Source organism: Lepisma saccharinum, chromosome 1 (genome assembly GCF_977018435.1).
Source record: "Lepisma saccharinum chromosome 1, izLepSacc3.1, whole genome shotgun sequence".
Taxonomy (NCBI): Eukaryota; Metazoa; Arthropoda; class Insecta; order Zygentoma; family Lepismatidae; genus Lepisma; species Lepisma saccharinum.
This window is the reverse complement of record NC_139229.1, coordinates 31,204,738-31,493,095: the sequence shown is the minus strand read 5'-3', so window position 1 is coordinate 31,493,095 and position 288,358 is coordinate 31,204,738. Positions and strand designations below refer to the sequence as shown.

The following is a 288,358-nucleotide window of genomic DNA, read 5'->3' as shown; positions in this document are numbered from 1 at the left end:
CAATTATGAAGAGCGAAGTGACCAGATGGTCGCCACAGGTCACATAATACATACATGAAACAAAGCACGTTGTTCTTTAAGGCGTGAATGTGTCGCAACTAATAAGACGGAGTGAATGAAAGGGGAAAGAAAGGTTGGGAATGGAAGTGAAAATTAGTAAAGAACTCTTTAGAGAAGGAGAGAATTGACAATGAATGAAAATTGAAAAGGAGTTTGAATGTGCGTACACACAGAACTCGGATTGCATCAAATCCAGGTTGACGTGAAATTTTGGTGGTTAGGATTCCACTTAAAACGGATTAGCCTATTAACCTTCCCGATGGCACAGGAATAACGTAGCCGCCTCGTAATAAAACCGTCCCGGCTACAATACCGGTGAAGACGGTGTTACGGATAAGCTGTAGGTCCAGGCTCGATTAGTCTACATGGACCTCTCCAATGGCGTAGTGTTTATGTAATGAAGAGGTACCTGGTTCAATACCGGTGAAGGAACATAGTAGTTTAGATTCCACTTTAAACTGTAGGGCCAGATTCGATTAGACTGTTGGCCTTCCCGGTTGGCGGTAGCTTGTAATCAAGTGGTCCGGGTTTTATACCTGTGGAGGTATGAAGTGGTTCCGATTCCAGTTTAAATTGCAGGTTCAGCCTCGATGAGCCTATTGGCCTCCCTTATGGTGCAGCGGTAACGTGGTCGCCTTGTAATCAAGAGGTCCCGGGTTCGGTACCGCTGAAGGCACACAGAACAGCGCTTCGGATTCCACTTTAAACGGTAGGTCGTGTCTATTGGCCTACTATGAATAATGTGGACTTAAAAACAAACGATCCGATAGCGTAGTGGTAATGTCTTCGCCGTGTAAGAAGAGTTCCCGGATTCGATACCCGGTGGAAGTACATAGTGGGGTTAGGATCGCACTTTAAATTGTACGCCCAATCCCGATCAGTCTATCTGTGCATGGACTTAAAAAACAAACAAAAAAACTATAATACACTCATGCTTTCTCTATGATTCGAACCTGTAACCTCTGCCTTGCTAGCGCAGTACACAGACCATTCTGACGAGGTGCCTTGTAGAGTAATGCGAGTAATAGCTGCGAAGCCACGGTTCGAATCCTGTTGAGGCGAACTTTTCATTGCGTGCGTTTCTTTATCTCTTCATCATAATCCACCACACACAAACACGTGGCCATCCTTTTAATAACACTATCAACATAGCGTGAAGCGCCTTCGTGCCATGACAGTTGATATCACTTCATTCCCACGGATGACTTGCCTTCTTATTGGGCATATCACCTCTATACCCTTTTGTTCCTTTCTAGTCAGAAGCGTGATTATACATTCAAGATGCCTTCAAGGGGTGGAAAGATCTAAACAAACTTGTCATTAAAAGTCGCTTTCGGAGGAGGCATCTGCTTCTCTAGCCCCTTTTTATTCATAATAGCACGACATAACATTATTATGCCTTTTGTCCATATCTTCCCAATTGTTGTCTGTCATTGTTGCATTTAGGAAGCGATAGTCTACAAACATCTTCAGTCAAATCTTCCTTTATTGTCTCCTGAACAAACAACAATCGGAAAAATTAAGAACGAACCTCTTCTGTAGGGGCAAAAAACTTATATATACAATGAGAAGACAGTTTTTATTGCTTCTTAGGGCCTCAAGGAAGGTAAAATTCTTAATCACTGTCTGAACAAGAAGTTCACTTCGACTTAATTAAGTTTTCTTATGATTTACATTCCCACCGACAGATGGTGCTGGGACGTTGAAATGAAATGGCGGCTACCGTAGAATGACAATTGCCGCTAATGTTTCCTTTCGGAGCTTCAGAAAACCACAGACACAAACAAACAAGAATACATGCCCGCAACAATGGATGCATTTCAACACTGTATCGGGTACGGGGTCGTCATCTCGAGACTCACACGCAAAGGTTTCAGTTTGGAACAGCTGGGGGTCGAGATTTTTTTTTACCCATCTTTTGTGACCAACTGGTAAACAGCAGGAAACCGTGTAAACTGTTATTAAAATTGCAGGTTGATTTAGTTACAATGCAGAGATTTCATGTTGCTATTTTTACGGGTTAGTTAATTGATGGTAAATCACATATCGTTCAGTGTTGGCAGGGACTGGTAAAAGAACATTCAAGAGCATGCCATTGTAATTTCCTTTCGCATTAGAGTAAGAATAAGTTGCGAATCTTTTTTCAGGCTAATTCGGCAAATTTTCCATGCACAAAAAGTACAAAACGGGCTAAAATTATTCTGAACAAAGCTGAGACTATACATAGTAATTCACCATTCAGAAAGCTTCCATTATATGCGTACTAGTAAGAACTATAAAAAAATTACCTTGAGGAGAGATTACATGAACTGCAGTCTCCCTCCTGCCTCGGTGTGGGGCGGATGTATGTGCTTGTGTTGTCCCAATTAGTTTTAGAAAATTCATAACGCGAAAGACCTATTTACATCAAACTGTGAATAGGAGGAAGATTTTGTGATTGTCTTTTTGTGCATATATGTGCGGGGGATCTATTTCTACTATTAAATAGGAGGAAGATTTTCGTTTAACGTGGGATGTTATCGGATTTTATCTGATGCATTCTTTCCGACCACGTGTACTCATACGCCATATGCAATTCAGTACAACCGTTGGCTAAAATCAACATACGGTTGATAGGGCCAGGAGAACGAGAGAGACATGAACTGCAACACTGCTAGCGGCGGAAATTTAAAATTCGAATCTTATTGTGCCAGTTTTATTATATTTCGCAAAAAGAAAAAGAAAAAGAGTTGTTCTGCGGTGGCTATATTGTGTTACGATTGATTGATTTGGTTTATTTAACGTCAAATTTCTGCCTCTTTTGGCTAATCGCGACGATGCTGATAAGTCGAAATAAGTTGAAATTGATGAAGGGACAATCAGTAATGCATACGGACGACATAACACAATTTCTACATAGGATTATTGGCTGCAGGTCCAGGCGCCAGAGCCTCGTTGGCCTATAACATTGCAGTTGCAGGAGTGTAGTACATAGGAGTGAGGTTTACATTTAGCTGTCTTTTGGAAAGGGTCACAAACGCTGACCAGGGTGCGAAATCCTGGGGGCAGGGGAGATTTCCCCCCACAAACAATCTAGGCCTCAAAAATCCCCATATTCCTACAAATAAAACTATGAAATTAAACTAATTGATTTTAATAGAAAGCAAGAACTGAACAAAAACTTAAACATGTTAAAACTATCTCAACTATTTCGTAAGTTTTGAACACCTTTATGTATTTTGCTGTATGTATTATTCAGGGTGTCCGAAAAGGTACTTTACAACTTCAATGTCATATAACGAGACTTGTAATTCACTTAGATAAACAAAGTAAATTTTATGTGATGCACCAACTCAAAACGTTTTGTTCTGTTAGGTAATGAATAACTTCCTTGTCTTTCCAGGTGGCAGAAGCAACATAATTTGAGAAATGAAGTCTGCACAGGAAAAGGTGCAGTGTGTCGCTTGGTTTATTGAAACCAAGTCAGACACCCAACTGAAGACGCTTTCGGAGTACCCTGTGTACTGTCGTGCGAGTGATTTGCAGCTCCTGTGATGCCTTCCGAATAGACTTCTGCGGTGAACGTTGCAAAGCCTGTCGAATTCTTTCCGCATCTTCTTCACTTGTTCTTGGCCTGCCTGCATGGTGCTTCAAATCCACACTGCCTCTGTGCATGAAGTTGCCGTACCATTTTCTTATGGATGGCCGAGAGGGTGGTGGTTTCCCGTTTCTGAAATTTCTATGGTCTTGGGTGCCTGACTTGGTTTCAATAAACCAAGCCTTTTCCTGTGCACTCTTCATTGGAAAATTAGTTCCGAATGCTAATTTGTCATTTCTATTGCTTCCATCCAAGGAGCAACAGCTTGTCGCACGGCTGGACGCAGATTCCCGACGTGTTGACGCTGTCGTTTGATCTGCCATGGAGGGATAACATCTCCGGAGGAAAGACAACACCTGTCATATGGAGGGGAAGCTGGCCAGACGCCAGCGGGATGGGCGTGGTCCTCTCGCAACCTTCTTCAAATTGTTTGCATCGAGACGACCTCCTGGGACCCAGATGTGCGACGAAACGTCAAAGGAGACCGGCATTAAGTGTCCGGCACGTGTTGGGGGTGCGTGTGTGACGAGGGTCGCAAATATCGCCCCTGGAGATAACGCCGACGGCTTGTGGCTATTTGCAACGCGAGGCATTTGGCAAATGAGGCCGAGTTCTCTCTTCTGGAGGTATTCTCAAACAAAGATGTTTCTTCGGGACATCTTCCCCCTTCTTGAAACGAAGTCAATCGTGTGGCTCGCATATTGTTTCTGGAAACGAGGGGAAACGGGGAACGAGCGGAGCAAGCCCTTTCTCAGGATTTGTCTTTGGGAGAGGGGGAGATTCGAAAATGTGGAACAAAGAACCGAAATGATGTTAGAGCATTAGATGCGACCCCCATGCCAGGTTGTTATATTGCCGCTAGACGCACAATTATAGCTTCAACATTATGGTCCCATTTAGTGTTGCCCACGAGACGAGACTTTGGCCTGTCTCGTCTCGTGGAAATGCTGTCTCGTCTCGAAAATATTCGTTTGTCTCATGACACATGGTCAATCTCGTCTCGTCTCGAATTTTTAAAAGCCTGTCCCGTCTCGTCCCGTGGACAACACTAGTCCCATTGGCCCATTGGCTGCAATTCCGGATCGGATTCCGTTTGAAGCATTCGCTTTACTCGATTTTCTGCTCCATTTATTCTTTATTCTCATAGGTATATGTTATATATATATACGTATTCTCCTAAATCTCATCTTTACATTGATGTACATGCACATCACAACTTTGTTTCGTAACTGCTGTCACGATTCTAAAAGTTACCCGTTGCAATGGGAAACTTAATGTATTTGAATATGAAAAAAAGCACGTGTTTATTTGTTTCGACTCAGTCCCAGTGCATCGTCTGCTGTCACACTAACGGAGTCCATAGTGACAGAAGAGCGAAGTAAAATAAACCAAATCAATCCATTTACTTTATATTAGGTAGTTGGATAAATAGGCTATACCACCATACGGACATGAACACTTTCCCACTTTAGTTTCCTGAGTAACAAGAGGTAACACAAAGCAGACGCATAAAAGTGGGTGTTAAAATAGCTTTCTTTCCGCTGCTTATTTCGTCCCAGAGACTTGCCAAGCATCCTTGTAATTTCTTCTCAGTTTCCGCGTCCCATTATCGCCGTTCTTCTTTGTTAACTTTTTCTCTCCCTTCCCCCACCCGCTTTATTGTTTTCTCGCAGATCCGGCGCAGATGTGCTCTCCACATCATTAAAGGTCTCCTGTCCCATTTTGTCTACGAGTATGCTAAGGAGACTGCGTCACTTCACGCCGCGAGAAATCACCAGTCACTTAACGAGCGAACAGTGTTTCCATCCAGCGATATTTGTCTCCAATTTGTAGTTGTTTCAGTAAGTTGTTAAGTTTGTTTTGGGGTTCACTTTATGCACAGGTAGACTAATCGGGACTGGGCCTACAGTTTAAAGTGGGTTCCGATTCTGTATGTGCCTCAACTGGTATCGAAGCCGGGACCCCTTGACTTTGTTTTCAGTTAGATTCGGTTTTAGAACTAGAATGAGACTACGATAACAACCGGTGCCCAGCGTTTACTTACGGGGAAACTTGCGGTCAAACAGCCAATGAGGCTTACCGCTGACCTCTGTTTGGGGCAACAAGCGGCAACCTTAGAATGCCTCCTCAACGAAGCAGCCAGCAGGAAAACAGGATTTTGTCAAAGTAACGGTTGTGTACTGTGAATTGGAGCTCGGCTATACCTAGTAAATACAGAATAACGAATGAAACCGGATACTTCCTGCACTTCGTATTCTTAATGATATTCAAAAGTCAGTTTAATGTCATAAAAAATTCTAATATCACATTCTTAACTGTGGTCAAAATTAGGACTGATTGGTCGAATTTAAAGTTTGAGTTTATTTTTATTTTTTATTTCAAATGCACTATATATGCACAGATAGGGTAAGCAGGACTTGACCAACAGTTTAAAGTGGCATCCGAACCACTAACCAGCATGTGTTTCTGCTGAGTAATTCACCCCGCCCCTTTGCTTACAAGGCGACGACGTTACCACTACGCCACCTGAAATCGACTGTCAGGGGTTTACCAGAATATTCCATCTGGGGTGTGTAAGTTCGAGTCTATTGGTTTATAATAATGATATAAGTCTAGTCAAAATAGCCATAAATCGTGCCTTTGTGAAAAATCTTGATGAAATTTGGAGATTGGTTGATTTGTTGGTTGAGATGTTGTTTTAAGTCCACTTTATGCACAGTAAGGCTAATTGGGACTGGACCTACAGTTTTTAAAGTGGGATCCGAACCACTTGTGCCTCTACCAGGTATCGAACCCGGGACCCCTTGATTACAAGGCGACGACGCTACCACTGCGCCATCGGGGAGGCAGAAATTTGGAGATGTTTGGGGGTGTGTGGGCTGTTGAATCGAATCCGAAATCTCATCCAGATATAGAGTCCAATTCTTCACCCTGATTTCAAGTTTGGGGGTTTTCTATTCCGTGGTAGTGGAATAGTTAGCACACTGCACTACGACTCGGGGTTTGAATCCCGGCATTGGTGTTATTTGTGTGTCCCTTCATTAACTTCATATCATCACTCATCCTAATCTTCGCGATTAGCCAAAAGTGGCAGAAATGCGAAGTAAAATAAACAAAATGAATCAATTATTTATCAACGGCAATGAAAATAGTGAAATGACAAGGACTAGGATTTTGATGACCTTAAAATTGCCAAGAAATGACCTTTAAAAAATGTATTTATGACGCAATACATGCAAGAAAATGCCCTATAAACTTAGAAAAATAACCTAAAAATTCTGAGATTTGTAAAACAAATTTATAAACTACCAAAAGAAATTCAAATTACAAATTAACGTTACAGTATCTATCACATGTTCATTGCGTATGAGGCCTCCCCCATGGCGCAGTGGTAGCGTCATTGCCTTGTAATCAAGGGGTCCCGGGTTCGATTCCCGGTGGAGGCACAAGTGGTTCGGATCCCACTTTAAACTGTAGGTCCAGTCCCGATTAGCCTTACTGCGCATAAAGTGGACTTAAAACACCAAATCAAAATCAAATCATTGCGTATGGTAGTACAAGTAAAAAAGTTCACTTTTTGTCATCTTTTACACTTTAAGTACTAAGTTGCAGTACACAACGAAAATGATATGCAAATTTTCAAAAGTGAAAGATTGTCGGTTTTCGGACAATTTCTCTCGACTTCCACCGACACAAAAGGAGCGTACTTGAAATGAACAATATCACTTGCTGTTAAGTCACTTTCAATTCCATATAAGTGCAAATTGCTTCCCTGACAAAATGTTCAATACAGAGCAAATAACTTTTTACCACCTGTTTTTTTAACAACAATCTGTCTGTCGACAATGTATTTACTGCTAGAGGGGGAAATCACATTGTCTGAGCTGAATTGTTGCAGCAACTTGTGTCAACAATACTGCACAGAATTTCTTTGTTTCCTCAAACACAGTCTTTCAGAACCGCGCTGAAGACAATGAGACGAGAGTCGGGAACCTCTCTCCTTCAAAGAGTTACATTTGCATGTAAAATGCTCTTTCTTTCACCAAAATGTAGGAAAATGCATAATATGACTTAAACTGTTTAAAAAGTTTAAAAAATTACCTTTGCTCTAAAAAGGGTCACAAAATGCAAAAAAAAAAAAAAATGCCCTAACAAAGGCATCCCAATTAATTCACTTACGTGTAAAACACGTTCCTATTTACTTATGCAACGTTTCTGCCTTACAAAAAAAAAAAAGATGCATTTGCATCAAAATCCTAGCCCTAGAATGACAGTTACTACAAATCAAATTAAATTGGGATTAGAATCACTATGACCCTACACCGGGTATCGAACCCGGGACCCCTTGATTACAAGGCGAGGCATTGCGATGATGGTAATAAGAAGAGATGGATGGAGGGACAATCACACACGTAAGCTATACGTGGACAACACGAGTCCCACAAATGATTTTACTGGCTGTGAGCCCAGGCGCCAGAGACTCGTTAGTCTGCAAAATGCAGATCAGGTTGTACCATGTGGAAAAGAGATTGAAATCTTTACACCCAACGACACAGACATTTTTTTTCGAATTCACATCCACGTTGGAAACTCTGCCGCACAGTATCGGGACCTTGATCAATAGCGGTTGCTCCCGAAGACATCCCGAAGCACCCCATCCGTCTTCCCGTGCAAGTGACCCCTCGCCAGGGAGGACTCCATTAGACGACTCCTGGTGGCTCGGGTGTGTGTCACGAGGGAGAGAGAGAGAGAAACGAAAATCTCTTTTTTAAAAAAAGAAACTGGGGTAAAAAAGGAGACTGCTAACAAGTGCTGAACAGCTGTGGCTCTCGCATTCCTCTCCTCCACAACAGTGGAAGCTCTCGTTCTCTCTTATTGGTTGCAGTTATGGCAAAAATTAATACTTCTGTAGCACGGAGGAAACGTGGCTGATGCAGGGGACCCTTGAGAAGGACCGGAACATGTTCCCCTGGGATTACCTCGAGGATTTATTAATCAGGGAGGTAAGAAATGACTTCCTCGTAGATGCTTAGTAGGACACCAGGATATGGGCAACATGGTTCTGATGTCTTGTCAAAAAAGCTTGCCGTGATAAGGACCAGGTGCTTATTCAAAATTTTCAATCTGGGGCGTGTAAGATTCTGTTTGGGGGGTATAAAGGAAAATTGATCATAAAGTAGGCAAGCAATGTTAATTGGACATTATCAAATGTCTAGTGCCTTTGAAACTATAGCTTTTCTCTCGTCCTCAAGTACCAAATTTCCTTTTTTCTTGAATCGAACCTACGACAGACCTGTGCTTTTACAAATTCGGTACGCTAACCAACTGCTCCACTGAGCTTTCCTAGATTCTGTACTATTTTTTGCTCCATGTGTATTCTAAATTTCGCTTCAATCCTACACTGGGATTAATTAGAAATGTATTTCGGGGGGGGGGAGTCCGAACCAAGTGTCTCAATAATAATAATAATAATAATAATAATAATAATAATAATGTTTAAATAAGTTATCATTAAATAAAATATTAATTAAATATGTAAATTTATTAATATTGTATTTTTTTATTACACGAATACGTAAAAAGATAGTATAAGAATATAGATATAACACCTTATTGTCTACCTTGCGTGTACTTAAGATCACCAAAATTTGTATAAATACAAGGAAATTAATGTCAAATAGATAAAAAACAGAATATTTATCAAATAATAATAAAAAGGATATATTAGATCCAGATGAAAAGTAAAGTTCCTGATTAATATTTTATGCATAGTATCATTAGCAGTAGTGTGCATAAATCTTCTTTCGTACTATCCTTCAAAGTAGTATGATCCAAATATAAAAATAAATATAATAATAACCCTTGCCTTCGGAGTTCATATGAAATAAATAACCATCGATTATACAAACGAGTACAGTTACGTAGTACAATCGAATACAGTTATGCTGAAAAGTATATTTTCATTATTTTATTTTAGTATTTGGTAAGCCTTTCGGAGGGGGTCCGGACCCGCTGGACCCCCCTAAATACGTTCTTGGGTTTCGGGTCATTGTATGAAGACTGATTCTTTGATTCATCTATCCTCCTCTGTAGAGGGCATCACTATATCCCTATGTAACCTCTCGCGAATTCACATGTAAAGGGTGTCTCAAAAGATGGGACATTTTGAAACGAAGTTACAATAGTGCAAAGGATGCAATTTATTAAATTACATGTCGCTGAAGAGATGGGTAGGTTTATGCCTTGAAGATGACGTCCAGTAGGTGACTACCATTCCTCTGCAACCATTCCTGAAGTCGCCGAGGGACATCCTGCATAGTTTGACGTAACATTTCGACAGGAAACAAAGCGATTCTTTAGTTGTAGCAGGTCGAGTCGAAAGAATCCGTAAGGAAATCCCTCAGTTTGCTGTCGAAATGTTACATCAAACTATGCAGGATGTTCCTCGGCGACTTCAGGAATGGTTGCAGAGAAATGGTAGTCACACTGTACATCATCTTCAAGGCATAAACCTACCCATTTCTTCAGCGGCATGTAATGTAATAAATTACATCATTTGCACTAATCATTTCCATGATTAAATATCATGCAACTATTTTTCTCTTCCCTATACCTCGGTTTCAAAATATCCCGTCTTTTTGAGACACCCTATATGTGCAGTTTTTGAAGACTAAACAATGGGTGGGGCAATATTGACAACCTCACTCGGTCCTGTTTCTTCCTGGAGAAAAACTCCTCCAGTTCTGAGTTGATAGAGATTACGTAGATAACGTAACGATGTACCGTTACAACTACTCTTCTAATTTCATTATCACGTTACACAGAGAAGGCTGATTTGTTTCATATAAAACCAAACAGGTTTAGTAAAGCCTTATGGAACCTATAAACAAAAACGAATTGATAGCATTTACTAAAATTTGTCAATTTCGACCAAATTCTTTGTTAACTGTAAATAAATGTTCACGATTATTTTTTAAAATGTTGTCTTAATGAACAATCATTCGTCTCTCGCCTCTTTAAACAAATGTTTTGTTGCCAGAAACTATTTTTTCTTGTTCCAAACGAACTTTTATTCTGTGTACTACAGTCCCGCCGCCCTTACGGCGACCGCCTTCATGGCAGTAACCCTCTGTTGCCGCGTTTACCTACAAAGGAACTTGCGGTCAAACAGCCAGTTAGACCTACCGCCTTCCCCCCTATTTGGGCAACAAGCGGTAACGTTTCAAACATTCCTTCCCGAAGCAGCCAGCAAGGAAATAGGATTTTGCCAAATTAGCCGTTCTGCACCAAAAATCTTAAGTTGATAGATAGTAGTGAGGAAAGAACCCAGAATTAATATGAAAGGTAAAGTTGGAACATGTAAGGACACAAGGAGAGAGGATATGGAAAACAAAAAGGGGAAAAAAACTTCATTGATGTGTATGGAAATGTGTGTACAGCCGCAAAGATTCATACTAACATAAACCTATATTCTATTCTGATTGGGGACCGGTTTGTACGGCGGCACTACTTTAACTCAAGTACCAAAAGCGTCGTTTCCAACTCTGCTTTTGAACCTTCGACCTCTGCTACGTCACCATCCAGCAAAGGATGGATCTTTCCTTCAACGATCTCCAGAGGTCCAGAAGGCAGAGAGAGTGCTAATCTGACGAAAAGCATATAAGTTAACATTGTGGGGAAGCATGAATGAAGCACCTTGTTGGGGGTAGAGCCCCTTCTCACCCCTTGCCTGCGTCCCGGAGCTAATAATAGGAACGTTGGGTGCGAGGCGAAACAGGAATTCCTTGTATGCTGAAGAGGCCACCCACTCTCAGATGCTTGACCGTTGGCGTGAACCTTATAATTAGCAGCCAACACCGATCTGGTCGCTCGCTCGTTGTGTGGCGCTGCCTTTGTCGGTGTGCGTTGCCGCTGCCCACGGACAATGATTTTACACAAGGCGTCCTTTCTTGTGTCAATTGCACGCTGGATGGCCTTCTGGAGGCCATCCGCGAAGATTTGTGTTGCGTCAAACTGCCGGTTTGGTTCTGCAAGTATTTTGGCGGTGGAACCGCATTTCTTTCTTTTTGGACGATTTCCTTCCACTTTTGGGTAATAACGCCGATTGTCATTCATTGTTCACTGTTGTTACAGTGCCTTGAATAACGTAGTGTGGTAAACGACCCAAGAAAGTGGTTCCCGAGACGGATGACAACTTAGATGGCAGTGCGATCAGTACAGCTGCTAATTTCCTTATAAAAGTAATGCGGCTTAGTTAGTTTTTGGAATATATTGTGTAGATTTGTTTGTCTTGAAAGGCAGTAAGTGAATTGATGGAAACAGTTGTATTTGAGGAGTGATTTGCAGTCACGAAATGGCATTAATTTACACAGAAAAGTAACATAAATTCGTTTTATGTTCAACGCAACAAGAGCAGCAACATCGCAATGTGAGGCAGGACGTCGAACGTTGGATTGTGTACACAAGTTTATTTTTGTATGCTAATAAAATCGAAATAGTGTCATGAAGGAGAAAAAATGGACAAACTTTCATTAAACGTCAAACTGTTCTTGGCTTTTTTGCATTTGATCCACACATTTCTCTGCATTTTCTCTTTCTAGGAACAGTTTTTGTGAAATAATTTGGCAGATTTGGGAACTTCGTAGGCACTGCATCATTTGTTAACAATAGCCTCTCCCTTGGCAACCTTACCTCCTTCATTTATTAGATGAACAAAATCTCTGATAATGTATTATTCATCGAAATGCAATTTACAAACACCAGCTGTCATTGAGTTTCTTGTCAACTCTGGACATTGCTCCATTCCACTCGGCTAATTTATCTTTTTGTTTGGGAACACAAGTACCCTATTCTTTACTTGAACGATATCCACTAGAACAACCAGGCACAAAACAGTAGCGATCATATCTTCGAGACATGGTAAAAATATAACTCAACCAAGGCGTTATTTACATTTTTCCAGTAAGTGGGAAACGAAAAGTGTCATATTTCACGCCTGCGAGTTTTTGGGCGATAAGTTAGACAACACGCGAGTGGATGTGCAACAGATCTTTGAAAAATAAACAAGTATTCTCTGTGTGAATTTCCATAAAAGTGATGTTTGTGACAATGACAATATTAATGAACCTTTCAGGATAATGCATACACGATATTAATTCTCGCGGCAATTGTCACATTACGAGTGACAGTCCATAGCTATGTTTTCTTCCGTATTGTCAGTGGTGTGCATACAAGGTAAGCTACCGAAGCATTGCTTCGGAATACAATATTGACATATCCTTCCCGGACGTATGAACAGGCTGTTGAAGTACACCATCCCGCCCAGCCCTGGCCCATATCCATGGTAACTCTTGAAGTTTTTGCTTGCGATGACGTGTAAACGGCCAAGTGAATGCATCACTTCAATGTGAAGTCACGTAAAATGACAGACCGACAGTGCTACAGTATACAGATATTAAACACCAGAACAAGAACAATGTCTAGATGAGTTATGTGTACTACAGGCTGTGGAAAAGGAGATACGATAGCCACTAACGCCGTCAAACGGTTGGGCGGGAACTTTACGTCACATATCATGAAGAAGTAATAGGACCTGAGCTGATTATGTCCTTTGCGATTAGTCCACTCAGAATTAGTTCACTTCATCAAATGATTTACTAAATATCATCAATTTACATTGTCGAGTTCGTTATTTGTGTTCTTTTTGGTTTAGTTTCTCATCTCCGAAGAGAAAATTATCTTATTTCTTTGATTTCCTTGACCCTGTACATCCAGGGTTGTATCTTCTCCAAATATGATGTATAAAGAAACAAACTGCCGGAGAACTAAGTGAGGTTAGTGTACAATTTTATATTACTATTATAGTCATTTATAGTGGAACCACAAGCAAAGAAACCTGCGCAGCTCCCGACTCCTGTGCACCGTACTCCAGTGTGGAGGGGAGGGGGAGAGTGGAGCATGCTCTCTTATAGCCCGAGTTGAACGGAAGAGGAGGAAGGTCCGTGGGGCCTTTTCGACGAAGGTTATTTTTCTTGCGGTCGCTCTTATAAGTAAGAAACTGTGATTGGTCATTCATCTATTTTATCACTTCTTCATCATCTCAATTGACTTAAATGGCCCGAAGAGCAAGGAAATTTATCAAATATAGATAGAAACACATACCGTTTAATAAATAACCAAAATAGAATGAAAAATTAGCAGTTTGTATTCTTATTGCTTTATGTGAATATGTAGGGGAAAGCGAGAGAAAATTGTACACCAATGACAAAAGAAATGGTAGGCGAATTGCCCATCGCCATTTTCCTCCAGTTTGTTTTCCCCAATCTGGTGATCACAAATTGAAATAAGCAGAGGACATCATTTGCTTTCCATTATTTAAAACAACACAGGATGTAAAACAAAAAAATAAATGAAAATAGCGATGGACAATTTGCCTACTATTATCTACCTCTTCAAGAATAAAAATACATCTAAATTTAGAACCACAGTAAAGAGCTTGCTAATGTAACATTTGTTTTACAGAAGATTATTTGGATCACATTTTCCATTAAGGAACATTAACTTTAAAACTTTTTCTTATTATTACAAAATACACTACATTACTTCTTAACTTTCTTAAAGTATTATTGTTTTTACTAATTTAATAGATATAACTAGACTATAGGTTAATTTCCTTGTATTCAAAATTAGACATTAATGTTATTGACATATCCCATATCATAGTGAAATGTATACTTGTATGGTCACGTGAATGGAAATCAATGAATTAATATTTGTAGTTGGCTGTACGCCTTTGATTTTGTTTTAAATTAATGTTTCAAGAAAACTATATTTCTTCCCTGAAGGAAAAAAGTATTGACGGATTGAAAGTATTCCAGTCGAAATTTATGTGTCTTTACAATTCGTTTAACTCCATTAGATGCCCGGCCATGAGTAATTATCCTTAGGAGCGCACAATTCCTCCACCTTTCTCCAATTCATAGTTCATATGATTGTTAAGGACCAGTGCTGCGAGGCTTCATATCGCAAATTATTCATGCTATCTATTGTCATGATTAATACTACTGTTCATTTTCATTAATTTCTACATAATTCCCACATAGGTATGAGGGTGAGTTTAAATAAATATACCTTGTATCATCTTAAACTTAACTTCTGATTTGAAAATGAATGATACTATCATTGCTTCAAATGTTCAAGTTACGAAACATCAAATTTATTGCTTATTTGCACGGCATAAATATATGATTAGCAGGTGAGAATGTGAATTATTTTACATTTTATAACAATTAACAGTTTGTCAGAAACATAAGTGGAATGCAAGTATCATCATTTGTTAAAATAAAAACAAACAAACATGGCACAGTGAATTTGTCTTTGCTGTGAAATGTATTTAATCAAATCATCGTTCATCCTCATCGTCGAGCGTAAACTAATGGAGGGATAACCCTTCCACATAGTACACCCAATTCTCAACCTCACGTCCACGGAGTACATCCTGGACTGCATTCTGCAGACTAACGAGGCTCTGGTGTCTGGACCTACTGCCAGTATAATCCTCGTAGGACTGTGTGTGTGCTGTCCTGTGTTTTGTCCTTAGGCTATGTGATGCACACAAAATTTTAGAATCACTCACTCACTCTAAACTAAATAAATCTCACAACGTAAAATAACATAACAACACAACTTCAGCAAATTACTTCCCTACTTTTCTGGATCCCAAGCAGTCGGTATTAATTCTTGACGTTTACTACATTGCAAGTGGCTGGAACTTATCGGAAATTGTTAGTTTTCATTCCAGAAATGTAGAATTTGAGATTTCCAGAGCCTCGGGAAATTTCGAAAATTTCCCGTCCTGAAAATTTCCTGACTAGTCGAGAAATTGCGAATATTTCCCGTCCCGAATGTCGGGATTTAAAAAAAAATTCCCGTTCCGATCAATAATATTAGGTCCCGCATAGCAATGAGTACCTATCGATATTTATTTTCAATTTCTCTGAAGCCACAAAATGTAAATGGGTGGAATTGCTCATTTGTGTACTCGATTTCGTGTTTCTGGCATGGTTTCCTATCTGCATAGTGCAACACTAGCGCATAGATTTGGAATTCATTCCATGGATAAATTCACCTCTTACCATCGTTTCGTCATCACGAGTAAACAACGGATTGGCCCAACCTATACTTCTAATAACCTTGATCCCGCCTGCTATATATGAATCTTGTAGCTGGAAGTTACGAGATTAATGGAAGTGCATGGGAGAAAGATTGTGCTGTTACTGTGATTTCTTTTTGTGAGTTTCGTTATGATGTACAACTTTGGTTCTTTTTAAATTGGATAATCAAGATAAATAGATTCTGAATTCATATGTTAAAATGTAAGTTCTGTGTTTTTTTGGTCTATTTACTGCAAATCTTAATGTTTTCCCATGCCCTGGGAGGTATCACGCGTATACCAATATGCAGTCTCATGTTGCTCATTCTCAATTTGTATTTAGATAAATATATTCTTATGACTATTAATGTCCTATGGTAGAATCTGGCACGACCGTGTCATAATTTGGCGCACAGAATTTGGGGTCACGAATACATTGTGCATTAGCTTTGCATGTGTTTTACTGTGAGACTACATCAAGGCTTGATAATACGTTTGTTTGCGCTGAGTGTCGCAATACTTTTAATTTGAATTGTGTAAAACTAAAGTTACCAAAGGAAAGTAATTCTCCTGGTGAATTAACATGTCTTGTATGCAAAGAAAAACTTGCCGTTCCTGTTACTGCTGATTTGCTCGCGTCATTGCAGCGAATTCTGGAGGCAAATTCCAGCAACCTGGAAACTAGAATCCAGAAAAAAATTACAGAAAATGGTAGCAGTCTGGAAGCTAGAATGCAGAAAATTCTAGTAATCTAGAATCTAGAATGCGTGAACGTTCTGATAGCTTGGAGGATAAGTTACATGAGAACTCTAGCAGGTTAGAGGCTAAACTCCAGGAAAATATGAATATCTTGGAGCACAGTTTACAACTAAAATTGGAAGAAAGTAGTAGAACTCTTGAGTGCCGGCTAGAAGCAAGGATGGAGGAGAAATTGTCCCAAGTTGTTCACAACTCGCTGCGTCCAATTCAGAGATGGGACGGAGGATCGAACAACTGACTCTGCAAATGTCTGAGGGACAGCAGAAATTGGAGGAAAGCCTTGAAATTGAGATGATGATCTTACGTCAAGCATGTCAGTCATATTCTCAGCAGCTGGAATCTAAACTCCATGAAACAGTTGTTCTGTTGAGGGAAGAAGCTGAGCAGACCAAGGAGGACTTCCGAGAGGAAATCACTGACAGTCAGAGCGGTTTCAGGGAAGAAATGTCCAGAGAGTTCGACGACTATGTGACCAGTATGGCATATCAGCTGAGAGAAAACCTGAATTTGCAAGTTGAAGAGGCGGTGGCGGAAAAACGTAAAGGCACAGAAGGTCCTAGAGAGAATGCTGAAGAGTGGAAAAATTATATGGAATCCAAACAAGGGAAGCTTTCTTTAGACATGCGTAATCTTTGTGACGAGTGGCTCAGATTTCAACCACTTTAAGCAAGTTGTCCCTCTCCGGTGAACCAGAGTTACAGCGGGTGGACCAGCTGGGCGCGCCTTTTCGAAGGTTACTGTCTCATAGGCGTTCTGAAGTCTCTTCGGGGCAACGAAACCATACACATGTAAAAAAAAAAAAAAAGACGCCTTAGAGAGATCAGGCAGCGAGTCGACTTTATCGGAAAAGAGAAAAGAAAGAAAATCTCGAAACAATGCTACGCGTGGTGGGATGACTCTCAGGATGGCCGACCTGAATTCCATGCGGAAATTCGACGGAAATATTATAGCCACTTCGGCTGAGATTTATCTGAAAGAGTTAGATACAAACCTTGAGATCCTTCAGCTCCCGCATAGATACAGGCTGGAGATTATTCCTCGTTTGCTACGGGCATGGCTTATTATTGGTTCTACTCTCATAAAAATGATTTCCACACATATTCAGATTTCCGTAGGGCGTTTAAGAGGCGTTTTGCTTCTTGAGAGGCAAAAGAAAGGGAGTTGGCATCTGTACGGGCCAAACGGTACAACAAAAACAATGACAATAGTTTGGAAGAATATGTTTGGTCTGTATACTCTGCTTACCGAAACCTGAGTAGCCACTACACAGAGCAGGAGGTTATAAACCTCAGAATCGGCCAATTACCTTATAGAGTGAAGCAATTGTGTATGGCGCACGCTCCCGTAACTGTTGATTTGCTTGCAGATTTTGTTGAGAGATACGAGCAAGCGGAATCGCATGATGCTTGGCGAACTACGTGGAGGAAGGAGAATCCTACTCACCAGAACAACCGAGATATTTCAAGCAACTCGGTAAACATATATACCCGAGGGTTCGTATGGTTCAGAGGCAGAATAATTACCGTGAAAATCGCTCTGCAGGTCCATATAGAAACGGCAATCGTTATCGTCAACAAAACCAAAATAGGCAGAGACGTGAGTATGATACTGGCAGATACGAACCTTGTGAGAGACCACGAACTGAGAACCGTTTATCTTCACCGGAGCACAGTGAACCTTTGAGGGAAGGTCGTAGCTCTCCACGATTTCAAGTGGCAAACAGTGGCTTACAAACAGATGCTGCAGTGTTGTACCCTATTAATGAGCAGCAACAGAACATCGAGCTGACCAGAAAATTTTGCTGGGAGAATGGAACAAATCTCGACCAGGTGCGGGATTTTACCCCACGCCTGGCATAGAAACGTCCCCTTCTGATGTCGGGCGGTCTAGGATAGAACTGGGGCCTGTAGAAAATATTTCCCAGTCTGTAAATAATGATCTGAAGCTGGTGTTAGTTATCAATGATGAAGAGAGTGAGTTTCTTTACAATTTGTGTCAGGCTAGTCAGTCTAAAAACTTTGGAAGAGCGCCTGAGTTCAAGGCACGTGTAGCAAATGTTGATATCACTTGTATAGTGGACACTGCAGCTGAAATATCTGTTCTGAGTCTAGATATTTGGAAGAAGATAAAGCAAAATTTGCCAGGGGTCATGTTACAAGCTACTCCAGAGGTGCGACTTATTGATTTCGCTGGAAAAAGTCGAACTCGAGTTGTGGGAAAACGCAGAATCGTGCTGGAAATTGCTGAGAGCACCAAACCTTTAAAAAATGTTGTTGTGAAGGATTTGCCTTCAGAGTTATTTTTGGGTTATTCGTTACTGCAGAAATATGAAGCAGAGATCAATCTCAAGCATAAAAAGTTATATTTAATGGTGGATGGAGAGCCAATTGAGCAAAAGATAGATGATGATGATTCCGTTGATAAGCAGATGAGCGTCCGGATGATTGAAGCTAGCTACGATAAATGGGCTACACCGCTAGAGGATATAAGGGAGAAGATTGACTCCAGTGAATTATTGGCTAAGGAACAAAGAGCCGAATTGTTCGAGATATTTATTGCACATAGTAAGGTGTTTTCAGAGAGGCCTGGCATTGCCAAGAACTTAGTCTGTGATATTCATTTGTCCAGTACCGTTCCAGTGAGTCAAAAACCGTACCCGATTCCAGTGGCAAAGAGGGCAAAACTAGAGGCTGAGCTGCAAAAATGGAAAGATTGGGAAATAATTGTGCCTTGTAACTCCGTATTTGAACCCGCTCATTGTTGTGGACAAACCGGATGGGTCTGTACGTCCGTGTGTAGATTTTCGGTTGTTGAATAAGTTTGTTATTGTTCCTAGAAATTCGGTTGAATCAATAGACGAAGCACTTCAGAAATTTAAAGGTGCCAAGTACTTCACTAGTTTTGATTTGTATCCGGGTATCTACAGCTTCCCGTAAAGGAAGGATGCCAGTCATACACTGCATTTTCGTATAAAGGGAGACAGTGGATGTTTACAAAAATGCCTTTTGAATAGCTAACGCAGTTTCAGTTTTTGTTTCCGCTATGCATTCTATATTTTGGCCCGAAACTGATTCATTTCTGACCCAGTATATCGACGATTTATTACTGTTCGATTGTGATTTGCAGAAACATTTCCGGCACATTAATTATGTTTTGACCAGACTAGAAGAAGTTGGAATGATGGTGAAGTTGAAGAAATGTGACTTAGTTAAGTCGGAAATATTATATTTAGGCCATATTGTTTCTGGGGATTCCATCCGAACTGATCCTAAGAAAAACGACGCCATTTTAAATTTTCCTAGACCTAGAAATAGAAAAGACGTTAGGAAATTTTGGAAACTTGCCGGTTGGAGGAGAAAGTACATTGAAAATTTTGCAGTGAAAGTGCAACCACTTACTTATCTTTTGTCCAAAAATGTGAAATTTCGATGGACAGAAGTAGAAAATGAAGCTTTCGAATTGATGAAATTTGATTTGGTTAGTGCACCTGCGCTATCGCAACCAGACTTTACTAAAGAATTTTGTCTACAGTCAGATGCATGTGGAAAAGGGCTTGGTTGCGTTTTGTTCCAGACAGATGGACATGATATTTTCGTTATCCAATATGCTAGCCGAAAGTTACGTAACAATGAACTTCATTTCTCTGTTCATGAACTTGAGTGCCTTGCTATATTATTTGGAATAGAACGCTTTGCAGTCTATCTTAAGGGGCGAAAATTTAAAATTTATACTGATCATAAAGGTCTACAGTGGCTGCAAGATAGTAAAAATTGGAATAGTCGACTGACCCGTTGGTCTTTGAAAATCCATATCAGTTCGAAATAATGTATATTAGTGGAAAGGAAAATATTATTCCTGATACGTTATCTAGATATCCTGTGAAGGCGGATACTGAGAGCAAGCCGGAGTCTGATTGTCTGCATTGCCACATACATTTTCTCTGGGAAGAAGATGAAGGTGAAGAAGTGAGTGATTGGAAAGAAGCCCAGGCTAAAGATTCTTTTTGCAGTGAAATGATTGCTAAACTTTAGTAGCCTAGTCAAAACGAAGATGCAGGCATAACCAGGTTACGGAAGTCATTTAAACTTCATCATGGATTGCAAATTGTGTGTTCCGAATTCGAGACGTCCCGAGCTGCTGCATAAAATTCATGATGACGGCGGTCATTTTGGTGTGGGAAAATGTTATCGGCAATTGCAATCCAGATATTATTGAAAAAAAATGAAACCTGATATTTCTAACTATATCCGTGATTGCCTGATTTGTGCAAAAGTGAAGCCTGACAAGTTGGGTATCATGAAGGAAAAGATGCACATTAGTGGAAAGGAACCTCATGAGATGCTTTCCATTGACCTTATTGAGAAGTTACCGCCTTCTTCAGGGTACTATTATATTCTCAGCCTTATAGATGTTTTCTCCAGGTTCGTCACAGTTTTTTCTGTGCGGAAGACTAGTGCCGCTGAGAAAATTCGCTTAATGAAAGAGAGATATTTCGCCCATTATCCAGCTGTTAAACTAATTTTGTCGGATAGAGGATCCCAGTTCACTTCCCGGTCATGGCAGAGTTTCATAGAATCCATGGGAGTGAAACATGTGTGTACGACGCCCTACCACCTTCAAGGAAACCTAGTGGAGAGAGAGAGCCAACCAATAGATAACTCGCTTACTTAGGATTTATTGCCAGCACGATCACCAGATTTGTTCCAAGCATCTTTATGAAGTTGCCTGGTTAATTAACAATTCTCTTTCTGAAGTTACAGGATATTCACCCATTGAATTGTTTTTCCGCCATTCAGTTCCACCACAAGTGCTAAGAGATTTTCCATGGCCTGAGTCAGAAGACGGTGAGAAAGACTGCCAGAGTAAGCTTGTTCAAGTCCAGTTAAGGGAACGATATGCTGTGCAGAGGCGGAAACCGAAGCAGAAGTTCCATGCTTTGCAATTGAAGGAGGAGGACCTGGTGCTGCTAAGAAGTCATCGTCCAAGTTCAGCTGTTAACCGGACCATTTCCAAGTTGTTTTATTTGTGGACAGGACCGTTCATAGCTACCCAAGTGAAATTCAACACGGCAGTGTTATTGGATACAAAAACTCGCAAGGAAGTGTGCAAGGTGAATTTCGACAATCTGAAGATTTTTAATTGTTCTCCAGACATGAGGAAGATACTCTTAGAAGGTTGAATCAAAAATCTCCTAGACTGTGAGTGCTTCCACGAGCCGTCGTCGATTTTGTTTCTCAATGGAGGGGGCGATTGACATGTCCTTCCCGGACGTATGAACAGACTGTTGAAGTACACCATCCCGCCTGGTATATATGAATCTTGTACCTGGAAGTTACGAGATTACTGGAAGTGCATGGGAGAAAGATTGTGCTGTTACTGTGATTTCTCTTTGTGAGTTTCGTTATGATGTACAACTTTGGTTCTTTTTAAATTGGATAATCAAGATAAATAGATTCTGAATTCATATGTTAAAATGTAAGTTCTGTGTTTTTTTTTTGGTCTATTTACTGCAAATCTTAATGTTTTCCCGTGCCCTGGGAGGTATCACGCGTATACCAATATACAGTTTCATGTTGCTCATTCTCAATTTGTATTGAGATAAATATATTTTTATGACTATTAATGTCCTATGGTTGAATCTGGCACGACCGTGTCAATATGCAATAACGTAACAATATATTACGTATGTCATTATAATCACACGATTATTCAATAATAGCTAGATAAAACAGTCACATTTCTTCGCTACAAATGGAACAAATACCAGTCCCTGCAGAGCTGCACTGAGGTTGAGCCGAAGCAATCATCCTCTCGCATCGGTTAAGCAGTGGCAGACAGTTGCGCGCGCACCTCAAGGTCACGGGCCGTGTGCGTGTATTTCTTCTGCAACCGAAGCTAGCATCGGACAGGGAGTTCGAGAGTGTATCGAAGTGTTTCAACTCGTATTGTTTTCGGTTTTCCTCAGTTTACGGGTTTGGTTTGCCGAATGTATTATGAAAATATGTGAAGGTACCAGTTAGTATCTAGTAATATAGAACAATGTGTAGCCTACTATAAAAGAGCTTTTGTCCAAGCCGTTTTCTGACCGTTCTCTCTCAGAAAAAAATGAGATAATTAAAAATGGACGGCCAACACCAGAACTACCGAACGTTCAAAAGACCAGTAAATTCACTAGACATTTTCAGTGTAATATGTATACGACATGTGACTGGTTAGCCGGTAGCGCTGAGCTAAATGCTGTGTTTTGCTGGTATTGTCTGTTGTTTGGAAAGCATAGAAATACTTCTTGGAAACTGGGTTCAAGCATTATGGAAATTTAGTGGAAGTCAATAGCCGAGCACCACTGTCTGTTAACCATCTACGATCGTCTGTAGCTATAGCTGCTTTTGGGGAAAACAGAATAGAAACTGCGCTTGATGACCAGCTTAAAAATGAAATGACAAGCTGTGATTTTTATCAAGGCAAGCTTGCCCCTTGATTTGCTATTGTTTACTTAAAAATTATATATTCAGTGCTTCGGCTATCTAAATGGTCACCGCACGCCACTGCGTATTGTTAATAAAAACCTCAAGGACAGGTCATGATCCGACGGTTCAGAATGTTCTTTAATATTTTCGCGACTACTGTACCAAATATCATAACAATTTTCTGAATAAAAGAAATGTTACAAGGAAAAGAATCAGACGTTGCATCAAAAACTCCATTTAATTCCATTATAAGCAGACGAATGCCATGCAGTTGTACCGACACCAGCGCCTCTAGGGGTATCATATCTGAGTGGAACCTGTCAGAGAGGCCAGAACCGTCCCGTTTTCCGCACTACATTATTCAAGGCACTGTACTGTCGTAGAGGACAGGTTTTTCACTGTAACCTTCCAGAAGTAAAACTTGTTTCGCACAAGTTTCAGCAACTCAAAACTTTTCAAAATTCTGGCTGGATTGTCTAAAGGAAGTGTTGTCTCAGCATTGCTTCCCTATCGGCTATTTTTTTTTTATTTGTTTCTGAAGCTATTTATCCAACACGCCAGAATTTTAGGGGAATTTTAACCCTGAACCAACTTTCGCTCCCCCTGCCGACCTCCGTGGCGGAGTGGTTAGCACAGCACGTTACGACGCCAGGTTTCCCGGATTCGAATTCCGGCCTGGGCATGGGTATATTCTTTGTGGTTCTTCATTAATTTTATCATATCACTCATGCTCATCCTCGCGATTAGCCATAAGTGGCACGAAAGCGACGCTGAATGAAAATCAAATAAAAAACGTGTTCTCTCAGGGATGGCAAAAATTGATCCTGAAATGTGCAGGTCCCGGGTTATAATGTATCTGGATACCCGATTTTCGGTTCCGGACCCGGCCGGGTACCTGATTTTCAATCAGAGTACCCAATTATCGGTTTCGGATCCGAGTATGCAATTATCGGTTCCACACACTCAATTTTCGATTTCTCATCAGGGTATCTGATTCTCGGTTCCGAATACACTTCAGGGCACTCGGTTCTCCCTAAATCCGGATATAATCGGAACCGAGTAACTCAGGACCGAAAATTCTTGGCCTTCACTCATCAATGAAGAAGCATAGGACCTCTGACAGACATTCAAACAATCAGTATTTTCTCGGGCTTGACGAATATGTACATTTATCTGCATTATTTGCGTAACTCAGCAAATAAGTTCCATTCTAAAACTTCAAAATTCGATCACACTCCTCTGAGCCAGAGAATAAGGCAATTGTGAGTTATCTTCCTTATAAAATCGTAGGATCCGATGTAGCGGAAAATAGTCATTCCAGAGCAAACTGCTCCTTGATTTACGTACAAACGCTTCTCCATCCAGTCTTCTTGTCGTCTACCTTCTCCTCTCCGACTGAGAGATTTTTTCAGATTTGATCAGTCAAAGAGGAAGCTGACAGCAACAGAGGAATAAGATTGCAAATCCTTTCCAACCAAACAGGGGCCGACATTTTAACAGAGCCCCTGAATCCAAATCACAGCGAGTGACGGCATGGGCTAACCAGAGTTGCAAACCTTCTGCAAACGTTCCTAGGTTCAGTCCCAGCACACTTATTCTCGAAATTATCCTTCCCTCTTTCTATTTTCGTTATTTTATATCCGCTTTCTTAGTCCTTGCGTTAATCGCGACGACTAGGATGAATGATGAACTGGTGAAACATGTGCCTCCCCAATGGTGCAGTGGTAGCGTCGTTGCCTTGTAATCAAGGAGTCCCGGGTTCGAACCCGGTGGAGGAATATAGTGGTTCGCATTCCACTTTAAACTGAAGGTCCAGTCCCGATTAGCCTTACTGTGCATAGAGTGGACTTAAAACACCAACACAATCAATCAATCAAAGCATGATGAAACACATCAAATTTCCATATCAGGATTTGAACCTGGGATTGGATGAATGAACGAATTATTTTTTTGGGTACGTCCACACGCATGCCATTTGCACCCTTCAAGGTATACTGCTGCACCTCTTACCGACGCCAGGGTAGTTTTTTGCCCATTTTCCCCTCCTTTCGAAAAACAGCTTACCAAAATCTGAAAAACTACTCTGCTTATAATTCCTTCTTGAGCATTCACGTGAATATTCGTGTCGCTTGCTTTCACTGTTGCCCAGATATTTTCAATAGTTTCGTGGCTACGTAAGTCTATTAAACTATTGATAATTTCTAGGGGTGTGAAGAGCCCCTTGAGAAACTTTAAAAGTGCAAGGTTATAAAGGGACCTGCACGGGGCAAACACAACATATTAAAAAGGTAAAACTACAAAAAAAGTCAAGTGGCCGGTTCTTAAACAATAAAAATACAATAAAAAAAATTAAAACACTGTCACCATATCTCAACATGGGTGATAAACAGTTGGGAAGATTTAAAAGTTCGTCTAAGGAAAGTTAAATCTCCACATTCGATAAGAATATGCCGAACACTTAAAATAACATTACAGACACGACACGTTGGAGGGTCCAGCCCTTGCAGCAAGAAGTGAGCCATAGGGGAGACGCTTGTGTCCAATAGAAACCTAGTTAAAATGACTTCTTCTCGAAGAAATGAGCGGTAGGTGTAACGTCATGCACCAATAATGGGCTTGATAGAAGCTTGTTCCCAGTTAACGGAGATTTCTTGTTTTGTAGCACGTTATGTTCATCAGAAATATCACCATTTCCAAATTTGAAAAGGTAGACCTCTTAGCAGAATCATGGGTACATGTTAATTCGTCAAGAAACAATGCAAGTATTTTGATCAGCCATGTCACATTGCGAAGCTACTATCGTCAATTTACGTACTGTATTTAGTAGCCTACATTATGTACGTAGAGTAAAAAAGTAAACTTTCAAAGCAGAATTTTATAATCTGGAACAAGTTGAGACTCGTTGTCACTGACGATACTCATAAATGTTCCAGAAGATATTGCACACACACTCAAAATTTCAAATTTTATATTAGAGTGAGCAATTCCACGAAACGAGAGACATTCTCATTTTTTTAATTATTTTTGCCGAGAACAGCCTATTCACAATATAGTGGAGATTTGCAGTTGCGGTTGGCAACACTAGCGTCGATTTCATTTCGAAAGATAGCGGCGCACCAAACGCACATTCAGCGAATCAATTGAGAAGGCGGAAATCGTATCCGCCGAACGCCCTGGCCATGATCAAACAGCGGCTCACTTTGAAGTTGACAATTAGCATAAAATTTCACGAGAGCCTCAATCCGTAGCTCCGTTCATCTTCGGTTTTCTTTTGTTCTATTTCCCGCCCTTTCTTGATTTCCATCCTCTTTGCACTGGCACCAGAGGAACAAAGCGAAATCACACGAAAAGAGGTGGTTGAATTTCCCACTGCTGATCACGTGGAACAAGAATAGGGCGATGAAACGAATCATTGTTCGAATAAAATTCTAAAAGTAAATCTTGACGAGGGTGAAACTCAGTTTCATCAAGTCCGCAATCGCTTTCCGTAAACTAATGACGTCACCAATTCCGTTTTATTAAAGACACGGTTGGTTGGCTTGTAGGGCGAATCTTCAAATATAGAAAGCTTTGAAGTTGAGGTTTGAATTTAGAATGAATTCCGATTGATTTTCCATTGATGTATATGCAGGAAATAGCTTTGAGACAATTAATTTTTGGACAAAAAATTCTCTAGTCGTAAAAATATGGTTATGTTTCTAACACAAAAGCACCTGCACATCACGCTACGACGCCAGGGGTCCCGGGTTGGAATCCTGGCCTGGGTATGGATGTTTGTGAGTGTCCATTCATCAATTTCATCATGTCATCACTAATCCCCATCGTCGCAAATTAGCCAAAAGTGGCACAAAAGGCGAAGTAAAATAAAGCAAATCAATCACAAAAGCACTTAAGTAAAGAGGTCATAAACGATTCAGGAACAATCGAAACTGTTTCTTCAAACTTCAAAAGACTATTTCAGAACGTATTTACACATTTAATGTGAATTCAAAATTTAAATTGCACAGGATTCAGTCAATGCACGTATCAGACATTTATTATATCACTGATATTTTATTGTTCCAAAGTTTGGTTAACAATTTGTTAATCGTGTTTTTCCATCGACTATTAAACTCCTAAAAATACATATTAACAACTAATCATTGTTCGCTTTATTTCTTATAGTATTTAACGTAGAATTTTATTTGCTAATCAACCAACACCTAGTACATACTCATAGGAAACTTTATAAACAACAAGAAGTATGTTAAAGTTAGAAAAACTAGGCAGAAAGATTTTGGGCAAAATTGGCCAAATACCGCATAACACAATGACAAAGGTGATATTCATGAGACTGTCCACTAACAGTTTTTAGGATATCAGTTTCATAATTCAGAAGTTAAGGATAGAATTGCCTATTTTGGTTATCATTGAGTTCTATACAGTAATGTTCAGACTCTAGATAAAACTGTAGTGTGTTCATTAAAACAGTAACGAGCCTTTTTCAAAGTACAGTAAGTTAAGAGTGTACTAAAAACTAATTTTATGTTTGGTGCTGTTCTGAAGTCGATATTCTGTTTCATCATTATATTCTGTGACAATCAAACTACTTTTGCTTATAGGTGTTTCATTTCATCTGTCACAAGTAACCTCAATTCAGATTAAGGAAAGCCATTTTTGTTTTAGTAATCCTCTGATATAGTGAACCTCAATAACTTCAATCTATGGGGTTTGTTATCAGAGGTGTATCCAGAATTTTTCATCGGGGAATGGGGTGTAAATTTCGAGCCAAAATGACTATAAATTGAGCCTTTGTAAGAACTTTTAGGCAGGGTTGTTAAAGGTCCAGGAATTTTAAATAAATTCAATTCCGGTCCAGGAGAGAAAATCAGCAAGCGTAAATGGGTTCTGGACCGTACAGAACCTATTTATCTGTAAAGTATTTCAATCTGGTCCAGGAACCTTATTTCCGTATCAATGTAAATACGGTAGACCGGAACATTTTTTTCGCATCAAATTAAATCCGGTCCAAGTTCCGTATTGAAATTAAACAATACGCAACTGGGACCGAATTAAAGTTGTGCGAGAGAAAAGGTTTCGGTCCTGTTGCAGAACCCATTAGAATTTAAGGCCTCCTGGACAACCGTGCTATTAGGGGTTTTGTTGAGGGTGAATGGGTAAATCGCTGGTCATTATGAACGTAATATTTCCGAGAACATGAAAGTCATGGGAAATAAAAAGTGCACAGTAAAACTAATGTAGATAATCAGTTAAAAAGAACATGATAAATCAAGATTAAAAATAAAAGCAAGGAAAGAGCCAATAAAAAAGGATATTAAGTGGAAAAAGATAAAAGGCGGAAAGGGAGTAAGTACGGAAAGAATAACTAACAACGAAATGATAAAAACGCAGATCAACAACTGTCACACGTGGGCATTAAATTTGCAAACAAACGCCGTGCCGAAAACGTACAGAAGAGCTTGCCACAAAGAAAGAAGAAAAAAGCTTTTTATTGATTCTCCCCGCGTCGGACTGTTGCCTCTACCAGCAGGAGTAGGCATTCGGCCGGACAGGCGAAGAATTATCTACATTGTGGACCGACTGGTTTAGTGGTCGATTCCCATGGCGAGGGTTGACAGTTTTACACGTACGCCTGCCATAACTTGTCATCTTCGCTCAGGCAGCCTCTGCGTCTTCCAGGCTCCTGCGGGAGATCATAAGAGGAGGAAGGGGGATGAAGAAAAAAGAAGAAGAAGCGGCGAAGAAAAATAGTGTGAAGAATCGAAAAAGACAGAGTCGGAGAAGAGGGAGAAGGGACAACAAGGTTATAAATCCGTAACCGCGATAAATATTTCGGGTGTGTCTTAGGTCGCGTCGACGAAACACCGATATTTCATCTCGCCCCCCTCGAACGCTTCCTCTTCCCCGGCTTATCTTCGCAGGAGCAAAGACACACAAACATATGCCGACACACGTGTAAAACGCCAAATTAAAATGATTCAGAAGCCTTTGCGCATTACACAGATGTCGACAGTTTCAGCTTCTGGAAGTGATTGCGAAGATGGTCTGCTTCCTTATGGACGAAATAAATTCATGAGATCTCGTACATAGACGTCCTCGTTCATATGTAACTACAAGCATATATATTTAATACATTCACAAGATTATCGATACCCATATCTTAGTTTTGAATAATATTCCTGTCGTTTGTGGCCATCCATTGTTGAGGAGTGGTTATTACAGCGCGCTGCAAAGCCAGGGTCTCGGATTCGAATTCTTGCTTATAGCTCAGGCAATAATGGTCTCATGTTGGACATAATTCCGTAGAAGCTAAATTTTGGTCAGTTGTTAGAACACTACTAGTAGTGCAAAATCTCAAAAGTCCCCGCCCCTCCTCGCGGTGCTTCCCCCCTCCCCCCGCGCCCTCCTTTCTGCTCCCGGTTTCGATACCGGTCGGAGGACCAAAGTGGTTCAAATTTCACTTTAAACTGTAGGTCCAGTCTCGTTAAGATAAAGAGGGATTAAGACAAGGTTTGGGATGTAGGGACCCAAATGTCAAACTCTCTTCCACGTAGCACACGCTGGACTGCATTTTGCTGACTAACGAGGCTCTGGCGTCTGAACACCGCCAATATAATCCTCTGCTGGGCTTTCTTTTTTATCCTGTCCATGTGTTTGTCATTTAAATGTCATCTTATCACCCTTCATCTTCGAGACTAGCCAAAAGTGGCAAAAAAGCGAAGTAAAATAAATTAAATCAATCAATCAATACAAGAAACTGACAAGCTTTGAAGCGTATACCCGTTCTCGATAAGAGTCTGTGCATAAAACGGATCTCAAGACAATCAAAATATCTGCACTCTATCCGTGACAAACCAAAACTCTCATAGTCATATATATCATATTAGTTTTTCACGACAAAGATGAATAACCCTTGCAGAAGGAAAACATAAGTGAAAATGCATCGGTGGGCGCCACAGATTAACAAACTCTTTCCCTCCAGATTTTTATTCCCCATTTTTCAGCCGTCGTTTCAGCGACGGCGCTCTGTCGCTTCCCCCTCCCCCCCCATGGGCCCCTTGGCGGCGATAATTGGGTCGAGACTCAGTCGTAACTTATGATAGATGTGGCAGGACCGCAGGCTAATTATTCTGGGGCCTGTGTTGATTACAGAAAGGGCGGGAGAGCGTCACGGCTCCTGTTGCCGCTTCCCGCCGCGAGATGTCTCCCCGGGTGTCATCTTTGCGCAGGAAATGAATAGGGCACTGACGGGGCTCTGAGTGTGTTGCCAGCGAGGGCCTAAATGAATAAAAAAGGGTTCTGTTATTTCACGTCGTTTTCCGCGGAAAGAGAACGTTGTCGCGCGTCCACAGAACATAAACATCGGACTCCTTACTGTGAATGAAAGCTGTTGACAATATAACACACTATGTACACGGCCGTATCAAGGTTTGTGGAGGCCCCTGGGCAAAATGTTTTCTGGGGCCCCCCATTTTTTTATTATTTTTTTACTAGGAGCTTTATAAGCTCAATATTTTAACCACCAATTTTCAGCAGTTGAAATGGTAAACCTGATTTTAGATTCAGTAGTCAGTCACAATCGAACATATCGCAGATAGGTTTGCAGGGAGAATAGCGCCGTAAAACAAAGTTACAGGACGAAAATTGTAGCGCTATAACAGCAGTAAAATTCTGCGTCTAAATGTCTACAGTATATTATGAAGAGTGAACACCGTAACTGCAATATATAGTAAATACTAAGGGGGTTCAGACGGAAACAGAGCACTGACCAGTAGACTGTACTTACGTACATAATTTATTATAAATGATATTATTTACAATTAAGAGTAAATATGTCACTACATATGCACGCTCCATCTACTGGACAATTACAGACAGGTTCATTGAGGAAATTGTAGTAACTACACTTTCTTCAAGAAAATTCCCAAAGGCTTAACACTTATAGTAGACACACTTTTCTTGCCCTTTTCGCCGAAAATTCATCTACTATATCATGGAAGTCCAATTCACGAAGAAGTTCATGTTCAATGCTTAATAAACAAAGATTGGACAAGCGATCCTGTCCTATGGCAGCACGAAGCCTGTTTTTCACTAATTTTCATTTTTGATGTTATTAACGAAAGAAAGTTATGTACTTCGTAGGATTATTTATTATTTTAATCGTATCTGAGAATTGATTGTTTCAATAAGTGTGTCTTATTTCCACAGCCAAATCAATCCATCGTATAAAGTATACTGAGCTTCAGATATCTACAAACAGATCGACTGAGAGCTGTGCTACAATTGGATCCAGAAGAGTGTAGACATACCACAATATTGAATTTTTATTTTATTTTTAAAATACAACTTCTTATGTAATTTTTCACAAGCATAGCCAGCTGGTTAAAATATTTTTTTGGTAGAGGCCCTTCACAGCTTCCTTTTGGTGGGGGCCCCGGGGCAATTGCCCCAGTTGCCCATAGGTTAATCCGGCCCTGTATGTACACTTCTCTTTGGATGCCACGTTGGCCTAGTCGGTATGGCTCCTGACTGGTTCGCGGGGCATATGTCCTGCAAAAGTGGCTCTGGGTTTCACCAAGCCTCGAATTAATGGGCATCTGGGGACTACCCTCAATATGCGCTTTCATGACACAGGGAACTTTATCTTACCATATCACTCGGATTTATGTGGGCTAGCTAGCTTTTGGAAGTTTACTGGACTATCAGCCATTATCTCATTCTCACCAAACATGTTGCCAGGTGCCTGGGCTTACATAGTATTGATGGCTTCCCATAGAATGTGTCTCGATGGGCAATGTCTCGGGTTCGATTATCAGTTGGAGGCACATAGCTTTTCGGATCCCACTTTAAAAGTGTAAATCCAGAGCCTTCTTGTGCATAAAGTGGACATAAACAAACAGACATGTACAGACGCAAAAGCCTAATTTATGATTACTTTAGTTTGCTTGGTAGTGTACTTCCGATATCGACATCGAAGTTTCAGGGTTCTCGCCTCGGCCTAATGTCCCTTCAGCGATCTCGTCTATTGATTTATTTATTTATTTTACGTCACTTTTCTTCCAATTTTGGCTAATCGCTAAGATGAGCACGAGTGATGGAACGTTGAAATTGATTCCGAGATTCTTACAAATAACATCCATTCCTGGATTTTTACCCGGGGCCCCTGGCGTTGTAACGCGCTGTGCTAACCACTGTTAATCTCATTTAATCATGACTCATCCTCATCGATTATCCAAACGTTCAGAAAAGTGACGCTAAATAACAAAAATACGAGGTACATGTCAAAGAAATGACCGATATTTTTTTTTACTTGGGACAGGCAACACTGACCAAGCTGCGCGTGCACGGAAGCATGCTTTAGTATTCTGTGCCTGCAACAGAGGTATATTTCTCAGTGTGGAGGTGCGTACGTGCGAGTAGCAGGAAGTTGAAATGGCCGCTGCAATAGAAAATCCCGCCAAATGCGAGGTGAGGTCGGTGATTAGATTTCTCAACGCAAGTGGACTGAGTGCAGCTGACATTCATCGGGAATTGTGTTCCATTTACGGACCAACAGTAATGAGTGAAGGAAAGATAAGACAATGGTGCCGTGCTTTTCGGGAAGGACGTTCAAATGGTCATGATGGCGAGCAGAGAAGCAGGCCTAATGTTCATCTTGTGCAACATGTTGATGAGAAAGTGCGATCCAATCACCGTTTCACCATTACTGATCTAGGCAAGGAGTTTCCTGAAATGTCTGATAAAACATTGCACCGAATTGTAACGGACAATCTGGGTTATCGCAAACTGTGTGCGAGATGGGTGCCAAAAATGTTGACAAACACTCACAACGATGATAGAATAAAATCAGCACGTAATTTCTTGGCCCGCTGGGAGAAGGATGGGGAGGGCTTGTTTTCTCACATAGTGACTGGAGTCGAAACCTGGATATCGTACGTCACTGGTGAGTAGAAGCAGAAATCCATGCAATCGTGTCACTCTAGTTCACCGAAACCGAAGAAATTAAAGCAAACACCATGGCATCGCAAAATCATGGCAACCGTGTTTTTGGACGAAAAATGTGTAATCCTCGTGGAATTCCTGGAACCGGGACGAACCATCCCAGCAGATGTGTATTGCCAAACATTGTCTAATCTGCGGCGTGCCATCCAAAACCTGCGAAGAGGAATGTTACGGTCTGGAATTCTGCTTATTCATCACAACACCCGCCCAAACATAGCTGACCGTACTGTTGCGACAATTCAAAAATTCCGATGGGAACGTTTCAATAACCTACCATACAGTCCCGATCTTGCCACAAGTGATTACTTTCTGTTCAAACTAACTAACTAACTCTCTAGCCTTCTTAAACCCGAAGGTTCATGGCTGCAGCAACACAGGTCTTCCATCTTTCCCTATCTTGAGCAAGTTCTATATACTCTTTTCCATCCCTACCGATTTCCCTTAGGTCCATCTCAACGTTGTCCCTCCATCTTCGTCTTGGCCTTCCTACAGGTCTCTTACCATCAGGTTTCCCAACAAGAATCCTGTAAACTCCTCTTTCCTCTCCCATTCGTGCCACATGGCCTGCCCACCTATGTCTTCTTGATTTAATTATTCTAATAATATCTGGACATGAATACAAATTATGTAGTTCTAAATTATGTAACCTTCTCCACTCACCTGTCTCCTCATCCCTTTTAGGTCCAAATATTTTCCTAAGGATCTTATTTTCAAATACTCTCAATTTATGTTCCTCTTTCAATGTAAGGGACCAAGTTTCACATCCATATAATACTACAGGCAAAATTACTGTTTTGTATATTTTAACTTTTAGTTTCTTAGATATTAAACGAGAAGACAAAAGTTTATGAAGAGAGAAGTAACATGCATTTCCTGAATTAAGCCTACTGTTTATTTCCTCTTTAATATAATTTTCACTTGTTAATATTACTCCTAAGTATTTGAATTTGGAAACTGGTTCAAACGAGTTGTTATCAATAGTTAGATTTTGATTATTACCTAACATTTGGTTTCGGCCTGTAAGCATATATTTAGTTTTCTCTTTGTTAACTTCCAAACCTATCTCTTTAGCAGTTTTGAAAAATATTTTAGCATTATTCTTTATTGTATTCACATCATCCCCCAGTAAGTCTACATCATCTGCATATGCTAACAACTCAGTCACACCATTTAATTTTAGTCCGTTAGTTTCTTTTACCTTCCTAACAGCATATTCTAAGGCAAAATTAAAGAGCAATGGAGATAATGCATCTCCTTGTTTTAACCCATCATGAATTGTAAATTTGTCAGACACATTAATACCCACACGAATTTTACTTTCTGTTTCACTGGTGCATACTTTTATCATACTAACAAGCTTCTTAGGTATTCCAAATTCTACTAATATATTATATAATTTATCTCTTTTGACCGAATCATATGCTTTTTTGAAATCAATGAATAGCTGATGGACATTTTGATTATATTCCCACTTTTTTTCAAGTGTCTGTCTGATGTGAAAAATTTGATCTGTAGTTGATCTGTTACGTTTAAATCCACATTGATAATCACCTATAATTTCATTAGCATATGGGGTTAGTCTTGTTAAAATAATGTTAGACAATATTTTGTATGTTGTTGAGAGTAGAGAAATTCCACGATAATTATTGCAGTTCATTTTATCACCTTTTTTAAAAAACAGGAACAATTATGGATTCTTTCCACTGTTGAGGGATTTCTTCTTTAATCCATATTAAACAAATTAATTTATGAATTTGACATATTAATGAATTTCCACCATATTTAATTAACTCAGCTGGTATTAAATCAATGTCAGGTGTTGTTATTCTTTAGCCTTTTAATAGCATCTTTAACTTCACTCAACTTAGGTTCTGGAACTAAAGGTTCTGCTGTGTGCACTTCATTTACTTCTGATTTATCTCCTACATGGACATTTAAAAGGTCATTAAAGAAGTTCTTCCATCTATTTAGAATATCGCTTGGGTCAGCTAGAAGATCACCGTCTTTATCTTTTTTCAAGTTTACTTTAGGTTGCCACCCCTTTCTAAATTCATTTACATCTTTATATAAATCTCTGATATTTTTGTTTTTGCTGTTTGTTTCAATTTCGTTAATTTTGCTTTTCAAGTAATCTCTTTTTTTACTTCTAAACGTGCGGTTAACTTCTCGCTTTATTCTATTATAATTGTTTAGATTTGTATCATCAGAGTTATTTAACCACCTAAGTCTAGCCTGATTTCTTATTTCTATTAGATTATGACATTCATTATCAAACCATGGCTTACTTTTTCTTGGTTTATGGTATCCTATACTTTCTTTAGCTGCTGATTCTATTGCATTACGTATGTGCTCCCAATTCTTATTTACGTCCGTTTCATTTATATTTTCATCATCATTTAAATCCTGCAAAACATCAAATCTATTTGACAGTTTAATTTGGTAATCTTTCTTAATTCTTTCATCAGTAAACTTTCCTGTATCAAATTTTAGAACCTTCAGATTTTGTTGCTTATGATTTATCACTGAGAGTCTTTCTCTTAATTTAGCAATTACTAAATAATGGTCACTGGCACAGTCAGCACCTCTATGTGTACGAACGTCAATTATACTAGTATGCCTTCTCTTATCAATGAGAATATGATCTATCTGATTATGAGTTTTACCATCTGGAGAAGACCAGGTATATTTATGGATATCTTTATGTTTAAAAGTGGTACTTTTCACAATTAAATTCTTTGAGGTTGCAAAAGTAATAAATCTTATACCATTATCATTATTTAATTCATGAAGACTTTCTTTACCAATCGTGGGTTTAAATGTCTCTTCTTTGCCAATCTGTGCATTACAGTCACCTATCAGAATTTTCATATCATACTGAGAAAATTTATCAAAGACCTGTTCTAACTCTGTATAAAAATCATCTTTAGTATTATCATCTTTATCTTCCGTTGGTGCATGTATGTTTATTAAAATAATTTTACACCACCTACCCTGTAAAACTGCATATGATATCCTATCATTAATAAATTCTACTGTTTTAAGAGCCGAGATAATTCTATTATTTATGAAAAAGCCTGTTCCAAAATTATGATTTTCAGTACCACCATAGAAAAAAGTATAATTCTGTTCCTTCACCTAAAAAAGTGGCTTGCTTTGCAACGATGATAGTGAAGTTCAAGACATCAGTTCTCGACTGGCTGAGATCCCAGGCGGCAGATTTCTACGCAGAGGGTCTACGTAAATTTGTTTCACGGTACCAAAAATGCTTGGAGCATCATGGTGACTATGTAGAAAAATAGCCAAGGTATTCACTTGTATAGCATCAAAATAAAAATTTTCTCGCTTGATTTCATTCTCTGTTATAACCAATCGGCCCTTTTCTTTTACATGCGCCTCGTATGATCATTTTACGTCATCATCATTCACCTTTACGCTTTCCTGTTCTAATGCTTAGAGAGATAACTAAATGTTTTCTCTACCACTGCGCCTGGTGAACATGACTACCTTATTTACATAGAATTAATATTGAAACTGACCTTTTTCTTCTCCTTTCAGACTTCTTGATTCTGTTAAAGTGTTCACACTGCAAGGAAATGGACACCACAGCAGTATACGCGTATACGCATGCTTCCTGTACTCGTGAATCGACAGTGACTCAGAACAAGCTGGAAGCATTCAAGTTGTAGGTTCACCTGTAGAAGTTACACGGCAATCCATCCACTCTTGTTTCGTCAAATGTGTCATTATTCAATTGTGACGAATTGCTGAGCGCCCCAGTTCACCTGCTCCATGCAATATTTCTGTATGTAATTACACCCATCATTGGATATGTTATCTCTTTGTTTTTAATCCATGGTGACCACATCCGCGGTCCGCTCTTCAAGTAGAGAGCTGGGACGAAGGTATAAGATGGCACGTTCTCTGAAGCTTCTGTCCGTTTCTTCCGGACACCTGCGGACGGACAAAGAGTCAAACGCGGAAGGAGTGGCTTTCCGTAAGTATAGGTGTCGAAACCCAAGGACTATAAAAGCATCCTTGCTCTGCAAAAATTGGCCCTTTTGACTTTTCCGAACTAATGTGACCGACATTTACAGCTTCGTACCTAGTAATGATTGTCTCGTTGTAATCAAACATTGTTAGGGCTTATTTGTGGTGCGATCCACTACGTTCGGCCCTTGCGCATTTAGAATCTCCCCTAGTCTCGGGCACGTATCTAGAAATACAGGGTGTCCCAAATGAAAGTATACCCAGATCGAAGGCAATATATTCGGGTTGGGTATACTTTTATTTTCGACACCCTGGGAGGGGGGTGGGGGCCGATCCGAACCAAATGTCTCATAAATAATATCAAGAGTGATGATGATAATATAAATAATCAAATTAATACGTTAATATAATATAAGGCTCCGGGACGTGCGCAGGTTCGAGTCTCCTGAGGGAAGCGCAACAACTTTTCTCCTGAGATTTCCTGTGTATGGGACCGGTGGTCACCCACCATCGTGAGGATATTAGTGAGCTACGAATGAGTAGCGTAACCCGGTCACGGAAATCTACAACAACGACTGGGGGTTCGTCGTACTGACCACACGTTTCCCCGAAAATGATTGAATGATCTCCCACCTCGACAGGTGGGAGTGAAGTTGGCAGTCGGGCCCTGGTCCTCACGGGCAAATTGGTATTATTGTTATTAGTACGTGAATATGTAAAAGGGCTGTGTAAGAATAGCACGTATTCGTTATCTAGCTTAGGTGTAATTCAGATCGTCAAAATTAGCATAAAACAACTGTCCTGACAAGGAAATGAATGTAAAGAAGATCAAGATTTGAATATTTATTGAATAAATTTATTTTCCAGCTTTTGTGTTAATCGCGACAATGATGATGAATGCTGAAATGAAGTGGGACGAACACAAAGAAATGCCTCGTCCAGAGCTCCAACCTAGGACCTGCTTGCCACCTAGGTGGCCAATCACGGGTTCGATTCCCAACCTTCACATGGAAATATCCCTTCATCAATTTCATCTAATCACCACCCATTCTCATCGCAGCGATTAACCAAAACTGGAAGAAAAGCGACGCAAAATAACAAACAAAGACTAATAAATCCCCCACCACCTTCTTCTTGTCCGATCCTCAAAGGAGGAGAACTTAATTTGCAATGTAATTAATAACTTTCAATTTCAAGATCTTCCGATAAACAAATAAGGCATTAACTTTTCACCACCAAGAAAGCTTCCTATGCTTTGCGTGTGTGAATGTAACATTTCTTTGCTGTTTGTTGCGTGTTCAGACCCTGAGAAATTCGCTTTTCTTCCAGTGCGCCTTCAGCACAAAAAAAGAAGGAGATATCCATTTGACAGTATAATTGCAATGATTGTTACGTCACGTGGTTGCATCCGCTTTCCCTCGTTGTAAGTTATGGACGTGTGTCGTTTCAGCAGTGGGTGATGAGCAAAAATAATTTACATCAGAAATTTATGACACCCGTTATCTGTCACCTAATTCAATCTCCTCTTTATCTACTACCTCTGATAACTTTTGCTTTACTTACATACTCTTTTCCGTCCGTCGTTTGTTTAGGAATTTCTTCTAAACTCTTGTTGGACTATCACCTGAAATGCAGTGACGTTGTGGGTTCAAGAGTTCGAGATACACAGATAGGCTAATCGAGATTGGACCTACAGTTTAAAGTGGGATATGAACTATTATGTGCCTCCACCGAGTAGTGAACCCGGGATCCCTTGATTATAAGATGACAATGCTACCGATATGCCCTGGACTCAATACTGGAAGAAATAAATATTTTTTTTCCCTCTTTCATTCTTAACTCTTATCCTCCTCTCGCTGTTTACTTTATTAATGTATTTCTGTTTACTCTCTTCCTGATTCTGTTTCTACACCTCTTTTCTTTCTCGTTTCTTCCTCTCCCTTCCTTTCTTTCTCCTTCTGTTTCTATACCTCTTTTCTTTCTCGTTTCTTCACTCCCTCTTTTCTCTCCTTCCCTTCCTTTCTCGTTTCTTGCTCTCCCTTCCTTTCTTTCTCATTCTGTTTCTATACCTCCTTTCTTTCTCGTTTCTTCACTCCCTCTTTTCTCTCCCTCCCTTCCTTTCTCGTTTCTTCCTCTCCCTTTCTTTCTCCTTCTGTTTCTCTCTAGTTTCTCCCTCTCCCATTCTTCCAACTTCTGTTTCTACACCTGTTTTCCTTCTCATTTTCTTCCTCTCCTTCCTTTCTTTCTGCTTGTGTTACTCCAGCTTTTTCTTTCCCGTGTTTCCTCTTGCATTTTTCAGCTTCTTTCATAGATTTTCTTCCTATCTCTTTCTCTTTTCTTTCTCCTGCGTCTACATCTCTATACATTATCTTTCTCTTCTTCCTTCCTTGCGTTCTCTTGTTTCTACATCTCATATTTCTAGTTTTCTTCCTCTCTTTACTCTTTCTTTCTTCTTTTGTTTCTACACGTTTTCTTCGCGCGCTTCTTCTCCTCCTTTCCTTTCTTTCTCCATCTGTAAGCCAGAATTTCCGAGCTCCCGGATTAACAACCTGGAGGGGTTGCCCACGAGTCATTCCATGCCAAATCAACACAGATATGTGATAAGACCAATCAGATGGTCAATATCACGGATTGTTAGTGCATATACGTCCTATTATTGCCTTCAAATGTTCTTGAAGCTAAAGGTCCGAAGGTGTTAGATCTGAGGAACCTACAGGCCTTTCAACAGGTCCCCCCGGCTGCCAATCCGTCTACCGGGAAATTTATCGTGACGAAACTACCACAATATTTCCATAATGTGGTCGCGCTCTGTCCTGTTGAAAAACTCTGGAAAATGTACCGTATTCCGTGCCTCGTCATTTAAGATTCCGTCGTTGAAAATGAACCAACCAATTCCGTTCTGCATGCTCCATATCACACCTTTAGCTTACGAGCACCAGAAATTCGCCTGGGATCTGTCTAATGTAGATTAACAGATCATAGGTATTGCATATTATTATTATTAATTTTACCGCGAACATAAAATTAGCCTCGTCACTGTGAAGAACTTTTAAAATCCAAAGGAAGCGTCACATTGTAATTGTTTAAAATACCATCCACAATATTCAACTATTCAAAAGCGTCAGTGTGATCTCGATGCGTTCCTAATACGTTAGAGGCATTCTAATGCTGTTTCTCTAGCACATCGAAAAGGAGAAAATGTTTATAGCATTCAATCATAACTTTTGCTGTTAAAGATAAGCTGGAAATACCTTCCCCACTGCATTTCTCGTGAAATTCTAGCCTAATTTAATATCACATCATCCTCTATCCATTGAAAATTGTTTGAGTTGAATTCATAATGAAGTGAACAATATGGCGGACCTACACAACTATTTATCACCTACGTTTAACATGTTTCTATAATGACCAATTGTGCAGCATAACTCCTTTACATTTTATAGAGGGTGTTAAGTGACTTTTGACTCACACTAGTACTTTGTAATGAAGCCGTTATCTGTCACATACCAATACATATTATTTTGTATCTTCTGATCCCATTGCAGTCCCTGTTTGATTTTTTCATAGAGTATAGCGTGATGTGCGAAATACATTTTTTTCACGATTTATGGTGATGACATGTTTTGTGATATTCAAGGTCACATGACTCCCACATAAAATTTCAAATCATTTATAGCGTCTACGTAGTTATGTCACATGATTAATTATATTTTTAAACATTTTGTCACATTTCAAATATGTCCATTTTGTAGCAATTTACCCTGGGGAGGGGGGGGGGCCTCTGCAGAGGATGCTTCTGGGCTGTACACACCCCAAGCCCACTTAATCTCTGCCTGTGTAGGCGAACACTGCTCAAATTTTTTTCCAACATCCTCTGAAATTTTAACGTGAGTCCATCTTGTGGACATCGTGGGTGTAACTATTTCGCCATGCTGTGTATATGCCAATTGCCAAAAATGACCTATGTAATTCGTTAGTTACTCCCGCTGTCGTGTGAAAGCTACATGGGGTGCTAATCATATCCCCACATCCCCTAAAACGACCTCAAACCTCCCCCGTCCAGCTGGAAAAATTCTGGATAAATCCTCGTTTGGTAGCAGACGTATTGAAAGAATTGAACCTGTATTAAATCATATTGCGCTTACTTCTTATCGATTTCACGTGCTAATCATCCATTCTCAACGCGGCGATTTAACTTAGAACTTAGAAAGAAGGGCGGTGCAAATCCACCCCATTGTGCGTTGCACCATGCCACGAAGGTGCATGGCGGCCATGGATGTAGAGCTCAGCACATTCCCGACCTATACTCAGTCTGTGAGTCTGTGGAACAACGCCGAGCATAACGGTGGAGAAGGGGAGAAAGCGACTGGATGAAGCAAAGCAGTGCTGTTAGTTGCAGTCGCGTTTGCCCCTCCATGCGATCTCTTTCCCTCTCGCGCGTTCGTTGGTCAAGCCGTCTCGAGTCACTACTTGAGCAGAGGACTTGTTTTCGTTCGCTTCCTCCACAGTCTCCCGAGACAGAGTAAATGGAAGTGGTGGGATCAACACCTCGCTCTGGTTGCCTTTATATAGATCCACCACAGCATTTGAAACCCTGGCATGGGATCAGTGGCGCTAGTGTCGCTAGGCTAAGTTACGGGGAAGCCCGTAGTTTGCATATTTTTCGAGGTTTCAGATAGCTTGACGCTACAGATGCACATTGACGAGAGGCTGAGTAAACTCCAAAGCTACTTACGGAAAATAATCGTGCCTGAAACCAACCACTGTGGGAATCGCATGGAACTATAGTACCCAGGGGCGCCGTCTTGTCAAAATTATTTGGGGGGCTCTGATCACTGAAATAAATTAATGAATGACTCACTCTTTCCCTTTTTTAAGTTTTGGCCTCAGTGTTCGGAATCTCATAAAAGCCCATGAATTCCTCAAAAATATCAAAATTTTTATTCACAGTTCGAATGCAGAATATTAATTGTCCATGGATGTATAGGATATGTCACAAGTTTCGTCAACCATAATAGCAAAATATTCCCGACTTTTAATAACTGCTACCACGGAGCGCAAAACAGATCTCCCTAATATATCAATGATCTCGTTCTGAATGTCATGTGAGAGCCATTTGTATCCCGAACGTCCCATCCACTCCACTAGTTCATGCACATCGTCTTTTGAAACTCCTTTTAGTAAAAATTTTGACAATACTCATAATTACATACTTAGTAGCATAGTAATAAGTCATGTGTTTTGCTGTCTCTGGACATAACCCCCCCAAACTTGATGGTTTAGCGATCTCAGCCCCCCAAAGTTGATGGTCTAGAACATTTCAAACGTGTATTTAAAGTTAAGTTCATGTGGCACAATTCAGAGTAAACTTTCCAAGAGAAGCAAAATAATACATTAGATCCTCTTAAGCAAAATTATTTGGGGGGCTCTGCCCCCACATCGCTAACATTGGGGGGGGGGTTCGAGCCCCACCAAGCCCCATGGAGTCGGCGCCTATGATAGCACCCCCAATAAAAGTACAGTTTCTGAAACGAACTTGAACATTGAATGAGAGGAGAGGAAACTTTGAAAGGGACGCGACAATTTTTTCCCCTTCCCTCTCCTCCCGCCTGTCAACCCCCTCCCTTCCAATTTCATCCAGCGTCTCCAGTTTCCCTGTTAATAAAAAAAAAGCGAAAACCCACGCACGCGGCGAGAGATGTAACGTGGCGCCGCGGTGTCGACTTCGTGAACTGCCGTGATCACGACAATCACATCGGAAGCACGATATGTGCATGCGCCTGGACATGAGGGGGAAGGGGGGGGGACGCTGGCACTCATCTGTGCATGCCGGGCATGCCATGGCAATGTGCAAAGGTAACGGGCGATGTTTACATCTGGGCTACTGGTTCAGACAGGGTGCTACTTACACAATACAAGGTGGGTTGTCTGTTTTCGCGTGAAACGGCCTGTTTACAATCACCTGGATGTGTCTAAATACGGTCATATGATATTTATTGCTAGGGCCCGATAATTATGTGCTGAAAAAACAGTAAAATATGTGCATATACAGGGTGTCCGAAAAAAAGTTGCCTGGTTTTGAGTTCAGGATATGTTATTGCATTCTGAATCAAACGTGAGGGTAACATTTTATGGAAGTACAATGTTCAAAGTTTCATTATATTTAGTGTAAATTAATGTGTGCGCCATTTACGGCCATACAGACATCAAGCCGATACTTCAGTAAGTGGCGTTCCGAGGATTTTCGAAGAGGGGGGAAGGGATTAGGAAGAAGCATTAACAACTCACTTTGGAGATAACATAGTGAATAAGTCAACTAACAAAAAATGATCTTATTCGTTGTCTTATTTGTTAGTAGTTTATATTTTTAAGCTTTTATATTAATTCTACTGAGCCCAATTATTTAATTATTATACAATTAAACATAAATTGATATAATTAACCCCCTAAAACCATATAACACCCACAAAATGTTGACCCCTTGCCTTCTAAACATGAATATGTGCTGAAGAAGGCTAATACCAGGAAAAATATTGTATTTCATCCAGGCATTGTATTGTATTGTATCCATTGCCCCTACAGTTAGCTTCAGTGTATGAGACCAGCATTAGGAGCCAAAACAATCTGAATGACCGCAGAGCATACGCGCTGACAGAAGGTTACAGATGTACCCATTGAGGCAAAAACAAGAAAAGTTCGGTGAGGAAGACGCCCAGGAACATACGCCAGTGCCCTCTGTTGTTCAAAAACTGCGTTAATTAACAACCTCATTTTGTTTCTGTCATGTTCCCGAGGCAAGATAAACATCCCAGCTACCTGGGCAGACCACCATCGCCGACGGAAAAGGACTGGCTGATTGACGAGCCAGTGGGGATGGAAGCCTCGTGGTCTAGATTGCCTTTGTTGCTTGCCCCCCCCCCCCTTTTAGAGAGGTCAACAAGAAAGAAAACATGCCAGGAAAATTTTTATTTTTCCGTCCTATTCTTTCCGGTTAAAAGATCATTTCTCATGATCCGCTGAAAAGCCAACATGGGCTGACTAATTGTCGAGACTCTCTCTCCACCAATTTTCACATCACAAAACTATATCGGATTTAACGGTTTTCCGTTCGGAGTTTTGAAAATTAAATTATGTTTATTAACAGCCATGTAATTAATCCTTGTATGCATGTTCTTTCCACACTCACTGTTTATTATCAGTCAGTAAAAAACACTCGGAAGCTGACGTTCCGACCTAGCTTGTTATCTCATAGTTGTATAGGTATAGTTCAAGCGGTTACTTCAATAGAGGAGGGGTGTAAGGGGGTACCTTCCACGTAGGCACCCAAAAGTCAACCTCACTTCCACGTAGTGCATCCTGGACTAGACTAACGAGGCTCTGGCGACTGGCACTATGGCCAGTACAATTTTGTGTGTGTTGTTTTGTTTCTTGTCCTTGTGTATGCTGAGTGCCCGTTTACAGCCTCAGCTTTTAACAGAAGTCAGAAGATTTTAAGATTTTTAGTTATGCAACGTTAGAGTTGTTATTTGTAATGGTAAGGGGCTGGCCCCCGTATAATGTGACGGGAGCAAAATAGCCTAAGTACTGACGCTCCCAAACTTTTAAATTCAAATTCAATAGAGGATTTTGTTCGGGTGGGTCGAGGGTGGACGAATACGTATTTTCAGATGGACTGTGATTCAAGGATTCCCTCTTTTCTCATTTGCGTTCTTCTTTCTCTTTCTTACCCTATCAACTTATCCCACACTGATTTTTTGTCCTTCTCGGTTTGTCTTTCTTCCTTCCTTCTGCGTCTCTCTTTCCTTTCTTTTTTTCTCTGTCGCTATTTCTTTCTTCCTCTGATTCTCTATTTCTCTTTCCTTCCAATATTTCTCTTCCTTCCTCTGTCTCCCCTTCCACTATTTCTCTATCTTCCCTCCTCTGTTTGTCTCTTTCTTTCTTTACCTTCTTTTCTTCTCTTTCTTTCCTCTATTTCTCATTCTTTCTATCTCTCCCTTCCTGTTTCTCTATATTTTCTTCCCTTCCTCTATTTCTTATTCTCGTTCATTCATTTTCTCTTTTCATCTTTGCATTTCTCTCCCATTCTATCTCTTTGCTTCTCTATTTTGCTTTCTTCCTTAATCTGTTTCCCTTGTTTCTTCTCTTCATTCTATTTCTGTCATTGTTTCTTCCTTTTCTGTCTCTCTCTTATTTCCCCGTGGGTGAGTTGGCACCTAAGCTACAGACTTCTGAAATCCCTGAGGGACTTATGAAACGCCCTGTATATTCATGGTCAAAATAACACCAGAAGTAACACACGGGAAATAGAAATAAACAAACTTTTCTCAAAAGTCACGTGGTTTTGTTTACATTAACTTCGATCTTGCAGTGGATGTAGAATACGCCGTTTTCGAGATATGGGAATGGATCGACTCATTTGTCAAGACGTCGCGAGGAGTTGCATCGAAGGAAGTAGGAACGAAGATCGAAATGTATGACTCACCCGCTAATTCTTGATCTTCGAGCTATCTCCCGCTTCCCCTCCTTCCTCCGTCTCTGTAATATCCTTCAAATCTGCATGGTTGTTCCACGGACCCCCCACGGCGATCCCATCGCCCTGTGCTCACTTCCGATCAATCATCATTTGACGATGCCTCGCCACGGTTTGGTTTCGGGACAAGGGAGGGATTGGATTAAGGGGAGGGGGCAGAGAGCTAATTGTGAGTGGATCTGGAAAAACAAGTCGGCAGGAGTTATCCAGTTAGCTCAGTTCTAATGAAGTCCCCCGCCCTGAAGGAACGGCAGTGTTGCAATACCCGCTCTTCTGTACCTAGGAGGATGATAGTAGGATCGTATCTCCCTCGCCCAGATCTCGACCGTTGTGGCGATGATCAGCACCACGCTCCAGACTGGGAATTGAGCCCGGGTCTCACACGTTCAGTTAGATCCGATAACTTCCAATATTTAACATTTCCTGTTAACTGGTAACTTTAAAAATGCAACTGTTTACTATTTAATTATTTATCAATTGCTACTTATGATTTGAATTAACTGTCATTACATTTCGTTATTTTCATTGCCGTTGATAATTGATTGACTTGGATGAGGAAGAATGATTATATGTCGGAATTAATAAAGGAGCACTCACAGCAGGCCCGTATCTATAATTGATCTCCAGGGGGGGGGGCCCTCACGGGTTAGCAGGGGGACATTGAAAAGAAAGTCCATTTTTCAAAAGTTTAACAGTATTAATTTAAGGTAAATTATGTGTGTGTGTGTGAGGGAGGGAGGTCATTAAGTTATATAAAATTTAGAAATATCATACAAATACTACATTTTTCTATATCTTTTAAGACATCGCTTGAAGTGTTAATTGACATCATCACTACACAGTACATACTACAGAACATTCCCTGACATTCGCTACGAGACTCGGCGGGATCAGCGCTTGTCTTTCCCGGTGAACGGGTCCGCGACAGTCGCTTATATTAAACCTCCTAAAAATGTTTAGAGTAACAGGGTCAGTTCTGAATAAAAGTGGAAAGCAAAATGGGGAAATAAAGTATACAAAGACAATCCGCACACCATCCGTGAGTTAAAAGAGAGTATTGTACGAAAAATCGGGAGAATTACAGTAGACGAACTTGAACGTATAAATGCCAATTTCCTTCGGAGATGCCAGGAATGTGTTGCAGCAGAGGGACGACATTTTCAACACCTTCTGTAGTCAAGGTTAGTACACAATAGGATTGCATTGATTTGGTGTTTTAAGTCCACTTTATGCACAGTAAGGCTAATCGGGACTGGACCTACAATTTAAAGTGGGATCCGAACCACTATATGCCTCTACCGGGTATCGAACCCGGGACACCTTGATTACAAGGCAACGACGCTACCACTGCGCCATCGGGGAGGCACAGTACACAATATGAAAACTGTAATTTTAATAGCCGACACTAGCTACTATCGCTGACCCGTTCACCGGGAAAGACAAGCGCTGATGCCGCCGAGTCTCGTAGCGAATGTCAGGGAATGCTCTGTACTTTTGATGATACAGATATTTATATCATACAAGAACAAAATGCATAATGTTCAATCATAGTGCCTACCGCACATTCCACTCCCGGCTGAAACATTAAAAGCCCCCTCCCTTCCCACAACTTTGATGCAGATGTAGAAAGAATTTGGATGACGTCAAATTTACAGATTTTTGTCTAAAGGGGAGGTCGGAACAGAGCCAGCGAAGGTACAGATAAGAAACTCTCCTATGAAGGAACTTTCTAGTCTGGAAAATATAATCTTCTAAATACTTGCCGCAATTTCTTCTTATAAATAAGATGATTCAACTTAATAGCTTCTTATTCATTTTCTGTTAATTTGTCCTTCACCAAGTTGTGATTTGTGAACAATATAATATCGCTGTCTACATTTTCACTCTTCACTGCAACAAAATTACACAAAATAGTTTTATCTAATGTCAAGGGGGCTGACGGCAGTACCAGGAGGGGCTGTCGGCATTACTGGGGAGACTGACAGAAGTTCCAGGGGGCTGAGCCCCCCTTGGTCCCTGCCAGGTTACGGATCTGACTCACAGGGAACACCCATGCCCAGATCGGGATTCGAACTCACTCATAGCACACTGCGCTGACGGCTCAGCCACGAAGGTCGTAATAATCTTTGATAAATTGACATGTTGACTGTGTGACAAAGTTTTGTTTTAAGACGATTTTAGTTTCGGTTGGGCAAATAGACATCACTTGCTTTTACGTTAACTGGCGATTTATAGTTACCATCGCCAATGTTATAAAAATATTAGAATTTGAACGAAAGGTTCAGAATTCTAGGTTTTTAATTATTCATAGCCTAATATTAGAGGTTAGTGTCTATATTACTTTTTATTTTTAGTGCCTAATGTCTTTTCTTCAAATATTGGGACCTCCCCGATGGCGCAGTGGTATCGTCGTCGCCTTGTAATCAAGGGGTACCGGGTTCGATACCTGATGGAGGCATATAATGGTTCGGATTCCACTTTAAACTGTAGGTCCAGTTCCAATTAACCTTAGTGTCCATAAAGTGAACTTAAAACACCAAATCAATCAAATAAAAAATAATATTAGTGCATTTTGGCCTGCTTATTTTTGGCACTTTTTCCTGCCTAGAAACGAGTGCACATAGTTGCTAATGATTCACTTTTGATGCATCAAGGGTACTTAGGACTATTATCAGCTGCTCTTTCGTGTGATGCATTAAAATGCATCAAATTAAACAGATGAGGCATTACTCTTGACTTGATGCACTTCGAGTGTTGTGTGTAAAAATGAGGGTCAGACTGGCTGACTGATTGGGGGGGGAGATCGAACCGATCCGTTGACTCCCCCCGATAATTGCCATTTCTCAAGTAAGAAAGAAACCTGAAGCTTGCGATTTTTATTGTTGATAACAGAATATATTTCGGCGGTTAGTATTCGAGCAAAATAAGCAAAGTAAACACAGCGTTACACCGAAAAATAAATGAGAGTAAAATACAGGAATCATGTTATACAATTTTCATATTCTGCCATTTAAATCAAAGAATACATGGTTAGTTAAACAGTTTTCGAAATTGCAAAAATTATAATTTTATGCGAGAGGTCACATATAAACTTGAGTAAAATTTCCCCCTAACTTTTAAGATTTTTTCTTGAACGAAGTATGTGAAATTTAATAACAAAATGGAATAACCATGCATTTCAGAGCATTAACTGCATGTGATGTAAAAAAAAAAATGGAAAATACTTGTGCTGCATATTTACTGATGTGGTAGATCTAGAACGGAGAGCAAGTACAGTTTACTTTCTCTGGTACACAAAGACATAGTACGGGGGCAGAAAGTGAATGCCACCTCCAATCGTCGACATTGAGTACAATATAAATTTGGAATAATATTGATTTATTTATATTAGTTATTACTGTATAATAATAATCACAACTATGATAATAATAATTAGTTATTATTCCTACTGTTCAAGTTTTATCTATGGTCTGAGCCCCACCCCCTCCTTCTGGTATCTGCATTGACAAGTCTACAGACAAACGTGACAAAAGTATAGTAAAGAGATCCTATTTCGTACGAAAGACTATTATAGATCATTTTTTAAAAATAAAATGTCAAGATGGAAAATTGGCGCCATTTCAGTATTGTAAGTTGGCCACACTGCCCGAAAGATATGAGTGGTAAAAGTCGGAGGGGGGGACCAAAAGGAGAGGAGGGGGAACGGTGGAAATAATGCAACGCTTAAGTATCAAATGGCGTAGCACTTCCCCGAGCGTAACAATGCACCGAATAACGAGGCGATTTGCCGCAAATTGATGAAGACTAATTCAGCTTTTAATCAGCGCCGGGAGAAATACACTCAGACTCCCAGCGGGGACAATGCGAGCTCGCTAATAGAAATGTATGGGGCGCATTTGACCAGCAGGGCCCCGGCGCAGTCGGAGGGGGGAAGAGGTAAAATGAACCCATATGTGGACGCCGTGCGGAGACAAGCATCATTTCCTGCGGATTGAATTGTGGTTCATTCTCCCTAATGTCCCTTTGTGAACGATCGTCATTTGTGTTTCGTATTAGAGCTGTATTCTTTCCGATTTATGATGTTCCAATATGTTCGCAATGCTGAACCGGAAGTGGATTAGCATATTCAAGCGGTTCTTTGACATTCGTTCACTTAAATCACTGCCGGTAGGGTGCTTTGTATGCTAGACCGCTGCTGGCAGAATATATGGCACATGTGGGATTTCAATGTATTTTGAGCGAGTTTTCGCGTTTTCATGAAAGGTTGGCAGAGTTTTTGATCAAACAAATTCAAGAAATGATTATGTTACATTATTACTCACAACTACTTTATCTGTAAGTGTATAATGCGAAAAGAAAAACGGATAGCTGTTTATATTGCTTTAGAGACCAAATCACTACTGACATCTACCGACCAAGATAAATGTTGTTATTCGCCTAATACTTTATTTTCTTTAAGCTACACATGTTCGATTCCGAATAAACATGTGAGTATGCACACAGAAAACTAAATGCATCATACCGATTGATGCACTAAAGTGTGTTTATGGCATCTGCGAAGAATCAGATTCACATTTGATGCATTTTTGTATGTCGTAAAGGAAACACCAAAGTGCATCATCTGATGCACCTTCATGAGTTTTGGTGCACCTTCCTCTATGATCCACCTAGACGTTTCATCTGAGCTAAATAAAATCTGTAGCTCAGACGAAACGTTAAAGTGCATCATTGAAAAGGATGCAGGAAGGTGCATCAAAACTCATCAAATGATACATTATAATGCATCTCGACTGAAAGAAATCCTCACTTGCATCAGGTGATGCACTTTCGTGTTTCTTTTACGACATACAACAATGCACTAAAATGCATCAAATGTGAATCTGATTCTTCGTCGATGCCACAGAACACACTTTAGTGCATCAATCGACAAGTGTTATAGCATCAATCGGTATGATGCATTTAGTTCTGTCTGTGTGTGTAGTCTAAAGACAATAAAGTCTTAGGCGAATAACAACATTCAACTTGATTGGTAGACGTCAGGAGTAATTTGGTCTAAATTGATTTCCTTTATTTTACTTCGCCTTTTGTGCCACTTTTGGCTAATTTGCGAAGATGGGGGATGAGTGATATGATGAAAAGATGACTGGACACTCACAAACCCGGCCCCTTGGTGTCGTAGCTCGATGAGCAACTACTCCGCCACGGGGCCGGCGATTTGGTCTAAAGCAACATAAGCAGATATCCGATTATGATAGTTCTTGATTCATATGCGTCTAATGGTTTACGTTCGTAACCTAAGTTGATAAACCATTTATTATACACTACTTGGAACCGAATAACGCAAAATGTATCAAGATCACACTGCACCCAGTTCTGGCAAATTTGGCTGAAAAAACAAAATGATTTGGTTCGAATCGGTGGTCGATAAATACGACATTTGAATGAAATTTGTTCTACCGTTTTCTACCCTGTATATGCCAGTGTAAAAGTTCAGCTGAAACCGGTTTCAACGTGACCATATGCTTACCAGAATAAACTTTCTACACATTTACTCAGAACACTTCAAGAATTCGACAGGAGTTGGCGAAATTACCGAGGGGTTGCACAAAGAAAGCGAGAAGTTTATCCAATAGACTAAACGAATTTATAAAAATGTACCGAAGTGAACAACGTTGTACTTGTTCGCAATGTAGGTTTGTTCCGTAAAGTGTCCGAATAATTTTATGGGAGACAATTTTTATTTTGTGTTTTCCCATGATATTTGTATTTTTTTAAAACAAACTAATGTCTTCCTGTTCTTATGGTATAACAGTTTTGTGAGGTTACTAATTTAAATTGTAGTGTGAATCATCGTGGTTGTTTAAATAGTAAACTTATGTTTTCTAGCGAAACTATAATGAATCCAAATAACTGCAGTGCGAGGTTCAGATATTAGTGTGTTGTGTGTAGATAAGGATATCGGAAATGGTACCTGTGCATGTTGTAAGTTTTTATATAGAGAGTCTCGGTCTGAAACTATTAAAATTCTCGTACAGGAATTTACGACTTCTATCTCACATACATATCCGAATGATCTGAACTGTAGGCTATAGAAGATCAGCCCTGGCCCAAAACCATGGTAACGGTTGAAGTTTTTGCGTGCGATGACGTGTGACCGGCCAAGTGAATGCATCACTTCAATGTGAAGTCACGTGAAATGACAAAACGACAGTGTTGTAGTATGCAGATATTAAACACCAGAACAAGAACAATGTCTAGATGAGGATGTGTACTACAGGCTGTGGAAAAGGAGATGCGATAACCACTAACGCCGTCAAACGGTTGGGAAACTTTACGTCACATACCATGAAGAAGTAATAGGATCTGAGCTGATTATGTCCTTTGCGATTAGTCCACTCAGAATTAGTTCACTTCATCAAATGATTTACTAAATCTCATCAATTTACATTGTCGAATTCATTATTTGAGTTTTTTTTTTGGTTTAGGTTCAACATCTTCACCGAAGTTAAAATTATGCTCATTTCTTTGTTTTCCTTGACCCTGTACATCCAGGGTCAAGGAAGTCAGTAATAAGGTGTGTTATATACAGTGTACGTACAACTATAGATTGAATTGTATCTTCTCCAAATATGATGTATAAAGAAACAAACTGCCGGAGAACTAAGTGAGGTGAGTGTACAATTTTATATTACTATTATAGTGGAACCACAAGCAAAGAAACCTGCGCAGACTCGCGACTCCTGTGCACCGTACTCCAGTGTGGAGGGGAGGGGGAGAGTGGAGCATGCTCTCTTATAGTCCGAGTTGAACGGAAGAGGAGGAAGGTTCTTTTGCTTGTGGTCGCTCTTATAAGTAAGGGGAACTGTGATTTTTCCATTCATCTATTTTATCACTTCTTCATCATCTCAATTGACTTAAATGGCCGGAAGAGCAAAGTAAATTTATCAAATATAAATACAAACACGTATCGTTTAATAAATAACCAAAATGGAATGAAAAGTTAGCAGTTTGTATTTTTATTTCTTTATGTGAATATGTAGGGAAAAAGCGAGAGAGAATTGTACACCAATGGCAAAGAAATGGTAGGCGAAGTATTTACCAGGATTATACTCCCTACATTCCTGCTCATAATAAGGAGTCGAAGGTATCTTGCTTAAGGATCTTTCTTCGATGTAAACCTAAAAGTTGACTTTTCAGATTACGTACATAATCTTCTGGGCAGAAATGCGCACTGCAGATTCTAGCATTAGCATGATTCACGTTAGCGTTCCCACACGAATCCAAAGCTCGATGACCGAAGAATCCTTTTGAAAAACGTATATAACGTATATATTATGTTCAACGTACTTGGAAGATGTATCTTGTGCTGAACTAAAATAAATAATAATAACAAGTGGTGTGCGGTATCTCGAAAAGTCGGGACCGGGATCGGAAAGAAAAATTCCGTCCCTATCCCGACTTCAGCAAATGACTTCCCTAAATTTCTGGATCCCGAGCAGTCGGGAAATACCGAATGGTCATTTTAAAACGGTATTAATTCTTGACGTTTTCTACATTGCAAGTGTCTGGAACTTATCGGAAATTGTTAGTTTTCATTGCAAGAATGCAAAGAAAATCACTTAAGGTGAAAATGAGAATTTGAGATTTCCCGACTAGTCGAGAAATTGCGAATATTTCCCGTCCAGAATGTCGGGATTTAAAAAGAAATTCCCGTTCCGATCAATAATATTCTGTCCCGCATAACAATAAGTACCTATTTATATTTATTTTCAATTTGTCTGAAGCCACAAAATGTAAATGGGTGGAAATGCTCATTTGTGTACTCGATTTCGTGTGTTTAGTTTCTGGCATGGTTTCCTATCTGCATAGTGCAACACTAGCGCATAGATTTGGAATTCATTTCATGGATAAATTCACCTCTTACCGTCGTTTCGTCATCACGAGTAAACAACGGATTGGCCCAACCTATACTTCTAATAACCTTGTAGAAGATGCCCATGAGCGGTTATACAAAATACCGCATTGCGGATATTTCACGGTTAGTACATACAGGTGAGTCAATGATGCCTGGTCGACGGGCATTGAATGACGTCATCAGGTGGCGTCTGATGGGAGTTTAAAAAGTAAGTCGATTTTCATGGTGTTAATACAGGGTACTTAAAGTAGGATATATATGAATGACTGATTTGATTTATTTTACTTCGCGTTTCTGATAAAATATAGTATATATCAACAAGGAGGCACACTGTGAAAATATACAGACTTAATCTTTTTTAGTTTACTTCGAGCTGCGTATGCAGAATGTAATCAGTGGTGGCGATTATTTAGTGCCCCCCCCCCCCGACCTTTTAACACTTTTGCACCCACACTCTGCTACACTTTATCTACGAAGGGAAAGTAAACTGTCCTTACCTCCCCCCGTAAGTTTTGGAACCCAATCGACACCACTGGTTGTAATGGTTAGCATTTTGCATGAATTGATAAAAACATGAGAGGACAAGATTCGAACCCAGGAAACACTAGCTCGCTCATTATCATTCAACGAAGAAAATTCTACGGATTGCAATTAAATTTATGTAAGATTGACATAGCAGTAAGGAGAATATCAACATTTTTTAATTGTGGAGAAACAGAAGAGCGAAACTTTAGCACTTCTTTTATTTGGATTAATTGGGGGACAGTTACCCCAAGACCCACCTAGTTATCTAGCACGCATGGATGGTTTTCCGATACTGAAATTTACTTTATATTCATAAATAACCTGAGAATTTTAAAAGCGCTTAAAGGTAAATGTTACAAATACTACAACATACCTGATAATTGTCCGATGGTTCTTTCCTTGCTGCGTTTTCAAGCGTACTTGCTGCTTCGAATAACTCTCGTGAAGCGCTCCACTTGACGCCACTTATCAGACTGCACATAAACACACATAGCATTGACAGAACGTCTGAACATCGTTCTATCAACCATCCACCACTACCACCTGACCAAGTGAACACGGAACGCTCTTCCGTGCAAGTGATCCCTGAAGCTGTGGCGACCTGTGTACAGGCTAGAAGGTTTAAACTGGTTTGGCTCTCGTCAGAAACCTCTGTGTTGTGAGAAGAACTTTAATCCAGGTTAATCCTTGTGGCTGTCATTTCGTGATAAGAGTTCTTGGTCACTCTGCTTTCCGTTGTTCTGCTGCAGGGGAGTGAATGGACAGAAATTCTCTTCGCCTTATCTGAGAATGAAAACAGGTTTAGCCTGTGTCAAGCAGAACTTTTTGTTTGAATTTGTTTGTTTGCACAGAAAGACTAATCGTGACTGGACCTACAGTTTACAGTGACATGTGCAACCTTTCTCCTTGAATTTTCCATTCTGATAATTACGAATTTTGAAAAAATAGCTAAATATATTTATAATTCCCTTTGTACCATTTGCATTACATTCGCTATTGCCTGGATATATTGTTTGCTCACTTTATGACCACATAGGCTAATCGGGACTCGATCTACAGTTTAACGTGCGATCCGAGCCACGGGTATCGAACTCGATACTGAGACCCCTTGATTACAAGGCTAGTGACGCCACCGGGGAGGTCTGAATATTTGCAATAGTAAATAAGCTTACAGTGCAGCGTCATGAAACTATACTAGACAGCAGTGAATGCAATCCAAATTAAGATTGTTTGTTTGTTGCTATTTGATAACTTGACGTCGCATCTCTACATGTGTAGGTTAACAGCGACCACGAGGATGAATGATGAAATAGATGACACATACATGCTTTACCTAGAATTCAAACCTAGCTGTGCTAACCAATCCGTCTCAGAGGAGATGAATTGCTAAGAGATCAAAGTCTCTCTAAGAATTCACAGTGAAAGCTTTGTTTATTTGGGATTAGTATAAACCTTGAATATGAAACAATATGCAGTTTTGTGAAGTTGACTACTGCCCACTGGGAATCGAACCTCTTACCCCTGGATTACAAAGTTACATATGGATTGAGATCTGTCCGCTAGGTAGACCCAGACTTCAGGCCTACCATTATATCAGGCCATGACTAGAATAGCATACAGGGTACTGCAAAAGTAGTCTGACTGTTGTTCTTCCTCTCTTTCCAGATAAAAAGCAGTAATTGAGGGCAAACGTGGCAAACCACAATGTTGAGTACAATAGCATACTAGCGTAGTGTAAGTGTGCTTTTACTGCAGAATTCACACTACAGAATAAAATATTTAACATATCAGTCTACTTTTGGCATACTCTGTAGGTCTAACATGTACACAAAATCAAATACAAGGAAAAAGAATGAGGTTAAACCTATGTTCATTATTATGTTTATTTTTCTTTAGTGAAGATTTGAAATTTTACAGAGACTTAAATTCCGTGCCTATGCAAGCTTTGAAAAAAAAACTCCTGGTACAAATATAACATTATTTTTTTATCCCTTTGCTGCTGTTATTATCTTTGAGTACAGAATGAGGAAGGAGGGAGAAAAGAAAAAAAAACACTAGCGCTGCACACACACTAAACGTCCAGTTCTCGAAGGTGATATGTAACTGTCAACATTCACTATTTCTCTCTCACTCAAACGAACCACATACACAAACACAGGGTAGTCCCGCTTCGCACTTCTCTTACGATGCAGAAAATGTTGCCCGCACAGTTATGCGACGGATAAAAATAGCACTTTCGAAACTCATTTGTTTCTATAGTCTCATTTGTTCATAGTCATCACCTGTTTTCGTAACATCACGTTCTTATATATATATATAATATGTACACAAAATAGTAGAAAGCTTGATTGTACATTATGTAATAACTCCACAATTGACGTAGAGATCTGTTATAGAAGCAGGGGGTTATACACTATAATACACAAATATATTTATATTATATAATTTTTATATATATTTATATATCCAGATTTTTTAATAGTGAAATACGGGAGAAACAGTTGAAAGTCTCATTTTTTTTAAAAAAAATCTGATCCCATGGCACAAGTATTTCCAGTGAAAGAGGTTTAGAAAGAAGTCCGTGTATTTCATTTGACAACACTCACAGAGTGTTTCCACAACCAGATAAAAGATGGCAGAACTACCATCTTAGAAATAAGAAATAAGGGTAGTAGGAGTGAAAAAATGACAAATGTATTTCAGAAACAACCATTGGTTTTGACCCGTGTGATGCATAGCGTTCCCGCTTAGTAAGTGTGAACTCGACTGGCCTCAAGATGTCAAGAAATCTTTCACTACCGTTCATTCGAAGTTTTAACAGAGGTGCTTCGGCTGCCTTCGGGGTTTCCCGGGATGACCTCTTCTTCGAGCGGATTAGTAACAGTAAATGATGTATTCCGTTCAAGATCAATTAATTGCCCAAAGTAGGTTCAGTGGTATCAGCTGAGCATCAGAATTGCTTTCATTGGTTCTGCGGTGAGTATCTGCTTCATGTCCGGAGATGTACGAGAGGTGACGAATGTATCCGAAGAACTCTAATCAAAAACACATACATGACATAGGTGTTCACGAGCAACGTAAAACATTACTGCATTCAGACGAGTTAGTACCAATTTTTAATTCGACTGTAATGAAATTAGTTGAATATTACCAAAATGGCTGCCTAATCCTTGAAATAAAGATCAAAATGTACATGACCAGAACTCAGTGTCTACGAAATACACTTTAGGCTTAATATGACACACTCCTACTTGTATAATAGCGTTGAATGTAGGAATTTTGAGGGGTCAATTTGACAATTGGAACGCAAATTATCACATACTTTTAAAACAAGTGCGTAAGTCTTGTAGTTAGGCCCTGCCGTGTGGCGACAGTTGCGAAAGTTTTTGCGCAAATGTTTTTTACCTTGTCAACCGTGAATATACATAGAGGTTTGGGAAATGGTCACAATTAAAGATGAACTTGGGCCACGATTCACATCTACCCAGCGGGAGCACCATAACTCGAGGACATCGGCGAAACACCCGACGCATGGTTCCTTTTTCCCTTCCGTTCCGAAGCACATCCGAAGCACATCAGTGACCTTCAGCTCCATGCTGGTCAGACTTCACTTCCCCTAGTGACGGATGAAAGAAAAGGTTCAGAGTTGGTACCCCTGCAAGCGCCGGGGCCCACCTTTCTCAGACGACGGGCTTCACGTCCAGCGGTGGGCTGGAGACCGACCCGTCAGACATGGGCGTCCCCTGCTGTAGCGGCGGGGTGTTCACAGACGCCGGTGAACTGACGCTGGGAGGCTCGGACTGGCTGTTCTCGGAGTCACTGCAACTTTCCGAACTACCCTTCTTGCTGCCGTTCCCGTTGTGGGTCTTGACGTGCTTGGCTAGGTGGTCGGACCGCATGAAGCGTTTGTTGCACACGGGACATGCGAACCTCTTCTCCCCGGTGTGCGTCCGGAGGTGGCGTTGCAGCTCGTCGGACCTCGTGAAGCGCTTCCCGCAAAAAAGCCAGTTGCAGACGAACGGACGCTCCCCGGTGTGCCAGCGAAGATGCGCCTTCAGATGCGACGTCTTCCCGTAAACTTTTCCGCATCCCGGTATGTGGCAACTGTGGATGTTCTTCTTCCTGAGGTGGACTCCCGCTGGACCTAAGCGTTCGGCTTCCTGGCAGTTAGGGCAGTCGCACGTGGCACGGCCGGTGTAGCGTCTTTGAGATCTCGGCGATGGAACCTGAGGCAGAGACGGCTGGCTGAGACCGAAGGACGCTCCTACACCCTGAGACGGTAACATGGACTTGTAGGTATCCTGCAAGAGGTGCTGGCCCGAGGAGAGCAGATGCGCAGTGTTGGACGCCGCCAGGGAGTGGCTGAGCGTCGAGTAATCTGTAGAGTAGTTGGCCATCTGGCTGGCGTGCATACCCGTCATACCGGACAGACCCGACGCCGTCGCCCCGCTCATGTCCAGCCACGGCCCTGCGCCCGCTGAGTGCATGTCCCACCACGACGTCGAGTTCAGGCTGTTCACCGACGACACTTCCGGCTTGATGCCTCCGTGGGCGGCGCTGGGAACCGTGTTGAACGGCCAAGACTCGTACGGGTGCGCCGCGGCCGCCGCCACCCTCGAGTACATGGAGCCTAGATGCGCCGCCGTCCCTTCCACCTTGCTCAGCAGAGCCGCCTGCGAGTTGTCCGCCTGTGTCGCGCCGCCCGCCGGGAAGTAGAGGTCCCCGCCGTAGGAAGCCGATCCGCAGGTCGCCGAAGTCATCACAGGTCGGTTGTAAGCCATGGAGGAGTTGGGCATCGAGCTGGCCAGGGTCCTCTGAGCAGCCGTCAAGGACAAAGACGCCGACGCCGCTGAGCTGGTACTCGTCGGGGAGGACTTCTTCCACGGATGGAACCCTTTGCCTACAGCTGCGTCTGCTAGTGGTGGCGGACTTTTACTGGACAACTTGTTGCACTGCGCCGCTAGCATCGCCAATGGCGTCCCGCGTAACCCTGGATGCTCCTGCAAAGACAAGAGACAAGACCATACGTTAATACAAAGCCACATACTGAAGTTCGCATGTCATATTACAGATTCTATCAGGGAGCCAAAGGAATAACGTTTGCTCAGAAGGCATTTCCAAATAACAGGAATTTGATATTGAACTTACGAGCTTATGGAACTATTGGCCCGTGTCAGCAAAGTTATGTTCGAAAATTCCTCCCCTTTGGAGAAACCGCTATAAAATTCCTTCTAGAGCTTTCAACTGTATCTTCGTGTCGTTTGCTTCCTCTGGTGGCTACACAGTAGATATTTTCGATAGTTTCGTAGCACCTTGGGTTATAGTCTATCACAGATATCATGTCAAACCAAACCACACTAGGATAGACTTGAATGCTCTAGAAACAATTCTAAACGGGTATAACTGTTAGCCGTTTCTCGAAATGAGGCTAATTTCGGAAAACAACTTCACTGTAGTAGCCCAAAGATCCAGCGTGGCCTTAGATGACGTATTTGGGTGGACATTGAAGGAAAGAACTAAGGATGGGAAAATAGGAAAGATAATCAAAAGCTGGAAGAAAGCGTACAAGGACAAATTTTAAGAAGAAATAAATACTGTGGCGACATTCAACAAGGAGCTCAAGAAAAAAATCAGTCAGATTGCTAAATACCATTATTCGAAATAAGAATGCCATCTTGTTGAGTTGCTTTTATGAATTTTGCAGACACATACACAAACTCAAAATTAGTTAATTCAAATTTGCTGCACCTTTGCTGCATCAACCGACATAATCAAGTGTGCAACATTGGTATCTTTGAAATACAAGTGTGATTTCACAACTGCATTTGTGGAAATATCTGCAGGAGCCTGTACGTGACCAACAATTTTTGTAATTCAATATTGTTACAGGAGCTAAAATTTAATCAATTTTTTGTGTGAAGTGACACACTTTGGGTTGGTTCTGTGTGCAGTAAGTGAATTGTCCTTACTTAACTGGCATGTTGCTGGCATTAAAAGGTAAATGAGTAAATGGTATAAGTATTATACCATTGTTCTGGTTGTATTTGCAATGAAATATGCCGTAAAGGAAGATTGTGGTCAATTAGTGAGAATTTCCGTGTGAAATTCAAAAACAGTTGATTCTAAGAAAAATACAATGCAATTACATAAACACCAACAACATGAATGTTCCGTTATAATAAAAATATCACGAATGTATTGTGTCTCTCATGTTATACAAACAGTGTGGCTTTTCATGACACAAATTGTGTTTTTGTTTTTTTTGCGTCATGCCAAGCTGTCAGCAATGAAATCTACATGAACCATTGCTTTGGTTCTCTTCATATACATATATCCTGTTACGTATGTCAGCATTTGGACCGCGAATTACATTTATTGCTGTTATTACCAGAGTCTAAGGAACGCTCTGGAAATTTGTTTCAAGGATTGTTGGTTTTGGTACAGCTCAGTTCAGTTGCAACAGTGTCCTGATAAGTTCACAAAGCCTAATGCACATTATGAATGTCTTATTCTTGCTACGAGAGCACGTTCGTGTTCAACGTCGCTGAAGGCTTGTAGAGTTCACAAAAGAAAACGTATTCTGTGGTTCAATTCGCGTAAGCCAAGTGTAGAAAACATACTGGGAGTTTGCTATAGCTGCTGAATAAACGTGTTTTGTATCACAACAGACGCAAAAAAGTAGGTCTATCAAAGAGAGGATGATTTAATATTTTCTATTCTAGACGTTCTTGGAATATATTTTCATAATTAAATCGAGGATGTGAAATATGCCAGTTTGGTCACAGTAAAATTTTTAATATATACCACTTTTAAAATTAATTGGGATACATTTTCAAGGCAACACAAACACAAAAGTACATATTTATTGTCATAGCTAAATTATGTTTTTGCACATATGCAACTTGAAGTTTATAATTAATTCCATTGTACATAATATAATTATTTTATCGCATAGGAAGGCATTATACATACTTTACTGGGTATGTGCTTTTCATTCGTTATAAAAGGATCTGTAGAAATATTTCCACAGCATTCATACATGTATAGTTTTATAATTCTATAAACATTATTCTGCGAGAAAAAAAAGGTCTCATCTTATACTTTGGAAGGTTGTGTTGTATGAAAATACATAATCTGCAAAATAATGTTAGAATCATATGTACGAACTGGAGTTCTTCATTCCTGTAAATTCCGTACCTGCATATGGAATCAATATGAGACCTTAGTACTTGAAATGACATATCTATTTCCTGCGAAGACCATCTGCAGATCATATATGAGAACCACGTTGTAAGAAAAATAAATTCTTCATCTCTACAAAGGCAATTGCTATTGTGCGAGACCATATTATACAAAATGAACATTTTTATTCCTGAAAAGGTCATACCTGCTGATAGTGCGAGATCCTATTGTAGGAAATGAAGTTTTTCATTCCTACAAAGGTCATACCTGCTGTTAGTGCGAGATCCTATTGTAGGAAATGAAGTTTTTCATTTCTAAAAAGGTCATACCTGCTGATAGTGCGAGATCCTATTGTAGGAAATGAAGTTTTTCATTCCTACAAAGGTCATACCTGCTGTTAGTGCGAGATCCTATTGTAGGAAATGAAGTTTTTCATTCCTACAAAGGTCATACCTGCTGTTAGTGCGAGATCCTATTGTAGGAAATGAAGTTTTTCATTTCTAAAAAGGTCATACCTGCTGATAGTGCGAGATCCTATTGTAGGAAATGAAGTTTTTCATTCCTACAAAGGTCATACCTGCTGTTAGTGCGAGATCCTATTGTAGGAAATGAAGTTTTTCATTTCTAAAAAGGTCATACCTGCTGATAGTACGAGATCCTATTGTAGGAAATGAAGTTTTTCATTCCTACAAAGGCCATACCTGCTGATAGTGCGAGATTCTATTGTAGGAAATGAAGTTTTTCATTCCTGCAAAGGTCATACCTGCAGATAGTGCGAGATCACATTCCTGCAAAAGCCATGTTGGTGGTGCGACAAAGACCATATTGTACGAAAGGAAACTAATCATTCCTGCAGATCATTTGAGACTGCGTTGCAAGATTTTCGTGAAGATACAGAACACTACTATACACCACGCTAGAAGTTTACCAGTTGATAAACGATATTTGAATGTAGCAAGTTCTGTTTGTCTTTCATTTCCTGCCCATTTTAGAACACCTATAAGGAAACCGAGCAGAAAAGTTTCTTATCACATTATGATCACCACAAATCCGCCATCTGCACTTACACCATCCTCTCTTCCCTATCCGTTCCTTGTGTCAGGAAACAATGCCGAAACCAGAAAACGATTACATACGGGGAACCACGTCTCCGGTTCATTGTCCAAAATCCCTTTTCATAAGCTCAACAAGGGTCTTTGACGGTGTAATCGTCTTTAAACAAAAAAGTACCAGGTTGGTTTTCTAAGCTTAGCAGATGAATGGGATAAAAGGGGGAGGGGGTTCCACCACGCCCCGTTCAGTGTTTTCTAGTGCTTCATTGGCTGCGGGGCTATTGGAGGAGAATTGCCAGTGTTTCCCTCTGGTTGGCTGCTACTCTTATCGATCTCGCAAAGAACAAACTCTCCCCTTCCTCCCTGCCGACAGCGACATACATCCGGCGGGCGACAACGGGTTTCTCGGGTTGGGAGAACCATAAGGACCTCTATTGGATTCAGGGTTGCCAGGTGCATGCACATTTCCAGACCTCCACGAGTATTTCGTACCGAACGGTTTATTAATTTCTCATAAGAACCATCTCCCCCATTTCGAGAATGGTCAAGTAAATGGACACCCCAAGCGAAAACAACTCCTCTTCTACTAAATCTATCTTTAAGAACAATTTACCATTAACATTGGTTAAATCGTCAAGACTACCTTAAAGAGGCAGAAAAACAACGTAAATAAAATCCAAAACTGTAATATTGAAATAAATAAATAATAATAATATGGCGTTTGAAATTCGATACAGAAACATTCCATCTAAGCCATGTCTGATGAGGCCTTCTCAACCAAGCCTAATTTTATAAATTTAACCAATATGCACTATCACTAAAATAATTTAATTCTGCATCGATTGGGAAGATCAGCCAAGATAATTTCGAAAAAACAAAATGAGGCTTTTAATGCCTCAACTGACACATTTAAATGTGTAATTTTGGTATCTTTGAAATGCATTTCTTTGTGTATTTTGACACACCAAAAAAGTGCATCATTTGCAGTTTATGCACGTTAATGTGTTGCTGGAGTCAGCATGGGTCAATTCAAACGTTTTGGGTTCTGTCTGTATTTGTTTGTTCTTTGACAAAATTCCGCATACAGCGCAATTGGGGCTTTTACGCTGAAATCGTCAACAATGAAAATAACAAAAATAATTCAGAAATGAGTCACCCGCTTCAGTGACCGAGCGCGTTAGATGGTGGACTTCCGATGTCGTCACTGAAGTTCGATTTCCGGCCTGGACATCTTAATCGTCACTCATCCTCATTGTCGCGATTAGCCAAAGGTAACAGAAAAGCGATACTAGATAATAAGAATACAAACACAACAATAATAAATCAAACACGGCATCATTAGGTATGATTTAGGAGCATTTGTTGCGATGGGTGACCCAATGACGAGGCCTACTCTGAGCAAAATAGACGTCTATATCAACACTTAATGGCTGGAATGTAATTTTTTTGGAATTTCCAGAGAATGTCTTTCTGCATCAAAGACGTATGTGCAAAGATAAAAAAAGTTTGTTTGTAATAATAATAATAATAATAATAATAATAATAATAATAATAATAATAATAATAATAAAAGTTTCTAGTATCCAAATGTTTGTTTAAATTGGAGACAAAGATTGTTCATAAGAAGCAAATTATTTTAGCAATCGTGCACATTTGCTCAGAATTACCAAAAAATCTAGTTAAAATTGTAAAATTTAGTAGCTTAAGTAAACAAACAAAGGTTGGAATTGTGGCAAACGAAAATCAAAACCAAAAGAAACAAATCCGTTTTTCTTGCGAAAGGGGTTGTTGTGAGTGTCCCTTCATCAATTCCATCTTATCATCACTCGCCGCAATTAACCGAAACTGGCAGGAAAGCGACGCTAAGCTAAATATCAAATAGGAAACCAAACAAATCCGTTTTTCTCATGAAAAGAAGTGTTATGATGTATGACAATTCTGCAATTAACTTTAACAACCTTCTTTGTTGTGACGGCGAAAACACCCAGATCTCCTTCGAAAAAAAACAAACAGAAAATTTAACTCCGATGGCCTGGCAACCCTGTTTCTCTCAGAGCCTTAAGAGCCTTGGCTAATGGCAACGTCTGGGACAATCTGCTCGTAATGGGGGAGTGGATGCGGGGCTTGTAATCGATGAAAATCCAAGTAACCCGGTGTGGAATGCTCCCATCGCATCTGGGAGGCCTCATTTGTCCCACTCATTACTGTCGAGGCACCATTACGCCCTGCCAGCGTCGCCTTCGGACCCACTAGTCGTGTTCCCCTTCGATGGAATGCCGACTTCAATGTGGTGAAAGATAGAAAAGATCATCACGTGACCCTGATCCCCCGAGTTTTCCGCCGCGAGCAGTATGCGAGAAGTTGTTACCGTAAGCTACAAAATCTGGATCAAGGTAACTTTTTCGACGGGTCTCGAGTTGTCGTTGTTGTCCACTTTATGCACAAATAGGCTAATCGGAACAGGACCTACAGTTTAAGCAGGCCCGTAGCCAGGAATTCTTTGTAGGGGGGGGCGAAGTCAATCCTAGAGGGGGCAATTTTTTAATATACGGTGTCGCATTGGCAGATATAGCAGGGTACACAGAGGCAGTTGCCCCCTCCCCCAAAAGAGATAAGTAACAGAAAAGGGATGATATCTTGAAACTCCAAAGAACAAAAAGAACTTCGAGCAACATCAAATAGCAATATTTCGATAATGACCTTTCCAGATTGCCAAAGAATATAAAGTTTAACATAAATAGGCTAATAGGGACTGTATCTACTTGATATTTACAGGTCGATAATCTTAATGGACGATTAATATGTACCAACAGCTTTGGGCCACTCTGCAGAACTGATTAAGGGAGCCCTTTATAAATCATGCTTCATAATGATTCCCTCTAGTTTACAGCATGCAAGATTTTTACGCACAAAGGAATCTAACGAGAATCCAACAACACCATTGTGTTGTGTTATGGAAGAAAAATTGAATTAATTAAATAATAATGGTTAGATATTATCTACACTTTGATGAATTGTGTAAAAATTTGTAATACACTTTTTTTGTACTTGCTAAAACATTAAAACATGGGTCCCTTGGACTCTATTTCCTTCAAAGGGGAGACTCTTGAATCAATACAGACAATGTTTGCCTACTGGTTATGTTAACCATTTTGCAAAATATTGTGTAAATTATAGGTGAAATTACACCTGACAAACAAATAGGAATCCCTTGATTGATCAATGACTTCATTGATTTCATATGAAGTTTCATAGAAATAAATTGTTTTAATAGGCCGCAAGTAATTTCACGGGGCGCCATGGCATTCTCTTTAACATTTTTCTTTCATATAGATCGTTTGGCTCCCATGGCCGACTCCCGCCGCCCCATATGGCTCTGAACTTGGACTATAAAAATAGAATGTATTGCGAGCGGAGCGAGCAAAAAAAATTTACGAAATGTACTTTTACTTGTATAAAATCTGTAATCGAGGAGGGGGGCAATTGCCCCTCTGTGCCCTTGCAAGTGCCCTTGGCCGTCTCGAAGAAAATGCAAAGAACACGTGAAAACTAATTCCATCACGAGTATCCAATTGTCCTGCTATTCTTAGATTCTCCTAGTCTTGTTTTTTACTTCAATGTTTGCTTCCCCTAGAATGGACTTCCATCCAAGTTCAGGGGAGACAATGCCCCCAGCCCCCCTGTGGTTGCGGCACTGTTTATGAGTGTGTCTTCATCAATTTCACGTCATCACTCATTGTTGCGATTAGCTAGAAGTGGCAGAACAGCAACGCTAAGTGACAAAAAAATCAAATATCCATTCTCTCTCTACCACATGAATCATTATTACCAATAGGTAGACTTGGGAAAGAAGACTACCGTACTCAAAATGTCACAACTGTTCTAGATACTGAAAATTTCTAAATCATTTCCCGAAGTCTGAATCTGGAAGGGAATCCCCCCGCAATCCTGATACGACATTATACGGAATCCTATACACTCTAATAAATCACAAAATTAATAAATGTCTTTCTTATGATGCTAGAGTAACACATGATATAATTGTAAAGATTAGAGAGAATTCCAGGTAGGAATGTGTTCCGTATTTTTCACAGGGGGGGCAAAGCAGGCTCTCAGAGGGGGCAGTTGCCCCCCCCCTGCCCCCCCTCTAGCTACGGGCCTGAGTTTAAGGTGGGTCGACGAGGCTGGAGGTGACCTCCGTGGATGCAAGAATTAATGATGTTGAAAGTTCATAATTTTACTGACAATTTACAGAAGATGACTGTGAAACGACTTCCTTCCGGGCGCTCTTGCTGTTACCCTGATAAAGTTTATCACCAAACCTAAGCAGAAACTCTGTTTTAAGGAAGAGTAACCTAGTAGCGCTTTTAGCAGAATTACCGTACTTTCACATAATTACCTTGGTTAGAAGCTGCTCTTTTTAAAGTACTAGTATGCTAGAAGCAATGTTTTCACCATGAACAGTATAATATTAGTTAAGCTTTCAACAGGATTAATCTTTTAGAATTAACGCTTTCTGTCAACAGAATTGGCTTGTACAAGCAGTGTTTTCAGCAGGATTAGCCTGGTAGAATTAGTGGTATTCAACAGAATTAGGTTCTAGAATTAGCCATTCAGTAGAATTAGCCTGGTAAAATTATCGCTATCTAGAGGACATGGTCGGCCGGAATTCGAACTCTAAACTTTTGGCGTCGTCGCGCGCTGTGCTAACCACTCCGCCACAAAGGTCGGTAGTGGGTAATCGGAGATTAATTTATAGTGTAGTATATAGTATACGAACCACGTAAATCTAAGAGTCCTGGCTTTGCTATCGAGAGGGTAAAGTACCTGGAAGTTTGGTACTGACCAATGATGGTAAGTCAACCACAATCTTTGGTATAGTCCGTGAAGAACATATAAGGTCAGTATTATTATTGCACCTAATGAGAAGAGTTCAACTATTCACCGCCACTGCAATGTGACCATTTGGTACACAGTAGAAGTGGATCACATTACGAAAACTGCGAAGGAAGAACTGCAACTGACCAATCCTTAGTCTGAGGATCTCTGGGAGTGCAATTCGACAGAAGAGAAAGGAGGGGGAGACTTTAGTAACCCTTGATGCATATCGCCACCCCGGTAGCCAGCTGGCTCGACGGAAACAAAGCCCGGATAATTGATTTATGGCCGAACTTCCTAGCCCACATTAGGCTTTTGCAGGGGTAGAGAAAAAAAGGAGCCTAAAAAAACTGAAAATAAAAGTGGTTGAGATGGAAGAGCTGGTAGCGCTTTGTTCCCAAGTGTCAAGACTGTCTGGTCAGATGTCGATGGAGTGGTATAGAGACGTCTGCTCTCAGAGGGAGATAACCACAGATTAATTACGTATAGGCCGTCTTCTTCACCGCTCCACAAGCTAGCTCAGTGGTTATCGGTGCTACCTGTGCGTAGGGGCAATAGTTGGATGTTACGGAGCGTGGCCAAGCTGGTGTTGCCATTTCGAAGCGTGCAGCCATTGCAAATTTCGTTTTAATAGCATCAATTCATGAAATAACAGATTGAAACAAGGTTCTCATGTCTTGCATTTTTTTGGTCTCCCCGTTAATGTAGACACAAAAAGCTAACTTCATCAAATCTCTTGATGCACCAGGCGTGTAAGGGGGTGAAAAGGTATACAAATGTCACCCTCACTTCCATGTAGTACACCTCGGTAAATGCAATGTTGCAGGGCAACGAGGCTCTGGCGTCTGGAGCTACGGTCAGTATAATTATCTGTAGGGCTGTGTGTTATCCTGTATGTTGTCGTTATGTTTGCCACTGGCGTATGCTGACTCTAAAACATGGACTAGATCACTATGACACCTGTTTCTAGGCTATGAAGGAGGGAGAAAACTAAGCTCATTCTTGACGTCTTGAAGGAAGCCACGTTACCATGCCAACGGTAGTCAGGTTGCCAACTCCAAAGAATTCAGGATGCCAAATCCTAAGAATTCAGGTTGCCAACTTCAGAATCGCCATTATCCTCTTTTTAAAATCAGGTTAATTCACAGTTTCTAATGGATTTTTCTTCAGAATTTTACTTTCTAGGCTTAAGGCTGCGCAGATAGCCTAGCCTAGCCTGGAATATATGCTCCTGATGTGTGCTGAGTGATCCTTTACAGCCTCAGCTCTTAATTAGGTAAGGATATTTTATTCATCAGAGACATGTGTTGATTTAAGTTAAGATAAGGCGCTGGGCCCTGTATAATGTGACGGGTGCAAAATAGCCTAAGTGCTTAATTGATGCAATAAAGTGTGTTGTTTGGCCTTTACCAAGAATCAGGTTTACATTTTAATACATTTTTGTATATCACTGCAAAGATAAGTAAAGCATTCCTTTCTATATACCCGAGCTATAGGGTACTTTATTGCATCAATTGATTCACCTTTCTGCCACTTTCTCGATGACGCACTTAAGCAATTGATCCGAGCTACAGACTTGGTGCATTTCTTGTTTCACCTGATGCATTTACTTTTCTGTGTATAGTAGTGACGTCATAATCAAGGGGTCCCGGTTTCGATTCCCGGTGGGGGCACATGCTGTTTCTGATCGAACTTTAAACTGTAGGTCCAGTCCCGATTAGTCTGTCTGTGCAGAAAACAAAAAAAACCTCAAGACGCGACCCATTCTTCGAATATCAACGGAGTAACGATAGAACGCTACAAGTTACAAAAAATGGAAATTGAAGCTTTTCTTAAAGCCAAGGTGAAGATAAACTGTAGAAAGCAGTTGTAGAATGACGCTTTAAATTTATCTAAATGCATGAAATAAAGATTGATGCATTTTCTGTATCCGTTGACACAGCTAGATATGTAATTTTGATTCCTTTTAAATAGTCGTGTCTGATCTGTTGATGCATTTTAGTATATCAGCGGTTGGTATGCATTTTGATGTACTGCATCACTATAGTAAATATGTATTTGTGTCAATTGACACATTTTGGGTTTTCTGTGAAGGCACTGTCTCCAATTGAACAAGAAAGCGCCATTGTTCAACCACGCAATTTCCCGCCTACCGCCATTTACAAGCGAGCAGTGACATCATACGTTCGTCATAAAATCGCGTGTAATTGTTGTAGAGTGAAATCACCACCGCGTTTGAGGTGGCTTATAGGCATCGTAAGAAAGGAAAGTCAGTCTTTCCTACGTTGTTCTTCACCCTTACGCAATGTGGTGGGGAGTGGTTTGACCCGATGGATATATACCACAAGGATATGAATGTGTTACGTATCCATATGGATGGCAACCATGCGGCTAGGATACGTCCTCAATGACCTTCCCGATGACGTCGTCTCCTTGTAATCAAGGGGTCCCGGGTTCGATACCGGCTGGAGTCCCGATTAGCCTAATGAACTTAAAACGGAACTCCTTGAATGTCGTCGTTTGATACTTCAGACATTCTTACATATCTGAAACGGAATTCGTGAGAAAGTGTATGAACACGATCTTTCAAATTTAGGGAAACGCACGAAAGTGCTAAATGCGAATCTTAATCTAACCAACAAAAGAGAGACAATAAAGTTTGCGTTTTTGTATCAAAGGTTTCTAACTCGCTTTTCTACAAAGCATTTCCGGACATTCGCTACGAGACTCGGCGACAAGCGGCCCGGCGTCAGAGTTTGTCTTTCCCGGTGAAAGGGGTCCGAGACAGTCGCTAGAGTCGGCTATTAAAATTACAGTTTTCATATTGTGTACTAACCTTGACTACAGAAGGTGTTGAAAATGATGTCCCTCTGCTGCACCGCATTCCTGGCATCTCCGAAGGAAATTGCCATTTACACGTGGCACGTGCAAGTTCGCCTACTGTAATTCTCCTGATTTCTCGTACAATACTGTCTTTTAACTCACGGATGGTTTGCGGATTGTCTTTGTATACTTTATTTTTGATATTTAAGAATTTTAGCGGCTCTAAATGCTGTGGTTTTTGAAACACCCGTTTCTTGTGAGAGGCGGCGGATAGATTTCCGAGGAGACTGTTCTAACCTTTGTCCTATCTCATCGAGTTTTTCCTCAGTAAGTACACGTGGGTTTTTCTTTCCACTTTTATTCAGAACTGACCCTGTTACTCTAAACTTTTTACGAGGTTTAATATAGTTGTCCTATGTGGAACGGGAACACCAGGAAATTTCGTTGCAAAACGTCGTCGCACTTCTCCACAATTCCTCTTTCCGAAGTAACACTCGACAAGATAAATCCTTTGTTGTAATGTAAACTTCCGTGGTGCCATATTAAGCCACAATCTTCAACACACGGACACAACACAACTTCCGAGGGAGGATTATACTGGCTTCAGTCTGCAACGTCAACAGAAAGGGAAAGAGAGCGAAGGCAGGGAGAGCGAAAAAACAAACTGTAGCGTGCGACTGTCGTGGACCCGTTCACCGGGAAAGACAATCGGTGACGCCGGACTGCTTGCCGCCGAGCCTCGTAGCGAATGTCAGGGAATGCTCTTTATAAATTGTAGATTATAACCAGGGAACGAATTTATGGTTAATTATTATGAGGAAGAATTATGGTAGATGAAATTGACTAAACAAGCACCATGGTAGGATTTGAACCTGGAACCTTCTGAGGAGCGATTGTGGTACCGAGGTAAAAGCGAGAGAGAGAGGGGGGAAGATATAGACAGTGAGAGAGAGGTAGAAACAAGAGGGAGAAAGGGAGAGAGATAGATTGAGAGAGAGATACAAAGACAGTGAGAAAGAGGTACATAGACAGGAGAAAGACAAGTGACAGAGAGATAGATTGAGAGCTAGAGACAGAAACAGAGAGACACAAGAGACAGAGAGAGAAAGAGCGAGCGAGAGAGAGACATTACACACACACACCCACGCGCGCGCACACACTATAAAAAAATGATTGAAGAAATGAAAGTCTAAGACCGTCAATATGCTGATATCCAACTAACCGTAAAAAAAAAAAACAGTGACCGTTCACTAAAGCACTGCCACCCCATGGTTAACTTAATTAATGTATTTTTATTAATCCAGTTTTTAAAAATATTTGTGGTACACGCAACTGTAATGTATAACCACATTGTCTATCTTTATACATGGGGCCAGAGGGAGCACTTGCCCCCCTGAGAATATGGAAGTTACAAATGTATGTATTTTTTTAATAAAAACATTAGTGGTAGTAGTAGTAATAATACTAATAAAAATAATATCAACAATAAAAGCAGTAATAATAGCAATAATAATAATAGTTTCTATTACCCTGCCTCCTCTGAGAATAAATCCAGCGGTTGGCTTTGGTTACGTCCCTTTTTGTAAATAAACAGGTTGACCGTTATCAGTGTACATACCAACATTTGAAGCAACAATGCATGTTATTCATAGCATGCGTAAGGAAGAAATCAAGGTGGTTCGATAAGCAGTGAATCGACAATAGTTCCATCATTAACTATTGATGATATATATGTGGAAATTTGTCTGCTAAGGAAATGATGTCGACGCATGTCCTCACACCATTACACCTCCTTCAAGTTCTTGGTAGATTCCTGTCGGACCGTTTAGAACGCGGCTTCATGAAAATTTATGTTCGTTAACCTTTCGGCATTCTGCGCACGCCCATGAGCAGTTGGGACGTTGGGAGGGGAGGGGAAGAGGTCTTATTTAATTTCCATAATTACGTTCGCCAGGGAAAGGACCATGCGTGCATGTGTGTGTGTGTGTGCGTTCAAAGCTGGAGAAAATGACGAAGCACAATAGTGAAACAGTCGTTTTCCACGCGAAAGTGGTGGAAAATTATTCCCATGCCAGTGTTGTCTAAGTTACTCGCCACGTTCCGGATTCGAGTCCCGGCCGGGACATGAGTTTCTATTTTCTGATTTTATATGTAATCGTTGGTCCCGTAGGTACGACGATTGACTGCCACGCGGGAAATTTGGGTTCGATACCCAGTGTAGATGGTCCGAGGTGGGAATTTTCCCTCCATGTCACTGCATGGATCGGGTCCGTGGCTTAGCCTCTGATCACATTGAGTATGCATGTGGGCGCTGCGGAGAGAGCTATCTCCACAACCCCCCATTGAGTCAATATGGCACGGTGGAGTGCACAAAGGGATAATGCTACCTTTATAATTCATCCTCACAGTCGCGGTTAGCCAAAGGTGGCAGAAAAGCGACGCAAAAAGAAGAAAGTGTAATTTACTGATAAAGTAACGCGTTACAGTTACTTTGCTTCAACAAGTAACACGTTGAAGTTAACGTTACTTTTCCCTTCCAAAAAGTAAAGCGTTACTGTTATCTCACTTCCAAAAAGTAACGCTTTACCTTACTTCCAAAGTAATGCATTACCGCGATTATGGTTATTTTACTTCCAAAAGTAAGGCGTTACGGTTACTTTACTTGCAAAAGTAACTCCTTACAGTTATTTTACTTGCAAAAGTAACTCGTTACAGTTATTTTGCTTCCAAAAGTAACGTGATACAGTTGCTATTTTGCATTGAAAAATAACGCTTTACCGTTTGTTGCCCATGTTTCGTCCTGGGCAACAAACCTTCCATTCAACGCGAGTATCACAAAGTAACGAAGCACCGTTACAGTTATTCATGAAACGTGTTACTAACGGAAGTACCAAAAGGTCGCTAACGTCCTTCGGTATACAGGAAGTTCAAGCAAGAATCAAAATTTACAGCCCAGAAGCTGTAACCGAAACAAAATTCCAGAAACACCCCTTCCACGCAAAACAGAACATTCGATCAATACTTTGATGAACAAAAGGTCAGTGCATCTTGTCTTTACCTCCAGATATTCCTAATGTATGTAGATCTATAGGTCCAGAACATTCCACCTTGCCACGCACACGTCGAGCTGCGTGGCATGCTAATTGCTGCCCGCAATATATTCAAGACCTTAAGTAAATTAAGGTCAATTGATGGGATTAATTGGTGTGAAATGACGCTGGTGCAGGAAGCACCTAGTGGTGCCTCCCCTCAGAAAACCCGTTCTCCGACTGCGTTCGTTCCGTTTTATCTTCTGCGCGAATAAACCTAACCATGGCTAATTGCGGTATTGCATGTGTTCTCTTTTTCCTTTTAAAATAAACCCCATTGTTTGGCTTGATATATTATTTACGCTAGTTGGGTTGTTTTCCCATACGCGATGTCGTTCTGTGCACACGTGGCGTAATATTAAAATAAAGATAAATATGATTTGTTTAGGACAAGTGAAGAAAGGTTCCGTTGACCAGAATGAGAAAATACTGGTTACAATTCTAAGGTGTTGGGAAAAAGGCACATAAGTCACCAATTGCGATTTTCTGTTGTTTTCATTTGTCACAAGGAATCAATTAATGGAAATATTGTAATTTTATATTGGGTATGTGCAAAGACACTAAACATTGATGATCCAACACAGTGGCGGCAATTGAGTTCCAAAACTTGGGGGGGGGGGGGGGCAAAGACAGTATATTTTCACTTTGTAGATAAGGTTTAGCATAGTGCGGGGGCAAAAGTGGCTAAAAGTGGAGGAACTGCCCCCCCTCGTCCCCCCTAATCGCCGCCACTGAATTCCAACATGTGTATCATCTACATAAATAACTGTCTGCTGCAAAATTACAGGTTTCAACTAGTTTAGTTTTTGGTTTTAACATATTTTAATTGTGACGCCAGAACTTTCTTCTTCTTTCGGTACGTAATAATTACATTAAAGTAATTGTTTTTTAATCATCACATTATTTATTTTGGATATTGAAGACAGATTCTTCAGATTGAGAGATTAAAATACCCATTTTTTAGAGTGGTTGCACTGATCTACTGTATACATAGGCACCGGCCCAATATTGCATGGAAAAACGTTTCAGTGTGAAATTACGGAATGTTTTTGATAAATTCATATACTTTTCATTTTCTACCTTGCTGTGCTGTCCACAAAAGCGCGGACGTTTGGTTATTGAGGTCCTATAAGATAGCGTGTATTTTCTCGCCCTTTTGGTTTGCTATAGAACCAAAACAAATATAATTTATATACAGTTGAATGGCAAAGACAGACACCTGTTGAGAAAGATCGTTGTTCATGACGCTGTGTGTTTTCATGTGTAATTTACATTTCACTTATGTTTACGTGTAATAAATCAACGCATCATCATTACGCGTGTGTTTTCTTATCATATCAGCGGTGAAGGATTCACAACCATCTGAAGCCACGACGGCCAAATGGCGCTTACATTTTACATGTTTGTGGTCAAATAGTGTGTATATTATATGTATTGGTGGCCAAATGGCGCCTTAATTTTTCGCGTTTGTGGCCAAATGGTGCTTTGATTTTACGTGTTTGTGGCCAAATGGCGCCTTGATTTTACGCGTTTGTGGCCAAATGGCGCCTACATTTTACGCATTGGTAACCAAATGGCCTAAACATCGAGGTCTAGTTTCGAACCTTGATCTGAACGGGTGAAATTTGTTCTCATCGGTGACGTAACCCGGGAACAAAATTACTGTTAACAAATTCAAGTGCTCAAGCAATATAACCGTGGCGAAGCACTGACTGCGAGAGAACAAGTTGCCGTTTACCCAGCAAACTGCGTCCCCGCTCGAAGCAATCGAACAAAAGAACATCGCATACATCAGCTCCCGGGCCCATCCATCCACGCCACGGAGCCAACGAAAAACAATTAAAAATTTAATAGCCACGATATTTATTTCGAAGATGGAACAATAACGGGGCAATTTGTATTTGGATCGCTTCCCATTATGTATCGCAGGGCGACGGCAAGATCGTGGTCAAATGGTTAATCTCCGCCAAGCCCCGTGAGTTTTCGTTTTAATCTCCTCGACCAATGAGGAGCCTCCGAATGCGACGCTGTCTGCGGCAGTAAAAGCCGGAGAGTGGTTCTAGGGGGAGACGAGGGGGAGCAGTCTCCTGCTGGAGTGGGTAAAGTTTCCCAGATCATGGTTTAGGGGGAGGGAGAGGCAGACGCGAGGAAATAAACAGACTGTCCTAATGAATCAAAGACCTTTTCCACCCATGATGTTCTTTTGTTTTGTGCTCCTGCTCTCTCCCCTCCCCCCTCCTCTCTCTATAAATCAGTGGCAAAACGTGGAGGCTTCTTCGTGTAAGGCAAACACACACTCACTCAGCATCACGCACACACACACACATGTGTGCGGAGGGAGGAGAGAGAGACCAGTTTAGGAACTTGGTTTGATGAAGAAACTGCGCAGGAGTCGCTGCAGATTTTATCTCCGGTTCTGGTTTTCTCGAAAGGGGGGATAACTTGGCTCCCTATTTAACTTCCGCCGTCTAGCATGTAAGAAGGAGAAACAAGAAGGTTTTTTTTTTAAAAAAAAAGCACAAAAAGAATAAACAGAAAAGGATTTTTAGACGACACAAAAAGAAAAGTGAAATGGAAGACAAGAGAAATAGAAGCAAGGCAGTGGGTACAGTAATGGACAAGGAAGAATACAGGATAATACGATGACATGATGTAAGAATACTTAGGCATATAATGCGTAATGACTGTTTCTGTATGTGTTTTCTTGTGTCTCATGCTTCCTCTATCTCCATCTTTTTCAAGAGACCATTAGCAGATCTACATCATAACAATGTACAATTGATTTATATTGAGACAAAACTAAAGAAAAACTTTAACCATTCCAACTATTTTGAAGTTGATTGACATTTTAAAATTAAAGGAATTAGATTGCCGACCTCCGTGCCAGAGTAGTTAGCACAGCGGGCTTCAACGCCAGGGGTTTCGAGATCGAATCCTTGTCTGGCTATGGGTGCTCTTCGTGAGCGTCACTTCACCAATTTGATCATATCATCACTCATCCTCATGGTCGTCATTAGCCAAAGTGGCAGAAAAGCGAATCAAGTAGAATCAAATGAAGTCAAAGGAATTAGTTTGCTACCTTATATACTGTATTATATATTACTAAATATTTGAATATAGATATGTATAAATGAATAAATGAATTCATTTCTTACTGTTACACACAATATATATATATATATATATATATATATATATATATATATATATACATATGTGTGTTGTGTGTGTGTGTGTGTAAAAGTAACAAATGAATTAAATATTTAGTAATTTGTTTTATATATAATAACATAACAAATATGTATATCTTATAATAATTCATTTATATATATTAAGGGATTTCCCCAACAAGAATTCGGTGATTTCACACCTTGCGGCAGAAGTGTTGCAGGAAATAAGAGCAAGAATACAAGTTCAAGGGTGATACTTTTGCCAACACACACGGAAATCCATTCCGCCTCATACGTCATGGGACACGTGGAATCCAACTTCACTTGGGAGTCTTTATCGTATCTGTTTGGAGAAGGAGATCAGGGCGGCCATTACACACATCCGGCAAGGAAACCTGTCGAAGGCGGCCGCTTGATAGTTTGTCTTTGCCCTCGGCCCCGGGGGTACGAAACGAGAGTGTTGCGTATGCAGATCAGGAGGTGATCGACAAGGGCTTGGAAAGCTGGTCCCGGGTAAAGAAATCGCTCCTGCCACGATGAAGGAAAATGATTGATGACCGCATTTTCCTGCTTCATCAGTGCGGTGATTTTTCCCCCTACAGGGACAGCCCAGCCCGGTTGTTGCTGGTTCGGACGCATCTGTAAGCTGAAACGCATTACGGTCATTACTGGTACCTTTTGACGCGGCGCCGAAAGTTGTGGGTGAGGATTGCTACACCCAGAGTGGCGGAGCCCTCTAAGAGAGACGAGAACGAGAGACCTTTCGAGACTTATCGATACGAGACTCAAGGTTGGCGTGTGGAAATTGTCCATTTTAGTGTGAAGTCTTTGTGCAAGATTGCTTTCTTCAGTTTCATATAAATAAACTCTTCTGCATAGAACTATTTGGATTTAGATCGACAGATCTCCACTTCTAATCCTTAGCGAAGTGGAGTCACTTATCTCCAAAGGGTCTCCCGATGGCGTAGTGGTAACGTCGTCGCCTTGTCATCAAGGGGTTCCGGATTCCATACAAGATAGAAGCACATTGCGCAGTGATTCGCATTTCATTTTAAACTGTAGTCCAGTCCCGATTAGCCTATCTGTGCACAAAGTGGACTTAAACAACAAATCAAACAAACAAACGTATCTCCAATTTACTGACTCTAAGTCAGACATATTCCTAACAATAGGGTAACTTCGGTGAATAACGCCACCAATTGGTCATTTTGTTCTATAACTCATACATTTTTATTGTTAGGAACATGAAACTTACATGATTAGCAGAATGAACTTTCCTCTATTGTGTAATAATAAAATATTGATTGCACTGTTATAATGAAAGCAATAAAATACGAAATTCTGTGTTAATGCAAAATGGCGTTATTTCCAGACCTGTCGGGTAATAACGCCATGTTCTTAATTACAAGTAAAACATTCACATTATCTTAATTACAAATAAAACATTCACATTTTCTTTACTAAACTGTACTAGGAAAAATAATTACTGTAGTAAGTTATTAGAGAAAGCATGTCTTTTTTGTCTTTTCGCGATACCCAGTCCCTCAATGTTCTGCGAGGAATTTGGAACAAACGTGCAGCACATACTATCTTCATTCCTTGTTTGACGGCTGCCATAGCTTGCCTAAAGTCATCTACTGACCATTTGGCCTGTATATTTCTACATTTTCTCGCCATCTGAAAGAGGAAATTAACCGAGAATAAATATCTGTACGCCTCGAAAGTAACTGAGCAAGGATAAAGCTATTTTCGAAATCAACATTTCCTTAAATTTGAGTTTAAATTGAGTGGCGTTATTCCCCGACACGATGATGGCGTTATTTCCCGAAACAACAGATTGCAGTTTAACCAACTGTTCTAAACTTACGACACCGACCATGAAAACCGTACACACATAATTCTCTTACGTAATAAACGTATTGCGTACGTACAACATTGTTAACATTTAAAATCTAATCCTACAATAGAAAAACACTCATCTTTGTCGGCGCGATGAAAATGTGGACCCTTTTTCCTCGAAACGCAACTCAAACGTCTACACTGTTCAAAGTGTTTCTCTTAAATGAAGGCTCGACAATGGCAACCGTTATTATCAGCAATGCTACCAGGCACCATTGTTTATCGCAAAACGGTGAGTCACCCCTTAACATTACATGTGTCCATGCTTTCAGAGTTGAAACTTTGAAATGGCGTTGTTTCCCGCCTGGCGTTATTCACCGAAGTTACCCTATATAATTTACTCTCTCCTGTGAATTTGATAAATTGGAGTTACGTCCCTCTGCTCTCACAAGACGAATCGCACTCTAAGGTAGGGGGCCCATATATCGTCCCCAAGTCACTTTTGCGTACCTGGAGACCATATCAAATGACGTAAGAGGTCCAAAATTTTATATAACCTTCGTCAACTATCTCTTTACATGGAAACCAAGCCAAATCCCTTTTATAATCTATTGTTAGTATCAAAACAAATTAATTGAGTAAGTACTCACATATCGCAAAACCAAAAAAAGCGTGCCTAATTTCGTCCCCCTAGACAAGATCGGAAAAAAGAGGGTAATAATGATTTGCCAAGGTTACTTATAAATGGCAATTACAAAAGTGAACATAATGAACATAGTTAGTCGAATGTAGCAAACTGAAAACATGAATTTAGCGCAACTCAGAAACAATATTATGTTTACTTAAGTTATTATTTATTTGTAATATGAGCCTTTAGTCTTCCAAGCAAGTATAACAAAAAATTGCACACAGCTTTTGGCGCCGGAGAATGTTTCGTGGAAACATCTGAAACATTTGTACAGCGGATCCCGACGACGAAATTAAGAACATGACGGAGGACGAAATTAGGAACAAGACGGGGGACGAAATTAGGAACAACCCTCAAAATAACATGGCGGTTCCTACCTTTTCAACAAGTGACCTTGATGAAACACAACACATACACCCTGTTATATTGACAACGTACCTAAGCCAATGACATGCAGCGAATATAAAACCTACACTCACACTGGGCGTAAATGACTGCTAACAATGACATTGCAAGAACTCACCTGTTCACGAAACCGAAACTTATCCGTTACACCGGACCATAAATTGTCTTGAGCCCAAAATTTTCACAACTCACTCTGTGTGCCTTCCCCAATCCTTGAGTGCCGGCGCTGATTGGCCCCTTAGCTACAGGGCCGTACCGAAGGGGAAGAAATTGGGCGCGGGAACGAAATTCGGGCCCCCTACCTTATTATTCACGTTTAACTTTCGAAATGTCTGATGAAATGTTTCGGAAGGGGAACAAAGCTGAACACGAGCAGAGAAAATTTGATTTTTTTAGTCCATTTTATGCACAGATAGGCTAATCGGGACTGAACCTATAGTTTAAAGAGTGATCCGAACCACTATGTGCCTCCATCTGGTATCGAACCCGGCACTATTTGATTGCAAGGTGACGAAGATACCATTACGCCATCGGGAGGCCTTCGAGAGTGAGACAGAGAGTACATTTGTGTATAACCTGACACAAAGCCCTAATTTACCTCTGGCCATCAATGCCTATCATCTGTCCTCGGTGATCCAGTCGGTTGGGCGTCTGACTGCCACGCGGAAGACCCCGGTCGATTCCCGGGGTGTGCGATCCAAGGTTGGAGTTTTTATGTCCCTGAATAAAGCGGCTCCGGGGTTTACCAAGCCTCAAAATACATGGGTAACTGGGGGGCAACCGGGGCCTAGTGCTGATCACACCACCCCCAAAATGGCCCAGACGCAGAATGTGTGGGAACCTACACCCACATCCCCTAGATATGCCTTAACGGCAATATGCACCGGGAACTCTACCCAAATTCCAGTGTTCGAGTCACGGCTGTTCATTGTGAGAGCCCTTTTAATCAATTTGATCTAATCGTTCCGATTAACTAACAAAAGACAGAAAAGCGACAGATTCATGTTTTTAACCCCTCCATTCTTCTGTTTGGGTCTTTTTCTCGCTCGCTAAGCAACACCCGACTCAATTATCGTCCAAAAATGCCAAACGCAAAGCTCAGGACACTACAATCACGTGAGGGCAGGAAGTTCTTACAGCGATCGAGCGACTGCCATGCCAGAGGTGTGGACGGGGAGTTTTCCAATTAGACGTGGCTTATCAAGAGGAGACGCCGCACCCTGTACTTAGCTCTATGCCCGAGCAGCCTCTTTCAGCGCGCTGACTGATTTACGACATGCGTAACGCGAGCGATGTAATGATACATCCGTCAACTCACTCTCGTTGTTCGGCGTCTGCACGTGCGAGTTTCGCCGACGGGAGAACAAGCGTTCGATCCCCCCTGCGGGCAACAATTCCGCTCCTACGATGTGTTTATTCGGGCACGTGATCTGACATCTCTTTCGTGCTACGTCCTCCCTTCTCCCGAGAGTATACAAGGCAAGGAAGAAGCAAATATATTGTAAATAAGCACTATGTCGATAGATGGCGTTGATTGTCCTGATCAAAAATATTGTAAATGAGCATTAGGTCAATAGTTAGCGTTGATTGTACTGATCAAATATATTGTAAATAAGCACTAGGTCAATAGAAGGCGTTGATTGTCCTGATCAAATATATTGTAAATAAACACTAGATTAACAGAAGGCAATGATTGTCCTCATCAAATATATTGTAAATAAACTATTGTTTTGATCTACCGAATGCTAGAACAACCTGGACGAAGGATTCTGAGTGGGAAATCACGATGAACAATTTGAACGATTCTTTGTTCTTGTTTGGTTGAACCCAATTGAGTAACCGAAATCTGAATATAATGCATATAAGAGATAGAATGACCATTAAAACACAGACAACCTGAAAATATGCCGTCTACTCTTGAGACAACCCAAACGAAATATTTTTAGAGTCACCAGTTTCCAGGTTGAAAGATTGTCAGTCATAATAATACCGTGCTGTTCTGGTAATCGGAAGATCGCACGATCCAATCCAAGCTACGATTAAGGCGAACGAATCAATCGAGTGTGGCTAGTCAATATCAAGACAGTGCATACAAATGCTTTGAAAGAAGAGACAGGCAATCTTGTCACAAGGTATGGACATGCAACCCAGTGGGTTCCAGTCTGGCTAACATTTCCACATCAACTTCAACAAACTACTTCAGATTCTTTCGCTATCCACTCTTTGTTCAGTAACAAACATAAGCTCCCTACAGTCTTCTTTCGACCATGGAGCATCCTGCGAAAGACTTTTCCTCCCCAATCACTGACTTGGGGGGCAAAGGTGATTGGTTGCTTTGTTTCAGTGGGGGAGTCGGCCACAGAAGCGGCAGATGCTACCTTGCTGATGTCCTGGCACCAACTCTGAAACAATGGCAGCTATTGTTTATGGGTCTCCTCCCACTTTTTCCTTCCGTTTAGCTAGATCATATGGCTAGATCTCTAGTTCAAGAACGTCCGCTAGAGTGTCAACTCTATCATGCAGTTGGCGTGCAAGGTATTGCAGGGGTCTATCTAGACTGGTCCATCTGGGGGGATGTAAGTTCGCATTAAGAGTAAATTTAGAGCCAAACATAAACTAATTCCATGTAGTGCTACCCGATAGTGAGGGGTGCCGGAGTCCTCAGCACATTGCGCTACGACGCCAGGGGTCCCGAGTTCGAATCCCGGCCTGGGTATGGATGTTTGTGAGTGTTTTTTTAATCAATTTAATCGTGTCAACGTCATCTTGACGATTTTCCGAAAGTGGCACAAAAACAGAAGTAAAATAAAGCAAACCAATCATAGTGAGTGGTTGTGAGATAGTATGTTTGGTGTCTTGACAGATTGCACACGTTCTATCGTACTGAACAAAGATCCATTAAGCTAGTCTCTCTATCCACTGATATTATATAAAGTTATAGTCTTGATAATTGATTGTCTTGATTTATTTTACTTCGCTTTCCTGCCACTTTTGGATGATCGTCAAGATGAGGATGAAAGGTGATGAGATGAAATGGATGAAGGGACAATCACAACACATAAGAACAAAACACAACACAAATCCCACAGAGGATTATACTGGCTGTGAGTCCAGACGCCAGAGTCTCGTTAATCTACATGAATGCAGTCCAAGGGTGTACTACGAGGAAGAAAGGTTGACATGTGCGTGTCATCACAAACGGTTACCCCTACAATCTTGATAAGTAAATTATTTTCTGCAAGATGGGTTTTTAACTAGGGCTGAGCCGATACCACATTGAACCGATACCCATACCGATACCAATACCGATACCCATACCGATACTCATACCGATTTCCACCGATACCGATGTTGGAAATTGTAACAATTAAAAGCTGTTCAAAACATTCAATAATATCAGTGGGTGAGTATTACACTTCAATTAGATAAGCTCAAATTTATCAGAGTTTTGCTTCAAAATATTTAACGTCATAAAACACCTGTTATGTAATCACAAAATACAGTTTCGCACACAATGTTGGTACTTTTGATACCACATGGAGGCACATAGTTGTTCGGATCCCACTTTAAACTGTAGGTTCAGACCCGATTAGCGTATATGTGTGCATAAAGTGGACCTAAAACCCAAAACTCAATCAATCAATTAATAAAATTGATACAAAATTTATGAAAACCTCGAATTTTGCATAACATCCAGGATAATTGGACTTGGCGAAAGTGTCGCGTGAACCCCACAATGATGAAAATGCCGAAAAAGTATCGGCTGGTATCTGTAAATAAAATCAACCGACACTTTCCGATATGTTGACGAACCCTTGTTGTTTCTTGTTGTTAGTAATGGGCTTGTGCCGGTAATTATGTAATGTTCCAATAACTTAATGATCACTTTAAAAAATCAACAGAGAGGAGGTTTTACCTTTCTATCACCTGGCTGTGTATGGTTCCAACGCCTCATGTCTTATTTTGTTTGTCCTGGAGACCCTGTGAGCTAAATGTTGATATACGCGGCCATATACCCAGAGACGAATTGATGACGCGGTTACAAGCCTGGACGTTGCAATCGAAGTGATTGCAAATAAGAAAATAATTGGCGCACCCGCAAAGAATATCAACGAGTGTTTTGCTCGCAACGAAGCTCGTCGAAACAGCAGCGGCATATGAATGAGAGGCCTCTTCTTCTCTCTCTCTGTTCTCACTCAAGGAGTGGCGTAAACACAGTGGACGGAACCGAGAACATTCGAATAGGTGCGTTTCAATCACGCCATCGAAATACATACTATGGGATGGAGCCGCCATGATTGCGAGCCTCAAAAGCGACCTACACACAGAAAACTAAATGCATCATTTCGATTGATGCACCAGAATGCATCGATTGATGCACTAAAGTGTGTTTTATGGCTTCTTCAAAGAATCAGATTCACATTTGATGCATTTGGGTGCATTTTTGTATGTCCTGAGAGAAACACCAAAGTGCATAATTTGATTCAAGTGAGGATTTCTTTCAGTCGAGATGCACTTCAATGCATCAGTTGATGTTCCTTGATGCACCTTGATGCGTTTTCATGCACCAGAATGCATCTTTTTTGATGATGCACTTAAACGTTTCGTCTGAGCTGCATAAACTCTGTTGCAATTTCGTTGCAAGACAGCCTGCATCTTCGTTTGGTATGCTACGCCTACGAACATTTTAATCACCTGGGAAGTAGGTAGCATACAGTAACGGAGAACGCCTAATCCAGTCAGTGCCACTCCACATTTTCCAAATTTCGTGATGCGGGCTGTAAGATCGCGGAAATTTGCACACACGTTGACACCCTTTTGTTGTTGCATTGCTTCTTTTGCCGCTCGGATTCTTTCAAAGTCTCAAGGTTCCAGGGACTTAAAAAGTTTTTTTTTAAAACTTACCCGAAAGGTTTAAAAGGAATGTTTCGGGTACAAACAAGGATTTTGGGCATTTATAGGAATTTATAGTTGATTTAGGCATTTTTAGATCCCTTCATAAATTTCATCGTTTCATCACTCGTCCTTATTGTCGCGATTAGCCAAAAGTAGTAGAAAAGCGATGTTGAATAACAAATATTGCAATTGCACTTCTTTCAATATCAATAGCTGAATGGAATCCCAGATTATCCTTGAGAAAAAAGAACGACGCGGGCTATACATAACTAAGATATGAACACGCGACCTCTCGAATGCAAATCTACTCAGTCCGAACTCTTCGTTTTGCTTCCAGCTAAAGAACTGCAATGCTGTTACGACTCCAAGTTTGATGGCCATCGTTCTAGATTGTCGACAATGATTATCCGCTCTGGGAAATACCGATAGCCTCTCGCTGGCTTCCCAGATGCAACCATGACTCTGTAGGGGGACCCGATCCAGTTTTATGGATATATAATTACCGACTGCACCTGCATCTATTTTTTCCACATGGTGATGATAGCTCGAAACCAATCCAACAGGCCATTATCGTAGCAGGAAGACTTGAGGAATTTTCTGCAGACCTTTCTTACGTTGATCTGAAAGCCACGTCGAAACCACGAGAATATTGATAAGAATATTCCTACCACGTATAAAGCAAACAACCATGGGGTTGCATCCCATATCAACAATGCCAATAATACTGTATAACAATGACGAATTTCAGGGATCTCGAAGAACAGTCTTTCATTGGTCATACAGCTTCACTAAATTATTTGATAACTCTAAGCAAATATGCACAATTGCTAAAAAGAATTTTACTGGTGAAAAATAAGCTGCTCATCGCTTATTTTAACAAATATTTAGTTCCCCGAAATTATTTGCATATTACACAGAGGAAAAAGCTTGTTTGAAACAACCAAAAAGTAGTTTCTAGCAACCAAATATTTGTCTAAGTACGCGATAAACAAATGATTGTTTATCAGAACCAAATTCTTTCTAGTAATCGTGCTCAGAGTTAACAAAGATTTTGGTCAAAGTTTTTAAATTTAGTAAATGCTAATGTCTTTTGTTTATAGTTTCTGGAAAGCGTAACCAAATGTATTTTGTTAATTGGAACAAATCAATTTTATTCTGTGTATTTGCTCAGATGGTTACGTGATATTTAAGTTTGTAAGACGTGATTCGATTTGATTTTTTTTTATATATAGCCGCTTTTCTCCAACGTTTGGGTAATGACGACGAATAATATGAGTGATGATATGACGAAATTTCTGAAGAGACACTCAGAAAGAGAACCCATGCTCAGGCCTGGATTCGAACCCCGTAGCGCGTAGTGCTAACACTCAGCCACAAAGATCGGCGGTTTGTTAAACGTATTCACTATTATTCACACATCCAGAGCAATTGAAAAAAGACTTGACAAGATAATTACTTTTGGATTTCATCCTTTGAAGTTTAGTGAAAGACTCAGTGCTTTAGTAGCATTTATTTAATTTGGTAATTTTGACTAAATTTTTTGGTAACTTTAACGTGCACGACTTCAAAAAAGTATTTTATTCTGGTGAACAATTGTTTGTTTGTTGCCTGTTGAAACAGATGTTTCGTTAACAGTAACTATTTTTTTTAGTTACCCCAAACAAACTTTTTTCTTTCTCTCCCCTGTTTAACAAATACGCTACCCAGATAGGCTAATCGGGACTGGACCTACAGTTTAAAGCAGGATCTGAACCACTATAGGCCTCCACCGGCTATCGAACCTGGTACCCCTTGATTACAAGTCGACTACGTTACGACTACGCCACCGGGAAGGTCCAAATGGTGCTTGTTATTCAATATAATGTATAAGTTGTTTTATAGATCCTTGGGAATGCACTCCTCCTCCGAAGGAAAGAAGTGTAGCTATATGCATGCGTGACATAGTTCTGCTCGGAGTAAAACAATAAAAAAGGAAGCTTCGTTCCTCGTTTTTTTCTTTTCAGGTGCCAAAGACATAATGGTCTTCAAGTTGTCTTCGCGAAAATTATCTGCTAAGCAGCCCAAGGGTAATTCCCTATACAAGAGGACACAATGGAAGCGACAATGCGAAACGACAATGAATTAAGTACAATGACCGAGGCAGTTAACTTGCAAGAAAACAGTCCATTCTTAAATCTTCCTCCGCCCCGAGTAAATTCAAGCGGGAATATTTATTCGTATGCTTGTCCTCCTGGCTCACATGTCACTATACCCCCTCCACTTCTTTCTTTCCATTGCCCCAAGCGGTTTGTCAGTCGCACCTATTTTTCCAGAATCTCTTTCCGGTGTGTTGCGTTTTGTAGGAAACGGACAGAGGGTCGGTCCTCAAGTGTTGTCACGAACGCCCCCGGGGGACTCCCTCCAGGGGATTCACGACCATTACATTGCTTCGCCCTGTTTTTTTCTTTCCGTTTTCCATTTTTTTTTTCTGGTTTTATCCTTTTCGTGGAGGTAACAGATATATGCGCAATCCTGCAGTGTTGCCAGTTCCGTGCACAGAGGAAAAAGTTGGTTTGGAATAGCATCTCGAAAACAAATGTTTGTTGGGGTGACCCGTAGAGAAGATACCCAAATGTGACTTCCACGTGGTACATCCTGGACTGGAGTTTGCAGACTAACAAGGCTCTGGCGCCTCGAACTGCTTAACCACCAGGAGCGTATATTCCAAGCTAGCTAGGCTATCTGCGAAGCTTGAAGCGTAGAAAGTAAAATACTGAAGAAAAATCGATTAGAAACTGTGAACTAACCTGATTTAAAAAAGAAGATTATGACGACTCTGAAGTTGGCAACCTGAATTCTTAGGAGTTGGCAACCTGAATTCTTAGGAGTTGGCAACCTGAATTCTTAGGAGTTGGCAACCTGAATTCTTAGGAGTTGGCAACCTGATTTCTTAGGAGTTGGCAACCTGAATTCTTAGGTGTTGGCAACCTGATTTCTTAGGAGTTGGCAACCTGAATTCTTAGGAGTTGGCAACCTGAATTCTTAGGAGTTGGCAACCTGATTTCTTAGAAGTTGGCAACCTTATTGTTTTATAAGTTCGCAAACTGACTACCGTTGGGATGGCAACGTGGCTTCCTTGAAGACGTAAAGAATGAGCCGAGTCATCTCCCTTCCTCCATAGCCTAGGACCAGGTTGTATATTGAGCTAGTCCAGGTCTCAGCATACGCCACTGCGTCATCCATATGTGTTTGTGATTTTCCCTTCATCCACCCTTCATCACCATTCAACTTTGCGTGGTGAGGTCTAAAACTAAATGCACCAAATTTATCGATGGACCAGAAACGCATGCTTTATGGCCTCTGCGAAGAATCAGGTTCGCAATTTGATGCATTTTTGTATACTATAGTAAAGGTAACACCAAAGTGCATCATGCGATGCAAGGAAGTATTTCTTTTTGCCGAGATGCACTTTAATGCATCAGTTGATGCGTTTCTCATGCAACTTTCTGCATCTATCTCGATACACTTAAACATTTGGCCTGAGCTACAGACTTATGATTTTTTTTGTTTTTGTTTCAGAGGATACATTTACTTTTCTCTGTGTTAAAACTCTAAGTTCAGTCCCGATTGGGCTATCTCTACACAAAGTAGACACTAAAAAAACGAACGTTTGACACAGTATTAAGTTTTAGATTGATTATATCCATCCTTCAATTCCATGAAGGGTATACCGGAAAGAGCGCTGTGCTGTTTACACCACTCTTACAGTACAATGATCCTCCGGGTTTAAGAGGTTTACTGCACCATGCAATAAAAACAATAATCCAACCCTCATTTTAAAGAATTTTTCTTATCCAGAAAAAAAATCCGAAGATTATTAAAATAAATTTGATCCTGCAACACTGACCAGCCACTTCTGTGGACAGAAAGACAGGTGCCGTCCCTCTCGAGTCCCAGCGGGCAATAAATAAACAAACACGAAACAAGAAAAAAACGGCAAGGGGAGGAGCGCCGAGAGAGAGGGGGGGGGGGGGGAACAAAACTTGAACGTGAAATTTTCATAAAACCGTTGTGGACTAAAAAAAGGCCACAGGCAAGCTTATGAATACTTAATGAAGGAAGAAGATAATCACTAAATACTTGTCACCAAGAGGTTTGGTACCTACAAGAAATTCTACTTTTGTTTCCCGCCTTTTTCATTTTTTCCCATTCCATATAATTTCCCAATGGTAGCCACGATTGCATTCGATCACCATTGTTCAACAGTGTTGCCAATATTGGAAGACATTTTTTCTACAGCGGGAAGTAGGAGGACAAGGTATAATGATCATTTTCAGGTTGAACAAAAGATAATCGATCTTCAAAACACCTTATCGCCCTGAAGTCCTTTTCGCACAACAATAAAGAGAATATGTTTCATTTTTGTCCCCAACACCCCAAGCATCGCTGAGAGGAAGATTTCTCTGTCAGTTTTTTTATTTCCTTGTCACGCAGTCAACGTACTATAAATCTAAGGAACAGACGATAATATAGATTTGTGTGTGTGGTAAGAGCATAACTTTGTTAAACCCGAACTCATTGCTAACGTCGTTACCTGGTAATCAAGGGGTTTCGAATTCGATGCCAGGTGGAGGTACAAAGTGGTTCGGATCCCAATTTAAACTGTAGCTCCAGTCGCGATTGGCCTTTCTGTGCATAAATTGAACTTGAAAACAAAACTCAAACTAAAAAAACAAACTATTAGGATGTCCAGAAGGGTGTGTCTCGAATTTCTAAATGGTAAACAACTTTGGCAAGAACATTTTATTTTTTGGTTTGATTCACGGTGATCTCTCCGAAATTAACTTATATTTTCAACGAGTTACTATACCTCGGCTACGCAACTCCCGGTCCCTATTCACAGCCCAGAAGGGTTATGATTTTCTACAGCCGCTTCGGGAAGAAGGGGTTCTAATGTTGCCGCTTGTTGCCTAAACAGAGGGGCAGCGGTAGGACTAATTGGCTGTTTGACCACAAGTTTATAGAAGCGGCAACAGAGGGTTACTGCCATAAAGACGGTCCCCGCGCCAGTTCTTAGTATTTTCTCAGGATAGAAGGGTGATCTGGGGGATCCTAGAAAATTGTAAAGGAAGATCGTGACTGATAGATTTGGTTTATTTTACTTCGACTTTTTGCCACCTTTGGCTAATCGCCACGATGAAGTTAAATGATGATACCGCTCCACTATGGACGTCGGCACTTCATTGACGTATTAAAGCTCGACATGTAAATTTCTCACTTGCATCATTGTTACCTTAGCAAAAATGAATCTAACCATAAACCTTATTCTTGGTAAAGGCCAAAAAACTAAGTGCTTCAATCGATACTTTTCTGATACATGAAGTAGATTCGATACATTTAGTTCTCTGTGTGACAACATTTTCAAAGAAACAAAAATTAGATGTTTCAATTGACACACCAAAAGTGCATGTCAGCCTTGATTTGACGAATATCGAGTTATTGGTTAATTTTTGTTTATTTTACTTCGCATTTCTACCAAATTTGGCTAATTCCGAAGACGGTGATGATATGATGAAATTGACGAAGGGACACTCACAAAGAATACCCGGCCATGCCCAGCCCGGGATTCGAACCCGGGACCACTGGCGTCGTAGCCAAGGACGCCGGCGCATATCGAGTCATGTGGGTATTCTGAGAACAACAGACGAAATCACGGAGACACACAGTATACACACAGGTATTTTTTTCGACAAATTCGTCACAATCAAAACAACCCTTGAAGAAACCACCTTTCCTTACCCTAAACCTCCCTTTACTCACCCCCACCACCGAGAATGTGTTTCCGACGCTAGGGGTCATCATAAACTCAAACCTCATAGCTCAATTAAGAGCATCCACCGGTTGTATTCTGGTCGCTTCACGCTTCCAAGAAAACTCGTCGAAACCTTCTGGTCCTCGTATACCGCGTGGACGCGATATGAATTTTCAAGTCCCCCGTCCCTCTCCCCCCCGAACCTTTCTTTTGTCACTATTAAGTATAACGAATGAGACACACACGTAAAAATTAGCCGCTTTCGGAAGCTTTGGGCCTTTCGGGCCCTGAGCACGGCATTACAAAAAAAAAGGCATCTCTTTGTTCCTTCTTGCTTCGTTCTGAAATTATAATTTGTTTACTTCCTTTTTCTTTTCCTTTCGCGCTTTTTTCATTTTAAAAAAGGCTACGGTCGTATTTCTTCCCATTCAGTGACAATGTGAGCAGGCCGCAGTGGTTTTAAATCCACTTTCTCGAGCAGGTTTGTTACAAAAATATCCTGTCTTTCGTGGATTATTTCTGCGCGGCATAAAACGTTGTTCACTGGGATAGTATAGTTCGATTTGATGTCATTTTTGTTATTTAGCGTCGCTTCTACACAACTTTTCGCTGATCGTCAAGATGAGGATGAGTGATGATATGATGAAATTGACGAAGGCTCATGCAAAAAGAACACCAACTCATTCCCAGGTCGGAATTCGAACTCGGGTCTTCTGTCGTCGCAGCGCGCTGTACTAGCTCTCCCCCGGGGGTTGATTGGTTGATTGAATTCTTGTTTTAAAGTCCACTTTATGCATAGAAAGGCTAATCGGGACTGGACCTACAGTTTGAAGTGGGATCCGAACCACTTGCGCCACCACCGGGTATCGAACCTTCCCGGAGGGATCGTCAGTTTAGCTCGTCAAGGTCTCCCAGCATGGGAGATTTTGGCCATTATCAGTTTCTTTATTGATTGGCTATTTTGGTGTACGCAGAGGGGAGCTGATGGGGCTACAGCCCCTTCCGAAATTATCAAATGAAAGCAGTAAAGAACTAAAAACAAAAATGCGAAAAATGCAACTCCCCACCGTAAAATGAACGCCGATTACTTTTTTTGAAAATAGATGGGTTCGCACAGCCGGCATGTAGGCCAATTTTGTTTGTCGTGTGAAAGGAAATATCGTGAAATAACGTGAGCTTCTGTTTGAACAACCCAACACTGCACAATGTATCATCGTAAACAAGGTTCAAATTTCCTGCCCGCCCTCCATCATGGCTGCTCGAAGTCACAATGCAACAGTTTGTGACGTAGGTGAAACACATCTATACATGTACCCTGAAGCTGTAATACGAAAAGTTAATGCTTAACCATTCCATCAGGTTAGCGAGAATTGCCATCTGAAACGGCACCACCATCGAGTCAACACACCACCCTTCCTGGATTACCACCAGGGACCAACGCCCACCTCCTGCAACCCCTGTCAGAACAATTTCCTTACCAATTCGCAACGTACTCGGTGGTTGGAGAGATACGCGCCTGCCTTCCAAATGGGGTCGAATTTGAGAGTGTCTCGCCCACAGAAAGATGACCTTCGTCGCTTTTTCCCACCGGCTCATAAACGTCAACTTCTCCCATTTCCCACCCTCGTTCGTGGCAGTCGGCGGTCAATCCCTCAACCACCCTCTCGAGCGAAACCACCCCAGCCTGCAATTTACATCACGACATCACATTAGAAATTGATTTCCTGGTGCGGGGGGACCCTTGCACGTGTAAAAATGGCTGGGAAAATTTCTCTGTTGGTTAGGGGGTACCCCGGAGAAGGGGGGGGCAGGGTAGACTCCTCTGGTTAATGGCGAAAGGGAAAATACCGTATCGTTGCTATACCTCCGTGTTCCTACTCCTATGTCGAGTATTTTAGCATATATACCACATCGTGAATCCATCGGCCATATAGTTATTTCTTCTCATCTGTCTTCGTTAACATTTTTCACTTATAATGAATTGGAACTGTCTGGAATTGTTCCTGAAGACACTTACAAGTCTTCGTGTGGATAGATAGTAGTAAACTATAATTCCAGTTATATTTTAGCGATGTCTTCTATGATCTATATATATTTAGAGAGAGAGAGAGAGAGAGAACGAATTTAAAATACAAAGTGAAGATTTCATCACAGGAAGAACGAGGAAGAAAACAGAGAACAAAATCACTAGCAACCGTGAAAATGAAACAGAATGAAAGAATTACGATGAACAGGCATACAACGCTGCAGAGAATGGGCAAGCCAATTCTCTATTCCTAATACCAGTTTCTTTCGTATTTATGTAGTTTCGCAGCCATACATTTATCGCAAGCATTTTGTTAACGACCAGAATCTGTTCAATGGCCTTCTTTTATTCTACCAACAATCAGAATCTATGAACAGATATCCATTCCGCCAGCAATCAGAATCTGTAAAGCTGACGTCCAAACCACCAGCAATCAGAATCTATGAGACGCGAAACCATTAAGCCAGCAATCAGAATCTATGAAATGGACATAAATAAGACCAGCAATCAGAACGCGTGAAGATTCTGGCAACAAGCACGTCATCTTTCCGAAATCACTGTATACCTATCCAAACATTCCAAAAACATGCGTATTTGGGCGGGTTAAAGTTACAGTGGTGTAAGTCACCTTAAAAAAAGAAAAAAAAGACTTAGACACAGAAACCAGATCGAGATAAGTCATCTGTTAACAGAAAACGTGAAGTAAATCAGAGATTCATTCAACTGTCAACAGATGACAGTTTAAGGTCTAGTGATAAAGGAAACAGCTGTTGTGTTGATCAGCAAAGTGCTGTGAGTCAGACTTATTTTTCTTTTTAAAAAGTGACTTACACCACTGTAATTTAAACCCGTCCAATTGTTGCGACACCTTGTACGTACAACCGCCAGCATTCACAATCTGTGAGGCGGGACATCCAAATGCCAGCAATCAGAAGCTGTGAAGCGGTCTTCCATCCCGCCAGCGATCAGAATCAAAATGTCCATCGAATACAGAGAGGAGGCTGCAACACCAACGCACCTGTGGAAAACCCCGCCTTGCACCTGAAAATTCATTGCATCACTGCATCGTGGACGGGCAGCAGACCGATCTGGGTTGCTTCTGACACGCTTCTTTGGGCGTTGCCTTCCTCCATGCTAGGTTTTCCCCCTTCGCCGTCCTGGGAGCCAGTTTCAAGGATATTTTCGAAGAACTGAGTTGCTCAATTGTCTTCTTTGTGCTAGCAATTTTTTACCCCCTTCGAACAATCCTCTCTCCGCGCCTTTCATTGCAGCGAAGTAGTTCACCTGAGACTGAGACAGGCGATTTTCCAAGAACACGCTGCGAGAAACAGTGGAAGTGGACAATGTTGAAGAAAAGTCCTCGGAATGGTGCTAAAATTTTCACCAAGTATAGAAATAGTTTTCCTTATTAACTGTCCGTCTGGACCTGTCAAAATCTTCCCATCCATGAGCCGTAAGGTTCGGTTTGCATCTAATTCTATCTTCTTGGAGATATTTTGTGGCTGTTGCGTTATGGAGTTAGATTTTGCCATTAGTACAAGAGCTAGTGGTACATAATGACGTGGAGATGTCGAAATGACAGGATGAAATAAGGATCCGAATATCCCTCCAATACCAGGGATCGAAGCAAGGTATCTTGACAGAAAAGAAACTAATTTGGATAAAACACGATTTGGTTAAGCTTTTCTGTAACCATACACAAAACGTTTCTTAGCATGTACTAAATTTGTTCATTTTGACCAAATTCTTTGTTAACTTTAAACAAACGTGCACGGTTACTGAAAGAATTTGGATCTGGTGAACAATCATTTGTTTGTCGCCTGCGTATTCTGAAAATTTGACCCGCAACAATTCCAATTTATACGTAGTATATTAATTAGATACGCTACAATAGAAATAAAACGCCAATGTAGGCATGCAAGTAAAACAAATACAGAAGTCCGACAACTTCAAAAATTTTCCGGGAATTTCGTTATAATGAAAACATTTGGTGTACCGGCGGTAAACAAGATAAGGTTGGGGAATATTCCAAAGTATCTAAACTATACAATTTGGTTGTCAGTAACTATTTTTGTTTGTTCCACAGAAATATTTTTCTCTGTGTTGGTTGCGTAGCGTGACATACTAATCACTAAGAATAGTACAGGAATATAATGCTCAAGGAATTTAATGGTGCAATACATTTTACAAGTTGTTGAGTACATCGGTCATTTCAGTGTAAAGTGGTGACCTCGCCAGCCGAGATTCCGGGTTCGAGTATCTCTTTGTCAGTTTCGTCCTCATCGTCGCGATTCACCCACAGGTGTAGAAAAATGACGTATAAGGAAGAACTAAAGACTAACGTGTGCTCCTCCACCTCTTTTACTGGAAACTACTCCACTACATTATCTTACCCACGGTGGTCGATCCTGAAGTTGGTCACGAGGCTCGGGAATGAAATACGTGTTCGTGTAATTTGCGAATGCATGTTGAAGCATGGCTACAAACATGGGAAGAGCGTCATGTTTGTTTCCAGGCCACTTCCAAGGGTAAAAAAAGGTCGAGAGGAATAGGGTTTCACTACCCAGAAGCTGTGTAACTTAGCACAACTTCCGATGTTAAAGTGGTATTAAGTTTTTCATGGAAACAAAGTGGCACATCTTCTGCACGGGGATCCCAGATTCACTCGTTGAGATTTTGCTGAGGAAAGCAGTTAGTCAAAGATGAATAAAAAAATCCACTTTTGGACTAGATCAAGTGATCATATTAGCTCCGACACTATTTTGGTCAAAACTGTCAGATTATTTAACTATGTTACATGTACTCTAAAATAAATATGCTACTGAGTACCCATCATAATTAGTAACACGTTTGGTGTAATTTTGCACCACACATGTTAACGTGTACAGAAGGGTCAGGTTGCTAGATTAATCAAAAACACGTTTGGTTGAGTTTTCTGGTAACAATTTGGTAATTTTGGCCACATTGTCTGGTAATTCTAAAGAAAGGGACACGAGTCTTTTCTAATTTTGAAACTTTGAGTACATTATTTGGTAATTCTAAACAAATGAGCACGAGTCTTACTACATTTGGTAATTCTCACTAGATTGTTTGGTAATTCTAAACAAAGGAGCACGAGTCTCTACTAAAATTTAGTAATTTTGATATATAATTTGGTAATTCTAAACAAAGGGGCCCGAGTCTTACTAAATTTGGTAATGTTGACTACATTGTTTGCTAATTATAAACAAATGGGCACGAGCCTTTACTAAATTTTGAAACTTTGACTACATTTTTTTGGCAATTCTAAACAAATGAGCACGTATCTTACTAAATTTGGTAATGTTGACTACATTGTTTGGTAATTATAAACAAACGGGCACAAGCCTTTACTAAATTTTGAAACTTTGGCTACATTATTTGGCAATTCTAAACAAATGCGCACAAGTCTTACTAAATTTGGTAATTTTGACTACATTGTTCGGTTATTCTAAACAAATGGACCAGATTACTGAAAACAATTGGTGCTGGTGGACAATTGTTTGTTTGAGGCCTATTTAAACAATTAGGCTATTTGATCAACAGCGCCTATTTTTTGGTTTCTCCAAAGAAACAGATGAGCCATTATCATTCAGCCCTTACCACCCATAGACTATAAGAAATAAAATTCATATTATTAGTTGGCAAAACATGTCTCATATTTCATTTCCAAGAAAAACTTAAACGACCTCGCGGATACAAATATATAAAAATAAAAGACGTCTTTAATCGTTCCAGCTGCCGAGACGAGCCTTGTAAAGAAGCAAGCTGCCCAAGGTCCCAATCGACAAATTATTCCGCATTTATGTCGTTCTGCACAACCAAAGAAAGTAGATTTGTTGGTCTATTAAAGCAATGATGCGCCGTTATCTGTCTTATTAAATTCTATATAAATTATTCAATTGCCTCTGCTACACGTGAACTCCAACTTTGGGAAAATCGTGAGGGGGAGGGGGAGAAAACGTTTGATGCAAATCACGCTAGCCTTGAAGAAGTCACGTGTTCTCTTTCTTTTGGGCAGAGGCAGTCTTTGTCAGGAAGATTATGACAAAAAGAGACGTACCTCTAATAGTGGGTAATGCTGTTGCATTGTAATCAAAGATTCCCTGGTTCGATTCCCGTCGGAGGCATATTGCACACATGTTCTTTACTATAAGCTATAGGCCCTGCCCCGATTAGCAAACCAAGCATAAAGGGGACTTCGACAAACTTTCTGTCAAGAAAAGAACAAAACATTGAGATCTTATTAAATGGTTGACTCCAAAGAACAAGATCAATATAAGTAAAGGCAGTGGCGGGAGGCGAGGAGCAGCCCCCCCCACTTTTCGTCACTTTTGCCCCCGCACTATGCTAAATCTTATCTACAAAGAAAAATATACTGTCTTTGCCCCACCAGTTTTGGCACCTTGCACCCCCCCCCCCCCCGGTTTAGGAACCCAATCGCCGCCACTGAGTAAAGGAATACTTCCGTAACACAGTCACGTTGAAAGTCAGTGGAATTGTTACAAACGCAGAAGTGTCCGTGACTGTACAACGGTGTGGTTAAGTCTCATTAAATCCATTCTCCCTTACTATACCATTACGTTTACAATTCTATTTCAAGACAAATAGTCTATATTTCTAAGTGTACACTCAAGATTGAAATAAGGTATGCAGTTATGCGGAAATGTTCTAGTTATATGATCACAACAAACGACCAGATAGTGTACACGTGTGTACTCTACTCTTCAATTCTTATGTACTATCGCATTAGAACAATTAAGTACAATTCCTTTGCATTATTTCGTGCAACGCTGACAGATACTGATTATGAGATTTGACAAAACAAACTCAAAATAACAGAAAAGGATTAACTATATACGGATTTTGAGCTACGAAAAAGTAACAAATGAATCCTACTGACTAACTTGAGTGTTAAAACATCATTAACCAAACCACAATCATTAACCAAAAACAAACGAGAATGGTCGCGTGTTCGAATCAAGCTTGGACATGGATGATCTTTGTGAGTATCCCTTTATCAATTCCATCATATATCATCACTCATCCTCATCTTCACTATTAGCCAAAAGTGGCATAAAAGCGAAGTATAATAAACCAAATCAACCAATCAACAAGCGCGGAAAGAAAGGCAGAGTGAAAACTATTCTCAATCTCAAAATTTCAGTTACTTAACTTTACGTTACCCTTCATATGACATTCGACAGAACAAACTCAAAATAACAGAAAATGATAAACCATGTACACGTTTTTGGGCAAACAAAACCAGCGTCAGACTAAAATGCACAAAACAACAACAATAAACAAGAACAAGCGAGGAAAGAAAAACAAAACTCAAAATTCCAATAACTTAAAATGTATATCCAATTATTTATCCATTTACAGAATTCCTTTAACCATTATGACTTCTCAAATCCTATAGGAGCGACTCGTTCATTTTTTAAACAATTAATATCATACAACAATGAAGAGAAAACAATGAAAAGATAACATGTTAGTTTCAAGAAACAATGTCCCGACACCTTTACTTCTTTCCCCTTTATTTTCTGAAAAGAGTTATTATTGAAGATAAAAAGAAGAAGATAAAGAAGCAAAACCCCGCTCCAAGCGAACGCGGTGGATCCACTTACCAAAATTTCCTTCTCGCTAGGCCAAAGTCTAGATTTATTGTGCAGAAGGCCCATTCCCAATGCGGCCTGCCCATCCTGTACCTAGCACGGGAGAAGTACAGACTGTAATTAGCTGTTGTGGTCCACTAAGTAATTCATTTATTTATTCTATGATTTTTAAAGAAATAATTGAAGAAAGACTAAAAGCCACTAAAATTAATAAGTACAGAGCATAAATGTTTAAAGCGTAATGATAGCACTTAACTTATTTAAAGGGAAAATACGTAATGTTCTTATTCACCTTTATTCAATAAGATACAGATTATTTCATTTCAAGGTCTTTATCTTAAACTGCCCGACGCTCCATTAAAAGGCATTTGTCTCTAAAATATATTGTTATTCTTCTCCAAGTACGTTTAAAAGTATGATGAAGTAATGATTGTCTATTTGCAGTCACAAGCCACAATAAACATTACTTTACATGATGAAAGTGAGAAATATAAACATTGAAAACGGTGCAATGTTCTAATTCGATGAGGGTTGTGGGCTCCAATGGGTTTCTAAATGTACATTAGAAACAAGTTTCCTGTACGTTCCACGACGTTGAGAATTATGAAAATTTGTCCTGTGCATTCTTCGCAATTTGAGTGTTTTGCAGTGTTGCCATGTGTATTCTCCAAAGAACACCGCCACGTGGTGAAATCTGAGTTCCAGGCCATGAGGTAAGGCAACAATCTAATGGAGTAAAACACACACATAACCTAGGTCTCCAACAGCGACGGCTCCAGGATTAATCATCTATGGGTGTTGAGGGAGTGCAGAATGGAATTTTGTGCGTGCGATGTGGAAAATAAAGAAAACATGAAACATGCATGCATTCTTTAACCATTACATCAAATATCAATCAACTTTTATTATGCTTTTTTTAAAATGTCGACAAAATCGAAAATTACTAATCTTTTGCTTGCTTGTTTTCACCACAACAGCTAAATGTACAGGAAAGTAAATGCTGTGTCTCTTTCAGGTCATGATCAAATGAAATTTACAATAAGAGTGGTCTCGTTTACCTATAACATTCTACGCTGAAAATGACGATATCGTTTTTCATATGTCATGACGTAATATGACACTGCAACACAGCAAAAGCCGATTAGGTTGAATTGACAAAACACGTTTAGTTAAAGTTTTTGGTAATTGTAAACAAAAAAAAAGATGGCAGAATTTAGTAAATTTGGCAATTTTGACCAAATTCTTTGGTAACTACAAGCAAATGTGCACGATTACTAAAGAACATTTATTGCTAGTGAATAATCATTTGTTCGTCGTCTGTAATGTTTGGTTGCCAGAAACTAGTTTTTGGTTAGTATTCCAAACTTTCTTCTCTGTGAAGTATTCAGTTAAAAATATGTTTTGAAGAAGGGGTGCGGAAGGGGTTGCGTAAGAAAGTTATGGGATGCGCAAGCAGCCCTTCGCAACCCCCTGGTCTCCAAATATACTATTGAAATAAATAACAATTTTTTTGCCATTTAGAAACCTATGACTGAATTATACTTCCGTAGCTTACGAAACAAAGCTCTAAAATTTTTAAAGATAATAAAATATCAAAGTAAAGTGCATAGTTTGGAAGAGGGGAGCGGAGATACAAAGCGGGAAGATTCCAATTTTGCTATCACGAGAACTGCCCAAAATTTGCAGATACCAGTTACATGCCTTGAAGTACTAGCCTATCATTGCATTTGTGCGAAATGGTCAATGAATTGCAATATGTCGGGCGAAAAACAGATTTTTACCTTTCTGCACACGTACTCAACTCTATAAATTGAGCAATACTGTAAACTGTTGACTGAAAAAATGATGGTCTACACAGAGAGACTTTGATTAGAATCGCCCCACACCCACCCAAAGACTCGTAACCAAACATTTGTTGAAATACACCCACAAACAAATTATTTTAGTATTCATGCACATTTGTTCAGAGAATTTGTTCAAAATTAGTAAACTTAGTAAAGGATACGAAATTTTTTGTTTATGGTTAACTAAACGCGTCTTGTTAATTCAAACAAAATTATGTTTTTTTTGTGCACACAGAATTAATAAAATTTGGTAAGTACCAAAATAAATAGTAACCTTTGCTAAATAGTGTAATTTTAACAAACATTTTTGGTAACTCCAAACAAATGTACACGATTACTGAGAAAATTTGGTTCTGTTTAACAATCGTTTCTTTGTCGCATATTTAAACAAATTTTTGGTTAGCAGAAACTATTCTCTTTGAGACAATCCATTTCCGCTGCTATCCAACTGCCATAAAAATGACCATGCCCGTTTTTAAAGTACTAACCGCCCTTAATTACATAGTTAATCCAATTAATATAATTTTAATGATTCAGTTTTTAAAAATATATTTCTGGTACATGCAACGGCGATTTATAATCATTATCTATCTTTGTGCATTATAAAAAAGGGTTAAATTTAAATTTTGAAAAATGTTAATGGTAAAATATTGTAAATTTTACAGTTAGCTCTAAGAGGCTGAAATTTGAATTCTATTTGAGTCAAATTGATCACTCCGTTTTAGCATGATGATTTTAAAAAAGAAAAAAATTCCTTTGGAATAACCAAAAAATAGTTTCTGCCAACATTTGTTAAAATAGGCAATAACCGAAGTATTGCTCTCCAGAACCAAATTCCATTTTTGCACATTTGTTAGAGTTACCAAATAATTTGGTCATAAGTATCAAATTTAGTAAAGGTTACTAAATTGTTTGCTTATATTTACCAAAAGCTTAACCTAACATGTTATGTTAATTCAAGGAAATCTTTCTTTCTGTGTATACAGTGACAATACACGTAAATATATAGAAAAGAGAGAAAATTTGGAGTACCAAAATTGTTCTTCAAACCGATACGACATTTTTAGAAAACTCGATGCCGAGGAGGATTCATGATACAATCTAGCCTTGAGACTGACTGAAATTTGATCCACCAACCCACAAAGTCTCGTAATCAAGTCATCCTGGGTTCAAATCCAACTCTAAACTTTACCTACAGCCTAACTTTGTGCAAGAAATGGGCATAACCTTTGTCACACATTGTACTTCGACTCTGAAGACACATCAACTAACGACTTCACCTTCAACCCCCACAAATCCTTCCACCTTACGAATCAATTAAGCAACGTTAGAAAGGGCGGCAACCCTAATTACTTGTCTTCGGTGACTTCTTTGGAAGAGGTGGGGGACGCTCAAACGATCTGATGAATGCCTATAACTTAATGCCACGCCCTTCGTGAAGGGAGAGGAAGGGGAGTACCCCCCTTTCGCTCTCCCCATCTGTCCAAACGGAAGTTCATCTTCCTGACTTCCGGCGGCCATCGTGTCAGGCTCTAACTACTTAATCCAGAAAGTGGAAGCCATGTGTTAAGTCGCTAATTATATTTTAAAACGCACGCAACCCAGGAAATATTAAGTAATTGGTTTTCGAATTTAACAATTTGCAAAAAGACCGACAGCCTGTTTACATGTCTTATTTCCATATCACATGAGTACATCCAAAGTTTGTTATTAAATTATGTATTTTTTTAAAGTTACTCGTCGCAAACATTGAAATTAAATCATGCCGTGATTGATACGAAATAAAAAAAATATCACCTGAAGATATTTCCCCCCTGAAATACAAACTCTATTATGTCACTTCATCACTGTATAATCATGGCGTTGAAATTTAGTTAGAGCTAGTCATAACCTGTTATAACTTTTGTTTACAGTGAAATAATTATGCCTAAATTAGATACTGGAGATTTGGCCAACTTCCTTAAACATTTGTCCAAAAAAGGTTTTTAATCAGACAAAAACATGATTCAGAAAACCTAACCTAACTACGATAGTGTTTCTTTTAATGTTTCAATTACATATCAAAGTGTAGACTTTGAGTTATCTCTATGTGTAAAAGCTATAATCTAGGTGATGCAGTAACGTTAAAAAAATCGTATCTAAACCATGATTTCCGTATAAAATGTCAATTTGTGCTCTATCTGCAATTTTCTCAATAAATAAATAAATGTTTGAAGTATTTTTTCACTGATTCTGTTGAAACTAACCAAATGACTTATGCAGCTGTTGAAATTAGTTACATCAAAACTTGGTTCAATTACATCAAACTTAAGAACGAATTGTTTACAATTCTTTGTACGTCTCTCTCTGTCTTTCTTTCTATCTCCTATTTTTCTCTTTCTCTTAGTCTTCTTCTCTCCTTATCCTCCCTTTCTTCGTCTTGTTTCTTCTCTTTCTTTGTCCTATTTATCTCTTTTTCTTGGCCTTCTTCTCTCTTTACCCTCCCCTTCTTCGTCTTCTTCCCTCTCTATCTCTTTCTTTGTCCGTTTCTCTTTCTCTCTTCCTCTTGCTTTCTCCCCTTCTCTTTCTTAGCGTTTCTCTATTTCTTTATCTTGTTCTCTCTTTCTTTCCTTCTCTTTCGTCCTATTTTTCTCTCTTTCTCTCTCGCTCTCTTGTACCGAGTTATCTATCAACTTACGTTACGTTCATCTTTCTTTAGTCCTCCTCTCTCTCTGTTTCTTTTTAATCTAGGGCTTAGCCGATACCACTTTTAACTGATACCGATACTTGAAAATTGTAATAATCAAAAGTTGTTCAAAATATTGATTAATAATTGTGTGCAAATTTTCAAGAATTATATCAAATTATTAAATTACATGTTATGTTGTTACAAAATTCAGTTTTTTCACAAAAACCTGTTGTAGAATAAAGAGAAACTTCAAATTTTGCATAATTTTCAAGATAATTAAGCACCGCGAATGTGTCGCGTGTCATTTTTGGGCACCCCGCGAAAAACCAAAATGACGGAAAAGTATCGGCTGGTATCGGTATGTGAATCCCAACCGATACTTTCCGATATCGATACCAGTGTTATCGGCCGATACCGATACATGGGCATCGGCTCAGCCCTTTGTTTTTCTATCAAGGTTTCTCTCTTCGTTTACCTTTCCTGCACTGTCGTGCCAAGGGAGGGTTTGTGGGTGTCATACCCGCTTCCCCCTATTGGCCCATTATTTCTAAAAAAAAATGAACATCAAAGGCAGGAAAAGATAGCTGACTACTAAAGAAAGTATACGTAACTCCGCCCCCTTTCGAAAATCTTGGACACGCCACTGCTTTCCTCCTCACTATTTCTCCTATTTGTCTTTTTATCCCTTTGTCTGTCTGTCATTCTTCTTGCTATACTCTAAATGATGTTGAAACCTTCTCATTTAGACTATTTAGTTAAACCTAGACCATTCCATAGTGAGCCAGTACCCTCCTTTGCCCACCTGTAATGACGCCACCTCGAGAGCGTTGTCGCCTTACAATCAAGAGGTCCAGGTTTCGAATTCCGTTTGGGACATGACTGAAACAACTTCTGTCGCACGGTAGCAAACAAATTTTAACGAAGACAAATTCTCGTAGATTCTAATTTCTCAAGCATCTAACGAGACTTTGACAGTAAGATTCGTTCCCGTTCTTGGTATCAAAACAGTGGAACACGATTAAAAAAACAACGCATCCAGATCTGGTTCCAAATGAGCCTAGTTGGTAACAGTGTTTGGTGTCGAGTTTCCAAGAGGCGCTGACGTGAGCAAGAGTAATGAGAGACGCTGTCCCCAGGGCGCGACACAGGCGAGAGGTTGGAGCAAGCGAGAGAAAGAAAGAGATGCGCTGCTTGCCTTTTTCTCTATGAAAAATGTAAAAGTCAAAAACTGAAGGGTTTCACACAAATACTAAAACTACATTCAAGATTTTTAAAATGACCGTGGTATTTCTCTTCTCTTTCCACATATTCATCTGTGAGATTATGTAGGTGTATGTAACAGTGCTTGTATTTGTAGAAGTTTTTAACCATGCTGAGCTGTATCTGTTTAGTACGGAGGAATAATAATTATTGTCAGTGCAACATAGTTAATATCACAATTGTTACTTAGTAGTGACACGGTGAAGATGTGTAATACACACAGCGCCATCTGTTGACGACTTTAGTTTTGAGACTGAGAACGTATCGAAACAATAATAAATGAAGTTTAACGCTCTTTTCCCCCTTTTAGGGGTTGAATTTTGGGAAAACTCTTTTTGGGTGGATGCTTACGTCATTAGGGGAAGGCATCCTTAAAATTCCAGGTTCGTATATAATAGGTCCAAGGGTTTGTACTATAAACGTACCGAAATAAAGTGCCACTTCCGGGAATTGTTGGTATGGTGTGGGGCACATTCAGCTGCTAACACTTGGCAGAAAACGGTTTCTCAGATATGCTGATAGCACAAAACTTGACCCTCCTAACCAACTTGCATGCATTATTTTCACAGAATTCAAATAATAGATACGTTGTTAGGTTAGAAGGCCAGATTTAACGCGACGTGATAGCAGATGGGTGTGCCCCTCACCCAACCTATATCTTTGCATTCTCAAACCTCTTAGATTAAAATAATCTGGAAGACTAATGTCCTGAATATCAGATGTTATCTCTTTTGTGGTCTTGCTACTGTGAATACGTACTACGAAGTTAGTTATCTATGTAATAAAGTAAAACTGGGTGGAGAGAAATAAAGAAGTCTCAAGATTTTGACGCAACAACATTATGTACCCAAACAATGACACATTCTTCACGAACCTTCAAAATAATATTGTCAAGTTAAATTGGTTTGCTTTGATTGATTGATTGAGTTGGTATTTTAAGTCCACTTTATGCACAGTAAGGCTAATCGGGACTGGACCTACAGTTTAAAGTGGGATCCGAACCACTATGTGCCTCCACCGGGAACCGAACTTAACTGGTTTGCAATAACAAATTTGTTAGCTCGCCAAATGTAAATCAAAAGAAAATAAAGGGAGATAATAATAATAATAATAATTGTCATTTTGTGAGATACCAAAATTGTCCGAGCGACCGGGAGAGTGAGTTCATTCCGGGGTTCCAGGAGGGTTGTATTAGGGTTGAATTTCGGGAAATCCCTTCTTAACGTGTGCTCATGAGAGGAAAAACCTAAATTTTCAGGTTTGTAGATCCGAGGGTTTGGGCTATGCGTTGATGAGCCAGTGGGTGAGGGCAAACGCTTTATTTATTATAATCTTCAATATTTGTTTAAAAAAGTTAACATTAAAAAAAAAATCCGTATGATCTTGAGGCTGAAGGCCTGACAAGTGACTTTTCATTGAGATGACACGTGGTCAGTACAGGGAGTCCATCGGCTCTGTTTTCCGCCTTTCGATACATCTTTTTCAAGACGCTCTCCAGATGTCCAACAGGAATCGAACCCAGGACCCTTTGATTACAGCGGTGGAGATGCAGTTTTGCTGTCAAGTTTATGTGGGTTCCAGTACTCATGGCAGTATATAAGAAGAGGATTTAACGGATTCAAACGCCCCCACTGGTTTAGTAAACCTTTTGCAGTAATTGTGTAATAATGTCAAATCGCAATGGGTCAAAAATTGGTTGAAAACGATTTTGAGAGTTACATTAATATCGCACACACACACACACACAATAAGGTGTTTTACGTCTCGGATTTTGGATCATCGGACTTTGGACTACACCAGAGCAGTTTTCGAAATTTTCTCTCCTCTTCAAACTCTGAAAAATTACATGTGCTTAGAATTCCTTCTGAAGCATTCACGTTAATCTTGGTGTGGTTTGCTTCTGTTGTCCAGATAATCTCAATAGTTTCGTGACTACGTATGCCTATTAAACTATTGACAATATTCTAGACAACAGCGAACCACACGGAGATTCACGTGAATATCCATTCTTGATGATGCACTTAAACATTTGATCTGAGCTTCAGACTTTATGCATTTTTTTTTGTTTCAGGCGGATGCTTTTACTTTTCTCTGTATGTTTGTTTTCCTATGTAACCAGACTTTTGGCTCACCCTGTAGATGGAAATCGATATAGTTTACTTCGACGCACAATTACACAACGCTTACCACACTTGAGAAACACAAAGCATAAAAAAGAATCCACGAACAAACTGAATGAATATTCCTCTCCTTTAGCCTGGGAACAAACCAGAAGAAGAAAAAGGCACCAGAAAAAAAGCTCTGACAGACAGGAAAACATAAAACAGTGGAGTTTACAAAGAACCCAGAAGAAAAAACCCACCCCTATCTCATTGTACCTGTTCCACCACGTCCGCTCTTCCCCCAATATTGATGTTATTCCTACGGCGCGTCAAAGGGATGGCTTGAAATATTGGTCGTAAAGCGAAACACCTTGGGAGAATGGATCTCCCCACGCGGGCTAACTAAACGGTTCAAAGTTCAACTGCCGTCGTCTCTCTCTTGCGCTTGAAAAGAGCTGCCGGGCGCCATCTTGTTTCTCGGATTTCCTTTCCCCTCTTCATGTTTCATTAGCATGCGGCGAAAACGCGAACGTTTTTCAGGACAATAAAAGACTCTCGTTGAAGGAGGGAAAGGGATGGTTCTCGGAAGGGGTGAGAAGGACGATGACAGTTTCGGTACACGCACGAGAAAGGGTTAATACAGTATAAACTGCATATCCCGGAACCTCTATAAGAAGGGAACCTGTAAATACGGAAAAAAACAGTCCCCAGAACGGACCGATCTTATACCTGAAAATTACCTGATTAACGCGGAAACGTAACATCATTTAAAGACCAACGACATATTTTTATTCTCAGTAAGACGGAAATTTCTTCCTTTATTTTTTTCGCTCGCAAGAAAACAATGCAATACTGTAATGGACACGCCTCTGTTGCCACTCGCTTATCGGTAACATTGTCGATATGAAAGAATGCGCTACAATACTCATAGCTGTTACGATTCCGTTTCTTTCTTTCATCTCTTACCCTCTTTCTCCACCTTTCTTTGTCTATTTCTCCTCTGTTCTTTCGTCATTTTTCTATTTTTCTTGTTATCTCTGTTTGTTTCTTTCTTTTTCTTCACTTTTATCTCAATCTTTCTTCACCTCTCTTATTCCATCTTTCAATCTTTCTCTTTCCCTCTATGCACATCGCGCTACGACGCCAGGGGTCCCGGGTTCGAATCCTGGCATGGGCATGGATGTTTGTGAGTGTCCATTTTACTTCGCTTTTTGTGCCACTTTTGGCTAATTTGCGAAGATGGGGATGAGTGATGATATGATGAAATTGATGAATGTATCGCATTTTTATTCATGTACGTACATGCATTAGTACTCTACATTATAAGTAATACGAAATGTAAATCTGTCTTTCCACTATTTCCTGCAGCGCTCTATACTGTATTTAAAGTCAACCCTGTATAAGAAGGAAAACTGTTAAGACGGAAAATTTTGCTCGGAACCATCATTTTCCGGGATAGACAAGTTTTACTGTATTTGGGCTAGGATTTTCACATATTTTTTCGGTAAGCGTGATGTGTTCCCTAATTAAGATGCTTTCTAAGGACATATTTAGGCATATTTTGACCATTTCTACGTGATAGAGCATATTTTGATAAAATTTTTCGGTCATACTCAGCATATTTTTGCTCTTTCAAGGAATATACAGCCATTTATGAAGTGGATTCATTCTTACTTTCCATATTCACTCAAGTTGTTGAATTTTTTTTACGTACCAGTTTATTTCCTGAAAATGGTGGGGGGAAAATGGATTTCTTCCTGCTGCTAATGTGTTCTAACGTGTTTTCGAAACGACCAATATGTCAACGCACGCACATGCACACACAATCAAAATTTCATCATTTCTGTAAAAATCTATTTTTATCTCGAAGCAGGGCCATAGTTAGGCATTTATTTCCAGGATAACGGGGTGTTAAGAGACTGTAAGACCAAAGGTCTGTTTCAGGTTCGATTCCCTCAACTGACAAAAATAATTTCATTCACCTGAAGACGATAGGTGCTCTCTTGAAACAGTGTTAGGTAAAGACACTAGATTGGCGACTTGATTTGGTTTATTTTGCTTCGCATTTCCAATCGCGAAGATGAGGGTAAGTGATGATATGATGAAATTGATGAAGGGACACTTACAAAGAACACCCATGCCCAGGGCGGGATTCGAACCAGGGACCCCTGGTTTCGTAGCGCTCTGTGATAACTACACCGTCACGGGAACAAAACGGTTGTAAGTTGACAATGGATAATGCCCATTTAACATTTCACGATAATGCAGAACCATTGTCACTAACAGAAATAATATTTAGGGGATGACTTAGGGGAGAGTGTAGGAAGATAATCGCTCCCAGACTACCTATCCTTAATATGCACAGTGTCACAATACATTAAATAAATACAACTATAATGCTTGGTATCTTGCGGTATAATCAATGCTCAGGCATTGCATGTTAGAGGGAAAAAATGGATTTCCTGCAACGAATGTTAAGGTTAGGATTTAGATATACATAAGAGAATTATGCATGCTTGTGTATGCGGTACCGAACCTCCGTCTCACAGGCCAGACTCAAAAATAACTTTCAGCATGATACGAGGAGAAGCATTCTGATTAAGTTTCAACTTCCAGATGAGGAATTTTATTTCCCCTTCGTGTCGCAAAATTGTCGTTCGAAGAGAGTCTTATCGCGTTCCCAGTAAATATATTTCAGACATCGTGGGCGTCAGGTTCTACAACTATGGAGAACCGATTGAGGTCAGCTATTACTAACGACTTAATCCACGTACACCGTCTGTTGGACTTTCGAGATTTCGAGCTCAATTTGCATTGAACTTCACGTTAGGATCTAATCGGATACTTCGGATACCTTGATTTTTTAGGCTACACACATAAGCTATACCGATATGTATTTATAATGGAGCACATGCATACGTGGTTTATATGTGAAGGTACGGTCGCCGTCAAGAAAAATGGGACACCCAGATCCTGAAATGCTAGCTTTGCTGCAAGGCGTTATGTGTGTTGCTTAACTCTACGGCGATGAGGGGATTTCAAAAGCGAATTTTCAACCAACTTCTACCACCGCCGTATAGGACTGCATCCCCCCAAAACAAATTATATTTTCTTGCCATTAGTGCAAAAAATAAATATTTATACTTCTGCTATCTTACTGCGTCGCGTTGCGCTGTGTGGAGCTTTCAAATTCACTTGGCGCGCGATGAGAGGCAAACTGGTATATGAAGCCGCTTCCCCCTCGGGGACTGCCAGTACATCTCCATGTTAACTCTAACGTAAGCACTGCGTCTACTTCCCTCCCTGCTAGGCCCTTGTCAATGCTAAACAGCGGTCTGCATTCAACGCAGCCCAATGTACGGTGGCGCTGCCAAGTGGTAGAAATAGAAAGCTCTCACTATGACGGTGGCCAGCACACACAAACATGCGATTACCGAGAGAAACAGTGGCCTGTCATGTAACGCGTCCGTTTCGCTTGTCAGTAAGTGCGTGATAGTTTAAGTTTTCGAATCGATTCCAATAGTTATTTCTTTTCTGGCAGTAAGTTATATAGGCCTAATCTGGTTCTGAATGGTAAATCGTACAAGTAAAAATGAATAATTGAATGAAAGACCGCCGCATGGAGTTCATCTTCAAATAGTTAAGGTAAAGTACTTTTTTTTTCTATGAATGCAGCAATAAGTAGCATGAGCCGCCACTGCCGGTGACTGTACGTCAACAATAAACTGGATGTGATATTACTGAGCTGTGCACCTTTCATTCAAACCACCGTTCCTTGTAGTTCACACTACACTCTTATAAGTTGCCGTAAAAATTACGGTATTCTAATTTTTTCTCTTTTTTTGTATTTCAATTTTAATACTTTATTACGCATAAATATAGATTAATGATTTTAAATTACAGTTGGTTAGCCCAGCGCGCTAAAAACCCAAGGGTCCGAGGTTCGTGGCATGGGCATGGGTGTTCTTTGTGAGTGTCTCTTCATCAATTTCATCATATCTTCAGTCATCATTATCTTCGTGATTAGCTAAAAGTGGCAGAAAAGCGAAATAAAGCAAATTATTCCCTGTCCCAGCTAACTGTAGACCAGGCGAACGAGAACAAGTCTCTGCGCAAGTAGTGACGCGAGACGGCTCCACCAATGAACATTGCGAGAAACGGGATTGTGTAATGGGCGACGGGAGTTACCCGATTTCCCTAATTCGCATTGGCTTTCAACACTCGATTTCCCTCCTCTTTCTGCCGCTATGCGCGGCCCTGCTCTACAGTTAGCTGGGATAGGGTATAAATCAATCAAACAAGTATTTTTGTGTATCATTTCGTAAAAGCAACCCCGAAGTGCGTCATATGATGCAAGCAAATATTTCTTGCTATATTCAACTGTACGTTTTAATGTACCATTATGCGAGTTTCTCGATCATACATTTACACTTTAAACTGTAGGTCCAGGCCCGATTAGCTTTACTGTGCATAAAGTGGACTTAAAACACCAAATCAATCAATCGATCATACATTTGGCATCCTCGATAGCATAGCAGTAACGTCGTCGAATTGCAATCAATTACGATACCCGGTGCTGGTGGCACATTGGCCAGTGGTTCGGATCCTACTTCAAATTGTAGGTCCAGTCCCGATTAGCGTATCTGTGGATAAAGTTAACTTAAAACAACAACAATTTAATTAAATTCGACGATGCACTTAAACATTTGGCCTGAACTACAGGTTTTATGCATTTTTTTGTTTCAACTGATGCATTAACTTTTGTGTGTGTAGTGGTTAGCGTACAGTGGGCAAATACGACGCGGACAAGCTCCTTCAGAAAGGAAAACAGGTTGCTGTATCATATTTCTCGTGCGGGTTCCTCCACGCAATGATATCAGCAATTGTTCTTTCAGCGTAGTTGTTTCTTTAGAGGGGGGTGGGGGAGGCTGCAAACGACTGCATTAGCTTCCCCATAAGACCGGGTGCAGGAAGAAGAGAAACGGGATATAATGGAGGGAGCAGAGAGAATGCCGCCACACCTGCGTAGGCTCCTGTGTCATGGCGGAAGTTCACAATTACGATTGCAAAGTTGCTTTTTGCTTCAATTGAGAGCTCTGATGCCGAAGCGGCAAGTTTCTAAACACATAAAATTATGTCGTTGATGGCAGACATCAAGCGAGGGTTGCAAGTGTTGCAAAGAGCCATGGTGGACCCCAGAAAATTTTTAAAAAGGGAGCGCTCAAAATTTTTGACCTGAACGAAGTCATGTCAACCATATCATAAGATAACATAAATGTTTTAAAGGAGCCAATGGCAAGTGGTTTTGTTCCATCTCTTGTACTTTCGGCGCCAAAAATTCCCAATGCAACCTATGTTTTCGGCAGCGGTCACCTTGTAAAAAACACATTTTTTCGGACTTTTCGGCGCCCCTGGGTCGATTCGGGTCATACTGTACTTTTCACCTTTGGGGTAGATACCCTTTCGATCGCCGCCATTCTCGATTTTTCCCCCCCAACGCATTTCCAAAATACGCTTCCGATAGGGCACTTTTTAAGTTGCTCGTGGTGCCGTAACCATAGCTCAAACGCCGAAACATTTAACCTTGCCTAAAAGTATCCGAAAATCGACCCCGAACCGGCTTCATTGCTACGTCGTCGCCTTGTAATCAATGGTTCACGATTTCGATACCCCGTCGAGGGACACAGTGGTTCAGATCCTAATTTAAATCGTAGGGCCGTTGACTTAACAAACATTAAAGGAGAAAGAAAAAAAATACAAGAAAGAAATGATGAACCGGCAGGTTCAGCCAAGAAATTTGATAACGAAGCCTCGTCGAGGTTCATTAAAGGTTCTATCCAACATTCAAACGATACACAATAAAAAATCTTCGGGCAATGCACGGAATTACATCACCAAGCCTAAAACACCGAGCAACGGTTGAAATCGTCCAATGTCCAGCAGCATTTGCACGAGGCATGAAAGGGCAAAATGACCATTAGTGACAACATTTCACAAACACGAAGACACGTCAGGACCACCTGCTGCACGAAAAATAAATGACAATCACCTCATCATTATAAATTCCTTATCCTGTGGCGACGTATATTCAACCCCCCCCCCCCCGGTCCTTTACAAAGCAGGTTGTTTTTCAAAGTATTCCTCCTTGCTCGGAAGAAAAAAAATTGAACTTCTTTTGTTTACCGTGAGCGACACTGCTGCCCTCAGCGGTCACCTGGAGTACCTCACGCTGCCTCTCTTGTTTCCATTAGCACGAACAATTGACTGTCGAAATGGCTGTATGCGACGATAACGAGTTTCTGTCACCGCAATACAATGATAACATTCAGTCGGAGAAAAAGGTTAGATGCTTCTGTTTGTCCTGTGGTGGCAGAAGTCAAGAACTTTTCAACTTGACAAGTGGCTCCCGCTGTCAGGGAAACTGAACAAGTTGATTCTTGGTTTTAATGGAAGGAACCCAAGTGACGTAGACGGCAATTTAGTTCGAATCTGCAACAACAGAGTGCAGAGTTGATGTGGCTTGATTTTGGGCAGTAGGTATTCTTTTAGGTTGCATGGGTGGGTTAATTGGGACTGGACCTACCGTTTAAAGTAGAATACGAATCATTGAAATGTGATCTGTTGAAGTTATGCCCAACTTATGTTATGGTGATACTGGACAGTGGAAATAAAAATGTGATTTTGCTGTGTCGGTAAAATGGATAATAGATTTTGAAGTACAGGGTGGCGCAAAAGTCAGTTTACCCATACAGAAATTCATGTTGATATCTACACAAAATTCAAGTATACATACAAAATACAAGTAGATACACAAACTTCCATTTTTCTGTGGTTTTGTTCAAAGTGTCCTCCATTGTTTGCAATACATTGTGTGCAACGATCAAAAACAGAATTGCAAATACGATGCAGTAAACTTGTATCATTGTTGATGACATGAAACGCATTGATAATTTTGTATTTCAGTGCATCCAAATCTGCCGGTGATGATGAGTATACCATATCCTTAACAACTCCCTACAAAGCAAAATCGCATGGGTGAAATCACAAGAACTGTCGACAAAAAAATAACGATTGCACTGTTGCGAGTGTCACACGACAATGTTACCAACCGTAAACGTAAAAAAAAATTACTTAGCACAAGAAGCACATACTATACTATCGTAATACTATTATCAATGTGTTTTTTTGGTAAACTGACTTTTGCGCCACCCTGTATATGGACGCAATAGTTGCTTGTATAGTAAACGTATCATTGCGGCTTTAATGAACAATTACTGAGGCGTACAGAGGTAGGCTTCTCTGAAGGCACTTAATTGTCAACCTCTATTCAGTGTAGTACACCCTGCCCTTCATTTTTGCAGGCTAACGAAGTTATGGCGCTGGGATCAAGAGCCTATAATCTTCTGTGGAGGTCTGTGTCGTCCAAAATGGTTCCTTAATCAGTCCCATTTTATGACCATTCATCTCCATCGTCACGATTAGCCAAAAGCGAAGTAAAACAAACTTAATCAACAAACACACGGTGTATTGTGTTAAAGTTAGACTAGATTAGTATCTGGTTGGGCGTGAGAGAGTTGTCCAAAGCCTTTGATTTTGTGAACCACATACCGTCATGGACACTTGTGTGTTGTGATAATCCGACTGACTGTCAATGGGGTCGTTACGACCCAGAAATGTCGGTGACTGTACACGGAACATAAAACGAGGTAATTGCATGTCTTATGGGATCCGTCATTAATAGTCAGAGAAGAAGTAAAAACTATTGCAGCCAGAAATAACCAGGATATGGCCAAGAATCAGATTCACATTTGATGCATTTGGGTGCATTTGTGTATGTCGTGAAAGAAACACCAAAGTTCATCATTTCATTCAAGTGAGGACTTGTTACAGTCGAGATGCACTTTAATGCATCAGTTGATGCGTTTTGATGCACATTGATGCATTTTAATGCAGCAGAATGCATAATCCAAAAAGATGCAGGAAGGATCATCAACTGATGCATTGTAGTACATCTCGACTGAAAGAAATCCTCACTTGAATCAAGTGATGGATGCACTTTGGTGTTTCTTTCAGGACATACAAAAATGCACCCAAATGCATCAAATGTGAATCTGATTCTTTGAAGAAGCCATAAAACACACTTTAGTGCATCAATCTATGCATTTTGGTGCATCAATTGAAATGATGCATTTAGTTTTCTGTGTGGCCATGTGGTTACCGCTTTCGCTTTAGATGCGAGCTGTCCTGGGTTTGATCCCCAATCGGAGCTTCAAAATATCGTTGGTGTTGGTCCAATTGAGAAGCTACTTGAAAACAAGTTGCACTCAACTCCGGTCTCGAAAGACAGAAAACAGCGGAGATGGGACTCGATGCACTGATCACAATGTAAAGCTGATTCACGGGCTTTGGTCCTCAATGGGCTGTTGCCACCCCCGCCTGCCATGGAGTTTAGTACACACTAAAAAAAAATATATCCAACAGAGTTGCCACCAAAAGTGGTGTAACAAGACACCTAAGATGGTGCTATAGAACGAAAATTCCACATGAACACCAAACGGAGTGTCCTGCTACCTCTACTATTATTGGCATCTCAGTTGCATTTTTTTAGAGTGTAAGACGAAAGTGCGTCCTCCTAGGCGATTCATATTGGGATTCGACGAAACGACTACGGTTGTCATTTTTCAATTGCATTTTTAATAAGGGGCGGGGGTTTGTAAGAAGTCTCCCTTCCAATTTCGTGCGTCGCGAATTCCCAACTCGTCATGCCTTCCGGGGTTTTATTGCTGCGCCCGCGCGTGTGTGTCCTCGGCTCTTTGAGCAAGTACTTTTGATCTTGCAACAAGAGCAAAAAAGAAGAATGGCCGCCTGAAAGGTTCGTCGCAGCAGCTGGCAACAGGGACAATCGCAAGCCAAGAGGTGCCTCCCGGCCACGGTCCAACGATATTGACATCCTCCGAATGATTCCTGCAAGGCGCAAAGAGACCAAGGACAGTTAAAGCCCTGTCATGTGCGAGCAATAAATGCATAAGTACCATGCGCACGACGTTTATGGCCCTGGTCGACGGCTCAAAGGTGATTGCTGTGACTTCGCCCCCCACCTTCTGTCATCGCTTTTGCGCCTCCAGGTTAACCGCGACGTCGAGAATGCAAAACTCATTTTACAAGCTCCAGATCTTGCAATGGAGTTTGGCTTCAGAGTTGTTATCGCGTGCAAATTCTCCCACTTCATTAATGTGTACTTGTGGAAGCAGGAAAAGGCAATAATTGAAGCATTTATGCTCAAGGCGTGGAGGAAAGATATTGAATATTAAACCAGTACAGGGTGAGACAAAAGTCTTGTTACGTAGGTGATATTGTTCGTGTTCGTTTGTTGCAAGTTGCTGACACGCTATTGTAAGACGAGAGGGTAAACGCCATTATACGTTATCGGCGAATTAATAAGCACAAATTGACGGTATTGGAGTGATACTAACCCCCTTGGGTTGGATCCGTCCAAAAGGCAAGGGTCAGGAAAATTAATGTTTTGGTGTGACATATGAGGAGCATCAGTAGTCGGACGTTGCTTCATCCAAGTTTAATCTGAATGCTGACAAATGCAAGGAAATCTGAATGAACCAGGGAATTTTACCAAAACGTTGCAACCTATCCCATTACTGTAGCGAGGTTCGTTCGTGGTTAGTCAGTTTCCAGGAAGATGGATAGGTCGTCGATGTCCTGTTGAATGGCCACCGCGGTCGCCAGATAACTTCCCTGGATTTTTACTTGTGGGAATACGTAAAAGCCACCGTGGACGCTAAGAAAATTAATAGCCTGGAGCACGTTAAAGAAAAGCTCATAGGCGTCATCTCCCAAATCACACACTCACTACACTAGCAAACGTCTTATACGCGACTGGAAGCGTCGAACTGAAGCATGCACTCAAGCAGTTGGTGCATGTAAGAATTACATATCAATATCAGTCGCGTGCATGTTCGTATCCATGTGTTTTTTTTTTTCTATGTAACCTGACTTTTGCATCACCCAGTAGATTGTTACATACGCTGATAGATTACCCTTGGAACTACCCTGTCGTTAAGGCGGCACTGGTCCATTCTTCGTCAATTGTATAAGACTGATTTCACCTGTAGGCATGGGCGTAAATTGGGACCTAATCTTGAGGGGCAGAATTAAACTGGGCCTAATTTTGAGGAGGCAGAATCAAACTGGGTCTAGTTTTAATGGGGGGGGGGGCCAGAATCAGATTTGGGACCTAATTTTGAGGAGGCAGAATCAAACTGGGTCTAATTATGAGGGGGCAGAATCAGATTTGGGGCCTAATTTTGAGGAGGCAGAATCAATATGGGTCTAATTTTGAGGGGGCAGAATCAGACTGGGTTTAATTTTGAGGAGGCAGAATCAAACTAGGTCTAATTTTGAAGGGGCAGAATCAAACTGGGTCTAATTTTGAGGGGGCAGAATCAAACTAGGTCTAATTTTGAGGGGGCAGAATCAGACTGGGTTTAATTTTGAGGGGGCAGAATCAAACTAGGTCTAATTTTGAGGGGGCAGAATCAAACTGTGTTTAATTTTGAGGGGGCAGAATCAAACTAGGTCTAATTTTGAGGGGGCAGAATCAAACTGGGTCTAGTTTTGAGGGGGCAGAATCAAACTGGGTTTAATTTTGAGGGGGCAGAATCAAACGGCCTAATTTTGAGGGGACAGAATCAAACTGGGCCTAATTTTGAGGAGGCAGAATCAAACTGGGTCTAGTTTTGAGGGAGCAGAATCAAACGGCCTAATTTTGAGGGAACAGAATCAAACTGGGCCTAATTTTGAGGCGGCAGAATCAAACTGGGTCTAATTTTGAGGGGGCAGAATCAAACTAGGTCTAATTTTGAGGGGGCAGAATCAAACTGATTCTAATTTTGAGGGGGCAGAATCAGATTTGGGACCTAGATTTGAGGGGACAGAATCAAACTGGGTCTAATTTTGAGGGGGCAGAATCAAACGGCCTAATTTTGAGGGGGCAGAATCAAACTGGGTCTAATTTTGAGGTGGAAGAATCAAAGTGGGCCTAATTTTGAGGGGGCAGAATCAGACTTTGGACCTAGTTTTGAGGGGGCAGAATCAAACTGGGTCTAATTTTGAGGGGACAGAATCAAACTGGGCCTAATTTTGAGGAGGCAGAATCAAACTGGGTCTAATTTTGAGGGGGCAGAATCAGACTTAGGGCCTAATTTTGAGGGGTTAGTTTGAGTTAGCTTAAGTTTGGGGAAGAGATTCGAAAAGTTTTCCATCCAATAAAAACAGCGTCCAGAATTATTTGTTAAATAACTGTGACGTTTGCGAAATTACAAATATTACTCTTTATTACTTTGCTCCTCAGGTCCTCTAACTTGTAAATTTGAATAAACCTGAAAATTTGAGGGGGGAGGGCAAGCATCCCCCTTTCCCCTGCCAAGTTACGCCTATGCCTGTAGGGGTAAAATCGTCACAGTGTGCTGGTTGAATTTGGTTGAGAGGGTGAAAGGTGAGGGTTCATTTTTTTTTTTTTTTGAGAAGGAGTTTACGCCCTTTTCAAGGCTGCTGAAACAACCGTCGCTTTTCTTCAAATTCAGGTTAATTGCAACGATTAGGATGAATGATGAATAGCGCTACGGAATTTGCTAAACAACTGAGATTGAACAATAATTAATACATCACCTAGTTCCTCTCATCCTATAGACAGTGAAATTACAAGGATACTGAGAAAATTGTGAAAATTTGAAGAAGAAGCGACGAAGGGCAGTAGAGAGGCGAGAAGAGCAAATCACGAAAGAGTGACCAGACAACAATGCGATCGATCAAGGGGAGTGATGGCTTAATAGGCCTCGTCCACACGGGATGTCTGCTTCTCGTGGGAAAACAGAATATCGTTCTTCACGAGAGGTGCTTGCCCAGAGAGTCCCCTAGGAAGGCCAACTTCAGTCCTGACATCATTTGTCTTCGACCAAATGGGGAAGAAACCATCTGCTTCCTGGCTCTCAGACGTATGTGTCTTATAATTGCATGCTGGTTCGTTTTAGACTTTGCCCAGTTCAAAAAAAAAAAAAAAAATCGAATTTATCAGGTACAAATTTGGATATTTGGTACTTTCGCTGGCATGTTCGAGTTCGACACAAGGTACGTGTTATTACCACCAGTCATAGAGCTTAATTACTACAAAAGCATATGAAACTAAGTTGCCACCAATAGTGGTGTATAGAAAACACCCTACTTGGTTGAGTTGAGTTTTAAGTCCACTTTATGCACAGTAAGGATAATCGGGACTGGACCTACAGTTTAAAGTGGGATTCGAATCACTACGTGCCTCCACCGGGACCACTTGATTGCAAGGCGACGACGCAACAACTGTGCCATCGGGGAGGCCCAACTCATTGCTGTAACACACTTAATCGAGTGTTGAGGACTTCAATGTTTGGTGTGTTTTGACAGCCAGGTGGTGTAACAAGACATCAAAGATGGTGCTAAACAATGCCAATCCCGCTTTATCACCGAAAGAAGTGTTCCGTTGCAACCACTTTTGGTAACAATTCGGTTGCAAATTGTTTAATGTCGGCTTCTCTAGAAATTTTTGAAGGGAGGTTAGGCCATTGATAAAATTTGAAAAGAAGAAATAATAGCAAATACACGTAACGTAAACTAAACAAAAATAAACAAATTTTATTCCAATTTTATTATTATCCTCTACCAGATTCGCCAGATGAGCACAACCCTTTTTTCATAATTTTTAATTTCATACTGTTAGTGTAGAAATGCAATGATATTCTGTTATTTTATTAACTTCTGTTTACATTGATCAAAAAAGAGCATTAAAAGTTAGGAAGAAACTTTAGTCATAAAAGTTAATGTTGTGTGACCTCTTACTTACATTGTCGGAATTTTAAAAACTGTGGAACCATTAATTGTTTGGATTAAATGGTGAAATATGAAAAACATATTCCAGCATTTGATACTAATTCTTTTCGATCTGACGCATTTTTAATGTTTTTCTGGTCTGAAATTTTATTCCTGTTATTAACTATAGAAATAACAAACTTTCTGCATTTCTGTACGTACTCTGTGCTGCATTTTCTGCATATTTCGATGCACCAAAAAAGCATTATCTTTAATGTGAAAGTGGGGTCAACATATATGTGTCAAATCACACAAAATCACAATCAAAATCAAACAAATACAATGTATGTAATTCAGGTTTGCCGGCATCACTTCCAAACGGCTTTAACTCAGCAACGATACAAGGAAGATAAGAAGGCAGTGTATGCCGTCCTAATTTTTTTTTTTTAATTAAAATTCTTTTGGGTGCGTCAGCACTGAGGCTATATTGCACCCGTCACACGATACGGGGTCCAGCCCCTTATCATAACAAAAATAAAAGCTTGTCTGAAAACTAAAACTGCCTTAGCTTGGTAAAAAGCTGAGGCTGTAAAGGAACACTCAGCACAATTAAGGACAAAACACAGGTCGACATAGAATTATACTGGCCATGGGACCAGTCGCCAGAGCCTCGTTAGTCTGCAGTCCAGGGTGTAGTATGTGGAAGTGAGGTTGACTATTGGGTAAACTACTTACACCCCGCCGTCGTAAATGAATAAAACTTGATATTAATATCAAGTTACATAGAGGATATGCATAACCTGTCAGTTGACCCTTTTTTTTCCCGAATGAAATTCCGTTTCTTTACAATCAGGATATGAACAGCCAAGTACAATATAAACGATACAGCTGCCATAAAAAAAAAAAAGAAACGAGTGCATGCAAATTTTCAACACACACATGCACATAATACGTTTGAAAGCAGTTTAGACATGGAGACTTTTAGATAACTGCATAGGCTGCTGTTGGTTTGATAACTATAAGGCGCCATATGCAAATACATGAGTACTTTGTTATCTAACATACTGAACATAGTAATTTCGTTTATGCTCAACCACTTTCGGAAAAAGATCCACTATTTATCTCGAAGGTAATGCAGCGGTTCCCAAACTATGGTCCGCGAGAACTCCGTGTAGCATCTCCAAATGTTCCGTGAAGGGATTGAAAATAAATAAAGAATTAAATTAAACAAGATCATAAAATTGTGAATTGTTCGGACATGAATTATGCATAGCCTAAGTTACTGGAAAAAATAAAATTCCTAATGAATTGAAACGTGATGTTGAAATTGATTGATTGATTTGCCTTTTTTTAAAATTTATTTCGCATTTCTGCCACTTTTAGCTAATCGCGAAGATGAGGATGAATGGTGATAAGATGAAAATGGATGAAACGGCAATCACAAACACACAAGGACAAAACACGAGTTCAGTGGCAGCGATTGGGCTTCAAAACCGAGGCTGCAAGGTAGCAAAACTGGGGGGAAAAGACAGTATATTTCCCTCTGTAGATAAGGTTTAGCATAGTGTGGGATAAACAAAAGTGGCAACTCCCCCCTAATCGGCGCCACTGCTGGACGTGAGTCCAGATTCCAGAACTTCGCTACCCTGCAAAATGCAGTCCAGGGTGTAACACCTGGAAGGGGCTGTTTGACATATAAGTGTATTAGCAAGGAGTTGCCCTTTACACCCTGTAATGTTTAACTCTCTAAATACTTAAAAATACATCCCATCATCAATACTACTGTAATTCAGTATAGTATGTATACCTATGAAAGTACCACGTGAAAATATCATCGCCCTCATACCAAAGACTTATGTGCAAAAATTTATGTTCTGAGAAAACTATATTTAAAGTTCATATTTTAAGTGACTCTAAATTGGAAATATAAGTTTAGGACAAAATTTGATACGAAAAAATATCAACTACATAAATTTGTTTGGAACAATTTTTCTTTTTGGAAAAACCCTGATTGTTCGCCTGAACCAAATTACTTTAGTAATCGTGCACATTTGCTTAGTTACCAAAAATTGTAAAAATCACCAAATTTAGTAAAGGCTTGCGAATTTTTGGTTTCTTTGTGTTTATCACAAAACGGGAAAGAACGTGTTTCTAAATTTAAATAAATCAGGTTTTCTGTGTAACAAGTTGAACATATAGCTAGGCTGTAGTTTATTTTTTTTTCGCACACACACACACGCACGCACATAAGGCCTGCGATAATGCGCTGTGACGAATTTCCCTTTTCACAAGTGATGCCCGGCTCAAACCTCTGCAGTAGAAAATGCAACTCAAAGTGTGCCGAAACGTTTGGTGTTGGGTGCTCAAAACTTATTTCGAAATATCTTCGAGATAATAATAATACTAATAAAACCCACATGTGAAAACTTAGCTTTTTAGCTAAGCTAAAAGAATAAAATAAAACTTCACACAGAAAAAAAAAATGATTTGTTCGAATTCACAAAGCACGTTTGGTTAGGCTTTTTAGTAACAGCAAAAAAAAACAAATTGTAGCCTTAATTAAATTTTGTCATTTTTAGTTAAATATTTGGTAACTAAGCAATTAAAATAATTTGATTCTGGTGAACAATGATTTGTTTGTTTCCTATTTGAACAAATATTTGGTTACGAGGCAAGAGCGCACGCAGGGGGTTGCCACTGAGACTCTTGCCTTCCCTGAGATATGTGGAAAAGTTTATGTAAATCGAATCGTAAAATTGTAGCGATTTTATTACAAATAATACTGTTTTCTGTGATTTACAGGCTAGAAGCTACAACAATTAACTGCTATGTCAAACAAAATAACGAGAGAACATTTTTCACCAGAGAAATCAAAATCATATCGTAACTAAAGGGTGTGCTTAACGGCGAAAAGTCGGGAACTGTTCAACAAAGTGATAGAACTTAATGGAAAGGAACCGAAGCGAATCCAGTTAATATTTAAAGAGCTGACTCAAATCTGAGCTTGTCAACAACGACAAAGTATTTTCAAGTCGTTTTCAATTATTACTCGCTCCGGTTCCCATCGATACCGAAACATGAAAATTGAAATAATTGGAAGTTGTTCCAAATGTTGTTTAATATTTGTATGTGTTATGTTATTACAAAATTCCGTTTTTGGCACAAAACTGGTGCAAAAAAAAATAATAAAGTCGTCGAAAAAGTCGCATTTTTTAGGAGTCCGTCAAAGACCAATATGGCGGAAAAGGATCGGCAGGTATCGTTAAATTAATTCCAACCGATTCGTTCCGATACTGATACATTGTTATCGATATCGGCTCAGCCATAATAATAATGATGATTATAATAATAATAAAGTAAAATAAAAGTTTTTTATGACTGAAGGGCATGATATGAAATCTTACTCCGCCTCCGTGAGAAGAAATCCTTGCTACAAGGAACTATTTTTTGGTTGTTCCCCGCGCCGAAAGAACTGTGAAACTGAAAGAGAGCGAACACCACCAGCGTCCTCGCTCTAACAACTACAACGGACGGGGAAAGCAAGAATTCTGGAGCAACCACGCCAGTCGCCTCGGGTGACCTCCAAAGATGAGTTAACTCTCGACGCCAGAGTGTCCAGCCACCTGATGAGGATGGGTGTCTGGGTGGATCGGCGCAGTTTTCGCACAAAGCAAAGTCGAGGGGTTTTGGTGGGGGGGGAATCGACGCGATGGGCAACGTAATGACTAATAAAGTAGCCTTGGAGCCGCGTCTCCTGGTTGCGGACCTCCTTCGAAGCGAAGAAGTCATATTTTTTCTTTCTTTTTTTTTCCATTTACCTCAATCATCCACAGATAGTTAGGCCAAACTAAGGAGTCGTGACTTTCCAGATGGTTTAAATTGCATATTTTCATAATTTTTCCTTTTGTTTCAACCGTTGCGGCGCGATTCCGAAATGACCATTTTTTTTGTTCTGAATTTTTCTATATTTTTCCGCTTGCCTCTTCCGATGTTGCTATTTTTAATTTCTTTCCTGTCTTAGCGTCTTCTGAAAGTGGTTCACATAATATGCCAGAGTGAGCAAATGTTCTTGATACACAAAAAAGTAAAAGGGAACGATATCCCTTCTGCCACGGCCAAATAGTTACTGTCGTTACGTGTGTGACATTCACACATAAAATGTAAGGTTCTAGACATGCGATTGGATAAAAATATTCATAATGAACTAATTTAATAGAACTATGAAGTACTTTGTGGCGTCTGCCAGCAAGTGGGAAAAAATATGAGTATGATGACATAGCCTGAATGGTATTGACGAAAATGTGTCACGTGTGTGACGCTCTAAAACTGTAGCAAAGTTTGGCTTCATTTGTCTGCGAATCATATAGGCTACAGGTACTAACATTTTTTTGTTGGTGAAATGTGCAAATTATATGGATTCACAAACATTTAAACATTAATGCAATTAAAAACTTCATTATCTTATAGACTACCCATGGAGTAGGACCTCCTCCGTGGAGTGTCTCGGGGATGTGTGGAGGAAGGCCGCATATAACGGTAGAGAAGAGAAAGCAAATGGGCGCAGCAAACAGTGCGGCTGCTGTAAGCAGCTGGTACCTGAAGCCACGTTTACCCCTCAATGCACTCACCTCTCCTCTCATGCGTTCATTGGTCGAGATCTCTCGAGTCACTACTTGCGTAGATGACTGGTTTTCATTCGCTTGCTCCAGACACTCCCGAGTGTAAAACACAGGTTTCCAAACTTCTCGAGACACGGAGCTACTATTTTAGATATTCAACGTTGCTTGCTTCTGAAAGAATAGATGCATTGTCTCCCACGGCTAGAGTCGTTTTCACGTTCAGAAGAGACAACGGCGCTTATGGAGAAACCGCACAGTGTTGCCAATACAGCGCTAGCTCATGTCGCCGGGAAATGATGACCTTCCTTCACAATGAAGGTGTTACATATTTTGTATATATAATGATAATTATATGTAATTATTAACATTAATATTATACTGTGAACGTTACAGTTACCCTTTTTACTATGATCCATTGCGATCACTACACACGCGAGTGTAATGCACGAATATGACACTTCAGAAATCACTTAAAAAAGTAAAAATCACTGAGAGCTCACACAACTGAAAACACTTTTTCGGGAGAGGGAAAAAGTCTAAACAGACCAAAGCAGATCTCTCACTCAAGCAAGGGGACCCTGGCACATAGGTTAGATTCAAGTTGCAACCCAAACAAACAAACGAGTTATGGCCCACGTGAACTGATAAGACGTGAATGACTCAAGCAAGGCATGTCATATTTCTATCTTGAAGCACCATATTTTGTCACGTGTTGGAAAGCCTTTCAAAGGTTAATATGGTGTCTATGAATTTATGTGTACGTTGGAAACTGAAAGGTGATCTTCATTTCAGCATTAATGTCGACAGTAATGTAAACGAAAACAACGTTTATTTGCGACAGCACTAATGTTGCTCACAACAGCAGCATTGGAAATAATTGTCAATTATTAAATTTAAGTAATTTCAATTATATTATAACAAACTGCATGAAGTTCATATTTTTACTGAATGGAAATAAAATAACAACTGGAAAACTTGGTGGTGATTAGCCGGAATGCTGCGGTGAGTCAGCTCAAGATGGCCAGACAACGTCTCCTTACTTCGCGCGCGGTTCGGGTTAAAAAGAAACTCCAAATGCATGGAAGTAATATTTCTGGGAACCTTTGAGTGGTTATAAAAAATAATTTCATTATTTTCTCCACAACTTTGTCGCTGGAAGTTTTTACTTGGAATTACAGAACAAAAAATGGCCAGCGACGACATTTTCTACTGCACGAATATAAAAAATCTCCACATACTTTATTTGAATATTTTTTAATGCAAATATGCTTTAAAGTATTGATAAATTCTGAGTACCACCGTCACCTATGACAATTAAAAAACAGTGTCAATTTTTTTCATAATGAAAGCTTCAATTTTACGGCATGTTTCAACGTTAGGAATGAAAACAATGTAAAAATTGTGTTTTCACAGAAAATTTGCGTTTTTAATTTATCTAAAATTATGTAAGCAAGTTACCAGTTTTTTGTGTTCACCATCGTATTCTCTACAAAATTTCCTGCAAAACTGCAGGTACCGATTTTACTTAAGCTAAATTTGTAAATCCAGAAATTTGACAACAGCGCGCTCGTATTTCCCATAAGAAAAGCATTGCCCATAAGAGCCCATTGTGTCTTCTGAACGTGAAAACGACTCTAGACAGGTCAATTGAGTTAATTGGCGTCTAATATTAGTCAGAAGGTAATGTGAACGAAAACAAACATTCCTCATTACAAAAATTAATTCTCCAAACTGTATATTTCCCTTGTCGGACACATTTTAGAGAGGATATTTGCAATTTAGATTGTTGGCTTTAGGATATCACGCATTATTCGATCTCGTCACCGAAGTTCCTGGTTCGAGTCCCGGCAAGGCCATGGGTTCATCAGTTTCATCTAATCATCACTCATTCTCGTTGTGATTAGCCAAAAGTGGCAGAAAAACGACTCAAAATAATAAAATACAACACAGTACAATATATTCCGGCCTAGTATATAGATATAAAAAAAAAAAATGCTAGGTGCATTTCTCTGGAAAATATTTTGCAAGTTCAATTTTTTTAACGAAATTTTCTATGCACAATGTAATACGTGACTGCGAGACTTACGAGCTCTTTTCTTCTCACTAAATTATTTGGCACTTCACTACTTGGGTCAAATATACTAATTAGTTACCCCCCACCAGATAAAACTGATTTGTTTCAATTAACGAAACATGTTTGGTTAAGTTTGATATAAGTATTTACTATGTAACCCTGAACAACACATTTGAAGTCCTTTACTACATTTGATAATGTTCACGAAATTATTTGTTAACTCTAAACAAACATTTTTGTTACTACAAACAAACTTTTACCTCGGTGCAAATAAATATTAAGAAAATAATTGGTGTATATAACTAATAGAAGAAATTAATAATTTCCGAATATCGAAAATTAAATTAGGTACCACTCTATTAAAAATGTTAAGGAGAGATTATTTTTATAGCGTGCAAGTAAATAGAGCCATTTACAAAATTATTACGTAAAATGCAAGACTAACGTTGTTGAACTTGTTAAGACAAGTGAAAACACACAGCGCGAGCAAGTTTGGCTTATTATATAAGGAGTTGTCCATGCGATTATTAAAAAGTTCTACCCGATAGTTTTGATTAAGGCATGGTGTAACTAATTGCAGTATAACATTTTAGTAAATCAGATAAGATGCATCAAAGTGATTTACATATGGGTGCACTGACGTAAAAGTGAGCATATTCTAAAGTAGGTAATTTTAACAAATTTTTGGCAACACTTAACATAAAAGGATTTGGTGCTACTTGTCGCCTGTTTATTTATTTCTTTCTTACACCAGAAACTACTTTTAGGTTATTGCAACAAATTCGTTTTAACGTGTCCAAATGTACGGCGACTACAATTTGATGTTTTTGTTTTCTCCAAGCAAGATTTCAATAAATGTTAGAAGTTCATGTAAAACTCAGACATTAGTTGTTCTCTAATCAATCAGGGTAGTTAAGATTGTATATGCAATCTTATGATTCATTAATATAAAGTATGTCATAAGTGAAGGTCTTGGATATTGTTTCAAATACTCAAAAGCAATTTACATTAACAGCTTTCTGCTATTAAACCAGAATTAAAGTAGATGATATACTTGGCTCCCATATGTGTAAATCCAACTTGAGTTCAACCAACGTCAAGTATATACCAAGAGAAAAAGAGTTTGGAATAACAAAAAAAAGTAGTTTCTGATAGCCAAATTATTGTTCCAATACGCGTCAAACAAATGAGTGTTTACAAGAACCAAAGTATTTCTGTGATAGTGCATATTTGTATAGTTACCAAAAACATTGGTAAAAAATTACAAATGTCATTGAGGTCACCAAGTTGTATGCTTATGGTTACCAAAATTAATTCCAACAAATCAGATTTTCTTTATAGGGTTGTGTCTATACTATTAGAACGATAGTTAATTGGACAAAAAGTGCTAACTAACTTAGCACATGTATCAATAACACGATGGTGTACATACCTATAATTGTTGCTTCAAAGGCTGTTATTAATTCAACATTGTCGAAACGATAGTAAATTATCAAGTTACCACTCGCAGTAACTTTGGCGTTAAATTCTTGTACACGAATTCGGAACGTGAATCCATTCTTCCATAATTTGCCTATGTGTGTGTTCCGTCTGGGCCAATGCTTCAGAATATATTGAAGTGCTACTACAGTGACAATTATATTTAGTAAGCCACCATGCATTTGTAACAGACATGGCTAAAATGGTTTCTGGAGAAGAAGCATGCAGAAATGAATCTATTAGCAACAATTCTTTCAATTGTCCACACGAAAGGTTGTTAACTATATAGGGAGCAGAACACATGGTCCACTCGTAGGGGATATTGCATGTGCATTCGGTAGCAGAATAAATGAATGGGGTTGTCACACGCGATGCACTCATGCAGATGCACATAAACGCATGCATTGCACCAGGCTAATGGCATGCAAACTTTGCATCGAGTTTCATTGTCTATTTTCGCTGTTAATTGGAGGAAGAGTAAGGTTTGAGATAAATCTGCCCGACTTCTCGTGTTATGGTGGTAACCATATCACCACTTGCACCACTATTGGTATTCCACAAGCACCACTGCCGCGCTCAGTGATGCATCATGTGCACATTTTGGCAACAACTTAGCGATAGAGTGTGATATTTGAAAAAGATGGCACACAGAGAAAAAAATCATTCGGAATAATGGAAAATAGTTTCTATTAAACAAACATTTGATAAATTCTTTCAGGAATCTTTATAGTTTAGAGTTACCAAAGAATTTGGTCAAAATTACAAAATTCGGTAAAGACTACCAAATTTAAATTTCTTCTTTGAGGTTACCAAAACCTTAACCGAAAGTGTTTGTCGATTGAAAAACACAGTTTTTCCTTTGCAATGAGTAAGGAATTCGAGTTATTTCTTTCGAGTGTACAGAACATGAAATAGAACAAGTTCACTTTGCAAAGTTTTACTCGTCTGCCGGTCTTTGATCAACATTTCTCCAGTCAACTTTTTACATTGCAATTTGGGTTGGGTGGGCAAAAGGGAGCCCCCTCACCCACCCACTAGCTACAGCAACGATTATGTCAACTCGTCCCTAGAAACCAGGGATTATGAGATAAAATCATTGTAAATCTGTGGTGTGTTATCGCTATTTACAACATCTTCATTGTCGCGGTTAAACTGGAAACGTATGAATCAAAGTAAAAGATAACAAAATAAACATTACTTAATTTCCATTACGTTCGCTTAATCATATGATGGAGGAGTCGAAAACCTATAAGAATGAGTAGGGACAATGACATGAAGGGAACATAGAGAACCAAACACGCAATGCGGGCGACTGCCACTCTTAATAAGAGCTTTGATAGTGGCATAGTTGTGACGTAACGCCGCACTTTGAAAATTGTAGAAGAAACGCACTTATTTTTTATGTCCATATCATCTAAAAGTTACACACATCACATTTTTTAAAGCTATTTTTCTACTTTTACAAGGTTATTCGCGACAAGTACATACAGAACCAAATATCACTCTGAAAGGTTAATTGAAGAAATGACTGTCTGTAACCGTCAATTTTAGGCCTAGTTGCCAACCATCTATCATAAAATAAAGTTCTAGTGACAATATTTAAAATATTAATTCCCATTATAGTTACACAGAAAACTGATTTATGTTAGTTTAAGGAAAATCACGTTCGGTTAAGCTTTTTGAAAATCAAAAACAAAAATTTGGTAGCTTTTAATAAATTTGGTAATTTGGACCAAATTGCTTGGCAACACTATTACTAAAAGATTTTGGTTCTGAGGAACAATCCTTTGTCTGTAGCTAATTTTTAAAAAAATATTTGGTTGTCAGAAACTATTTCCTGTGTATGATTGTTCACCAGAACGAAATTCTTTTAGTAATCGTGTTTTTCAAATTATCAAATAATTTGATCGAAATTAACAAGGTTAGTAAATGCTACTATTTTTTCTAATTACGAAAGAGCTTAACCAAACGTGTTTTGCTAATTCTGGTCATGCCTGACCAGTGATCGAACCTGAGACCTCTGGCTTTGTGCACTGTAAAATGTTGACGTTGACAGTCAACTTCCGCTGCGATCCAAGTACTGTAAAAAATGACCATGGCTGTTTGAAAAGTGTTCATTACCATTACATAGTTCCGTAATTAATTAATGTAATTTTAATGTTTCATTTACAATATTTAACCCTTAAAATTTATTTGTCTGCCTGTCAATTTAGAAAATGGTTGCTTGCGTTTTTTTTTCTAAATTAACAGGCAGACTATTAAATTTTAGAATAGAATTCTAGGGCAGAATGTTGTAACTTTTACGGCAACTCAGTGTATTTTAAGTCGTAATTGCAATCAAAATGCTTTTCTTCAGCATTTGAACACTCTCCCCCTTTGTAAGTCCTCGTGTATGAACCTTTGGGTAATTGAATCCACAACTTTTTGACTTAATAGCAATGACGTGGAACATTACCAACAGTATGGAGGAGCGATAAATACATTGTTGCACATGGAAAATGAATAGGGTTACGTAGTGCACAATGCAATTCTACAGTTGGTGCAAAATAAGCTGATAGTTATTATTTTTAAATTTAGCTTTCTAATATTTTATAATTTCTGTTTTTCTTTTATTACGCATAAGATTTGTGAAATTTAAGTATGGAGAGATATACGATTGCTCACAGAACCAAAATTGTGTCAATGTTCCTAGAAAATATCGGTCGATAGTTTTGACGCATCATATATCCAAGAATGGCAATGGGAGGTGGTCACCGCGCTCGCCGGATTTAACTACTCCAGACTCGTTCCTTTGGAGAAAATTCCGCAAGCCATCAAGGAACTAAAATAGAACATCGTGGGCAATATAGCCACAATAACTCGTGGATCTCTGAGAGACATCAAAGTACCGTGAGAAGAGCATAATGTTTGCGAACAAGAAGTGGGAGGTCATTTCGTCGATATGGTTTTTAAAAAAAATCCAAGAATAAAACTTTTATTTTTATTTGCTTCTAAGATGGTTAATTTATTTCCTTTGACAACTGAATAGAAAACAAATGCATCAGCTTATTTTACGCTACACTTTTCACTTTCTAACTGGTTCGCGCCTACTCGGCTCATACCCGCATGTTACGTCCCAAGCTGCCAAGACAAGCAAGAATTTGCGCTTTTCTTTGACCGCGAGCAATTAGGAAAGCATAAAACAAAGGATTCGTCAAAAGTTATCAGAAGAATCGCACATAATGACAATTTACGACAGTGGAGACACGCCGACTGTAATGGTTTTTGTGGAGAGTACAAATTCGTGTACTGCTTCCGAAGATTCTCCAAGTACTTCTTTTGCTTAAAAATCCCCAGTGTTTTGTCCTCGATCGTGACTATACTGTTGGGGACTAAAGTTGCGACTAAAAAGTCGTCGCATCTGAGAGTGGGACGTAGGAGGTAACCCTCTGGTCGTGTGGAGAGGGAGAAGAAGTTATTGGTTGCAACAAGGATGTATTTAGGGAGGATAGAGGGACAGGACCCCCCGAAAGACTAACCAAGTACTAAAATGAAGTAAAGAAAATAAATCTTGTTCTATAATCGAGGGTTATTCATTTCCGTCGAACTTATTGGAAAGCAAGGATTAGATTGGGATCACATACGGCTTTGAATGACAGTACCAAAGAAGATTTATGCATACTACTACTTATAATAATAATATGCATAAAATATTAATCAGGAATTGTACATTTCGTCAACTGGATCAAATATTCTTTCATGTTATTCAATAAATATTATTTTCTTTATATTTTATAACATTTAAATAATTTTTCCTTTTCAGGGCACTTCTTAATATCAAATTTTGGAGATCTTAACTACACGAAAGGTAGATAAGGAACACGAGCTTTTATATCTCTTTTCTTATACCGTCTTCATGTAATAATAATACAACATTAATTAATTCACATGTTCTAATTGAGGACTAAAAGTGGTAAACGTTGTAAGTGCCAAAAGCGAAAGTGTTGGGAAATCGCATCGTTCCGCACATCAGCCCGTAAGAACGTGCACACTAGTGACCTCTTTACACGCCCTTTGAACTACTTAGAGGGTTACCAGCACATTTCACGTTTACCACATTATAAAGCATGGCACATTGCACAGTTTATTGTAGCACTTACAGCGTTTACCAATTTTAGTCTTCAATTAATAATTATTAATTTTAATTATCTTAATTTGTTTGTTTGTTGTCTTCTTTAAAGTTCACTTTATGTTCAGATAGGCTAATCGGGACTGGGCCTACAGTTTAAAGTAGGATACGAACCACCATGTCATGTGCCTCCACCTGGATATCGAACCTGGGACCCCTTTATTACAAGGCGATTACGTTACCACTACGCCATCGGGTAGGCCCAATTATTTTAATTTACTTGTATTTTGTTATTATTTCTGAGACTCTTGCTTCGGATCCTCCTCCCCCACTCCGCCCCTAAATATATTTCTACGCACGTGCCTGGTTGCAATGGTAAGATTAGTGACGTGGCACAGAAGTTACCAAATGTTACAGCACGGCCCTACTGCGAAGGTTTCCCCGACAGTGATATTCCGAGACGACGTTCAGAGGCTGAAGTGACAACCAGTTTCAGTCCGTAGACTGAAGATGGTCGGTTCCTATCCTTCATCAAACGTATCATCTTGACAATAATTCGTAACTCCATGGGCAAGGATTCGAACCTGACGCCCTCCAGTATTAATCTCTCAAGCGACAATTTCGGCATTCCTGTTTGAAAAGTTTCTTTATTTTAAACAAAAAAAAAATGGATTCATTTCACGCCACTTGGTTGTGTAGTTTTAAAAAAATTGGGCCATTTTATAACAAATTAAAATCACATTAGATGATATTCTGAAACGTTGAATTTCCGTAAAACGATCCTTACCCGTGACACCCACCAGGCAATTATTTCCAGTTGAAAACAACATCACTTAAGTAAAATAGGTCCATTCAAGTAATTATTCATGGCTTGGAGAAGTCGTCGGACTCATCAAAAGTCACAGAGCAGAGAGACTTGTCTTTAAAGTTTTTCCGCCATCTCTTTAATTCTACCTTATTAAGTATATTACATGTACAGCAAGGAGCAAACGTTCTTTCCTCAAAACCTCATGTGCACAGACTTGATTGATTGATTGTATTGCTATATTTTACTTCGCTTTTTGTGCTACTTTTGGCTAATTTGCGAAGATGTGCATGAGGGATGATATGATGAAATTGATGAATATTTTTTTATTATTTGAAAAAGGTTACGTTATCTTTCTGGGAACTATGAAAATTACTCCGTAGCCTATACTACATTTGACAGTTTTCACGCCTAAATTATTTGAAGAGCTCAGGTGTAAAACATGGTAAGTGACGTTATGGTCATTTCTGAGTCCATTAAGAAAAAAGGTTAGGCCTATTAGAAGCTATACTGTATATAAATTGTTTCAGAAGGCTTCATCGAGTCTAATGCAAATTGTGTGTTATGGCAATTTCACTCGGAAATTGATGGATGGTACATTTTACTTTGCAACTCAAGAATAACCAAAATGTCACTTACCTGTTTTACACCCGAACCCTTCATTGATAATTGGAACAACCAGAAAATTGTTTCTGGTAACGAATCTTTGTTTAAATAGGCGACAAAGAAGCAATTGTTCACCAGAACCAAATTATTATAGTAACCGTGCACATTCGTTTAGAGTTACCAAAAAATTTGGTCAAACATACCAAATTTAGAAAAGGCTATACCACATTATTTGTTTCCCAAAAGACATAACGAAATGCGTTTCCCTAATTCAAACAAAGCAGTTTTTATAATATATTTGGCAATTTTGACTAATTCATTTGCTAATTCTAAACAAATAAACATACACGTTAATTTTGGGTAAATGATTCAATAATCCATTCATTCATTAATTTTAAATAGATGAGCCAGATTTTGTTGATGTTACCAAACATGATTGGATAAACAAAAATATGATAGAACCCAATGACCAGGAGCTGGCCCCCGTGGCGGAGTGGTTAGCACCTCGCGCAACGACAGCAGGAGTCCCGGGTTCGAATCCTGGCCTGGGCATGGGTGTTTGTGAGTGTCCATTCATCAATTCCATCATATCATCACCCATCCCATCTTTGCAATGTAGCCAAAAGTGGCACAAAAGAAGCGAAGTAAAATAAAGCAAATCAATGAATCAAACCCATGATCAGGAGTGGAACACTCAATGTGCTTGACCAAACATGCCATTACTACGGCAACTGTCGTGGCACAAAATTCACACATGTTTAATAACTGTGGTTAACACAGCGCGCTACGACACCAGGGATTCCGGGTTCGAATCCCTGCCTGAGCATGGGTGTTCTTTGCGAGTATCTCTTCATCAATTTTACCCTCACGTTTGCGATTAGCCAAAAGTGACAGAAGAGCGAAGCAAGAACCAAATCAAATCACATATGTTTATCATCGAGATCCAATTCACGCATTAGACGGCCATCTTTAAAACAATTCAACTCTACCGGGAATCTTCATGGTGGATGGTTTTCACGCCACTCGCTCACAATCACGTTGTGACACTTGACAAATGCGGGAAATCAGTGTTGTGAACACCCGTATTTTCTTTCATTTGTCCTCGTTATCGCTATTCGGGGCAGGGCAGATTATCTCGCCGCTTCAAAAGAGGAGAGAAATGTTTGGACGTGGCTGTCAGTTGCTGTCCACATTCCCTGTAACACGCTGCTGGAGTGTCGGGACTTGAAAAGCGGAACCTGAATGATAAAACCTGAAATGTAGTTTCGCACACAAAAAGCAAATGCAGAAATTCAAGCTAAGCACCTGAAAAATGCATCAATCTGTCACCGAGAGTGCAATTATTACAATACACATAGAAATGTAAATGCACGAGTTGAAACAAAAAATGCATAACGTCTACAGCTCAGATCAAATAAAGTTGTAGGAAGGTGCATCAAAAACGCATCAGTTGGTGCATTAAATTTCAGGTCGAGATAAGAAAGAAATACTCAATTGCATCATAATACGATGCACTTTGGTGTTGCCTTTACAAACGATAGCCTACACAAAAATGATTGAAGTTCCATTTTATGTAGAGGCGTATTATGACAATTTGATTTGAGCATTTGTTTTAAGTCCACTATATTCGTAGTAAGATTAATCGGGACTGGACATACAGTTTAAAGTGGGATCCGAACCACTATGTGCCTCCACTGGGTATCGAACCCGGGACCGCTTGACCTGGTTTACCAAAACGATTCATATTTATTATATACATTTATACATATTAATTATATATTTTTAAGAAAATTAAAAATACCAATTCAGGCATTCCAAAATCGACGACTTCAAATTTTCGGGAAATTCTACATAAAGGAAAAACAAATGTGGTTTCCCGGCGGTAAACCAAAACCAGATAACTTGGGAGGATACGCTTCATGTACAGAAAGGCTAAATGGGGCTGGACCTACGCTTTTAGAGGTACCTATCCAAAGCACTACGTGCCTCCACTAGGATCGATAGATTTGGTTTATTTTAATTAGCTTTTCTCTACTTTCGGCTAATGATGAAGGGACATTCACAAAGAACACCAACACCCAATTCGAACCCGGGACCCCTGGCATCGTAGTGTGCTGTGCTAACCACTTCGCCACGGAGGTCGGTAAAAATGCATTAAACTGTAAATCTGATTCTTGGCAAAGGCTAAAAAAAACACTCTATCGTGCAAGAATTGTTGGTGTACCAAATACATTTAATGCATTTCCTTGTCTGTGTGCACATCTCAATAATTCGAGGTGGACGGGACAGAGTCTACCTCAAAGTTTAAAAAAACTCGGAGTCTGCGAAATAATATAGGAAACATGAGAAGAGGCGAAAGAAAAAAAACCTAGTACATAAAACGACATTAAGTGAAAAATGAGATATACTACAGTATTAAGGATATTGCACTTACACTTTAAAGAAATGGTAAAGTGTCTTCTGCTCCAGGGCGTTGCATCGTTTCCGTTCACAAACCCACTAATCTGAGCTCTTATCAGAAAAAAAAACTCCCATTTTTTGCCTCGGATTATACGGAACATCGAATTATCGAGACTCTACTGTACCTTTCTTTCATCACAGTTCATCGAAATTTCAGTTTCGAAGAGATTTGTTTAAACTGATTGTAAGATTGTTACTCAGCTTGAAAAATATAATAAATTACAAGTAATGAATATAATAGCAAGATTGAAAAAAAATCGTAACTTGTAGGAAATAAATTAGCCTACGAGGTGTAATATTCGCCGTACAATATTAATTCTTATCTTAAGAAAGGAAATTTTATTGGTAATAATTTATCTAAGAAGAAAATTTTACGTATATGCGATACCAAGGAAGATATAAGCCAAAATATTAGCTCATGTTGCACGTAGGAAATCACGGCGGCCATATTAGAAAAAATCCACCATATTGGACGTATACGCCAACTCGTACTTTTGGTCACTGTTTTCTCCAGAAAATTTACTATCAGACCCAGTTTAAAGAAACTTATTTACAGTTACTTCTATGTTCGGCTTATTACTAAGCTAAATGTACTAGACTATTTTTACGTCATCACTGAACACAATAATTTTTGCACTGTGGGCCTGTACTACGAAATAAAATCTTAGACGCTTTCAACCTTTACCTGCTGATATCATCCAAGTGATGAGGAATAAGCAGTGTGAAAATAGGATTCTCCACTGGTGTACGGAAGGGGGAACTACATACAGTCCCTTCCGAAATTTCGAGAAAATCAAAATTTTCAAATGAAAGCAGTAAAGAGACCAGGAAAAATGCTATTGAAAAATCCAAACTCCACTTAAAATGACCCCAAATATCATTTTTGTCTTTGAATAACTTTTAAAGAAATGGTAATTACAAAATAGATAGTTTATTTTTTAGAACGCAGCTATGTAATATCCACCATACAATTTCAACTCTCTCTGAAAATAAAATCCTGCGTACACTAGTGCTCATTATGCTTAAAACAATCACGAATTAGTCTGATAACGGCCTGTTAATGATCGAGCTATAATACTAAAATGCACAGTTACATCCCTTAACAATTGTCCAATAGATGGCAGGACGAATTCATTGCAGGAAAATCTACCAAATATCAGTAAATAATCAAATTTAACATCCATTTTTATTCATATGTATCAGAAATTAACAGGAACATAATTACATATCAAATTACATTTTAATGAATGAGTCAAATAAATTGCCAGTGGCCAAAAAGTAAAAGTGAATGCTCCATGTTTTGCAAGAATTAATTTTAAGTAAAGAAAGAAAAGGATTGGCATAACCCTCTCAACGGGTTGACACTAGCAAAAAAAAAAAAAAATTTAAGTTAATTCGCTGAGCTGACGAAAAAACAATGCTTGGTATAATTTGAGAAACCATCGTACAGACATTCTAAAAACTGAAATATAAGGGAATTTCAATTTCTCACACACCGTATTTCCTCTTGAGACGCGACATTTTGTACTGAAGATCCTTCGGTGCGTCGAAAGACAATTTTTGAACCTACACACAGAAAATAACATGCACCAAATCTGATACACAACAGACGCATTAAAGAGAGTTGGCCTTTGCTAAGAATCTGGTTTAGAGTTTGATTCATTTTTTATATCGTTTGCAAAGGTAACGCGAAAGTGCAACACACGATGAAAGTGTTTATTTCTTTATATGGAGCTGTACTGCAATGCATAGGCGCAACCTGACGAGGGCAAAATTTGCAAATTTATTACAATTTACAAGTTAATGGTACTTGTTAACCTCCTCGGACTTGAGAAGCAAATAAGTAATTTTTATGATTTCGCAAATTTAACAGTTATTTACCAAAACAGTTCAGGACGCAAATTTTATGGAATAGCATATGTGATACGGGAAAACTTCTTGATTTTGCACCCCAGGCCTTTCACAAAGTTAAATTCCAAGTTCGATTCTTCCCCCAGTTACGCTCATACTTTAATGATTTGTTCTATTATATGCATTTTTTGTTTCTGCAGATGCATTTAATTTTCTGTGTATTAAAGATGCGCTCCCTACAAAATCGACGACTTTACTTTCTAAAATCATTAGCATTGGAGTCACCTTAGCGCCTTAGCCGTGCAATAGTTTACGGCTAGCATAACTCGACTTGTGTCCTTTAAAATTACACTAAAGTCTCTACACCGAACATCCTATAAAGACGTGCGTTTTTCACAGGAGCTTTTCCCGTACAAGAACCGGGTGGCTATAAATGTCAGCAGTTAGCACGTAGTTAGCAGTAACTTTGTGAGTACATATGGGAGCGCTGTCGACTCCTGCACTCAAAGAGGAACATTTGCATCTATGTCCAACATCGGTGACTTAATGCGGAACACGTTAAAGCTGGACAATGTGCCATTTTAAGTCAAGCCGACACCTAACCTATGTGAATATTGTGTAGATCATCAGCATATTGGACGGCACAACATACAAACATTATGTGCATGAATGAATAATGGGATACTTAAAACAAATTGCTATTGTAACAAAAGCTACAGAGAAATTAAGAGTGTACAGTGAACGGCAATAAAAATTGGACACCAGATCCTGAAGTACTCGCATGGTGTTATGTATGTTGCCTAACTCTACGGCGCTGTTAGAAGTTGACACAGAAAATTCGCTTTTAAGGCGAAGAGGGACAATTACGCACCAGGCATGCATTTATTCCAATATCGTCGGAATGAGCAATGCTACTAAAAAGATCTCCGCCAGAAATGAAGAGTATGAATTTCTCCCTATGTGGCAAGTGGAAGCGGTTTCCTAAGTTGATTATTAAGCCTTATACGATTTTTGAAAAATATGATGAATTAGTATTTACCGAATCCCGTGTATTCCTTATGGGACATCAACTTCAACTTCAAGTTACGGCTCATCAAATGGGAGTTTCGACTTTTCCTACTGCTATGACATAGTTCAACGTGTCCTTTTTCCGTCCATGTACTTTTCTACGTCATCGGATGTTTGATATTCCAGAGAGAACGAATAAAATAATGGTCCCATAAGCCTAGTGCATTTCTCCTTGCCTCCTACGGCCATCCTGGCTGTGTTGCAAAACCTGATGTGCATAATAGAGCTAAATTTCACCATTAATATAGATAAAGAGGACTTTCAAGGAGCTAGATTAACGAAGGCTGCATAAAGTGCCTACTAGGGTAATTTTAGTTGTCAGAGGGGTGGGGATGCTGCTATTACCGTTAGCTTTAAAGTGATGGCAATTTATTCTTAGTTTTCACCGCCTAGATTTGGCGGCATCACCCATCTCAATAATCCAATGATGTTAATATAAAATCGAAAATAAAGGGTTCCCGGATAACAAAATTGTCATCTTCATCTTAGCCACAGCGCTATATATAAAAATACATGGGGAGGAAAGAAGAGGTGGGTGACGCAGCCTATAGCTATACGAATATCACGTCACGTGCAAAATGTACACTCATGGCAAAAGTTGGTATTTATGGGCCGGAGCCAGTGGTGGCATCATAGTGGGGCAGAGGGCGGGTGCCACAGTTCACAGTCAAACGAGTGCACGAAAGAGCCAGATCTGGCTCCAAAAGAGCGAAGTTGGCAACAGTGATCAGCAGTTGCCCCAGCGAGAAAGACCTAGGGGAAATTGTCCCTCCTCGCCTTAAAATCCACTTATCGCTGTAAAGTTAGGCAACACACAAAACGCCATGCAGTGAGGCGAGTGTTTCCGGATCTAAATGACCCAATTTTATTGCTGGTGACTGTACACACAAAAAACTAAATTCATCAAATCTATCGATGCACCAAAGACGAATCGATTCATGCAAAGTGTGTCTTTTGTCCTTTGCCGAGAATCAGGTTTCCAATTTGATGAATTTTTGTATATTGTTTGTAAAGGTAATGCCAAAGTGCATCATATGAAGCTTGCTTGCTTCATGGTTAATTTACGTCGATCATATGATGGAAGTGAGTAGTTCTTTCTATGGAGAGAGTTTAATGCATCAATTGATGATGCACCTTCCTGCATCTTTTTCGATTATGCATTTAATTCTTGGTCTGAGCTAGGGACTAACTATTCTCAAATTTGGAGGAGAGAGGAAATAAGGAATTCTTAGGAATATGCCTGACTAATATAAAGAGTCAGTTAATTGAAGATACGTGATTCCACCTTACCGCTAAACAGGGGGCCCATCCTCCCCCACTCCCTCCAAAAAAAGTAGAACACTCACCCGCCCCCTCCTTTATGCAGAATTATTTACTCAAATTATTTTTGGTCAGACAAAATTTTCTCAACAATATAATACAGACATATTTAAGAAATATTGATATTTTTTACAAAGTAGATATTTTCATGGATATTGTATATTACTTTGGCATTGATTGAAATAATATTTTACATAAATTATAATAACTTCTGACGTTGAAAACTTGTTGCAGCAAACTTATTGATAATTTCTTAATTTTGCAACACTTTTAAAATATCGGTCTCACATTGTTAGTGAATGTACTGAGCCTTATTCTTAAGAGTTTGTTGATTGACTAACATTGTATTAATGCGAAAAGCACGCCCCCCCTTTTTCCAAACCGATTCTAAAGGTATAAGGGGTGGTGGTTCATTTCAACCCAATTGCCGCGAACACCCACAGGTAGGAAGAAAACTGTACATAATAACCATAACTAAAACTCAATAACAACTTAATTAAACGAAAAGATCCCTCTATTTTTGTGTGAAGATAGCATTGGTAGCTAAACTACAAAATTTTGTCCCCCCCAAAATTCCCATGACGCAGCGCCGTCATGAATCACCCCTGTGGGCACCCCTACCGGTAAAGATTAGAAATGTTCTGACTCGAAATAGAGCTTTTCAGACAGGTGATACGCTAAACTAAAGCGCAAGCAGCCTTTTTGTAGTTACGCTCATCTGGTTCTCATGCGATGACTGTTGCGAAACCATCAGGAACTGGGATTCGATTGCTAGGCATATTGTGTGTCATGATGGTCTTGGTTAATACAGACGGATAGAAAAAAAATATGCTTCATCTCCTTCTATTTCGGTCATCACATATCACTTTTCTTCTTGGAGGTGATGTGATCAGTACCACGCTGCGGCCGTCTTTCCCCTCCCGGTACCATTTGATTTGAGGCTGGGTGGACCCTAGAGCCGTTTTCTGCGGGGACAAAGTCGGAAAAATCCCGACCTTAGATCACCCTCCCCGGGTCTCCCGCGTGGCCGTCAGACTAGAATCAAATCAGGCTAGAATTTTAGGAGAAATGCAGTGGTGAAGGTTTCTTCAACCTATCTTTAATCAGGAAACAGTTACGACTGCATGATTGTAACAAATGAGAAAACAGTGTCATATTTATATCACATCACCACCTTCCCATTTAAAAAAATTGAGTTGAATTCAATATGGTGGCCACCAATATGGCGGACGTCCGCTTGGAACACACCAATGTGGTTCCCCTTAAACCTAACCTGTTTCTATCATGACCAATTGCACCCAGCCTAACTCCTTTACTTTTTATAGGGGTGAATCAATCTCTAGGCCCTTACATGTTACTTTGTCAACATGAGATCAAGAATTACACACATACATTATATATATATATATATATATATATATATATATATATATATATATATATAGAGAGAGAGAGAGAGAGTTAAATATGTGTGTGTGTGTAAAGATAAGGTAGAGGGGGCCTTTGGTAATATTTTGCGGGGGGGCAAGATCTGTAGGTCCATCACTGCTTTTCTACCTTTTGGGTTAATCGCGAAGACATTGGGCACAATGTCATGTTTTGCATTGACGTTTAAGGCATGTCTAGGATACATAAACAATTATTGAAACTCCTCACTTACGACTGGGATACAAGGAGTGACCCTTTTACGCACTACACCCACTTCCACGTTACATCCTGGACTGTCATTTTGCAAACTAACGAGGCTCTGCCGTCTGGACATACGGCCAGTGTAATTCTCTGTAGGGCTGTGTGTGTGTTGCCATATGTTTTATCCTTATGTGTGCCGAGTGCCCCTTTGCAGCCTCAGCTTTTAACCAAGGTAAGAATATTTTAGTTCTCCGACATCATAGATATGTTATATTAGTTATGGTAAGGGGCTGGACCCTGTATAAAGTGAAGGGGCACTATAGCCTAAGTTCTGATGCACCTAAAATTTCAAATTCAGTGAATCAATCAATCAGTTACGACTGGAAGGCAATAATGATGCATTCCAGATATAACCGACTACCAGCTGTCCACATGGCGGCCAGCGTTGGCTCGTCGGCCGACAAGTCCCTTCTCCAAACCTGGGCGAACCGATCGCGGATATCTTCGAGTTCACCGACACGAAACTCTGAAGCGAACCAATTCATAACCACCTCGGAAGGACCCGAGGACAACATATACGGGTAGGGAACAACTGTCCCCACACCAGCGTTTCCAAATCCATCAAGCAAGTCGTAAAAACATCATGCCCACATACCACGGCGGAAAGACCGCTTTCAAACGCCTTATCGGAAAGAACTTAAGATTTCTGATAACCGGCCGTGACGTTATATACGTGAAATGGACTAGCAATTGCATGTCCGGAAATCGCATGCAATGGCTGTTTGCGCGTGAAGAGGTGCATTTTTATGCAGTTTGAGTTTCCACATTCGAAACGACAATAAAACCCCAGCCAGGAGAATCTTTTTTTGTATAATAACTCTGCAGCCCAAGGCTATCCTTCAACATCAAAAATGTCATGCCTTGTTGATTCAGCAATTCCTCCCTCCCTCCTTGTTTGGAACAATGCTCCCAGAATCGGTCATCTCGACAATGCTTGCCTGTCATTAACACACAATTATGTGCTCTTTACAATTTTAAATAATAGACCTGAAATTTGTTAAAACTTGTTCTGGCGGTGCTTCAGTTTTCCGAAAGCCAGAACGTATAGCGAGGAATTCAACAAGGGGCAAGGTTGGATATTCGCAAATTAAATGATTAAAAACAAGCCCACTTCTTAGCATTCAAAATTTTTACCATAACTAAATTATCTGCAATATTTCTGAAAACGGTTTAGACCTAAATATTAGTGTTAAAATACTTTAATACCCAAAGCGAACCTCTACTTGGACTGTTACAAGAGTTATCAAATAAAATATTTTTTTCAAATCTAATATATTGTCGCAACAACGTTTAATTTACATTTTGTTTTATTTTAGTTCCTTTAACAGGTTAAAACTATATTGCACATCCTGTACTTGAATATATTTTTATAAAGTATTTTGTTACAGGAAGATGTAACTTCATATGCAGTTACAAGTGTATATTTTGCAACAGTGTTTTCATAACTCACAATCATTGCTACAGAAATATGTATTACAAATGTTCTTGTGTATGTTCAGTAAGCCATTATATCTAATTCTCACTCGGAAAGCAAATACAGTAAAGGCCTACACAAGAAGTGTAGTGTAAAGCAAAATACAAATAGGGTTTCGAATACATAGAAATAGCGTAATCTAACAGTGTTAAAGCGGAACTAAAAATGTGCAAAAGCAACTTTTGAGATGTCTTTATCACAATTGCTGTTCAAATATATTACATTAGCACCCAGGCTCATTTGGAGCTGTTATTGTAATTATATACTATGACTAATGAACAAATAATTTTTCAACCTTATCAACTAAATATGAACATCAGGTATACTTTCAATAATCAACAAAAATGCAATGTTGCAATTTTCAACATTTCCTATCACTTCTATGAATGTATGTTTCATAAAATAGATCTGTATTGGACTAAAGCGAACCGCAGAAAGTACTACAAATTAAGACTTATTGTTAGTCATCTTTTCCCCGCTGTTATCCCTTTATTGTCATGATTTTACATTCTAAAATTTGAAGCTAGTTGTTGTCTTTCATAGATAATTGTATTAATTTTTCTGGTCTTGCCAGAAAGTTGACCTACCTTGAATTCGATTAAGGAAATTCAGAATATATATTATTATAGGTAGTAAATGAATGGTATAGAGCTTTAAGTGTATTTTATACATAATCAGTTAATATCGATTGTTGTATCATTGTTTTCAAATCCTTGTAGAACGTACTATATTAATTTAACTGACAAAATAATGCAATTTGTAATGGTGTTGCAAATTCTCCGTAAATCTTGGTAATTGAATCCAAATATAGATTAAGAATATGAAGCTATACGAATCACTATTTTTCAAAGAATTCACAACATAGGTTTTGACAAAAGGCACACACAAATTAAACGGAATTTTGTTTTTATTTTCAACTAGACTTTGTTTATTCTACAGATCCGTCTAGCTTTAAGTTAGGGTAGGGTTGTTTTATTCAGGTCGGTCTACTAGAAAATTTCGCCCCCATATTGGTGCTTCCAAGCCTGTTCTGTTTTTACTAAAGCATTTACCGCTAGATTGCGCAAATAAGCACACGGGGTACTGCAATTGCTCTTTTGGGAACCCTACGGTGCTCTTTCCGATGCACGGATTCAGAAAGAAATCGAGTTGTTTTTCCTTCTCTCCACATGAGCCCTGGTTGTTTTGCAAATCTACGACCGCAGAAACGCCAAACCGAAGTAAAAAAAAAAGAAAATGTACTGCGGCATGGTCACCTCTGAAAGAGCCGCCCGCTGTTGTCGCAGGCTGCTCCAGTTTCCCTCCTTCTTTGTTTCCGGGTCTTTTCAGTGCCCGGAGGTGTCCCCCTCCGAGGTTGCGGTTCATTCAGGATTCCGGACATTCGCGCAAAGCTTTCCCGAAGAGTGGTGAAACCTTACACCCTCTGGGGAGGAGTTCTTCCCCCGGGGCCTTCGACACATACGTTCCACTTTTACCGATCTTCGCATCATTATTGACATTATTTCCTACATAGGGTGTTGTAATTAAGCTCTGTTTTTGCCTGAAAGCTGATCGAATGGCAGTTTTCACAACAATCGCGGTTTTGTTTTGACAATCTTGTTGATCTTACATTCCAAGCTGCTTACGTGATGTAGCTGCAAATTTGATGCAATCGAAAGAACCAAACGTATTATGATGTCACAATACTTCCCTTACGACACTAATCATCTGGCGTGTATGAATTATTCTAGACTTTGTGTCCCATAAATTGTATGGTAATAGATTGATTACGTTGACAAAATGTGTGCATCTGGACTTCCTTACAGCTATTTTCTCCTGCCATAATGTTCCAACTTAAAACGTCTAAATGCTGTATTGGATTATTTGTTCAATAAATAAAAGAGACAGAGAAAGAAATGTTTGGAATAACAAAAAAATTGTTTGTCGTAAACAAATAATTGTTTAAAATAGTCGACAAACGAACGATTGTTCATCAGAACCAAATTCTTTCAGTAATAGTGCACATTTGTTTAGAGTTTAAAAAAATGTCGAAATTACCAAATTTAGTTAAGGTTGCTAAATATTTTGTATGGGATTACCAAAAAAGATTAACAAACCTGTTTTGTCATTTCAAACAAATCAGTTTTATTCTCTGCAAATTCTTCTTGCAGCAAAAATTGTCATTTTCAGCATTTTCTTTTTTAACCTCTTCTAGCTAATCGCGACGATATTGATGAATGATAAGAAATCGATTATGTAAAATAACACGCATGTTGCTAGCTTTGTGCGCAAATCAAGAAGTTTCTATGAAGATAGATTAGGTATTCAAAATAATGCATTTACCGGGAACTCTATTACTGAGACAAAAAACAAAAGTGGAAGGGCCATCAAGGTTACAAGGAAGGTTACAAAAACAAAATATTTGTTACACACCTTGAACTGAAGTTGGAAGTCAAACCCGCAGAAGAATACAGACAAGATTCTACTAGTATATACCACCGCAACTATCTGATTACATGAAGATATATGTTTAGCAATAAATGGTGTCATGAATCCCCACAGTGCAAACATTCCTTGATCCGTCGACATCGCTACATGTGCTGTACGCGGGTTTTGGCGAGGTGCATAATCCCTTTCGCAAACAAGAACCCAGAAGAGGCTCGCGAGGAACCCTCCACCTACCCGGTCAACAATGGCCCTTCAGATGTTCCACAATGGACGACCACGAGTCTCAGCGGGGCGCCGCTGGAAGAGGGGAAGGGATTTCGCCCCTCGACAAAAGTACTCCTGAAGGATTTTTCTTGCAGAACGAGGGCAAAAACATGGTGCAAAGTAGAGGAGGAAGATAACCAAGAAATCTGAAGCTTTGAGGACAGCACAAAGCCCCGCAGGACACACCGCAAATCTTCAAAGGGGATTTTCCGACTATTGGGGCAGCAAATGGGATATTAGGATTTTACAATTTTAATCCTGTAATGGGCATTTTCCTACAGCGTGGTCAAATCGGTTACGATTACAGCTGTTGGGAAAACTTAAAATCGGTGTTCATATTGTGTATTAACTGCCAATTACGATTACAACTGTTTGGAAATGAAAAGCCTTATAGTAAAATTTGTGTTCATATTGTGTATTACCTGCCAATTACGATTACAGCCGTTTGGAAATGGCAAAATCTTAGTAAAATTTGTGTGCATATTGTGTATTAACTGCCAGCAAGCAGCATGTGCAACCAGAACATACCTTAGCTTCCTTGCTAAGAAGAAGGACACAACTTTACCGAAAGTTTGTCGACACACACATCCATCACACACACACACACACACACACACACGGCACAGAAGCTAGACAGCAGCACAGACCACATGGCACACATTCAATCACTAAGCGTTATTGATGCATATGTGCCTCATTGATCTTTTCGCATTTCTTTTAATCCAGAAACGAATAAAGTACGAAAGCGTGAAGGCAGTGTGCATGAAAACGAAGACTAACCTCAATGTCATGAGCCTGGTGATCGACTCCCGGCGAAGACTCCGAAGTCCGTGATCTCTGTTCGACCCCCTCCGCTGGTCCCAATCCTTGGTCAATTGTTGGGTCCGCCTGCGGACGAAGGGATGTCTGATTCCCAAGTGCACTTTATCAAATGTGTAAAACTTAGGCCAACATTATTCAATAAGTATGCATTGCATAATTATTCATAGGCTTCTGCATTTAAGAAAAAGCTATACTCTTTGTGAACCTTGGTGCTCGAGTTGTGTTGGGCATTTGGGGGTAATTGTGGACGCTGAACTGTATGTTGTGTTGGCTTCAGCAGTATATATTTAGCAGTAATTCGTGGTCGTAAACTCACATGTACGTAACACAGTTTCCAAGATTTTGAAAAGAGTCTGCTGATACATATTACTGGTCATCGGCTAACACCATCCGCATATTGAAGATGATCAAGTTGCGATAATGGTTCACTGCGGCTATATGATCCAGTTCTTCAGATCATCAACAGGTACTGTGACAGAAATGGTCTTGTTACATGATCAGTAACACTGCTTAGGAATATATACTAGATAAACCAATGTAGAGGAGGTAGTAGCTGTCTCAGAAGTTTGTACTCGAGACACAGGTAAATTAACATTGGACACTCCTGGACTCTAATTAATGATACCTTTAATTGGATTAAATCAAGCAGGAAGAACTCGAGGTTGCTGAGGAGTTAGGCGGGTGCTAACCAAAGCCGTTACCGCAGCAACGAGCTCTTGCACGCCGGCAAGACAGAAGACGTGAGACCGCCAAATAGAACCGGCAAAGAGTTGCGGAAAATTGATCTCGTTGAAGTAAACGGGTGTTACTACAGTGGTAAGTGTACTTACTGTTTTGTTCACAAGACCCGGCGACTGGTGATGCCCGTACAAATCTCCGCGACCGGCTGGATTCAAGTCGGTCAGCATCGTCGAGTCGCAACGACGGTTCCCCGACGTCGAGTTGGCTGGCGAAGACTCCGCCGTCGTCGTCAAGGTAACGTAGCTGGAATAGGCGGCGTTGTTGGGATACTCCAGGGGCGTCCAGTCGACAGCACTGACATCCAGAGGTCTACGTTGGTCCTTCAGGGTGTTGCACCACACGGGGAACTGTCGCACCAACAAAAAAACAAAACAGAACCACACCGCAAGACGATGTGTTGGGATCTTCCAAAAAAAAAAAGGAAACGGTGTCTAATCCATTGCTTTCCTCACAGTAAAAAAAATGGTCCCGGTGTGGTTAAGGTGAGGGGGAGGGGAAGAACTGTAACTAAATTCGAGTGTTGTTCACGGACGAGGCGTTACGCGTGGTAGTTGCTCGCACACTGGCCCTGCCGAACGACCGATTGCGATGTGCAAGTGGGTGGCCGAGAAGCGGACGGCCTACGCCACGCCCAGAAACGCCTCACCTAATCATCTCCACTGCGCGGGTATCATCCGAGGAGGCGGGACAGGACAGCCAATCCACAATACACTCGGAAGCTTGACTGATGGGGGGCTTGCTCGGTTCCCGCCCACCGAAACCTCCCCAGCGCCATCCTGCGGCCGAGATTCAAACTAAATCCGCACGACCCCTGTACCCGGCTCAAGGATATTATTACGACCCACCAAAAAACGCTTTCTGCCCCCTCCCGCCTGCCCCTTCGGATCACAATGGAGACCAGACGTGGACTGAATTCTGCCCGTTTCAATTCGGTGGGTGTGATACGCCGGTATACTCGAGGTTATCACTTAAGCCTTTCTCCGGAGATCCAGCCTGTGTCATTATCTCCAGTACGAATGGAAGCTGGGCATGGCCTGGAATGTGGAGACTATTGTTCTTACTGTATGACAAACTTCATTGTGAATCGGTGTCTGGTTCTGCAATCTGAGCAGGCAATCTCCCGTTGCAGACGCGTGACTCTGTGCAGGGGGGGGGGGGGGACGATTGTTGCCGCATCCGTAAACGGAGGAATATCAATAAGCTGGTTCCCACTTGGTCACGCTTGATTGTCGAAACTGTCCCTAATAGGAAAAAAGAGGAAATTACCGATCACCCGTTTCCGAACAATTTTATTTTCCATTACATCACACCGTCAACACTTTAATGTAACGAATAATGTGCGGGTTTATAGGCACCAAAACTTATATACATAGAAAAAATATTATTTTTGAATCAACAAAACCCGTTCGATTAAGCTTTTTGGTATTCCTAAACAAAAAAGTGTCTCTTACTAAATTTGGTAATTTTGACCAAATGTTTTGGTAACTTTAAACAAATGTGCACGATTGCTAAAATAATTTGGTTCAGGTAAACAATAATTTGTTTTTAGTCTATTTGAACAAATATTTGATTAACAGGAAATATTTTTTGTTTATTCCAAACATTTTCCTCTGTAAAAAGCCACCACAATAGGCAGTGGAGGAGGGGGGAGGGAATTTGTCACTAAAATAGGGTAGTTGCAAGTCCAGGGGTGGGCGCACTAAAGTGAGACGCGGAGATAATGGCAAAATGCTCATTTGAAGTGAATTAGGCTAGTAACTAAAACTTATTCCTGAAAAACATTGAACAGTGGTTTTCCAAAATTTTGACATTGGGAGAATTGAGCTCTGGGGTTGGTTGGTTTTTGTTGTGTTTTTTACATCAAATTCCAGTGGTGAGCTTTCGTTCAGTGTCGTAAAAAGAATTAGAAATGCCATCAGAAATTCAGGGGCGGATAGCAGACTTTGGCATCCTTCACAGCGAATGCTGATAGAAATTGGCATTTAGTCTCTCATTTATCAGCTTGCTGCTATGAAAACAAGAAGGAAACAGTTTTAGGCGGGTTTTCTCTTAAATCTAATGTATTGTTTATCGAAGTTTAATGAATAATTTTTAGTCAGATGTGTGTGTCGGCAGGGCCCAAAACAAAGATAACGTAGGGGCCCAAATTTTATAAATCCTTCCCTGACAGTGAACATCACATTATTCATCTTCTTAGTGAGTTGAATACTTATTGACACAAGTTTTTGCATTCTGTTGTACTTTCCTCATTTTTTTCTTTGTAGTATCGATTTTATGTAACTTATGGCTAATCATGATGATGACCACAGTAAAAGATTCTTAAGAATAAGCAAAAAAAACAAAAAAAACAACATAATCTTTGTCAGAACCAAATTGTTTTAGTAATCATCCATATTTATTTAGAGCTACCAAAACAAAAATTGTCAAAATTATCAAATTTAGCAAAGCCCATCAAATTTTTGCTCATGAATACCAAGATGCATGATGAAACGTGTTTTGTTAATTGATACAAGTCAGTTATATTCTGCATGACAACGCTATTGAAGGGACACATAAATCAAGATAGAATCCTCGATATAATTATTATACTATAGACTATACAATTATTATACAAACCTCTGCATGCATTATGAAATTACACCCGCTAATGTTACGGAAATATTACATTTTGGATGAAAAAATTGAATTTGAGGTCTTACTTTATTCACAATATTGAAAGTGAATGCCTATTATATGCCTTTTTAGTGGTGCCTGTTTTCTACATTTTAGTGTCTTTTGCCTGCCTATATGGACTGCTTTTAGTGCCTAGAAGTCCGGGCTCTGGTGATGACACCCGGGAGCGTTGTGACCAGTACGTACATTGTTCGACACAGCTTCGCACATCATCACGTGTTGTTGTAAACAGGTTGTTCAGACACAACCCCTTATGGAGCCCAATAACGACGAACGCCTTTGGCATTTCGCTAGAAACACAAGGTAACATTATCTTGGACAAAACTGGTTTTGCCAAACCTACTCCACTTACATGGCGGACATGCAACTTAATTCAGAAAAAGAATTTCTCAATTTGTTTCTAGGTGGTGCGGGCCTTGCAGTATGCGTGTAGCCTGCTTGCAATGTGGCTCCAAATCATAGTTGAGCAGTAACGTATCCTAACTTAGGCGTTACTTTCTCAGTACTTGGGTCAGTAACTCGTTACTTTTTCGGTACTTGGGCTAGTAACTCGTTACTTTCTTGGTACTTGAGTTAGTAACTCGTTACTTTTTTGGTACTTGGGATAGTAACTTGTTACCTTTTCGGTACTTGGGTCAGCAATTAGTTATATTTCCGATATTTGAGTTAGTTACTCGTTACTTTCTAGGTACTTTGTCTAGCAACTCATTACTTTTTCGATACTTGGGCTAGTAACTTATAATATTTTTCGGTACTTGGGCTAGCAACTCGTTACATTTTCGATACTTGGGTTAGTAACTCGTTACATTCTCGATACTTGGTTTAGTAACTCGTTACTTTTCGATACTTGAGTCAGTAATTCGTTACTTTTCAGTACTTGAGTTAATAACTCGTTACATTTTCGATACTTGGGTTAGTAACTCCTTACTTTTTCGGTACTTGAGTCAGTAATTCGTTACTTTCTCGGTACTTGGGTTAGTAACCCATTACTTTTTCGGTACTTTGGTTAGTAAACCATCATCTTACTTGATTTTTTGGTTTATTTTACTTCGTTTTTCTGCCACCTTTGGCTAATCGCGACGGCGAGGTTGAATGATGATCAGATGAAATTGATGAAAGGATACTCACAAACTACACCCATGCCCAGGTTGGCACTCTTGAATAAGCCATAAAACACACTTTAGTGCATCAATCGATATGATGCATTTAGTTCTCTGAAAGTTTAGGAGATATCCGTGACCGGGTTACGCTACTCGTAGCTACCCAATTTCTTCACGATGATGGGTTGCCACCGGTCCTATACACAGACCGAGACATGAATCCATGCCGTCCCGCAGTCGGAGTCCGAAGCACAGCGCCTTATACCGCACGTCCACGGCACGGAGGAGGACAAGGTGAAATAAATGTAAAGGTAATCACAAACAATCATATGTGGACGACACAACACAAGCCCTACAAATAATTATACTGGCTGCGAGTACAGGCGCCAGAGACTCGCTGGTCTGCAAAATGCATTGTAAGGTGTAATACGTGGAAGGGAGGTTGACATTCGGTGTCTTCTGGAAGGGTCACCCCTTATAGCTCGAATAATTTAAACAATAAATTAAACCCACATTTTCTAACCACCCACAAAACAATAATAAAATATTTTTGAATGTGTTTTTGTTTCAGTAAATAAAGTTACTAGCCTTTTTCCATCCTTGGCCATCGCCGCAGACCTTATGATTCACGCTGTGGAAGAACTACACTAGCGGAAGTTGCAGCCATTTCTAATGTATTATCCCAGCGGCGAAAATTGCTTAATTTGGCACTTTTTTACCAGGAAAGGAAGGACAGATGTTTGGAAGAGTGAGTGATTCATGCTCTTTAAGCAATAGCGAAATGAGGGCGAAGGAAAAAAACGCCGTGAGGGAGAGAATGATCCCTTCTGTAGCATTCTTTCGTCATGAGGAAATTTAACGCTCTGGTATCAAATTTACATTCGATGGAGCAGCTGCCGGTCGCCATAATGACTCTGAAACATATCAAAGGTCTATCTTGCACGGACCATATTGAAATAAGGATATAGATAGAGAACTCGTGAGGCATGAGTATAAGTATAGCTTACATGTATCTCTTCAAAATGACATGACTTTTGACAACTATATATCTTGCCATGGGAACTCTTAGTACCTTCCACGAATTGAAAGAAAGATTCAGCCAGAAACCGCTTTGTTTCTCAGTTTCAGTCGGTCCCCGTTTTCATAAATAGGGAATAACCGGACTTTCATAATCCGTTTACTGTATTTAATGGACAACTAGTGTCTTCTGACTACCACGCAGGAAACCCGGGTTCGATTCCCGAGATGGGCTGTCTCGGGCAACAATTCTTGCAGCAGTATCCCCCTGCATTGACTGATTTTATGGTCTACCCAGCCACTAATAAGGCGGCCAGAGAGTGGTGTTGATCATATCACCTTCGCATATGTGCATTTAGCACATCCTCCCATATGCCTTCATGGAATGTTATAATGACTCTAGAGGGTACCTTTCCCTCTTTGTTTAGTAGACTGAAAATCTCCAGAGAGAACAGGAGCCTCCAAATACGGTCCACACTACTTGGTGTGTCTCACCCACACAAATGTGCCAAATTCTGTTCATTTCATAACACAAATGAGGGATTAACCTGGTCGAAATAGTGGTTTCAGCCTTATTAGCTTGTCAGAAGTAGCCTGGTATAGGGGTAATGGCTTCAACTGAATTTGCCTGGTAGAGGCAGTGGCTTCATCTGCAAAATTAGGCCTGTAAAGGAAATTAGCTGGAACAGAATTAACATGGTAGGGGCAATGACTGTACCAGAATTAGCCACGTAGTGGCAGTGGCTCCAGCAGAAGTAGCCTGGTACAGATAATGGCTGCAACAGAATTAGCCTCGTAGATTCAATGGCTTCAGCAGATACTGTGAGTGGGACTAACATTATAGAAGCAGGAAAATAGGCAACATTTAAACAACAACAAAAGCAATTCTCATGAAGATTCACCTGAATACTCTGAGAAATCCTAAAGAGATCTGATTTTCCGGAATGCAGAATACTAAAGTTGTTCTATGAAAGAAGAAGCATTTTCGAAAAACTGTTACAACTGTTTGTCAACTATTATTTCTAACAAAGATGATGGTCATAGAAAGAATGGGCAATATAGAGGAATTGAAGAGAAGGGTGAAGAAGGAAAATAGTAAGCTGATTGAGTGGGTGGCAAGGTTTACCAGGGCTACAACCCCAGACACAGAAAAGTAACTACCATACCAACTTCCATACTATAATTCGCAGTGCCTCTTTGGATAATAGTTCACATATAGATTTGAAAATGGTTTAGTGTCGCACTGACAACGCTTGTTGAACTAGCAGCAATCTGCTGATAACAGGAAGAGATCAGACGACGATGTGCAACCTAAGAAGGAGCCAATCTGCTTCTGTGTTGGCTGCATCTTTCCTGACCTTCCAGCAGCCATCCTTGTGGGTAAACACCAACACATCTTCACTTAAAATATACGGCGGTCCGTCCCATAAAATGATACCGTTCTGGAGGTCTGTAATCGTCCTGCCAAGAATAATTACCGCACTTCCAGACTATAAATCTATTACATCCAACCCCTTTCTCCCCCTCCCATTCACTTTCATTGTTAGCCGTCTGCAAGAATGCACTTGAGGAAAGAACCACTTTCGGACATTCTTGTCCGGCCATCAGGGGATTTTTCGCACACGTGCTTCCGTATGTGGAGGAACTTTTATCGCGTGCATGTGAGCGCGTATAAACATAGGTTTATCGCGGTCTCTCATTTGCTACTTATATGTGGAGCGAGAGCGTGCTTGAGGTCCTGGTAATCATAGATTAACATGACGAATGACTGACATGACCATCAATTACAAGGCACCTTGAAGGAACCAAATGCTTAGGTTCCTCCACCCTTTACACATCCACGATTTGTCAGTTTTAAACATTTTTACTCGTGGTTTACGCTTCCCAAAAACAAACCTTTTGATGGAGATAGATTTTTCCTTCGGGCCTTACAAGGAATTTCCACCCTGGAACAAGATATTGTTCAGAGTCCGTTAGCAACTTGCAATGGCCTTTAAGTACAAGGTAATTGTTAATAATCTGACATCTGTCATGAAAATTCTTTACGCCTTGAGGAACAAGTGTGTGACAAGCGATACATCAGAGTTTTACGCAAAAAAAAAAAAAAAAAATAACGAGAGAAGCACGTTGGTTAATTAATTACACCAGAGAAGTTCGTATAATGTCGGTCGTGTCCGGCAATTACCTCCAAAAAGATATATTTCCGTAGCCTTCGGAAACTCATCAGGGGATCACGTGACTTGCATCTCACGAAGTGACCGCAATTCATCGACGTTGTCGTCGCTGGTCTTCACGAAACGTTAAGATATTTTTTATTTCTTTTTTCGCCATTGTTGCTCATGGCGTCTCTCCATTAGAGGGTTTTCAAGTTGCCGAAAGACAAAGTTTGTTTCTTCAAGTCACCTTTGCACAGATAGGGCGATCAAGACTAGAGCTACAGTGTGAAATGCGATTCTAACCACTGTGCAACGTGTCCCACCTGGTATCGAAGCAGGGTGTTACCCGGTAAAAAACTATTTTTTATAGTATGCACAGAGAAAAATGTTTGTTTGGAATAACCAAAACAAATAGTTTCTGGCCATCAATCGTTTGTTTAAATAGTCGACAAACAAATCGTTGTTCACCAGGACCAAACTCTCTTGGTAATCGCGCACATCTGTTTAGGCAAAGGAATTAGCTTTTATACTTCATAAACATCTGATATTCATAACGTAACAAATTAATATTTTTATGTAATATATTTAATAATATGTATTAATATTTATTGATTTTCTTTTATAATCAATAATATAATAACAGCATGTACATCTCATAATAATTCATATATGTATTGTGTGTAAGTGTATTTGTCAAGTAAGATCATCCTCCCCTCACCAGTCATCAATGATTTCGCATTCTCAACTGATGCATCCACTTTGTTGTGTTTAGTTTGAACTGAAGCACCAGTTCGCCCTTTCAGCATGTCTTCTGCACCATCCTCCGAGCCAGTGCTTGTGGTGCCAGCCAAGGACTTAGGTTTGCACATGGGCACCCTCGCGGTCTCCTAAGGAGAAGTCGTCCATTGTTAGGAAATTGCCGTCCAGAAGAGAAATGGGCATTTCTCCTGCCATTTCCCAGTTACCCAAAAGTCAATGCTTGGTTTTTTCCCCCTTTCCTCCTCCTCCACCTGGTCCCCCCACCAAACCGTTCCCGGTGAATCCTCCTTCGCTGGCAATTAATTCCATTGCATCTGCGGAGGACGAATCTAAGGCTATAATTAGCGGCAGCACCGCTCCTTGCCACTCTGAAGGCAATGCTATCTGATGCTGACTGGACGAGTCGGCGCCGTCCAATGTCCGTTACCCCCTAACAACGGGCCAAATTGCTTCGGTCTGCTTGTCTGCAGGAGAATAAAGGTATTTGGTTCGGCGTGAGAAACAGCGAGAAAGAACCTGTATGTGTGTGTGTGTGTGTGTGTGTGTGTGTGTGTGTGTGTCTTGTACACTACTCACGCACCACATAAAATCTTTCAAATGTGGTGCGAAACTCCTAGAAGTCTCCATTTCCAAAATGTGCCGTGCGTTTATTCCATCTTTCTGGAAATTCTGCAGGATGGCTTTTGGTATTCTGATTGCAACGATTTGAAAGGCGTTCCAATTGAGGTAAGGACAAGTGTGCACAGTTGCTATCTCTGAGGACAGTTTTAGTCCAAGAAGTGCATAAAGTGAGAACTTTACTGCACCCAAAAAACTGAGAAACACCGAAAGAGGTGTAACACCCTTAACAGGTGTGGCACAACACTTAATCGAGTGTTAAAGACCTCCGTTATACTTGGAGTGGTTGGACACCAAACGCAGTGGTAAAAGCGTGAATTCTGCATTAACAACTGTTACTAACATTTTTGGTAGCAACCTAGTTCCATATTTTTAAGAGTGTCTGTTTTCGATCTGTGAAAGGGTGCCGGCTCGGCTTTCGCCACAGAAGCTACCGTGTTCGAGTCCGCGCCAATTTCATCTTACCAAATTCATCGTCGCGATTAACAAAAAGTGCAAGAAATGTGACATAAAATACAAAAAAATACTAAATAATTCTGTATCCATAAATTGTTGTGTGGAATTACAAACTTCATATTTGTGTTATCTCGTCAAGGGGTTTGAATCTCGGGCCGGGCATAGGTGTTATTTTTAAGTACCCCTTCATATATTTGTGTGTATGTGGCTATCCGTGCACGTGTGTGTGTGTAGGTGCACACAGACAAAAACAATGTTTGTTAGAATTAATGTAATAGAAAAGCTTTTCATTATCATACGTTTCAAGAACTGAATATATTGACACATCAAAGAACATTAAAGTTGTTTATCGCGCTGCGACGCCAAGGGTCCCGGGTTCGAATCCCGCTCGGGCTAGGTTGTTTGTGAATGTCCCTTCATCAATTTCATCACTCATCCCCATCTTCGAAAGTTAGCAATGAGGCACAAAACGAGAAGTAAATAAACAGATCAATCAATCAATCAATCAATGAAAGTTGTTTAACGTTTACAGAGAGGCTAATTGGGACTGAACCTACAGTTTAAAGTGGGAACCAAAACACTGAAATATCCATCTCAGTGGAAGAACTCCTTTAATGGTCGACACGTTACAGAAAAGTGACGTGAAGTAAGGAAAAGTGAAAAAAACAACTCAAATGCGCACGATTAGATTAATTTATTCTTCTCCTTGAGTTGCTTATTGAACGCATTGCTAATTGAAAATATTTATTTATTGTTTATTGATTTGCTTCATTTTACTTCGCTTCTTGTGTCACTTTTGGCTAATTTGCGAAGATGTGGATGAGTGATGATATGATGAAATTGACGAATGGACACTCACAAACATCCATGCCCAGGCCAGGATTTGAACCCGGGCCCTCTGGCGTCGTAGCGCGATGTGCTAACCACTCCGCCACGGGGTTGGCGCTAATTAAAAATAAATAGCAATAATTTACAATAACATATTAGTTCACATTCCTGCAACAAAAGTGACAGTGAAGGAAAAAGTCTGATTAAAAAATTACAGAATCGGAAATTTTGTGTTAAATTAATAGCTTCTTGAGAATTTGGAAGATTTCTCTCTGAATATACAAATATATTTTTTGGAAAGAAAGTAGACAAAAAAAATTATGACTGCAGAGAAGGTTAGAGAAATTGTTAATACACATTATAACAATTTTTATTTCAAGAGGTCTTCTGTTTTTAAAACAAATAGATAATATGAAAGTATGGAATAGTGTTTGCTTCTATTAGTGCAAGAATTACATGATCTTAAGCCTACGTTATGAAATTACGATTATTTAATGTTATGAAAGTATTATTAAGTTTTGGATGTGAAATTTTCATTTGCAATATTACAAGAAAAGAACTGACCAAATACGTTTTGGATAAGCGTTTTGATAAGCACAAACAAAAAGTTTTGTAGCCTCTGTAATTTCGACCAAATTATTTGTTCATTCTAAACAAATATATACCATTACTAAAATAAATTTGGTTCTGATGGACAATTATTTGTCACCTATTTTTAAAATATTTGGATACCAGCAACTATTTCTTGGTTATATCAAACAAAAAATTTTCTCCGTGTATATTCCCCAAATTCTAGTGCCTATATTATCGAGCCTATCTTCCAATTTTAGTGTATTTTTACCTGATTTCTGCAGTTTTTAGTGGCTAGAAATTCGGGTTGCATTTACAATGTTTCCTGAATATATTCAGCTCAATAACATTCTTGTTCTATACTAGTTTCCCGTTCTGTGTAATAACATGGACTAGACCGCAACTTAACGTGTGTGCACACATTACTGACTACAAAAGAAGGAGTTACCTTCTTCACACACATGTCGCAAGCGATACGTAAACATACCAAGACCCGTAATCGTTTTCCTGTTTTCTATGTGGCATGTGCATTTTTCTGGTAAATGGCATCATCACACACGTCCTTAGAACCAAACAACGTGAGGTTTGTAATTGCTCGCAATTTGGCCTAACGGTCTCTCTCTCTCTCTCTCCCTGCGAAATAATTACAAGCGGTAAGAAGAAATCCGGTTTCCTTGGACAATTTCTTCCTCAATTTTGTCCCCACTTCTTTCCGAAAATTGCTCTGTCGGTTGGACATTCAGGCTGCCCATAGATACAGCTGTCTGAAGGCTAATCAACTTGTACGGATGCATATTCAGGGCTGTACACACGAAAAGTTTGTTTGGAATAACCAAAAAGAAGTTTTCGGCAACTAAATAGTTGTTTAAATAGGCGAAAACAAATGATTGTTCATCAGAACTAAATTCTTTCAGTAATGGTACACATTTGTTTAGAGTTAGCACAAAATTTGGTCAAAATTACCAAATTTATTACATGCTAACTTTTTTTTGTTCGTTGTTACCAGACAGCTTACCCAATCGTGTTTTGTTTATTTAAATAAATAAGTTTTTTCTGTGTACATTGACACCACAAAATGCACACATTTTTTAGAACAGTGACACACTAAAGTGTATAAAATGTTGGTTATGTTCAGAAATGCATGGAAAAAAGGTCGCACCTGCACAATTGGCACAGTGAAAGGTACATATTTTTTTCGATTGGTTCACTGCTTGAAGCTGACATTGAGCCTAAATTGCACAATGGACTCTTATCAACTAAGATACCGATGAGAAAATGGTTAAAGATTTAAGGATTTACACAAAAAATCTAAAATATGTTAATTTGGCATTCATATGTAACTCAACTTAAGGTGCAGTGACTGCTAAGGATGCATTCTTTGCATCAAAATGCACAGAGAAATGCATGAAAGGACTGCTGTTCTGTGTGACCCACTATAGTGAAATGCATTTGTTGAACAGATCACACACATGATTCTTTAATATATATATATACACAGACTGTGTATATCGGACACACCAAAGTCCATTAAGTCTTGATTTGATGCATTCCGAGCTCTGTGTACAGAGTATTGCTGTAAAATGTTGCTGTTTTTTTTTCTATTTTTATGCGCCACATAACAGGAAGTAGCATATGTTGTCGTTCGAGTCATAATTTCCAAACATGAGGTAAAATTCTATATTGCCAAATCATCGTCATAATGAGCGCTGAAAACAGCTACAGTATTGGTAGTATTACAAAAACAATATATATTTGAAATCCTACAGAATATATAAAACATGCTGCGTTCCGAACCTTATCTCAATTACACAAACACATGCAAATAAATCCCGAATAAGCGATGCGAACTTATTTTCAAGAATGATAGGCTACACGAAGAGTCCAAGCTTAGTTTCACCTCAGAAATTCCATTTGAAATTTATGGTCATCGAATTTACAATTAATTTATCGTGAGGAACTGCTTTTATTAGATCCTATAATTTTGGAAAGGCTGATATTATTCGTACGAATGTTCACGTTTAATTAGAATATATAATAATGATGCTCGAAGCAAATAGAAACACATTAAAACACAGTAATAATTCCACTTGTCAGATACTGAAAGTTTGTCAGTAACACCGTAAAAAAATCCACCTCATATTCTAATAATATAAAAATTTGCCACGTTTTTCATGCTTCCAAGGAAATTATTAGAAGAAGCAATTATTAATAATTCGATTTTAAAACGTCGTAAATGAATAAGTTAGTTCAATGGGCGTAACCAATGACGATTTAATAACATTTCATTAACATTCATATGGTATGAAATAATACTCTTTCTTTTATGTTTGGATGTTAGAAAGTTTTAGCGGCATGGAACAGTTCAAAGACAAGGAAATAGTAACAGCAGTAGTAATAGTAAATATAAAAGAATTGAAAGCGTCATAAAAAATCTGCAATGCATAGTAATTATAATTAGATTTACACAATTCACACGTTATGTGGATTTTTATTATCGTAGCTGTATTCACGCTTGTTAATGTTCTACAGATGTATATAAAAGTTGGTTCCACATCAGAAATGCTGCAAGGACAACGGGAAATGTGGAAATCGTAATCTTGTGTATTATTTGTGGAATGTGGTTACATGTTTTTCTCTGTACTTTGCACTTCTGGTTTTCCTATGTAGATTTAGGTGCACATGCTTCAAAAATAGGCAATAATTAAAAGTGACACTAAACTGTAACTTCCTTTTCCCAGTAATGCATAACAAGCCATTAATTTCATAATTGACAATCGTATCTGTCAAATTCCCGTCAATGAGCATAATAGTGTGATCATATGTTTTTGGATCATGCGAGATCTTTTAAAACCACTTGCGAAGCACATAGCATGCTGCTCAATATATACAATATACTGAAATATTTGTGAATCATTTATGGACTCTCCCACTTTAAATACTAACACCATTTGATGGTGTTCTTGACATTGAAGTGAAGTCTCTGCTCCGTAACATCATAAAATGAAATTGAACACTTCAAAATTGTTGTGTTCCAGTGTTTACTTATGGCAAAATCAATATTCCTTTTGCAAGACAATGGGAAACGTAACTTTAGAAACAATTTCCTGAAATTGTTATTCATCACAACTGGTCATGTGCAATAAAATATACATATCACTAAATTACCACGAAATATCTATAGTAATTTAGTTGTCATTTTAAGTGATATAAATAAATATTAGACATTGAAGATATCCAAATGAAAAATGCGGGTGTAGCTATTATATATTATATTTATATATCCAATGTCTATATTTTTCTCTCCGCGTCAAAAGAAAAGAACGTACATAAGATTTTAACCAGTGATGTGCGTCTACGCGTAAACAACGATAGTCTACATTCTACACGTAGACTACTTTATACACGTACATTACGTAATCTATGTAAACAACATGCCAAAAGGCGATAACTTAGCAAAGGGCGCCGTGGAATTAAAAGAAAATTATGCTGCGTATCAGTTGCTGATGTGCGAGGAGAACATTTCATACTCTTCCTTCCAAATTCGAACAATTTCTCACATAGGAAGAAACCTAATATAGGAAATATTCTAGTGTTTTATGGGAAAAAGACCACTCTTGCCATCTGTTGTTTTTTGCATACTATTTATCTTCTTCCATAATTGATAATAGAAGAGAAGAGAAATTTTGTTGTAAATAGGATTCGTTTCATTTCGTTAGGAACCAATATAGTTGAAAATGTCACTTTCCTTTCATGAAACCCTTGAAAATTAATTTTAATGCACTTTAAATTGTCTACGTAGTCTATGTAAACTACAACCCGATGTAATCTTCGCGTAGATTACGTGTAGACAACGCATGTAGACGTAAACTTATAGTCTACGGCACATCACTGATTTTAACACACAACAAAGAATAATCACATGGATCTAGTATCTATAAAAGTCAAAGGATGCTTGAATAACATTTTAACACTATTGTAGATTTTACAATTGTTTATTTCCGGTTTAAAATGGCTTCTGCTGTTCTGGAAATTGCAATAAATAAATAAATAAATTGTGATAACTACCTGAACATATAAAAAGTGTGAGGAAGTGCTAGATATGCTGTTAATCTATATTCAGGATACTTACTGTTTTCATTCTCAAATATTCTTTATTTATGTGTGCGTAGGGTGAATCTCTTCAAGATACATTACCATCTGCACTAAAAACGTAAGTTTTATTATTGACTTTTTCTGAGTGTTATAATTAATGGCATGTTATACATTACTAGGAAGTGGAAACTCTCTTTAATGGCGCATTATCCTTAACTTCGTAAGTCTAAAGTTGCACCTAAGACTTTCCGATTATGTACATATTATTATCTTCTAGTGGAATAAATATGTTCAAATATGAACAAAAAATGTAGACGAAGTGTTATAAAATGAATAAAATCCTGTTAAATTTTTTTTTACTAAATTTGGGTACCGAAGTACAGTGGTTTAGCACCAATGGTTGTTGTATGTCAAAATTGGTGTCTTGCAATCTCAATCATGTTATATAAACCTCGGGCATCAGGTAACATTTACTCGCATTTGAGAAAAGATAATCTTAAGTTATTGTTAACTGAATTAAACTCTAAATGTAAAGTAAAGCCATATTAAGGAGTTTATCGTAAATGAAGCTTTGAGTCCCACCGGCCGCCAATGTTTAAATCTCACAATCATGGGCACCGACACCGAGGGGGGGGGATCGAAAACCTCCTCCAGAAACTGGCATCGTTTATCATTTCAAATTATCGAACAAGCAGAAAGTTTCGAATTTCATAAATAACAGAATTAAACTTCAGTTATTCAGTAGTATTGGAATAGAATAACTAAAAATAATGCGTTAGATCTAAAAATTTGAGTATAAAATACAGGAGCTAGGTTATATTTCCACAGCCTACCATTTAAATGGAAGAATAAGTCATTTCACAGTTCAAAATTCCAAAATTGAAATTTCTACATAAATTTTATGACTAAAATATTTTACTCTTAACGTTTTTACTTGAACGACGTTGTACAGTTAAGAACAAATAGAATAACTATGGATTTCAATACACTAACAATATGAAATGAGTAAAAAAAAAATAAGGAAGAACTGTTATTCTGGATAATCAGTCATCTGGCGGATCGAGCAGAAAAGTCTCCTCAATTGATTGATTGATTGAATTGGTATTGCACAGTAAGGCTAATTGGGACTGAACCTGCAGTTTAAAGTGGGATCCGAACAACTATGTGCCTCCACCGGGTATCGAACCCGGGATCCCTTTATTACAAGGCGACGACGCAACCACTGCGCCATCGGGGAGGCCAAAAGTCTCCTCAAGCATGTTACAATAATAATATGGATTTGGGTTTATTTTTATTAATTTACAATATTTTATTGTGTAATAATAATTATTACTTGTTTCAATTTCATTTTTAAGTTTTATCAACGGAATGACCCCTGCTCATGCTCACCCCGGGTTCGATACCCCGTGGAGGCACATAGTGGTTAGAATCCCAATTCAAACTGCAGGTCCGGTCCGAATTAGCCTATTTGTGCATAAAGTGGACTTAAAAACAACAATTCAACTCAGTTCATGCTCACAATGTAAAGTTTGGGAGGATTTTCCTACGTTTTATGCTCACATGCACATTCATGAAGTCGCGCAAGAAACACTAGATTCATTACAGCACAATGTCAACGCATTGTAAAATTTCGAAATATCTTTCGCACTTCCAAAAGACAACAGTGGGTCTACTTCTGCAGTACCGCAATGAAAATGCGGTAGGTAAAAAGATGTGCGTACAAATTCCATATGGGGAAATTATCTCGATGTCTTTCGAAACACACGCCCGATGGATAGTCACGTTTGTCCTGTTATTCAAAGTAACCCCCTCCCCTCCCTCCAATCTCCTCTCGTATGTGAACTATTAACCAATGGCTAAAGGGCACAGGACGCTGTTTGCTCTTCACCTGGGAGTGTCGGGATTCTTTTTTTTCTGCAATCCTGTAGAATTCAGTCTGCACGTGTGCAGCACAACCGGTTGTACCACATGGTGACGTCACATGTACCAACAACGTGACATAATTTGTAGGAAGGTACGGAGGAAGTTTTCTTCTCAAGGGACTGAAAGGAAAGAGGTGGAGGATTGGATAGAAGTGGCACATCACGCTCAGCGAACAGATGGGTGCAAGGAAGAATGTTGGAGGAAGATATCAAAAAGGATAACACAAAAGGGTTGCTCCATAACTCAGGTTGCAGTCTACCCCTTCTCCTTCCTTCTCAACCTAAGTCGAGATGGAATCGTGCACTGGGACTCGGTTCTCATTAACAAATGCGATTAATTGCTTTCCACTAACGCCAGGACGACTGCAGGAGGCTAATAAATACATTGTGAGCCGGAATGAACAAAATTGTGTTCTTTCCTCTCTCCTCGTACAAAAAAAGAACTTAAATAAGTTTTTAATATACAACAGAGAATAATCGCGTACATCTAGTATTAAAGACAAAGGCTGGTGATATAATACTCGAAACTGTGATCAATATCTGAACATGCCAAAAGTGTAGGGATTTGTTGGATATATTTGTGTAAATTTAAAATTACTTTGTGTTTTAGTTCTTAAATATTATTTATTTATCTGTGGGGAGACATGACCATATACGTACCGGGTGGCCAGAATTAAAGTTACCCAACTCAGAGCCCTCTGTAGCCTGTTTGAGGCATCGTAGAACTCTGAAATTTGGTGAATCCACTATGCAGACCATGGGCAAGAGGATTCCTATAAAAAATAGTTCAAGTTTCCGCCACAAGGTTGAAATTTGGCGCTGTACTTCCATGATGGGTTGTATAATAATGACGTCAACTGCTCCAATTGGTTATGGATTTGCCTTTACCTTGCAATAAACGAGAGATTATTTTCTCGCAACTTCCAGCCACTAACATGGGAGTACAGCGCACTTTAGTAGTTATAGATCGTTAATAATAACAGTAATGACCATTGCTGCTTGATGATAATAATTATATTCATAAAAGGGGTTACTAATTATTATTATTATTATTAGCATCGAACAGTTAATAATTAATCAATAACATATTTCCTTTTAAACAATCTAATTATAGCCTATGTATCAATGTGCACCTAATAGATATTTCAATTTTCAACATTTGAAAAAAATCTGTCAAAATATGTCCTAATTTTCACTTCTTGAGACTTCTTCTTCTTCCTTTGACATAGTGGCCCTTGTAGTATAGCCAAGAGGCGGATCCAGAAGTTACAGTTGGGAGGGGCGAATTTGAGTTGGGTATCTCACCTCCCCAAATAGCCTTTCTAACTTACTGGTTCTCTGGTTCGATCCCCTTTTGAGGAAAAATTGCACCCGTTGTTTGGATCCAAATTTAAACTCTAGGTCCAGTCCCGATTGACCAACCTGAGGATAAAGTTGAATGTTTCAAACTTAGAAAAATATTCTCGACATTAAAGTTGTTTATATGAGACAGAACCTTTGAGCCTTCAAAAATATTAGGCATAATCCTATATTCAAAAACCTAGAAGTTGGGAGGGGCGATCGCCCCTATCGCCCTCCCCGTGGATCTGCGCCTGGTATAGCCTTCTCAACAATGCAGGTCCATTCTAGTCTATCTTGCGCTTTTTGTTTCCGTCTTCTTATCCCGGTGTTCTGATGTCTCTCTCCTCCACATCATCTATCCATCGTAATCCTGGGTCGCCCTTTTCTTCGTCTGCCTTCAGGATTTAGGGAGAGCACTTCTTTACTATTCTGTCATCACTCATCCTAATAAGATGTCCTGCCCAGCTCAATCTCCTTGCCTTGATTTCAGCTATAATATCAGGAGATGTATATAATTCCTTCAATTCATGATTATAAAGTATTCTCCATCCTTCACCATCATATTTTGGTCCGTATATTTATCGTAGTATTTTCCTGTCCTAAGTCATCAGCATTAATGATGATCTCTCCGTGAGTACCCAGGTTTCACTTCCATACAGTAATGTTGGTCGGGTCATTGTCTCATATACTCTGAGATTTAAAGCTGTCGATGGTAGTCTCTTCCGAAATATATCCACCAAGGCATGGATACATTTGTTACCTGCTGAAATTTTATCTTTGATATCAAGTTCTATGTTATTTTGTTGTAATTAATGATCCTAGATATTTGAAGGTTTCCGCCTATTCATAATTTTGATCACCAATCTTTACTTCTCTGACCCGAGTAAGGTTACTTGTCAGTATCATGTATTTTGTTTTCATTACATTCACTTCTAATCCGACTTCGCTAGCTGCTTCTTCAATTGCCAACATAACCTCCTCAACAGAGCTTTGGACTTCTCCCCAGTCATCTGCATAGACAAGACACTGGTTCATTCTATTGAAAAATGTTCCTGCGGGTCGGATTTTCACATTTCGTATGACCTTTTCTAAACATATTATGAAGAGTCCTGTGGAAAGGACATATCCTTGTCGAACTCCAATTACTGTTTCAAACGTGTTTGAGAGTTTATTATGAATTTTAACTTTATTAAGTAAATTTTGAGGTTACATATATTTAATTATTGCGAAATACAGTATATTTTCCCCCATGATAAATTCTGAAATATGCTTAGGTTATGAAGAAAATAACACTATCGTAATTGTAGAATATGTGACCATCCATTATAAATAAACCACAAATATTTAAAAAAAAATCATTCCAAGAAATATAATGAAATTATAAATTGTTGATTTACTAAACCAGTGCATAGACCGTCTATGCTGTCCTTGTTTGACATGTCTTTAGTCTTTAAACAGTTAAACTTACATGCACTCTTTTCAATGTAAAAATAAATACAATATCATACTTTACTCTTGGTTAAATGGTAGAAACAGTTCGGCAGTCATAACTTCGTCATAGAAAATAACGTTAAATAAAGAAATACTCTGTGTAAATTTTGGTTACACATTCAAAATATCCGAGTTGCATCTCAAAGTTTCGAATGTCCCAACATTGAATTATTTTCCTTCAAAAAATGTTGAAAAGAACATCCTTTGCTTTTCAAATTGTCTAATACACGAAACTGTTTCAAAGTTTGCTTTTCTATAAATAAAACTAACGAGTTTTGGAGAAATTTAAATTTTTCATATCGCATGAAGAATAAATATGTTAACGAATTGCATCCATTGTAATTGTTGGAATTTACAAAAAAAAAATGCCAAGGTTGACATGAAGCGAATTAATTAAGGGAAATGCAGAAGTTTTGTTTGCTAGACTTAATTGATAACAACATTCACGAATGTACAAAAGTGGTATAAAATTTTCTAATTATACTTAGAACAAAAAAAAATCTACAGATGTATGTAGGATTTGGAATTTCACAACGAAATCTTAACGAAATACTAAGATTGGAATGAATAAAATTTAAAAAAATAATTGATGGAATGTCATTAGCAACACGTTAATACAACAGAGGTGGTAATTGATTGAAATTTATGAACAGCACAGTTAATGAAAAAGTAAACAAAATTTTAATTTCTGGAATTTTATGAGAGTGGACACAATTAAAAACAGCTATTGTGTTACAGAAGAAAATTTGAACTTTTATTCAAGCAAAAAGCACCCGCTGTGCATCCCAAGGAATCTTGCCAATCTATACTATTTTTGAAAAGTCTGAGGAAAGAAATCACGCTATGGAATATAATAAGGTGATGTAGGTGGAATAGCTTCATGTAGCGTGCAAGGAATGTGAATAAATCTGGTTGTTAATCTTTCCATAAAAGGAAGAACGAAGAAAATAAAGTACCTTGTCATAGCTCTGTCGGGGAAACGTTGGAGATAACACCATTGTAATGGAAAATGTAAAGAATTGGTTTCATATCACTGCATCTATTTGTACAACGATATTTTTTTTTCTATTTCTTCTAAGAAGCCTTCCACCACTTGAAAAACCTACAGTGGGGAAGGATTATATTTGAATATTTGAGCATTCAGTATTCTCCCAGCGATTTTTCTCTTAAATCCTCGTAAGATTTATTTCTTCTTGGATGGGAATATATAATTGTGATAATTTTATATCTCTTAAATTTTCTAACATTATTGTTTATTGATGATATTGGTAAAGTAATATAAGCTACAAAAATATACATTTTGTAAATTCTCAAGTACACAACAATTGAAACTTGAAGCTTTAAATAAACGCCACAACTTAGACCCATGATATGTTTCAGGAATGCAAGAAAACTATTTTAAAAGACAAAAATTGTATGTTCCTTGACAGTGATTTTGCAAAGAACGATAAATATATATATTCTGAATTGCGCTTAGAGGGCTTAGGAGAATGTGCACGTGCATTGCATTCGATGCTGGTCTAGGAATTGTAGTAGTTTCATGGTGGGTATGCCTATCAGAAAATTCAATCTGTGCTGAGATTCTCGTGATGTAATTGTACAGAATTGAGAAAATTGAGTGGTTCTACGAAATGACGTACATTTTGAAGAAATAAATGTCCAAACCGAGATCGAACACAACACTAACAACACATTTTCATTGCATGTGCGAAAATTCAAACTTTTAGGTAATCCAGCGTATGTATGTGTGTGCGCGTATACACCCAATAGTGAACTTTGTTGTGTTGTTCCAACCGGCGCGGTAATCCAAGTTTTCTTCCGGACGCCAGTTTTCCAAGAAACAACAAACACAGCCTGTTTATGCGTCGTAACAGACTGGTCGATTCTTGCCAGCAGGAAAGTACTCTATTGAATTATCGATTGGAAATAAGGAAAAAACGGCCGGGATGACACGTGTCCACACTGCAAGAACCTTCATTATTTCCGTTCTGCCCTGTTCTTTCGAAAGGGGGAAGAGAGAAATATTAAAAGACTGCATGAAATTTTCTTGAATCAAGGACAATTGCGATCAAAGTAAACATTGATGACAATTGCGATCACTTGACGTAAATAATTTCTTTTAAAGTTGAGTTGGGACAAGTGCGATCAGGTTGCGTAAGTAACCTTGGTTTGTCATCTGCCAATGCACAAAACCATAATCATCACCTGTGTGCCTGTGCAGAAAGGTTCAAGAGGTTTGGTTTTTAGGACCACTATATGATTATATAGGCTAACTGAGACTGGACCTACAGTTTTAATGCCATCCTAACTACTGTACAATGCGTCTAAATACAAAACCCAAAATGTGTCAATTTACACAAATATGTTGACTTCGGTAGCACATTAAAATCCATAAGCTAGTAATAATGCACTTTCAGTGTACCAAAATGAACACGGAAATGCATAAAAGGGTATACTTTTTATGAGCTGTAGTTCCGTATGATGCACTAAAAATGCATCAGTTGATATCAGACACGGTCATTTCAAAGAAACCAGAGTTACACGTTTATCTGTGTCAATTGATGTAGCAAAGGTTCACCAACCTTGATTTGATGCAATTCAAGTTTCGTGTGCATCGGGATCTCTTGATTATAAGGCGGCAACGTAAACGCTATCAAAGATCTTGAGAAATGTCAAAGTGCAAGGAAAATTAACAGTTAACATCATTTGGTTATTAAAATGTGCTTAACAGCCATTCCATGTGAAAGAGGACAAACAAGGTTAATTTGATTTTTATTCAAAGTATCAATTATATATTAAATTAAAGGGAAAACTATGCAGAATTTGGAATTATTAATACAAACAAAAGTTTATGGCTTTTAAATAACATGTTGTTTCAAACCTATTACTTTTAATAGTAGAAGTGAGATTTAGTTTCATTATGAAAGAATTGCCATATAATTACCATAAGAAAACGTCATTAAATCAAATTGTCTCATTTATTGCGTATCCTACTTCACTTCTGAAACAAACCTTAGTTTGAAGAATCTATTTACAGTGAGTCACATAATTATTCGGACACCCAGTAAATTTCTAACGTTTAAGAGCGGAAAGGGAGTGAAATCTGTGTACAGCGTTGAAATTGATTTTCGTTTTAAAAATGTCATGTTTAGCACAAAATTGTACGATAAAAAGTTAAAAAACGAACATCAGCAACAATATAACGAAGGATGAATCCCTACAGTTGCAAAAATAGTGCCACAAAATTATTCGGACACATAGTAAATGTTAACGTAAGTTTGCGATACAGTGACAATTTCGATTTACGGATTGATGGATGTATGTACGTATATACTCTGTTCATATATATTAACTCTGGTTTCCTGTAGGTTTTTATAGCAATTACGGTAGCGTTTTGTTTAACAAAGTTGTGATATAAGAACATTTTCTATGTAGAAATGGGGAGAAGAGGAAAGGAAAGTTCATTTGAACAACGTCAGTTAGTGATATGGCACCACGCTAAGGGTAAAACTTACAGTGCAATTGCCTCAATGTTGAAAATGAAAAGAAGTACAGTTGCAGATATTATTAAGCGATTTAAAGATGAAGACAGGATCGAGTCGCACGGTCATACAGGGAGACCAAGAATTTTTTTCCCCCAGAGAAGAGACAGTAATCGTGAGGAAAATTTAAAAAAAACAACAAAGATGAGTGCTCCAGTGGTGTGTACTGAGGTAGCTGAGGAGTGTGGAAAGCATAGTCATCCTGAAACTATACGAAATGTGCTCAGAAGGGCAAACTATCATGGCCTTGTAGCCAGGAGAAAGCCATTTGTAAGTAAGCCAAACAGGACAAAAATACTGGTGTTCGCAAAGGAACACTTAGGAAAGGATCAGACATGGTGGAATCGGGTAATTTTCACTGACGAGAGTAAATTCAATATTTGTGAGTCAGATGGGAGGGTAACAGTGTGGCGTAAACCAAATGAGGAGCTCCGAGGGAAAAATTTGCAAGCAACAGTGAAGCACGGGGGTGGTCACGTAATGGTTTGGGGCTGCATGTCGGCCCGAGGCGTTGGTAAATTGGCTTTCATCGAACAGACAATGGACAGGTGCCGTTACCTGAACATTCTGAAGTCAAATCTAAAGACTAGTGCAGAAATGATGGGCATTATTTGTAACTTTATGTTTTATCAAGATAATGACCCGAAGCACACTTCCCGCGTAGTGCAAGAATGGTTATTGTACAACTGCCCACACACCCTATACGCCTTCATGGCGTGGTGCTATGCACAGGGGAACACTTTACTTTTTTTTTACTTTACAACTGCCCAAAAGTGTTCCATCCTCCATCGCAGTCTCCAGACTTGAACGTCATTGAGCACCTCTGGTGTAAGTTGGAAAAAGAAGTGAGGAAAACACCTATAACCTCGAAGGCAGACCTCAAGGAGAGACTTCAACATGAATGGGCCAACATATCGCCAGTGTACACCAGAAAATTGGTAGAAAGTATGCCAAATCGTTTATCCGAGGTGTTAAAAATGAAAGGGATGCCTACCAGATACTGACATTTCTGTTCGTTGCTTTTCAAGCGTGTTTTCCTGTTTCTCCTTCCATGTGTCCGAATAATTTTGTTTAACCCACAAAAAATGTTTGTTTTGTTTAATGAAAATATTTTACTAATATATCATATTAAACATAATTGAAGATAATTAACAGTGTGCTCATATTGTGTTTTATTTGTTAAATAAATATTAAACATTTATCATCGTATTATATCACGACTACGTCAGTAAATATTCGGAAATCTTATCTGTCCGAATAATTATGTGACTCACCGTATGTTAATTTTCATAACCTTTGCATTGTTCCATAATCCTACAAAGTAAATAATGTGCATGATGTCACAAAATTTGACACACCCGTCACAGGCAAAAAATGTTTATTAAAAAAGTATGTAGAAATATTTTTAGACAGTAAAAGAATCTAAATATCGAGTAGAGTTTGATTTGTGAAAATAAAATAAAATTGTTACAGTAAACTCTATTTGACAGTTTTTTCTAAAAGACTGAGGAAGATCGTAAAGTCAAGTCTCGGAAGTGTCACACCCGTCACAATTTTAAAAAAATGTATTTTCTGAAGCTGAAAATTGAATAACTTTCAAGAAAAATGAAATTACTTGAATTGATAGAGTTACATATTTGAAGGCGCTAAGAAAATATTTAAAAATGAATGTAAATTTGTCTGACTGTCACACCCGTTACAATGGAATTGCCCTTAACTAGAAAGGCAGAAAAATAAACCAGAAATTAAAGTTGACGAGAATATTGCCCTTTTTGAAAAAAATACGAAGAAATAGATGATTTCCGATGTCTACTTGCTTTAGTCTATGTGCAGAAATGAGACAAAAAAAAAAACTTACCGCCAGAAATATTGACGAATCACTAAAGTTCTGACAAAAAACTTTAACTATATCTAAAAATAGTAATGTTTCCCTAAATTTATATTTTACATGGAAAAATTTGCTGAAACTTAAGAAATGCGATTACGAAATAAATACAATACCAATTCCACACCCCCGATAAAGAAAGAACCTAACATTATCAATCAACCCTAAGCCACACAGAGAAAATGTCATAGGATACAATGTAAAAGCAAGCTACGGGGACTTTCATGAAAACTTTCTGTTGAGCCAAACAATTGGCACTCGTTGCCCAAAAAAAGAAGAAGATGAACAAATATTGGCGAATGCAGGATAAGAAATATCGAATAGAAAACTTAAAATCTATTATCTATGACGTATTTTTTGCCATTTATTTCTACGTTTGACTTTTCTTTTTAATTTCCTTATACGGGAGCATGGGCATGCGACTGCCCACCCCTAGAGCTGTATAATTCGTTGCAAACTACTCACCTTCTGTTCCAAAAAATGCTGTTAACTTTACCCTCTACGGTAGTCGACACTTACCTGCAAGAAAACAAAAAAGCAACAATTCATTAAAATGTACTGTAAAAGACTATGCATGCAAGGTAATGTTAACATAAATTAGGAACCTATTTGCAATGTATGTTTTTCGTGTTATATGGTGAGTATTTTGTTGATTTAACGTCGATTTTCTGCCACTTCTGGCTAATCGCAATGATGATGAGTGATTCGATTAAATTAATGATGGACAGCCATAAAGAACCCCACGCTCGGGTCAGCCGGGACTCGAACCCGGAAACTTCTGTGGTTCGGACTCCTTGTGTGTATTTCTACAACACTTCACATTAAAAAGTAAAAATGCTGGTTATGCGGGGGGAGAAGGGGGAGGGGGCAAAGCAATAGGAACACGTAAAGTTACCTCGATTGCAACTGAAATATTTGTGCTAAGAACAGTGACAACTTCAGATAGGGCGCCATGGACATCTGGAAGATTTTTTACTTTACAGGGTGGGGCAAGTAAGGTATTTTTCCAGGAGGGGGACGAGGCATATTTCCCCGCCCCTACGAAAAACAAGCTTTCAGTTTGAAGTTACCATGTTTCTGCAACGCCCTTTTAACAATAAGCATAAATGACTGTGACTGGAATGAAGTGTCAAATACATACTTTTAAGTTGTCATTCATGTTCTGGGGATGGGGGCGTGGATACGCCCCCAGCCTACTACAAGTCCACCAAACAGGTAAGAAAGCTTAGTAATTACAAAATATTTACTGGTAATGATATGGAAAGTATTCCCCATCTTGGAAAGTGAAAAATAAAACATAAACGCGGAAGAATACGAAGTATTTCGTACACCGTACTTTTCTGGCGACAGAAAGTCTCAAACGCAAAGGACTTGCACGATATCCTTGTGCCATACGCCTCATTTGGGCAAGAAGAAACAGGTAAGGGACATAATAACTACAATTGAAATTATTTTTCCCTTCTTCCTACCTTAACGTGTGGGTCTCAAATTTGCTTTAATCTCTGCAATGTGATTGCTAAGCCTAATTATCTACTCATTTCGCTTTTTCTTCGTGAAAATGGACGGGAAAAATTAACTGTGCGTACATAATTCCTTTTTTCAAGAAAGACAAAGAAAAAAAAAGCTTCTCCTTAATCACTTCTACATTGTTAATGATTATATGGTGTAACTGGGGAACAAATTGGAGGATTTGTGATTATCGTCGTTTGAAGTAGATGTTTGCAAGAAAAAATAAACTTACAGTTTTATTAAGATTTTAGAGTTCGTGGTAAATTTAAACCATATCGTCACGCAAACGTCAGTTGCTCTTCTTGTAATCAAAGTTTATCATTTAAGTCCATGACAGAAAAGGACAGAAATTGTCTCCAAGGGCGCAAATTAGTGCATAAATCGTAAATCCAATGGTAAAACTGTTAAGCCTTTTTTCCATGTTATAAAACACTACAATTGTTAACCAATGCAGTTTTTTTATGCACTAAAAACAGGAAACGTCACGTGTAAAGTGTTTTTGTATAATAAAACTGCCTTGGTCAGCAACTGTATTGTTTCGTACAACTAGAATGCATATGGAACACGTCAATCGAGATGATTTGGAATATATTCATCGTTGTGCACTGGCGTATGTATATTTATTTTCCGGAAGAGGCTAGAATTGTAAAGATGGATATAACATAGCTGGGTTTCAGAGCAGGACAGGGTAAACTACGCAATTCTTCATAATTACTATTCTTTACTTTCAATTGAGAAGTCTTTCAAAGACAAAATTGGTAATTTGGCGTCATTTTAAGGAAAGTATGCAGTTGCCTTTTAGTTGTTCTCCCGAGCTCTTTACTGTTTTCATTTGAAATTTCTGATTTTCTCAAAATTTCGGGAGGAGATATAGCTCTATCAGCTTCCCCCTGCGTACGACAAAAAGGCGATACTAGATCCGTTACTTCGTAAACAATAGGTCTCAGGCTTCACAAAAGTAAAGGCAATGATTAACGCAAAAAAGTGCAATCTCAAGCAAATGCTGAAATGTATCACATATTCAACATGCACTAATGTGTCTCTTTTTTTATAAATATTACTATTGTCATATTTCTCAATGGGCAAATGCAAGTCCGGATTTACATAAGTGCAGGTCGTTAACCTACAATATCATGAGTTCCCGTCCCCTCCCCAAACTATACAGGGTGTATTATAACCTATAGGCCAAATTATATCAGATTAATAATAGGATTTTTAAATTTTTTTTTACCAGATTTCTAGTATATAGTTCTGCTTCTTTTTCAAAGCACTTTCTTTTCCCCCCAGGAAAAAGTTATTTGAATGTGGATCCTTCTCCATCGCATCGCATCCAACCCGATTGTAGCGGGAGAACGAGGGAGCCGAGTCGAAGAAAACGCGGGCGAGTAGCTGCGTGGTTAGCTGTAAACATCGTTGGCAGGAGAAAACTGCTTGCTCCTATCTATTTCTGATCCGCGCTTGGCAGAGGGAATGTTGCTACACGAAGGGAAATCCAGATCCAATTTTAGGTAAAAAGAAACATTTCATAAACAAAATATTGATATTGACGAAAAATTTGAAATTGTCGAACTTCTGTTTTTCTTCTGCTTCCATAGCTGTTTTATTTATGTTATATCGAATTCATCTAGATGGTGGTGGGGGGGGGGTAAACCAGGTCAAATTTTCAGGATACGTCACTCTAGTCCGTATAAGCAGCAATCTTTGTCCCTAACATCATAAACATTTCACTCGTTGTTTCGAAATTTAAAGGAAAAAAATAATGCTGAAAGTGATGACCAAAAAGGGGGGGGGAGGACAAAACGTCAACGGTGTTACGCAGTCCTCCGGAACGACTCAGCTGTGTTGAGCGATAGTCTCCTCTGACGTAATTACTTCGACTTCGGAACGCGCAGCTGGTGGCTCAAAATGGGGCAATTTTCTCCCAACTCTTAAACTGTTTCTTCCTACTCCCAAAAACTTGCTGTAATTCTCCAAACGACTTCTTGGCGTCGAAGATCTTGGTGACGCGTCCTTACGTACAATCTCTCGTCCGCGTGAGTCAAAATCGAAGTTCCACCGTGAAGTGGCGTCATGGTGCGTCATCAAGAGTCCTAGGTTCGACTGGTGCTTGTTTGTTTATAACAAGGAAACGGACTTATATGTGAATGCATATCAATGTTGCCATGCTTTGAGCTCCGGCTATGGGCCGTGAGGCAGTTTCGAGTCTCTTGAGGGAAGCGCAACAACTTTTCTCCTGATATTTCGGCCTGTGTATGGGACCGGTGGCCACCCATCGTGAAGAAATTGGGGAGCAACGAATGAGTAGCTTAATGGGGTCCTACAACAATGTCTGGGAGTTTGTCTTGCGGACCACACGTCACCCACACGCGGACCACACGTTACATATAAATGTTATTTTGTATTATCTTTGCGAATTGATGTGTGTAAGCTATTATGCTATTATTATTTTTATTTTCCATATTTTAGCTATTTTTATGTAGGAATTTCCATATTTTCAAATATTTTCCAACGTTCTACTATTACTACATTTTCTCTTCTCGCGTTAAATATCAAAGGTTTTCCGTTCGTCTGTATTATTATGTTTGTTTTGTACTGTCTGTTTTATGCAAATCTTGACAATAGGCAAGGCATCTGTTATTCTAACATTCATGTCAAAAAGAAAAAGTAATCTTAGGCTCTTGCGGTGAAGTCCATTGCATATATGTTAATTATACTCACATTAATTCATGCGATATTGAACGCAGTTTAAGTCAAAATAAATCTGTCTTTAGGGACAAGAGGAAATTTACGTTTCATCACTAAAGAAAACGAAGGCAATTAATTGTTTAAATACAAAATAAAAGCACGTTTTTTGTTTGAATTTTGCATCACAATTAATGTCATGAAGTTTGGCAATGCAATGTGATGATTAGATGTGATGAAGGGACGCTCACTAAGAACACCCAATGCCGAAGCACGGGACTCAGAACTCGAAATGCATCGAATCAAGGTTGATGCATTTTCGGTGCACCAATTGATACAATGAAACGTGTAGTGGCATGATTGTGTCTGATCGTGTCAACTGATACATTTTTAGTCGACAACACGGACCAGCAGCTGGTAAATGTACACTTTCATTCAATTATCTGTGTTTTTTGATGCGCCAAAAGTACATCATTACCAGAACAGGAATTTTCATGTGCCACTGCAGTAGTAAAGTGAAGTTGGTACTGCATTAACTTGTAACGCCCCCATGTGATACGATGTTTAATATGTTAAATATAAAGAGAAATACATGTGTCATTGTATGACGTCATAATTTGGTTGATGCAAATTTGCAATCTGTTCTGACAACAAATTCAGTTTCATTTTAACTTAAAGAAATGTATTCTTCTAGACAGTGTGTGTTTACTTTAAGCTGTATAACTTTATATTACTTTACACCACACAATTTGCACTATCGGCCTCCCCGAATGGTGTAGTGGTAACGCTGTGGCTTTGTGCTACGGGTTCTGTTACCTCCTTTCTGGTAACACTCTTATCACGCGGTATCTTAGAGTTGCTGGTTCTTTCTTAGAACTATAGTCAGACTATGGTGAGAGGGAAGTAGAGATTTTATTCTTTTGGATAACATATATGTACGGACATATGTATACTCAAATTTCATGACTTCTTTCAATTTATTTGCTTTCTACTTGTGAGAATTCGTATTTAGCTTAAAGTATTTATATATATACATTTATATGTATCTGTTATTTTACCTTCTTCTACACTAACAATCATTATTTACTATATCTTCCTATCCATTTCACACAAATTCCACTAACTTAAATTTTACTAATAATTATTTTAGTTTTTTAATCTCGTGCTGCCATCTATCCTTAATTCTTCCAAACCTCATTCTTATATTGTTCCTCGTGTACGTAACAGTTCGATCCCAGGTGGAGGCACGTAGTGGTTCGACAAATCCTACTTTAAACTGTAGGTCCAATCCCTATTAGCCTATGAATATGGACTTCAAAACCCCTTTTCGATTCACATAATTTCTCTTCTTGCCCTGAAATGTCAAAAATTGAAATAAAATTGAGAACATTCACCTCAACGTTCTTTTCTGATTTCGCAGAGTCATCAAAGAGATGACTTTATCATACTCCATGCATGTTGCTTATTTCTGCCACGTGCAACAAATTAATTAATTACCGTGTAATTAATGGATGGTATAATGAAATTAATAACAAGTTCGCTGCAGGTGAGCAGCACGTGTTGGTCTTTTAATTGCTACGGAACAACGCAGATAAGCACCCGCTTCCTATATTTGGTATTTTGATACGGAGCCCCAAGTATTCCGGCAATAAATTGGATTACTATAATTTTATTACGCTTCATCCAAACTCCACGCATGTTGACTTGACGTAACAAGACACCTGGTTCACACACACAAGCTGTCGGATCGGGCAGATGAAATATTGCATGTGCCCCATGGCATTATATGCTAAGCGTATCAGTTGCTTTGTCGGGCTTCTTAAGTTGCATACGGGTTCATGCTGGAAAAAGACTCTGGTGCATTGAATAAGGCGTGTTATTAGTGCAATTAGGGGCAGTTGCTTCGTGTGCCCCCCCCCCCTCTTTCCCAAAACACGCTGGTGGCCCGTTCTTGAGAATAAAGTAAAATGTTTTCTTCCCTATGAGCAAGATATCTTACTTCGTGTCAGTAAAATTTGCTTATCTCCACTATGAAAATCCTAGGCCGGAAGCATTGAGTAATTTATAACGTTTGATATGAAGACAATGTCAGTCAACTCATAAAATAATGCACAGAGAGAGAAGTTTGTTTCGAGTAACCAAGAAATTAGTTTCTGGGAGCCAAATTATTGTTGTTATAGGCCACAAACAAATGACTGTTCACCAGAATCAAATTATTTTGGTCAAATTTAGAAAGCAGAGATTTGGCTATGTTTATGGTTAGCAAAAAGATTGGTCAAATTCACCAAAACAAGGACATCGCTATGTTTATGGTTAGCAAAATGATTGGTCAAAATCAACAAAACAAGGATATCGCTATGTTTATGGTTAGCAAAATGATTGGTCAAAATCACCAAAACAAGGATATCGCTATGTTTATGGTTAGCAAAATGATTGGTCAAAATCACCAAAACAAGGATATCGCTATGTTTATGGTTAGCAAAAAGATTGGTGAAAATCACCAAGACAAGGATATCGTTATGTTTATGGTTAGCAAAAAGATTGGTGAAAATCTCCAAAACAAGGATAACGCTATGTTTATGGTTAGCAAAAAGATTGGTGAAAATCACCAAAACAAGGATATCGCTATGTTTATGGTTAGCAAAATGATTGGTCAAAATCACCAAAACAAGGATATCGCTATGTTTATGGTTAGCAAAAAGATTGGTCAAATTCACCAAATAAGGATATCGCTATGTTTATGGTTAGCAAAAAGATTGGTCAAATTCACCAAAACAAGGATATCGCTATGTTTATGGTTAGCAAAATGATTGGTCAAAATCACCAAAACAAGGATATCGCTATGTTTATGGTTAGCAAAATGATTGGTCAAAATCACCAAAACAAGGATATCGCTATGTTTATGGTTAGCAAAATGATTGGTCAAAATCACCAAAACAAGGATATCGCTATGTTTATGGTTAGCAAAAAGATTGGTGAAAATCACCAAGACAAGGATATCGTTATGTTTATGGTTAGCAAAAAGATTGGTGAAAATCTCCAAAACAAGGATATCGCTAAGTTTATGGTTAACAAAGAGATTGGTCAAAATCACCAAAACAAGGATATCGCTATGTTTATGGTTAGCAAAGAGATTGGTCAAAATCACCAAAACAAGGATATCGCTATGTTTATGGTTAGCAAAGAGATTGGTCAAAATCACCAAAACAAATATATCGCTATGTTTATGGTTAGCAAAGAGATTGGTCAAAATCACCAAAACAAGGATATTGCTATGTTGATGGCTAGCAAAAAGATTAAACAAACGTATCTTGTTACAAACATAATCAGTGTTTTCTGTAAGTGTAAGGCTACAAGTACTCATAATTGGTGTAACCCGACAGCAAGAACGTATGTAGAGCAGAGTCCAGACATGGGTGTCGCAATATATATTGCAGTTAGGTCAAGCAGTTGATATTATATTAAGTAGTGGAAGCAATATTAATTATAAACTAATAATTATTGTGACGCTACTCCTGGCTTCAAGCAGGTAACTCAGCCTACACTTCCTTTGTATAGAGAAGTGAATACACGCAGAGAAAGAGAACTCGAAATGAAACAAATCAAGGTTGATGCACTTTCGATGCATTAACTAACAAGTGCAATTAAACGTGAATTTCTCCTTTCCTTGAAATGATCATATCCAGCGCTCAAAGTTGGGGGAAGGCAGGGAATGCTATCAGCATCCCTCCAGTCAAGAACATTTTCATAAAACATCCCCCGCCCAGCTTAGGGAATTTGCATAAACACCCCCCCCCCAACCTATACTGCATTGTCTCCACGTTAACCTATAGAAGCATCCTCTCACATATTCTGAAATTCCTTCAAGCATCCTCCAGTTCGAGCACAGATCTGAATTGATGCATTTTAATGCATCATGCGGAACAGCAGGTGTTATGAATGCCTGGGTGCATTTTGGTGCACCAAAAGTGCATCAGTATCAGTTTATGTACTTTTAATGTGTAACTGCAGTAGAAAAGTAACACAATTAAAATAGTTTTAGTGAAAAAAAAAGTCGTTCTTAAATTTTCAAGGTATCTTCTATTTCATACTTGCTACTCGAATGTATAGACTTGTACTCGAAATAATTTATAAATATATGTGCCCTGTTAGATTGCAGAGTAGTATAGCATAGACATTGAGTTCCTACCATTGTGCACCCCTCTTAAGATAAAGTGGCACATATTTGAACTCTTGAACCCTATAAAGGGTTGCACTTCATGTGAACAGGAGGGTACAAGACCAAAAATCCGTTGGTCAGTGCGTTCAGTGAACGGAGGAGGCGCACGCGACGTGAACAGAGAAGTGGAGGAGTTATCACAAGAGCAGTCAGCTTGACTGATGAAGTGTAGAGATTGGTGTGACTGAGTGTTGAAAAGGTTGATCGCAAAGGGAAGCAACATGAGAAACTGGTTAGTTGTGATCTCGTGCGCGTCAGGAATCAAAAGACTGATGTCCGGAGGGATCCACACGGAAGCTGTCCTTCTCTGTGCAGCATGAAACTTGTTCCTGAATGTTATCATAGACGTCCGCAGGATTTTTTCCCAGGGAGGGGCAAGCAAGGTATTTTTTTTTCTGGGGGGGCAAAGGAGCCATATTTTCCACTATAATAGTGATGCCCACTCAAAAAACACTGCTTCAGTTTGAAATTACCATGCTCCTTTAAAAACCTTGTAATAATTAACATAAATTACTGTGACTGAAATGAAATTATGTGTGAAATATATACTTTTTAGGTGGCCATTCCGGACATCCATGAATGTTACCTATAGAGCAGAAACGCTTGTGGCGCCTCTTCATATGCGTGCGTGGGTATCTCGTCAGTCAGACCACACACTTCATTATGAAAACAGCAATTATATTCCCAGACGTTGTAACTGGGTACAACAAGTGCATTGAGTGGTCGATTCACGATCTCGCCTGGGCTTGAGACCTAAATGGTTCCACAGTATACGAAAGAATACATTGAAAGCTTGATCATACGTTTTTCCTGGAATTATGAGTAGCGAACTTAAAATTTAGGAAAATACGAGAACGCTAAATCGGGGTTTAACTGTATTAGACATTTGCCAGTAAGTTACTAGGAATATTTGGTATGAGTAGACTATCAAAACAGCAATTGAAGAAACGCCATACAAGCTTGCTATCTCCTGCAATCCAGCAACAGTCGCCAAATGTAGGAATCTAGACATGAGCAGTTGCGTGGCTAACGGGGAAGCAAAGGTTGGTTGTAGCCCATCGTGAATCAGTCTAGCCCAGCTTTCTGCTTAGTCAAATAGCTTACATGGGAAATTTTCATAATTATTTTGCTAGAGCAAGAATCACACACACAAATACACACATGCACAGATGAGAGAGAGAGAGAGAGAGAGTGAGAGTGAGAGTGAGAAAGGCGGAAAAACGGAGGAGGAATGAAAAGAAAGTTAGAGAACCAACGGAAGAAGAGAAGAAAGGCAAAGTAAGTGGATAGAGAAACAGAAACAGAAGGAGAGAGAGGAATATGGAAAATAGAAGAGACTGAGAAGAAATAAGTAGAACTAAAAGGAGAGGGGGGAGAGAGAGAGTGAGAGAGAGATAAAGATAGAGACAAGAAGAAAAGGTACGAGAAAGAGAGAAAGAATGAGATAGAGAAACAGAACGAAAGAATAATTGAAATCAAAAGAAATGAGTGAGATAGAATAAGTAGAAAAGAAAGGAAAAACAAGGGAGGGGGAGAGAGGGGACAGATAAAGAAAAAGATAAAGAACAGAGAAAGGAAGAAGAAAAGCAAAGCAAAGAAAACATGTCCAAAGGAGCAATACCCACTTTAAAATATTCCATCTATCCTTAAGCCACGCTCTGGCTATATAAATTCAATTTTAACACAATGAGATAGTGTGGTGAATTCTGAGGTTGCTTAACTCATTTAAAAAAAATAAATTACACTAATCACATTCGCTGGTTGGACAGTAAATAGAAATACTACATACAAAATGACTGACTGTGTTGATGTTCGCACTGCAGTAGCAATTTCCTTCTGAATCGCAACTTAAATGCACAGTGACACCTTGAGAATGCAAGTTAATCACGTGTACTTGAACTTGGTTGACCTCGACGACTGTGACAATGGATTCATTGTTTATTCTTCCACCAGAGAAAAGGGGTAGTAAAAATATGAACAAAACACAACCACATTTTGAGATCCTTATAAAAATGGCCACAAAATTAAGCTTTAATTGAAATTTTAAGTAGGAATATTCTGAATGGTGGTTAACAATTTATACTCGACTTGTTTAAAAAATATTTATCTAAATGACATGAATAACATGATATATCACACCATTTTTCATATTAAGATGTTAAAAACAGCTTAACAGAAACAATAGTTTAGTAATTCTTGTCCAAATTGGCCTCATTTGTTTAGAATTACCAAATAACGAAGACAAAATCGCCAAGTTTAGTAAAGGTTCGTGTCAACTTGTGAAGAATTACCAAATATGGCTAAGTTTACTCACATTTAGTGGGAGCTTGGTGCGTTTGTTTAGAATTACCGAATAAGTAGATACAATTACCAAATCTAATAAAAGTTCGGGCCCATTTGTTTAGCTTTACCAAATAATTTAGAAGAAATTATCAAATTTAGTACAACTTATAATTAGTTGTTGCGTCAAGTCGCAAACACCAAAAGCAACCATCTCTGTTTAATTTTTTCTTCTGTGTGTGAAAAAAATATATTTTAAATGCAAATATTTAGATCAAACTGATAATTCCTTTCCATAATTCTATCTTGCTACCAGTGTCTAGCAAGGCTACCACCCTTATACCTTGGTCGAAGAGCTTAAGAATTGCATGAATCTCTCAACACTCCCCTCTAATTTCCTCCCTCGTTACAACCCTCCTCCCCTTTGGACCGTCCTGAATGAGGATATTGCTCTGGTGGGAGGGATTCGGACACGAAGGTGCTAACTGAAATAAGAATGCGCAGGATGCGAACGATGGAATTGCGTGGCTTGATCGTATCTTGTCTGGCTGCAGGGCGAATGAGATAGGGCAGGAAGAACTCTGTGCAACAGTGTTCTTTTCAAATTGTACCTTGTTGGTGTGCAGTGGCTTATGCTGCGCACGAATGAGGAAGGTACGCTTTTAACAATTTGCAAATCGACACTGCTCTCTACATGCCCTTTAGGAACATATGCAACGGAGTTGCCACCAACAGCGGTGTAACACTAACTGGTGTAACGTGTAACAGTCTAAGGCTCGCTTTGGACGAAAGCATTTTCCTTAGCATCTTTCTTAACGTTTATGCCATGACCAAAACGCTACCGTGTAAAGTGAGATATCTTATGGCTTCAGATTCCATGGCATATTTCATGGCATTTTTCAAGGATAGAACCGGCTCTATTTCCGTATCATTTTTCGTAGAATAACCAATCAGAAGCGACCTCATGGTCACGAGTGCTAAAGCAATGGCGGTCGCGTGAGATGTAAACAACGTACCACTTCACACTTTTAAACTACGATAACTATTCAACCGAGAGGAATATCGCTGCGTATTAAATGGTTTTATGTAGAGAAGAATAGCGCTGATTAAATACATAGCCTACTTTACAATGTTTACATTTGGTTTGGTTTGACAGCAAATGGTGGGCCTCCCAGATGGCGCAGTGGTAGCGTCGTCGCCTTGTAATCAAGGGGTCCCGGGTTCAATACCCGGTGGAGGCACAAGTGGTTCGGATCCCACTTTAAACTGTAGGTCCAGTCCCGATTAGTCTTACTGTGTATAAAGTGGACTTAAAACACCAACTCAACGACAGCAAATAGTGTATCAATGCACCGCAGATGGTGTTAAACAATGCATAAATACCAAACAGAGTGCCCTGTTGCCATCACTTTTGGCGGTCAGTGTATACGGACAATTTTGTTACTGTCCCATTTGTCAACAAAATGAAGCTGTATATTTTATACATTGCACATGAATAGCTACACTCTGATAACCTTAAATTCATGTTCTTGCCTTGTGAATTTAAAGAAGGTTTCATTTGTGTTACTTTGTTTTTCTACCACTTTTGACTAATCGCGAAGACGAGGATAAAATGATGATAATATGAAACTGATGAAAGAACATCAAGCAGGTCCCATAGAGGATACTACTGGCTGCGATTCCGGACGCTAGAGTCTCGTCAGTCTGCAAAATGCAGTCCAGGGTGTACTACGTGGAAGACAGGTCGACAATTCGGAACGGATCACCCCTTATTTAAAGAAGGTATAATTCAACTTTGTTTCATCGTGGTTCCTTTGAAATTCTAGCCCACGTTCATAAGTTACATACTCATTGCTCATATTTGCATTTAAGAAACTGAAGTTGGATCAAAGATGGCGCCGTGTTAGTCGCATACCCTCTCTAGTTTCATCCGTTCTCGTATCGGTGTGTTCTATCCACGTTTCACCAACCATATTTGTTTTAAATGTTTCCTTACTTACGGACCACCCTGTATGTTCAGGATAAAATATTATTCCAGGGCTCATTGCGTATAAACACCAGACGTCAAACAGAAAAACTTCATTAAAGAAAACTGGTGGTCTCAATGCGACCTCTATATGCTGTGTGCAGTTACACGCTGTAAACGATGTTCATGCTATCGTTAGATTAGTAACGAAACACGAGACCGAGACTGTGCCAAGTCTCGTCTCGTCTCCATGCCATCTAAACTCCGTACCAGCTAACTGTAGACCAGGCGAACGAGAACAAGTCTCTGCGCAAGTAGTGGCGCGAGACGGCTCCACCAATGAACAGTGAGAGAAACGGGATTGTGTAATGGGCGACGGGAGCTACCCGATTTCTTCCTTCGCTCTGCAAGCGTTGCAAACTTTTGAAAAGGATAATACCGAACGCACATGGCAATTTTTGTCTCCAGGTCCGTACGATTGGTTTAAGAATTTCTTAGGAAAATATTAGGGATAAAACTGCAAGAGCAAATTTTGACAAGCCCTGCATTTAGCGTACGGGCTAAGGTCTGGACCGTACGTCCGTATATGTACGGTCAGGACTGTACGGTTGACAACGCTGCGCTTTCACCACTCGATTTTCCTCTTCTTCTGCCGATATGCGCGGCCCTGCTCTACAGTTAGGTGGGACAGGGTATACAATTCCCAGTCCGCTCTTCGCACTTTGCTCTCTGGGTCTCTCAGGCTGCCAGCCGGCTCGCCTCGCACATAAAAGGACAACCGCTCAGGAGCGATATACAAGCTCTCAGCATGTTCTTTTAAAAACCATTGCAAATTGATGGACCGCCGCGGTTCACTCAGGACATCCCCGCAGTGCAAAGGAGGATACTCTTCAAAGACGTAATCCTTAATCCCTCCTTTGTGATGGGAACCTTACGTAGGAAAGGATCCATTTAACAGCTTTAAGGAGAGATTTGCACAGCAAGGATGGTTTTTTTTATCCTCGCATTAAGCAGAAAAGGGGGGGGGGGCTCCATTGCTTACCGTCCAAGACGGCCAACAACGCCGTCGGAAAAGGGAAGGTAAACAGCTCAACTGGCTGTTAATACGGTCCTCTTGAATTCTGTGAAGTATTTTTCAAGTCCCTGCCTTGCTTGAATTAATATTCCTGTCATCAATCAAAACTTTGGCAAATTTCTTGAAAGACCTAAGCAGCGCCTAGGAAAAGGGCAAGGGATGTTGCGTATCCATCTGCTTTCAGGCTCTCCACACAGAATAGTAAATTCATCACTTGAAACAAAAATGCATAAAGTCTGTAGCACAGAGCATCATGTAGCATCATCAAGAATGATGCAGGAAGGAGCATCAAAAAGGTATGGCAAATTATACGGCTATAGCATAACCTGCTACTGAAAAGTTGGTATTGAAGTTCGCTGATTGCCGTGGAGTTAGGCAACACACATTCCAGAGAATTCAATATTTCAGGATATAAGTGTCCCACTTTTATTTCCGGCGATTGTACAGCTCAACATAGAAAGATATACTCATTTGTATCATATGATTCACTGGCATTAACTTTACAAACGATATTCAATAATGCATCAAACTGTAAACTTGATTCTTGGACAAGGTTACAAAACATACTTTAGAGCATCAATCGATACATTTCTGATGCATCAAATAGACTCGAATTTGATGCATTCAGTTTACCGTGTTTAACGCCAAGATCTCTAAGACAGGAAACGACCTCCGCAGACGAGTGGTTATCACTGAACGCTACGACGCCAGGTCCCGGGTTGTGACGGTCCTGTGGATCCGCACAATATAATTAGGCTATATGTTTATTGAAATTATTAAGTTCATATTATATAAGTCACTTTCTATTAACGGTTTAAAAATTATAATAATTACTTTGTACAACGTTATGTTATTTATTGCGCTAAACGCTGTATAAATTAGGTAATATTTGATAGCATTGAAAATCAATAGTCAATATGTGGCAATGGATGTAACAAAATGGAAATACAGGTAGGCCCTAATAGTGAAGTGCATATTGCTCAGTTATTTTACTAATACATAGACCACTAGAAGTTGTATCTTCACCTTCGTGTCATAATTCGAAATATTTGTGAACTAATTCTAATCGTGCAAATTGGGCTCTGCCTGTTGAGCTCTATCAATAAATCAATCAATCAGTAATCGTCACAAATTTCGAGTCCCAGCCTTGTTCTATTTGTGCTCCTTCATGAATTTCATAATACCATTGTTCATCCTCATCTTCGCGATTAGCCAAAAGTGGCATAAAATCGAAATAAAATAAACAAATGCATTCAAGAAAGTGTTCCATTACTAGCTTTTAGAGAAACAGTGCGACAGAAACACTTATACGTGCTTTCTGTATAAGCTCTCGTGCAGCTGTTGGGCTTTGAATAGCATCTTCCAGAAGATTTCCTTCGATAGAACATCCCGCTCCAGCCACCCAGCTTGACGTATATGAACCGACATGCTCGATTTCGGGGATAAAAGACGATCGCTGGGGCGTCATGCGATACAGGGATACCCAGTACCGCTGCTGGATGCTGAAAAAGGTCTTCCCAGGCACAAAAACATGTCGTGCGATCCCAAGACATGATCTGACAACCGTGAGGCAATTCAGAAACCGATTTAGTACTTAAGTGTGTCGTCTCGGATACAATTATTGCTCCAAATATTTCCACCATAATCGGTACCATGATCAAAATACATAAAAGTTAACTATATGTGCACTTCTGATGCATTAGGTGACACAGTCAAATGCATGATTTTGGTTTCTATGAAATGTTCGTGTCTCCGCAAAGGATAATTTTTTGTGCATCTAACATATAGCAATATAATCTGAAAAGCACATTTTGTGCTGTTCATTTTCCCCGTGGCGAACTGATCTTGGTACACGTGATGCATCGCCAGGATTTTATGAATTTTAATGTACATACTACAATGTACTAGTTGCTATATTAGCATCAACGTGTAGGTTCTAATTTATGTAAAACAACAATTTTATCCATGTCTGGTAAACGCACAAGTTTACACAACAGCGAAACAATTGAACATCGATCTACAAAGATATTATAACATTCTGGATGTTACTTAATTTATCTTCTACACTACATATTCGATTCGTGAACTCTATAAGTGGGACCCAGTATACACTTTCCGATCAGATATTTATTTATTTATAGATTACAACACGATTTTACACGTCCATGGGAAACACATAAACATTTCATAATTTGCGGAATGAATCCTCGAACATCACACACTTTACAATGTGTTTAGTTCGACGGGCAACGGGATTTTCGTTACATTGCTAACCTAATTAAGGTAATCAATGGAATTCGGTTTCTAAAGATATATTTAGGTTTAGCTCAACTGAAATATGTAATCACTTTCTATTTTTATGCCTAATAAAATAATCCAATTTTAATAAAAAAAACAGTTGGTCCTGTTTTTGTAAATTAACAGGCAGACTACTATATTTTAACGGGGGAATATTTTAAAATTTCACAGTTACTTTTCTAACAGTATAGTGTAGAAAAAATTACACACCGTTGATAAAATATTTACAGACATTGCAAAGGTAATCTAGTTAATGTAATTTTAATGACTGACACAGAACTGCAATTTATGAACTATTAATTAAGTAAAAATAGAAAAGCTGCTCCATATTAACAGGCAGACTGTTAAATTTTAACGGTAGAATACTGTAAAATTTACGATAATTTCTAAAGGTGTAGAGTTGAAATTTAAGGATTTTAATTTACCGTAACGCAACTTTGGCGCGGAAGAGATATTTTTGAAAAAGAGCTACTTAGCTGTCGACAGATCTGCTACAATCTCCCCCCCCCCTCCCCGGCAAGGGCCGCCCCACAAAAAGAAAGAGCAAAGACCGACAGCTTTTGTTGTCGGCACAGATTACCGTCTGAGGGTTCTCCCTTCCTTTGTCTACCGCCCCAGAAAATTGCATTATCGAGGTTTGAGGGCCCATTGTGGAGGTTCGCCTCGTGGGTTGGCCGGAGGAACAAGGCCTCTGTATCTAATGACGATGGCGTTGGACAGGATCCATTGGAATGGTAAGAACCAAACGGAGGATCAATGAACGTCCGTAGTATCTTATGTCAGAAACCTCTTACACGTAAAACGCGAGGAAACCAAATGTAGCGTAAGGATATAGGGGGCACACAAAGTAATGTGTATGTTTACGGGAATGCCGCCTCAGCACCGTTTCGAGTTCAAATCCCGACCTGGATATATTTGGAGAAATTTCCTTCATTAAGTTAATCTAATCATTATACAGTCTCGCATCGGTGTTGCCAGAATTTTTTGTATGGAAGCGAGTCAGGCCATTGATAACACTCCTCAAATGGGAGCAGCGCTTGAATTGGAAATTCTTAGGTGGGGGGCTGTTTGATCGAGTCTTGGGACTAGCTAGGTGCTATGGTTTAACATGGTTACAATCAGACGGCTGGGAGGATGCTTTGCAAGTACCGAATGGGAGAAATAATACTATTATTGTCATGGTTATAATTATTAGCTATAAAATAATAACTACATGTAATGAACTAATAAAAATAAACCAATTTTGCTTCATATTTATGATCACATTGTTAGGGAGACTTTTCTACTCAATCTAACAGATGAGTGAATATCCTGCACAACCCTTTTTCATTATTATTTTAAAAAATCATTCAGTTAGTTTACTAAAATGAATAGTTATTTTTAATTTTTTAATAACTTTTACACACCTAGTAAGACATAGTAATTGTTGCATTAATAAAAAAAAATAGCTGACCTCCGTGGCGCAGTGGTTAGCACAACGTGCTGCAATCCTAGGATCCCGGGTTTGAATCCCAGCCTGGACATGGGTATTCTTTGTCATGTACCTTCATCAATTTCATCATATCATCACTCATCCTCATCGTCGCGGTTAACCAAAAGTGCCAGAAAAGCGACGCTAAATAACAAAAATCAAATCAAATTATTTTGGGCGTACTATGCGGTATATTCTAGAAGAGAAATATTTCTGAGAAAATAATTTCGGAATCGGACACAAGTTCAAAACTCCAGCCAGCGAAACACTGGCGTACGCAGGAGGGGGCTGATTGGGCTACAGCTCTCCCCGAAATTTTGAGAATATTAAAATGTTCAAATGAAGGCAGTAAAGATCTCTGGAGAAACCAAATTGGCTGCAAACTCCCCTTAAATTTACCTCTGATTACAACTTTTAATACATATGTTAAATATAGTAATTACGAAATAATAGTGTATCCCTCTCCACTTAGATTGCAGCTATATATTATCAATCTTTTCAATTCGAGCCCCTTCCGAAAAAGCAATGGTGACACCCAACCCTGCTGTTGATGACCTGCGAGAAGTTGAAAGGCCACTCACTCCCTGAAAATTCAGAAGAAAATCGAAGCGCTCGGTTCTTACGTTGACATCCACTTTAGTGCAGCGAAGATTAGAAGACGTGATCAACAGCTTGCTGCTGGAGCCTATATCCAGAGAAAGAGGCATACAGCACTTGCATTTTTTTCTCAAGGAGCACATCGTCACCTTGAACATTGCTTCTGACAGCTGGAGGTTGTTAACGAGAAAAGGACAAGGTTCGTAAAACCACGTGCATGTGTTTGGTGCCCGCCTGCACAACCCAATTGCGCAAAGTGCCTATTTATTTATTACTCGCAGAAAGACTCCGACGCGATAAGGCTTATATTTATTAAAAGGAACCGCCGCATAGCCTCGTAGGTGAGAAAGGAGGGAAAACGTTACAAAAATGAAGACAAGCTAATGACTCCGAAAGGGGAGTGATTGATAGCCTGTGACTCTGTTCGCACGTTGTAGGAAAAGGAACAGTTTCGGATCTATAAATAACAACAAGGCCCTCATCAAAAGTTGCGGAGTAACACCTGCCTCCACTCTCTCTCTCTCTCTGGGAGCCTGCTTTTGCGCGGAAAAGGGCGTGGCTGGTTTCGGGAAAGGACGCGTTATATGCCGCTGACAGGGGTAACGACCACCCGTTACAGGGTGTTCACAAAGTCTATACTAATCGCAGGCCAAACTGGCAGATGATCAACATAGCTCCATCTGTTCACCAATCGTCTTCGGGAGTGTGTGGCTCGATGAGTGTCAACAACCTCAGTTGAGAAGTAAAAGCAGTAGAGGTAACATCGCTCTTCCATTACAGCGTTGCCAAACGTATCTATTTTTGTCGCGCTACGACGCCAGGTGTCCCGGGTTTGATTCCCGACCTGGGCATGGATGTTTGTGAGTGTCCATTTATCAACTTCATCATAGCATCACTCATCTCCATCTTCGCAAATTAGCCAAAAGTCGCAGAACAGGCGAAGTAAAATAAAGCAAATCAATCAATCAATCAAAGTCTATTTTTGTCTGTTGTTTTTATTAGCTTAATTGTGCAGTGTTTCAGTATTTTGTTTACTATTGTACAACTTTTATCAAGTAACGACGCTGATCAACTCTCTCCCCCACCCCATTTTACAGTACATTTGACAACATGCTGTGTATCCGATGATCATTTGTTTTGTCCAGCCAGCAGCTTTCGGTGCCCTATGATACGAATGCACGATGACGCTACAGTTCCTCAAGAAATGTTGAGGAAATCTAAATTTTTGAATTGAACGCAGCAAAAAATACTGCAAGAAAAAATTTAAAATGAGCTCGTTTACCATTTTCGTCTTTGAACAACTTTTACAAAGGTCAAAATGGTAAATACGAAATATTTTATAGGGTATCCCGCCCCTAGAACACAGCTATGTGACGTTCACTTTTACAATTCCAACGTCTTTCGGAAAAAAAAATCCTTCGTATGGAAGTGCCCCCACAAAGTTTGGCACCAAGTTACGCTGCTGGAGCGTTACACGGGAGCTCAAGGAAGAAATAACACATCAAACGAATTAAGTAAAAAATTACACAAACCGGAGTTGCAAAACCATCTAGTTAGGTTACACTGCATGTGCTGATCTCTCAACACATGAAATCAGAAGTGTGTGAATTATTTACGTTCAAAACATGTTACTCATTTTCCCTCATTTTCCCATCGTAATTATCTTGCATCATTATCTATCACTTAGAAGTTTCTGGTGCGTCATTGCTGGGTAATTCTGCTGACTTATGCAATTCATTTTCCTGGTAAAATACATGAGGTAAAAATGGGGGAAGCTCGGATAATACCAACACTGAAGACACAAGAACGGCGATGAGTGTTATGCACCGTTAGAAGTTTTCAAGTTACCATAAAAATTACATTCTACTGTTAAAATTTAACACTGATTTATTTGGTTTGATTTTGATTTCAACGTTTCTTAGAAGACATCAACGTAAACACTAAATTATATTTTGCTAGTTGTAGTAGCCTTGTGTTACCGGCTATACCCGGAAACCCTATCCTAAGCATTTCCTAACTCCCGAGAGCACTCCTCAGGAGGAGAAGCCAAGGATCGCCATCAGGTCGCGAGAGCGCGACAGTACCGGACGGGGAGAATCGTCTACAGGGCCACCCAGAAGCCGTGGGGCCTGTCCAGAGGCGAGACGTTTGTTTCTGATGGCCAGATTTTTAAACAACAGACGGGACATTTTTCACATTTTCTGAAGACAAAACGGGACAAAACGGGACGGCAAAAAAAAATACACATTTTAATATAAAACCTGTCTCGAAATAAATATTTGTGTTTGAAAATTAAATAAATAAATACTTTGTAAGTAACTTACAGGGTGTCCGAAAAGTCCCACGCCATAGGCAAAATGGTAAAAAACATTTTTTTGCGTTCTTTTATTGTAGGGCAGGCATGTCCAACGCGTCGATCGCGATCGATCACGGGGCGTTTCTTGGTCGATCGCAGTTATCTATTGCAATTATACGAATATACTTTATTTGAATTCAACTTCTATAATATATAATGGCTGAGTAGGTACAATTTTTTGCAAAGATTAACGATTAATAGTAGCTCAATGCCTGCTGTGACAATAAAAAGTAGATCACTACTTGATTGAAGTTGGACATACCTGTTGTAGGGAATGATGCTGTCGCAGGACGAACGTGTGGAAATGATACTGCTGTACACCAGAGATTTAACATACCCCCCGAAAGGATAGTCCACATGTGAAAAGAATCAAGGACGTTTTCTCAAAGCCATCTCATTTGGACAAACATGTATGCGAAGCCATTGGCCCAGATTATGTCCCCCTCCTCCGTGCTCAACAATTTGCGATTTCGCCTACAAACATGGAACTCAACGGAGAACACATAAGACAAATACTGTGATTTTGCCTATGGTGCGGGACTTTTCGGACACCCTGTACATAACATGGTGATATGCACTGGACTCAACAAAGCAGTCCTTCAGAATTAGAAGTTATTCATTGATATTTCAACGATTAATAGATCGGCTTCAGCTTCTTTTCAAATAATATTTTATAAAAGTTAACGCACGTGTGATTAATTGAAGAAAATTAGAATTATGTCTCATTGTTGACAATGAAATGTGAAATAATATCAATACTCAACAATGTTATAGTTCATAATAATAATAGAGAAGGTGTATTGTAGCAGTAATTCTATGCGAATAAGTCATTGTCACAGAAAGGGGTATTTAGGCGTCCAGTTTTACGTAAAAAAAATCGCAATAGAGACTGAAAAAAAGGGACTACCCCGGTTAATAATGGTCACCATAAGCTAAGAATCCTCGAAAAAAATATATTTTCCATGCAGCGAAGCCCTATAGTACAGATTCATCGTTGCCACTGGTACTACTTACCTTTTCTGTCAGATAATGTACTATATAAACGTTATTGTTCTACAAAAACGGGATCATGTAGCCAAGAAGCTGATAGGATGACACTCCTGAGATTAACCCTTTCGCTCAATCGTGTGTCGGTGTTAATTCTTGTTTAGTAACTTACGCAACACTGACAAATTATGTCTCTCTCTCTCTCTCTCTCTCTCTTTCTCCAGACACACACATGCAAATGCTTAACCATCCTCCTAAATTATGTGAAGTCGACGCTACTCTACACTACTTGAGTCTACTGATGGCTAGAACTCGGATTTTTAGGTTCTAAAAAGTGTGCTTTTAGGTTCCTAAAATAGGCTCTAAAAATCCTAAAATAGGCTCTAAGAATCCTAAAATAGGCTATAAAAATCCTAAAATAGGCTCTAAAAATCCTAAAATAGGCTCTAAAAATCCTAAAATAGGCTCTAAGAATCCTAAAATAGGCTCTAAAAATCCTAAAATAGGCTCTAAAAACCTTAAATTAGGTTCTAAAAACCTTAAATTAGGCTCGAAAAATCCTGAAATAGTTAAAAAAAGACTTAATTTGGTACATAATTCCCGAAAAATACTGATTAGCTACAATCGTTAAAAACAGAATTTCACAAGAACCATAAAAACCAAATATTAATTTTTCTAAACAAATTTTCATTTCTTTATATCATTTTCAAAATTATCTACAAATTTTTATAATACTGCACTTGTGCTGTTAGAAAAAGTTACTTGTTGATATGAAAAATGAATTACGTATGTATAATTTGCTGCACAATATCAGGGTGGCTACTCACTTGGAATTCCTTGAATTCCGGGAATTACATGTGAATTATTAGCACCGGAAATTATGCGTGAATTATTGGCTCTGGAAATATTCATGAATTTTGGCAAGACATGAAATAAGGTACAAGCGGATGTTTTCTCTATTCCATTTTTTTCTCCGTAGACGTTAAACAATGCAACTTTTATTAATCCATATCCCATTAAATTTATACATGTTTATAAATGCCCTGAGGCAAGTTTTTCTCAGTTTAGCTTTTATTTCATTCATTTTTTTGAGAATGAAAAAGAAAGCTTCGCAGAAAATAAAACAAAATTTTCTCAACCTGTTTACTTTGTTAGTGTCTTCTACAGAACATTGTATCTGACAAACATAAGATTGTTACAAAATAATATATCTTGAAGTTTATTAGATAAATTTTTTGTTACATTGGAATCATACAAACCCTTTATATTGTCAATATTTTTGTGTGTGGAAAGGAGGGTGAGAGTCGGTAATACGTAAGGGTTGAATAGAGAAATCATCTGCTTGTATCCTTGAATTTTTGGAAAGTTCATCTTGTAAACCAGGAATTATACTTGAATTTTATCATGGTCCTAGTGACCACCATGAATCCTTTTGCGTTATCCACACTCAAACTCCACCTTTTGTCTGTGAGGATCATTTCATGTGCTGAAAATTATCTTTCAACAGAAACATAGTCAGTAGTGCTAATTTGAATGCTGAAATATTACTTCGCAAGGCGTGAATGCCAAAAAGGACCAAACTGACGCGAAAGTGAGCAAGGCCACACAGATCAGAAGTTTGTAATTGGAACTGTGCAGGCAGTAGAGACGATTGGGTGCCAGAACTGAGAATGGAGTGGGGGGGGGACAAGGACAGTTTACTTTATCTTAGTAGGCAAGGCTTAGCATTAAGAGGCTATAGTGCAGGTGTAAAAAGTAGGGGGAACTGTCCCCTTTCGCCGCCACTGTCTGCAGGTAACAGTGACGTCAGACATTTTTGTTTTGTTTAAAGCTTTGATAAACTTCATATACTTGGAGGGAGGGAAATCAACACAAAATATGTTTCAAACACGCCAGTCATTGAATTATCTCGCCACCAAACCTAGTAAATACCTCTGCGAGATATAAAAATCCTGTAAAACCTAAAAAAAAGGTTTAATTTAGGCACATAAACCTAAAATAGGTCCTAACAAGCTTTAGGCACTATAACACTTAGTCAGTTGTTTCGTTTTTTTTATGAAACGCCGATATAACTTGTTATTTCCTATTTACCTACAAAGGAAAAAAATAGGTTAAAAACCCTAAAATCCGAGACTTCCGTAAAAAATAGAATGACGGTTTTTAACGATTTTAAGAACCACCGTTACAACGCTAATCTAATTAATGCAATTTAATTGATTCGCTTTTTGAAAATACATTTAAAGTACACTCATTGCCTATCTTTATGGATGATAAAATATTCAAATTTAATTAAAAAGTAAGATTGCTTCACTTTTTCTAAATTAACATGTAGACGGTTAAATTTAACTGTGAAATATTGATATTTGTATATTGAATAATTGATAATGAAATTGGATTGTAGGACAGTCATTCAGTCCTAAAACACAAATATTTACAATACTCCTCTGTAAAGAGGCTATTTAAAGAAATGTACAATTTAAATTGACTCATGATAAAATCATATCTTTAAAATACTGTATCTATGTGTAAAGTATTTTCGACTAAATCAACAGTTTTAACTTATTTTTCTGTACATTCATTTGAATTTGTTCCACGTAGGTACATTAACAGTTGGGCTGAAAAGTTCGTAGGCTGACTCATAGATGGCGTTACTAGAATTAAATCCATGTGATTTTTACTTAGTACTAACCTTCAAAAGATACGTGTATAAATTTCACAGCTGCCGGATAATTAGTTCGTGAGATATAGCATTGTGAGTGAAGCAGCTTTTGTTATTGTGAAAAAATGGATAAAAAAAGAATTTCGTGTGTTAATAAAGCATTGCTTTTTGGCGAAAAAAAATAGTGTTGAAGCCAAGGCTTGGCTTGATAAACATTATTCGGACTCTGCACCAGGAAAATCAACCGTTGAGAAGTGGTTTGCTAAATTTAAACGAGGCGAAATGAGCATCGAAGACGATGCACGCAGTGGACGCCCCAAAGAGGCTGTTACCGACGAAAACATCAAAAAAGTCCACAAAATAATTTTAAATGATCGTAAAGTGAAGTTGATCGAGATAGCTGAGACTTTAAAAATATCAAAGGAATGTATTGGACATATTGTGCATGAATATTTGAACATGCGAAAGCTGTGTGCAAAATGGGTGCCGCGCGTGCTCACAATCGATGAAAAGCAACAACGTTTTGATGATTCGGAGCAATGTTTAGCGATATTCAACCGTAATAAAATTGCTTCCCCATCCACCATATTCTCCAGATCTGGCCCCCAGTGACGTTTTCCTGTTTGCAGACCTTAAAAGAATGCTCGCTGGAAAGAAATTTAGCACTGATGAAGAGGTAATCGCCGAAACTGAGGCCTATTTTGAGGCTAAAGAGAAATCGTACTATAAAAATGGCATCGAAAAATTGTATGACCGCTATAATCGTTGTATCGCCCTCGAAGGCAACTATATTGAATAATAAAATCGAATTTTGTCAAAAAAATATTTTTTACTATGTTAGCCTACGAACTTCTCAGCCCAACTGTTAATTACACTACTAATTCCTATCCTAAAATTTAATACGAAAACTATTTTACCAATATAATTTTCCATTCTTTCACCTTTACCAGTTTTACAATTGTTTTCCTCAATGTAGTTTGTTTACAAGTTACTAGATGTCATTAGGTTAATTCAAAATATTTCTTTTCGTATATTTTATTTGAAATTGTAAGAACTGGGTTATGCAACAGGCAGGGAAAATATCAAATATTGCATGTATATCTAACTTTGCGAGATAAAAATTGTGGAAAATATACTAAGATTTTGCTAAATATACTCTTTAGCACCTAAGGTCATCTTTTAGAGTTTTCTTTTCAATTTGGCAAAACTGCAGTTGTAATACAATTTATTCCAAATAGATTCTGAGATGTCCAGGAATTGCAATTTCGTTTCTTATTCAGTTACGTAGTGGCAACGTAGGTGTGCGCACTTGGGTTAAGGAGGGCAGTTGCCCCTCTAATATTTGAGTTCTTTTAATGACATGGTGGAAATGTTGAGATCTATCATATGTGCATTCAATTCGAAAGCCATTTAGCATAAGAAGACCTTGGAATTTTCTTTAAATTCGCCATTTCTTTAGCAGGCAAGTATCATCGATCGCAGGTATGACATATTATACGCCTACAATTACACTAAATGTACACAGGAAGGGTATTTTCGAAGGGTGCAGACCAATTGTAGTCACGCTCCTATTTTGTACGCATCAATACAGAGATGGAATATAGTTTTTCTTCCCCAATTGAATTTTCACCAAGGCTTCGCGCCCCAATCAGAGGGTGTGTGTACGTACACCTGTACACCTTTGAATGGCAACTGGAATTGGATTAAATTTTCAGCTAGATATTGGGTTCTGCATCTCAGTTATTTTCGCTGCAAAATACCAAGTGTAACTCATTTTTCTTTTCAGGAAATGGAAACAAGGAATTGAGTAATTTATTCAATTAGGCATAATCAGCACGATAATTAAATTATTTATTCAACTAGGTAATACCATAATTCAGTAGCCAGTGACAACTGAAACGCGCGCAATTGTCAAGAGCTAAGTGTAACACTGATTTTTTCTTTTAAAGAATGTAAAATTTTACCTGCACACAGAACCCAAAACGTGTCAATTGATACAAATATGTTGACTCCAATACACATTAATGTGCATGAACTGCAAATGATGCACTTTTTGGTCTGTCAAAATACACACAGAAATGTATAAAAGGGTACTTTTATCAGCTGGTGTTCCGTGTGATGCATTAAAATGAATCTATTGGTAACATCAGAGATCAATTCAAAGATAAGAAAGTTACATATTTAACAGTGACAATTTATGCATTAAAAGTGCATCAACCTTGATTTGATGCATTTCGAGTTCTGTGTGTGTGTGTAAATTAGTTATTTATTCATACAAGTAACACGCTTAGTGTATCAAGTAGATTGATTGATTGATTTAGTTTATTTTGCTTGACTTTTTTTCTGTCAATTTTGGCTAATCGCGACGATGAGAATGAGTGATGATGAGATATTGAGAAATGGACACTCACAAAGAACACCCAGAGCGAGATTCGAACCCGGAACCGCTGGTGTCGTAGCGCGCTCCGTGTTTCAACTACATAATGGCATAACTGTAATACAATTACTTACGCGTATATATGGGTATGCAGTCGCAACTGTCACTCAATTATTTTTGCCAGGGCCTACTAGATGGCGTAGTCTTGTAATCAAGGGCTTCCAGGTTCGATGGAAGCACACAGTGGTTAGGATCATAGCTCCAGTCCCGATTAGCCTGTCTGTGCATTACAAAAAAAAAACAAAAAACAATCACGCAATCTCTTGGGAAATGAATATAATAAAATAAAGCCTAATCACAATTGTAACTCCGATACTGGTTTTCAATTTACATTCATCAACTTTCTCAAAACTGGAACTTGACCATTAAAGTTACCGAATTAACTGTTTCACAGAAGTAATTTCTTGATCTGCAATACACAGATTTAGTCCTGATTCAGGACTTCGCAACTCAGGAACTATTGAAATTCCAATGAAAACAGTGTCGTTTCAAAAACTGGTCTGCACCAGTTGGATATTTCAGTGAAATGTCTTCCCAACTCAGAACATCCTATACTAATTGCCTTGGGGGAGGATGAATTGGCATTTGAAATACGCACACGTGTGTAACTGCTAACCTAACCTAACCTACAAACCAAGGCTCTGCAATATAGGCATACTAAAAATACAGAGTGTTTCAAAAGTCGCGCAACCCAAACTTGGAGAATTTATACCATGAAAACAGTAAGCTATTTATACCTGAGTTTCTGCAATATAGAGACTCATCCATTGAGATATATTTTCAATTTTTAACATTATCGATTTACTCCATACAGAAAATTAAATAAACTAATAACTGGCGGAAGGCAGTGTTAACATTTTTTCACTCTTGAAGGTCATAATTAGACGTCTGAAGACTTATGCATGTCAATATCTCATTTGCGACCAATATTTTGGCCATGTGCAGCATTGGATAGATTTATGACTGGCGATTATATGAATTAAGTGTAAAAGTACCATTTTATGGGCATATCACCTTTAGGTAGCAACACTAGCAACTCGAAATTTTGTCAGCAGACGCAAGCAACATGTGCCTAAATATTGGCCATACATTTACGTGAAAAATTATAAATCAGAGGAAGAAAGAAACTCCCCGTAAAGTGCAATACTTTTTTTCTGTAAATGGATACATGTACGCAGTATTTCAGGGTAAAGTGCAGAAACGATAAGAATCTCCCAAAAAACGGGTCCTCCCTCTTCCCTCCCGAGGCAGCGGTTAACGAGTTCGGAAAATTCCACTTGAAAATATCGGTTCCTGAATTAGGACGTCCTGAGTTGGGACATCAATTCGCAACACATGGATGCACGCACACATCTTTATTAATCGGCCATCAATATGTATGAACATGCAATGTTTACCTTTCCATCCGTGTAGGAACAACTCATCGACACTTCGCTCTGCAAACACGTAAAATAGCGAGTCGGGCACCACAGGAAACAACACACTCACACACACAACTCACACACCTTCAGCCCACAAGCACCGCACTCTGGTGACGGACACAAACAATAACCTGCCAGACTACGCCACACCTCCCTCCCCCTGCCCCCCTTCCCGCACGCCGATCAAATTTCCTTTTACGGCCGGCCTAATGCTAATGTGGGTTCTCGTACACGCCCCCTCAAGTTGCTATTGGCTAGACACACTTGCCGCAACACGCTGTGAGCGTTTTTTTCCTTGCGTGTCCTTTTTTTTTTATTCACTATCCTTCTCGCAACTCCACCCTTTATGTTGCGGTTGCGGGGGGATTCTTTTTTTTTTCATCCCCTCTCAGGTAGAGGGACTTGGATGGCGGAAAGGGGTGATTCACCGAGATCCACGTGGTCTTGCTAAGAAGGTAGGACGTTCGTAGCTGCTACTCTGCGTGGTCACTCGAGCGTATGCGGAAATGATTTGCTAAATAAGATGTTACATCGCCGTTGGTGGTTCCTTGCGTCAAAAGACTTCAGGGCGGGGATGCAGGGACGTTGAAGGGACTTCAGAAGTATGTGTTTCGGAGAAAAGGCGACAAACTGAGGAACATGCAGAAAGTGACGGTACACACAGCCGAAACATATAATGCATAAGCCTGCAGCTAAGATCAGATATTTAAGTGCATTATTGAGAAATGCAGGAAGACAAGGTGCCCACCAAAGGGTGAGGAGTGGCGTCATCAACATTTAGTGGAGGTTCTTTTCCTTAAAATAATATAAAATTCAACATGAATACATTTTTCTACAATATGAGTAACTACCCCGTGGCACAACAGCCCGTGAGGTCCTGGGCCTCGACTGTCGAGATGGGAGACCATCCAACCAGTTACGGGGTGACATGTCGTCAGCACGACGAACCCCCAAACCATAGATGTGTCACGGAAATAATCTCTTTTTATACCACGTTTTCCTTTCCTCGTTTTCACTACCCTTTTACTACAGAACATTCCTTGACATTCGCTACGAGACTCGGCAGCAAGCTGCCCGGCATCAGCGCTTGTCTTTCCCGATGAACGGGCCAGCGACAGTCGGCTATTAAAATTACAGTTTTCATATTGTGTACTAACCTTGACTATAGAAGGTGTTGAAAATGATGTCCCTCTGCTGCAACACATTCCTGGCATCTCCGAAGGAAATTGGCATTTACACGTGCAAGTTCGTCTACTGTAATTCTCCCGATTTTTCGTACAATACTCTCTTTTAACTCACGGATGGTGTGCGGATTGTCTTTGTATACTTTATTTCCCCATTTTTCTTTCCACTTTTATTGAGAACTGACCCATGTTACTCTAAACATTTTTACGAGGTTTAATATAAGCGACTGTTGCGGACCCGTTCACCGGGAAAGACAAGCGCTGATGCCGGGCCCTTTGCCGCCGAGTCTCGTAGCGAATGTCAGGGAATGCTCTGTATTACCTGCCCACGGAGAGAAGAAAATTTGTTTGGAATAACTAAAAAATAGTTTCCGGCAACCAAACATTCGTTTTAATATGCGCAAATGATTTCTCACCAGAACCAACCTTCCAGACCCATAGTTCGATGTCATCAATGGCGTAGCGCAGTTCTCTGTGCCCCCCCCCCCTGCAAGTAAAATGTTGGGGCCCCCTTAGTGATAAAAAAAATATCGAGATGATACCAGAGTGTGACTGACGTACAATAGTTAGCAAGTCCGCCCCACAGTTAAATAATAAATTAACTTTTACCTGGCACAGCCAGGATTCTTTTTTGAGGGCTTCAAGCTCCCAAATATTTTGTTCGTGATCCTTTGTATTTTTTGCTTGAAGCATTTTTTTAAAAAAATAGGTTACATATAATACACGTATATTTTTTAAAAAAAATGTTTTGGGGGCATGGTTTAAAGGATTGTAAACACTCCTCTTTTGGACTTTGAGGTGGATGAGCCTTCAGCCACAATAACCATTCCCTGGCTGCGCCAGGCCAAGGTTCAACGTAATAATCGCTCACATAGGCTTCAAATACTAATAAACAAACTTATCATTTCGGTTATGGGGGTTGAACCGGACCTCTAAATTGTCAGTGGGGACCCAACGTCACAAGGTCAATTGCAATCTGTTACGAGGAAATAGCAACGGACTCAAGTCTTGGGAGATAGATATTAAAGCGGCGATGGGACTCTATTCACTGAAAATTTGTCACTCAACGAAATGCCCCCCCCCCCCAAAAAAAAAGTCACACGGACAGGATGTATAATTTAGGTGTTAGTGGACCTGAATATTATTATTCATAATTTTAACGATGCCATTTCTTTTCGATTGACCACTGATCATATATTGCTTAATGACATTTTCATGAAGCAAGAACCGTTTCATTAATAGATCATCAGTGATCGAATTTGCATAAGCATTCTCCTTCAACTATACTGCATTGTCTTCAAGTTGATCCATACAAGGGTCCTTCCTTCTATCCCCAAACTCGAACAAGGAAATTCGCAGCTAGGAATTTTCACTACGAACATTGCAGATCACAAAATCGTAACACGTTGGAAAAGAAGAACTGGTTCGACAGAACATTTCAATGTGAAAGAAAAATGAATTTCACAAAATTCAACGAAATAATGGTGACATTTAACTCATACGCTGTACACCCTGCGTGGCAGAGGAGGGAATAATGGCCTTTAGCCCTGGGTTCCACCTCCTAATGAGTTTTTGGGCCCCTTTGAAATAAAACGTAACAGGTATGGACAATGTGGGAAATTTATTTCAGCTCTTGTTTCAATATGAAAACGTTTGGGACCGTCTTGAAAATACTTGGTGGGAAGTTACATTTTAAATAGCAAGTGTAAAACTAATATTAGTGATAGAAGATCACAAATTGCCAAGTTGGATTGTTTATTGGGTAGCAATAAATAAGGCATCGATTGGTTGAGCAACTGAATCTTTCTACTGGATTCATAACTGCACTACAATCCACTACACTACGTTTACGACAAACTGTGTAGCTACAAAGGTTTGAGATGAGGGATATTTTATTAACGTTGGCAATCTGCGAGCAAGTAAGAAAATTCTGATTTTTTGGGGGGGACCAAATTTCTGTTTCGTAAATCATGCGATTATATAAAATTTCAGGATCACAGAGAGAGAACATTGCGGGGCCTTACCCCTCCCCTCCGTCCGCATTGCGGGCGTTGTGGGTCCGGCCGCTACGCCACTGGATGCCATAGAACAGTGTTGCCTTAACTGTGCCCTCACATACTCACTCCAGAGTTTTTATTGGTATATTTATTTGGTACCTTGTATTTATATTCCTAGTCATTTCCAACGCGTGCAATGCTTGTATGCCTTTGTACAGTGACGGACTCTTCTGGATTGTAACAATCCAATCGACTTTCAATTGAATCGCTACAACGCAGACGTGTCCGTGACTGTACGTGTCCTACCCGTCACTGTCATTACAATGCCTAAATACTCATATCGCTGCATTCTAGGCACTTGTGATTCCCATTGCTCATCCTTTTGTCAAATACATAACCATTCTTACACTGTAAAAAAAAATACGCTTTCTGCACACTTTTGCAACACTTCCTAGAAACTACTTTTGATCACTTCTTGAACACATTAAATGTGCACAAGAAGTGTACAGGAAGTGCTTCAATAGTGTACACGAAGTGCTAAAAAGTGTACAGGAAGTGTACAAAAAGTGCAGCAAAAGAAGTGTACAGGAAGTGTGCAAGAAGTACTTCCAATATAAAGGTATCCCAAAAGTGTGTAAGAAGTGTGCTGCAGAAACTACTTTTGATCACTTCTGGTACACTTTACACATTTGGAACACTTGTGAAAATACTTGAGCGACACTTCTTGCACACATGAGATATATCGCAATTCAGTACTCATACTTAGTTTCCAGAATAAAAATACAGTTCACTCACATTTAACTTGACAATTGAAAGAGGAAAAAGCAACAACTTTCAACTGTGAACCTTAAATTTTGTGAGATGCGTGTTTGTTTTTCTGCGACACTTTTTTTTTTTTTTTTTTTTTTGTCCTCGTTTTCCATTTAGAAGGGTACACCTTCTCTTTGGTAAGTGAATTGTTTCCATAAATGTTTTCCCTTGCAAGGTGATGGTCTAAGTGTTTTCAGTAATGAAGTGGTACATATTTACTTATTCTGAGGGTAGTTCACTTAGATCTTATTTATGCAGTAGTGGGAAAATTACTTCTGTTAGGAAAGTAATAATTTGCTATGGTGCGGCATGTGTTGGATATATCACGTGCCGTAGTTCCGGAGGATGATGGATATTATACAGCTGGTAGTCAGGATGCTGTGGATCTATCAGGAAGGTGTACATGGTTAAGAGATGCTGTAATGGTGTGCAGTGGTATGTGGGAAGGCAGTCGTGTAGAGCATCTTCGTACATTGTGCTAAGAAGTTGTGGATGGTGCGAGTTCATTCGACCAGTTATATATTTGTGACGGATGGCTTCGATGTGGGTTGTGATTTCGGGAAAGGTTATTCGCTCGTACAGTAGTCGTGTAGGACTTGGTAGGACTACTCTGAAGGCCAAACGAAGAGCATGTCTTTCCAGAACTTGTAGTTTGTGATAGAATGAGTCTGGGGCTGATATCCATGCAGTGTGGCCGTAAGTAATTGCTGGTCGAAGGAAAGCCTTGTAGGTATGTAGGACAACCTGGGAGTTGAGTCCCCAGGATGTTCCAATTAGCCGTTTGAGCAAGCTCAGACGATTTGTAGCTTTTTGGACGATGTTGAGCAATTGAGGTTTCCAGGTTAGCTTGGAGTCAAATATGACTCCCAGATATTTTGCAGTGGTGGCAGGCAGAATTGGAGTTCCCCGTATTTTGATGTTTAATAATGTTGGGTTCCTTTGGATCTTCGAGCGACAGCCTGTCTGCAGAAACACCAATGCTTGTGTTTTGAGAGCATTAATTGTGAGACGCCATGTGTCACACCATCTTTGGAAGGAGTTTATAGCTGGTTGGAGAGTTTTGTTTATAGCTTGGATGGTTGAACAACAGGCGAGAAATGCGGTGTCGTCAGCGAATTGGTAGATAGAAACTTGTGGGGGTTTTGGCATATCGGCAACGTATAGTATGTAGAGTAATGGTGATAAAGCAGCACCCTGTGGAACGCCAGAGTAAGGGAAAATGGGGTATGACATCGCTCCATTTACAGTGACATAAGCGACCCTATTTGTTAGAAAGCTGTGTACTAATCTGACATAGCAAAGCGGTAGTTGGAATTTATGGAGCTTGTAAATGAGTCCAGTATGCCATACTTTGTCAAATGCTTTCTCCAGGTCGAATAGTACTAGACAGGATGGTTTGGATGTGTTGAAATGATTTGTGATGCGAGTCGTTAGTTTTAATAAATTATCAAGGACACTGTGTTGAGGTCTAAAGCCTGCTTGGTGCGACGGAAGTAAACTGTGTGCTTGTAAGTGCATGTGTATGCGTCGAACAATGATGCGTTCGAATATTTTGCTAAAGGTTGATGTGAGCTGAATAGGTCGATAGTTTGTTGGGTTGGTACTATCTTTGTTTGGTTTTGGGAACATTAGAACCTTTGAAATCTTCCAGTCTGTCGGGTAGTGTCCTGTGCGGAGGATAAAATTGTAGATAATGGCCAGAAAGGACAGCAATGCAAGCGGGGCCTGTTTAATCAATACGTATGTGATATTGTCCAATCCGGGAGCAGTGTTTCTCTTCCTACGCACAGTATTGATAATATCGTCTGTTGTGATAGGAACAGTTAGAGCATTTGTAGGATCAATAGTGTGCGTATTACTGGGTTGCAGTTGCCTGTTATTGGGGTTTGTGACTCTGTCAATTTTGGTCTGGAGGCGGAGATTTGGAGCTTGTTGCGGTGTCGGAGTGAAAGTGTCTTGCAAGGCATTTGCGAAGGCATAAGCTTTTTCAGTGTCTGTGTTTAGAGCTGCGTCCTTGATTGTTATCGGATAAGGAGTACTACTGGATTGTCCAGTGAGCACCTTGAAACGTTTCCAGTATTTTGTGGGATGGCTTTCGTCACTCAATTGGTTGCACGTTTCAATCCATCGACGTTGCTTATAAGCTTTTATATAGTTATGAACTGTACGCAGCCATTGACGGTGTAAGTTAAGGGATTCAGGATTTCTGGTCTGGAGATAGTCCCTGTATGCTCGTCGTGATGCTGTGATTAGGTGAAGATATTGCGGAGGTAGCTTTGGTTTGTAACTATTGAGAGTGGTCGTAGGTATGTTAGTGGTTGCCGCACTGGTAATCTGAGCAGTAAGATGTTCCACCGCCGTATCGAGTTCCTCTGAATTGTTTGGTTCTGGATGCGGGTGAGAAAAAGCATTCTGTAGCTTTTCACTATATGCCTCCCAGTTCGCTTTGTTGTAACACCAGATTTTTCGAGGTTGTATTGTACTGCTCGTATTGCGGTTACCAAGATTTAAGGTTATTTTCACTGGGTCATGGTCACTGCCGATGGAATCCAGCACAGATATGTTCAAGCAGGCACTTAGAGATGTTGATGTTATAACAACGTCAGGGGTAGTGTTACTTATGGGACGTGTGGCTCTGGGCAGTACATGGAATTCTGCTGTAGTGTTTTGGTCCAGAAATTGTAAAAAGTTTGTTTAGTCTTGCATGGTTCGGCTATGATAATTGATGTCCGCTGCTATGATATAATGTTTGCTAAGGGTTTGGATATGTTGAAAGAATTGGTATGGAATAGTCTCCCCTGGTCTTACATAGATGGTAGCAAATGTAACGACCCGGGATGGAAAATAGATTGTACTAGCAGTATGTTCTGGCAAGTGGAAGTGTGGTGGGAAGGTAACTGTTCGATATGGTAATTTTCTATCTACTCCAATTGCTGTGCCGCCGTTTACTCTTAATCCCGGCGGGCCATCGTGGCGTAAGATGTTGTATGGTGGAATATGACAGATCATTTTTGGAGCAAGATAGGTTTCGTTTAGCGCAAAGCAGTGAACAGATTCTTCCAAGAGCAGGTGTTGCAATAAAGCTTTTCGTTTAGAAACGGATCGGATATTTAAAAATAGAAAATTATACATATTCCGTACTGCCATATTCAAAACCTTAAACCGCAGTTTCCAAGTGGGATATGTGGAAATGCACGTGAGGACCAGAGTATGTTGCATGGAGTTGCAAGTTGAAAATGGTTTTTGCCGATGCCGTTACTTGGGTTAATATGTGCGTTCTTAAAAATGGGTGCACATTTTGGAGAGTCAGTGTGAAGAAACGTATTAGATCTTCCACTGTTACAGGATGTCGTAGTGAGTTGTCAGGTTCCGTAGCAGTGTCATTGGTGCGCAGGGGGACTGTTAGGTCGGGGTGTTCAGGTATTGCTTCTGGCTTGGCTTTGCATTTGTAGCTGTATGTAGGATGGTTTTCCGTACATGTGACACATTTTGGTGGAGCAGTTTGGTTTTGACATTCTTTGGTTGAATGGGGTCCTGAACAGTATCCGCATTTATCTCGGTTTGGACATGCAGCGGTAGTGTGCTTGTTATATTGTTGGCATTTTTCGCACCGCAATGGAAGAGGTTGTTGAGAACGGGATGGTTCAACTTTGTACCTGCGTCTGTATATGTATGCTCCACTGTGTAGTAGTGTGTCTACAGCATTTTGTGAGTCTGTTAGGACCCGCACCATGTATGTGGGTCCGTTGTTATTGCGAATACGGATACATTTACGGATTTGTACACCTTCGCATTCCAGTTCCTCGAAGATCTCCTCGTCTGTTAAGACAGGTTCTACACCCCTGATGACTACTGATAGTAGTGGGGATTTATGTGGTGGTGGTGGTTGTTTTTGAGTGGAAGCATTCAGTGTTTGGATGTTTGCTTTGGCTCCATAAATTTCAAAAGAAGCTTTGTTTCTAATTAGTTTTGCAAAGTCTGGATCTGGTGATTTCAATATGATGCCATTACGGGTGAACAGTATTTGTGCAATTTGTGCCCTTGGTACATACTTAGATGTTTGTTGGAACACATGTTTTGCTGTGTTGAATTTGGTGTCGTAATTGGTGAGCAGGAAGTTGTATAAGCTATTATCCTGTTGTTTGGATTTTAGTTGGGTTGCATGAGCTGTATTTCCTGTATCTCGTTTAATTGGTGATCTAGATCGTTGACGTTGAGGTAGAGGTAATCCTTCATAGGAATTGCGACGTCGGTGTTTTGTGGAATAGCTGGACGTTTGCATTGGATCATTGGTACTTCGTGAATCGAGCATCGTCTCGGAGTTTGGACCGTCAGTCCGTTTAGTACCTCCGGTGAAGGTTTTCACCCCTTCTCGCTGTCGTAGCAGCGTTGCAGGAAGACCATGATGCATATCAGAAGACCACAACCGTGAGTTGTTTATATGATCCAATAGAACAAACGCAAATCCTATGGGAAAAGAGGCACAAACTCAAACCAACTGACAACTCAATCCAAAGAAGCGAATCCAAATTCCAAACTAATTGTAGAGCCCAAGACAAAGAAGAGGAAGGATGAAGGTAGTAAGGGAAAACAGTTTCAAAAATATTGCAAGTCGTATGTCTGCTCCACTCAACGTGTTCAACCAAAAAGGTTCCTCGCAATCACCTAACCACCGTATAGGCACAATTGGTACCGTTTGTCCGTTCCAGACTTACGGCTTCCACCTGGAATAATTGGCCCACGATGCGTGACACAAGAGAGACCGACTTACGATTACCTATACAATCAGGGCTTCAGTTGTCACCGTTAGGTTTCCACCTTGATTCTCAGGGATTGGGCCTCCCCGGATGCCATGATGTCTGCGACATTTTTTTTTTTTTTTTTTTTTTTTTTTTTTTTTTTTTTTTTTTGTCCTCGTTTTCCATTTAGAAGGCTACACCTTCTCTTTGGTAAGTGAATTGTTTTCATAAATATTTTCTCTTGCAAGGTGATGGTCTAAGTGTGTTTTCAGTATTGAAGTGGTACAGATTTACTTATTCTGGGGGTAGTTCACTTAGATGTTATTTATTCAGTAGTGGGAAAATTACTTCTTAGGAAAGTAATAATTTGCTATGGTGCGGCATGTGTTGGATATATCACGTGCCGTAGTTCCGGAGGATGATGGATTATGTACAGCTGATAATCAGGATGCTGTGGATCTATCAGGAAGGTATACATAGTTAAGAGATGCTGTAATGGTGTGCAGTGGTAAGTGGGAAGGCAGTCGTGTAGAGCATCTTCGTACATTGTGCTGAGAAGTTGTGGATGGTGCGAGTTCATTCGACCAGTTATATATTTGTGACGGATGGCTTCGATGTGGGTTGTGATTTCCGGGAAGGTTATTCGCTCGTACAGTAGTCGTGTAGGACTTGGTAGGACTACTCTGAAGGCCAAACGAAGAGCATGTCTTTCCAGAACTTGTAGTTTGTGATAGAATGAGTCTGGCGCTGATATCCATGCAGTGTGGCCGTAAATTATTGCTGGTCGAAGGAAAGCCTTGTAGGTATGTAGGACAACCTGGGAGTTGAGTCCCCAGGATGTTCCAATTAGCCGTTTGAGCAAGCTCAGACGATTTGTAGCTTTTTGGACGATGTTGAGCAATTGAGGTTTCTATGTTAGCTTGGAGTCAAATATGACTCCTAGGTATTTTGCAGTGGTGGCAGGCAGAATTGGCGTTCCCCGTATTTTGATGTTTAATAATGTTGGGTTCCTTTGGATCTTCGAGCGACAGCCTGTCTGTAGAAATACCAATGCTTGTGTTTTGAGAGCATTTATTGTGAGACGCCATGTGTCACACCATCTTTGGAAGGAGTTTATAGCTGGTTGGAGAGTTTTGTTTATAGCTTGGATGGTTGAACAACAGGCGAGAAATGCGGTGTCGTCAGCAAATTGGTAGATAGAAACTTGTGGGGGTTTTGGCATATCGGCAACGTATAGTATGTAGAGTAATGGTGATAAAGCAGCACCCTGTGGAACGCCAGAGTAAGGGAAAATGGGGTATGACATTGCTCCATTTACAGTGACATAGGCGACCCTATTTGTTAGGAAGCTGTGTACTAATCTGACATAGGAAAGCGGTAGGTGGAATTTATGGAGCTTGTAGATGAGCCCAGTATGCCATACTTTGTCAAATGCTTTCTCCAGGTCGAATAGTACTAGACAGGATGGTTTGGAAGTGTTGAAGTGATTTGTGATGCGAGTCGTTAGTTTTAACAAATTATCAAGGACACTGTGTTGAGGTCTAAAGCCTGCTTGGTGCGACGGAAGTAAACTGTGTGCTTGTAAGTGCATGTGTATGCGTCGAACAATGATGCGTTCGAATATTTTGCTGAATGTTGATGTGAGCTGAATAGGTCGATAGTTTGTGGGGTTGGTACTATCTTTGTGTGGCTTTGGAAACATTAGAACTTTCGAAATCTTCCAGTCTGTCGGGTAGTGTCCTGTGCGGAGGATAAAATTGTAGATAATAGCCAGAAAGGACAGCAAAGCAAGCGGGGCCTGTTTGATCAATACATATGTGATATTGTCCAAGCCGGGAGCGGTGTTTCTCTTCCTACGCACAGTATTGATAATATCGTCTGTTGTAATAGGAACCGTTAGAGCATTATTAGGATCAATATCGTGCGTATTGCTGGGTTGCAGTTGCCTGTTATTGGGGTTGGTGACTCTGTCAATTTTGGTCTGGAGGCGGAGATTTGGAGCTAATTGTGGTGTTGGAGTGAAAGTGTCTTGCAAGACATTTGCGAAGGCATAAGCTTTTTCAGTGTCAGTGTTTAGGGCTGCATCCTTGATTGTTATTGGATAAGGAGTACTACTGGATTGTCCAGTGAGCACCTTGAAACGTTTCCAGTATTTGGTGGGATGGCTTTCATCACTCAATTGGTTGCACGTTTCAATCCATCGACGTTGTTTATAAGCTTTTATATAGTTTTGTACGGTACGCAGCCATTGACGGTGTAAGTTAAGGGATTCAGGATTTCTGGTCTGGAGGTAGTCCCTGTATGCTCGTCGTGATGCTGTGATTAGGTGAAGATATTGCGGAGGTAGCTTGGGTTTGTAACTATTCAGAGTGGTCGTAGGTATGTTAGTGGTTGCCGCACTGGTAATCTGAGCAGTAAGATGTTCCACCGCCGTATCGAGTTCCTCTGAATTGTTTGGTGGTGGATGCGGGTGAGAAAAAGCATTCTGTAGCTTTTCACTATATGCCTCCCAGTTCGCTTTGTTGTAACACCAGATTTTTCGAGGTTGTATTGTACTGCTCGTATTGCGGTTACCAAGATTTAAGGTAATTTTCACTGGGTCATGGTCACTGCCGATGGAATCCAGCACAGATATGTTCAAGCAGGTACTTAGAGATGTTGATGTTATAACAACGTCAGGGGTAGTGTTACTTATGGGACGTGTGGCTCTGGGCAGTACATGGAATTCTGCTGTAGTGTTTTGGTCCAGAAATTGTAAAAAGTTTGTTTTGTCTTGCATGGTTCGACTATGATAATTGATGTCCGCTGCTATGATATAATGTTTGCTAAGGGTTTGGATATGTTGAAAGAATTGGTATGGAATAGTCTCCCCTGGTCTTACATAGATGGTAGCAAAAGTAACGACCCGGGATGGAAAATAGATGGTACTAGCAGTATGTTCTGGCAAGTGGAAGTTTGGTGGGAAGGTAACTGTTCGATATGGTAATTTTCTATCTACTCCAATTGCTGTGCCGCCGTTTACTCTTAATCCCGGCGGACCATCGTGGCGTAAGATGTTGTATGGTGGAATATGACAGATCATTTTTGGAGCAAGATAGGTTTCGTTTAGCGCAAAGCAGTGAACAGATTCTTCCAAAAGCAGGTGTTGCAATAAAGCTTTTCGTTTAGAAACAGATCGGATATTTAAAAATAGAAAATTATACATATTCTGTACTGCCATATTCAAAACCTTAAACCGCAGTTTCCAAGTGGGATATGTGGAAATGCACATGAGGACCAGAGTATGTTGCATGGAGTTGCAAGTTGGAAATTGTTTTTGCAGATGCTGTTACTTGGGTTAATATGTGCGTTCTTAAAAATGGGTGCACATTTTGGAGAGTCAGGGTGAAGAAACGTATTAGATCTTCCACTGTTACTGGATGTCGTAGTGAATTGTCAGGTTCTGTAGCAGTGTCATTGGTGCGCAGGGGAACTGTTAGATCAGGGTGTTCAGGTATTGCATCTGGCTTGGCTTTGCATTTGTAACTGTATGTAGGATGGTTTTCCGTACATGTGACACATTTTGGTGCAGCAGTTTGGTTTTGACATTCTCTGGTTGAATGGGGTCCTGAACAGTATCCGCATTTATCTCGATTTGGACATGCAGCAGTAGTATGCTTGTTATACTGTTGGCATTTTTCGCACCGCAATGGAAGAGGTTGTTGAGAACGGGATGGTTCAACTTTGTACCTGCGTCTGTATATGTATGCTCCACTGTGTAGTAGGGTGTCTACAGCATTTTGTGAGTCTGTTAGGACCCGCACCATGTATGTGGGTCCGTTGTTATTGCGAATACGGATACATTTACGGATTTGTACACCTTCGCATTCCAGTTCCTCAAAAATCTCTTCGTCTGTTAGACTAGGTTCTACACCCCTGATGACAACTGATAGTAGTGGGGATTTATGTGGTGGTGGTGGTTGTTTTTGAATGGAAGCATTTAGTGTTTGGATGTTTGCTTTGGCTCCATAGATTTCAAAAGAAGCTTTGTTTCTAATTAGTTTTGCAAAGTCTGGATCTGGTGATTTCAATATGATGCCATTACGGGTGAACAGTATTTGTGCAATTTGTGCCCTTGGCACATACTTAGATGTTTGTTGGAAAACATGTTTTGCTGTGTTGAATTTGGTGTCGTAGTTGGTGAGCAGGAAGTTATATAAGCTGGTATCCTGTTGTTTGGATTTTAGTTGGGTTGCATGAGCTGTATTTCCTGTATCTCGTTTAATTGGTGATCTAGATCGTTGACGTTGAGGTAGAGGTAGTCCTTCGTAGGAATTGCGACTTCGGTGTTTTGTGGAATAGCTGGACGTTTGCATTGGATCATTGGTACTTCGTGAATCTAGCATCGTCTCGGAGTTTGGACCGTCCGTCCGTTTAGTACCTCCGGTGAAGGTTTTCACCCCTTCTCGCTGTCGTAGCAGCGTTGCAGGAAGACCATGATGCATATCAGAAGACCACAACCGTGTGTTGTTATATGATCCAATGGAACAAACGAAAATCCTGTGGGAAAGCGAACAAACTCAAACCAACCGACAACTCAATCCAATGAAGCAATTCCAAACTAATTGTAGAGCCCAAGACAACCAAGAAGAGGAAGGATGAAGGTAATAAGGGAAAACAGTTTCAAAAATAGTGTAAGTCGTATGTCTGCTCCACTCAACGTGTTCAACCAAAAAAGGTTCCTCGCAATCACCTAACCACCGTATAGGCACAATTGGTACCGTTTGTCCGTTCCAGACTTACGGCTTCCACCTGGAATAATTGGCCCACGATGCGTGACACAAGAGAGACCGACTTACGATTACCTATACCAGATGTCTGCGACATTTTTTTTTTTTTTTTTTTTTTTTTTTTTTTTTTTTTTTTTTTTTCGAAGTCAGGACTTTTCATGTCCAGCATATTGTTTGTTTTGAACTGGGATGTGGGTTTTTTACATAGTGAATGTATACAGGAACATTGATAATGACACTTACATTAGTGTTTCCTGCTACTGTCGCAGGAGACAGGTCGTGGGTATGTGCCCAACATATACAACTAACAACAACAATACATACAAGATATACAAGAATTAATCAAGATAATTTACATGAAATTTGATTACAAGCACAAGTGCACCTAGTATACATTTGTTGAAAAACCATGTGAAGTGATTGCTTAGGTTCCCTAGGATCTGAGTGTGGTTCACTTGGTCATGGTCGAGGGAGAGGTACCTTACGCCGTCGGGGGCGGAGTGTCCCGATGGAGTTTATTAGTGGGTTGGTATGGGCTCGAACCTTGGCCCATATACGTTTTTTGGCGATTTGGAGCGTCTCCGCTATCATTGGGTATTGCAGATCATCATGAATCTGGGTGATACGGGTGTCCATGGGGTAGGACCCAATCATGCGTAGCGCTCTGTTCTGCACAATCTGGATCTTGTTGTGGTGGGTCTGTGCCATCTGGGTCCATACCGGGCTGGCATAGAGTAGAATCGGCCGAACCATCGAAGTGAACACATGGAGGCGCGTGGCAAAAGGAAGAGTGTGCGCACGTAGCAGTGGAGATAGGTAGCCAAGACGCATGCGTGCGCGCTTGCAGGCCGCATCTGTGTGAGGTCCAAATTTCAGTCGTCTGTCCAGGAGGACACCCAGATATTTCACTTGATCACGATGAGGCACTCGGCGTCTGAAGAGGGTGACTCGAGCTCGTTCTGGTACGGGGCCCAAGCCGAAGACCGTAACAAAGCTCTTCTCCGGGTTGATCCTGATCTTCCATTTTGTGGCCCATTTCTCAAAACGGGTGGTGTACTTCTTCAGTTTGTCTTCGCAGTTTTCAAGACGTTTGTCCCAGACAAATACTGCCGTATCATCGGCATACGTGGCTAGCATGCCTGTTTCAGGTGGTGGAATGTCAGCTGCGTAGAGTGCAAACAGAAGAGGGGAAAGCACTGCACCTTGCGGAACGCCGGCCAGAATGGGGCGCGAAGATGACTGGTGGCCGTTAATCGTGGTAACAAAACTTCTCCCGAAGAGGAAACTGGACAAGATCTGACAGTATGTGGTCGGAATGTGCATTCGGTGGAGTTTGTACAAAAGCCCGTGGAGCCACACACTGTCAAAGGCCTTTTGCACGTCCATGAAGAGACCTAGTACTTTCTGTCTGCGGTCGAGTTTGACCGCCACTGTATCCACCACACGTAACAGTTGTTCCGTTGTACCGTGATGTAACCGGAAGCCAAATTGGTGGTCAGGTAACAGGTGATGAAGGTCGCAAAAGTGTGCCAGTCTGGTTCGAAGTACTCGTTCGAACGTCTTCCCCACATGGGTCAGGAGGCTGATTGGTCTATAGTTGTTCAGTTCTTGCGGGTTTTTACCCGGTTTAGGAATGGCGATTACCTTTGCTAGTTTCCAGTCTCGTGGGAAGTAACCAAGGCGAAGCATGTTTGTGAAGAGTTTGGCTAAGAACACGTAGCCTTTTCTTGTCAGGTGTTTGAGCGCTTCTGCAGGAACACGATCGATGCCTGGGGCCGAGCGAGATTTCAGCAGACGAGTCGTTGCATACACTTCTCGGGGGGTGACATGAGGCACGTCGAGACCGAGTGGCATGCGTTTTAGGGAGTGTAGTCCCTCAGTTACCAAACGTGTTGTGGAGGCATCCCGCAAGTCACTGTTGGGGGTGAAACTCTGGGCGAAGTGGTCAGCCATCAATTCGGCCTGCTCCTGAGGATCAAGGACTGGACCATGTTGTGTGGTGATTGCGGAAAGAGGCGCTTTATCCTTGCTGGTCAGCGATCGCGTCAGCTTCCAAAAGGAAGGATCCATTGGTGAAAGGTTGCGAAGTTTGTTGTCCCATCTTGCAACACGATCCCGAAGAAGGAATTGGTGAAGATGCCTTCCTATGAGGGTCCATTCCGCATAATGTGGCAAGTATTGAGTTCTCTGCCATCTTCGGCGCGCCCATCGTGTTAATTTCAGCAGGATGAAGAGCACCGGGGATGCTGTCGTGGCCACAGGGTCAGGCTTCGTGCGGGTGTTTCTCTTCCAGGCGTCTACCAGTACGTTGGAAAAATGGAAAATAGCCATGTCGATCTGCCGAGGGGATCGCAGTGGGATACTGAGGTCGAGTTGGTGATGTGTTTCTCGACGGAAGTTGTTCCAGTCAGTGATGTGTTCCTGGAGGGGACGGAATCGCTGGCAATAAACTCCCTGTGCGATGGAAGCAAAGACTGGCAGGTGGTCGGAAAGAAGATCTGTTTCCACGTAGGGTGTGGTGCTGTAACCGACTCCTTTCGTAAGGACGACATCTAAGACATCTGGTTGACCACGTCCTCTTGGGTAGAAGGTGGGGTCAAGTGGAGCGCTGATGGAAAACTCCGTTTGCGGAAGAAGAGCATAAAGTCTGTTTCCAGCTGGGTTAGCCACTCTGCTGTTCCAGGAAGTATGTTTGGCATTGATGTCGCCCCCTATCACTACGTGTTGGCCAAGGGTCTCTAGTTGCAAGATGTCCTCTTCGTGGAAGGGCACCCGCGGTGAACGGTAGGCTGCGACAAGGATGAGGTCGGAGGTTTTGGTTTTGAGTTGAATGGCCAGGACTTCGAGGGAGGTCATCACAGGGGTGGCTATTTGCGCGGCTGGAATGCCCTTGCGCAGCAGTATCATTAATCCACCTTTCTGTTGTCCTTGACGATCTAGGCGAAAAATTCTGTAATGAGGGAGTCTCCAATCCAGATGAGGCTTGAGGTGTGTTTCATTGATCAGTGCTGCGGTGATGTTCTTGGAGTTAAGTAGTTGACTAAATTCCTGGGTTTGGTTTTTAATCCCGTCAGCGTTGAAGATGAGCAGGTTCATTTGAGTAAGGTACGATTGTCTATTGAAAGCAGCCATCTTCTTGCATTTCGATCAATGTTTGGATGACTGCCGTGATCATATTCATACCAGTCGAAGCCTGACTAAGTTTTTGCAGACCCCTCTTAATATGTGTCCAGATTTTGGAGAGGTTCCATTTGGACATTGTGTCGAGGAAGGAGGTGAAGTCTTGATTGGAGGCAGCTTCTTCTTCTCGTCGTTTGTTAGTTTGGCCTCGTAACGCAGCTTGTGCCCTCCCTGCATAGGATTGCGGCTGCGATCTTGTGATAGGTGCAGCAGGAATCTGAGCAGGGCGAGCTGTGGCGGAGGTCGAGGTGCTTGGAGTGGGTTGAGAAGGTGTGGGTTGACGATTTCGCTGTCTATATTGTTCCATGTCTATGAACACTTTGCATCCACGGAAATTGGCGGGATGGTCTCCATTACAGTTGACGCACTTTGCAGGTCGTTTGCGGTCTTTTTTGGAGCACTCGGCAGTTGGATGATTCATCGCGCACTTCACACATCTGGGGGTGGCGTTGCAAGAGGATGCGGTATGCCCGAGCCGTTGGCAACGGTAACATTGAATGATGGAAGGTTGTTGATAAGGTGCGATGTGTACGTGATAGTACGATATGAACTCTACTTTATATACACTTGATGAGTTCGGGCCCCTATGGAGAGAGGCTAGAAATAGCGGCATGCGCTTCCGCGAATTTGTCTTGGCGTCATATTTGTACATCTGCTTGACAGATTCAACATCAAAGTTCTGTTCACGAAGGGACTGCACAATCGTCTCACAGCTGTAATCGATGGGTAGGTTGTAAAGTACCACTTTCAGCGGCCGATTTTGCCGTTGAGGGGCAATTGCAAATTCGATTTGTTTTTCTCGCATGTAAGCAGTAAGTTTGTCAAAGTCTGTTTTACAGCGACACTGGATTCGAATGTTGTTCATGGTGATGCGAACTCGTAGCGGGTGAATGCCGGTGCGAGCAACGGCATCACCTACGAATCTATTTGCTTCTGCCTGGTTATAGACGAAGATAGGTGGAACCCGAATCCCTGGGGTGGCGGGCGGTAGGTCCAGGTCGTCGGGTTCGACCTGCATGTTGTCATCGTGAAGGTTGTCCTTATCGGGTGCTTGGATGGTGGAATTGGATAATCCTTCGAACATGTTTGAAGTCTGGACGGTGAATGCCGGTGGTAAGACTGAATCTTCTTTCCCGGCAGATTTGTGCTGCACGAGCTGGTATCCTTCTGCGTCGTATTCCGGTCTGGTTCGCTTGTTAGGCCGAGATGAATTTTCCATGATGTCCTTCCCTTCGAGGGAAGAAGCAACTGGAGTCCCTTGTGGCTTGTCCCGCTTGGTGGGGTTGTTCTTGGTTCGAACAGTTGATCGCTGCTGCTGTGGTGCAGGAGCAGACAGGCAGTGTGATAATTGGGGTTGTTCATCAATGATGAGCTTGTATGCAGATCTCGAGTCATGATCTTGGTGTTGTGCATCTGGAACCATGGCGGCCCAATCTGAAGTTCGGACGAATCCTGGTGGATGCGTTCTCGAAAGGCAGCTGTTAGCGGCCCGTCCTGAGGTACTTGCAGCGTCTGACGTCTGGCTGGAGGTGCTTCCGCGGCTGGAGTGCCGCGATCTGGATCTGTCGCTGTTCCGATCAATCGATGACATCGCGGGCGCGTGCTGCGCAGGCGCGAGCGGTGAGTGACCAAGGTTTAGTTGTGCACCGTGAGGTATCCACCTTGGGAACGATTGCTCTGAGGTGTCTGCGACACACGTACCTTCTACTTATATAGTCCAGAATCAAAAAGGTTGCTCATGGGAGATTCACTTTTATTCACTGCAGTACATTTTCTTCTTTAATTTGTATCTTAGATGTTCACATATTTTTCGAAGAGTGTTAAAGCACAATTTTTCACTATGATTACAATCGAACGTATCATTATTTGTTGTACAAAAACTTATGTTTCTTGTACACATTTTGACAGAACCATCTAGCGGCCGGTGTAGGAACAACCAGCCCCCCGAAGTTAACGATCTGTTTTGGTGTGCTTTAAAGATGAATAGTTCGATTTAAGAAAATCTATTAATTTCCTCGGAACATTCAACTTTATCCTTCTTCAATTTTAATGAGATTTATCCAATTATCAAATTGGTACATTAAACAAAAAAGTATTGATAGTTTCATGATGCAATGCGATTTCCATGTGTTCCAGGAAAAAAATAGTTATATTTTGTTATTGTTTAATGTTGCTTGCTTTCAAGTCTGTTACTGCTTTATATAATGAAATTGATTTATGTTCATAACATATTCATTTGTCAAAAAAGTATAAAATAACAATCGATATGACCAACAACACAAAATGAAATCATGTGCTACAAAAGTGTACAAGAAGTGTACACTTACTTTAAACAAAAGTGTACAGAAAGCGTTGAAGAAGTGCACACAACTTTGAATGTGTCCCCAAAGTGTGCAACAAGTGTACAAAATTTCGTCATTTCGGGTCGCACACATCTAGAACACTTTAAGTACACTTTTGCAACACCTTCAGTACACATCTTGTGCATATTATATGCAAGAAAGTGTACCAAAAGTGTACAAGAAGTGTATTTTTTTTTACAGTGTAAATACCATTACTTTGCTCTTCTTGATATTTACTCTCAGGGTATTTTACTTCGCTCTTCTGCTATTTTTGGCTAATCGCCACGGAGTTCGGCTTTGTAAAAATTATCAAAATTAGTAACGGTTACCAAACATGTTTTGTAAAATCATATAAATCAGTTTTTCTCTGTGTAGGCTAAAATGCATTAACGTTCATCATCCTTTGTTATATTTTCAATATAGACATTCAGTTTTGAAGAGGTGGTGCACTGACGTTCCCCTTACACCGCTGTTGTTTAGTTTCTTTAGAAAGAGCGATTCCCTAACAAGTCCCCAACCACAAAAGACTCTTCCATTGAATTTTTTTCCCGAAGAACCACCGTTTTCTTATCTGGGCGGATTGCATATTATCTTGCACACCATTTAATAACATGCTCCATACCTCGGTCTTGTTGCTGCACAGTGCCATATAAATGTTGATTACACACCAGGGACCCTAAAATTAGAAGGTCCGGTGTACGAGTTCGAATCACATCCTGCGAGGCCAAAGAGAGGGACTGCAACTGGCAATTTTGCCCAACCGGCAGTGATATTTCCTCCTGGGTGGAAAAGGATAAAAAAAAAATGGAAACGAATGCGCAGAAATTCATGTTATTTTTTACCTCTTCGTTTCCTTTTTTGACCCCAATAACCAAAGAGAGGCATTGGATTGATATTCTGTTGTTGTTTTTTTGGTTCTTTTTTTTACCTGTTATTGCTGCTAGAATTCTGATAGCTCGGCGGTTCAACTGGTTCGCCAAACCGAGAGTTGTGACTGATGAATTGGATCTATGCATTGCTCAAATGATGGCACCGAATCGAAATTAATTACAGTCTTGTTCTCATCCGGTGTTAGGAATTGTCTGGTTTTGAAAGCCTCGAACGCTTTGTAATTATTGGGTCCCGGCTTCGTTTCCCTGTGAGGCCGGTGCCGATGCTTCATATCCGAATTTATACGCCAGAGCAGGGGTTCCAAACTTTTTTTCATTTCACGGCGCCCTTGGTGTTTTAAGATCTTTCCGCGGAGCCCAAGTCAGAATGTATGCCTATTTAACATTTGCAACGCTCAGTTGGTGAGGTAAGGTTGCTTGCCTTAAGGCGATGTCCTACTCCGGCGAATAGTTGGAGCATTTTCCATGCAAGCTTATGGACGTAACTTTGGTCACGATTATCTCGAGAATCAGTCGACAGAAAATTTTCAAATTTTAACTGAACACCGAGAAAGGATGTTTCTAGAGAACCACTGATTAATATTTTCATTTTATGCATCAACGTTCCGAAAATTATTTAATTCATTTTTATTCGCATTTTTTTCACTTTTCTTGACAGGGCAACACTGCTGCCGGCAGGCGAGCTCACTGCATGTGATCGCGGTCGCGGTCACTTAATGACCTTGTAGAAAGAGGGTTGGAACATGGCGGGTAGTTTCGACCCCAGACACAACAGGTTTAGAAGATGAACAGAAAGCAACATGTCTTTTGAACTTCTAACTGGGTAGCTTTTAAACTGGACTGGAAATGGTGGAATGAAATTAGTGAAGTGTATTCCGAATCCACGAAAACATGAAGTTGGTAGCTATGTGGTGCGAGAATATGCGCCAACTTACTGCGAGGGTGACTTATGTTTCTAAAGCAGACCCCATAAGCTTACATGGAAAATGCTCAGACCTTCGCCGGGGCGGTAGATCGCCTTAAGTAAAAAAATAAAAACATATTTCAAATTTAGAAACATTTCTTTTATGTAAAAAGTATTAAATTTCCACATATTCGGAACAATCATAACATTTCAGTGAAAATATTGGAACATTTCGCGACGCCCCTGTAAGCCAGCAACGGCGCACACTTTGGGAACCACTGCGCCAGAGGGTTTGTCCTGAACAGTGTTGCCAAAACGTATGGTCATATAGCCTAACAGTTTCTTTAAACTGAGGGGGGCGACAAACTGCCTCCTAAGGTACCAAGCAGGGTGTGAAATCCTGGGTGGGGCTACAGGGGGGATTTCCCCCATCAACAATCTTTGCCTCAACAATCCCCCCACCAAAAAATTTCCGGAGGGAGAGTTTTTGTTATAAGAAACAAAAGATAAGCAATTACTTTTTACTTCAAATATACTTTACTCTCTCTCTTCTCTCTCTCTCTCGCTCTCTCACTCACTCTCTCTCTCCCTCTCCCTCAAGAGATCATTACCAGATTTACATCAATACGCACAATAAAAGTAAAACAAGAATGCAAAACAATAATAACTATGAAATCTAATTGATTCATATTAACATAAAGCGAAAACTAAATAAAAGCTTATAATAAAACCATTTTAACTATTTCGTAATTTACTGACATCTTTAACCAGTTAGTGAAGGAATTAGTTTTGGTATTTTTTAAATATCTGCTATGTATAAAAGTAACAAATTAATTTATTTAAATGCATTTAATAATAGGATAATAATATTGTAGGTATTTTTTATTATTTAGTAATGTATTCTTACATTTAATAACATTATAAATATGCATATCGCATAATTTATAAATATGTATGGGAGTGAATTTGTAGATTAAGATCATTCCCCCAACCAGTCTCCAATGATTTCGCACCCTGGACCAAGGAAGACGAGCGTGCTGTTACCATTAGAATAGAATAGAATATAGGTTTATTTCAGTATGAGCCTTTGCGGCTGTACACACATTTCCATACATCAACGAAGTTCTTTTTTTAGCTTTCAAGTGATGACAACTTATTCTTAGTGAGCAACGTCTAGATCGGGCGGGACCATTACACCCCGTATGAAATCGAAAATGAAGGATTCCCTGCGATCAATAAGGGTGTTTCATAAAGGACTTTACAACTTTGTAATTATAGGTATATAAAATTATTCACACGCCTCACAGATCTGGTTTTGGTGTCATTTTGTAGCAAAATACACCAAGTTTTGACTCACGTAGTAGCTTAGTTCCGAATCACACCACCACTAGTGCTAGCGACAGTTGTACCAAAATGGCTGCCTTCACTGGTTTCCAGTGAGTGATTGCAGAGTTTGCAAATTCACTTCTAGCAAGATGACACACCATCGCACTACCTCAACGACGTCCGGGATTTCCTCAGTAACCGCTTTCCAAATCAGTAGATAGGTCGAGGTGGGCCGATTGCACGGCCACCTCGTTCACCAGACCTGACACCTCTTGATTCTAACTTCCGGGGATTTATCAAGGATAAAGTTTTCAGATCACCCCTACCTGCTACACTCGCTGATCTCAAAGCAAGAATCTACGCTGCAGTTGAGGAAGGTACGCCTGACATGCTGCAGCGGGTTTGGCAAGAAATCGACTTCAGATGGGATGTCTGCCAAATTAGCAATGGAAGTCAGATTTGAACCTTACTGACTTATAGGGTAAAAACGTGATGTATTTTGCTACAAAATGACACCAAAACCAGCTCTGTAAGTTGTGTGAATAAATTTATATATCATTACAAAGTTGTAAAATCCTTTATGAAACACCCTTATTATGTCATCTTCACATCAGCCAGAGCGCTCTAAGAAAGTGGCTGGGGAAGCAGAAAGGGGGGCGGGAGCGACGACAATTATCGGCGCCATAGGAAGCGGTTGGTTCCCAGTTTTCAGCTTAATTTTAAATACTTGCAATTGTATTGACACTCTTTTAAAAATTAGCTCAAAATGAAGGCTAAAATGCACCAACATTCATCATCGTTTGTTGTATTTTCAATTCATTATTAAGTGAAATGTATGAACTGCCTTTAGATTTTGTTCCAAATATGTAAACGTCCTACATCAAAAGGTAACCCATTTCCGTGTGCCCTAAGGCTACATACAGCAGAGGAGAAGGCCACAAATGCTCTATGTCAGCCACGTTGTCAAGATGGAATTAGTTTTCACGTATTTTTTGCATTTTTTTCTTCCAGACAGCCAAAGGCACCTGCAGGGTAGGGCACAGATTGGGGAAATTGCCCCTTCGATTTGAAATTTTACACAGATAAAAATACGTTTCGTAAAATTTTCTTTTGCTCGTTTCGCACACAATTTGTGTTTTTCTCCAAGTCTCATTTATAAAGTTCAGAGCCGTAGCTATGTAGGGGCGGCGGGAGTTGGTCCTGGAAGCCGAACGATCTAAATGAAAGAAAAAAATGTAAATGAGAATGCCACGGCGCCTTATTAAATCAATATTGTTTTCTCTTTTCATAAATTTGGATCTAAAAATTTTCTTGCTCGCTTCGCTCGCAATGTGTAGCTATGTTCTTCATGCATTTTCTGTCTTTCAAACATATAGTTTGTGTGCTTGTTTTCCATTATTAGCTAATGTGAAATTGAATGTGTTGAAAAAATATTTCAAATAGTTTGTTCCAACACTATTGCTTTAGCACCGAATTGTAACCCCTTTTGCGTGATTTACGAGAATAATAACGTCTTTGACACTACTACTACTATTATTATTATTGTTACTACTACCACCACCGTTGCTACTACTACTACTACTACTAATAATAATAATAATAGTGTTATTATTATTGGCACGTTTTTCCTGGTGTTTGCCCCCTCCCAGACAAAAAATCGTGGTTGCGCCTCTGCTCAACCATGGTAGAGATGTGATCATTACCACGCTCGAACCGCCTTATTTCCATATATGTATAAAGGTCCACCGCACGTACGAGCGTTCACCGCTCATTATATTTCACATTACTTCCACATACGAATATCCAAGGTTCTTGTAGTTTTCCCTTAAAATATACAAGAAACACAGAGCATTTATTCAGTTACAAAAGAAGAGCATTGCTGAGGATGGAAGGTCAATTGAGGTTACTTAAATTCAAACCCAGAATCGCCAGCTTCAGCACTGCTCAGTGTGTGATGTAACTGAAGTTGGACAACGCAGATTGCAGGCACGAGTTTCTCTTTCTATATATAGCCAACCGGCAATTGGTTCTGCTAAAGACACAAATCACCCAAGCCATAAAGCGTAAGACGCAACTTTGTTGGTTGCCAAAATTTAATGGGATCGTAATGGACCGTTCAGATTATCACGAAGTTTCCAATCTATTTCTGGACCTCTCTTCTGAAATCACCTTTTTGAGATTAATCAGGTACAGTCACGGACAATTGTAGATTGTAATGATCCTTTTAAGTTCCTATGAGATTGTTACAACCCTGAAGTGTCCGTATCCGTACGTTCAATACCAAATATCAAACACAACGACGATAGAGGTCCCGGATTAGACTCCCGGTCAATAGATGTGTTCATTGTGAGTGTCCATCAAACTGTAAAATTACAATTGTCACACCCTTAGAAATAATAATTCTGACATAAAAAGCAGTTCGATGCAGTGACATTAGCTCTCCAAACCTTGGAAACTTTTTCAGAACTTAACTGGTCAATAGCTAGAGAGAATCTCTTTATCAAATTATTGTTCACCTGAGCCAAATTCTTTTGGAAGTCGTGCACATTTGTTTAGAGTTACCAAATAGTTTGGTCAAAATTACCAAATACAGTAAAGACTAGAAAAGTCTCAAAGGGTTTGGCATCATTTTAGTCTCGGTTTTTAACAGGATGTCTCGGTACCATCTGTATGCACGTTTCCCAAATCATTTCCAATGCTCTACACTCCTTTATAGTCTGATGAAATAGTACCATATATTTTAACACCTGTGGCGCAACAGCTCTTCAGGGCCAGGGCCTACATACCCACTGCCGGCCTTTCTCCCACATGCCTCAGCAGAGGTGGGCGATCATCCAACAAGTTACGAGGTGACGTGTGGTCAGCACGACAAAACCCCAGTCATTGTTGTAGGTTTTCATGACCGCGTTACCCTACTCATTCGTAGCTAACGATGATGTGTGGTCACCGGTCCCATACACAGGGAGAAAAGTTATTACGCTTCCCCCAAGGAGACTCGAACCAGCGTAACTCCCTTAGCCCGAGCCCAAAGGCTGACGCTTTAGACCGCACGGCCATGATGCGGGACAGTAGCATATCTTGCCAAACCTCGAAGAAGCGTGTGCTCTTGATGACCTTTGGAAAATACACTTGAAAAGTTCGATTACTTGCAACAAGTTTCCACTATGTGTGGCCTCTAGGGCAGTGCCGGAAATTTGGGAACTGGGGGCACCTGAGGACCCCCTCCACTTCGTTCCTCTTGCCGGGGAGACACACACACAAAGAAACCTTCAATGGCTTTCGATTCCCTCTGAACTCCTTGCGAGTGTCTTGAAGACAAACCGGAAGACGGAACGGTATGGGTTACCCGATTGAAAGCAGAGCCTTTGGTGCTCAGGTGGAAAGGGGACACGGCTTCGTTGCCTGGGTGATGGAAATCCGATACATGGTGCAAAGGGTCCTCCCAGGTGGGCGACGATGAATGGGACAGTCCTTGGAGACGCTGGCTGGCGAGGAAAGGACTGTTGTAAGACGTTGCGGAAGGATCTTCCTAGGTTGCTGGAAACAAGGGAGCATCGTCCAAGTGTTCCCTTTTCGTAGGGTGCCTTTCTTCGCTCTCGGGGGAATTCCCACAGATCCTTCCACACATGTACCGCCCTTTGTTCGATTGCCTTGAGACTCATATCCTTCACACGTACAGACACAATCATTCCCCTCCCCCATCCATTTCGTTGTTCCCATTGACCTGCATCAAATATTTCCATTTGGGTTTCTCCACTGAACGGGTATGAACGTGGCTGTTCGTAAGTAGCCCCATGGAAATATCCCAAGCGGCACGGCTCGGGAATGGTACCGAATAGGTGAGCCATAGGCGTAAGTTAGGAGAGGCAAGGGTGGGGGGGGGGGGTGCACTACCCCCAAATATTCAGGTTTGTTAAAATTTACAAGTTAAGGATACTATTGTTAACATCCTAAGACCTGAGGATCTAAGTAATAAATAATAACATTTATAATTTCACAAATGTAATAGTTATTTAGCAAATAATCCTGGATACTATATTTATGGAATGAAAAACTTATCGACTCTGCCCTCCCCCAAAGTTAAGTCCCAAGTTACGCCCATGAGGTGAACCAGACAGACCTCTGCAAAATTGAAACTACACCGAGACTTAATAGAGAAAAAAGTTTATTTGGAATAACAAAAACAATAGTTTTCGGCAACCCGACATTTGTTTAAATAGGCGACAAACAATTGATTTTCCATCAGAACCAAATTATTTTTAGTTATCATGCACATTTGTTTAGAGGTACCAAAAATTTTGGTCAAAATTACTAATTTTAATATACGCGACTATTTTTGTTTTGTTTATAGTTACCTAAAAGCTTAACCAAACGTGTCTTGTTAAATTAATTAAATCAGTTTTTCTGTGTAAATTCTCAGCGTCAGAGCGTGACAAGTGGCTTTTCATTGGATGACGTATTCAGGGTGGCCACTCTAGGACCATGATAAAATTCAAGTCTAATTCCCGGTTTCCAAAGCAAACTTTCCAAAAATTCAAGCATGCAAGAAGAGGTTTTCTCTATTTGAACCTTACCGACTCTCACCACCCAAAACAATTATATTAACAATATAAAGGGTCTATGTGATTCCAATCTATCCAAAATATTCTAATTCAATTCAAATTATTTGATTTAAAGTGGGGAGTTTGTATTTGCAATTTCGCATATTCAGACTCGAAATACATCTACAAACACAAGTCACAAATGATATGGGATAGTACGGGTATACTATCTACGAAAAATTGTTAATTTTACAAGAATTTCATACTAAAATTAATCTAATCAACTAAGATATCTTGCAAAAATCTTCCGTCTGTGGTCATGTTCGCGTTGTGGAAAGAACACTGAATGAAAATGGTGACGGACCATTTCTTTTGCCGTTGGGTGTACATACAAACACTTGCTTAGGTTTTGGGTTGTGAGTGTACTCACTCAGCACTATAATTTCTACATGTAACATTCCCACCATGCATCTAGATTCAGATGCGTCACAACAAAGAGCTTAGGAAACGAACGAAGAAAACTGGTTTTGACAAGAGCAATAATTTACACAGCAGTCGTTTGTTTAGCACAACACTGCTAGAGCGTTTCCCAACAGCACTTTTATTTTCAATCATCTTTTTTTTTTTCTCCTCCTTGTTCCCGACGCGGAATTACACGATGGCCATAGAATTTATAACAGTTTCCAAAGGTCTTTTGATCGATAGATTAATGATCGATATTTGTTGTGGGCCTTCCGATTGTAGCCACCTCTACGTTTGACAGGGAGCAATTAGCATTCATCGGTTGTGGAGCTGGACGACAAAAGACGAGCGGGCAGCGTTTGTGCCTGGAATTGGAGTATAATTACAACCGGCGATAAAGATGTCTGACACACTGCTTTGCGATATAAACTGCACTCCGCAACCGATTACGTCGTAAACTACGGATGCCACGTACTTGTCTCTGGAAGAACAGAACCTGCACAGGTTGTTGGGAGGGAAGAGGAGGAGGCATTCATCACGGCCTCAATCAAGAGCTGCCAATGTGTGTTATTGGATCGTCCGAGGAACAGTTTCTGCACTCTGGGAATATGATGTAAGCGCAGGCAATGGGGCCTGTTTGGACTGATAATGTAGTCCATGTGGAACTTTAGAAACGTTTTTGTAGAACCTCTTTTCGCATTTCAGTTTTGTTAGAAACTTAGGTGAGTACTCAAAGTGACGGATTCGTGTTCGGGAGGTTGCGGGATGTGTGGATAAAAAGCATTGAGGAATCGGGAAATAAAAATTCGGATAATGATTCGTAAATCGGGACACATTACATAATTCGCAATCCTATTTATGTGTGTGTAGAATTAGTCCTGCGTGATTCGAATCCAAGAATCGTGATGATTCTGAATTCCAATCCAGGAGCCGTGATTCTAGATTCCAATTCAAGATTCATGTTAAATAGAGTGACCTCAAACAAAAGAACCTTCGACGAAATTTTGCACCTCCCCTTCTTCCGTTCAACTCTGGCCATAAGGAAGCATGATGCACTCCGCCCCTCCCCTCCCCGCGGGAGTACGGTGCACAGGAGTCGCGGGTCTGCCCAGGCTTTTTTTGCTTGTGGTTCCACTATAGTTCCCAATCCATGAGTCATGATTCTAGATTCCAATCCAGGACTCGTAATTCTAGATTCCAATCCAAGATTTGTGTTCTAGGTCCTAAACTATGAGTCATGATTTTAGATCCTAATTCAGAAGCCATGATTCGAGATTTCAATCAGGGAGCCGTAAATTCTACATTTCAATCCAAGGTTAGTGATTCGAGATCCCAATGCACAGCCGTGATTTTAGATTCCAATCCAAAATTTCTGATTCTAAATTCCAATCCACGGGCCATGGTTCTAAATTCCACTCTAGGATCCGTGTTTCTTATTTTCAAGGTTCGTGATTCGTGATTCCAATGCATGATTAGTGACTCGATTTTCCAAGCCATCCATGATCCGTGATTCTAGAGTCCAAACTAAGATTCGATTGCAATTCGTGATTAGAGCTTCGACTCAAGTATTAGCATCATCTGGATTCGACCATTCATTCCTATAGGTCTTTTCCACTCTTACGGCGGCCGGTCCTTGTTCTGGCAAGGAAAGTGGGGAGCGGGGATTACGCCGCAGACCAACCAGACAACAGCGGTGGCGCCGAGAGTTACGACGCGGCGGTAGGAAGAACTCTGGCTGCTGCGTTTCTTATTGGTCACTTCTCCGCTACCCACTCCCTTCCCTTACCAGAACGAGGATCGGCCGCCGTAACAGTAGAAAAGACCTATGGTTGAAATCCCAACAGCCGTTTATCTTGCCCTATAAGTTTTTCCGTGGTTTTCCTCAGCCTTTACAACCTAAAACCTCACAGATCCTTCAACTTCCATGTTCAATTCTTTCCATCGTCTTTCTCCTTGCGGTCAGCCTAAAAAAAAAGGAAGGTAAAGTGCTCCCCTGTGCTTTTCACCACGCCATGAAGGCGTATAGGGGGTGTGGAGTTAGGTCCTCACACTTTCTTGATCACGGCCGAAGGTGGGGGTGATGTGATCAGCACCACGCCCCTGGCCGCCTTTACTCCCCAGAGTTTCCTCCAGGTACCCACTTTATACGAAGCTGGGTGGGCGCCGGAGCCGCTTGAACAGGTGGAAAAAAATCCCGGTTCTTCCCCGCCGGTCAGCCTAACGGTACAAAAATAAACGATAGTAACATATGAAAATTCTTAACGAATATTCCGATTGTAGACTGGCCGAAAACGAAACAATTGTGGACGATGCAGACAATACGAGATTTGGAAGTCTAAACCTGACGGAGACTTCTGTTCATAGATGTTTTACCAAGGCAGCTGAAAAGTGTGGAACAAAACAGCAAGAATTTGTAAAATAGTAAAATAAAAGGGCAAAAAGGATAAAGAAAATCTCATGTGACCTAGATGCAAATAATTTCCCAACACCTACGCCTGCGTCTTGCGAAATATTTCCTCCATACGCAAAAAAGTAAAAAAATAAGCTGGTAAAAACAAGGGAGAGAGGAAGGCAAGAGATGTGGATAATGGGCCTTTGAGCAAATTTTTGTCACCGCATAATGTCACAATTTTCCCCCGTTTTTTTCGTAGTTCTCTGGTTTCGCTGTCACGTCTTTTAAGACCCAGCCATCGACCACAAAATGCACCATTTTTCCACAAGGATAAAAACGGAGAAAAAAGTGTCGCGGAGAAAGCACTCGCTGTGCAGAAATAAGTTTCACATACCTATCTCAACAAGATGTTTTCCTGGAATAATAATTATTTTATTATTATTATTATTATTATTATTATTATTATTATTATTATTATTGCTAATCAAAATCTAATTATTGATAACAACTCGTTTGAACCAGTTTCCAAATTCAAATACTTAGGAGTAATATTAACAAATGAAAATTATATTAAAGAGGAAATAAAAAGTAGGCTTAATTCAGGAAATGCATGTTACTTCTCTCTTCATAAACTTTTGTCTTCTCGTTTAATATCTAAGAAACTAAAAGTTAAAATATACAAAACAGTAATTTTGCCTGTAGTATTATATGGATGTGAAACTTGGTCCCTTACATTGAAAGAGGAACATAAATTGAGAGTATTTGAAAATAAGATCCTTAGGAAAATCTTTGGACCTAAAAGGGATGAGGAGACTGGTGAGTGGAGAAGGTTACATAATTTAGAACTACATAATTTGTATTCATGTCCAGATATTATTAGAATAATTAAATCAAGAAGACTTAGGTGGGCAGGCCATGTGGCACGAATGGGAGAGGAAAGAGGAGTTTACAGGATTCTTGTTGGGAAACCTGATGGTAAGAGACCTGTAGGAAGGCCAAGACGAAGATGGAGGGACAACGTTGAGATGGACCTAAGGGAAATCGGTAGGGATGGAAAAGAGTATATAGGACTTGCTCAAGATAGGGAAAGATGGAAGGCCTGTGTTGCTGCAGCCATGAACCTTCGGGTTTAAGAAGGCTAGGGAGTTAGTTAGTTAGTTTATTATTATTATTGCTCTAAATGAAAGAACACCAAGTTGATCTAACAAATAATGTATTGTAGACGAGCAGATGCCTTAGAGCAGTGGTTTACACAGAGCGCTACGACGCCAGGGGTCCCGGGTTCAAATCCCGGTCTGGGTATGGATGTGTCCCTTCATCAATTGCATCATATCATCAATCATCTTCGCGATTAGTTGAAAGTGGTAGGAAAGCCAAGTAAAATAAAGCAAATCGACAACAACCAATAGAGCAGTGATTCTGAAACTGGTCCGATAAATTCCTCTTTAAAAAAAAGTCGATGCGCATATCCGAACAATTTTACTAGTAAATTCCTTCTATTTATTTCAAACTTTATAAATAAATTTATATTATAATTAAATATTAGTAAATAATAAAGAGTGAAAGTTAGATTTACTGACGCTCATAAATATTGATAATGAAAATGACAATCATAACTAAAATGACAAATTTCAGGAAAGCATCTCGCACCCCAGTATAATGGATGCCATGACCCGGCGGTTGAGAAACACTGTCCTGTATCGCCTAATGCCGGCGGGGGTGAGTTACTATCACCCTTCATCCCCTTCCACTTGGATCACTGGCGATGAGGAAAAGTAACGGGAAGAAGAAATATAAATGTGCAACTCGAATAGAAACCAGAAGGTTTAAAGAAACAGAGCAGCACGGAGACAGGATTTCCCAGAAGGTCTATAAGATTCCAAAAACCAACTAACTGACAGATATGCCCCGGGACATAATTGCTCTTTTGCAAACTAAGGGGGGAGTGTTATTGTTATACAGTAGTAAAGATCAAGGATGCACTACATTGGCCATAAATTGTTATTATATTGTACATGTTGACATAGCACTTGTTGGGACAGGCATGAAGACTTTATTCTCTGTCCGCCGTTAGAAAAAAGTTACTGTAAACAAATGAACACGTTACTAGCGAGAAATTATATCGGTTGTTCCAATGGAATATTGTGCATGTGATAAAAACCACACCAATCAGCGTAGCTGTTATATTGAAGCAATGGGACCTTATATTACGAGCTGTAAAGCTATGACCAATATATTCATGAGCAAAAAAGCACCACAACTAACACATAGGGACAGGAACTATTTCTCAGAAGTCACGTGGTTTTGTTTACATTAACTCCGTTCTTCCAGTGGATGAAGAATAGGAGGTACGATTTCAGTTAGTTTGGTAACATTTTGTGAACACATAATTAAGCCTCCATAAACTAATATCAAGCCTACTCAGGTGTTTTCTTAAAAATTACATGGCGGGGAATTATTACCAAAAAAATGAATAACTGGGATTGGTCGCTTACATTAACAAAGTACGATCGCTGTCCAAATTCCTGACCTAGAGGAAGGCTGGAGCAGGAATTATTGCATTAGTGCACGGCAACTCCCCTCCCCAAGCACGCTCTGGAGAATTTGACCTCGACTTAATCAGCCGTAACCATGGCAACCGGCTCATCACCGTTCCTTTCTTCTTCTTTTTTTTTGGCAATTCCTCTCCGTAGTTTATGGCATCATTGAATCCCTCCCCCCCCCTCCTAGCCCAAAGTGATGATTACACCGCAGTCTATATACATATATAAATCCGTTCTTGAATTACCAGATTCCGAGCGGGGCATTTTCCGGAGATGTAGCGTGGAGCACCAGTGTAAACATCGTCGACTCTAGCACCATCTTCTGGTCGAGGTCTGTAATCAGCGGGGCCCAGCCTGCAATTATCCCCACCCACCCACCCCTCCTCCCACCCCCCGTCGTGCATGCCTTGATCAGATCGACTGACTGACCAAACCGGAGTACCAGAAGTGCTGCTCTCTCGTCTTCCCTGGATGCCCGGGAAGAGTCCATCTTCGGTCACGAGGGATGAGGTCCTGATCCCTTTGGTACAAAAGATCTCCTTAGCATGGAACGTTGATCAAAAAACCAGACGCGTATCTATAGAAATACCGGGTGAGTCACCTAAAATTACCACCGGAAATATTTCGTGAACAACAATAAATATTGAAAAACTGCTTTCCTAGGTATGAGAGGAGCTCATGATATTAGTGGACACAATACGTTCAACTACGCAAGGAAGTACGATTTTCAACACAAACTTAGTTTTCTTTATAGAAACCCCCATTTTATTTTCAGCCCATTTGAAAGTACGGAAAAAATCATTAAGAATGGCGTTTGTTACAATGAAATACGTCAAGTAGTTCTCATACAGCCTGCACGTATGTGCTGCATTTTTCCTACACTCACCATAGATAAGTATCATCCTGGGCTTTGCAGAGTCTGAAAATACTATTTTCCCACCAACAGTTCTGACGTACGTACACTATCATAAACGTATTGTTAATTAGTGCACTTTGTTACGCCCTTACTTTATTTGATAAATTTGATCAATCAATTTGAAGGAAAAAATGTATAAGCTGCAAAGCTTAAAAGTTGAAAACTTAAAGATTTGTCATGACCAAACGAGAAGAGTTGATTGTTCCAATGTAATAAAAATTATAACGTAAATGAATGAACGCCAATTAAAAATTAGAAAGATGTTAATGTACTAACATTTATGTATGTAACTCATGGCGGAATGTTAAAATTTATACTTTTATTGTAACCCGCAGTTGTTGGAACGTAACAACCTTCCTAAGCACAACGTATAGTATGCAGAAGAGTAACATGTTTGTTACGATACACGAATGGCGTCAAAAGGGGGTATGTACGAGTATGTTCATTACCTTCTCTATCTGAAAGCCTCATGGCTTACTCCGGGCACGTGACTAAGCGTCATCAACTGGAGGCGAAATAGCCGCCATGTTTGATTGCTTCTTCGGAATCAATGTTGGACCTTTTTAGTGTAATGCAAATTTAAGAACTGTAATCGAGTTTACATGACGTATAAATATGTTTAAATCTACAAGAGGTATGGTGTATAAGTGCTGTGTGCTCAATTGCAGAGGCAATTATGATGAAAAAGGTAAGAGTAACGTTCATATTTCTTCAAAATGTTGCTGAAAATGATAAATGTTTAGGGCAATTCCATGTGATTTGGTTCCTACGAGAAGATACAAGTTAAGTAACAAAGGTTTTATACTCATAAATAAATGAGAGCAATAGTTCATGATGTAAACATTTCATGTGTCCGGAATAGGCATCTAATATGCCTACTCTTAAATGTGATCATGTTTTATCTCTTGTCAACATTTTTTTTTTAGAAATATCAAATAATTTATCCTGAATTACAAACATTGGTTAACGTTGAGATCATTGCTTATGATCGCAAATTAATTTGTTTCAAGATTTAGTCAACGTTTAAAATATTACGTTCGTGTCTACTAGGCTAAAGCAGTTTGTTACTGCACATTTTATGCAAGCATTCGATAAAATGTTCATATTATTTACACAAATTTTCAGTTTGAAAATATACTTAATGAAAGAAAGCTATACAACGTGGCAAAATTGATACATGTGTACATTTACATTCTTATCTTATCCCGCTTTGTTCTTCTTTATGCTAATCGGAGGCTAATGGAAGATATGTTGTGCATTTAAATACCAGGTATCCAAAAAAGTTCGTGCCGCTGGAACGAAAAGTGAAAGTCAAACGGCATATGTCGGCAACCCTGTCTGGATGACGTCAAAAATTTACATTCCCGGTAACCGTCAGTCAGTGCAGAGTTGGGAGGCGTGTCGGTCGCATAGACAGCAGGTCTGTAGGAACTAATCCTGAAGGGAACAAGAACAGTGTCAAAGGACGTTTTACGGCCGTGTATACTGTATGAGTTCAAATTTGGCAGCAATGCTGCAGCCGCTGCTCGAAAGATATGCTCCGCGTTCGGAGAGGCATCAGTGAGTGAGCGCACAGCGCGAAAGTGGTTCAGTCGCTTTGCATCGGGCGATGAGAGCCTCCAGGACAAGCCTCGAGCTGGACGCCCCGCCACTATCGACGAAGCCCTGCTGAAGGAGACCATCGAGCGCGATCCACAGCAAACGTGCAAAGAACTTGCACAAGGGTTTGGAGTGTCGGAGGAAACCATTCGATTGCATCTGCACAACATCGGGAAGACTTGGAAGCTCAGTAAGTGGGTTCCTCACGTTTTGTCCGAGGAAAACAAACGCCAGCGGCTCACCATTTGCGCATCATTGCTGTCACGCCACAAGAAAGCCCCATTCCTGGACCAGATATTGACATGTGATGAGAAATGGGTGTTATACAGTAACCGCAAAAGAAAACATTATTGGTCGTCCCCTGGTTCTGTTGCATTGGACCCCAAAGAAAACATTCATCAACAGAAGGTTCTGCTCTGTGTTTAGTGGACCAGCACTGGTGTTGTGCACTTTGAATTGCTAGAGCATGGCAAAATCATCACATCCGAGGTGTACTCGTCCCAGTTGCAATGGGTTGCAGCTGCACTGCGTCCGAAGCTGCCAGCACTAGTCAACAGGAAAGGAGTGATCCTTCTTCAAGACAACGCTAGACCTCACGCGGCGAAAGCCACCAAGGGGGTAATCAACACACTTGGTTGGGAAATTTTACCTCATCCTCCTTACTCCCAGGACATTGCCCCATCCGACTTTCACTTGTTTTTGGCCATCGATAACCATTTGCGTGAGCAACAGTTCCGAAACCGAGATGATGTCACGCAGGTCATAGGACAATTTTTTGCTTCTAGGGACCAGAACGTTTACAAACGCGGGATTTATAAGCTTGTATCTCGTTGGGAACATGTAATTGAAGCTGAAGGAGCTTATTTTGCTGAATAAAACACATTTGCCAGAAATTACAGTCTTTATTTCTCACTGCAATATACGGCATGAACTTTTTTGGATACCTGTACAAAGGTGTGATGTGTAACAAGAACTTCGATAAAATATTCCCGTGTAAAACTATCCAGGAATATATTACTTATGTTTCAAATACAAATGTTTTCACACAGAATGCATTTTGTTACCTAGCTATGTTAATGTGAACTACAAATGTATTAAAGTTTATGAAACTGTTTCATATGAACTGCTTTTTATTTTTTGTCTTTGTGAAGCTTCAATGTTCGTAACTTTCATTATTAAATCAGTGATAATGTCTTTTGTTTCATAATTTATTAACATTCTTCACGATTTTATTAACAGTGTAAGGAAATATTCCAAATATTTATTTCCCAAGTGAACGCTAAGATCGAAATATTAATCTGCTCTTTTTTTTCAATGAAAATGTTGAAACTCATAAGTTATTGCCACAGATCTTACTATCGACAATGAAAAGATTTAATTTGTTTATTATCTTTCGTTCAATAAAGTCAATGGGATCGAGATTACAATGTGACAAATGATTTAGGTTTAGTCTTTATTTACAGAAATATAACATTGCCCTTGTACCAATTTCTTTCGCTTTTGCTGAAAGGTTATAGAAATTAAGTTTTTGTATTGAGATTGTATAGCTACGCAAAATATCTGCATTATCTGGTTGATTAATTTTAGGTAAAGTTAAAGACAATTTAATTGATTAGGTAACTTGGAAAGTTTACGATCAACCTAACATGTTTTTTTTTTATTTAATCAATTGATTTTACGTACAAAAGTTCATACAAAAGAAGTTACGATTTTTTACTGTAGCTGACAAATATTCCCGATAATATTTTTCAAAGATATACAATGTTTAAATTTTTCCGCCAGGAAGTTTTTAACGGTTTTCAACTCTTTCTTTGTGCTATAGTAGAACTTTTTGTGGTGGCCATAGTGACTTCCTGAATGAAATTTTTTGTGTAAATATTCAATATTATACTTTTTCTTCTAACTATATTCGTCTGGAGGGTAAATGTCAAAATTTAACTTCATAAAAGAAATAAATATACCTTAATTCTCTACGGTAAAATTACGACAAGGAGTTTACACCGTTAAGACGATCGCCTCCAGATGATGACGTCTTCACTGAGCGCTGTGGCCTGAACCTCAAGATGGTCTTGGTATGTTACGACATACGAATCAACTTGTGAGAATATTTGTTTCAAGGGTCAACTTCAGGTTACAATTAGTAGAGAACTACTTGACGTATTACAATGGAACAAAGGCCCTTCCTTATGATTTTTTCGTACTTTCAAATGAGCTGAAAATAAAATGGGGTTCCCATTAAAAAAACACTAAGTTTGTGTTGAAAATCGTACTTCCTTATGTAGTTGAACGTATTGTGTCCACTAATTTCATGAGCCTCTCCCATACCTATATATCTGCGAATGCAGTTTTTCAATATTTATTGTTGTTCACGAAATATTTTCGGTAGTAATTTTAAGTGACTCACCCTGTATATTTAGGGGAATGGCATCGTACGTTAACCAAAGGCATCCCATATAATAATAATTAGTAGTATTATTTCATAACATTAATAGGATTAATAAAAAGAAGGAGTGGTGTAAAAATATAGATATGACGGCACAATTCAATGCTTAACTCATTTCTTATTAAACCACAAAAAATGTATAATTCAGCTGCTCTACGCAAGGTTACACGGAAAAAAATAATTTATTCGAACTAAGAAAACATGGTAACTATTTTTTTTTAAACACAAATTTGGTAGCAGTTACTAAATTTGGTAATCTCGACCAAATTATTCTCAGCTCTAAACAAATGTGCACGATTATTCAAATAATATATTTATGTAATTGTTGTTGTAAACAATTGTTTGTTTGTCGTTTATTAAAAAATATATTTTTTCTGGTTGTTCCAAACTCTGTATAATGTCAAAATAAGTAGAAAAATTCAACATTTGTACACCTATAAATGTATATTTCTTCCTGTACTTATACTTTCCAATCCCTTGACCTGTATTTCTCACAACTTTCATTCTTCCATTTTCCTTCGCTCTGTATTCATTTCAACTTTAATCCTTTCACTTTCTTCACTCTGTATTCATTTCACCTTTCATCCGTCCATTTCCTTCGATCAGTATATTCATTTCTGCTTTCATTCATTCATTTCCTTTGCTCTCTGTTTATTTCAACCATCTATTTTCTTCGCTCTCTGTTTACTTCAGCTTTCATCCTTCCATTCCCTTCGCTTCGTGATCATTTCACCTTTCATTCTTCCTTTCCCTTCGCTCTGTATTTTCTTCAGCATTTAGACTTCCTTCTCGGTTGAACTGTATTCTTCTTGCCATCATCCACCAACATACAGTCTTCTGCATTTCTATTCCCAGGCTCCGTCTTTCCATCTTTCTCCCTCTCGCTGCGTACATGTAAATGGGAATCCTCATCCTCACAACTTCTATATATTTACCTCCAGCCCGCGGAACAGGGCTTGAACTTTGCTTGCAGGGAAAGGCAAAGATCAAACGCTGGCCAGTCTCTCGCAATGAAAGTCCTGCAACTTCTGTCCTCTATCCCCTCCCCCCTTCCTTTCCCTGCTTAATGACAAGACCATTCATCAAGACCTCCGAACCATAGAATTACAAGCCATAAGCGCAAGAAAGCAATATCCGTAACTAATAAGCAAATTTATCGTTTTAATTAACGTTAGGCGCGGCCAATGAAAAACTATTTACTTAGTGCTGGGCGACATGTCCGTAACTGGAAAACGTCCCTTCCTCTTAAACCTGAAGCTTACATAAATTAACGCTCCGTATAATTTGATTCTTCAATCTTCTCAGTGAACACACGCGAATGTCATCTCCTGCAACATATTCAACTTCACGATATAGGTAATCTCAAATAAAACTCCACAGATGTAATTTCACTTTCATTATTATAAATTTCGTTCTCAACTGGTGCATTGTTAGCTCATCATCACACGGAACAACAGTTCGTAAAAATGCCCTTTGATGCATTTCTTTCTGTATTATGATCCACCAAAAGTTCAGCATTAGCAGTTTATGCATTTCATTGTCTTATGGCAGTCGGCATTTTGTGTCAATCGACATATCTTAGGTTCCGTGTGTCTCCAGGTTAGGAGAAGGGTGGGCTAAGCCTTTTTTAGGTTTGGATACAGCCCGCCTACCTTTGACCAGCCTGTGGCTTTGCACCTGTACTGGCTATTAGTCTATTCATTACAAATGGTTGTGTCCTACATTATGACTTAATGTCCTATATTTTGCAAATGTGATCTACATTTGCCTATAATGATCTGCTAACTCTACTCCACATGAAAATTCCCAGTATTTTCTATAGCAACCCTTTCCCGATGACGATACTAAAAAAAATCAGGTAACTTTGCCCCTGATGAAGATTCACAGTAATTGTGATAAACCTTGTTCCTGATGAATATTAGCAGAAATTTCCAGTATCCCTGCCTCTGATGAATATTATCAGTAATTTTGGGTAACACTACCCTTGATGAAAATTCTCAGTAAGTACACGCAACTTCACTGGGATTTACTTAGGAATTTCCAAAAACATAAAGTGGGTTCCTAAGTAAATGAGAAAGAACTTACTGCTCTACAACAATACAGAGGAATGAATGAGGATGGTATACAGCTTCATGTTCAATTACTTAGATGGTAAAGGCAAGCAATGGACTGTCCTTGGAAGTGACGTCATAGGGAAAGTTTCGCTCTTTGCTACTTCCTTGCAGCTTTCCTAATGATAGTCGGAGCACTTGCAGTAATTAGAACAAATTAGCTGCATGCAGCTGCTTCTAAGAAACACTAAGTTACCAGACGCGGAAAAAGAAAAACGCCATTGGAGAAAAATCAGACGTGAACGAAATGTAAATACCAATTCTCAGAAAAGTGTTAATGTGTGAAAATAAATTTATTACATTGAAAAACGCAAGAGATGATCATCACGAAAAGAAAACAATTAAATATATACATTTTCAGAACAACCTAGAGAAAAATTCAGGCCCAACTGCAACTGGCTTACACAAGAGTTTGAATTTTCCAAGGCATAAATATAATACACTAACCTGTAGTTAGCTAAGCACAATAACTGACAATTGTATGCTTTCACAAACTAACATGGTATAAGAGTTTGTGCACGAACTTGAGCTTTCAGTACCAACCAATATAATTCGTATCTTCGCACATACATCAAAACAGTTGAACATCAGTGAGAAGGGAATACAAATTCAGTAGTTATGGGCAGAATCTGGTTAAAAATACACAAAAATTAGATTAATGGATGATATTCAACTTGACGTCATCACGCAGTGCCCTTTGGGAAGAAACAGCATGAAGTCGGGCAGTGTTAAGGAAAGCGTATGAGAAGCCTTATTACAGCGAGAAATTTGAGAATTTTATACGTACACAAACCTCATATGATCATGATAATTATACCTTGCTTTACTTCGGTACAGGCCAAACACACAATGTTTACCCAGCATGTTTTCAACGCATGTGATCTGTTTGCCCGAAATATGGAGGCCGAGCGTGATTTCGCGCAATGAATTGTGGGCGAAGTTATTCGCCGAATATCGCCCATTGGTTTAACGTTGTTATTGCGTTTATTTGATATTGTTAGCTTATTTGTATTTATGACTTTTAATAATAATCATAGCATTCAATTTAATGTTCGTTCTCTATATTATGATAATGTATTGGTATAATATGGTATGCTGTTTTTTTTTCATTCTCTGTTGTTACATATGATCTTGTACAGTCACGGGCACATCTGGGTTGTAAGAATTCAATTTAAAGGTAATGGGATTGTTACAACCCAGAAGTGTCCGTGACCGTACAACACATTGTATTTGATCTTGTGGTATCATAATCTCGCGATCTGAGTGTCTGTCCGCTGAAACAATCAAAGTTAGAAATTGATATACTTGTATATTCAATCTACGATAAACAGAATTTAATAAACCTACAAACATGTGTGTATCGAGAGATTTATAAAATAGCAACCTAATAGTACAAAACTTTGAAGATTGTTTGTTTATGTCAACAATCGAATCGTTCAATATCTCGAAATGTTGATTTCTTGGAAACTACTACATATATTTAAATATAAATTATTGGACTGAAATAAATACCAGGTGCTTGTACAATGGAGTATTTAATACCTCGATATGTTTGTTCGCCTCCCTGTCAATGGGAGTAAAACCATTTACAACAATAGGCATTATAGTGATCTATCCGTATCAAAAAATGGAAATATATTTTGTGATAAAAATGCAGATAAGATAATAACTAAATATTTCAGTTATCTCACTTGACTTTTTCGAAAACTTCGAGTGCTACAAAGATAAAAGTTTATGCAATGAAATAATTTTTAAATGCTAATTAATTATGATATAAATAATGCTAATTAGTAGTTTGCTAAAATATCACGGTTAAATGAATCAGAGTTATGCCAATGTTAAGTAGTACACGCAGCCCAACTTTATTTTTTATTCCGGATTTATCTGATTAAGTGTAAGAGTGCATTTTCTTTACTGCTTGCTTGGAAGTAAAATTTAGGTGATTTCTCGAGACATGGTAATGCATGATAGAACATCAAGACTAAACTTACTTTTTGATCACACCTCGTACATTCTGCTCTTCTCTTTCACTTACCTGGAAAGAAAGGAAATATGAACAATTAATAAAGGTAGAAGTAACAAGCTACAAAGCGACATTTGTCACTTGAAACCAAGCCTACAATAATAAATCCAACCTTTCATACCGAAGTTACACTACGAGCTGGCTTGTCGCTTCTAGCCACAGCACGAAGACTGATATATTTTACTTCACTTTCTACCACGAGGATGAGTGGTGACAAGATGAAACTATAATGGCAGGACAATCACACATGGACAGTACTCAACACACAGAGAGAAAAGTAAATACACCAGTTAAAACAAAAAAATGCATAAAGTCTTAGTCTGTGGCTTAAACCAAATATTTAAGTGTATCATCGAGAAATAACTGATGTATTAAAGTACTGCTCGACATACAAAGAAATATTCACTTGGATCATATAGAATATAATGCACCTTGGCACTACCTTTACAAACCATACACAAATATGCATCAAAGTGTAAACCTGAATCTTGGAAAGACCAAAAAACATTATTTAATGCAGTAATCGATGCATTTCTGATACGTTAAATAAATTTGATGCATTTACTTTTCCTTGTGCCTAAGTCCCACAAAGGATTAAAATGGCTGTGAGTCCACACGCCAGAGCCTTGTTACTCTGTAAAATTCTGTCAAGGGTGTACAGTCACCATCAATAAAGATGGGGCACCTAGATCCTGAAATACCCTCTTCCCTGCATGAAGGTATATGTGTTGCCTAACTCCGCGGTGTATACCGAACTTTCTATGGAAAAGTTGTTATTGAAGTTTCCTTATCGTCTTACACTTAGGCAACACACACAACGCATTGCAGGAATTTCAGGATACAGGTGTACATTTTTATTGCCGGTGACTGTACTTACCTGAGAGTGTACAGCTGGTGGATCGAGTAGAAGAGTCTCTCCAAAGATATAATAATAATAATAATAATAATAAGAATAAGAAGGATAATGACGATGAATTCGGAATTGAAATTGTTTGTTCTTATTAGTTTATAATAGTTATAACAACATAACCCTATGGTCTCCCCGATGGCGTAGTGGTAACGTCATCGCCTTGTAATCAAGGAATCCCGGTTTCGATACCCGGTGTAGGCACAAATGGTTCGGCGGATCCCACTTTAAACTGTAGGTCCAGTACCGAGTAGCCATCGTTCATAAAGTGGATTTACCATAACTCAAACAACATAACCCTGATAATAATAATTATTATTATTTCTACTGTTCAATTTTTATCAATAGCCTAAGCCCCCCTCCCCCGCATCAGAGCCAAAAATTTCTGGCGACGCACACAAACAACAGTTAACCTTTCGATTTGCTCATTATAAAATGTTGATGCAACTTTTCACTTCAATTTGATGACTGGGAACTTGCTCAATTGGAGAAGAAGGACCAAAAAAAAAAGAAAATAAAGTTCCCGCAACAATGCATTCTCGGGGTGCCAGACGAGGCATTCTATTGCTCGGGGGTCCCAGAAGAGGAGGAGTGTCCGAACGAATATATTCACCCGTTATCTTCCTCCCCGTTGGCCAGTTCCAAAACTGGCTTCAATTGTTTTTATCTGCTGGAGCGATTGTGATGAATGCTCACAGAAAGGCTCATTTATCTCGAGTCACGAGGCTGGCGGAGTTAAAGCCTGGGTTGCGGACCAAAAAAGAAAAGACAAGGGGGGGAGGGGGGAGAGTGGGACTATGTAGAGAATTCTGTAATTTATATCTGTGGACTACAACTTTTTTTTGGATTGCAAGTTATCTTTCAGCCTTTATCGAAAGAATATATTTCGCTCCTGCGAACACAATACTAAGATAGAGTTTGTTGTAAATCAGCCTTAATGGCCGAGCGAGTTGGGAGCTCGACACTATTTCAATATCGATGGTTGTGGATTCGAATCTTGGCCGGAGCATGCGTGTTTCGTTATGCTTGTTCTCTTACCTTTCTAAACTATTTATCACCATCGCCGAGATTAACCTACACACAGAAAATAAAATACATCAAGTTTAATTGATTCACTTCAGTGTAAGGGACAACTTTCCCGTAAACTCACAAATTTCAACCATTCTTCCAGACGCTGGCCTGTACAAGGAATAGTCGTCGTTTGTGCCGCTCAATGAAGACTAGACGCAGCTCGACTTGTCTCCAAACCACCCTGTTTATTATCGTTTTCAGGACTTGAAATATGAAGGGGGCAAGGGGGGGCTGTGCCCCATCCTGGAAAATGAATGCCCCTCACCAAATGATCTATTTCACACACAATTTCAGTCACGGTAATTTGTGTTAATTATTATAAATCCGTTAAACATGATAATTTCAGACTGAAATAATGTTTTTTGAGGTGTCATCACTAATATGGGGGGGGGAAATGTGCCTCCTTTGCCCCCCTGGAAAAAAATACCTTGCTTGCCCCTCCTTGGAAAAAAATCCTGCGTACGTTCATGATTGTATGTATACAGTTTTGCTTACACTGCCACCTACCTGTGAAAATTTATGCGATCTAGGACTTTACTTTTCACCAACTGGAGCTAACAGGCTTTTTGGTATTCAATAAACAACCCATTAAAAAGAAAACTCCACATCAATTTGTTTGGTAAGATAAATAAGACAAGCTTAATAATAAATACATGCTCTTATATATATCTACATATCATCTTTCTTTTACTTCTTCGTGTGATAATAACAATAATAATAATTATTAATTGACCTACTTTAAGTATTCCTACATGATATTAACTATCCGACCTCCGTGGCGCAGTGGTTATCTGCGGCTTTTGGCTAATCGCGACGATGAGAATGAGTGATGAAGGAACACCCACAATGCCACAAAGGACATCCATGCCCAGTTCAGGATTCGAACCCGGGACGCTTGGCGTCGTAGCATCTCTTGCTAACCACTCCGCCACGAACGTCGGCTGCAAATCTTTTGGGTATTAGACTGCAATACATTTCACCAGCAGAGTTTCTTTGTCTTCCGAAGGCCTCTTCGCAAGTCCGCCAAGAGACCAAGGACAAAGCAATTGATGTCCCTAGCGTTCTTCAGCGGCCGTTGAATCGGTGTCCAAAGGAACCGAAGATTCATCCGGTGCTCCCACCCCCACAAGGGGATGGGGAGAGACGCGAAGAGCAACCTTCCCTTGATGGTCTTCATCATCGTCCCGGCTGTCCATCTTCTTCCTCTCTCTCTCTCTCTCTCTCCTTCGTATTTCATTCCTTCCTCTCGCCCGCCACTTCTTCACTACCACCGATCGGAGCAAGATCGAGGGGACGTTATCATGTCTTGATGCGGCGCCTCAAGAATTTACTGGCCCTAATTGCAGGTTGTGGGATATTTAATTACAGATGGTGCCCAACGTCCGTATCGCTGCATCGGAGCTCCCCGTCAACATATCACACAGTGTGAGAGGGTGCCACCCACCCCGGGTATCCTCTCCTCTCTCCCTTTACATCCACCACTCTTTCTTTCGGCAGTGTGGCCATCTTCGTGCAACACTGCTTGGCGTCTATACGGTCCAAAAGCCAAATTCAACCAAGTGATTGCAGGAACCTTGGAGGCAAAGTAAGTCTGACTGGATACAGTACACACTTTCCAAACTGTGATTTGGGAAGAATTGTTAAGTCCGCTTTATGCACAGATAGGCTAATCAGGACTGGACCTATAGTTTAAAGTGGAATCTGAACCACTGGCCGTGTCCGAAAGGTGCAGAAGTCTACAATCTCACGTGCTGCGCGCCATGGACTCGATTGCTCGTGTTATTGGCGCTTTCGACCCGCACTAGGTGACGTCACTTCCGACAAGACCATGCTTCAAGACTGCTTTTTGGACCTTTCGGACAGAGCCACTATGTGCCTCCACCGAGTATCGTACCAGGAACCCACTGATTACACGGCAACGACGTTACCTTGCCACCGGAGAGGCCTGCTTTGAGAAGAGATTGGAACGAAAAATAATACAACCAAGGCGACGAAATTTCAAAAATCTTGAATCTGTCCGGTCATGAACTGTTTTCATTGATTACTTTAAGTAGCTATTACGCCACTTTTGGCTAATCCCGACGATGTTTGTTTTATGTTATCCTTTTTTTGTGTTTTTAATCTTAGTCTATTGTTTTACTGTTGTTTCTTTCTGGTTTAAAATGGCTTCTGTTGTACTGGAAATTTCAATAAATAAATAAATGAAGATGAAACGTGAAAAGATGCAATTGATGAAAGTAAAATCAAAAACGTCCATCGACAGAACATAGATCCCACCGAGGAATATACTGGTCGCAAGTCCAGACACCAGAGTTTCGTTTGTCTGCGAAAATACAGTCCAGGCTGTACTACTAAGTGGGTACTTTGAGAAAGGGTCACCCCTTACACTCAGTCATAAACTTAAAAATTATAAATTCAATCGCGACGGTGAAGATGAAGTGTGATAAGATGAGGTTGATGAAATGATACACAAATAGATACGGATAGGACCAAACACAAGCGCCACAAAGGGTTATATTGGCCGTTTTACTAGCTGTAAGTTCCAGGCACCAGAGCCTCGTTAGTCTGCAGCAATGCAGTCCAGGGTGTACTACGTGGAAGGAAGATTGCCGTGTTTGTGTCTTCAGCCATGAACTACTTACATATAGGTATAATCTGTCCCGAGAATCTGTGGAGGAAGCGAACGAAAACAAGTCTCTGCGCAAGTGTGGTGACTCGAGAGGGCTCGACCAATGAGCGCGTGAGATGAGTGCAGCTAACAGCTAAAGTTGCTTTGCTCCGCCCACTCGTTTCCCCCCCATCCCTACCGTTATGCGCGGCCTTGCTCTACAGATTCCCAGGACAGAGTATAAGTATTGTATTTGTATCTTTGTCATTCAGCGTGGCTTTTCTGCAACTTCCTGCTAATCGCAACGATGAGCATGATTGGTGATCACGAGAAATCGGTGAAGGGGTATTCACAAAGAACACCGGTGCCCAGGTCGAAACTCAAACCTGGGATCTTCGGTGGCGAGATCGTGTATCCCTTCCCATCTTTACTGATTTCTTTCTTACTCTCTTTGCCTATTCCTTTCTCCCTTACACTCTTTTATATTTGTTTATTCTTACTTTATTTCGCTCTCTTTTTCTTCTGGTGAGAAGGACGTTTCCACCTCTCCTTATTCCTGTCTCTCTGCCTTTAATTCTTTCTCTCTACCTTTCCCAAACTCTCTAACCTTGATCCTCTGGTTCTCCTTCTCTAATGGGCGTATTCAGCAAGGGCAAGGGGCACATGCCCCCCCCCCCCGAAAAACTAGTGGCTAAAATTTTTAATTCGGTTCATGGTACTTCACACGCAGGGAATTTTAAAAAAAAAAACATGTTAATTCCATTCAAATAATTGAAAATAAACCTTAACCACAATTTCAAATTTCATTTTTCTTGCCCTCCATGGGGAAATGTTTACCCACCTGGAAAAAAAATTGGCATTGCACCCCCGCTACTTTTCCGGGTGTCTTCCCGCAAAAAGTCTGTGTACGCCCATGTTTCTGTTTCTCTATCTTCTGCTGAGTATATATTTCCACTTCTCTGTCTTTCATTCGTTTTCTCTCCCTTTTTCTTCATCTTTTTTCCTATTTATCACTTTCTTTCACACTTTATTTCCCTCTTTCTCTATCATTCTTCTGCTGAGTTCATCTTTCCATTACTCTCCCATTTTCTTTATCTTACATTCGTTATCTGTGTCATTCTTCCCCTGTTTTCCTATTAACCTATCACTTTCCTTCAATCTCTCTTTCTCTTATTTCCATATTTTTCTTCAGCTGAGTTCATCTTGCCATTTCTCTTTATCCCTTTTTCTGTTTCTTTGTTCTCTATCCCTTTTCCTTCGTTTTTATATCTCTTTATCATCCTCATTGTGTGTGTGATCCTTGCTCCAATCTAAATTTAGCTCTGCATATATACGTAAATATCTCGTGTAGGCTCAGATAAGTGAGGAGAAGGGTGGGCTAAAATTATTTCACATTGGGTTAGTGCTTGGCTATACTGTACAATCAACCCTTGTGTTTTACCATTTCGGCGTAAAAGAAAATTTGTTCACTCGTAGTACTCGTACTTAATTCGTGCTTCGATTTGGCACTGTGCATTTTTCAATTAGAAGTTCCTGTTCTGTGAAATAATACAAACTATCTTACATTACTTTCCATACCTGCTTTCCATTATCGATATCCATGTTGCAAACACACAGAATTGCCATGTCGAACTTTGGTTTCTAATATGGATATGTATTCGAATTTCAACTAGGATTCAACTATCTTTATTTCGTGTTTTCATTCGTATTTATGATTTTCCTTTTATATTTTGATACTAGCTGAATACCCGGGTATTTATTTATAATCAATCTTGTATTAGACAGGAAAATAATGAATTCTAACTATAGTGTAAAATGCAACTAATTTTAAACATGATCGTGAATGTCACCAATTAGCTTAGCGATTCCGAAATCTATGGATTCGACACTAATCTAGGTCACACTCCCTCTCACCCCCCATGCCGATAGGTGATGAACTTGGAGTTGAACCGCATTGGGAGTGTCACGAAAACTATGGATTCCATTCGCAACACAGCCTGAATGCTAGACAACCCGAGAAACACTAGTGCGGATTGCATAGAGTCACGGATATCTGTTTGTGCGGAATTTAATATCGGTGGTTCTCGATTATTTTTACATGTCACTCCTTCCCACCACACCCTTAGGGGTGCCAGGAGTGTCTTATCCACACAGTATTTCTTTCCATATTGCAATCGATACGTGTACCAAGTTTGGTTGAAATTGCTCCAGGCGTTCGGGAGTTATGCCGGAACAAACAAATATACACACCCACACAAACACATACATCCATTTTTATATATAGAAGAAGAAGATAGACAGATTGAAGTTTCCATTTTATAATAGCTGTAAATTATTTTCATTAATTTAAATTTGTTTTCCTTCAATTTGTTTGGCAAATATATGGTTATTTTATTGTTCAAGGGTGTCCTAGCGTTGTGCGACAAGGGAGACCCTGACTTCACTTGTCTTCCTAATCGCACAACATGAGGACAATCTTGCGTTGTGACGTTTCTCGAGGAATGCCTACTTTGTTAGGTTAGGTCCGTTAGGTTTGGTTCTCTTAGCATAAATACACTGTAAGTGTATTATTTATGCTAAGATAACTAAACCCAATAAGCCTAACATAACAAATTAGGCATTTAGGCTTACATCTGCACACAAATTAGGCTCATTATGTTTCATTTATAGTGGTGGTTTCTGAAACTTAATACTACGTTTTTTTTCCACTTCCAATTGATTTCTCACCATAAATCATACATTTCTGGAATCCTTCATTCATATCCTTCCCAACGATGTATTATCATATTTCTATTAGGAAGGGTCGATTCGACATCCTTACCTAGTGCTTGCTCACTCTCACCTCCCAAGAACAGGTGTCGGTAGAAATTTTTGTAGGAGGGGGGGTCAGATCTTTGATAAGATATACTAGAATAGTAGATATATTAATTATCCTGATCATGGTTATTATTATTATTATTATTAAAGAATAATAAATATTAAAAACTAATAATACCGTGGCGGAGTGGATAGTAAAACTTACTATAAGCCAGGGGGTCTGGACATGGGTGCTCTTTGTGAGTATCCCTTAACCAATTAGCAACAATTTTCAGAGAAGCGACAGTAAATAACATAAATGAAATTGAGCTAATAAAAAAAACTGTTTTATTAAATATTTCTTCTTATCATTATTATTGGCGTTAACGGGGGATGCGTGGAGTAGTTGATTATGGAACCGAATATGTATACTCTGTCAATCTTTCTCTGGAGCAAGCGAACGAAAAACAAGTATTTTCGCAGTAGTAGTGACGCGAGATGGCTCCAATGAGCACGGCTCCACCCGATCCCCTTCTTTTCCGCTATGCGTATCCTTACTCCAGAGATAAACAGGACAGAGAATAGTATAATCGCAGGTGTGAAAAAAAATTTTTTTCACCTGAAGACGAGAGAAGAGGTGCTCTCCCAAAAAGTAGTGGTAGAATAAGTATAGTTTAAAGAACTAGACAATGTATAATGTTCAATTAACATTGCATACTAATGTAGAAACAAACACTGCCACTAAGTTTCAGAGAATTAACTTCTGAAAGTGTAGATCCAACGATTCAAGCCAAACCAATCGGGGGTCAGAAATGTCCACTATATCTTCATTTTCACTCTAACAATCAGAGATTTTGTTTTCATTTTTCTTCAGCTCCCCCTCCCCCGCCCCATTCAGTCCAATTTACGTGTCACATAAATTTCTGCTAAATTTCCTCCGCGCATGATATAATATAATGATCGTAAGACGTAATCACGATCGGATTGGGATTGTTCCTCCGTTCCGTGAATAAGTATGAAAAATGTGTTCCGTATTACGATTGCAAAAAGGTAGGGAAGGAAGGGGAGGGGGTCGTATATAATGCCAACAAACACAGCATAAAAAGAAAAAGAAGAAGAAGAGGGTGGTAAGGTGGAAGGGTCTGAGGTCAGAGGGTGGTAAGCAAGAACCCATCACGAGCAATTACACAGCATCGTGAGGTTATGCGGAAACATCAGAGGGAGGTTTGGGGGTGCTTAGTGGGATCCTAGATGCATTCTCCCCAACGTCGCAGCTTCCCGAAGGTTGCCAGAAGCAGTGTTGCCATACATTAAAATAATTCACGGAACACTAAATATTATAGAATTCAGGTCTATTCTCTGTAGGATGAAACAAATACACCCCAAAAAATATGCAACTCAGTTGCCACCAAAAGTGGTGGCGACAGGTTATGGTGTTAATGCTCAATTGGCATGAGATTGTGAATGTGTGGATGCAATGTTGTTGTTTCGTCTCTCAAAATCCTCAGTAAAACTTCGTATTTCGTGTTCATGTGATGGATTTCAATTCTCTTTTCTGTCACTTTTGGTTCATCGTGAAGACATGGATGATATTGATGAAAGGACAGAAGACAAAACAAGCTCCACAGGGTAGTAGTCTGGCTGTGGGTCCAAATGCCAGAACCTCGTACAGGACAGGGTTGTTGTTGTTGGTGTTTTAATTCCACTTTATGCACAGTAAGGCATAAATCGAGACTAGACCTACAGTTTAGAGTCGGATCCGAACCACTATGTACCTCCACCGGGTATCGAACCCGGAACCCCTTGATTACAAGGCAATGACGCTACCACTGCGCCATCGGGGAGGCCCTACAGGATGTATTGCGTAGAGTGGAAGAGATGTTTGTTTCGCAAGAGTCATGTGCTTGTTACTTAGCGTCGCTTTTCTGCCACTTTTTGGCTAATCGTGACAATGAGGATGGCTTATGGTTAGATGAAACTGGTGAAGGGACAGTCGCAAAGAACGTCCAATGCCAAGGCCGGGAGCCGAACCTGGAAACTTCCGCGGGAACTTTGAACGACGCCAGGTAAGTCGTTTTCGAAATTTACTCTCCTATCCAAAACCTGAAAAAATACATCTACTTAGAATTCTTTCTAGGGCATTGACTTGCATCTTCATATGGTTTGTTCTCGCTATTGTCTACATATTCGCAATAGTTTGATAGGCTTACGTAGTTAAAACTACTGATTGGATTGAGTTGGTGTTTTGAGTCCACTTTATGCACAGTAAGGCTAATCGGGACTGTTTAGAGTGGGACACGAACCACTATGTGCCTCCACTGGCTATCGAACCCGAGACCCCTTGCTTACAAGGCAACGACGCTACCACTGTGCCATCGGGGAGGCCCTTAAAACTACTGAGAATATCTAGACAACAGGGAAGACAAATCAGACGAATATTCACGTGAATGCTCTAGAACACTGCAAGTGTAGTGAAAGTACTGGAAAGGAAAGACGGTGCTTGTGAACTCCCAATCAGAGTGAATGAGGAAGTAGACTGAGAGGAGGAAGGGTGTAGAAAAATTTCACTAACATTTTTCATCATTGTATGGTATGCACAGCTGTAAAGGCTCATAGTTGAAAATAAATTCTATTCTATATCTATTATATTCTAGAACAGTGGCTCTCAATCTTCGTGAGCCTGTGGCCCGGTTTATTCGACTTTTGAAGGTCGATGCGCCAATCTAAAAAAAAAGTACTCGTTAACGCTTTTGATTTTTTTTAACTGTATACGTTAATTGCACACAAAACCCAAAACATGTCAATTGACACATATTATACTTTGATTTCAATAACACGTTAACGTGCATAAACTGCAAATGATGCACCTTTTAGTGTGTTAAAATGCACATAGAAATGTATAAAAGGATATTTTTTTCAGATGAAGAAGTCCTGTGTGATGCACAAAAATGCATCAATTTGAAAGATCAATTAAGATCATTACGAAGATAAGAAAATTACACATCTATGTATCTGTGTCATTTGATGCATTGAAAGTGAAAGTTTGTTATCTTCGAAATTATCTTGTCTGATATTCCCAATCGATGCATTTTAGTGCATCACACGGAACTTCATCTGATAAAAATACCCTTTTATACATTCCTATGTGTATTTTGACACACTAAAAGGTGATTCATTTGCAGTTTATGCACGTTAACGTGTTATTGAAATAAAAATATATGTGTCAATTTGACAAGTTTTGGGTTGTGTGTGTAATATGTAATCTTTAAATTTAATATTAATAAATAAATTAATAATAATCATAGAGAGTATTAGTTCGAATATGTCTAGGTTTCTTGTAAATATAAAATTTGGTTTAAATTAGATGACAACGACAGGATCTAATGGAATCTTCTAGTTTCCTATGGCCAATATCATCAAATTAATTTGGTAAGTGCTGAATTTCATTGTTATGTTCCATTTCGGGCACAGAAAAATTCCAATTAATCAGAAATTTTCCAGTTCAATACATTTGTTAAGGAAAATTACTGCGCAAACAAAATTGACATTGGTGTCCGTCGTCCGCCAACCTTCATATTTGAAGGCGGGAAGCAACGCCTTCAGTCTTGGTAGATTGTTTGGTTGCTCACCACCTTCACGAAAGCATTTTCTGTTATCGCACTCCAAGTTAAACCCTAACTAAATGCCATCTTTCCAGGTGGTTGCCAGCTCGGGCTGAAAGTCGCAAACTTCGGGAGAACATCTCGCGGCGCGGTATAATTGACACCCGGCCCGGCGGTTGACAAACACTACTCCAGAAGGAATTCTGAGCAGATGAAATGTTTCAGGTTTTGGAACACCATAGCGAAAGAAGAGGACAGTTTGAAGACGGCTACCTTGGTGTCGGCCGAAGGTCCAATCGAAGCCTGCTCTTAGGAAAACTTGGAGACCTCATGCCAGCATCCGGAAAGAACAGATTCACCTTCTCTCCTGTCCTCATTGGTTGCCGATCGACGCGTCGGAGGAGCGAGCCGAGGTGCGACGATGGGGGCGAGGGAAGCTGCGATGGAAGACAACAACGTGTGACGAAGAATCGCTTCCATCTTCTCCTCCGTGACCCGAGGGCAAAGATCAAAGGCAGAGGACAATACGGGCGGACTTCGTGATGCAAAACACGATCACGCTCCGAGAATTTCTGCCTTCCCGGAAAGCTATTAGTCCCAGTCGCTCAACGGCTCCACGGGACGAAAGGAAGGGGGGGACGTAGGGACCGCTGAAATTTCGCCTCATTAGGCTATCCTGAGCCGGGAAAATCACGAACGACTTCGGCACGTGAAATATGAAATTAACGTGGAAACGAGGAGAGAAGAAAAAAAAAGGATGGAGTGGGGAGAGCGCTTACGGACCGTCGGCCCTTTTCAATTATCGATTCGGACCGCGATTTCATGAAGGAGATGCCGGAGAGCGTCTCTATCCGTGATGCTCGCATCTTCTCCAATCCCCGGGAGTCTTCGGGTTGAGATGTTCTCTTCCAAGCGAGAAAATTCTCGCGCTAACCGTGACGGCAAAGCAGGGAGTTTGCTGATAAATATGATTGCATGCACTCCATGGATCTGGAGTTGTGATTTTGAGTGTCTGGCTTGTTGCGCTTGTCTATATGATAACTGTGTTATTTTGTGTGCGATAATAATTTACAGACACACACATAATGAATTATTATGCGATAAACAAATAAAAAATTACTATATGTCAGGAGCGTATATTCTAGGCTAGCTAGGCTATCTGCGAAGCCTGAAGTGTATAAAGTAAAATACAAAAGAAGAATGAATTTACTCATTTCAATAAGAAAATAATGGCGATTCTGAATTTGGCAACCTGAATTCTTAGGAGTTGGCAACCAAATTCTTAGAAGTTTGCAACCTAGCTGCCTTTGGCATGGAACGTCAAGAGCGAAGGTTCATGCGAGCCTATAGTCTTCTCTCTTCCTCCATTGTCTAGGACCACGTGTTATAGTGAGCTAGTCTGAGCAAAACGAACTCACGTATCTGCGCAAGTAGTGACGCGAAACGACTCCACCGATGAACACTTGAGAGGGAATGGGATTGTGTGGTGGGGAAGCGACTGCTTCGCTCTGCCAACTCGATTTCCTCCCTTCCTCTGCCGCTGTGCGCGGCCTTGCTCCAGAGATAACCGGGACGGAGTATAACATTAAGCTACACATTTTGAAATATGATCTTAAAAGATTTAATTTATCAATTATTACAAAATTGGATTAAAAGTAAGCAATTCTTGCGCCGGAGTGCCCTTCATAAAAAGGGCTCTACCGGTAACAGCATGAATTACTATACTACACATTCTCATATATGGCTGACTGCACCATATACCCCCAGATTTCAAAATTCGGCCAGTAACACTGCAAACAATTTGTAATGGCCTGTTTATTATTCTGATTTAATAATACACATGATACAGAAAAAGAAACAAAGAATAAAAAACACATATTGTACTCGTCATTTGAAAACAAGGTAACGGAAATTTCCATAAGCGAACTCGAAATATAATGCAAATATATATTTATTTTAGAACTGAATTTTAAAAGTTCAGGCACCATGTGAAAATTTTCAGACGCTTTGGCGTCTGGGTGCCCTGTATTTTTTTAATCCTACATGTGAGATATTTATAAAGTATTAAATTAATGCCTTTACTACCTGGTTAACAATATCAATAAATTACAAAATATTTGAAATGGTTTATTTTGTATAAGTTTTTGTTTGGTGTTTGCTTTTCATTAATATAAGTCAATTAGATTTAATAGTAATATTCATCTTGCATTCTTGTTTTATCTTTATGTGCATACATAAAATAATATTTTATAAACTCAATTGTCAGAAATTACAAAAGTTTTAACGGATCCTAAAGATTACATTGCATTTTAATGTATTTATTATGCATATTTTAATGTACTTTGTATTGCACCTTGTCAATTTATGTATTACTTCCTTATCATATTTGTATTTATCCATATATTACATGTACGTACTTCTGAACTAAGGTTCGTTAGCTGTTTTTAGCAGAATAATTCAAGCTTAAATAAATAAATTGATATTGTTATTGGTGTAGATCTGTTAATGGTCTTTTGAGAGGGACAGAAATAAAGTATGCAAATCGACCGACTCCCCGACCCTCATCCGGGGTCCCCATGATCAAACCTTAAAATCAATATTAAGTTCATATATGGGTCATAACTTCGACACCTTTGGGTAGATGAAGATAGGAGTAAGTATAGCCTATACATTTTGCTGAATTAACTGAAATAGCTCTCGCGATTTGTCGTAGCGTCACTTCCGCCATACGATATTTCATATGTAAAAAGCTTCAACTGCAGCTCATGGACGCGAAGATATACGTGGGCGAACCTGGCTTGGACACAAGTGACGTACGATCGGTAGACACGAGAGAGAGAGAGAGAGAGAGAGAGAGAGAGAGAGAGAGAGAGAGAGAGAGAGAGAGAGAGAGAGAGAGAAATACATTCCCAACTCTGGTCTTGACCAACCTGGCAATTAACATATCAGCCAAGCGGACGTGGTATTTGGGAGTGTCCGCTGTCCAAAGGTGCCTGAAGACATTACCAGCAGACGTTGCACAGTGAGGCAATAGCGGGAAGGGGGTGGGGGGTGGAGTAGTATCTAAGTGAAAACGGACGTAAGTGGTTCTTTTCTTTAAGTCAACGACATCACCATTTTTCTTAAAAGGGAGGGGACGGATGTAAATACGAGGGTTGTTCAAATATACAGTCCCTAAGAAAGAATTAAAACCACTTGTGTTGTACATACGATATAGGTATTTATGTCAAATACAAATATATACTGAAAACATAATTTCAGGGAAAGATTCACTGTGGCTGAGTCATTGGTTTTGTAATTGAAGGGCTCGGGTATAAAACATGATGACATTTTGGTAATTTATTAGTTACAAAGTAAAAAATTCCATCCTTTGGGCCCCTCTATACACCTGCCAAGTTTCATGGAAATCGGAGGGGACACTTAGATAACCTCCCTTGTCAGTGAAGCCTTCTGAAATTCGTAAACACAGCATGAAAACAATTTATCTACAGTATAGCTTCTAGTAACCTATTTTCTTAATGAACTCAGAAATGACCAAAATGTCACTTACCATGTTTTACGCCCGAGACCTTCAATTATAACAATTTTGCCACCCATAGCTAAGCAGACAAACGTCGAGGTACTAACACTGGCACGCATACCATGTCTCCCTGCGTTATCAGAAAAGATAAGTAGCATTTGTTCAAAATTGCAACTTAGGACATCATTCAGCAGCAAGAAGCATACTTTCAAACACCAAACCAGAAAATCCCATGGAAGCCAGTAAAAGCTGCAAGTACAACAAACCATATGATAGTGGGCGAGCTTACATAGGAAAGTCAGGACGAGCTCTACAGAAAACGATAGATGAACACAAGCAACACACACGCAAAGATGAAATCACATAGAAGTGAAACACCTTAACATTACTACTCACACAACTAAATCGGAAACTTAAGAAAAAGCAAAGAAGCAGTTTTGAAAGCAATGACCCAAAACCCTACAAGTCATCACAGTGTACAATTCAGGCATATATGGCCCCCTCTACTCATAAAATACAAATAGTAGCATAAATGGAGCAAACATTAGTACAGAAGTCAGGGCCGCCGTTGAGTACACTCAGAGAACTAAATGCATCATATCGATTCATGCACCAGAATGCATCGATTGATGCACTAAAGTATGTTTTGTAGCTTCTTCAAAGAATCATATTAACATTTGATGCATTTTGGTGCATTTTTGTATCTCGTGAAAGAAACACCAAAGTGCATCATTTGATTCAAGTGAGGATTTATTTCAGTCGAGATGCACTTTAATGCATCAACTGATGCGTTTTGATGCACCAGAATGCATATTTTTTGATGATGCACTTAAACGTTTCTTCTGAGCTACATAAACTCTGTAGCTTAGACCAAACGTTTAAGTGCATCATCAAAAAAGATGCAGGAAGATGCATCACGGTGCATCAACTGATGCATTAAAGTGCATCTCGACTGAAAGAAATGCTCACTTGAATCAAATGATGCACTTTGGTGTTTCTTTCACGAGATACAAAAATGCACCAAAATGCATCAAATGTGAATCTGATTCTTTGAAGGAGCTACAAACTACACTTTAGTGCATCAAACGATATGATGCATTTATTTTTCTGTATGTAGTTGGTTAAAGCACCGGATTTGTAGTAAAATAAAAGTTGTGTCGCGTCTTGGGTTCGATCCCCACCACTGGAAAACAAAATTGCTCACCTGAAGACGAGAGAAGAGGCACTCCTCGAAACGTAGTGCTAGAATAACCATAATTAAAAGCACTAGACAATGCATAATGTACAATTAGATTTGCATGCTCAAACAAATAAGTTTTTCCAGTGTAGTGCTTCGAATCCCACTTTAAATCGTAGGTCCAGTCTCCATTAGCCTGTCCGTGCATAATGTGGTCTTTAAAACAAAATTCTAATCTGTTTTATGCAGGTTTTCAAATTGCGGGGGACAGGGGCGAATTTCTCCTTACCATTAACCCTGTCCTAAGAAAATCCCCCTCCTTCCAACTTTTTCCAGGGAGGAGAGTTTTAATTACAAGAACAAAAGCTTTGATTTCAAATATACTTTAGTAAGGATAATAATAATAGCACACATAAACAACAAAGGATACAGCATGTCTCTGTGTGTGTTCATGATTGTTGTATGATTTCTCTCTCTCTCTCTCTTGTTCAAGGGGCCATAACAATATATAAACAATAAAAGCGAAACAAGAATGCAGGGCAAATAAATATATGTATGAAATCTAGCAAAAATTAAACATATCATGTAATAATTCATATATATATGTATATTATATCCCGGTCATGAAAACCTACAACGACGACTGGGAGTTCGTTGTGCTGACCACACTTCACCCCGTAACTGGTTGGGTGATCTCCCAATCTCCCTCCTGCCGAGTGAGGCCTGCAGTCAGTAGGTAGGCCCTTGGTTATTATATATGCATACATACGATACATACATACATACATACATATACATATATATATATATATATATACGTATATATATATATATATATATATATATATATATATATACGTATATATATATATATATATACACACATACATATATAACCCGGTGGAGGCACATAGTGGTTCGGAGCCCACTTTAAAACTGTAGGTCCAGTCCCGATGAGCCTTACTGTGCATAAAGTGGACTTAAAACACCAAATCAATCAATCAATCAATATTGGACTCTTTTTTTATTTCGATAAAGATAATTCGAATTACTCAGTAATTCGAACAGAAGTTTCCCTTTGGACTAGTTCTCTGAATATACTTGTGTGTGTGTATAAATTAAGATCCCCCCCCATCTCCCCACCAACAGAGCTCAATGATTTCACACCCTGATTCCATCCTACATTCTGCCTTATCTGTCCTATTTTCTGCACGGGAGATCTTGACGTCTCTCTCAACATCCGCTCCCGCTACGGCGCGAGTCTCCCGGTGCCAGAACTCGCTCCCGAACATTGATTCCCAACGAAGCCTCTTTACTCCTCTCTCTCTCTCTCTCTCTCTCTCTCTCTCTCCACAACCCGCTGAAGTGGCTCGTCGGCCGACGAGGTAAATGATGCGCATAAGTTTCTGCATACTCCGACGACGTATCGCCAAACCTCATCGCCGCCGGGGGGAGGCTCTGATTGATGGCCGCCGGGGTGGATGAATGGGGACGGAAACTGAAGCGGATAGTTTCCAGCGGACGGGAAGGTTTGTTGGGATGAACTCTGGCCGAAGAGTTCCCGGAGGGGGAAAGGCTATTTATTATCCTTGCCCTGGCAGTGACAGGATCCCGCAGGGGAGCGTCGGCAGATGTGACACTTGGGAGATGGTGGATGCTGAGACGAATGACGGATACAGCGTCAGGTTCGATCTTGTAAGGACTGTCATTCTCAAATATGTCTCTATTTTTTCCTTCCTGATTCGTTGATGGGAAAACCTTTCGCTTAGTTCTCATCCCTTGTGACACAACGTTTGCGTTCAGAGTAGGGGTGACCTCAAAAACCGAATAACCAATAGGATATCCGGATTTCAAATTATCCGATATCCGTTTCCGATGCAACGAATAATCCGAAAATCTGGAGAATTTTAATATCCGGATAATCCGAATAATTCCGGTACACTGATAATCCTGACAAATCGGATATCCGGCTAATCCGTATATCCTCATATCAGAATATCTAATATCCGGGTATTTGAAACCCGGATAGAAAATTATCCGATATCCGGATTTAGCTGCTCCTAATTCAGAGGTGCCGTCGCCAGCAGTGGCGTGAGCAGGAGGGTGGGGGGAGGTTGGTGGGTGGTCTTTGGCTCAGCATCTCAAAAAGAAAACTTTAAATGCTGGCAAATATGGCAGACTAATAAGAAAATAAGACATAAGCCCTCTTCCCCTTTTCGAACATCCTGGGCATGCGACTGGTCTTCGGATTTGCGTGGTGGGATCTAGCCCACAGTGATTGATTAATTTGCTTTATTTTACTTCGCTTTTGGTGCCACTCTTGTCTAATTTGCGAATATGGGGATGACTGATGATATGATGAAATTGATCAATGAACACTCACAAGCATCCATTCCCAGGTCGGGATTCGAATCCGGGACCCCTGGCGTCGAGGCCAGAGTGATGTGTGGATATCACCAACAAGAAACATTATAATACCGCAAATATTAGAGTACTATATGACGTTTAACAGCCATCTAAACAGAGCCCACCCAAAAATATTTCCTGCACTCCTTCAGCACACCCAGTAATTTTTCCCTGGCTACGCCACTGATGGCGCTATCTGGTGACGGATTCCGTCACTTCAGCGCTCTCTGGAGGGAGAGGACAGACCGTGGAGGCAATTAAGAAGTGCCGCGATCCGGACATTAATCAGGGCACTAACAACTCGGTGACAAACCCAGCTTTCGAAGCCAAAGGACTCCGTGCTCAGGCCGAACCCTCGGTGGAAGAAATGCAAAAGGCATCACCACAACAGGCTCTTCCGTGGAATCTAATTGTGGGACTGTCGATATAAATTACCCCCACAGCCGGACATGGTTTGTGTGTGCAATTCCCTCTCCCCCCTTTTCATTCCCCACCCCTCCTTCCCTCTCGCCTCAGAATCTCTCTCTCTTTTCATTCTATCTGCCTTTCTATTCATAGGCCCCGTCGCGTGCTTTGCTTGGAGGGAAGACATTTTTGGCCCGATTTCAACCCCCACCCGCATTATTTCTTCTGGTACTCAGAAAGCCTCACCCTCGTGCCACACAAAGGATCAACCCTTTGACTTCAACGCCAGCAACCCTCGTGAGTTCCCTTAATAATCTACCATACTTTATTTGTACATTTCTTACGATATACGCCACTTTTCCACCTTCCACGGTCAGCCGGGAAGATGAGGATGACCGGTGAAATTGTTGGCACAACAAACGCAAGGAAATTTAAATGCCTTGCCCGGAAGTCAAGTCCAGGGTTCGCTTAGTTGCAAGGCGACCTGGATTTTATGGGACAGTCCCTTACTTCTCCCCCGCAAAGGCGTTAATTCGCCCCCCCCCCCTCTTAGGGACCTGAGAAGCAAAGTAATAACTTTGCAAATCTTTTCGATTCTGTCCCTCCTCAAGTTACGCCAATGGTAGATATTAACTTATGAAGGGACGTAGAAATGAACAAAAATATCCATCGATAAAGACCACGAAGAAAAGTACAGGAACTGTCCTCACATAACCAAAATATAAAGAGGTTTTCTCGGGAAGCTTATCCGAAAATCACCTGGCTCAAATCCAGAGAAAACTTTTTATTATTAGTCGCCAGGAAAGCTTCAAGAATTATTCAACCAAAACATAGTTTCATGTAACCAAATATTTGTTTAAATAAGCGACAAAAAATGACTAGCAATTTTTTTAGTAATTGTGCATATTTGCTTAGAGTGACCCAAAAAAATTCCAAATTTTTTGTTTGCGATTATGAAAAGTTTAAGCAAACAGTGATTTTTTTACTTGGAAGAAAGGTTCTAGCACTCTTCCACTTGGAATAGGGGAAATTGCCTGCTTCTATCTTTCTAACTCTTCTAAACTTTAGTACCCATTCGTTCGTGTTTACTTACTCTTTTCTTGACCATTTTCTCTGTCTTCCCTCCTATCTTCTGTCGGATTTTTTTATATTTTCACTCTATCGATCATCACACCAGCTTTTTCTCTTCTTTCTCTCTCTCGCTCTCTGTCTGTTTTCTTTCAAATTTTTCTCCATTCACCCTCGCTTTTTCATTACCTTTCTCCCACTATTCCTTAGGCTTTTCTATTTCTTTCCCTCTTCTGTCTGGCATCCCCATTTCACTCACACACTCTATCGATTTTCTATTTCTCTCTCTCTCTCTCACACACTCTCACACACACACACACACTTCTCTTTCTTTCCCTCACTTCCCTCTCTCTTTTGCGTGTGTGTTGTCTAGCTTCTTTATTTCTCTCTCAGTTGTTTCTCTTCTCATTCCTTCTCTCTATCTCTGTGAGGCTTCTATAATTCTCTTCCTTTCTCTCCATCTCTACCGCTTCTTGCTTCGGTTCATTTTTGTACAACACTTCTTGCTTGTCATAAAAAAAAAATCCTGCGGGCATCCATGAAAGAAACAATCGAAATATAGTGGTATGTTCATAAATGATTGTACATACCCGTGCGCGCCAAAAAAGCATTGACTTAAACAAATCAGTGTTTGTGGCGTACCAACAAAATATACGATCCTTACATTTACTGGTTATGGAAAGGTTGAAACACTGTTGACCTGTCCTGCTCTCAATTTTCTCTAGAAGGGATCTGCTCTCGATTCTCGTCTCGTAAACGCCGTGAAGTTGGCAACCGTGTCTCGGTCCGCGGAGGAATCCCTTCTGACGTTTGCTCTCCTCGTTAGAAGAGAGAAGAAATGATCAGGCCACCGTGCGAGGGCTGCCGTCAACCGGGATTAAGACATCCATTACTCGCGTCCGGATCTCGCGGAATGCCGAGAGGCCACGGATCGGTTCCTCCTGAGAGGCTCCCTCCCTGGGTGTGAGCTCATCCCGCGGTGTCAGGGCAGAGATGCTCTTTTCCCTTTTTGGTCCTTCTTGTTTTCGCTCCCGCACTGTACAAATGTAGCCACACCTGTTGGGTTTATTGGCACATGACGGGAATGTTAAATTCTTCGTATAATCCGAGTCCTATAAAAGATTCCGACGGATTCCAATTTATCCGTCACTTCAGAGAGTGAAGTCATCGTTTTGACCTGCACCCGTCAAATTTGTTTTCGACAATTACTCTCCTGATGTAAAATCGCTTGTGTTTAGAATTCCTTCAAGTGAGATTTGCTTTCGCCACTTGTAGATTATGTCAATTTTCTATCACAATTGTGTCAAAGTGACGCACTGGTCCCTGGAGGTCCACACCACATTTTGGTTATCGTTCAACCTCATTGGTGTTAAAAAGGTGCCAATCCTTGGGCAAGAGGATCTCCGACTATGCTGTTGCCAGAGTTTTCTTTTCGGGGGAGGGAAGAAGGTGGGATACTGTAACTCTCTTTCTCCCTCTATTCCTGTTCTTCTTCCTTTTCACTGTTACTCAAAATCTCTTTCTTTCTGATTTTCTATTCCTTCCTGCTCTCTCTCTTTTCCTATGTTCCACAACCTATCATTCTCTTATTTCACTTTCTTCATTCTTCCTTTCTGTTTCTCTCTTCCTATTGTCTCTATCTATCTTTCTTTCCTCTATCTATTTCTTGTGTTCCCCTATCTTAACTCTCTCTAATTTTCTGTTTCTCTTTCTTTATCTTCCTCTGTTCCTCCTTCTGCCTTTCTTTTTTCCTATGTTCCACGATCTTTCTCTTTCCCGATTTCTCTTTCTTTATTCTACCTTTCCATATTCCGTTCATTCTCTTGTTTTTCTCTGTTCCTCTTCTCATTCCTTTCTATTTCTCTCCTTTTCTTTATTTCTTTGTTTCTCTAGCTTTTTCATGTTCTTTCTTAATCCTTCTGCGCTTGAATGAATGATTTTAGCTCTACCAAAAAAAAATTTGAAAATATTTCATCTAGACTATTTGAGTTGGCTCGACGGTGCATTACAATCAAAGGTCCTCGGAGGCACATAGTGGATCGAATCTCACTCTAAACTGTAGACCCAGCCCCGATTAGCCTATCTGTGCATAAAATGGACTTGAAAACTCAAACTGGACGGTGGGCTAAGAAGACTGGTGGCGTTGCCGCTGATCTCTCCTATGTACCACAGATTGATTGATTGATTTGGTGTTTTAAGTCCACTTTTTGCACAGTAAGGCTAGTCGGGACTGAACCTACAGTTTAAAGTGGAATTCGAACCACTATGCGCCTCCACTATGTACCACAGATAAACGTATTATAGTAATATAATACGTTTATCTGCGTATGTACCGTGCTCTGCACAAGGGCTGGCCAGGTTGGTACCACAATAACAATGACCAGCGGAGCAGCCCAGAAAACAACTCACAGAAATATCCGACGGAGAGCAACGCTGGGTAAATTCATTCCTGTTAATGTTGTTATCTTGGAATGGCTCACAATAGCTTTTCTCGCCCTGTAGAAGTGGTTGATTTCTGACTCCTGCTTGTCGAGACGTGTGCGGACCCTTGTTCCCTCCGAAAGTTAACGTCTGCGGCGATGATGACTTGTCACTCTGGCATTGTAAGATGGAGGAGATAAGAAAGGTGAAAAGGGAACGGGCTGGTTAGTGCGAAACTATCAGCTCCAGATGACAGTGGCGCCAGCTTGCTTTCAAGGGAGGGTTGTCTAACCGCCCGTCTTACACCTTGTCCTCAACACCCACCCCCTTCGTAATATATTTTCCCTCTTCTTCAAAGACCCCATCTACCTGCAGAACTTCATCAATGGTTAACTCAAGTCTTCAGTGAGGTGACTCGTCTAAATGAGCTGCTCGTTTCTGTGTGTGAACGGTTCATCTTTTGTATTGCTGGCAGTCTTTAATGAACCATATTTGCTATTACTGATCATGTTTACTCGAACACGGAAAAAAACGGATTTGTTTTAACCCTCTTAGAGAGGGAACAGGGGCGTATCAAGAAAGAAAATTTGGGGTGGGGGGTCCAGCCAGGGCTGCCCATCCTCCAAGTCCAATGGTGTGTCCTCCTCTACAATAATACAATAATAGTTATTTAATTTATTATAATTATTATTACTGTGCTTTGTTATTCTTCGAATCGTAATTTCAGAATTGAATGTCTGTTGGTACTTTTCAGAAGCAGTATGAAATATTTCACTGAACTCTTTATTTGAAAATCTTCCGAAGTCTCTGAAGCAGTTCTGTGACGTCTCTTGGCTAAGAAAAAACAGAGGCTAAATTGTGATGAGGGCTCTAAATACTTTGACAACTGTTCAGTAAATATGAAAAACTTTTCTCAGATAAGGAGTACAATTAAGAAAGTCCTCTTTTCAACTGCGGCTAGAAGATCACTTGCTTGGCATGGTTCACTCAGACAACTACGCTTAACTGACAAGGGTGAAAAAATTAACAAAAATATGAAGTGAATCATGTTTTTCTAGAAATCGAGTTTCACACATGTCTGGTACATAATGCAATGTATTTGTCTTTAGTATTTCATCTCTGCATGTATTATTAAAAAAATACATCAAATTCACTTACTGTACCAAACAGTTAAAAAAACAAAACCTAAGTGAATGTTATTTTCAGAATTAAAAAAAAAGGAATTGGGGGGGGTCCGGATCCCCTGGACCTACCATCTGGATACGCCCTTGAGAGGAGAAGCCGCCTACCTACCACCTCTTGTTCTTCGATTTCTTCAACTGTGAAAGTTTCTTGTTTTTTTTTTGTAATAAATTTAATATAATATTACATTGTCTTCTAGGGTGTTTCTAGTGTTCCTGTATTACTTTTCTTCATAAAATCATAAAGGCATTGGAGGCAAAATTCACTTTGTGAGCCTATCAGCCCAGTCCGCTTCCCCCTTGAGGTCTGTGTGTCATGACACTCAAGCCAATAACAATGTACAATTTATGGTTTTTTGTAATTACTATGTAACAGCGTCTATACATAGCCTACGTATAATAAAATATGTGTGTGTCATTCATATAATAATTGGTTCTTGTCTTTAGTTAACGATGATAATTATTGTAATTATTATATATCTGCACCTATGTAAACAACAAAGGAAGCAATGAAACAATAACAAAATTGTTCCTTGAATTTTAGTGATAAAAATGTGTGGCCCTCTGATTTCCTTGTGTACTTCATTAGGGCTTTCTGCCACTTCTTGGCTAATCGTGAGGACAACAATGAGTGATGATGATATGACGAAATTGATGATGGGACAGTCACAAAGAACACCGATGCCCACGCGGGGTTTCGAACCCGATATCCCTTGCGTCGTAGCGCGCCGTGCTAACAACTCCGCCACTGTATAGTTACGCACACTAAGCACTTTTGCAACACAGTATAAAGATATACACAAATTGCAACGCCAAGAAAAAAATAAACACTTTAGCAATCCGCCCCTTAATTCCCGAAATGATATAGCGAGACAGAAATCTCCGCGGGTCGGAAACACGATAATAAACTTCGCGGTAACCCGGGTTAGTCATCCCCTAACAACGTAGCCCTGACGGGTTTCCTCTCCCGGCACCGAATTCCTCGCGGGCCACACGTTTAGCGCCCGGCACAGGTGCATTCCCGGCTGCCTCATCGACGAGGTAGGCCCACTTAAATAGACTAAGCCTCTGAGCCATTCCTATCTCTTTGAATGCCGCAAATGACTCCATCCTAATTAGCTGTCGCCACTTGTCGCATTCGGAGCTCGCAGTCGGTCGTCAACAACACCTCAGGCGGTCGGAATCCAGCCCCATTCCCCACCCACCGACTCAGAGCATTTAGTTGTACAATCAGAGTCAAAAGTCACCGCAAAAGAATCCGGATCCTTATAGGAATAACCCAAATTACGTACAAGCAAATATGATTGCATAACTTGAAAGGATACGTGTATAACCAAACATACAGCAGCATTCTAGAATGGGGAACACGAATGTTTTGTTTCAATGAAATTGTTATGTAAAAGCATTTAGAAGGGTTTATCGTCAGTTTCCATCGTTTGCACCATTCGTACAATCTACAGAGGTCATTTTGAAGGAGGTACGCGTCTGATGATTGTTTTATTTTGAAAACACACAAGAGCGAAGGATAATAATGTCTGCCTCTCTGTGTCTGTGAGTGAAGCATGCTTTCTCTCTCTGTCTCTCTTCCAAGAGACGATTAGATATAAACCAATAACAATAGTGAAAAGTAAGAGCAAAACAAGACACGACTATATTTGTCTTGAATGCAAGATGAAATCTAACTGGTTTATATGAATAGAAAGTACACAAAAACTTGTTATACATTATAAATCATTTAAACTATTTCGTAATTTATTGACATTTTTAACCAGTTGGTAAAAGGATTAGTTTGCTACTTTGTAAAGTTTTCCAGTCTAAAATTTTGGCAGAATGCTGCGCAAAAATATCGTTAACATCAGCAAAAACTAGTGGATAAGGATCGAGAATGTGTAAGGAGGAACTACGTGGATTTGTGTGCGGGAAAAGAAAGGTAAGGATTGGCCTGGTTCAGACTGTGGGTGGACATAGGTTAAACTAAAACGGGAGGACGGGAGCATAGAACGCCCGCTATGAGGAGAAGACGAGACGAAATTTCACATTCTCCTCCAGTGCAAAGAAACAGGGGAGGCAAGACAAAAATATATCAGGGAAATAAATGAAGCTAACATTGAGAATATAATGACAACCGTTATCGGGAAGGAGAGACCGAGAGGGGAGAAAGGCGCAAATAAGGAATCTGGGAACTTTCCTACACTATATCTGGGCAAAGAGAGCAAAGAAGCTCAGTGAGGGTAGCGAAAATGTTTGAAAGAGGGCTACTAAATAATTCTGAAAAATATTTCGGAATCACTCAGGTAAGAGTTTAGTGAAATACTGTAGTGAAACAGTGCAAGTGTAGTGAAAGTAATGGAAATGATAGACGGATCTTTGTGAACTCCCAAGCAGTGTGAATGTTGGAGTAGACTGAGAGGAGGAAGGGTGTAGGAAACATTTTTCATTCTTGTATGGTATGCACAGCTGTAAAGACTCATACTTGAAAAATAAATTCTATTATATTCTATTCTACTTTGTAAAGTAAAATAATGAGTTCTTTTCATATACTGTGTATTTAAATATTTAGACATTTACTCTTATACGTAATAACAATAAATATATATGCAGTGGCGTATGCTGAGTCCAAGAGCTGGGCTAGGTCACTGTGACACCTGCTACGTGTTCAAGGAAGCCACGTTACCATCACAACGGTAGCCAGGTTGTCAACTCCTAAGAATTCAGGTTGCTAACTTCAGAATCGTCAACATTTTCTTAATCAAATTAGTAAATTTATTCATAGTTTCTAATCGACTTTTCTTCAGTATTTTACTCTCTAGGCTTTAGGCTTTGCAGATAGCCTAGCTAGCCTAGAATATACGCCCCTGCTTATAATAATTCATGTATATGTATGTGTGTGTGTATGTGCGTGTGCGAAAATTACTATCCTCCTCCCTCAGCTCCCCCAGTCTTCAACGATTTCTCACCCTGCAGTCGAAGCTTACCTGTGAAATATGAGCATGGCTGCCTCCAAAACCAACGGAATTATCTTCGAAACAATGCATCGAGACAGAAATGAACATCGCGACGTCCACTTCTCTCGCATCAAAGAGGAACGGCGAAGAAATTCCCAGAATGAAAGAAACTGGGGCCTTTTAGTATTGAGGACGGCGGAGAGGAAAGAAAATCTCCACCGTGGAGGTTGAATCATGAGTGACGTAACAGATTGTTGAAGGAGAGTGGACCATTAACGTCGGAGGAGCCGAGAGAAAGATTGAGAGGCGATGGGGACCGAGATAAGGTCGGACGCTTGACAATTCCATCGCGGCAGAGGCTCATCTTGAAAGGGACGGTGGCGCGGTCGCTAATACATCCATAATGGTCGCTGAAAAGCAAACGGAGCCGTGAAAACAGGGAGCGGCGGGCGAGGAAAAGAGACGGAATTGATGAACCTGATAAAGGACCTCGCTACATGGCTGAAAGATGAAAGAGGATCGAACCGTGCTGGTTAAGTTAAAGCGGCGTCGTGGTCGTTGAAATGATAGTTGCTACTGGGCGTTCGTGTTAGACCACATCTCCGTTGTGCTCATCTTTCAGAGCATCCCTCAGTGGAATGAATGAATATGAATCCATAGCTTATGATGTGAACGTCTTCTACAGAATAGAAGATAATTACAGCTTGTAATATGAGCATCTCTTGCTGAATAAAACAAAAAGGAATTCATAGTTTGCGATATGAGCATCTCCTACTGAATAGAACATAATTCGTAGTTTACTATACGAGTCTCTTGCTGAATAGAATATAATTCACAGCTTGTGATATGAGTACCTCCTGCTGAATAGAATACGATTCATAGCTCCTACTGCTGAATAGAATGCAATTCATAGCTTCTGATCTGAGCACCTCCTGCTGAATAGAATACAGTTCATAGCTTGTGATCCGAGAACCTCCTGCTGAATAGAATACAATTCACAGCTTCTGATCTGAGCACCTCCTGCTGAATAGAATACAGTTCATAACTTGTGATCCGAGAACCTCCTGCTGAATACAATACAATTCCTAGCTTATGATCTGAGCACCTCCTGCTGAATAGAATACAGTTCATAGCTTGTGATATGAGCATATCCTGCTAAATTTAATTCATGGCTATTATAGCTTATGATCTCAGCCTTTTGTGTGGAATGCAACACGGGATAGAAATATTAACTTCATGTCCTGCTGCATGGAATAGAATTCATAGCTTTCAACATGAGGTTATCCTTTTGATAGAACGTAAATAACAGGAATGTGTATACCAGTGGCGTATGCTAACTCTAAGACCTGGACTAGCTATGGAGGAAGGGAGAAGACTAGGCTCATTCTTGACGTCTTCGAGGAAGTCACGTTTCCATCCCAACGGTAGTCAGTTGCAAACTTATAAAAATGCAGGTTGCCAACTCCAAAGAATTCAGGTTGCCAACTGCAAAGAATTAAGGTTGCCAACTCCAAAGGATTCAGGTTGCCAACTCCTAAGAATTCAGGTTGCCAACTTCTAAGAATTCAGGTTGCAAACTTCAGAATTGCCATTATCTTCTTTTTGAAATCAGGTAAATTCACACAGTTTCTAATAGATTTTTCTTTAGTATTTCTTTAGCCTAGCTAGCCTGGAGTATACGCTCCTGGTGTATACATAGGGTTGTACTGCATATCTTCACCAGGTCATGAAACTAGAGCACATCTATGTTCAACTACTCATCCTGTGGATTTGGAAAAATCGCCCAATCATGGATTCACAAACAGTTGTGGTTCTACACTTGTTATATTCATAATATCAACCCTGAAACATTCCCAAATTTCTCATATTCCTTTCCAAGGCGTAGAATGTTTATAATATTTATGTATTATTTTTTGCCAATCTTACAATTTAAAGTTATAAATTCCTGTCCGGTTGGTTCTGAAGGAGAAATATATATAAAATGAAATAAAAATGGAAAAAAAAAAAAAAAAAGGAAAAATAATGAAAACCATGCTGCTACTCTCACATCCTTAACGTAAATCAGGATAAATTAATATTTTGAATGTGGTCAAATTTTTAATCAATTATGCTGTCCATGCCTAGCGTTGCACAGAATGATTTAGCTGTTCACGACAATACAAAGGACTTGCCTTTTTTCCCTTTTTAAAAATTTGAACAACTAACTTTCCAAATTATGAATTTGTTCTTCTATGGTCCGCTACACGCGTAAAGCATCAGTGAACTCGAATAAGTACCTTGGACGATGAATTATTCTTATTCTCCTTGCCTTCTGCTTCCGTCCTCGGTGAATGCATGGTCCAATGTGGACACATACGGTCTTGGTGCTGCTGCAAATAGGTCCCCGGGCGTTTTAGAACGGGGGGGAGGGGGTTACGGTTAGTAACACTTCGTTAAGCTGGCTTAATTGACCAGAAAATTTGTTGTAGCCGCATCTCAATCATGTTAATCGTAATTCCTTTTCTTCTTTCATCTTGCTTTCGTGAAAATTTTCGTGCATCGTTAAGTATGTGCATTGCTTATTTTCTTGGTGCCTCCTGGAAATTATTTTTCTCATTTTTTATGCGGGTTATGGTAGGTGGCATGGTTATTTTTGGACCACGGATGGTTTTTGTAATTTACTTTGTTACTGGTCGCGTGGCACACGGACACGTACAATCACCGGCAAAAAAAATTGGACACCTAGATTCTGAAATACTTGCTTCCCTGCAAGGCTTTGTGTGTGTTGCATAACTCTACGGCGATGGTAGCAGTTGCCATTGAAAATTTGCTATTAAAATCCACTTATCGCCGTAGAGGTAGGCAACACACATAACGCATTGAAGGGATCTAGGTGTCAATTTTTTATTGCCGGTGACTGTACCTAGCCGTCTATATAAAAGTTCTATGGGCAGGTTCCGAGGCGCTACGACGCCAGAGGTCCCGGGTTCCAATCCCGGCCTGGGCATGGATGTTTCTGAGTGTCCTTTCTTGAATTTCATCATGTCATCACTAATCCCCATTTTCGCAAATTATCCAAAAGTGGCACAAAATCGAAGTAAAATAAAGCAAACCAATCAATACATCAAAAGTTCTACGAAAATTGTAAATTCATATCACTTCCCTTAATCAAACTTCTCTGAGTTTATAAACGAGGAGCTGCAAAAAGTTAATTTCCTGCTCTTATGTGTGCAGGAAAAATATATGACTGATTTTAATATGTTCAATTCTTGTGTACCTCTCACAATTAATGTAGCAATATATTTCCTAAATCATATAATGGTATCATAATTAATATTTTAATCTTCCATTTCTTAAAGAACTTTCAACACATTTATACTATATAATCAATATATCACGTGATAATAAGATTTAGCACAGTAAATAATATAATTCCATCAACTTCCCAATAGTTGATTACTGAACAAACGTCAACTTACATTTTTTGTTTCTTCCAACTTGTTACCATTTACTCATTCATTCATTCATTCATATATTTTAGACCTAACAGCTTTTAAGACGTTCTTTGTTCATGAGTTTTTTTTCTAATCGTTTTTACATCTAAATTATCCTTACATATTTCCCCCCTTATATCACACGAATTGTATTAAAGACTATTTAGACAAAAATAAAAACATCACTATTTTACAGTGTAGTTGCATGGCAGCGGAAATTTACAGTCTTAGACCGTCATTTCTCCAGTCAACTAATTATAGTGTAATAGGAATGCAATAATTACCGTGGAATTTCTCTACTCTCAACAACATATAAAATATTATCCAACATTCTTCTAACAAGACTAACCCCATATGCCAATGAAATTATAGGTGATTATCAATGTGGATTTAAACGTAACAGATCAACTACAGATCAAATTTTTCACATCAGACAGACACTTGAAAAAAAGTGGGAATATAATCAAAATGTCCATCAGCTATTCATTGATTTCAAAAAAGCATATGATTCGGTCAAAAGAGAGAAATTATATAATATATTAGTAGAGTTTGGAATACCTAAGAAGCTTGTTAGTATGATAAAAATATGAACCAGTGAAACAGAAAGTAAAATTCGTGTGGGTATTAATATGTCTGACAAATTTACAATTCATGATGGGTTAAAACAAGGAGATGCATTATCTCCATTGCTCTTTAATTTTGCCTTAGAATATGCTGTTAGGAAGGTAAAAGAAACTAAAGAAGGACTAAAATTAAATGGTGTGACTCAGTTGTTAGCATATGCAGATGATGTAGACTTACTGGGGGATGATATGAATACAATTAAAAATAATGCTAAAATATTTTTCAAAACTGCTAAAGAGATAGGTTTGGAAGTTAACAAAGAGAAAACTAAATATATGCTTACAGGCCGAAACCAAGTGTTAGGTAATAATCAAAATCTAATTATTGATAACAACTCGTTTGAACCAGTTTCCAAATTCAAATACTTAGGAGTAATATTAACAAATGAAAATTATATTGAAGAGGAAATAAAAAGTAGACTTCATTCAGGAAATGCATGTTACTTCTCTCTTCATAAACTTTTGTCTTCTTGTTTAATATCTAAGAAACTAAAAGTTAAAATATACAAAACAGTAATTTTGCCTGTAGTATTATATGGATGTGAAACTTGGTCCCTTACATTGAAAGAGGAACATAAATTGAGAGTATTTGAAAATAAGATCCTTAGGAAAATCTTTGGACTTAAAAGGGATGAGGAGACAGGTGAGTGGAGAAGGTTACATAATTTAGAACTACATAATTTGTATTCATGTCCAGATATTATTAGAATAATTAAATCAAGAAGACTTAGGTGGGCAGGCCATGTGGCACGAATGGGAGAGGAAAGAGGAGTTTACAGGATTCTTGTTGGGAAACCTGATGGTAAGAGACCTGTAGGAAGGCCAAGACGAAGATGGAGGGACAACGTTGAGATGGACCTAAGGGAAATCGGTAGGGATGTAAAAGAGTGAGTATATAGAACTTGCTCAATATAGGGAAAGATGGAAGGCCTGTGTTGCTGCAGCCATGAACCTTCGGGTTTAAGAAGGCTAGAGAGTTAGTTAGTTAGTTAGTTAGGAATGCTGGAGAAATTTACTGTCTTATACAGTCAATTGTTCAGTCAACTATTTACAGTGTGGACGAACATGAAAGAAATGGAAACATAGATAACTCTAAGCAGATACAATCAATGCGCATCAAAATCTACTTTATGCATCCTATGGCAAATATTCACCCGCAGAAATGGATGAATCAATCGGCGGATGAATAATATTCTCCTGGGGAAGAACATCACAGACGATTGCCAACTCCTGCCATTTACAGTGAATGAGTCTCCATACCCAGAACATCATTATATCTGCTTATGTCATCCCCGAAGATGATATGTCTAACCAACCTCCTTCCCATCAAAGAGGAAATAAGAAGGGAAGGGAAAACCCCACCCTTTCCACTCTCTCACCCCCTAGTTGAAGCGGCATTAACTCCATATTGTCGCCCGGTTCGATGCAAATACCCTCTCCTGGTTAATGACCGAGCTATGGTAATCAGCCGTGGTGCAATGAATAGCGCTCTCCGGCCGATCGCGGCCCGGGCGAGGGACGTTAAACCAACATTTGCTCCGCAGCAAAGCTTTTGATACGTTAGCCATGAAACCGAGTGATTTCGGGGGCCTTTCAGTAGCAGCGGGTGTCGGTGGATTTCTACCCCACACCCGCGCGGGCGGCAATCTGTCCTCTGCGGAGAGCGGCAAATTGGAGCGACTGTTGCCATCTCATGGTCGTTCGCTCCGAAACAGGTCGGCTGATTTGCAAAACGGAATAGAATCTGTTCATACTGTGCGCCTTTACAGCTGTCCATGCCTTACAATAATACTCGACTTTTTACATTTTCCCCTTCCTTTTGTCCTCTGTTCATTCTAAGTCCATCACTAACACAAATTCGCTACACACATACACGCACAAATATGCTATCAAGTTTCCACCAATTAAAAAGTATGCCAGTAAACTTGCAACAACTCTAAAGAAATGCTAGTGAGTTGCCATCACTCTAAAAGTGTGCTACTTTGTTGTCAAACTCTAAATATATAAGTTGCCAACACTTTAGAAAATATATCCTACCGAGTTGCCACAACTGTAAAAAAAATGCTAATTAAATAATATGTCACAGAGTTGTCATCAGTCTAAAAAATATATGCTAACGACTTGCTCCAACTCTAAAAAAAATAATTTACTGAGTTACAACTACACTAAAAAATATGCTACTGAGTTGCCACCACTCTAAAAATATGTTTCTGAGTTGCCACCATTCTGAAAAAAAATATGCTACTGAGTTGCCACCACTCTAAAAATATGTTGCTGAGTTGTCACCATTCTAAAATGGAATATGCTACTGAGTTGCCACCACTCTAAAAATATGTTGCTGAGTTGCCACCATTCTAAAAAAATATGCTACTGAGTTGCCACAAAAAGTGGTGACAAATGAGTACCCATCATGATTAGTGTAAAATAACAACTAACTGGAATGTGGTAAGGTCTCTACATTTGGTAATGCACGAAAGCTAATAGTGTAACAACACACAAAAGATGGTGCTGTATAACGATATTACAGAGTAGCGACAGAAAGAGTGTTCAGTTATACAATGTCTGAGAATATGTAGATATTACTGAAAACGTATTGCAATCATTAACTGCGAACTGATATTTTAAAATGACATTTCCATCAATAATTTATAAAAATAAAAGTTTACTACAACAGAAATATAAAAGGAGCATTGTTATGAATAAGATAACTGATTCAAATTTTTGGAATGAAATATTTAAACTAAAGTTCTTATAGTAGCCATAATATGATCTACAAAAAAATTGACGTGTTTGTTTTTCATCCATTCTATTAATTCACCATTCATCTTCATCGCCACGAGAGATAGGAAGATACTAACAAATATATTGATGATAATGATATGTACTAAAATTTTGTTCTTGGGTTAATCCTTGTCATCATTTCTCTGTATGTATAGCCGGTTCTGTGGCTGAGCTCGTTAAGTTGTCGACTTTCGATCTCGCTACCGAAGTTCCCAGGTTCAATACCAAGGAGTTCTTTCTGAGTGTCCTTTCATCAATTTTAACTAATCATCATTCGTCGCGATTAGCCTAAAGAGGGAGAAAAGCGACGCTAGTAATAAATATACAAATACACAGAGAACCCGAAATGTGTCAATTGGCACAAATACGACTCCAGTAGCATATTGAAGTGAAAAACGATGCATTTTGATGCATCAAAATACACACAGAAATGCATCAGTTGAGGAGATAAGACACGATTATTTCAAAGAATCCAAAATTGCTAGGCTGAACCTTTGGTCGACACCAGCGAAGTCGTTTTCGAAATTTCCTCTCGCTTCGAAAAAAAGCTCTAGAAAAATTGCATCTGCTTAGAATTCCATCTAGAGCATTCACTTGAATCTTCGTGTTGTTTGCTTTCGCCTGTTATCTAGATATTCTAATGGGCTTACGTAGCTACGAAACTACTGCAAATATCTAGATAATAGTGAAAGCAAACAACAGTAATTTTGCCTGTGATATTATATGGATGTGAAACTTGGTCCCTTACATTAAAAGAGGATCATAAATTAGGAGTATTTGAAAATAAAAACCTTAGGAAAATATTTGGACCTAAATGGGATGCGGAAACATGTGAGTGGTGAAGGTTACATAATTTAGAACTGCATAATTTGTATTCACGTCCATATATTATTAGGATATTTAAATCAAGATGTCTTAGGTGGTCAGGCCATGCGGCACGAATGGGAGAGGAAAGAAGAGTTTACAGGATTCTCGTTGGGAAACCTGATGCAGGAAGGCCAAGACGAAGATGGAGGGATAACGTTGGACCTAAAGGAAATCGGTAAGGATGGAAAAGATTGGATTGATCTTGCCCAGGATAGGGACAGATGGAAGGCTGGTGTTGCTGCAGCCAATAACCTTCGAGTTTAAGGCGGCTAGAGAGTTAGTTGGTTAGTCTCTATGCGGTCACCAAAGAGGGCAACATTTTCTGTCTCCAGGGTTGGCACCCCCCGCCACGGTCCAGAGCGAGAGGAGAGAATCTGCCGTCACCCTTTTCTCCACCCGAGCGGACGGAACGGAGAGCCCCATCAAGGGATTGATGCGCTGTTCCGTGAAGCCGAATGAATAATTCAGCGTGCTCGATGAACTATGTGGCTAATTGAATTTCGGGTTCCGAAGGCACCCGTCTGGAATGATGGGGTTCCCCTCGGAGTTTAGTCCTGGTGGCGGGCGGCGGCAGTGGTGTAAGGGGGAGAAGGGGGTTGGCTCGTGTGGCCTGCGTAACCCCCTCCTTTTTGGGTTTGTGTTTCCAACTGCGCGACATGAAGCGTACTCTCCCGGAATTGCAGGCACAGAGGATGGGATTGTATAGGTGCTCCCGTTATGACGTCCATAATGAGGGTAAAAAATAGGTGACTAAGCTGTGAAAGATACTTCAACCCGCACTCCATTTTTGACAATCATAGGGATGGTACTGAGGTGCATAGGCGTCGCCAGAAACTTTTGTAAGGAGTTCAGACAATGGATAAAACTTCAAATATTATAAATAATAACAATTATTATTATTATTATTAAGATTATGAAATAAGTGCAACAACAAATCTTGAATAGGCTGGAACACGATTAAGCCCTGTTCACATGACAGAAAAAACACTACATGTACTGACCAAGGCAGTCTATGTTTCAGTAAAATTATCACTTGTCTTCTTTACTCAAAGATAGACTGCTTTGGTCAGCATATATAGTGATTTTTTCTTGATGTACAAATTAACAACAATAACATTAATAAGTAAAAAGTTTACCACGAAAGGTAAACCAGTCGTATGAACTAATTATGCACTGAAATGCATAAGTGCAAGAAAATGCATCAAATTTCTATTGAATTTCAGAGAAGCATTCCCGTATTTAGCTTGAGTAACCTTAACACTTAATTTTCTCTTGACGCATTAAAATGCATCGGATCAGAAGTTTCGATCAACGGCGAACCAAGAAAAAAATTACACGCACGATCGTATTCATAGGGAGATAATGGGAGAGGTTCAACCTTCAGTAGCTCGAGGATAGTAACATTTAAATACCTGTAATACTGGAAATAACTATTGAGTATGGACGTTATTTGCTAGTGATAAACTTATTAATAATTACGTTCTTCTTGTCTTTAGACAGTGTTGAATATTTCTAAATATGTCACTGTAAATATCAACATGCACATATTAACAATTACACTATTATTTTTATTATGCACATCTAGACTTTTATTTTCAAATTTTATATTAAAATACTAGCTGATTGCCCGGCGTTGCCCGGGTATTTATTTATCCCAATCTTCTATTAAAGTGTCCGTGGGAGAAACATGGCGATCTGAAATCCACTCCGCAGTACTTAATAGACTGCCCCTGTTCACTCTCACTCTCTCTCTCTCTCTCTCTGAAATGTCATCGTGAATGTTACCAATTAACTTAGCGACTCCGAAAACTATGGATTCGACACTAATGTAGGTCATTTTTTACATTTTATTTTTCACCCCTCTCACCCCTCCCCCCATGCCGATAGGTGATGAACATGGAGTTGAACGGCATTCGAAGTGTCACTATTCATCTTAGCGAACCCGAAACCTATAGATTCCACACTAATATCGGTCGTTTTCGATTATTTTTAAATGTCACCCCTTCCCACACAAAACCCTTAGGGGTGCCAAGGGTGTCTTACCCCCACAGTATCTCTTTCAGATTTGAAAGGCATTCGTAGTGTCTCTATTCATCCTAGAGACCCCGAAAACTATGGATTCCACAATAATATCGGTCGTTTTCTATTATTTTTACATGTCACTCCCTTTCCACCCCCACCCCTAGGGGTGCCAGGGGTGTCTTACCCTCACAGTATTTCTTTCGAGATTGCAAGTGATATGTGTACCAAGTTTGGTTGAAATTGCTCGAGCGTTATGCTGGAACAAACATACATCCACACACACACACACACACATACATTTATATATATATATATATATATATATATATATATATATATATATATAGATAGATATAGATAGATAGATGTGATTTTATTTTTAAAACTTATGCAAGTTATTGTCATTTTTCCAGTTTGTATTTCAACATAATGAGTGCTGATAAAGTTTTTCTGAAATTACGAATAAAAATAAAATGATTGTACGTACAGTAACTGGCAATAAAAATGGCGCACCTCGAATCCTAAAATCCTCGCTTCGATAAGTGGATTTTAATAGCAAAATTTCAATGGCAAGTTACACCACCGCCGTAGAGTTAGGCAGCACACATAACGCCTTGCAGGGAAGTGAGTATTTCAAGATCTTGGTGTCTCATTACCCGTGACTGCACATACATTGTTAAGATATTATTAGAATAATTTTTATGCGACTATTAAATACGTATATGGCCATGATTACAAGCATGAACGTCAACACCTTTCGATAGAAGGGCGATCAGAGTAAGCAAGTAAGATAGATTACAAGCATGCTTGCCTCAGTTGATGCATTTGAAGTGAATAAATGAAAAGTTGATGCATTTGAAGTGAATAAATGAAAAGTTGATGCATTTGAAGTGAATAAATGGAAAATTGATGCATTTGAAGTGAATGAATGAAGAGTTGATGCATTTGAAGTGAATAAATTAAGTTGATGCATTTGAAGTGAATGAATGAAAAGTTGATGCATTTGTAGTGAATAAATGAAGTTGATGCATTTGAAGTGAATAAATGAAAAAAATTGATACATTTGACGTGAATAAATTAAAAGTTGATGCATTTTCCTTTTCCACGGTAAGAATTGCCCGAAGAATCGCGTTTCAGTCGAAATGCCCCGGAGGACAATCCAGCATCACCTTTTTGACACGGTGTCCTATCGAAAAAATACGAGGAAGCCGCAAATACTGCAAGGGAGTCGCGTGCACTGCAGGATGAGAGGGTGCGGCCGAAGGGGAGGACAGGCCTGTGATTATCATGACGTCACCTGTGATTATGACGTGATGGATTCCTGACCGGCTCCTGCCGCCATCCGAGACAGACAACGGGCTGCTCGATCATGCGTATTTCGCTATTAGGCTGCTCCAATTATAATAATCTGACTGTCGTTATTATACTTATTTAGATTGATGGAATGCGAAAAGTGTCCTCGGGTGATCTCATTGATTCGGATAAGATGTTCCTTGCTCGCCTGACAGCGGTGCGGATGGGAGCGTACACGCGGAACGGTAAAACCAGGAAAATCAGGTTTTGTATGTTTTAGTTTTGTTTAAAAAAAAAATGGCGAATAACATTGGAAGTTCTACCACAAACTGCATTATTCCCGTTTCGCATATTTGCGGCATGTTAATTCATTCACATCTGCAGGAAACAAGGTCTTGCTTGTTGATTGCTTGCTTTAAGGCGGTCTAGATTGCTTAATGCAACTGTTCATAACATCACTGGCGTACGCATTGGGCCACAGCCCCTCCAGAAATTTTCAGAAAATCAACATTTTCATATAAAACCAGGGGAAAACCAAAGTGGTTGAAAGACACAATTTCCGTTTAAAATTGACCAAAGATTATCATTTTTGCCTGTGAACAATTTTTAACACGAAGGTTATAAATGGTAATTACGAAATATTTTATAGTGTAACTCCTCCAAAACGCAGCTATGTAATATTCACCTTTACAATTCAATTTCAACCCCTCCCCCCTCCGAAAAATCTTGCGTACCCTAGTGTAAGGTGTGAAGTCATTGAAGACTGCTTCGGGGAGGGGGCTTAATTTACACACACACACAACTACATTATACATGGATATTATTATTGGTATACCTAGGTATGTATCCATTATTTGATATAATTTGATTTTTGCTATTTGGCATACCTAGCCCTTCCTCCACTTTAGACTAATCGCGACGATGATTGATTGATTTATTGAATTGTTGTTTTAAGTCCATTATATGCACAAAAAGGTTAATCGGAACTGGACCTATGGTTTAAAGTGCGATCCTTACCTCTATGCCATGTGCCTCCATCGGGTGTCTAACCCGGGACCCATTGATTACAAGGCGAAAACGTTACCACTATGCCATCGGAGAGGACCAATCGCGACGATGAGGATGAGTGATGATAGAATGAAAATGATGGTCATTCACAAGGACAATCATGCCCAGGCCGGGATTCCAACCCGGGATCCTGGTCAGAGGCGTCTCGTAAACGCATGCGGTGCATGCTGCGCATGCGTCAATTGTGGGGAAAAAGGACAGCTTGCTCTGCGATGATATTAATGAGCATTTCTACATTCTAATTTCTTCATATAGGAGAAGTATTTATTTTACACGAGAGCGCTGAACTAAGCTTATATTACATTTCTTGGATCTGAAGTGACGCATGCATCAATTGTGGGAAAATAATTATTACTTTCTTTCACTTCAGACCCAAGAAATGTAATAAGCTTAGTTCAGCGCTTTCGTGTAAAATAAATACTTCTCCTATATGAAGAAATTAGAATGTAGAAATGCTCATGAATGTCGTCGCAAAGCAAGCTGTCCTTTTCCCACAATTGACGCATGCGTTCACGAGACGCCTCTGCCCCTGGTGATGTGGTATGCTGTGCTAACCACTCCGTCACGGAGGTTAGCCTATTACGGACACTAAAGTATACCAAAATGTAACGGAAAAAAGACATGTAGAGCATTGAAATATACAAGAAAAAATTTCAAAATCAAATTTGAATATTTTGACTTGCACAAAGCTCGATATTTATTATAAATTTTAGTTGTGTGTACCATAAATATATTTTTAAAAACCGAAGCATTAAAATTACATTAATCACGGTCGACTATATCAGAGCCGTTACGCCTACTTTCAAAAAGGCTACAGTTATTTTTACAGGAGTTGGATGGCAGCATTAATTGACGGCCTTAGAACTTAATTTACCTAATCAATTTTTACAGTGAAGTTGGATGGCAGTGGAAGTTGACGGTCTACAGGGTACATATTACCCATAGATATACATGGCATATTTATTTATTATATTATTAGAATAATTAAATCAAGAAGACTTAGGTGGGCAGGCCATGTGGCACGAATGGGAGAGGAAAGATTCTTGTTGGAAAACCTGATTGTAAGGGGTCTGTAGGAAGATGGAGGGATACCGTTGAGATGGACCTAGAGGAAATCGGTAGGGATGGAAAGGAGTATATAGATTTTGCTCAGGATAGGGACAGATGGAAAGCCTGTGTTGCTGCAGCCATGAATCTTCGGGTTTAAGAAGGCTAGAGAGTTACTTAGTTATTTATTTATTATAACATTCTATATATTTACATTTTAACATACTTGCGAATTTTACATTACGTTACAACACATCGTCTTCACTTGACTTGGATTCCGTTGCCAAGATATTCGCAAGAATCGAGACAATGTTGAAGTAATCAGTGAACACCATTTCACACAAGAAAACAGTTAATTGGGAAGTCATTATCACGACGTGAAGTGTTATTGTCGGTGCACAAAAGCCTAATTAAGTAATTGCAGGCTCCGTGGGAATTTCTGGTGGGACATTTCTGTCACGGCGTCGCCACCCCCGTTTGGACAAACAATGTTAATGCAAATTTTAACAATTAGCCCTCGTTTCGCACTGTATTTTATGTTTTCAGAAAGGAAAACAGAAAAACAATTAGCTGCACTTGTTGTCCTTTGTGTTGACAATTTCCAACAGAGTGAGTCAGGTTGAAAATTATTTTAGTGAATACAATTATGTTCGTGCATACTTATTTAAATTTATTCTTGGGTAAGGGAATAAATAAACCCGGATGGAAAAGAAAGAAAGGAATGGATAATGAGACGGCGTGTTAATAATTGGAATTGGAATTTCTTCTCATGTTCCAAAGTGAGAGATGGGATGTACAATATTGAAAAAGGAGTACAAGGAGTTACGACCAATTGCAGTTGTCTTTCATGTGTTCACTAAATCGAAATAAGTGAGTGTAAAAATACAGGAACCAGTTTATATTTTCATATTCTTCCATTTAGCTACATAAAAGAATAATGTCTCCCTAACTTTTAAAGCTTTTCCTTGAACGGGGTATGTAAGGTTAAGAACAGTTGTGTTGGATATTCACTCATCAGGTGGATAAAATAGGAAAGTCTCCCAAGTATGTAATAATAGCTAATAATAATATTAATAAATGAAATATATATTTTTAAATTTTATTGGTTTATAATCAATCTTCTTGTACTGGGTGTTTCAGATATAATTTAGGGGTTTCAAAAAATTATTGCAAGTAAATTATTGAACTTACGTTAATGAAACCAGTCCAGACCGAACGAGGAACTATTGTTTTTCCCCACAATAGTCTACTTCGTGCCACACTCGCATCAAAATTGGCCTGTCGATAGTGTCTATCGCTGCGATGATACGCTCAATTATGATGAAACCCCACAAACAGAAGTCACACGGTGTAAGGTCCCGTGATCTTGAGGAACAAAACATTGCACAAAGCACTGTGAGTGTTTTAAGTGTCGCCTAGCGGCAGGGATATGAACTCTCAGATTAACAAAACATCGCAAAAACTGTTATACTGAACGCAACTCCAACTGGCGCCTGGGAAACAGCGAATCAGCGATCAGTTTAATTTTCTTCGACTGAGATCGGGCATTTTCGAGTCACAAGGTACCGAACGTTGTTCGCGGGACGAAACAAATGAGCGTTGGGTCTACCACACGTTGTCAAACGTACCGTAAGGCGAGACAGAATCTTCTCGTCAACGGTATTGTCAGCACCAGAAATCAGCGGGAATTAATGGTGACGAGTAACGATGAACTTTCCGGAAGGACCATCAACAGGTCGGGATACAGGCGGACACACAGTCATATTAAAACAACTGGCAATAACAGAAGCACGCTTGGCAACATTGCTTCGGGAAAGCGATGCGATTCCTTCGGCTTTCACTTCGAAAATGAGTTCGTTGACACCCATCGGACCACACGTCCCCGAAAATGATTGGGGGACAGGACGCGCCAGAAATAGCCATCAAGGTCAACCGCCAGTTGGAGTTGCGATCAGTATAGCGTTCCTCGATCGTTCTGGACTGGTTTCATTAACGTAAGTTCAATAGTTGCAATAAATTTTTGTATCCCCTCAATTATTTATGAAACGTCATGTATAATAATAACGATAAACATGTTAAAATTATTATTTTTGTTTTAATTTTTACTATTCAAGTTTTATAAATGGCTTGCACCCCCCTACAAAAATTTCTGACGACGCCAAGGTATGTTGACTCCATTAAAATGTTCCTTATTTCTGAATTTATAAGCTTGGATATTTGTTTTAAAAAAAGTTGGATTTGTGTGGACTACCAACGGTCTAAGTGAAAATTTTCCCAACGTTCATATTGCATTTCGAATAGCCCTCACTCTTCCTGTGAATATTGGAGCTAGTGGGACTAGCTGTGATGCCAATAGAATATGAGATACAACTTGACAAGGACAAGGACAAGGACCTTGCAGATAAAAAGTTGTACTTTCATTTATTTGTAATAATTGTTAACGTTTAGTTTAATAAACGGTTAGTTTTATTTACTATAAGTTTGTTTCAAATTCATTATTCAGCCTTTATGCCAGTTTACTAATTTTTTCAGGTGCTTGTGAAGTAGCTTAGTCTCTTAGTACTGTTAAGAGAAAACTGTTATTTTGGTATAATTGTGTAGGTATAAAAATTCTCTAACAGTAACGCTTAAAGTATTTAAAGAAAAAGGCTATTATATTTTTGTCATTGAAACCGTTAATATATAACCATGTTTTTATTTTGGGAAATGGAAAGTAGAGGGAGGAGAGCAGGCGTGCATTCACAGGGAGGGCGATAGGGGCGATCACCCCTCCGAAAGCCAGGTTTTTGGATATATTACAATTTCTAATATTTTTTAAGACTCAAATGTTCTGCATTTTATCACAAAGTTTAACAGGACCGAGAACATTTTACAAAAGATTTAAGCACACTTTATGCTCATGACAGGCTAATGGGAACTGGTCGGTCCTACAGTTTAAATTTGGATCCGAATCACTGTGAAATGTGCCTGAAATCTGCCGAGACCTCTTGAGAGAACAGGTTTTTGTTTTCTTCGTTTAATGACTTTACTCCACACATCTTGATTTGATTTTTGATATTTAGAATTGCTATTCTGCCACTTTTGGTTAATCGCAACGACGAGCATGAGCTTTGATATGATGAAATTGATGAAGGGACACTCATAATGAACACTCATGCTCTTACCGGGATTCGAACCCTGGACCCTTGGCGTTGTAGTGTGCCTTGCTAACCACTCAGCCACGGAGGTCGGTTACTCCACTTATCTGATCGTTCAGTTTACCGTGGCTATGACAACCAGTACTACATATTGTTTAGTGTTAGTTAGAATTGATTGTCGGTGAGATTAGATACTCGACCGAAATTCTCCCCTCTCAACTGTAATATCGTGAGTCTTATAAGTTTACGTCTATACGGGTTGTCTACACGTAATTTACGCGTAGATTACATTGGGTAGTAGTTTACATAGACTACGTAGACAATATAAAGTGCATTAAAATTAATTGTCAAGGCTTTCATGAAAAGAAAGTGACATTTTCAACTATATTTGTTTCTAACGAACTGAAAAGAATACTATTTACTACAAAATTTCTCTTCTCTTCTATCAGCAACTATGCAAGCAGATAAATAGTATGCAAAGAAACAACAGATGGCAGTCGTGTCGTGAGGCAAAATTAATATTTTTACCCACTAGAATGTTTCCTTGTTAGGTTCTTTTCCTACGTGAGAAATTGTTCGAATTTGGAAGGAAGAGTATGAAAAGTTCTCCTCACACATCAGCAACTGATACGCAGTATAATTTTGTTTTACTTCCACGGCGCCCTTTGCTAAGTTATCACCTTTCGCCACGTTGTTTACATAGATTACGTCATCTACGTGTATAAAATAGTCTACGTGTAGAATGTAGACTATCGTTGTTTACGCGTAGTCGCACATCACTGTTCTTGATCCACCACTGGCCAGAGTAGACATTTGGAGAAGTGACAGGATGGAAAGTAGGGGAAGGCGCCAAACATCCCACTGTACTCTAACTTGCGATTGACCATACAGCAGAATTACTTTTGAGAAAGCCTCACTAATAACGAATAATTAAATCATGCAGAACTTCACTTGTGTTAAACTCGAAAGCACAGACAGAAACAAGCGAGCAACACTGCACAGGGTTAAATTTCACGATAGCAAACTGCCTCCCTAATAAGATCGTAAGACATCACCCACTCCCCTTTCTATTAGGCAACGATATCTCCCGCCCAGGCCCAGCAACCCCTACCATTGCACGCCAGCTCCATCTGATGGATGGTCTTCAAATTACAGCGCATTAGGATGAAGTGAGCAACATGCTATAAATCTCCCGGAGGAGACTTGCGGTTAGAATGCTGTAATATATTAATACGGGAGGGATGGGGGGAGAAGAGAGCAAGCAGATGCAGAGCAATCTAGCGGACGTCGTTGGAGTTATCTTCTTACGGATCTGGCCAGCGGGGGGGGGGGGGGGGTTCGACGAGGGTAGTGTTGTTTTTTGGCGTCAGTTTGTAATGAACAGAACATTACATTACAGTTCATAGGCGGATCTACAATTTTCTTCTGGGAAAAGAATATGTTGAAAGCATTGCTTCAACATTTTTTGTTCATTGCAATATAATGCTATCAATACTTTTTATACTATCAATACTATTTAGGTATTTAATAGGTATTTTCAACGCAACAATGAATAGAAAAGTCACTATTTTCCTGACGAAATAAATTCCATAAATGGATTCGAACCCCATGAATTCCTTTTCGGTGCGCCACTGCACACTCGATAGCCAACACTTGCAAGTTTGGCGTTATAGTGAATACTTGATAATCACAAATGAAAAATAACTTACTTTGTGCTAAAAGAAGCGATTTAGATTTTATATGGTACTTAAGCTAGATTATATTCAATATGTTTTACATCACCAATCCAGAAGAAAGGAAGTGACAGTTGAACGTGTGTTTGTAATGAACTTGGTCGCACTCACCGGCTGAAAGAAAACAAAAGGAAAAGCCAATTAGATTAGATATATTCATAAAATAACATACATGAAAGAATATATTGACATACACATATATATTACATTTTAAAATGTGATATATATTACATTTTAAAATGTGATGTGTAAATATGGCATTTTCAACGAAGTAGTCAGGTTTCGTTTCAGACGTTCTCACACGTCTATACTATGACCACGCTAAGAACCGGCCCCATTCACAGCCCAGAACGGTTATTTTGACAATATCATGTTTCCCTGCTGGCTGCTTCGGGTAGAAGGGACCGCTTGTTGCTCAAACAGAGGGGCAGCGGTAGGCCTAATTGGCTGTTTGACCGCATGTTCCGTCGTAGGCAAAGACGGCTGTTATCGTGGCGGTACTGTAGTTAATAGTTCATTATTGTATTCGATACGAGAGTAAGTAGCAACCTGTAATGCAGACAGCTGTTTTTCTTTGTTCTGCGCACACGCCACAGCACATGTCAGTGATCATCCTTCCTTGAACTTACAAAAAAATGTTCCTCTCACCTAGCGTCTTGATTCTTCTGCTCATGTGCTAGAGTTGACGAGCTATATCTTTGCGGGTGCCTTGGCTACTCCGCGCAGAGTGTGAGAGAGATACGTTTATGCAGTTGCCACCTAATCGCCCTTTGGGTGGTCGACAGCAAGGACAGAACGCAAGGATGAAGACGCGCAGCCGGTAGCTCCTCCCCCTTGCTACTGCGCAGCTGTGCTTGGGCAGGGTTCACCCGCAAAGATACAGCTCGTCAACTCTAGAGAGTACAGCCATGTCAGCGCGCATCTTTCACTTAGCGTTGCATAGAAGGCTCCTCCCACCTACCGTTTACGTTATTCTACGCATGCGCAGGAGTCTACAGTGCATTTCACTTCAAAATTTCTCTAAGTAAAGACTCGTCGCCTGTCTTCATAGATTTTTCAAACGTAAGCGTAACCTACAACTGTTGGGAACAAGAAATTGAGAGACAAAGAGAGCGCGCGGGAGAGAGAGAAAGGAAAATAAAGAAGGAAACTCAAAGAGAAGCCGTAGGATTGTCGGGGTGTTGCCTCAAAGCGCGTCCCAACGATTGGAAAAGTGTCTGCCGGCTGCAAAATTAACACTCCAGCAGATGGAGCTTTCCAGCAATGATGCCCCTCATTTGTTTCCTCTGTGACGGGCGCTAGAGGATCTTATTAGCAGTGTGGGTTGCCTATTAGCAGGCTGCTGAGTTAGAACTGCAAAAAGGGGTGGGAAAGAATCCTGTTACGCTAATCCCCCTCTTTCAGAAACCCTAATTGGTCGTTGCTCAGCTTCGTAGCAACGAAACGGAAAGGAAGAGAATTACAATTATTTGCCATTTCGGGCGGAAGGGGACGCTAAAAAAAACATTTTGTACTGACAAAATCTCAATCTCTGAAACCTGAGAACCATAAGCCACGTGCTTGAATTTCCACTTGTAACTGTAAGGACGAATCATGGTTTCCTTTTACATTTAACGGCTTGTCGTCTGCTAACAGAAGATCCACTACATATGAGCAAAACTTAACAAGATTGATAGATTTGGTATATTTTGCTTCGCTTTTCCGCTATTTTTATATAATCGTGGAGATGAGAATGACTGAAAATATGATGAAAAGATGAAGGGACACTTAGTACAAAGAACCCACATCCCCAGACCGGGATTATACCCCGGGATCCATGACGTCAGACGCGCTGTGCTAACCACTCAACCACTAAGGTCGAAAAAAATTGTCAAGGATCTGCAGAGGACACGAGTCACTTCGAGCTTAGGCAAGATTGGGCAAGGTAAATGTAAAGTTGCACCGTGCCATAAGGAGATACGGGGGTAGGTTCCCACACATTCTCGATCTCGGGCATTTTGGAGGTGATGTGATCAGCATCACGCTCCGGTCGCCTTTATCCCCAGGGTTGTCCCCAGGTACATATTGACGCCCGGACGGCCTACCGACTACAACACCGCGGCTCTTAGAAAAGATTGGGAGGAAGTTAAATATCGATTGTCTGATTTAGTTAATGTTTCGTCGCTTTTCTGACCTTTTTGGCTAGTCGCGACCATGTGGATGAATGGTGATCAGGTGAGATGGGTGAAGACACAATCACAAACATATAGGCTATGGACGACACAATAGGATTATACTGGTTGCCAGTCTAAACGCCAGTTTGACTAATGCAGTCCAGGTGTATTACATGGAAGTGAGTTTGACATTTGGATGCCTTCAGAAATTTTGGACTTGATAAATCTTTCGGGAGGGTCCGTACCCCTGGACCCCCTCTAAAAGGTCCTTGGTTTGCAGCTGTAGAACCTACGGCTAATTTTTACAAATAACGTTAACAGGAGATAATATTTTGTAGGATCGCCACGTGGTGGAGCTAGAACACAGTCCCTCTAAGTGTGAGCTTTCGATTTTACTTGAAAACAATCTTGGGCGCTCCTTGAAATTTATGCATTTTCTTACCACGTCAAAATGGGATACAAACTGAAAAAAATGTCATGAACTTTTCGGTATCACTTCAGTTCAGTGATACACTCGCACGCATTAAAAAGTCACGTGATGCATTTCTTTAGTGCTTTATTTCTTGCATTTGCTTTTCTGTTCGTGTGTACGTCCCTTTGAAACGCAACAGAACACCACACTCCCGCTCATAAAATTCAATAAAGTTCCCCGACAACATCTCGTCCACCCTCCAGACCCATTGTAACCCCTCTTAAGATCGCTGCACCCTCTACAAAGGGGGCAGATTTCCATCTCCCGAAAGTCTCTCTCCACTTTCCTCCGAAAGGAGCATCCTTTTGTTCTTGCGCTCCTCCGACCACGCCCACAGAAGACGGTCGCCATGACAACGAGTTGATGCGGAGGGGGATATTGGTAGTGCGTGGGCGTGTCGCTGAGATGGCAGCATCTGCGTGTGTGTGTGCGAGTGTGTGCGGATATCGCGTCTAGAATCTGCCCCTGGGAAGAGAATTTGCAGTCTCTGAAGCAAGTCTATGTCTTCCTGAAATGTCTCTTCCTCTCTCTTCCGCTATTTCTGTGTCTCGCACTTTCCTTTGCTCTTAGTTTCCACACGCTTTGTTTCTGTTCCTATTTCCTTTCTCCCTCTATGCATCTCCTTATTTCCTTCTCTCTCTTCACTTCTCATTTATCTCTCAGTTTTTCAGATTATCCTCCACTCTTCTTATCTTTCTTTCTCCTCCTGCGTATATCCTTACTTCTTTATCTTTATCCCTTTCAATTCTCGTTTATCTCTTTGTTTATCGCACTACCCCCTTCTTTTTATACCCTCATTGTCCATGTTCTTATCTTCTTTTCTCCTTCAGTGCCACTTCTTATTTCGTTACCTTTTCTCTCTTCATTTTTCATTTACTTCTCCTTCTGATTCTTTGTTTCCTATGCATCTGCTTATTCCGTTCACTATTCTTTCATCATCTCTTGTTCATTTCCCTCTATCTTTCAGTTTCTCACATTATCGTTTCTCTTCCTCTACATTCATTCTTTGTTCTTTCTGCTTCTTCATCTTTCCTCATTTCGTTCCCTTTTCCTCTCGGTTAATTCTTTGTCTGTCGTTTATTTACCCCACGTGTCATTCCTTTTCCTTTCTCTTTATTTAATTCGTCTATCTCTTCTCTTGTTTTATTGACCTTTCTCTCAAAAAAATCCTGCTTATTTCTCCTTCTGTCTCACTTCTTCCTCTGTTAATTTTCTCTATTTATGTCTATTGGACTTTAATTCTCTCTTTCGTCTCTGTATCAGTAGTACTCTTTCTCTTTCGGTAGTTTCTATTCGCTTCTCTTCTCTATCCTTACCTTGTCTTTCCCTGTATTTCTCTTTCCGTCGTTCCTATTGTTTGCTTCTCTTCTTCTCCCGTTATTTTTGCCTATATACGGGGGCTGCTCAAGAAACAATGATCACTATTGTTAATATTCTCATAATTTCTCGCACCATCATTTAATTTTATGTTATATCGTATAGCTTGATGTGTAATGTACAGGTGGTACTAGTTTCATTGTTTTGACTTCAGCTGTACGCTTGTGACAGCCGTTCAGGTTGAGACATGTTTAGTTCCGCCTGTGGCAGTTGTTCAAGGTCCAGGAATGTATAAATTCTAATGCGTTCCATTCCGCAGGATCGGAACCTTCTTCCTAGCACAATTTAAATTCGGTACAAGTTGCGTATTGTTTCATTGAAAAAGGTTCCTGGACCGTAGTTAAATTGATCCGGAAAAAGTTCCTGGACCGAATTTAAATAAAAAAGGTTTTCTAACGGTCCAGAACCCATTTACGCTTGCTGATTTTCTCTCCTGGACCGGAATTGAATTCATTTAAAATTCCTGGACCCTTAACAACCCTGGGTGACACGCGTTGAAATTTGCAAGTGGGACCTATGAAATGCTACAGGAGGCCTATGAAGAGATTGCACAGATAGAAGGTGGTTAAAATGTTTAATGAAGGGAGACAATCAATTTCAAAGGAAGGTGAACGGTCGAATACCATCAGAAATACTGAACTTT

General features: G+C 39.8%; 2 protein-coding genes across 7 annotated transcripts; one reads left to right on the top strand and one right to left on the bottom strand.

Annotated features, from left to right (window-relative positions):
* Positions 1 to 55,838: 55,838 nt before the first annotated feature.
* LOC145994316 (transcription factor Sp9-like) lies at positions 55,839 to 198,485 on the bottom strand. 6 transcript variants are annotated; one of them, XM_083130431.1, is made up of 4 exons: positions 198,368 to 198,485; positions 145,202 to 145,309; positions 97,461 to 97,541; positions 55,839 to 58,973 (listed from the first exon to the last, which is right to left on the bottom strand). In XM_083130431.1, the coding sequence occupies exons 1-4, from the start codon at positions 198,392 to 198,394 to the stop codon at positions 57,654 to 57,656; spliced, it is 1,536 nt and encodes a 511-aa protein (XP_082986557.1). In that variant the 5' UTR covers positions 198,395 to 198,485; the 3' UTR covers positions 55,839 to 57,653. The 6 variants fall into 6 exon arrangements, with proteins under 6 accessions (XP_082986557.1, XP_082986549.1, XP_082986563.1 ...); XM_083130423.1 differs by lacking the exon at positions 198,368 to 198,485 and adding an exon at positions 146,074 to 146,706; XM_083130437.1 differs by lacking the exons at positions 97,461 to 97,541; positions 198,368 to 198,485 and adding an exon at positions 146,074 to 146,704.
* Positions 198,486 to 216,491: 18,006 nt separating this feature from the next.
* Positions 216,492 to 233,861, top strand: LOC146002984 (histone-lysine N-methyltransferase SETMAR-like). Its single transcript, XM_083141158.1, has 3 exons — positions 216,492 to 216,690; positions 232,906 to 233,175; positions 233,449 to 233,861. The coding sequence occupies exons 1-3, from the start codon at positions 216,492 to 216,494 to the stop codon at positions 233,859 to 233,861; spliced, it is 882 nt and encodes a 293-aa protein (XP_082997284.1).
* The last annotated feature ends 54,497 nt before the right edge of the window (positions 233,862 to 288,358 follow it).

Coding starts and splice junctions, on each gene's coding strand:
- LOC146002984 (XM_083141158.1), top strand. CDS start 216,492: ATGGCGGCCCAATCTGAAGTTCGGACGAATCCTGGTGGATGCGTTCTC. Junction 216,691..232,905: donor GTGCTGCGCAGGCGCGAGCG/GTGAGTGACCAA, acceptor GCAATGCTGCAG/CCGCTGCTCGAAAGATATGC. Junction 233,176..233,448: donor CGGGAAGACTTGGAAGCTCA/GTAAGTGGGTTC, acceptor TTGAATTGCTAG/AGCATGGCAAAATCATCACA.
- LOC145994316 (XM_083130423.1), bottom strand. CDS start 146,151: ATGCTGACCGACTTGAATCCAGCCGGTCGCGGAGATTTGTACGGGCAT. Junction 145,310..146,073: donor CGGGTCTTGTGAACAAAACA/GTAAGTACACTT, acceptor CTTCGTCCGCAG/GCGGACCCAACAATTGACCA. Junction 58,974..97,460: donor CTAGCGAGAAGGAAATTTTG/GTAAGTGGATCC, acceptor TTGTCTTTGCAG/GAGCATCCAGGGTTACGCGG.